At 40.9% G+C, this 288,358-nt stretch overlaps 1 protein-coding gene across 3 annotated transcripts; it reads right to left on the reverse strand.

The window, feature by feature from the left end:
* Positions 1-30,179: 30,179 nt before the first annotated feature.
* On the reverse strand, positions 30,180-195,973 carry pcdh11 (protocadherin 11). 3 transcript variants are annotated; one of them, XM_033632999.2, is made up of 7 exons: positions 195,231-195,973; positions 188,914-189,495; positions 178,585-181,092; positions 133,909-133,968; positions 95,650-95,685; positions 85,368-85,566; positions 30,180-32,774 (listed from the first exon to the last, which is right to left on the reverse strand). In XM_033632999.2, the coding sequence occupies exons 2-7, from the start codon at positions 189,451-189,453 to the stop codon at positions 32,317-32,319; spliced, it is 3,801 nt and encodes a 1,266-aa protein (XP_033488890.2). In that variant the 5' UTR covers positions 189,454-189,495; positions 195,231-195,973; the 3' UTR covers positions 30,180-32,316. The 3 variants fall into 3 exon arrangements, with proteins under 3 accessions (XP_033488890.2, XP_033488891.2, XP_033488892.2); XM_033633000.2 differs by lacking the exon at positions 133,909-133,968 and having other exon boundaries at positions 31,533-32,774; XM_033633001.2 differs by lacking the exons at positions 30,180-32,774; positions 85,368-85,566; positions 95,650-95,685; positions 133,909-133,968 and adding an exon at positions 173,722-173,944.
* Between the last annotated feature and the right edge of the window lie 92,385 nt (positions 195,974-288,358).

Genomic DNA, 288,358 nt, shown 5'->3' on the forward strand with positions numbered 1-288,358 from the left:
CGCTTTACATGGCACTATGTCAGCAGAGGCGACGTCTTGGTAAAAAACAACCACTTTTTGTGGCACTGTGTCTGCAGGAAATGCAGCAATGTCTCAGTAAAAAACAACCACTTCCTGTAGCACCATCTCTGCTGGAAACACACGGATGACTCACTAAAAAAACAACCAGTTTTGCTGTTTGTTGGTCTTGAAAAGTCAGCTCACACATAACATCACGTTAGAAACATTGATATATATGTATATTTTTCTTGACAACTCTGACAGCAAGAGGTAAAAACAAAATCTCCCGTCAATTGCAACCATATAACTTGAGCTTCTCTCCCGTGGAGTACAACAGCAAAAGGGCGGCCATGTTACATTCAGTTCAATACGATAAAACAGAAAACATACGTGACAGAAAGAGGTAAAAAAAAAATCCTCTGACGATTACAACCTCATTACTTGAGTCCTTACACATATTAAGTGACACAGAAATATGTCAGCATATTATACATACGAATAGTATCCAAGTTTAGGCTGAAAAACGAATGCATTAACAGCTTAACAGCAAAAGGGGGGAGGAAAGGAGGGAGGCACCCTTGTATAGGTGGGGGTATGTACATATACATATACATACAGTACAGGCCAAAAGTTTGGACACACCTTCTCATTCAATGCATTTTCTTTATTTTCATGACTATTTACATTGTAGATTCTCACTGAAGGCATCAAAACTATGAATGAACACATGTGGAGTTATGTACTTAACAAAAAAAGGTGAAATAACTGAAAACATGTTTTATATTCTAGTTTCTTCAAAATAGCCACCCTTTGCTCTGATTACTGCTTTGCACACTCTTGGCATTCTCTCCATGAGCTTCAAGAGGTAGTCACCTGAAATGGTTTCCACTTCACAGGTGTGCCTTATCAGGGTTAATTAGTGGAATTTCTTGCTTTATCAATGGGGTTGGGACCATCAGTTGTGTTGTGCAGAAGTCAGGTTAATACACAGCCGACAGCCCTATTGGACAACTGTTAAAATTCATATTATGGCAAGAACCAATCAGCTAACTAAAGAAAAACGAGTGGCCATCATTACTTTAAGAAATGAAGGTCAGTCAGTCCGGAAAATTGCAAAAACTTTAAATGTGTCCCCAAGTGGAGTCGCAAAAACCATCAAGCGCTACAACCAAACTGGCACACATGAGGACCGACCCAGGAAAGGAAGACCAAGAGTCACCTCTGCTTCTGAGGATAAGTTCATCCGAGTCACCAGCCTCAGAAATGGCAAGTTAACAGCAGCTCAGATCAGAGACCAGATGAATGCCACACAGAGTTCTAGCAGCAGACCCATCTCTAGAACAACTGTTAAGAGGAGACTGCGCCAATCAGGCCTTCATGGTCAAATAGCTGCTAGGAAACCACTGCTAAGGAGAGGCAACAAGCAGAAGAGATTTGTTTGGGCCAAGAAACACAAGGAATGGACATTAGACCAGTGGAAATCTGTGCTTTGGTCTGATGAGTCCAAATTTGAGATCTTTGGTTCCAACCGCCGTGTCTTTGTGAGACGCAGAAAAGGTGAACGGATGGATTCCACATGCCTGGTTCCCACTGTGAAGCATGGAGGAGGAGGTGTGATGGTGTGGGGGTGTTTTGCTGGTGACACTGTTGGGGATTTATTCAAAATTGAAGGCACACTGAACCAGCATGGCTACCACAGCATCCTGCAGCGACATGCCATCCCATCCAGTTTGCGTTTAGTTGGACGATCATTTATTTTTCAACAGGACAATGACCCCAAACACACCTCCAGGCTGTGTAAGGGCTATTTGACCAAGAAGGAGAGTGATGGAGTGCTGTGGCAGATGACCTGGCCTCCACAGTCACCGGACCTGAACCCAATCGAGATGGTTTGGGGTGAGCTGGACCGCAGAGTGAAGGCAAAGGGGCCAACAAGTGCTAAACACCTCTGGGAACTCCTTCAAGACTGTTGGAAAACCATTTCAGGTGACTACCTCTTGAAGCTCATGGAGAGAATGCCAAGAGTGTGCAAAGCAGTAATCAGAGCAAAGGGTGGCTATTTTGAAGAAACTAGAATATAAAACATGTTTTCAGTTATTTCACCTTTTTTTGTTAAGTACATAACTCCACATGTGTTCATTCATAGTTTTGATGCCTTCAGTGAGAATCTACAATGTAAATAAAAAAAAAAATACAAAAATAACAGCTCTAAACAAGCAATGCAAAACACAAAAAAAAAATGCAAGAAAGGGCTGCTACACATGATTACAAAGCAGTGGAGGTCCAGGTGCTGGCAGCGGCACACAGGTGAAGCCAAACACGGTTCATCTGCACACACTGTGATGCCACACAGCTGGTTCAATATCAGCAAAGTTTCCCTTTATATTCATTGTCTTGTGTGGCGATCAGCAGTGATGTGGTGGTTCACTTTTACACTGTGATCTGTAGCCTATAGTTCGGCTTTAGCTTCTAACTATCTTTGTCTTTTGAACCTGTTGTTGCTGCTGAGTCAGTTTGACATCCTGGATATGTCCTTCAAACACAGACTGTAGACCCCTCTGTCTGCTTCTCTCTGGAATCACTTTCATTTCTCCAAAAATATGATAATATTTCTTCAGGGAGTGCAGTTAGTTACAGTGTGGGCTCCATGCTTACTCTGACAGCTTGTTGGACCATCACAAAGGGGCGGGGCTTAGCAAAAAGTCAATTGTCATGTTCTCCTGGTTTGTAGATCTAATGGAGATCCATTGATCTTTGTCTGCCAATAACAGCTCTGGTTACAATCTGTGAGCAGTGCTTTAAAATGTAATGTGAAATAAATTCAGCTAAACATGAATAAAATAATACATCTAAAGAATCCACCTCAATCTGAATAATCTTAAAAGTGGTGCCAACTTTGTGTATGAATTATGAGTAAAGAGTAATGGCAGGTAATGCAGCAGGCTGGGTATTAAAGGACCTGTAGCTGTAAAAACCACCTGTTGTATGTGATTATTTGTGACATTGATGGCATAAGGACTGGAACCAGATAACAGATGCTTCCATCTAACCAGTCTGCTGGGCTACTAATGAATCACGAAGCCCTTGAATGCTAAGTGGCATTTGAGAAGTCCCAGGGTATGCTTGTTTTTTTTAAAGTCAGAATGTTTTTCCCAGTGCACCTGCACTATGACAGCTAGACGCCTCTCTTCCAGCGCATCATATGGGCAGCTTGTCGGGTGTGTGGGGAGAGATTTTATGCCCTGGCGGAGGGATGAGATTGTTAACTGGTTGGAAAGAAGTTTAAGCTGTAGACATGCACTGTACGTTGACCAAACTGTTAAGTATATTTCTAAGGAGCGAGCCTGCCAGGTTGATTTCCTGTCCATAATGATGCCTAGCTATCAGCGAGAGTGACTGGTGGGGATGCTAGAGATCTTTTATCTGAATAAGCAGCATCCTTTTGCCCCCTACAATTGACTTGCACACATCAGCTGTTGTCTGCTGTGATCAATTACCTCAGATGAAAGTGACAAGGCTACTGCACCTTTACAGTGCAGCATTTCCTGCGCGAGCCTCAGCCCAAGGAGTGATGAGATGTCTCTGTCAGCAAATCTATCTCTTGAAATTCAGGCCTCTCAGCTGTGACACATGCTCAAACAGCAACAGAGATGTGACTACGGTATGGAAGAGAGGTGTCAGTTATTGAATGACCCCCTCATATATTGGTGGAAAAAAATGAGGTGTCAGAACAAAAGTGGTAATAGACTGGAATACATTAAATGATGTGGAGTGTCCACCGGACTGGAACCAATTCTGCCCGTTTCTTTAAAGCTCAGTTGCCCGAGAATCAGCAGCGGAGAGCAGGACCCGTGTGTGGTTGAGGGGATTATGTGAGGGTGGGGAAATAGAGATGAAAAATGGAATGTAAACAAAGCTGTGTATTCTCAAAACCATCTTTGATTTCATCTGTATTTGGGCGTCAAATGGGAAAAAGTTTTGGATTTATAGTTTTTGTTTATTTAGTCGGAGATTAGTTATCACAAAGTACACATGCAGCATATCTATCTTATAAAATGCAGGGAATGGCAAATAAAAATAATTGTAATAACGACATCATAAACATGGGATTAGGGGTATATATATAGGCAGAAATTAAATATAATAAGAATGTATAATCACCTGAAAATTAGAGTCGTGTTTTAGTTACCTTAGAATGAGCCGTTTATGTCTACACAGGGAGCAGGTCCTCAACTACAGCGATCACCATATTGCACTGCTATGTTTCTATAGTGATCCAGAATAGATAGACCATGACTTATTACTACCTCCGTCAAGTGTTTTTATTCCTCTTTAGGCATCAAAAAAATGAGAAGTTCCTTTTTTTAACATGCATTTTTGTGCACACGGGTGGACAGCATGCGTTAAACCATATATATATATATATATATATATATATATATATATATATATATATATATATATGTATACATATATATATATATATATGTATATATATATATATATATATATATATATATATATATATATATATGTATATATATCATGTGAAACTACATAAAAATATTTTTAATGCTGTTAAACTAGTGTGCTCACAGGTTTTTTTTAATAAATTCTACTACTGTTCAGTGCGTGTCAGTGTGGGTTTTCTCCGGGTACTCCAGCTTCCTCCCACAGTCCAAAGACATGCAGGTTAACTGGTGACTCTAAATTGTCCATAGGTGTGAATGTGAGTGTGAATGGTTGTCTGTCTCTATGTGTCAGCCCTGTGATAGTCTGGTGACCTGTCCAGGGTGTACCCCGCCTCTCACCCAATGTCAGCTGGGATAGACTCCAGCACACCTGCGACCCCCAACGGGATAAGTGGCTACGAAAAATGAATGAATGAATGTTCAATGCCATGCAGAAGCATTAAACTCTGCTCCTGACTCCTCAGCTTCCCCCCTCTGTCTTTCTACTCCTCCCTTCTGTACCTACTTCCTCCTCCTCCTTAATTCACCTCCTTCCTTTTCACTCCTCAGTCCCTAACACCTCCTCCTGTTAACCTATGCCATCTTTCCAATGAGCATTTTCTGCAAAAAAATAACAAAAATATTGTCAAATTATTTCTTTCTGTTAAAAAATAAAAAAATAAATCAATTATTTACAGCCAAAAAAGACACTGCAGACGCAGTATTGTCAAGAACAAGAAAGTATAGTAGAAATATTTGGAAAATTTACCAACTATATTACTCCTTAGATATAACTTGACGTTACCAGATTTCATTTACTTGCCAGGGTCTCCTGTTATAAAAGGATTGGCAAGATATTCTTGAGCTGCACATTTCTTGCATTCTGTCGGCCATCTTGGTTTTGAGAGATTTGTGTTGCACTGACAACACCTGGCCAGTGGGTGGCAGTGTATGGCATGATGCACAAGGGTCCACTGTAGTGACTTCAATGCAACTATAGCATTAAAGCCCATGCATGTACAAGAAAATGGCTTTTAAATAGCTGTCCACTGTGGTGACTACAATGCGTGAAAGGGCTAGATAGGGCCATCCGCATTTATGCATTTTCAGTCAGCGGTCCCTCAGCGATGAGAGCATTATTGATTTGTTAACATGAACCTGCTTTATTCAGTGTTTTTTCAGTGTTTGGTTTGCAGAGGAAGAGACGTGCGGATAATTTGATTCCCAGTAAAAACCTCCTGAACATCTGGATCGTAAGTTATCAGAGAAAAAAGGTGAGCACACATGAGCAGGTGCTGGGCTAGCAGTACTACAACATGGTGATCAGCAACAGAAAAAACACTTTTTTAACCTGAAACTGCTTTATTCTGTATTTTAAATGGTTTTAGTCAACTGGTCTGTTTGTTTTGGAGAGGAAGAAACCTCTGTGGTTAATTCGGCCCCTGCCAAAAACCAGGAGAAATGACAACTGTTTGCAATCTGCACTCCTCACCACTAGACGCCACTAAATCCCCCTAAATCTTACACCCTGTTCCTTTAAAGCAAATAATTGACATCGATTAGTCAAAGAAAACACTCACAAAATGTTTATATTTACCTTTTGAACTTAATTTTGAAATATTAGATATTTGCTTTGAGTACAAATGTGCTGGTAATTTGCGACAACTGATGAGCTTGACACTTCAAAGTGCACATGGTAAAGGGGGGGAAAAGGCTTTCATCCATTTCCTAAGCGTTTCAAGAGAAAGGAAAAATGTCACCATTTTATTATCGTGCCCATTTGCATGTTGACGCTACACTTAAGCTTCGCCGCATCATCATTATGGAAACATAATGCCTCTTGTGACTCTTATTTGTCTGACATTTCAAAAGATTTCAAAGTACATCTATGCCCCTCCCCGTCACATACATACACACACACACACACACACACACACACACACACGCACACTTCCACACCCTCCTCTCTAGTCTAGTAAATCTCATAGCATCAGCTGTGAAAGCTGCTGGGATCTGCTATTTTGTTCTCTTTGGGATTGCTGCCTCTTCCCACTTGATCCAAACAGTCAGCTTAGGGAGCTTGTGGCACACAGGCGTACAAGTTGCCAAGGAGCTGTCACAGAGATGTCCGCACAAAGGATTTCTGCTGCAGACTAGCGGAGTTTGATATACAGAACAGCACTTTCCCTCGGTATTTGAATGTACATAGCGGTGGGGGGTGATCCAATTGCAGCCCCAGGAAACGCTGAGTTTCATGCCACAAACCCAGTTTAGTAACAAAATGACAGCTTGAGAAATAAATGGGTGTCGATGAGGTACAAGATGCAGCTTGACAACGCTGACAACAGGATTTATTTAGCAGAAAACAGTTGATATTTGACGGCATGCAAATAAAAATCGGGCAGAACTAGGAGAAGGCAGTTGGGGATGATAACACGGTTATCATGTGTTTTTCAACTCGGCGCTCGAGACAGGGTGATAGAAAGTATATAAAAAGCAAGAAAACAACAACACAGAAAGACGGCTTCAAACACAGAGAATGTTGCTGTGAATCTTAAATCTGTTTCCTTATCACAATTCAAACATTAGCCTTCTCCCCTCCTGATTATTAATGATAACGCAGCCCCGCTGATTGTTGTGTACACCGTTCCCGTCCACATGCCCCGATGATTACTGGCGCACCAGTGTCATTCAGTTTGGACAGGTTCGGTTCAAGTGTTGAAAAACTCCAGAGTGAATCTTCAGCCGCTGTCCATCTAATGGCATCAGAGGCTGGAGCGAGCCCCCGACCACAGACAGCACTCAATCAGTCTGAGCCTTCAAACTGACCTTGCTCTGCAATCATCTAGCTACAGGGGATTAGGCAATCACTCAAACCACCTGGAAAGGACTGTTTGTTCACATCTCACAGCCTCCATCATATCACAGATATACGTCAAAGCTCCTTTTTTTTCCCCTTCCTTTAAGCCCCGGGATTCATCAATATCGCTCTGATGAGGGAGCAACCCCAGTGTTTCATACAAACAAATTTACAGTGTCAATTGTTAGTTTATCCTCTCCGATTTTTTTTACACAGAGGCATGCCTATGCACTCCTAATTGGACATTGTTGCTTGATTATATCTATTATACAATCAGGATAATGAGGAACTTCACAAGAGACATACAGCCGCGCCTGCTTTTAGCAATAGCACATACAGAATATCAAGTTGGCTCATTACACTGCATTAGAGTTTTTTATTTTAGTTTTTCATAATTGTTTGTCTTTGTAATTGCTGCTGTATTCAAAAGCAGCATTACGTTTTGACACTTATTCCCACCAGAGGGAGAGTGTCATGGAAGTGTCCCCCCACCACCCTCCCCTCCTCCCCGCCCAACAGCATCACCAGGTCGTTTTGTGACAATTATTCCCCCTTCTCGTCCCTGTGGCTTTCATAGTTTACAGTTTGCTCTTTAATTGCAAATGAGACGATCAAAGGCAAATCATGACAGAAGTTCGCACTGCGTTTTTCAAATGTATTTTTGTTTGGTGTCATTTTTGGCCCCATTTAAATAGACGCACTCAGAAAGTGCAGAGCAATCATATCAGTAATCAAATAAATTGATTCCCCTTCAGATTTATAATGACACCAATGCTAGCTTTTATTTATCTTGATGTAAATGTTACTGGGAGAGTGAAACAACATTCACAATCACGTTGTGTGTCAAAATGGACATGTGGCCTTCAGTTGGAGCACTTGGAGCGATCGGCGTTAAATGAAAAGAGTAGCTGTGCTTTTAATTCACTCCTTTCATTTAAGCGCTTGCTCTCTTGATGTAGCATTCGGCAAGGTGTTGCTGAATAGCTGAATGGAGCCACATCAGGGCTAAGCACACAGCCAACACAGCTCGACGCAGTGAGAGAGCATCGGGAGCGACTAACACGCTTTTGCACGGTGGCATGGGCGTGAAGGATGCAGAGGAAAAATATTCAGCGCTTCCATAGAAACCAAATATTGTGTTTTTGTTTGTGAACATTTAGATGTGATTGGCTTTAAACTTTTGTTTGTCTAGCAGAGCCATCGCACTGGAGCCGCGTGCCCTTGAGAAGGTAAAGTGAACCCGCGTTCCAGTCAAAACGCTCAATGACAAATGTCAGCGCATGATATCCGTTATGCATATTCATTAAAATATGATGCCAGCTGTTTGAAAGGAGCACCTGGAGCACCTACTCAATGTCAGGCCTTTGCAAAAATGCTAATACATTTGGTACTCGTGTTTTTATGTGGTACAAATAGAGATAATTTAAAAAATGTATTGACACGCTTGTCCTCGTCTGTGGCACAATTTCTGGTGTAAACCCGCTGCCCCAACGCGGTGACATCAGACCAAACGGTGCAAAAGGAAAATGATTATTGCATGAAGTGAGGGAGCCAGCTCAGGGATGACTTTTCGACTCAAGACACCAAACATCGACTCCGCTCATCCTTGACTCACTGCTAAATGTCAATGTGTTACTACAAATGAGAAGGATTTGCTGGCGGTCATTTTCAATCACGCTGCAGCATCTCTCTCATCATCTCTGTAGTGTTCTCTATAATAAAGCCTTGTTTCAGGAGCAAAAAAAAAAAAAGCCCCGTCGCATTCTTGCTTTTACGCGATACTTCCTGCATCCAATTACGGGCCACATTAGGGTAATTTTCTCCCAGCGCTGCATTTGCATTCTGTACAAGACAGGCGACAGGGATGTCAGTCATTAATCATGGCCCAATGAGGGCTGTCAGAGCATTGTCATGCTTGTCAAATGTCTGCTCTCTAAACTCCCTCCAGTTATCAAATCCAGATCTCTGACCCACCTGCGAAGCTTGACAGAGCTGGAGGTGACCTCTTTCGAGCAGGTAAAAGCACGGAGGGGGGAATGTGTGTGTGTGTGTGTGTGTGTATGTATGTGTATGTGTGAGCATCTATCTGTCTCCCTGTCCTTCCTTCCGCACTTGCCCCATGTCACTCTCTCTTTGTGTGTGTGTGCATATGTGTGGCGTATGTGTGTGTGTGGGGGGATTCTGTTGTCTGAGATCTCAATTAGCTAATCGCTGTGTTTGTTGCTTGTGTTTTCAGGGTTTGGGCGGCCGATAAAAGCATAATAGCTAACGGAGTTCTAACAGAGGCTGGTGATTTTGTGTGAACATAAAGAAGAGCCCAATGATTAGATAGTGCTAAACAATGCTAATTCAGCTGTGGCGATGCAGGAAACAACCACCAAAAAAAAAAGAGAAAAACGCTGTTGGTTTTCTAGAGTCTGGTGACACTAAATCCATGCCAGAAGCACCAGATGTGAGACAATGAAATGTTTGCACTATTTGAATTGGCTTTATGTCACCTCTTCTTTTCGGTCACTCCAAATAACACCTTGATGTCCATTATCTGCACACATAATTGCTATATTGATTTTCCCTGTTGCTTCTTTCTTTTCATCCCACCATGCTTTTGCTCGCCATTGTTCAATAGATGTTCTTGAAAGTAAAGGTTGATTGGCTAGAATAATACTGCTTTGGAAATAGATTAAAGGACCATACCAATGCTTTCGCTCGGTTGAAAAAAATCACACATATTTTTACAGAGTTGCTGTCCACTTTTCAAAGCACACAGTGGTATTTCAGTTCAATTCGACTGTATTTATAAAGCCTAACATCACAGCTGATAAGGAAAAACTCCCCAAAAATCCCAAGAAAGTAATGGCAGAAACCTCAGGAAGAGCAACTGAGGAGGGATCGCTCTTCCAGGATGGACAGACACGCAGTAGATATTGTGTGTACAGAATAGATCAACATAATAAATTTACAGTAATCCATATGACGAAATGATACATAAAAGCCCAGTTTCCACCAAACACTTTCGGTATGGTACCTTTGGACCCAAAAGTAACCCTTCAGACATGGTACCTAGACCCTAGTGTTTCCACTGCATACAGTACTCTTAAATGTGGGCGGGGTTGTTGTCACTCACTGCTCCGTCCAGCACTCACTATATTTCCTCCTTTATCAGTGTCCATCTCGTTTATTGTGCACAGAACGAGGCTGCACGCCAACACTTTCAAAGCAAAATAAAACAGGCTGCAGTGAGAGTCCCTCTCCATGGGATATTTAAATAAAGCAGGTTTGTGCATTTAGTCCTTCTCAGGCAAGCTCAGGGGTTTAGTGTTGCCGGAACCCACAGGAACAATGCTTTTTTTTTTTACTCCGAGTGAGGATTAGAATATATGCAGTTCACATAACCTGGTCGAAATTAATATATATAAATGATTAAAGATCTACTCATTACTTTAAGCGTAAGTCATATAAAAACCAATGGAATGGTCAAAGTTGGCAGAGTGAATTTTAAGCTTTAAGTATGCTGATGGATTCACGTCTACACCTTCACCTTCATGTCTTCACCACGCTACAAGTTAACATTCCACCTTAAAAATTACCAGATCGTTTTCTCCCTAAGTGAGGTTCATTTGGGCAGGTATGAACACAGCAATCACCAAAACAACCAGACCGAGACCTTCTTGAAGAGGTGGTCTCGGTCTGGTTACAAATGAACTCTGGTGCGGTTCGTTTGTGGTGAGAACGTGTTCTGACCTCGATCCGAACCAGCTGCAGTCTCATGACACATTGTTTGGGTTAAACATGAGCATGTTACAGTCCTGGAGGATTATTAATGTGCACCTCCTCCTGTACTGCCTTAATATGCACATTCAGCACATCCAATGCATCAAAACATTGTTTTCTAGTTGGAGCCGCGCCTCGTTTTCAAACTGTATGGTTTGACTAAAATGAACAATGACAGCAATATAGTCCACAATGACCAGCGCTAAAATCAACCTGTGTAGTTGTCCCTCCATTGTGACATTAGGAAGTGTCTCATTTATCTTGCAAGTGTACTCTTCTTCAACGCTTGCATTACTTCCTGGAAATTCTGACCAATCAAAAGCAGCTTTCTCACGCAGGTATTTGAGCTGGTCCGCATGTAAATGCTGCTGTGAGAACATGAACCAACTCTAGGCAATTATGCAACTTTGAAAAAAAATGAGTCCCTGAGTCAGACCGAAGCAAGAAAACTCTAGGTCTGAAAGCACCCAATGAGACTTTAGGAACCACAAGTAACCCTGCATTCTCAGAGCACAGTGTTCTAGTGGGATAATAGGGCACTATGAGCTCTCTCAGATATAATGGAGCCTGTCCATTTGGAGCTTTGTCAGAGGGGAGAAAGATTTTAAATTCAGTTCTGGATTTCTGATTTTTCTTTTAAATTCTGTCCAGGTAACCGTTGGTTTCTGCGCATTTCATCACTGTATTAAAATCAATTTGCAGAGACATAGATGTGTTTAACCCAATACAATGTGTTTTCTTCTTTTTTTTTGTTGCTACAAGTCGATTTTCACAGGTTTATAGGAAAGGAGTGGAGAACAATAAAAATGTAGAAGCTTGGAAAAGTGCTAGAAAATAAAAAAAACAACACACAGTCTGCCTTCCAATGAATTTCCAATAACAGTGTAAGGAATACATGATATAGAGTAAATGTGAAGCACAATAAGCAGCTATATACTGAATATATACCAGATAGATGGATGAAAAGCACACGTTAGCAAAGTCAACATACAGTGTAGCAGGCTATATTATCACATTCATTATCCATTTAGTAATCTAGCAACAATGCAACAAATAAAAACCTCTAACCATGGAAACTGATTATATATTCAAACCACAAACACAACACACCCTGCGTCAACACTGTTGTTTTGTTTGATCTTCCGGATTTCAAAGAGGAGGGAGAGGCGTCCTATCATTGGAGAGACTCTGACAATAAACTCCATGGAGGAAGAGCTTCGGGGACTCGCTGCCTTAACTGCAGGAAAGCTGCGTGTGTGCTGAACGTGAACAGACTTGTCAGGCACAGTGGCTGCCCTGTGATACTGTCTTTAGATTCGCACAAAGAACTCGCAGTAAAAGCACTTTCTCTGATGTACTTCCTTACTGCGAAAGGGGCATGATATGAACTTAGTTTCTCTTTATTACCTACCAGGCAAGCCAACACTATGTACGCATTATGTTTTTTTTTTTTTTTTTTCTTAGACAGGAAAACCCTGGGAGAACCACAGAGAGTGGTAGTTGTTAATGAATTCAGAGTAACAAACATTTTCGTACTGTTACATTTTTATGTGCTGTTGTATATTTGTAGTCATGCCTCTGTGGATGGCGATGATGGGAAGTGTGTAGGGCCAACATTTTGGTCCAGACCTCATCTCAAACCCTTTTGGATAAATTGTCATTAAATTCCAAACAGACAGTCATGGACCCCACAGAATGAATCCTATTAATGTTGGTGATCCCATGGCTTTTCCTCTCGTGCCACCACCCAGTCAACATTTGCATGTGGACCCCATGTGGTTAGTAAATGAGGTGTAAAATGGGCCCTACTGTGTATGGGATTGCCCATCGGTTCCATAACAGCCCCATGCCGATTGCCCACATCGGTGGGTTTACCCAAGTGGACTGCACATGGGTTATGCTCCGACTACTTGGGTACAGAGTGGGTATCGGCCCAAAGTGAGCATCATATCTTGGGGCTTCCTAAGTAAAGCCACCCAGCGTGGGTTTTCTCCGGGTACTCCAGCTTCCTCCCACAGTCCAAAGACATGCAGGTTAATTGGTGACTCTAAATTGTCCGTAGGTGTGAATGTGAGTGTGAATGGTTGTCTGTCTCTATGTGTCAGCCCTGTGATAGTCTGGTGACCTGTCCAGGGTGTACCCAGCCTGTCACCCACTTTCAGCTCCAGCCCGCCCACCTAATTACTTTGTACTGAATTGTTCTTGCTTGTTTTAACAGTTATGTCCTATTTTATGTATCTGGGTCAGTGATGTTTTGAAAGGTTATAAATGTGCATTGTTTATTTAATGTTGAGCCTTGTCAAAGCAGAATTTCTCTTGCTTTGTGGGAGACTTTAAAGTTTATTTTAACTTAACTTTGGTAATCATCTGACATTTCTTGTAGCGCCACCAGCAGGTCAAATTTTAAATAGTCATAACTGTTGTTTATGAAATAGCGATGATGTGAAGGTGATGAAGGAGACTCCGCTGACACCGTCTTGCTTGTATATAGAAAGGTTTATTACAAGAAGTACAGCATCAAATCAAGCACCTAGGATTGCCTGAGAGAGGGTTCGAAGCCAATATGAACTGCTCTGAATAACAGCTCCAACTACCCTGCTTATATAGGTTGGTTTTTGTGAAATGTGAGACAAAATGAAACAGATGACAGAGAGACACCCTAGTTGGACTTCACCAATCCTTGACCTGGGCCATAAATACCCTCTTGACCCTGGCTATATATACCTTCTTGACCCTGGGCCCCTAACTGGTCATCAGACCCAGGACGTCACATTCCATGTAGAACTTCAGATACTACATAACATTACCAAAAACCCTACAAAACAGCAGTAAATCAACATCTTACTGTGAGCATGTTAGCATGCTGATGTTAGCATTTGGCTCAAAGCTCCGCTATTCAGCTTCACAGAGCTGTATGTACAGTATGTAGACCTGGGGTCTAAGAGTCCTTGTGTTTTTGTTACCTTAGAATGAGTTGTTTGTATCTTCATAGGAAGCCAGTCCTCCTCTACAGGGATCACCATGTTGCACCTCCATGTTTCTACAGTAACCAAGAAAAGACAAGCCTTACACTGGCTCTAGATAGAGCCATTCATGTTTTCATGTCGGCCACCCTAGTTAGCAGCAGTTCCGTGAAGAGACGAACAGCATCGGAGAAACATCAATCTTAATATGTGAACCTGCTTTATTCAGTGTTTTTACTGGTTTTAATCATCCGGTCTGTTTGCTTTAGAGAGAAGCGGACCTGTGCAGATTATTGCACTCTTGGTAAAAACTTCCCAAACAATGACCACTGAAGGAATTCTAACTGGGAGCTCACACTTGGCACTTGGGAGAAGTTTCAGTTGGTTGCAGTCTAGAGATTAGATTGGCCCCAAAAAATCCAGCCAAACCCCACCCGAGCCTGTGCATGCTCTGTCCGAGCCCGGCCCAACCCTTTAACTATAATTATGAGCCCAAGCCCGGTTTAAACCCGACATTTTTTTAAGGATACGAACATGGACATTGAAGGCTGACTCTCGTCTTTCTTTCCATGGCAAGCCTTCGTCATGTGCCTCTTAAGTGTCGAGGTCCTCGTCTTTTTGCTGTCATATACCAGCATTGTGCTGCACTTGGTACACTCGACAAAGCCGACACACACGTTTGTCTCCGTTGACAACTCAAATGTGCGCCCCCGGCCCACGGGTCGGGTCGGGTTCGGGTTTGGGCCGAGAATCTAAGCTCTATTGCAGTCTGCAGTCCTCACCGCTAGATACCACTAAATCCTACACACTGTTCAAACAATAATTTGGTGGCCTCCCTTCAGTCACTTGGGGGCTGCGGCTCTACACCCCAATGAGTAACATCACAGTAGCTACATCCGTTATTTTTATGTCTGTGGTGTAGACGCAGCCCATGAGGTTATTCGCTCTTGGTTTGGTATCTAAATCTTACCAGGAAAAATCCTCTGGCTCACACAAAGTGTTTTGTTTTCCTGTGAAAGAAGAATTTATATCAAGAAAATAGAGGACCAAATTAGCATGATGGCTTCCCTGCCAACAAAGAAACCTTAGAAAGTGAAACTTTGTTGAAAACAAAGCTAAGAACAGGACAGGAGAGAAGACAGCAGTGTGCTGCAGACTCTGTGATCACTGGGAACAGTGGTGCAGAAACATTACAGAAGCGCCTGCTTAGCATCGACAATATCACCAAAATGAAAAAAGAAAATCTTGCAGTTTACTTTAATATCTCTGAAACACATAATATACAAATGGCCATGGCCTTTAGTACTTTGCAAAACTCTTCACATCAGGCTTTCAGAATTGTGCTATAAGCATTTTAGGATAAAGACACAGCTGCATAGATTTTATTTTGCTGTATGGTCTACTGTCTCCTATCAGTAATAGCTCTCTAATGGCAGGGGGAGATTTTCTGGCATGGCTTCGGTTCTCTAATATCCAAGAGGACAAGGTCAATGTTAATTACTAACAATTACCCCAAATTTTGACTAATCATTTGGGTCCTCTATGATGGCAGTGAAGAGCGCTGTCTCTGACCCTCATTCAAAACCTCCCATAAGTACTCAACTGAGATCATAGTGAATGAGGCTATTCAGTGGGCCTGGCCATATGGTTAACATCATTGTCATGGTGCTCAGTCCATTGGGTGACTGCTTGTGCCTCCATAACAGAGACACTGCCAACCTGGAAGAAGCTCATCCTTTTCTTTTTTTTACTCCTCAAGCAGTGATTCATCCACAGATTTAACCACCCAGATTTCTCATCACGCTCACGTGTTGTTTCCTCCGCATGTTGGTGTAACTTCGACTACTTTCCCCAGCTGTGTATGTATTTATGTCGGACAGAGACGTGGGGAACATTTGTGTGCTGTGTCCCCAGAGTAATTTCCTCAGAGTGTCCCTAAAGGTTGAGCAGAGATGTGAAAGAAACTCTCGAGGACCTCTGCCCTCTCTGTGCAGAATACCCCACAGAAACATTTAAAGCATGAGGGAGCAGATGCTGTTAGTGGTTTCTGAAAGTCACCACAGGAAGAGGAATCTGTTGAAATATGTTGCGCCTGCTTCATCTCTCTTTCTTTTTGTATTTCCCTTTTCTCCATCTCTTTTATGAAACATTGTGCGTTTCTTTAACTGTTCTTATGTTCTTCTGAAGATTGTTTTTATCCCAACAGGGTATCAAATAAACAAAGGTTAAATAGATAATAATATGGATTATGTTTATCTAGTTGTTTTCAGTGTTTGTAACATCCTCATGCATGCTAAAAGATCTAACTAAGCCCTTTCGTGCTATTTAAAAGCCATTTTCTTGTATATGCATGGGTTTGATGGTACAGGTCAGGGGTGTCAAACTCATTTCAGTTCGAGGCCCACATACAGCACACTTTGATCTCAAGTGGGCTGGACCACTGAAACCACGGCATAACAACCTATAAATAACAACCCCTTCAAATTTTCCCTTTTTTGAGTGTGAAGAAATCCATTTTGAAAACATTCATCCACTTACAAAACAAGTGAGGATCAGCCTGCAATATCCTGAGAAACATATGTGCAAATTCAATGGTATGTTTCAGTTTTTCTACGGCTCACTTTTATACATATGCATTTTTTTTAACAACTTTCCATGAAAGTGGAAGTTACTGAAGAAGCAGGTGAAGTCGTCCCCTGTCATACAAACCATTTACAATCTGACGTCTCACCAAATGCGACACAAAGTTTCGACTTTTGCGAGTTTGAACACAAGAATATTTTGTGTTGTCTCGCTTACTACCTGTAAAGACCAGAGGTAGGACTAAGGGCTCATTTATGCTCAACATTAGAGATGGACATAGACAGAGCCTTCTGACAGTACTCTGCGTTAATTTCGTCTTTATTTGTGCACATTTTCTGACAAACAAAACAGAGCAGAACCACCAGAGGTCATGGAGGCAGTTGTTCAAGTGAGATACGACCGTAGTAGATGACAAAGAAATCTTAGAAATGGCGGAACAGAACGAATTGCTAATGTAGTTAAGAGAATTCTCCGTCCACTTGTCACAATGCATTTAATGACCACACAGACCACCACCGTCTACAACGCTGCCTCCTCCACCATCGCTTCGTCTGTTGTTATATGAAACTTTTGACTCCGCCCTCTAGTGCCATCTACTGGCTGTATCTATGCCAACAAAATGTGTTCACACCAAGCGCGATGCGAATTTTCGCATTGTGTTACTCGCTCGAGTTTGAGCGCTAGAATATTTTGTGTTGACTCACCTTATATGCGTGAATAACTTGCGTCATGCGTACGTGAAATTCGCTGAATTGATGAATGAGCTTCCACCGGTATGTCCTTAGCTTCATACGTCCCCGGTGGATCTCAATGCTGATTGACTATCGCGCTGCAAATCAGTCACTGAAGTTCAGACTTTTCAACTCTTGTGAATAAGTGTATAACATAAAATTGCGCTGACCGCTTAATTTGCGTATTTCTCATTAGTGTCCGTGGTGTCCGTCACACCACCTGCTAGAAATTTGCGTCTTTTTGCATCTTTACATTGACTTGACGTGTAATTCAGTCGTGTGAAGTCTGATACAGATTCTTCTATACTGTAGCTGCTGGTTGACAATATTTTCCACAATGTTCAATATATTTAATGTTACCACAGGAACTATTCAGTGTTATTTCAGAGAGCTGTATTCAGGTGAAAGCTTCTGAGGCAGCATTTTACATGAAGTATCCCCTCACTGTTTAAACCTGAACCTCTCGGCATTGAACAGTGCATCAATATGAGGTGTGCAAAGTCATCTAGTGGGCTGGATTGGACGCTTTTTGTGGACCGGTTCTGGCCCCCAGGCCGCATGTTTGACACCCCTGCTACAGGTGCATTTTAAGTCACTACTTTTGACATACTATACTAAGTCACTGGCCACCCACTGGCCACCCACTGGCCACTGGCCAGGAGTTGTCAGTGCAACACATATCCCTGGAAACCAAGATGGCCGACAGAATGCAAGAAATGTTGTGCCCCTCAAGAATATCTTGACTCTGGCAGGTAAATAAAATCTGGAAACATCTAAGGAGTAATACAGTTGGTATATTTTTCAAATATTGATTATATGTTGTCAGGAAATTGCAATTAATCATCTGTCCACTAAACTGGGCGTCATGCATCGCTGGCTATATTTCAACTACGATTAATACTGCTACTGCAACTTTGCTGTTCTTGAAAATACTTCATCTGCAGTGATTTTTTTGAATGTAAATTAATTGATTCATGTAATTAGAAGGTGATGTAACAGTTTTTGTAACAGAAAAAATATTTTGACAATGATTTTGACAATGTTTTTGCAATAAAAATGTTCATTGGGAAAAAAACTCCTTGAAAAATGCATGTTTAAAAAAAAAATAAATGTATTTTTTTTTCATGCCTAAAGAATAAAAACACTTGCTTGTGGGTTGTAATTATTCATGCATGAAAGGGTTAGAATAAAATTCAGTTTATTTCTTGTCATGGTAGTACCGTCAGTAACATGGATGTATTTGACAGCCAGCAGACTTGAGTCCACTATAAAGAAGTGTCAGCTTGCACAGCAGGATAATATTGCTTCTTAAGCCACCCTGTGACAAGGCTATCTTCTCTCTCCAAAATCTTTTACATTAACTTTACATGAGTCAGTCTATTTTCTTTGTGTTGGGGGAAAAAAAATTTCATTTTGTCTTTCAGGGCTTATCGCAACCATCTCATTTTCTCTGACAAAAAACAAGCTACAGTTTCATCCATCTGCTGACCTCATTTCCATGGCCAGGCTGAAATCTTTGAGTGGAATTTTCTGTGTGTGTGTGTACACTCAGCCGTCCCTTGGATGTCGTTGGCATGTCTCCGAAGCAATTTTCTCAACTATGAATAATTCACCAGATATTATTCCAAAGGTCATCTTATAGTAATTAGTACCCTGCTGTTGACTAAACAGCCTCAAGGTACCTGATGGCCAGTTTAATTACAATTTGAAATGAGTGTACTGTTTGACAATCTCTATATGTTCTCCTGACACTTCAACAGATGACACCTTGAGAACTAAGTAGGCTTACAATAAGTTGGCTTGTTAGCACATGGGGATGGAGGGTATGTGTGTGCGGCGTGAGAAAAGAAACATGCACTGTGTGCGCTGTTAAGATCACAAAGTCCTTTCTGTTCAAATATGCGGTAATTACTGGAAATGCAGATTGGTGTAGTTGGGTATGCATGTGTTTTGACAGTGTGGACATCCTCTGCACTGTCACTGTCTCATTATTAGCCAATTACCATGGAAAAGTAGCGGGGCAGGTCACAGCCGGCTCTCTTAAGGAGACCGGGGACTGAACATATGCCGGAGATGCTGCAAGATGACACAGTCCAGCAAGCCTTTGGCGCGTTACGAGGTACATGACATGGCTCTTTGTGTCGCGCAAGTTAAGAGTCAGCGCCGAGAGATCCTGTCATGTCCTGTTGTTGTGAACATCAACCCCTGCACCATACTGTAAGCTTGAGGTTTTCTCTCTCAGGGCTTGTATGTATTCATAAGAGAGCAGTGGATAAAGCATTAAGGCAGGAGGGCCTCAGGTAGGACACACAGCCCTGGGGGACTGTCGAAACTCTTGCAGAGTTTGCCTTTGAGGCATCAAAGCTCATGGATGGATGGATGGATGGACACATGGAGTGATGGATGGGTGAGTTACATGGATGGACGGATGAAAGAATAGACACACAATACAGGTGTGTAACAAGCAACGGCCAACAAATGTAATGAAATAAAATGAAATGCCATGCACAAAGCTCTGTGTGTCTTTACTGTTTAAGAGGCCAAATGGCCACAGGTAGAGCAGACAGCCTCGGGGTAATACTGAAGATGCTGAGAGATGATGGTGCACAGCGAGACTAAAGTAAATCAAAGTTGACATTCTGAGCAGCCGTGGCTCATGAATGAAAAGATACCTTTCTCTTCTGCTGGCTTAAACTTACATTTACTTCTTGGCCCCAGAACCAAAAAGCTAAAATTAAGGTTTATTGTGTTCTATTGATTTTCCTCTGAAATTTATAGGCTACTTCCTCGAGTCTATGGCCTACGCTGATATGATAATGGCTGGACAGTCTAATGAGTAGAGGAGCGACCTTGTGACGGGAAGCTCATTGATTTGCATTGTTGGACCAAATCAAAAATGTAGGGATTGATCGATGATCGCTCTGCCCTTCCTAAACAGACACCATCAAAGTGCCCTTTAGACTCTAAAGGTGCTACGAGCTACATTTTAAAGGTGCAATCATTAATTCTTTTGACCACATAAATTTGAGGTATATTGACATCAATAATAGAAGAGTTGCTTTCTGATGAAAGAAGCAGCAGTGCGTCTTTCTTTAGTAACTGATACAATGTTTAAAACATTACTGGCTTGTCTTTGGATCTTATGACTTATTGCATGAGACATGGATTGTTGCTGATGAAGTAACAGGAAATCATCACATAAGTACAGTTCCAATCAGCTCTACTGAATGTCATACATTGCCCAAACACTTTAAATGTATGCCTTCTGTGACCCAACCCTCCAAAGAAGTCTGGGTGTGGACTCCCTCCAGGTGATTTTTTTAATTATTATTTTATTTTATAACAACTGACAATTCTGAAACATTTTGAAACAAAAAACAACGTAATTTTAGGGATATCAAAGTTTTAATGACTGAAAGCTATTTTAGGGACACCGCATAACATAATTAACTATGATATTTTTTGACATGCTATACTATATTTGTGACAGACTATACTATGATATTTTTTGACATGCTATCCATTGATATTTTTTGACATACTATACAATGATATTTTTAACAAACCACACTATGATTTGTTTTTGACATGCTATACTTTTTTTTTTTTTTTACTATTTTTAACATACTAAACTATGATATTTCTTGACATAGTATACTATGATATTTTTGACAAACTATACTATGATTTGTTTTTGACATACTATACTATGATATTTTTTGACATGCTATCCTATGATATTTTTGACATACTATACTATGATATTTTTGACATGCTATCCTATGATATTTTTGACATAGTATACTATGATATTTTTGACAAACTATACTATGATTTTTTTGACATGCTATACTGATATTTTTAACATACTTAACTATGATATTTTTTGACAGACTATCCTATGATATTTTTGACATAGTATACTATGATATTTTTGACAAACTATACTATGATTTTTTTGACATGCTATACGATATTTTTAACATACTATACTATGATATTTTTGACATACTATACCATGATATTTTTGACATAGTATACTATGATATTTTTGACAGACTATACTATTATTTTTTTTGACATGCTATACTGATATTTTTAACATACTATACTATGATATTTTTGACATGCTAAACTATGATATTTTTGACATAGTATACTATGATATTTTTGACAGACTATACTATGATTTTTTGACATGCTATACTGATATTTTTAACATACTAAACTATGATATTTTTTGACATACTTAACTATATTATTGACATACTATACTAGGATATTTTTGACATGCTATCCTATGATATTTTTTTGATATACTATACTATGATATTTTTGACAAACTATACTATGATTTTTGTTGACATGCTATACAGATATTTTTAACATGCTAAACGATAGTATTTTTTGACATACTATACTATGATATTTTTGACATACTATACTATGATATTTTTGACAGACTATTCTATGGTATTTTTTGACATACTATACCAGGATATTTTTGACAGACTATACTATGATATTTTTGATATACTATACTATGATATTTTTTTGACATACTATGCTATGATGTTTTTTGACATACTATACTATGATATTTTTGACATACTATACTATGATATTTTTGACAGACTATACTATAATTTTTTGAAAGACTATTCTATGATATTTTTGACAAACCATACTATGATTTTTTTTGACATGCTATACTGCTATTTTTAACATACTTAACTATGATATTTTTTGACATACTATACTAGGATATTTTTGACAAACCATAATATGATTTTTTTTGACATGCTATACTGATATTTTTGACATACTATACTATGATATTTTTGACAGACTATACTATGATATTTTTGACAGACTATTCTATGATATTTTTTGACAGACTATTCTATGATATTTTTTAACATACTTAACTATGATATTTTTTGACATGCTATACTATGATATTTTTGACAGACTATCCTATGATATTTTTGACATAGTATACTATGATATTTTTGACATACTATACTATGATATTTTTTAACATACTTAACTATGATATTTTTTGACATGCTATCCTATGATATTTTTGACATAGTATACTATGATATTTTTGACATACTATACTATGATATTTTTTGACATCCTATCCTATGATATTTTTTGACATATTACACTATGATATTTTTGACATACTATACTAGGATATTTTTGACAGACTATACTATGATTTTTTTTGACATGCTATACTGAAATTTTTACCATACCAAACTATGATATTTTTTGACATACTAAACTATGATATTTTTGACATCCTATCCTATGATATTTTTTGACATACTAAACTATATTATTGAAATACTATACTAGGATATTTTTGACATGCTATCCTATAATATTTTTTGATATACTATACTATGATATTTTTAACATACTAAATGATAATATTTTTTGACATACTATACTATGATATTTTTGACATACTATACTATGATATTTTTGACAGACTATACTATGAAATTTTTGACAGACTATACTAGGATATTTTTGACAAACCATACTATGATTTTTTTGACCTGCTATGCTGATATTTTTAACATACTTAACTATGATATTTTTTGACATACTATACTAGGATATTTTTGACATGCTATCCTATAATATTTTTTTGACAAACTATACTATGATTTTTTTTGACATGCTATACGGATATTTTTTACATACTAAACGATAATATTTTTTGACATACTATACTATGATATTTTTGACAGACTATACTATGAAATTTTTGACAGACTATTCTATGATATCTTTTGACATACTATACTAGGATATTTTTTGACATGCTATACTATGATATTTTTGATAGATTATTCTATGATTTTTTTGACATACAATATTATGATGTTTTTGACATGCTATCCTATGATATTTTTTGACATACTATACTATGATGTTTTTTGACATGCTATCCTATGGTATTTTTTGACATCCTATCCTATGATATTTTCTGACATATTGTACTATGATATTTTTGACAGACTATACTATTTTTTTTGACATGTTATACTGATATTTGTAATTTTTGATATGCTTTACTATATTTTTTGTCATACTATCCTTTGATATTTTTTTGACATAATTTTCTATGACATATCTTTGAAATGATATACTGTGATTTTTTTTACATACTGTACTATGATATTTTTGACATACTAAACAATATCTTTTTAACATACTAAACTATGACTTTTTTTAACATACTATACTAAAATATTTTTAGTCAAATTAGTCAGTTTTTAGTGTTAGTATGGTATGATGTCCAAAATATCATAAAAAGTCATAGTATAGTATGACGTTTAAAATATCATTAAAAAGTCATAGTATAGTATGTCGTCCAAGATGTCATAAAAAAGTCATAGTATAGTATGTCGTCCAAAATATCATTAAAAAGTCATAGTATAGTATGACGTCCAAATTATCATTAAAAAGTCATAGTATAGTATGACGTCCAAATTATCATAAAAAAGTCATAGTATAGTATGATGTCCAAGATGTCATAAAAAAGTCATAGTATAGTATGACATCCAAATTATCATAAAAAAAAGTCATAGTATAGCATGACGTCCAAAATATCATAAAAAGTCATAGTATAGCATGACGTCCAAAATATATATATATTTTTTTAAGATTTTTTTTGGGCATTTTTAAGCCTTTAATTGATAGGACAGCAAGTGTGAAGAGGGGAGAAAGAGAGGGAATGACATGTAGCAAAGGGCCAGAGGCTGGAGTCGAACCCGGGCCGCCGTGGCAACAGCCCCGCACATGGGGCGCCCGCCCCACCACCAAGCCACCAACGCCCCGATGATGTCCAAAATATTATAAAAAAGTCATAGTATAGCATAACGTTCAAAATATCATAAAACAGTCATAGCATAGTATGTCGTCCAAAATATCATAAAAAAGTCATAGTATAGTATGACGTCCAAAATATCATAAAAAAGTCATAGTATAGTATGTCATCCAAAATATCATAAAAACGTCATAGTATAGCATGACGTCCAAAATATCATAAAAAAGTCAAGGTGTCGGTGGTTTAGGGGATAGAGCAGGCGCCCCATGTACAAGGGTGTTGCCGCAGCAGCCAGGTTCGTCTCCAGCCTGTTTCCGTTTGCTGCATGTCTGTCCCTCTCTCTCTCTCCCCGTCACACTTCACTATCTTGTCAATTAAAGGCAAAAATGCCCTAAAAAAATATAAAAAACAAAAACAAAAGTCATACTATAGTATGTTGTCCAAAATATCATAAAAAAAAAGTCATAGTATAGTATGACGTCCAATATGTCATAAAAAAATCATAGTATAGTATTTCATAAAAAATATTTTTAAAAAAAGCCATAGTATAGTATGATGTCCAAAATGTTATAAAAAAGTCATAGTACAGTATGACGTCGACAATATCATAAAAAAGTCATAGTATAGTATGTCGTCCAAAATATCATGAAAAAGCCATACTATAGTATGTCGTCCAAATTATCATAAAAAAGTCATAGTATAGTATGACGTCCAAATTATCATAAAAAAGTCATAGTATAGTATGACGTCCAAATTATCATAAAAAAGTCATAGTATAGTATGATGTCCAAAATATCATAAAAAATTCATAGTATAGTATGACGTCCAAATTATCATAAAAAAGTCATAGTATATAATGAGGTCCAAAATATCCAAAATAAATACCATACCATGACTTTTTTAACATGGTATACTAACATATTTTTTTGACATGTTATACTATGATATTTTTTTGATATACTATAATATGTTATTTTTCGTCATGCCAAACAAAAATATTTTAGACATACTATGCCATGATATTTTTAGACATGCTATACTATGATATTTTATAGCATGCCATACTATGACATTTCCTTCGACATATTATATTAAGATTATATTATTTTAAGATATTTTATTTTTTGAAATTTAGTATTTTATTTTTTGACATACTATATCATGATACTTTTCTACATACTTTACTATGACTTTTTGTTTGACATGCCATACTGTGATATTTTTTCGACATAGTATATTATGAGAATTTCTTCGACATACTATATTACGATACTTTTTGACATGCTTTACTATGACATTTTTATGACATGCTATACTATGATATTTTGTCGGCATACTATATTATGACAATTTTTAGACATACTATACTATGATAATTTTTGACATGCTATACTATGACTTTTCTTTTGACATGCTATACTGTGATATTTTTATAAAATGCCATACCATGATATTTTTTGACATGCTATACAATGACATTTTTATAACATGCCATACTATGATATTTTGTTGACGTACTATACTATGATATTTCTTGACATGCAATACTATGACATTTGTATAACATGCCATACCATGATATTTTTTTCGACATACTATACTATGATATTTTTTTCACATGCTATATTATGACATTTTTATAACATGCCATACTATGATATTTTGTCGACCCACTATACTATAATATTTTTTGACATGCTATACTGTGACATTTGTATAACATGCCATACCATGATATTTTTTCGACATATCATATTATGGTTTGTGGTTTTTTACATATTATACTATGATTTTTTTGACATGCTATACTGTGATTTTTTTTACGTGCCATACTGTGATATGTTTTCAACATGCTATCTCATACTATAGCATGTTTTCAACATGCTATAGTATGAGATTTTTTTGACATACTATACTATGATTTATTTGACATACCGTATTATGAAACTTTTTGAGAAGCTATACCATGACTTTTTTTACATGCCATACTGTGATGTGTATTCGACATGCTATACTATGATATTTGTTTTGACACACTATACTATGATTTTTTTTTTACATACTATATTATGATACTTTTTGACGTGCTATACTATGATATTCTTTTTACATACTATGACAATTTTTTCGACATACTATACTCTGATATTAACATACTATATCACAACAATTTTTTTGATATACTATACTATGATTTTTTACATACTATATCACAACAATTTTTTTGACATCCTATACTATATTTACATACTATGACAATTTTTTTGACATACTATACTATGATATTTTTTTACGTACTATGACAATTTTTTTACATACTATACTCTGATATTTACATACTATATTATGACAATTTTTTTGATATACCATACTATGATTTTTTACATACTATATCACAACAATTTTTTTGACATCCTATACTATATTCACATACTGTATCACAACAATTTTTTTGACATCCTATACTATATTTACATACTATATCACAACAATTTTTTTGACATCCTATACTATATTTACATACTATATCACAAAATTTTTTTTGACATCCTATACTATATTTACATACTATATTATGACAATTTTTTTGACATACTAGACTATGATATTTACATACTATATTATGACATTTTTTTGACACACTATACTATGATTTTTTTGACATACTATATTATGATACTTTTTGACATGCTATACTATGATATTTTTTTACACACTATATTATGACAATTTTTTCAACATACTATACTCTGATGTTTACCTACTATATTATGACAATTTTTTGACATACTATACTATGATTTTTTTTACATACTATACTATGACAATTTTTTTGACATCCTATACTATGATTTTTTCGACATACTATATTATGATACTTTTTTACATGCTATACTATGATATTTTTTCGACATACTTTATCAGGACAATTTTTTCGACATACTATACTATGATATGTTTTTACATACTATACTATGACAATTTCTTTGACATACTATATGATGATACTTTTTGACATGCTATACTATGACTTTTCTTTTGACCTGTTATACTGTGATATTTTTCTGACATATTATAATACTTTTTGACATGCTATACTATGATATTCTTTTTTATATACTATATTTTGAATTTTTTTTCGACATACTATACTATAATATTTTTTAACATACTATATTATGAATTTTTTTTCTACATACTATACTATGACTTTTTTACATACTATATTATGACAATGGTTTTGACACACTATACTATGATTATGACAATTTTTTCGATATGTCATACTGTGATATTTTTTCAACATGCTATACTATGACATATTTTTTTTACCTATTATACTATGATTTTTTTGACTTACTATATTATGATACTTTTTTACATGCTACACTATGACTTTTTTTACTATGCCATACTATGATATTTTTGTGACTTTATTAAAGACATGGTGTTATCCAACATTTTTAATTATATACAGTACTATGACACTTTTTATGACTTTATTTAGGACATACTACACTCAAATTATACTATCATGTTTGCATTAGATTGTTTAATGATATACCATGTGTTTTTGGCATACTATCCTCTAATTTTTATAATATCATACTATACTATGACTGTTTAAATGGCATTTTTAATGGTATACGTCAAACTTTTTAAAATGCCTTTTTATTCATCGTAATTTAGTATTTGTTTTGTTCTGTTTTGTTTTATACATTTACAATGGTGCTGGAACATAACATGGAATGGTGCCACATTTTATGCACCTTATCAGAGTGTAAAAACACTCGTTTACCCAAAGAGTAATTTAATTACGCTCCAGTTTCCCTCATACTTTGCTGTAATATTTACAAAATATTCAATGATTATGGAAGTGTGAAAATAAAACTCCTATTTGTGTCTAATCTTTATGGTATCTGTGCTCCAAAACATGATTATTAATGGTTATTTTTTCCCCTTTTCCCATAAATATACACATAAATGTCACAGGCTGGAGTTGTTTCCGCAGGGGTATTAATTCCAGAAATGATGAAGGTGAAATGCCATGTCCAATTTGATGGGTCTTATATCATTATCTTGTAATTGCCATAATTGGAATACAGTGACAGTATGCTCTCATGTTACATCTATAACTGACACGACCGCACTCTCAGAAAAACCTAATCAAACAACAATGTAAAGTGAAGGACACGCGGGATCCGTGTGTACTTTGAGGACTCAATATTTAATGGCTGAAGTAAAATTCAATGACAAGAAAAATCATTTCACCATATTGAAGGTCATTTTTTTCATAGATTTAAATGGGATATCTTACAAAGGCATGACAACACAGACTGTATAGCTTTAACTGACCAATACAGATTCGCTGGCAAGCATTGAAGCCTTCTCCCAAAGCAAAACTCAACCTGACTCACCGATGACTGATTTACAAGCATATACTTAAGTCTTATATCATATTTTGATATAGTTTTTGTACAAGATACATTTGTGTACATAAAATATCCTGGCAAGGTGCATGCCAGTACACACATATGTGCACACACACACACGCACGCTCATACATGCAAGGAGACACACACACTCTCCCCTCACAAACATACAAGATCACCTATAAACACATTCAGACACACTCTCGTCAATATTATGCATATGTATCCATTTACATTACAAGCGAGATTGTCATCTCATCACTTCTTATGTTTTCCCTTTTTCCTTTTTATCAACAAAGCGAATTCCAGTATTTAGCCTGTGGTCTTTACTGTATGTGTCTTTCCAGTGTGTAATCGTTATTACTAGTTCTCAGGGGTACTGCTATGTACAGTTTAAAATCCAGTTTACCTGACGGTATAGATATTTGTGTGTACGCGGAGGCATAAGTGGCACGCACACGTCACAGAGTTCGAATGTGTACACCGTGTAACATTTGTTTAGTTCCATAAGACAGACAAACAGGTAGAGCAGTAAACATCAATACTGACACTGAATCTAATGATGGATGCATGAATCACACAGTCAGGTGTTAGAAAACGCCTTGTGGAGGTCCAAACAGTTCATGCAAATCATGACACACCTTGACATGGTAATCGTGACACAAGTTTTTGAATAGAAAAATTCTGAAAAATAAAAAAAAGCAATCAGTTGTATGTATAGTAACCTTACTTTGAGGGCAGAGGGAGTTAGAAAAATGGGACAGTGAGAGCAGAATCATGCAAAGTGAAAACCCGTGATCATCACCCTCCACTTTTTGTCAATTTCACTGTTAAAGATGAAAACCTTTGATACAGAGGAACACCACTTACTCAGGGGAGCCCCTCCAAAATAATAAAAAAAAACAAATGCACATTCGTATGGTATGCTCTTTGTTGGAGAAATAAATAAATAAAAACACTTCTTTTACCTCTAGAATTGCATAATTGAACAAAATAGGACCGCAGCAGACAAAAAAAGTCATGTCGGTATCAAAAGCAACATCCTACAGATGTACATTCATGCAGTTATTCTTCTACTCCCACTAGAAGTAGTCTTTCAATTAATGTAGCTGCTGCAACATTACAATACACAGGAGTTATGTAGGCAGAGTCAAACACAGTGAGGGTTACAGAAAGGTAATATTGTGCTTACTGTACACGTGTGATCAGATAAATTATTTCAAACAATCACATTTTTTTAAAAATACAGTGTGACAGTGTATTATTCCGTATTCATGTCATGGATATCTCTCCCTCTGTGATATGAGGAAGGGCACATTTTTCCCAACAGCAGCAGATCATCTCTGTACTTCTTGTAAAATGGGGATTTTTTTTTTTTTTTTAAGAACTTAATTGTTATTTTTCAGCTTTATTTTTGTTGGAAAACATCCAACCAGGAATTTCTTTGCCCTACTTTTCCCCACATAATTGTAAACAGACACTGAAAGGATTTTATTTTGAGGCGGCATTTGGAGTAAAAATAAAAACAAGTGTTGGATTTGCATTTGTCAGAGTGATAAAATTCAGATTTTCAGTGACATCTTGATGTATGCTCCCTTTGATATGTGCTCCTTTTGATTAAATATGTATTGTTTCAACCGTTTGGTGATACATGACAAAGTATCAATGATGGAAAGTGATGGGGGGGGAGAAAGAGTGGTATTAAATGAGCTGAAATTGGATTCCCAAGCCGGGGTATGTTTATACTGCAGGAGAATTTATTTAAGTTGCTTGTTTTGAATTAGATTCATTTTGGTAATTGACTGAGGTGAAATTGAATTGCCCCTTTTTCCGTGTCCTTGACACAGTGTTCCTTTAAGTGATCATTTCACTGACTCTCAGATAAATCCTCTTTATAATGATAAGAGTCCTGACCCCAACTATCAGAGAGAATAGGTGCGGCGGCTAAGAGCATGCAAACACAATTTGCCTTGCGCCTTCCCCTCGAGAATGCCACGTTGCATTATAGATTTAGGCCTGTTCCCAATTTGCAAGATGGTACAAGAAAATGAACCGCATGAATCATATACCTGATGATGTAGACACCTGGCTTGGATGTTACAGGAGAGAAAAATGGATATCAGCAAAGTCACTTATTGCTGTAGCAATAGATTATCCTGCACCCAATCTGTTACAGCAGCAAGTTAGTCTGAAGTAGTTATCATCATCAGTCCGATTTACACACACAGGCAGTGATGCAGCAGGGAGGTCCTTTCAAATGGTGCCAATGCCTACCCTTATGATAACTGCAAAAAAACATTCACATCAATAATTCAGTAAGACTCAGGGCTCCAGAGAAATTCTTGCACCCTGGTCTATTATCCCAGTGTCAACACACACTGTTGTAAAAACTGTTAATAGAAACTTTGCAGCCAAATGGACTTGTATGACAACACACAGTGGTAATTAATAGCAAGAACAATAGGTGATATTAATGATATGATTGGAAATGAGGGAGCTTTTCAAGCTGCTATTTTCCGAGCGCTTGTCACCTTTTCATTGCCTCGGCACGTGCAGAGCAAGTTTCTGGCTAGCCAAGAGAACCATTCCAGACCTCCAAACCACAATAAGGGTCGCTACTGAGATCACACATCAAAGTAATTAGACTGAGAATTTCATAATTGGCTCCATAGCTGTTATTATGCGAGTGTTTCTGAGCAGCAAAATGTGAGAAATAGAAACAAAGGGAAGGAAACAAAGGGTACATTTCCAAAGCGCATCTGTCTGCGCCTTTCAAGGCTAAGCTGCTGAGATAATGCAAGGAGTGAACATTTTCTTAATAGAGTTGGCAGAGATGGAGCAACCACCATATGGAAAACATCTTGGGTGTGTGTGTGTATGTGCAGGAGTTTTTTTTTTGTTGTTTTTTTTTCTGTTATATTTTGTGTGCTGGTCCACGGTGAGAATGTAGAATGCAAAAGATTACCGGTGTTGTCTACCATTGGCCTGGTTATGCTTTGTAGACTTTTTTTTTTATCCTTCTGCAGTCCCCTGACCAAAATAGACTTCTGAAACACGTTCAGACGAGACAAAAGAAACATCTTCTACCACCAAAGGAGTTTGTGCTGCGTGTTATACAGAGCAATACTTCACTAGAACTTAACAGAAACACCATCCACCCAGAGCTCATAATTAACATTTAGCCTGATTTAGCCCACTCAACACAAAGCACTGTATTTGCAAGTGTTTCTGCGCAAATAAATGGTCTTTAAGGACACAGTTCCACTAAGCTGGGCCCGAAGCTTAAAGCGTACACTGCCCTTTCTTATCACTAAGCAAACATCACCGAACTGAAAGCAAAAAATTCTTCTTTTTTTTTCTGTGATGGAACTACTTTGGTATAGAACTACCTTTATGTATTATACATGGGCCTGCTGTGTTAAAACCTACATTTCCTTTCAAATGCGTAATCTGTCAGACTGATCCGAGGTGATTTTGTCTGAACAACAACATCGTGATCGAATCCATTCTCGGATGTCTTCATTAGTAAAACTGAGCTGGAGCTGGACAAAGTTATTCAAATGATGCATACCTCCACGCGTACGCATACATACTGCTCATAAAGTCACTGACAACAAGCCGTCTATGGACTGAGTCACATGTATGTCAGGGTGATGGAGATCTGTCTTTCACTCTTACAGCTGGTGCTCGTGTAAGAAAGAGCTGCTACCCCCACCGGGCGTCTGCTGCCCGGGGGAGGAGAAGCTCGCCAGGGGGATGACCTTGACGGGGTCCTCCTTCTTACTGCAGTGTCTATCCAGGGTGTTGTAGAACTGCGGGCGGCTGATCCCTTTGTCCAGTTCATCTTTTTTGGGCACAGACCTGCCCAGGGTATGGCGACCATCCATGACCCCCATGCTCATCATGTTAGCTTTGGCTCCCCGGGCGCAGCTCTGCTGGAAGCCAAAGGAGGGCATTGTACCGGCGATTGCAGTGGTGATAGGGGTGGAGGTGGGGCTGTTGTTGCCAGAACCCTGGAACTGGGCCAGGGCTGGGGGCATCCAGCAGCTGTCGGAGTGGCCCAGTATCAGACACTCCTGGGTACAGGTCTCAGAGGCCTCAGCCAAGGCTTTCTGCAAGTTCACCTCGATGGCTGCGAGAACAAAAAAAAAAAAAAAAAGGAGAGAGAGAGAGAAAGAAGAAAACAACACAGTTAATCCAACAGGTCAGAGCTGGAGTGCAGCTGGAACGCGACGATGTGACGGGGGTGCCTTAAAAGCACCGGAAGAACTCATGAGTCATAATGTAAACAGAAGAAAGTTGTCGCCTTATCAGTGGGTGACCCGCAAAATGTCAGGCTTTCAACGACATAAAAGTCAGTGATAAATGTTTCATTTCATCTTGTAATGAGAAAAACACCAGCAGAGCATTTAATTTCCAGTGGTATTCCCAGGACTCCGTCTGTTTACCTACAATATGCAAGGAATTCCCTGTAGCTTAATTAGAGACAGAAAAAAAAATGGTCTCGCTGTCTGTGTGTTGGATTGGCTTTATTGTGTTAAATATTTAATGAACATCTTAACAAAGCATTGTTTATTTTAATCACTGTCACCCTCGCCCTTAAACCCATCTGATCTTTCAGAATCCAAAATAAATCCAGTCAAATAAAAACTCTCAAACAGTGTGAAAAGAAATCCTTCATTCTAGGATCATGTGAGCATCTGTAGCATATTCAGGTACGATTAATATACATGGCTAATTGTGGCAGCGTGTAGATTGCATGCACGGAAGGGAAGAAAAAAAACAAACGAGGAGGCGACTGGGCAAGGCTAAGCACTCAAACTATCTTATCTCATTATCCCGGCACTGACATCACATGTGGAATGAGTCTGGGATGAGGCCTCAGCATTGAGCCTCGGCAATAAAGCCTGTCAAGCCGGATAATTAGAATGTAAAACAGTGTGCACCAAGGCAACCAGGAGCCTGCAGTATTATGCTTCCTAGGCCATGCAAAGGAGAAAGGGGTCCTCATTCAAACATCACATCGCTCCTCTAGGCCTCCGCTTCAAGCTGTCATGTAGAAATTATTTAGTATATTTGCATAAGTAAGGATGCTATAAATAATTAAGTGGCCTCAGACCCCAGTACGCAGGGACGACTATTTCCTTCACGCACACGAGTTCTGCATGCTCTGTGTAATTCTATTCCGCAAACATCTGCAAATTTTCTCGCCACCTTGTTTGTTGTTTTATGGCATTCAACAAAATGAATATTCTGATTACTCCACGTTAGTGATAGCAGTCCGGCCTCCCCAAAACTATCTAGATTGCTGTATAACAGCCCAATGCACTCGTTTTTGTTTTTTTTTCCTGTATTTCCGTGCGACTGCAGATTGAATAGCACAGCGTCAACTTTAATTATGAGAGCAGTGTCTGAAAATGAATCGCCTGGTATAAATTGTGAGGATATATTTGGAGTGCCCACGTGGAGTCAAATCTGTCCTCTCCATATTGAACTGGAGCCTTGGAGCAGGAGTGTATAAATCCCCTGGGCGGTAAATGTGTCACCTTTCAGAGGGTCACTAACTTCATTAAGGCAAAAATGGATGCCGCTTTCTCATTCTCTGAGCTAGCACAATAGGGCTGAGCCAAGTCTGGGCCGTGCCCTGACTCAATCTCTCTTGGAGTGTTTTCTGCTGTTGGTAATGCCTTTTCAGAGTACTGTCATTTTTGATGAGGTAATGCTATTAGCATGAACTTCTTATTCCACATGCAGGCACCCTGACACACAAGTACATTTCCCTAACAGAAACACACACACATTCAGAAGTGCATCTCTGCCAGATTTTCCTCCCTCCTCGTCAACTATAAATGATCAGTGCAGCCAGAGGTGAAGCTGTCTTTAACGTGCCGTACTTTACAAATGAAAGGGAAGTCTGCGGCTCCGTGGCTTCACACAGCTTGAACTCACAGCGGTTCTGTGTCAACAGCCTTCAGTGCCTCCGAATTCTGTATGCAATATTTCACATCCTGCCTTTCCATAAAAGACATGGGCCTGTACTATTTTCTATTCCAGCGGGATAGTTTGCATAGGCGGTGGCGGGTTTGGGAGGGTGGGAGCGCGGCGTGAGTGATGTCGCTGACAGCTCTGGCTGCTTTCGTCAGCTAGAGGTATGCTGCAGCCTGCTTGTGATGCCGCTGTCTTTTGTATTCAGGGGAAACAACTGTACCCCGCGGAGCTTTCGGGAGGAATCACACATCACTGACGCCACTGATCCCCTGATGCCGAGAACATTCTTTTCTACGTTCCCTTCAAGGAAATTTGAATGGCAGACAAGTGGGGATAATGGCAAACAATTGGGTGTAATAGACAGCGTGGCTTGGATCAGACCTACTGTTCTCATTTGAGATGATTCCTCTTCACTGAGCAGAGGTGATGTGGTTGAAACTAAACCGTGATACCTGTTTAGGAACTTTGCAGCCTTGACTGAGCATCTAATACAAGTTCACCCACGATCACCTCGATTAACTCACTGCTGTTGATTCCAGGAATTAAGTGGCATTCAATTCATGTTTTGTTTCAAGACAGCCTGCAGGCTAATTTGACTGCTCTGTCATAAGGCAATCTATTATCCATGGGCTTGTTGTGAATTTCTAGACATCCCACTGTGCCACAGTCCAAGGTTTCCTAGTTGATCTTATGGTCATATGCAAGGTCAGTACCAGTGGTAGCCTAAAGCAATCTTGTTCTGCAACATCAACACATCCTTTGGCCAGCCACAGATCGAACACTGCTGCTGCATCCACCTTCAGCTGACCTTCCATCTGAGCGGTCAAACATTACAGCTTGTATAAACATGGGACAGGTGTAAGAGAGGGAAGAGAATGCTCCATGGCTCCGCAAAGCACTCCTGGAAAATGTTTTCTTGCACTGAACAAAAATGAGAATTCGACACATTTAACAAGACAGTTCTTTCAATAAATTGAATTTAGAGACATAACAACGGTGCAGCAATTTGAAATAAAATTTAGTGGCCCTGCAAAACCTTTTGAGATTTAAACAATCTCAAAACCCATCAGCTATTGGTCTGACAACGATTGGCCTCTGGGGGCAATACTGGGGGGTCCACTGTAGCCAGCAGATATATGGGGCAAAGACTTTCTCTTACATGCATCGGCCATTTCAGCTAATCCCTATAAAAAAGATATCTGCATATTAATGATAATAAGAAGCTAATGAAAAGCTAAATCATCATCTCTGAGATTGTATTTCGGCCATTATGTTCCGCTTTGTTTGCTCTCCAAAGGGACTGGGTCCACTCCATTTTAGTGCACCGGTGCACTGCTTCACACATAATGGCGAGGGATGGTTAAATCTGTTAGCCAGTGGTAGCAACCAAGTAAATGACAGCTGACAAAACCAACAACAAGGTTAGCTTGGAGGGCAAAAGCCAAGGTAGCATTGCTGATTGAAAAATAATCACTTGCATTGGCAGTAATGTTTACAATGTGATTTTACCAGAACCAGAACTAACTCAGATATTCATTCACCTTTTACTGTTATTGCCTGGTATGAAAGCTGCTATTCAAATTGTTAAATATTTGCACATTTGAATTGCTTGCAGTTACATCTTTGCACTACTTGATTGCTCCTATTTATTTTCATTTTGTATTATCACTTCTACTCTATACTTATCCTTTTGCACTGTCTGCATCATGGGTCAAGTCAGAGTGAAATGTTGTCTGGATCTCTGTATGTCTGTACATAACTGTAGAACTGACAATAAAGCCTCTTTAATCGTGAATCTTATGTAAGCCTGAATGATGTCCATCAGTTCTGTCTCATCAGTCACGCTTCACTTGTGTTTGTATAGGCTGTATGGTATTGGTGATAGGGGTGGGCGATATGGCCCTAAAATAATATCAGGATATTTCAAAGTATTTTTGGGATATTTTCTTCACGATATGGAAAGTTAGTAAAAACAAAAATATTTTATTATTAATGACCGATATAGTTTTAAGTTTGCCTTCAAATATTCAGTAAAACTAACAGTAGGACTCAACAACAGTAACTCAGAGTGAGATTCAGATTCTGTATACAATATTAATAGTTCAACAAAATAAAATCTACCACAAATTACACATTTAATCAGCTCCCAAATACAAATAATGTCCCCTGGGATCTATATATATAAATCAACAGGTGATTTCCTCCATTTAGCAAAATCCTAAATAACTGAGTTGTTGTTTCTTTTCCACCTGGACCTTTATGCTCTGCCATTTCTCCTCTAATCATCACGCTGTAACCTGTAACAGGCTGTTATGATACCAAAACTATCACACATTCACATATATGTAGCTTTTCTGTCAAGCCGCGAGCGTCACAGAGGTTTACATTACCAAAGTTTTACGTCAAAATTATGTGACAAAACCGACTCCTGTGCACACATGGCGAGAGAGGAGAGGGAGAGACGCTGTGCTGCTGCCAGAGGAGCCGCTGAATGAGTTCCCTCTGAGCGGTAAGTCACTAAAAGAGTCTGAGAAGTCCGGGGCTGTTCATAAAACATTCAGAACGCCACAGTTTATTTCAAACTACTGAAGCTGCTCCTCTTCTTGGAACCACTGCAGAGTCAGGAATAATTTTGTTTTCAGCCATGCTCGTTGTTGTCGTGGGTAACAGTATGATGTCATTGTGTCAACAAGTCGAAATATCGCAAGTATCATGGTATCATTTTTCATACAATATTAAAAATATACCGGCATTATCGTGAACAAGATAATATGGCACAAACTTAACTGGTGACATGAACGCCGGTGTCATGGCTAATTTAGCAGCAGATCCGGCAAAAATAACTGCAAAATGGTGTGCAGACTCCGCCTCCTTGGCACACCACAAGCGTACACCAGCATTGTAATGGTGCGGAGCCAGTGTTTTCCTACCATTCAAACATGATTGGTCATGTACTACTCCGACTATGAGTAGTCATGTACTACTCCAACTATGAACAGAAACCAGAACGCTTCAGATATCAAAATCATGTACTGTTGCTCTGCAGATTCTGATTACATATCCAGATATCTGTTTATAGAGATGAAGATTTATATTACTTAAGTACTTCTACAACTATAGTTTGTGTTGTGTTTTAAGCAGGAGGAAAACAACATTCCCCAATCTAATGCAGCCCCATACACCATCACAGACACAAGCCTACTAACAGCTGAATAAAAGCCCCTCTGTGCATCCACTGTATTAGGCTGCACTGTACTGTATATATGTTCGACTTATTGTGCCCGGCCTCTGCTAAAACACATGCCGCAATATTCCAACCAAGTGGCATGGAGGTGATTCATCGACTATAATAATGTCCCTTTAAGTGCAGCTCTGATACCGAACCATCCCTGAAAACAAATTCATATACTAATTTAAAACAATTAACTGCCATGCATGGCACACCAGCGTCTCCATTACAGTCCTCTATAACAGAGGGGAATGTATGTTTATCCTGGATGCATTTGTCGTCCCTGTTTTGAATATTACTGGAATAATAAGCAGTAATTCAAATATTCAGGCCCATGCCACTGCATGCTAATGACGAGGTTACTGTACACAGTTGGTAATATGAAGATAATTAGTTATAGTTTGGCATCAGGGTAATGTAATGATTTGATTTAGCCATGATAAACAGTGCAAGGCTCAATCCCACGAGGTTGCACGAGTGCTACCTTACCGAGCAGATGTCTGGAACGCGGCCATTCTGTTTGCATTATAATTTACCTTTTTATTATATTGGTATGCTTTCAATCTTACTTATTTTTTCCTTTAATGGCCATGAAATCCACTTACACAACTACAAGTTCTGACAGGCAGACACACATGCACACACACACACACACACGCACACACAGCCAGGATGCATATTGGCTGGCTTTTCTGTACAATGGCATGAGATATTTAACATGACAGTTGATGATATTTACTGACAGAGCTAGTTACATCTTGATGAGCTTCACATTAAGGTCTGCACACATATCACGATTCAACTTATTATTTCAGCATGCACAAACTCATTATTGCTAATTAAAAGGATAATTGCATGCATCTAGGACATTAAATTCCTCAAACAGCCATCAGGAAGGTGGACTGGGCCTCTGACTCATTCTGCGGTGTTAATTGGTTCGGTCTTTTCATTCTTTTAGCCTGAAACTTACACTCGTCAAGCTCATGTACTGTCGAACACTTTGTCCTACGTGAAAGCACGCATGGTCACGGCCTTGTTCGTATTCTGCTGGTTTGTTTTGTCACTTGTGTGCTGTATTATGAATTAAAGGGTTCCACATATAGCTCAGGACTGCAGTAAGGTCCCCACTGCTGGAATCTTTTTTTTTTTGTTTCTACCAGTGATCTATTGGACTGAATGTTTTTTTTTCCATTTTATTGTCTCAGGTTTTGATACATGGGCTGTCACTATGCAATGCAACATAGTTGTTTTCTTTCAACATTCACTGCGAAGACCGAGAAAGCTCAAAAGTGTTTCTTTTTCCTAGTCACACAACATTCACAAAAGTGCAAAAGTTCACACGTATTCCAGAATGTAACTATGCCAAGAAAATAAACCTTTCAGCACCCAGAGCATCATAAACCACAGCTCTGCCCCTCTCAGTGTCAATTAAAACCGGTTTAATGGTGCCAGAAGAGAAAAGAAAAATGCAAAGAGGCTTATTTTCAGCTGTGTTAGATATTTAAATGGACAACTTGTCTTTCATCAAGAGTAAAAGAACCTTCCTGGAGTACTACGAGTACAACAGCTATCACGAGTGCGAAAATATTATCATTACCATATTATATCTTCTTGTGTAAAAGGGGATGAGAGTGAGAGAAAGAGGAGACACGGAGGGTGCGTGTGCACGTGTCTGGCGTCTGGAGGGAGACCGAACGACAACATGTTCGATTCTTTTCAAACAAATAGAATCTCAGTAGAAATAATTGGGTTTGTAATTACCAAGACTTTATCACTTCGCTCGGCCTTATACCCACTCCAAATGTACAATCTGGATAAGCAAATGGATGGTCATTAATAATAATAGCGCTATTAAAACCCCTTGGTGTTGCGCTGAAAAGAGAGATGCCATTACTTTCATCACAGCTCTGGCAATCATCATTTGAAGGAGAGACTAATGTCTTACTTTCACAGAATTACAAATACAAGACAGCCCACTTAAACTGGAGATTCTATTCAAGATATCGCAAAGCTCCCACGAATCTGCTTTCTGACGGAATGAAAACTGTATGAAATACTCAAAGTCCTCAATATACATTATATTAACTATGAAATAAGAATATACAGACTCAAAGACAAGGTCTGTGACTTCTCCGGAAAGAGCTGTCTCTATGGCAATGAGTCTGAGAATTAACTTTCCTTCGCACGTCAGACTCAAATGCTTTTTGGTTTTCTTTACTTTTATCAGGAGGAGGTACAGTATAATCCCTGGCGAAGGCAATAAGAGCTGTCATTGTCACTGCTGACAAGGGCGTGGAGAAGGAAGTAAATATTCCATTGTAGCAATAAAACTTGGCGTGCTCTTTGGAAGGCAGATATCAGCTGTGCCGTAGAGGTCAGCGGTGCCTTGTAGGAGGCTGACATGTATTAAGATCTATAAGGAGACGTGCTGGAGTAAGACAGCTACTGTAGAGTTTTATTAACACGGTTTTATTATGAAACGTGGAATGAAACAATAGGAATATCTCAATACAGCCTGTCTTCATCTAATAACCATTCTCATCAGCTATCACATGCTCTAACAACTGCATGCTGCTGAATGATAATGAGATACGAATGATGGTGGATTTTGTCCACTGGAACATAAATTTCAGAACAACTCTGTGCAGCGGTGATACAAAGTGAGATATAAGAAATGGCCATTGCTCCTCCTTTTATTTTTTTCTTCCTTTTTGAGACAAATAGCGCCACATGCAATGAATGGCCTTTTTTTAAAGGAGACAATGTGACGCAGATAAGAGGGGAGCGAGGTTGTCCATATATACTCTAGACTAATTACTTTTGATGCATTTACTGAGACGCCGCTGAACACGGCGAGTCTCCGAGCCACATATGTATTTATCAGCACTTGTGGGACCTATACAGTTCCTCGCCTGTAATCCATCTAGCCTTGTCTTCTCTCGACCCCTTTTGCTTTCCCAGTGTTTGACCCATTGTAACTGAAAGTAATTGCAGGCAGAAAACAACATCTAATGATTACTTTATCTGGGAGTCTGAGAGAGAGTGAAAAGTCACAGACAGGTACTTTCAACAAAAGGAGGAGGCCTTTTTGTTCCTGACACACAATTTCAGACAACAAAGAATATTATTGACTTGGCTGAGATTAGAACACCAAAACAAATAACAAAGCACAGGGAGAGGACAAAGTGCACAAAGAGAGAAAGGATCTCTTGAACAACCCGGTGCCAAGCACTTGCTTCTTTCTTTTTGTTACGATTGATTAAAAGTATGTTGTAGGCTGAAGCACCCATTTCGTCACGGAGAATATACAACAGCAGCACAATGTATAGACTTAATTTAATGTTAATCCCTTCATCTTGGAGTCACCTTTATTGTCAGTAAGATAGAAAAAGAAATTTTCATATCGCCTCAGCAGAAAATGTTTACCAAAAAACCCAAAGCCCGACACCAACAACAACAATTGTGTGATTTCCATCAACAGAGAGCACAGTTGAGAAGGTAGAACACTGAAACAGCTTTCTTCTTGACACTTGACTTTTCTTGTGCGACATTGGTTGATTACATCTCCTTCATTATGTCTGGACTACTATCGGGGCCTCCCCACCCGAGGACAAGATGCCGGTGTCACCATCAACACAATCAGGCCTGGCCAAATACGCAGCGTGGGCCAGATAGATGAGAGGTGCAAACACCATAACAATCTGCAATCAGCGCTCATCACCACAATGACACACAGAGGAGGAGGCGCAGAGTTGCTATGGGGGGTAGGAACACAAGACATGCTCATGTAGATGCACACACACACACACGAGCCCACACACACACACACACACACACACACACACACACACACACACACACATCCACCAGTGCTCCCTCTCTGTTTAAAATCTCACACAAGAGCAGCCATTCATTCTCTTCTTTGTGAGTCTGCACTTGTGCAAACGCCGGACGATGCCGTGGATATACAGTAGGTGCGCCGTCACCGACAAGGAAGCAATACATAAATGCATATTTATAAGATTAAAAATGTGAATCCACCTTAAAATTCATTGCACATGGATGAATGTCTGAAAATTTCCATACTGTGTAGATAATGTGAGGTCTGGGGAATGGAAATAAAGAGCACAGAATAAAAAAGGAAGTGAACATTTTTTTTTTCTTGTGAGGGATTAGGAAAGAAAGGAAAATAGGCTGATTAAGTGGGACCTGACAAAGCTGTTTGATATTTGCAAGAAGATTGAATTGTTCCCGCAGGAATACTATCTAAACAATCATGATTTTTTAGGAAATGACTTTGATCTAAAAATGTAAATGTCACTTATGACACTCTTAGCTGTCCTTTTAAAATCAAATTAAAAGCTGATTTGAAGCACAAGCAGGTCCTCCAAGAAGAGGAGGAGGAGGAGGAGGAGGAGGAGGAGGAAAAAAAACCTGTTGCGTTCGGAGCCACCGCAACAACTGGATGTTTTCCGATAATAGCTAATAAAAACGAGGCCTTTGCTTGGCTTGATGGAGGAGAGACTAGAGAGACAAACTGTACGGCAGCCGCCACCGCGCTACACCCTGTGTCATGTAACAAGCAAATTCATCACACTGACCCATTGCCCCCAATTATTATGGAAAACAAGAATGAATCAAATTAACATTGAAGAAGCTCTCGGATCTGGCAGGCTGTCTGTATAGCCGATGGATTCAGCAGGAGGAGAGGAGAGGGTAATAAACAAGGTGCCACTGCATATGCTATATATCTTGCAGTCATTGATGATTAGCTCTGTTTTCCCTTAGCCATACATTACTGTTATTGCCTCCGTGGCTGGGCAGATAGGAAGTGGATACAAAGGCATCGTGAAGCCCATCTTTCAACGGATAACTGGCAGGCTGAAAACCACTCAGCACCAGCGGCGGCAAGATTTCAGTGCATGAGTGATCTGGGCATGGTGGAAATTGCAATCTCCTATATGACAGAGCTGAGAGGAGAACCTGCTGTACAGTTTTTGTTGTGTTTTTTCCACGCTGTGTGTTTATTGTACAGTGAAGTGAAATCATTCGGTGTAGTCACAAAAAAAGAGGAGTCTCTCTCTTCAGATGTCAACAGCTCAAGTCCCCGTGTTTTGTCCTGCGAGGCAATCCTGAAAAATGTGTAATCTATATGAGGTGTCAGTGTCGGCAGCAGACACTCCTGTTTTTCCCCTTTTTCTGTTTCCCCTCTCTTCCCCCCCAATCTTCAAAATATTATGAGGCCAGCTTAGGCATGAATGCAGCCTGTATACGGTATTAGTCACAGTCATTAGTGGTGTGCAAACTTATATTTGCAATATCAGTGTGTAGTGTAGCATGGTAAAGGTTTTAACATGAGAAGCAGCCTCTCTCCAGATCCCCCTGTGCATGTACACTTTAAAGGTTTTCCTTTTCCGGAGTGCCACAGACCCTCCTCCGGGGACAACTATTAATTTTTCACCGAAACCTCCCCTGAATAATGAATTCTGTCCTATTTATACGCTGTGATAAGTCCACTGAATGTCTAAAAAGGGGTTATCATGAAAAGGGTAAGGCTTTCAGAGAAAGACCTGTTCCTGCTTAACATGTTTAATTCATCCGCATCGCCATGTTCTTGAAAGCAGCAGAAAAGTCATATAATGTATCAATGGCAAACATGAAAGCGGACCCAAGCGGCACATTCAATAAATCACAGCTTTACTTTTACTGTTTTGATGTTGACTGTCACAATCCTCCACCCAAACACCAGCTGTTGAAAGTTCAGATATATGCCTTTTACTCCTCCAGGCCCTGCTGACAGATATGCTCTCACTAAAATCACAGAGGTACTCAGTGGCTTGTGTTAATGTTTCTGTCACTACGCACTTTATTTGGGGTGTGTTGAGTGGAGGCATTGTCAGCTAACATTCCCAACAGCAAGAGCGACAGATACAGATAGACACACGGGAGGGAAGAGAGACAGTGTGCGAATGACAGCTGCTGGAACATAATCAAAAAAGGCGTCGAGTTTAGCCTATAAATAATGCAGTAAAACACAACATAGTTTAAAATCCGAGAGGGAAAAAAATTGGATTTATTAACTCTTTTTTTCGTACTTAAAAAATATGTCGATGCTTAAAATAACTGTTGCTGTAGTGGCTTCAATTTACGCCAGGATGGAAGGAGCCTCATTTTGCTGCTGTTTGTATCAGCACTCTAAGTGAAGCAAACCATTCATTACAGTTTCACTCTCAGACCAAATAACCATAAGGCTGTCTCATCATAAAAGCACTTCCCCTTACATAAACACAATTAATTGACGTTGCAGCCGGTTGTGTCACACAGTGCTACTGACCCAAATTAACTGCACATAATAAAGACGCGTCGTGATCTTATTCAATCCTATAACTCAAGCATTTTTAAATTACATAAGTACAAATGCAATTATAACTGTGATTAGGATTTAGTCAGTAGTCAGTTTGGTTCTACTTATATACTGCGAAATCTCATGCATGGCACTGTGCGTACTTTTTTGTCAATGATTTATCATCCTATCTTGAGAATAAAGTTGTGACAAAAGCAGCAGACTGTGTCTTTGGGTTATTTACTGATGAATGTGCCTGAGATGCATTTTGGTTGTGTCCACTCTCTATGAAGCACTGCACTGCAATACATATGGATGCTGATGACTGGTGCACGTGTCACAGGCCAGAGGTCAGTGTATGATAAACATTTCTGGTGCTCAGTTGTGATGCAAGCAATATTGAGTTACTTATCTTGTGTGTTAGCAGCCAAAGTAGTTAGAAATGAGCAAAACCAAAACTGGGGAAAGCGAACAAGTGGTAGTGCGGTGGTTTGGGGGCGGCAGTAGCTCAGTCCATAGGGACCTAGGTTGGGAACCGGAGGGTCGCCTGCCCAAGTCCCCGTCTGGAACAAAATATGGAGCGTGAACTGGTAGCTGAAGAGGTGCCAGTTCTGCCGAGGTGCCCTTGAGCAAGGCACCAAAACCCCCCAACCACTCGGAGCACCTGTCATGGGCAGCCACTGTAATAAAATATATAAAATTAAAAAAAAAAAAAAGGAAAAAATTAACATTGTTACCTCACAGCAAGGGGGTTCCTGGTTCGAACCCAGGGTGGGGGGTTAGAACCCGGTGCCTGTTTGCATGCTCTCCCCATGTCAGCGTGGGTTTTCTGTGGGTGCTCCGGCTTCCTCCCACAACTTAACTGGTGACTCTAAATTGTCCGTAGGTGTGAATGGTTGTCTGTCTCTATGTGTCAGCCCTGTGGTAGTCTGGCGACCTGTCCAAGGTGTACCCGGCCTGTCGCCCAATGTCAGCTAGGATAGGCTCCAGCCCCCCAACGACCCTGAACAGGATAAGCGGTTACGAAAAATGAATGAATGAATGAATGAACAAGCCCCAACAGCGAAGAATATGCAGAGAGCAACAGTACGAGCACCAAGTCTGCTAACATCACTGCTGCTAGCATTAACGTTACATAACGTTCGATAGAGGCTAGCAGCCAGCTACATATATCGCAATATATCACCTGCCAACATGAATTTTGAGTGTAATTTATTTGCCGACAAAGAGACAAAACACATTAAACAAAATTAAACAATGGCATTAATATATTTTTTCCTCAAAATTTATATAGATATCAGGAAAATAGAGCTATCCTGAACCCTTTTGGCTTTGAAAATCTGATATTGTGCCAGCCCTTATACATACCGGTTATAATGAAAGAACTGGCCATACCTACTTCCTAAAAATAATGACTTTTATCCCTGTTAATTATATATTTGTCTAATTTCACTGTCATTCTTTTAGATTTGATCTAAATATATTGTTCACAAGGCATTTCGGCTTGAAATCCTCCTTTCCTGTCTTCAGCACTGCTTTCATTTCCTGGGTGGCGAGTCGAACGGCTCCTATTTTGGCTGCTAAACAGTCTCAACTTGAAAAAAAAGAAGAAATTATAATAAAATAAAAGGGCAAAAGCAGAATGTAGGTTCGCTGATTGTGTTCTGTCTGTGATGATGAAGAGAATGCTCCAGTGGTTACAACAGTCCACAGAGGAAGAGATGGTGAAAATAGCCATGCAACTGCTTTCCTCTGGAGACTGCCAGTAACCCATTGACCTCAATGTCTTTTATGCTGTTTAGCCTAGAGCGCTAACTATCAGATATTAACACCCCACGTCTTTGATTTTGTGTGCCTGTCAGGCCCTGAGGACACTTGTATATATTGTTTGTCCCCGGGTGCCATCCTCTTTATGTCAGTTGTTTCATCCTCCTCTAACACGACAAACACCCACAAAGAGGCAAGGGTATGTCACATTTCCTCTGCCTGGCATCCACTATCAACTCTAATGTTGACGTGTCTTCGCCGAGCGCGGGGATGGCGTGGTTAGGCAGAAAGTTCACGAATGAAAAAAGCCCTGAATGTCACTGACATGTCCGGGGTGTTTGTAGAATTGTGGGAGAAAATTGCCACAGCTCCCTGGCTCATTACCACCACCGCCGCCGCCACCACCACCACTCTTACGATGACATCACTGTAGCCAATTTCATCCTGCAGTTTATTTCAAGCTACTGTGCCTGTATGTGCGTGTGCTCGCCTGTGTGAGTGTGTGACGGAGAGAAACAGGCTCGCCCTCTATGTAATTCAGTGTGTGAAGGCACCAATACCCATCTCTATGATAATTTCCTATTCACTATGAGCAAAGACAGCAACACTGATACAATTCATTTCCCCTTTATTAACTGGTGCGGAAATGTTGGGCCTGGCAGAAGTGACTTCTGAAGTGTTTCGGGGCTGAGGGGTGGCACAGTTTGCTTTACGGGTGGGAGGAGAAAGCTACTAGCACATGGTAGATGATTTTGGGAAGCATGCATCCATAATAATGTATTTGCCGGAGACAAGAAGCCTAGTCTCTACGAACGTTTAGCGGCCACCGGGTCAAAGCTCTTTCAGTGATACACTCGCCGTCTCTAAGGAAATAGAAATGACTGGTCACCTCTCTGAACTTCTGGCAAAGTTTCAGCATCATACGTCTTGTTTGCATTACTTGTTTGAGTTTCATGTGTGACATCCAGAGTCGAGTCCAGTCAATCACAGTGACATTCAATTCGCTAGAATTGATGACTCTCCGCCACTCTGCCATTTTTATCTCGGGCTGATGTCCTCTTTATTTTTCGTCACCCCCCCCCCCCCCCCCCCCCCCCCCCCACCCACCGACTCTTCCTCTCGCCACTCTGATATTGCTAATTATTTCAAACTATCAGGTAGACAGTTTCAATTTCAATTAAATCTCGTCTTCCGCGCTGACCTTGGGGTGGGGGACGGGGTTGCTCTCTCAGCCCTGAACAGTTTCTCTGGCAGTTATGGGTGCCATTTAAGAAGAAATTTAAACTCAATTTTAGCCCGACTTCAGTGAATACACACTGAGTTCACCCTTGTCAAGACAGAAGTGTGCTCAGTATATGTATTCCAGTAACACACTTAATGTGATAATTGAAAGGGGCCCAATTAAAGCTTCAAGGCATAACTGGCTACTCTGATACATCCTCGGGTAGCTGTGAAGGACAGATTTACAACCATATGCAGCTAATCTAGCTGTCTAGTATGGGTTATGAATCTTAATGCAGCCATGTTATGATGACATATTGGGAGACGGCAGTGTACAAACACTGTCTTTTGCACACAGTATCAACAAGGGTGTAAACATAGCCATAAAATTGCTGTATGTGCAGCCAACGTGCGCACCTCATAATAATGGATCAAGATGATAATAAGTTCTGCAAAGTAGCTGCACAATGGAATAGGAGAGCCTGCTGCAAAAACAGAGGGCACCATGTATGTAAGAAAAACAATTACGTGATATTGACAGCTAGTGCAATCAAAGGCTCCCCTGCCAGACTCAATGAGGTGCCAATCAACTGAGTGTCTCTGCCTCACGTTGCTGCTGCTGCCGCTGCTGCCTTTCATTTTAGAGTCAGAGGAGATTCTGCCGTGGTGAATCATCAGTCAATAGCTCAGAGCTGATGGTTAATGCTGATTGATGACATTCACCCCACCCCCCCATACACACACACACACACACACACACACACACACACCACAGCATCATCTGCAATAAACAGTCAGGGTGAATGCTAAAATCAGGTAAGAAAATCAAGAGGAAGCTAGAAAGCTAACTCTGCATTTATTTTTGTTACCATTATTAGCAGTAGCTGTGTAGTAGTCATAGTAGGAGTTGTTGTGGTAGTAGTCAGAGTCTTGTTTTGACGAACATTGTTCACAACTAGCTTTAAAGCCTCTGTCACCATGTTTTGATGGCTTTATTGTTTCCCTATGCAAGAAACCGGTTGCTCGTCAAATGTTACGAAAGGTCTCCGGTGATTGATTCAAGCTATAATTAAAATGATTATTAAAATAAATGATAAAGCACCAGATGCTTTCTTCTCATTCTCCCCTGAAATAATGCGAGAATTAGAATGTCATTCAAAGCCTGGCATTAGCCAACACAATGTACAGGCATCGAAGAACAATTTAGTAAACGCATGTAATTAGTGTGATTCTATCAAATGTGACATTTCTATCATCACAATATTCTGCCTCTGCTCTTCCTTCCCCCTCACCTGCGCGGGCTCGCTCATGACCGGAATAATAGAGCGAGATCGCTCCTCGACAGCGGAAAAGACCATTTCTGCGGAAATATCTTAATGTGAATTTATGTGAAACATGGCAATGGTGAGCTGTAATAGGCACTTTTCTAAGCCAGAAATGTCAAGCAGGAGGAGGAACGGTGCAACAAAACATAGGTATGATATTGAATTGGCTAGAAGTGTCACCCCTAGAAAGAAAATAAAATTATTTTCTCTGCCTCCTTTGGTCTTTGCCTCTGCTCTCTCTGTCTGTCTCCGTCTCTTGTTATCCTTATATACTTCCCTCTCGCTGTTTATTTTTTTCTAGATTTCACTCTCTTCTCAAGGGGACAATTTCAGGTATTTTGCTTTATTATTAAAGCGTGCACTGGATCAGGAACTTCCTCTGCAGGTTGTTGCATACAACAAAGGGAACTACAGCGGGGGATGCAGACTAAAAACAGACTTCATGTTGGACACCATCCGGTGATTGGGTTCCTATACAGCAAGGTTCATAACATTTCTTTCATTATCTCTCTTCCACTCCACACCCACACATCCACTCTACTTATTTACAGGGGCTCTCAGGGAGTCAACACATTGAAGTCGGACTGAAGGAAGGCTGGATGTTAACCATCCATCTCTTTGACAAGCAGAATAAACTAATTTTCTAATTTGCAAGCATGTGACCCCAGTCATTTCTATTCATAATTCATTATGGAAATATAATCAGACATCATACCTCACCTTAAGACAACATTGAGCTGTTGAAAAAAAAAATTGTGCTACAATGTACCAGGGACCTTTAAACAAAGTGTCTGCACTGATGAAACAATCTCAGCAATGTGTTGAGTGCTTAGATACTGCCAGGGATTAATGTGGATCTCATCATCTTCATTTCAATCGCTCTTTGAGTCATTAAATTTGATTAATTCTTTAAAGTGGAAACAGACAACTTTTCAACTTATCCCCCCCTGCTGTTTCCAAGTGGTTGGCTTTTCTCTTTAGTGCCACTGTCATAAAGACAACCAGATTGCTTTCCGCTTTCACAGCCTGGCGACAACAGGTTCCACACTTACTTTGTTTGATTCACCGTCAGTCATTTTCGCTATTGGGGATGGTAACTGCAAAGAACTTACACTGATACTCTATCAGCCTGTTTACACCTGGTATTAACATGTGTCTTAGTGATCCGAACTCAAGTGGACAGCTGAGACACATCACTGTTCACACCTGTGTCTATCATGCATCTCCAGCTGACTTCCTGTGTTCAGATATATTACTGCCTACGTCACTTGCGCTAGAAGGTCATAAGCCCCACGCGTAATTGTAACATCCACACACTCAACAGCTGCTAGCTAGCATGCTTGCTAGTCACGTTGGCAGTTGTGTCGGTACAGCTGGAATTATCGCTGTCAGAAAAATTGTCCTCTTCCATAGGGCAAAACAATGGATGGTCATGTGACACTTTGTCCAACTCATCATAAATAACAATAATAAACTTAATATATACAGCACCTTTTATACAAAAAATGCCTCATAGTGCTTTACAATAAAGGCAGTATAAGCACTGAGTGCTCCGCATGAAAATAGACAGAATGAACATGAAGCAGAACTGATTTATAAAATCAGAATTGTAAAACTATCAATCATAAATACCAAGTAAGATTTTAAAAGAGTTGCAGCAGCATCAAGTGTAAATAGAAAGAGTTTCAGACCTTAATCAGGAAACTCAGAGCTAGTTAAAGGCTAAAGTGAACAGATACATTTTTAGCTTTCTTTCAAAAACATTTAGCGAGCTAGCTTCCCAAATATCTATAGGTAGTGTGTTCCATATCTTTGGGGCGTAGTTGACAAAGACTACATCCCTGATCTTCTTCCGGCTGTTGCTGGGAACCTCCAATAAACCAGCAGCAGATGATCGCAGAGTTTTTGGAGGCAAATAGTGAACAAGGGAGTTAGCAATAGCTCTGTCCCAGCCCATGTAGGGCTTTGTATACAAGGAGGAGGAGCTTAAAATCAATTCAAAATGTAACAGGAAGCCAGTACAAGACTGACCTGATGTGGTGTCTCCTCTGGTTCTGGTTGCTAGCCAAGCTGCAGAGTTTTGAATGAGCTGAAGTCTCTCAGTGTTTTTTGAGAGGCCAGTAAAAAGTGCGTTACAGAGGTCGAGTCGGCTTGAAATAAAGGTATGAAGCATCGGCAGATGGTTTGAATGATCAGATCACAATGGTAAATGGACCTGCATTTTGTAAACCCCCTTTTAGTCATCTAGTGACCACTCAAAGCGCTTTTTACACTATGAGTCATGTTCACCCATTCATACACTGGTGGCCAAGGCTACCATACAAGGTGCCACCTGCTACTCAGTTTTAACACACTCACACACTCACACACTGATGGAACAGCCATCAGGAACAATTTGGGGTTCAGGATACTTCGACATGGAACATGCCCGGGATCGAACCACTGATCTTTCGATTGGTGGACGACCCCGGCCACAGCCGCCCCAATGCCTCTTGGTTGTTTACAGTGGCATTTATAGCTGTCCACTTGAGACTGGATCACCCAAGATCCATAATACCAGGAATAAACAGGCTCTTTGGTAACTGGGGAGAACTACCGGAGAAAACTAAAGCACTCTCCTTGTCCTGTTTTGATTGCACAATGGCTGACACACTCCTTTATGCTGTAAATCAAGCCTTAACTTTCCCAGGAGTTGGTACCTGGTGGCAGACAGGATTGCGCAGTGAAAGTGAGGCTGATAGGGTACCAATCTAAACCCAGATGGAGTCATTATTCTACAGCCATTACATTCTAAAATCAACATTCAATTCATAATGAAAAGTCAAAGCAAAAAACTTTCCTATTTCTACTTTAAAGAGCGAGTCGGGACAATTACCATTTTAAGTGGTTAACATGCCCCAACTGGTATTTCTTTCCATTTTCCTCTGAAATTATTATTCATTTTTACTATTAAACATGTTGAGAGCACTTCTCCGGGTTCGCCAGGCTATATTGTACATCTTAGCCACGAGTAAACAGACTGAGAGCTCCCGAAACCCAAGTGGCAAGAGGGGAATAATCATTAAGAAACAGCTTCCTAGAGACACTTTCCCGTCAGAAACAATTATCAAGAATTGAAACGCTATAAGGAACAAATCACAATGATATTCCATATACGACACTTAACTCCCTGTCTATTCCTCGTTCAGTCCGCACTTCACAGAGCACACAACAAAGAATTGTAAACTCTACTGGCAGAAGAAGAAAGGGTATTAATTTTCCAACCTGGAAACTGTAAACTGAAAATACCTGTGAAGTGGATAATTCTGTCAGGGGGAGACATGTATTTTCCCCTTCCTTGTGTCAACACAACTTCTTTTGAGGTGTGCAGCGATGTCTGTATGGACCTGATAAGTCTCTTATTCTCAGCAAAGAGTAATTTGCAAAATGCAGACGGCTGTACACAGACTCTCCACATTGTTAATTAAATCATTCTGCCTTTGATGTTTTCTCAGGTTTTAATGGGAAAATAACAAAATTAAATAGGATGCTGTCTTCCCTCCTTGTGAAAAGAATGATCCATGGATGGTGCATCAATTATTGAAGCTGAAATACTGTAAATAAATTAAATTAACCATAAATAAAACTGCATGACTTCCTACTGAAAGCAAAGTATTGTTTTTCTTTAAAGCTGTCAAGACACTGGCATGTGGAAGCAGGCATATATTATTCACAGTTATTTGCACTTTATACCTGTAGCCAAATGAACATTGACCATATGGTCAGGAAACAACCAAAAGGTGTGTCTGAAATGGATGAAATGTTGTCTTTGCTTGTCACCTTATTATTTAAAATCAAAGGGGTTGGCACATTTCTGACAGTCTTTGTAATCTGAATTTAATCTTCCCCAAGACAATTTTAGTTTTCAGCCTCACCCATTATCAACACGTACTCATCCAAGCACAGTCAGAGCTTTCCAGTAAAGCTAATTCAGAATGAAATGTGAAAAAAATGAGATGCTGCTGAGTTGACATGGTGGTTTGGAGCCCGATGATTGTGATTATATTCACCAGAATACACCTGTCATGCATATCCCCCCTCCTGCAACATGCCTTTTAATTTGATCAATAATGATGAGTTTCTCTCAATAATGAAATTCACACTCAATCACAAGTTTGTCAATGGCTGCCATGAAAGGTCAGGCAATAAAATGAGATTTTGTTTTGGGAAAAAAAAGAGAAAGACTGTCTAATTAGTTTACTCTGCTCAGCATGGGGCCGATGAACAGCAGCCTTGCTGAAAAAGTATGACGCCATCCATTTTGTTTAGTCAATAACTTCCTGGGCCACGAATATGCTGGGAGTATTACATGGTGACCTTTGCACTAATCAATCTGCTAACACTTTGTGTCTAAAGAATAAAGTCTGCAAATCAGACAGGGAGAGTGTATTTTCCGAGTCGGGTCAAGCTGATAACAGAATGCAGCCCCTAAGGTGTTAATGGCAGGCTGATTATCTGAACGGTTAGTGTTTTATACTCCGACCTCTAATTACTTCCAAGGCTAGTCTTTGAAAAAGCAATTATGAGCTGGGCCAAACTGTACATCTTACTTTAACGCTTCAATGCTTTTATAATTCATTTGTTCTAATTTGCAAATATCAGCAATAAGTAGATGGAAAAAATAAATAAAAAATCTCACTTTCTTTATTTCTTGTATAATGTGCCTCCATCTCCACGGTCCTTTTCAAAAAGAAATGCCTATTATAATTCAACTACGCTGTAATTAATACTTAACCCACACCTATAATCATCCCCTGTAAATACACTTAATGTATTAACTTACAACATGTCACAACATTGAAAAAAAAAGCTCTAAAGGGCATGAACACGCAAGATTCATCACTTATTTACGTTTACATGTAATGTGTGTGTCACATGAACATTAGAAAATGAGTAATATTGAGCACATTGTGTCAGTGCTGAGGAAGCTACTTATACAACTATCAATTACTTCACACTGGAACAAGTTGAACTACAGCAAAGCTTCCTTCAGGAGAAATCTAATTTGATTAACTAAAGCTACTAAGAAAAAGTAATTAACTTCTTTAGAAAAAAAATGAGTGTGATACAAAATTATAGCAAAGTACAATACAAAGAAGTCACATACCAGCATGAAATGCCACTGTTGGAGCCCGGACATGGAGTTGCACATTTGAGGGTTTAATCGCGAGAAAGCCAAAGAATTAGTACATAAAGACACTTTATAGTGTCTGACAAGTCACATACCAACAGAAAATGCCACTGTTGTAGCCTGCCGACAATGCCAAAAATATGTTGAAGCATACACAAGTAGGGCTCCAACTACCGATTATTTTCATTGTCGACTAATCTGTTGATTATTTCTTCGATTAGTTGACTACTTATTTTATCGAAAAATGTGTTAAAATGTTGAAAAATGTTGGTCTGTCTCTCCCAAACCCCCAAATTATGTCATCTAATGTCTTGTTTCATACTCACGCCAAAGGGTTTTAGTTCACCGTCATGGGAGAGTGTGTAAAGCTGCCAATATCGGAACGTAAGAAGCTGCAATAAGAGTATTTTGGGGTACTTTTATAGTACTTTTCTATGAAAACAAACCGATTAGTCGACTACTAAAATAGTCACTGATTATTTTAATAGTCAATTAGTCATCGATTAGTCAACTAATCGTTGCAGCCCTATACACAAGACGTAAAATAAGAGAGGCCCAGACATCGAGTTGCACACTTTAGGGTTTAATCATTAGTACATAAAGACACTTTATACTGTCTGACAAGTCATATACCAACATAAAATGCCACTGTTGTAGCCTGCCAACAACGCCAAAAATATGTCCTAGCATATACAAGACTTAAAATAGGAGAAAAGAATTAGTACATCATGACAATTTATAGTGTCGAACAAGCAGTATCAGTTGAAACACCTTCAGCTTTCCAATACACATTAACAGGTGTTTCCTGTCACTTAAGCAACTGTTTTCCTGTCATTCAGACAACCAGCTCTGAAAACAATTAGTTCGCCTCACATAAACAAATTGGCCTGAATCAGCTCCAGATCATTTAGCTGAAGTCACATCAGGATAATAAGTTTATGCCAGGGTTATGTACTCGATACCACTGAACTGACTGTATTGCAGAAGGCGTCAACTGTTCACAAGTACATAAACCACAAAAATTTAATACTCAACTATTAACTAAAGTGGAAGGAGTGTCAGCTATGGTTTGGTAAACAATGTCTATCAGCCAGACAGACACCTGCCTTCACAAATGAGATGTAAGAGCATCTTAAGCACGTATTTCTATTTAGTAAAAAATTCTGTGTCGATATGACATACCATACAAGTTCTGCTATCGTTTATGTTAACACAACTGTTGAATAGTGCATAGTAGTAGACTTCACCAAGGTTATGTTTACATTTACTTTATTTATGTTTTAGAATACAGGCACAAGTTATTTATGACAGGTATGGTGCAGTAAGGCAGTTTAGTGTGCATGACAGTAGGAGAATATGGACGAGGTCACGTGTAAAACCCGATGTTTGTGTTGATTTGGATCATATTAAGTTTTGTTGTGCAGTGTTTAGATATACATTCATTCATTTATTTTCCATAACCTTTTATCCTTTTGGGGGTCATGGGGGGGCTGGAGCCTATCCCAGCTGACATTTGGCGAGGTCACCAGACCATCACAGGGCTGACACGTAGAGACAGACAACCATTCACACTCACATTCACACCTATGGCTAATTTAGAGTCACCAGTTAACCTGCATGTCTTTGGACTGTGGGAGGAAGCCGGAGTACCTGGAGAAAACCCACACTGACACGGAGTGCTAACCACTGCACCACCGGGCCACCTGTTTAGGTATAATAACAGGCAATATGGTGAGAATATATAGAAATAGGACATGGAGTGAGAAGAGGACCGTCCAAGATGTAATTTTGGAAGCACTTGGCCTGTTGTGTTGTTTTTCTTTATTTTGGATTCTCGATAAACCTAGGAGACACCTAACAAACTAAGTGGCCTCAAAACTTTGGTATGCTGAAACAGCCACCACACTAGAGTCCAGGTGGGAGAATTGTTCCGAGCAGGATTACCCAGTTTGCCAGGTAACTTCTAAAACAGCAACTTCCCTGAACATTTGTTGATTCACAACTAAAATATTCAAGTTTAGTTTGATAATAATTGCCTGGCAAATGCATTGCTTGAACTTATGCCTCCAAAACAGCCAGGATGTCAGAAAAGGGGGTCGGGGCTGGTCAAAAGGTGGTTGAATTACAGTAGCACAGCAATGGTAAAATAATAATAATAATAATAATAATAATTTTTAATATTTTTTTTAGATTAAAATTGCTTGTAGTTTCAGTAAAAATAATAATAAACTTTATTTCTGTAGCGCTTTCTACAGTACAATGCCATACAATATGAAAAACAAAGAAGTAAAAGAACATCATTCACAGAAATGGCAAGAATTAAACATATATACATACACACATACGAAATATTTTAATGTTATAAAAATGCCAGACTGTACAGGTGGGTTTTTAACAACTTTTTTAAACTGAGGAACTGACACACTTGATTTAATGTTAAGGGGAGTTTGTTCTATAACCTTGATGCAAGGAGTTAACTAAACAATAAACGGCAAAAAAGTAATTTAACTATTTGAATTCCTATGCAAATATGACTGTAGTTGAACTACTCGTTTAATTGCTACAGTTCACTACTCCCCAACACTGCATAAGGAACCTCAACCTATCCATCCTGTATTCTTTGCCTTTCTCCACCAGTAGAGGGCACATAGTCTCCCTCACTGTCTCTTTTCAATGTCTTGCTGTATTGAAAAGTTACTTAAGACCTCACTAATGCTGCAGCTAAGCCCCTTGATGTGCTATTCGGTCTGAGGTACCTCTGCAGGGCTCTCTGTTACACTGTGTTACCAGCAATACATCCACCCTACAACACATGTAGCACTGCACAAGGGGGAGCAGCGTACATAAACCCCGCCATCAAGGAATGTGCAATGGCTTTCTTTAGTGCTCACTTGACAGAAAGTGCATTTTTTTTATCCCTGTGGTCCTCTGTGAGCAGTCAAGAGCCCACAAAAGGGAATAAAATGGTTTAATTTTTTACGTATATGCTGGTATATATATATAGACGTTCAGGGATATTTAATTACCATATATCAATATGTATGTAGCAGGAGCTGCAGGTGAGGTGAGATTATTTTAAGCCATCTTGTAAGATTGCGAAGGTGTGAGGCGCCCGCTTAAATGATGTGTCCTGCTTCTGTCTCGCCACAGATGTCCAAAAACAATTTGACAGCGTGGCCCCACAGACAGGCCCAAGATTAATGATTTGTGACAGCTTCAACGAGCCAGGATATGAACAGTCATCCTGCAGCCATTACATAAGTAGAAACAGCTGTTGTTTCAGCAGAAGCTTTGATTTCTTACTGTACCCGCTCCTCATAGAAGCGTGGCAGGAGAGGGGGACCTCCCGTCACACACAAATAGGCTGAACAATATCGCGAAGGCAGCAGGGCTTTTGGACAGCGAGCGAGTGGCTGCAGTTTCAGCAGAGCTGGATAAAGTGACTCTCTAATGTCCAGTGCTCCTCGTGGCCCTTGAATATTGAGACATCAATGAACAACAACGAACTGTATCTATGGAGTTTATATTGATGGCTTTCGAGGCTCCTGCCAACGCCTGTTGTGTAATTATAACAGCTTGAATTATGTTTGGCGGTAATTCTGCAGCACAGACTATGTTGTGATTACCACGGGCATGAATGGAGCTAGATTAAACCCAGTTGGAGAATATAGTGAAGGAACTGCAATTAGATACAACATTATTCCTTTTCTATTTGATTTGGAGAACATTGCCTTGTTCTGCCACAATAGGATTTAGATAGTGCCATTGTGATGAAAGCCTATTTTCAAACCTGGTGAATGTACAGAACATGACGAACCACTTTGTTCCAACAGGACAAAAGACAGGCTTGGCATGTATTTTATGGCAATTGCCTTTGCTTGCTATTTCTAAGTCTTTTCTTTCTAGATCACCCCAAAGAGCCATACAGAGGGGCTTTGAATAGACGCCCTGGAAACAGTCGAGAGATTGCTTTGTATTGGAGGTACAAATGCCAGGATGAAGCCTTTTGAATGACCATCTAACTTTGTTTGTTACATCATCATCACTCTGTTAATTTGGGCTTTCATTCAGGTATTGTTGCTCAGAAAGGGTGCCACTATTCAGAGTTTTAATTTAACACATATTTAATTTGGCACTAATTAACAACTTACTGCACAAATGCAACAAAAGGATGACTGACAATTATTTTGGTACATACTGATGCAAGACCAAAATGAAACCCTTATTTTCCAGGAAAGCTACAAAACACACCCTGGCAACAATAATTCTCCCCCATTCACCTTTTGCAGCCTTGCAAGATGTCAGCGTCTGGGCTTGCATGTCTGCATGCACTGTCCTTGCTTAGGATTCAGCAGATGGAACCATGGGATGGAGGTTATCAGCCATCCCATTCCCCTCTGGACTGTAATTCGTTGTCGACAATGTGCTATGGACCCTAAAGGCCTGCCATCTGCTTACTTTCGCTCCTTCCAAAGGTGAGAAATTTCAAATCACCACCTGGTTGATGTTTTAGCTATGCGTGCCACCAAGTCACTAGTGGCCGTGTACATATTGTGTAAAAACAGAATGTTTACATGCAATAAAAAGTGTTAATAGCTAAAATAAAGTTAGCTGTGAAACCAAAATTGTATTCTGAAGTCTACTTATTCTGTAAATCAAATCTTTCTAAGATTAGATAAGACTATATATTCAAAAAGTACACGTGTAACTACCAGTATTAATACCGGTCTAACTTTTGATGGTGCAGAATAAAATCACTATTTACGTCAGCAGGAACCGAGCAGCAGGATTGAAATGATGCAAGTGGCCATATAAAACTTGCTCACTCATTGTCTGCTCATTCATAATGTGTCCAGTCATTCATGTTCTGCTCTTCCTCCGTGGTCACAGACTCGCTCACAGAGGGGGAATAAGAATTCTCTGGCTCCGAAACGGATGTCGTGTTGCTTATGGATCATCACTGTTGTTCAGAGATTGCGTTTTGACAAGCAAGCCACCCTTAATCCTTGGTCACATCCAGTTGCCAAGTCAATGTGACCAAAATTCTTCACTTTGTGTAAGCACATTTGGGGTGGGCAGTGGAGTTTACGCACAATAATAATAATCAGATCTGTCTGGAAAATGCTGGATCTTGTTCAGTACATTATGCTTCCTCAAAGTGTCATGATTTATAGAGAAGTCAATTTAGTATAGATTTTCAAAATTAACCGGTTGGGAACGGAGCGCAAAAACACATTTAAAAACACTTTAGGAATATACGCATATTACAGTTGTTTATTCAGCTGGTGGACTAAATAACCACATAAAAACAGAAAGAGCATTACTGGAATACTACCAGTCTATCTCTGCGATCTCAGAGGTATTAAAAAATTTAAGCAATAAGCACCTTTGCAGCACAAAGGTAGCACATCTTTTTGGGCTGACTTTTGAGTAGAAGCAGCTGATTCAAGCTGCCAATTCAGAATACGGCTCATTAAGCAAATAATATATGAGGATGAACTGATCACGACTACTGTGCATGTGCTGAAAAAAGTTGGGGCATTTCCCAGTGCGGTGCCATGCCACGTTTATTTTTGCTGAATTAAGCAGATGTGCAAAATGTGTAGAAAACACAGAGGTGACTTAACAGATACACTGTGTCCCATGTGTCTCTTTATACTTAGATATTGAGCTCTTATCCCAAGCTTCCTGCCTAACCCTCAATACATCATCAAATTGATCTAGTGCGGAAGATTTAAGCCCGAGCTTGGAGACAGGAATCTCGTTCCAAGGTCAGGCAGTGGGAGGCAAAGGTCACGGGTCACCTGTCTCCTCGCACCTGCCCTTGATGTATCCCCAGCCCAACTCCCCGAGGACTCGGGAGATTCCTATTCTGCTGATGAGTTAAACCTGCCTGAGCCATAGAAATCCACGGGATTTCTATCGGCCTTGTCTGCTGCTGTGTAGGACAGCGATCGCACTACTTAGCTACATCAATCAATATCCACGCAACATGGACACAGCATGTAGCAGCCGATGTAGCCAATGCATGACGTCCAAAGTTTGCCCGGCGAACCAAAGTTCATCCCGCAAAAACTCCAGGCAATTCATCATGAGATGGATTATTCCAAGAAACTTTGACTCTGCATGGGCACATGGATTCCTCAGGAGGCATAATCTCATTACACTAAATCACTCATTCCCTTGATGCACAGATAGGAGGAGTGGTAAACTGTGTTGCCGTACAGTAAGATTCAGGGTTGCTAAGTATAGTGCATGCAGCCCAAAGAAGCTGTGGACAGAAGGTATCCTCTGGGCGCTCAGAGAAATACTACATATTAAATGGAGCGGCAAACTTTCTCTCTTTTTTTCTTTTTTTCTTTTTGAAACGGAGCATTATGTATGCATGTGGGGATGTTTGTTAAAAACCCTTGTCTGCTGTCAGGCTTCACCTCCTTTCCCCTAAGCTCGAAGAAGGAAACGTAAGCTGTTTACAAATACAGTATGACAGGTTGGATACTGCTAACTTAAGTTTTCATGTCAAAACCTGTCAGTGACATTTAACAAGAAGAAAAAGCACGTCAGATCTAAAATGCTTCCAGAAAAAAAAAAAAAAAAAGACCAAACCGGCTGACATGTGGATGAAAACAGTACTTAACCTGGGATGCACTAAAGCACTTTGTTCAGAATAAAAATAGCTTGATTCCAGACATATGTTGATATAATCTGATGTATATACTGACTCAGTGGCAAAGCAGATCCCATCATGGCTTAATAACTCTCTATTTGATGAACAAAACGTTCTTTGTGTGTGGGCTGATTGGGTGAAACTCACTATAAGTGTCCTCCTGTAATTCAGCGCCACAAGTACCACTGTTTCTTTTTGTTTATGTTTCTTGTCCACCTATAGCAGAATGTATACAGGAAAAATATTGAGTTTGGTGAGAAAAAAGCTTCGGGCTGTTTTGAGTTCAACTGGGAATAGATTTTTTTCAAGGGCAGTGTGCAATCATGGAGCTGTGTTATTCCCTATGATTGCCAGACCACTGGCGAAATGCACACAACCGCACACACACACACACATACACACACGCGCACGTGGCGAGGCTGTGTGAAAATGTGACTTCACAACATCAACAAAATATTCAAAGGGAAGATCAGAGTGAAGAGACATCAGACACCCAGGTCCAGGTGATATTACCATTTCTGTGCATCAGTCTGCCCTTTTCTATGGCCCAGCGGTTGTGCCCCCTGCACTATGGATTATCCGAGTCTGTTGTCAAGGCAACATGATGGACGTATAAAAGTTAAAATTAAGAGGCTTTTACAGTTACAAGAACTTCTCGATGTGATGCTGTAGCAAAACAGGTGACTATAAACGCACACAAACAGCAACTGGAGAAGGGGGACAGGAATAAGGATGGATGGGCTGCAGCTATCCATGGTTTTTGGCAATTTAAATGGACAGGCAGAATTTGGTGGCAAAATATGTCACACTGCGAATGTGATAGTCAGGTTAAGCCTCATTCAAATTCAGATTTTTTTTTCATTTTTTTTATCAAAATACGTAACAAAGACAACATGTGTGTCCTAGCCTCTGTCTTATTCATTATTTACCGTGCATGGGGATGTTTTGTGCTTATATGAGCGCAGAACACAGCCACCTTTGTTCATACTAAAGAATGCTGCACTAAAATGTCAACAACCATTTACTTATTTATTTATTTTGCAGGAAAACACAACAGTCAATTTCTCATTTGTGTTATCTTATGAACTCACCACATGCATATTGTTCAGCTGTGGTCGTCAGATTAATTCCTTTTATTAAGTTACCATTATTCTGATTTTTAATTTTCCCCAACTTTGTGATTTGTGTGTGTATATATGTTCTGCCTGCCTGCAGTGCTTTGGGGTTTTGGTAATGAAAGGGAAACAACTTCAAAGAGATTAACTCATCAGCTGCAGATAATAATGAAACAATGAGATAGCGCATTATTTTCTTCTCCTGTTGCAGCCACTGTATTAAAAATCAGGAAAGAATGTGTCATGTAATTTGATTATATTTTCCTCTCTCGGTCTCTCCTTTTTTTTAATTTTTTTTATTTCTTCATTTAGTTGCCGTTTATTAGAAGGAAAGATTCAGGGCGAGCACAGTATAATGGCTAACAGCCAATGAACTAAACAGTGGTTTTAGGAAACCATAATTGAGCCTGAGATCAGAGGCTATTGTTCCTCCATTACTGTGAGCAGCAGCGAAAAGTCAGGGAGCAAGTCAAGGCGGATCATGAACTCAATTGCTGCGAGAAATATATTTGTCTTCCTCTATAACTTATGGCAGCAGCCAAGTTAGTTATACTGGAACTCAGCGAGCAACTTATCAGGGCAAAGTGTATTCGAGAATGATACAAATGTGGAGCCTGGACTGTGGGAGGAGAATGGCTCCGAGCTTGTTAAAAGGGCCTGGTCAAGTTATGTCAGATTTTAACAGCCATTCGCACAGATTGACCTCTCCGGCATTCTGAAGGCCCATAAAGCCTGATTCATCACCCCTTTTGCTTGCAGAGGGCATGCAGAAGGCAGGGAAAGAGCAGCGCTCAGGTATGCTAAAGTCATCCATGATGGAATCTGTCAACTCTGCAAATGGCTCCCTCTCGCCCTCCTGCCTTGTGCGTTTTATCAGTTGAAGAAGTCGATGACAGAAAGTCTATTGAACTCTGACTGTCTCTCCATACAAATGATTCCTTTCTGTTGAGCAACGTTTGTGTTGAGACGGAGCTTGATTATCAGTCAAATTTGGGGCCTGCTTTGACAGTAAGAGGAAGAACTGAGGAGGTGAGACTTGTCAGAAGTGCTCAGCCCCCTTGTTTGCTGGGAGCGTCCCTGTTTGCCTCGTATCAAGCTCTCCTTTTTCACCTTCCCCCTAGTAATCATAATTATATTGGGAAATTCTGTTTTGTTGCAAGGCCGCTGACAACCCCTGAGAATGAAAAATACAATTTAATAATTTGCTGCTGCCGACACATCTTCAGGCACAGCAGGATTTGGGGGCAGAAAACAACGGGTGGGCTTTAGCGGCATTATGAATGCTATTGGATCAGTTCTTGAGTGACAGATAACAAGCTCAGAGGCCCAATGAAGTTTTCCCCAAATGGATATGCTTTACGCTAGTTAACGAACCTGTTTATTCCTGTCATCGAAACACATTATCTCCAGACTATAAATGTTGAAATAGGACTGACACTGTGAATTCATTATCAATAGATTTTTGGTTTTAGTTAATCAATAACTGAGCTTTGCACATGTTTTTAAATATGTATGATGTATTAATCTTTCATTCTGTCTCTTAAAAGCCTCCTGTTTTCTTCCCCAGATTTACCCTGCAGATGCTCCGATATGAATTGCGAGTATTTATGCTGTTGATAACAAGGAAAATCCTCAAAAGGTAGAGTAGCCTAAGGATTGCTTTTTTTTCTCTCCTTCCCTGAAAGTCTACCCCTGTGTTGCTGTGGTGGAAAATAGAGTGTTGGATTTGGGCATACCGAGTGCTAGGCTGCCTCCTTACATTTTGTTTCCCTCCACTAGTCCAATTTCATATTGATGAGCTCTGCAGCAATTCAAATTGCATGTCTTCTTTAAACATTTAACTAGCAAAGAGAGCAATCACACTCTTTGCTCAAATCCTGCCTCTGTTGAAAAATGCAAATACCATTGCGGTGAAAAGGAAAATCAGAGCGAGGCACCTGAAGAAGTTCAGATTTCACAGCTAATAAGATGTGGCTTTGTCTTAACAGTTATGACCTGGACACAGTCGGTTGAAAATGCAACCACTCCACATGATGGATCCTTTGTAGTTCGGCTTCCACCAAGGATCAATAGTAATACTGAATTGTAATTTCACCATCTGTTTCAATATGAAATTGCGACGTGCTCTCAAGGATTTGCCGTGCTGCATATGTATTGCTCAATGGATGTCAACTGCATAAAACAATAAAGTGGAATGCCTCTCTGATATTTGCTATGAAGTCCGTGGAGAGCGCGCTGACGCTCGATTCCAAAAAAAGAGTCCTCCCTGCACCCTCATGAGTTCAGTTCTAGGTCTCCTTTTTTTTTCAAACTGGAGTTGATATGAATTCATTCATTCATTACGAAAATGAAAAAGTCCTTCTTTGCATCAGCACCGCGTCTGATATTGCTATGTTATTCCCTCATCATTAATAAAAACAAATCAACTTCTGACTGCATTATTCTGATGACAGCTTTTGCTCCGTCCTTATGAAATGCATAGATATGACAGCGATGTGTGGAGGCTGAATGTGTCAGAGGGGGAAAAACAGAATACGTCCAAAGCTACAGTGGTAGATGGCACATCAGAGTTTGGGGACAAAAGAGACAGAACTTGCTTGGATGACAGTGAAGGGAGGGAGGAGGGGGTGTGTGTATATTTTGCAAATCAAATAAAGGAAAATAAATTGGTGGAATAACTAAATTGGCAAGGCCTATGTGTGTTTTTTTTTTCGACCCTGGCATAATGCTCATTCCGGATGGTCCCAAGGAAGCTGCTTAAAAATGATAATCCAGGAGAGGAAGGCAGAATCTCCACAGACCTGCCTCAAGCCCGCTTTCAACCCTATTAGGAAATATTATGCAGCCTTCCAAAGAAACCTAAACTCCAGCCTTAAACTCTGCTGTCTGCAGGCCTTCCCCTGGCTTCACCCTCTCTGGCTGAGCAAGCATCAAAATGGAAATCTCAGAGCACCTGTCACATCACTAATTGATAATGAATGCTTCCTCTTTGACACATACAATATAAGGTCCATGTACAGTTTAGCATTTTGCTCTATTTTTAACGTGATTGATCATTTTTGGATTTTAGTTCTCTAAGAAAAATAAGCACTGCCACAATAAAGCACCCAAAGGCCCCTTATCGCCTCTGTTATGGGAACACACTTGATTTAACTCTTAGCTCAACCAGGCAGAAATTTACTCCTCTCCGAGAGTTTTAACAATGATTTACAAGATCAACAAAATGCCCAAAAGTTGCTCAGGTCCTGGATGTACCTCCAACAAGGTGAAAAATACAGATCTTAGGTTTCTCACACTACCAAACCAAATCCCCAAACAGTGCTGCATAGAAGAGTACTCTGCCTGGCTTCCAGCTATATACGTGAGGCTGCCTCGGGCAAACTGTAGGACTCTTCATTACACAGAGCAAACGCTTCATAGTAAGTCAGAACGCATTGCAGATTCTACTTTCTGGTGTTTTTGTGTTTAAACAGCATGTAGCTCTCTCCTCGCTCTATTAGTAAGCTCGATTCTGCTTTACATCAGAGCGATTAAAGCACAAATTTAGCTTTCCTCTGTTTGGTAATAACGTAAGGAGTCTACTGTAAAGCTTCTACGGTAATGTCAACACTGAACGGTAGCTAACGGCTGTCTCTACTGCTGCTATAGCACCTTATGTTCATTGTTTATAGACCTACAATACATTTTCTTTGTAGCAACACCACTGTTTAAAGACATACTATGTAGGATTTTCCTAAAAACAACACACAGACTTGTACTGAAGCAATCCCTCTCAATCATCTGAAGTGTGTGGTGGTGTATTTCTCTGCCCTCTGCCTGTATGTTCTTACTTTCTTCTTATTTTCTGTGCTTGGGATTTTTATGGGCGTGTACCCCGCAGCGCTCAGGTGAGGTTGGGGCTTTATAAAAAGGTAGCGACCAGATGCCAGAGCCGAATGAGAGTGAATCTGGGGTTGGCTTTTAATTTCACTTTCGCTGGCGAGCGTGTTCCCAGACAGCAACTGTCAATCTGATGCATATTATACCTTTAAGGTGTAGTATAGCAAAAGCATATATTAATTTCATGCACTGGCCAATTTTAAGATTCTGGGCTATATTGCTTCCATAACATGTCACCTGGTGGGAAAAAAACAGTCCATGCCTCATTTTCATTTTTAAACATAACATTTTAGAAAACTTGCAATATAAAAGATGACTAGGGCTGCCCCTTCATAGTCGACCAAACGTTGGCGAAACGACCAGAAAGTTCCTTGGTCGGCAAGATATCATTGGTTGCTTAGTTGCAGACAAAAACAAAACAAAAAACAAACAAAAGGGAAACTCCATTAGGAGCTGTGCCTTGTCAAAATAAATAAAAAATCTATATGACTGGACCATGTGGCAGGAAGTGGTGAGGCTCAGCAGTCAGACAGGAGTCGGTTAATTTCCAGAGCTGGTACCTGCAGTTATTCCACAGGCTAGTTAATAACATGTCGGGCAGGAAATCCAAAGTGTGGGATCATTTTGAGAAGGTGAAGGACGAACCCACGGTGATATGTAAACTCATCGTCATTGGTCGACTACAAACATGACGTATCATCTGAAACATGGAAGTAGCTACATGCCCATTAGCCACTTAGCACAATCATTACTGCTTTGCCGACAGCGTCATTAACAGGCGGCTCGCTCAGTGTGTGACGTGCACTTGTAGATAAAATATAGGCCTATATTAATGAAGGTTCATTAGTACGGTTTTGTATTTCTCTGTAATGTAGCACAGTGTTAACAATGTTACTGATACTATTCTTTCTCACACCTTCAACTCAAACCATTGTGTTGCCCCGCCCAAAATATATCATATAATTATTAAATTAATATCATAAACATGCGGCCGACTAGTCAACTAATGGCCCTAAATGACGACTATTGGTCGACTAGGAAAATTTCAGAAGTTTCACGGTGATATCTATTGGTTTAAAATGTTGTCCTGTTCACCTGTAGTATTATTTTTGGTCTAAAAATGTATGGAGTTGTACAAAACAATGTTTAAAGGCCATTTTCTCTCAGAGGAGTTTTTTCTCATACTCAGAGCCAGAAATCACTTCAGCAGCACTTACATACAGCAAACTTTCCAGTTTTATCCCTATCTATATTCCGAAGGTTTTTACAGAGGGGGTTTGTTCATATATCATTCATAGCCTGATTTATAAAACATTTTATTCCTAAAAACATGGTGAAAATTGATCTTTTTACGGCTGTTGACAGTATTTTCTGACTTATGGAAGTATAAAAAGAGATATACAAAATTCCCTCTGTAAAAAAACTTTTGACTCAAATACATTGAACAAAATGGAACAAGAATATTGGACGTGGCTTTATCCAATGTTCACAATTTTGTTCTTGAATTCTATGCAAATTAGTGCATATTTAATTTGACAATGTGTAATTTGCATAATTAAACATTACATTTGAGAAAACTCGTGACACAAAAAATGACTATCTTGATGTAAGTAATCAGCTGGGTGATATCTCTTAGTGGTTAAAGTGTTACCCTGTTCACCTGTAGTGTCTGACCATAAATGATAAAATATATAAAGATTCAATCAGGTATGAATAGATGTTATGATATAACATCCCTGCCCATCGGGTGGCCTTGTTTACCCAGCATGCATCTCTCTGTCAGGGTGATGGCGGACAGAGTTCAAACAGGCTTCTTTGCTACCTGAGGGCATATGTAGATTTTAAAATTTGAATTGACGCATTAAAATTGCAATATATTTGAATTGTTTAAAGTTACACTCAGCAGGCATGGACAGCACATGCCCCCGAAACAGTGAGTGTGTCTAAGGCGCCGTCCAGCTCCATATGGTCAGTGATATTTTGTGGAATTTAGACTCAGTGCTTTGTCAATATCCATCACGGCTGAAATTCTTACAGCACATGCAGTGTTCAACGACTCCTTTAAAGACGGCCTCTCTTGTGGCGTATATGTCAATTTGTCCGGTGATTTATTTGTTGGCTAACTGAGCTGGTATCACCTAACTCATTCAGGTAGACAGTGTGTGCGTGTGTGTGTTTGTGTGAGTCACGGCGAGGGAGAGACAGACTATGCAATGCAATCATACTTGGCCTGCATCCACTCACACAGTAATGGGAAAAGCAGTGTGCAGGCATAACTCTCATGAGAAAACAGGGAAAGATGAGAAAATAAGTGGGTCAAGCACTAGGCGTGAGGGGCAGGACTGGCGAAGAGGACCCCACAGAAATCAATGCGCTTCTCAAGACTTGCTTTGGTGGGATATCGAACACCAGAAAAGTGTACTGTGGTGGTAAATGACGGGCTAAAAGCTGGAGGTGCCCTATCTGAGTTTGATTCTATCATTCCCAGGGCATTCTTCGTCATCAGATCTTGTGAGTTAAGTATCATAATAGTTGTGTATTTTTGCTGTTACAGTAAATGCTTCCCAAATTGTCGGCCATTATAGCGCTTGTCTCCCAAGGTGGAGGAAATGATACATCAGTGGTGTGCTGGTGTTAAAGGAGCTAATTGTTCTGTCAGTCCCTGAGCAAACGCAAACTGGCTTTCAAGGCAATTGCCGAAGGTATTAAAAATAAGAATAGCAAACCAGCAACAATCACAAAAAAACAATGTGATTTTAACTTTTCAGTCTGACCTTCATCTATTGTCAGTTTCACACTCTGATGTAGCATTGTTCTCATTTGAGTGAATGCCATTTGGCAGGAAGCCTCGGCCCTTCAGAGAAAACCTGGCAAAGATCTTTGTTGGTTAAAACTTGATGAATTTGCAATTATGTTTATGATATTTTGCTCACGGCCACCAGTCAACCAGAAAAAAGGAATAATTGGTTGGAGCAGACCAGGGTTTTATTCATCTATGTGAAAACAAACTGAGCAAAACATTTCAAAATAACACAGTCATTTACTGAGTGGCCTTCAAAGAAATTTTTCAACTGGACACAGACACTATCTGGATAATATTCTGATGGGTCACAGTCATCTAAGTTATTTTCTAATGCCACTGAGTAGTCCTCATGTGAAGTAGGTGGAAAAAGACAAGAATGCTACCAAAGCTTTTAAAGATCTAGCATGCAGGGTTTAGTGGCATCTAGTGGTGAAGTTGCAGATTGCAATCAACTGAAACTTCTCCCATGTGCTATCCAGAGTCAGTGTTTGATCTGTCGTTTCTGGGCTACTGTAGCAAACGCATGGAAGACTCCATGGAAGAAGACGCTGTCTGTATGTAGTAACGTATTCTCATAGAATGGTTCATATGATACCCTGTGAAGAATGCAAGCACAACAGTTCATATGATATCTTACGAATTAGCACCCCAGGAAAGACATTACGTCCTTAACACAGTTACATGATTAATGTAAAGTCACAGAGAGTAGGTTAAAGAAAATAAACACACCTTGAAATGACTTAAAGTTTGCTTAAGATTTACACGTTTTCGAATACGCAACTCCAGGGGAGAGTCCTCGGAGAAAGTCTGTTTTTTTGTGACACATCCACCACCCCAACCTGCCTCCTTACAAAAGCACTCAGGACTGCTTCCTTTTTAACTCCCATCAGCATATTAGTCACGAGATCGCAGCCTTTCAAAATACATGGGATACGTACAAATTTGGGGGTATTAATGTTTGTAAAACAACATAGATAAGCTTGTAAGGACACCCTGTATGTCAATGTATGCTGATGCAACACATTCTCACTCTGACCTTGTCACATACGGTCGTTTGGTTATGGACCTTCTATGTCAAGATACGACATGCAAGGTACCCTGGGTGTGTTGGTTGTTGACGTTTCGGGATGCTATGTCAGGTTCTGCTTGTTACATGCATTGTCTTCTTTAAAAACACACTTCAGATTCCACGGGAAATTTACCGTTTTCATACAGTCTCTTTCAAAATAAAAGCACTACGCCAATACAACAACGAATTGAGGTTTAGGAAAAAAGAACAGGATTTGGCTTTATAATCTTACGGGACAGGAACACCTCTCTCCTGGTTGAAGGTCGGTGTTTGTTGGACCCATCCACCCCTACCACCTGCCATACTCGCACTTTTGCTGCCTTAACTTTCGTTCTTGTCTCTCACGTTTCCCCCTGATGCTGCCAAGCGCTGTTAAACTATAACGGCTACCAGCCACATATCATGCCGACGTTAAAGGACGGCTTTTTTCTTCACTGTCTGATGCTGGCAGAAAACCGAAACTCTACAGTTCCACACATATCCGACATAATGAGGAAACAATGTCCATGTGCTTTTTTTTGCCCAGGTGTAAGTGGATTAAAACAAAAAATTAATGAACAAATTGAACAGGTTTCAAGGTTAAAAGTTTCAATCTAATGATTAACTGTGCACACAGAAGTAGCTCTAAATTAATAAACATTTAAATTAGTAACAAACTGTTTACAACGTTATGCTGCATATATTGTCACGGTCATTATTTTCCAAATGACTGTGAAAGGCTGATAATTGCTTTAAATTTGCAGACAGTACACTCCTCTATAAATGTTTACATAACCTGGCTGCTGAGATTCTTAGTGACATGTTGAAACCTTTTTGGGGCTTTTGGCTCAATTACCAGGGGCACTGCTGTGGGAAATTGCAAAGTGCTCTGTCACAAAACCTCCTGTAGACAGACAGCTTTTTTTTTTTCTATAAAGGGGATCAACATATGGAATCCCTTACACACACAGCACAAAATTGACCATAATTGGGACCACTTTAAATACAAAATGGAACACTTTCTGAAGAGCAACGAGCCATGATGGAATCATGGGTGACCTCGGCTCTGTCTCCTCCTGCTGCATCTCTCTGTCTCCTCTCTTTCTCCAGCTCTCTGTGGCTCTCTGCATTTTCTATATATATTAGTTTTAACAGCCAATCAACATTGCAATTTAGTTTAAAATAAAATATTAAATATATCACTTTACATATATTGGACAATAAATGAGAGTACCCAATCGAGTTTCAGTTCCTGTCAACTATTCATACTGACTTAAATCATTTTAAATTGTGTCTTATTCAATATTTTATCCCAGCAGGCACAAAATTTAGCCATCAACATTCTGTGATGTTTTTACACTTGAGCTTCTACAAAATTGAAGTAAATGGTAACATAATAGAACTCCTCCAGAGTCCTCAGGGGTGAATTTAACATTTCAATGTCATATCTACTTTATATAGTGCATCAATATGATTCTGGTCAGCGCTTTTAATGTGATATAAGGCACCATGGGTCCAGTTCAGGGGCAAAAAAAAAAATTAAAAAAAAATCCCATTTACAAATTGTGTCCTCGTTTGTTAGTGCCACAGCACCTCAATTACCCAGTGAGCAGGTTTTTATTTATTCATGCAGACAAAGTCACGTATTCATGAGGATTAACCCGAAACTCGCTCATAGACTGGCAGGCACAGATTGCATATTTTACCATATGAGGAATAGCTGACGCGTTTAGCCTCAGAAGATTGAGAGAAAGCAAGATGAGAGAAGGAGGAACGGCTGCATGAGCTTTTGGGTCACTGCATGGTCAGTTTCACTAACTTTACTCTGATTTGTGTTTTCAAGAATATATAAGAGGGTATTATGAATAATATGTGTGCAGTGGAGAGCATTCTTGCTTGGGAGAAGTGAAAGAGCATATGGGGCTATAACACAAGATAGGAAACAGTGTAACTCTTTTTATATGTAACCTTACTTTATGTTTTTCCCTGTGGAATATGGGCTTTGTATCTGAAACTGCAAAAACTATTTGAAAGGAAATATTGCCTGAACAAATCCAAATACAACATCCACATCCACATTCACAAACAAGCTTATGAACAAAACAGACAATATATGCACCAATTCCCGTAACTAAAAAAGTCATACAGTGTTACACTGAATAGCAACAAAATACATTCCCCTCAGATCAAATGTACTCTCTCCGGAAAATATCAAATCATCCTAATAGCCAAACTTCTCTTCAGAAATTGTTAGGGAAATCCTCTGTCCCCTGTCATATTACCCACATTTATCAGGATGCAGCTTAGCCATTACGTCTGGGGGTTTATCAAATTATCTGCTTGCAGAATGGCCGAAAAGGGACACATTACAACCAGCCGACTTTGTCTGAGCTGCTGCAAAGCAATATTCCGGGATGCTGCAGCAACCAAAAGCAAATTATGGTGAACATAACACAGAGTTCAGTGGAGCGTTAACAGAATGGATGGCCCTATCCTGATTTTCTATCTGTTGGGACAGATGTCCCTAAGTCTCTGTGACTCGTGAGGTGGACGGCCCTGTAAGCGATGGCAGATGCTCCAAAGGTAAGACAGATGGATTTTGCCAGGGTTCTGTTAAAGTATGCATATTTTTCACTTTGGAAAAATGAATATTAATCATTTACAACACAACAATAATAAGTGTAATGCCGAGCTGGAAATGAAGACAACAAAGACTTAAAGGTGCAATACATGGCACACGACTCTCAACTCTGACATCACAAGCAAACATGGAGGCCAAGATGGTGATGGCATTATGCTTACGCAGCCTGCTCTCACTAAAAAAAATGACACACTTAATTACAACACATGCTTAGGTTCATTGCAAGGCTGTGTCCTCCAGTGTCGGTAATAATTATTACAGGAGCAGAAGAGGAAGTGACGTGATGTAGCATAAAAAGCAACAAAGTCCATATAATGTTGCACACATATCGAAGAAGCTGGGTTGAGCCAGCAGTGCACTAAAGGAGGGACTAACATGCTTGTGCGGTCTCGCTACAATAACAAAAAACAGAGAAGCTCAAATTGCACAGAGGGAGTGTGACTTCATTCTCTGCTCAGGACTCCATTACTGCACTATATCTTTACACAGAAGATGGTTGTTTTCTGCTATATTAATGTTTAAAATCTCACATATAGAACTTTTACGATCCTCCATGTGAGATCTTATGCTCCGATAAATAAGACTTACCTTTACAAAAGATTGGAACAGTTATATTCCAGGATAAACTGTGTATTTTTAAGCATTTTATAGGGAAACAAATCTTTAGAATAACCAAACATCTCGACTTTAAAACATGTTAGTCAACACGAAAGACAGTCCAGAAAAATGCAGTATAAAGAGACTGTATTTTGTACTCAATGTATGGTTTCTTTTGTCTTGAACCATGAAGACAAAGCACAGTACAAATAAGTCTGCTACTCAGAGCAATCAATAACAAAAGAAAAGGCATCAAATCACTGCCTTTGATTAGCTTGATTGTCTTTCTGTTTGCATTTATCTGAAGCCTAAGTGGTGGATGCGTGGGTGTCTACGTATATTAAAGTAAATGAGCGCCTGCTTGAGAGCACGCAGGCCTGTGTCTGCTGCTGCACATGTGAATATGTATGCATGCATGCCTGTTATATTCAGATCCCGGCAGCTGCTGACAAGTAGCCCAAACCCAGTATTTCACAAACACCATGCCTTCTAATACACTGTGATATCGAGCTCTCATTGTTGGGTAATTGCCACTGATGGAGAAAAAAAGAACAATATTTCATTCAACACAATCTGTGGTAAACTGAAATCAATGAGGCTGAATGGTGTGATTAAAATTTGATCGGATCACTGACGACCAACAATGACAACAAACATGGAACAGAGCTCCTTTTTTTGCACAGACAAAGCCGCTCAGTGGTTTAAATGTTGTTCAGTGTGGCCAGGATAATGGCAGCCTATTGATCCTCTTGGAATTTATTCTGAAGCCCAAACTTTTCGCAGTACTTGGCATTAATTTTGAAAAGAGGCACTGACTCGATGCGAGACCTGGTTATTGAGAAACACTGGGAGACTTTTTCTGTTTGAGTTTTGGAACGTTCTCGTGTTGGGCTGCTGTATTTATGTTTGATCTCTTTGCAGCAGGAGAACCACACTGAAGAAGGATCAGCAAGTGAAGGCTTTCAAAGACCCTTAGGTTGTCAATGGTAGTGTTTTGTGCTTCTTAGTAGTGCAACGTGGGAGGTTTGTTCAGCTAGATGCAGATCAAGGTGTATGTGTATGTATGTGCATGTGTATGCCTGTTTGCTTTGTATGCCTGGTGTTTGAAGTCTCCGCATCCGCTGTGCATTTGTGAAAAGAACAGCGATTAATCAAATAACCAAATAGGATTTTTTGAAAAACTGTTTTATAGAACACACGAGCAGATATACAGAGGAGGGGAGGAAAGTAGGTCAGGTTTTAAGCTTAAAGTATGAAGTCGGACGTTAAAAAGAAACACTCCTTGCAACCATTTCTCCATTATTCTCCACAGATTCATTAAATTGGACAATTACGAAACCATTAATGTTTCTTTTTACTGAGCACACATTCTGTGCATGTGTGGTCTGGTTTGTTTTATACTGTGTACACTGAGCTACAATATTTTTAAGAATAAAATGGTCCCAAATTGACATTTTCTGGTGTTTAAGCCTCCTGTTTTTACTCGTTATCTCTACTTTCCTTCATCTTGAATATTTATTGTTTGTGCTTTTCCTGTCTGTTGTATGTTTAGACGGGCATAATAACAATGAAAGGTCTAACAAAGCTTCAAGGAAACAAACATTTTTAGAGAGCTTTTAGTAACCAAATTTATTGAGTTCCTTCAGGGATGATTTCAGGCGTGTATTTTAAGTTAAGGTGCCAGAGAAGGTTTTCTTTGGTGTACATAGACGTGCGTTCTCCCAATCATCCTTTATACCACATGAAATACAAGCCAACATGAGACTCCGTGGTACCTCTGTCCACACCACCATGTGTTGCATTAAGGGTGTGTTATGGCATGGACCAGTGACTCCCAGATGTGACAGCAGGGCTGATCATCAATTATTATACCTCAGTGGATCAAAATGAGCATATCCGCTCATTCCAACATCCCCAGAGGTGCCTGTGGCGGCTGAGCGACAGCTTAGTGCACCTCCAACCCCCCCAGTCCACCATGCACCATCCCCTCTGCACCTGTAAGCCCAGCGACACCAGCCGGAGCCCTCGCCGAGGCAGTGGGACATGCCTCGAGACAACATCTGCCTTCCCTTGGTGACCTGCCGAGTTAAGCCAACTGCAGAATCAAGGGCATGTTCGCAGAGGTCCCTGATTTTATCATAACAAAGACTTTGCTGCCGCTGCTGCCTGTAACTGGCTTCAGGAGACGTTCCAGTCTATTTTCTGCTAACACTGTGAACTCGCTCTGTCTAACACAGTCTTTCTTTCACTGTGTATTTCTTTCCCTTTCTTGCCATTCTATCTGAAATGAACACCAAGGGATACATCCAACGATTCCAGATTCATGTCTGTGAAAACATTAGCCGCCACTGTTACGAAATAAAAAAAAAAAGATAAAAAGATATTTTAGAAACTGGAAAAATATAATTTCCCGACAAAATATTGGAAATATGCCATTTGACTTTTGTTCTTCCAGTTCTCGTTGCATACTCACAATCAGTTCTATGAGAGTGCTGAATTAGTCGGCATGATGGAGCCTCTGTATGACAGATGTTTGACACTTGAAATCCTGCGGGACCCCTGGCTAAATGAAATCAGGACAAATCAATGCAATCACGCAGGTGTCTGGGGGAAACAGGGACAAAGGGACACAGTCTGCCTGCCTGCTCCAAAGAGCTTCTGGCGAGGCTTGAGCACCAGGTCTGCTTCTGCTTCTGCATGGGATGGCAGACAGCTGACTGACCTCACGAGTGCTACATTGCCTTGAGGTCCCCACAGATGCTTCACAAGGAGCCCAGGCAGAAGTGCCTTGCGAACTTGACCACGGCGAATGTGATGAATGCCTCGGCTCGCTTGCCGAGGAGGGTAAACAACAACCGGGCTTATGTGTTCAGTGTCAAGACCCTCAAAAGCCCCCTGTCATTTTCCGTTAGGCCAAACATGTCCTGCAGGGCCTACCTGAGAATCTCCTCCCTCAGCATATCCCATGTGAAAAACCACATCCTCTTCCTTCTCTTTCTTCCTGCGCTCATTCAGCACAAGTCCTTCTTCCTTCCCTCTCCACACTCTCACTCCATTTGTCAGCGTTACCAGCCTGTGAGTGGTTTCTGAAGTGATCCATTTGTCCATGAATACCAATTTATCAACCAGTCAGCGCATACATTGATCGGGTGGGGATTGGACCCTATATAGCACAGTGGGGAGTAATCCCGTTCATGGGTGCGCATTCACCACCTGGATTAAATCACAGCGGTATAACTCAGGAAACAGATTAAAAACGTACTGTAACCTGCATGCTTTATTATATTCCAACCAATTGAATTAACTGCTGGTAACTTCATCAGAATTCGAGAGGGTGTGTGTGCGTGCGTTTGTGTGTGCGCATAGGTGTGTGTGCGCGAAAAGTGTTATGCGTGAGATTTATTGCAATGTTATGCCCCTGCTTGTAAAATTAATGATTTCACAGGAAAATATTGCATTTCTCGTGAATGACACATTTTACTTGAAATATGCTAATACGTGAAATATAGACAGATGGCATCATAGTTGTAGCCGTCTGTCATCATATCATTGATGTCATTGCAGCAATACTGCGGCTATCACTGTAAATTGAATCTCATCAAAACTGCAGTTTATCTCACAGCGATTTCTTATTGAAAAATAAGCTAGAGAAAGGCAGCAATATCATTTTACATTGGTCACAGCATGCCGTTCCCCGAGCAAATATCCCTTGTTTTTTTTTTCCTTTTTCTTGTCCGTCAGCATACTTGTAACTTTCATTTTACTCTCGTGCATCAATAAATGTGCTCTTTTTGTTGTTTTTATAGGACAATGAAGCTTTAAAAATGCCTTTTCCATATTGCATGTTTCTAGCCTGCCATGCTGCTCTGCAGCATATTAGGACAGCCCAGGTCAATAACATTAAAGGCTGAGAGAGTTGGTGAAAATACAACCCCTGTGATGCTGTGGTCCGCTCAGCCTTCAGGAGACATATTGATGCACAGTTATTTTGGTCAATAAGTCCTTCTGAGCAGAGGCCATCCTTATCCTTGAGACCGACTGCATGTGAAAAATGAGAAAGGGATGAGACCATGCATTTTAATCTGTCTGTGGCGCTATATCTTAAAGGGGGGATGAAGGGATGGAAGGAGAGATGGAGAGCGTGTGGTGAGAGGGAAAGAAGGAGGGAGAGAGATGCACTTCCTCTAACCCCGTCTCAGCCTCGCTAATGCAGTTGTTAACAATAAACCATGCCATCGGTTATACGGAAATACAACACCTCCAAGCCAGAGCGTAATGGCTTTATGGAAATATGAAGCAGGCTGACCTCTGACCTCGTGACAGAATTATATAACACCCCAAATCAGGAGACTTTGTATTCACACGTTTTCATATACACCAATGTTACAGTATTTATCTGTTTGAAAGACAACCCCTATCCCTGTTTCAAAGGTGTGTTGCCAAGACACTGGAAATGAAACAGGCAATGCTTCAGGTTTGAACTGCGGGTGTGTACAGTGTGTACAGTGTGTGTGTTAGTATACATGTTGTGTGAGCAGGGTGGGGTTGCTGGGAGGGAAAGCAGCAGTTAAATTGCAGGGGAAAATGTTAATGCAAACACAAGCTCTCAAACTAAAAATGAAAAGCAGTGGGATTTTTGTAAAAAGCTATCTATAACAAATGGCCTTGAATAAAACATAAGCGCATCTATATTTTATAGCTTCCCATGTTTTCCTCCTGCTTCTGAGGGGAGTGAAAGATTCTGCTCCTTCAGACAGGTATAACCTCAGCTCATCGCGCTGAAAGGACAGCGTGGTGCTTGAGAATTGTTGGGAGGTTTGCGGTGTCCAGATCTGCGGTGAGATTTCTTCAAAGTTTAAAAGTTCTAGTGAGTTAAAAAAAAATGATCTGGGGAGCTGTGACTTCATAGTGTTTCCTGGCTGCTTGATTGCAAGCAGACTGAATTAAACAAGGATAAAAATATCTGATGCATCACTTTTGGCATCACATGCCAACAACACTATAAGCATCCAATAAATGCCTTGCCCATTTTTTTTTCATTTCATCTGTGTTGTTGTTGTTGTTGTTTGTGATTGATCATATCAGCTACATAGGATCAAGGACCTAAGTAGTTCACCTTTCCTGAACCCAGCATTTCACAGGTTTAATATGCAGTCCGAGCCATATTCCAGTTTAGGAATCACAGAGTCAGTGAAATGGAACAAAGTGAATTGCTGGCTGGGGCCTTTGAGCCTCCATCCTTGTTTGAAGTCTCTCTCTATCCCTGCCGAGTTCAGAACACATTGTCCAGAGACAGGATCAAACTTGGCAGCTATTGATCCCTTCCCAAACCAGACACAAGACTTACTGAACATGTTAACAACTTCAGAATGAGTATTTTAATTGTACAGGTCTTTCAAAAGCCCACTCAAGTCACAGTGCTGCTGGGCAGATTTTGAAGAAGCAACTTTTGGACAGTCAAACACGGTGTGTTCAGCCAACTTTCCTGTTTTCCTGTAAAAAAAAAAAAATCTTGCTAGGCACACTGGAGCATAAACAAAATGTTGAAATAAAAGTATGAAATGATGCTTTGGCAACAAAAACAAATCTGTTCCTCATTTAAAAAAGTAATTTAATCTCTTAAAACAGTTGAGTAAAATAACAAAAAATTAAAAGGTTAATTAAAAAAGGTTAATTTGTAAGTTTCTTCTCCTGCAGCACAACTAAGTTTAAAAATAGATACTAAAAAAGTGTCACTCATAAGCCCCTTTAACACCGCACACTTTCAGTATGGTACCTTTGGAATCAAAATGAACCCTTCAGACATGGTACCTAGACCCTAGTGTTTCCACCGCACACAGTACTCTTAAATGTGGGCGGGGTTGTTGTCACTCACTGCTCCGTCCAGTGCTCACTGTATTTCCTCATATGGAATGTCTACACATTGTTTATCGTCCACGCCGACATTTTCTGAACACAATAAAACAGGCTGCAGTGAGAGTCTCTCTCCATGGGATATCTAAATAAAGCAGGTTTGTGCATTTAGTCCTTCTCAGGCAAGCTCAGGGGTTTAGTGTTGTTGTAGCCCACAGGAACAACGCTCCACGATGCTTTCTTTTTTCTCAGAGTGAAGATTAGAATATGTGCCGTTCACGTAACCCTGTCGAAATTGATATAAATAAATGCTTGGAGATCCACTCATGACTAGTGAGTGATGGTCAAAGTTGTCACAGTGACATTTAAGGTGTGTTGATTGATTCATGTCGTCACCTCATGCATTGAGTAACATTACAAGTTAATGTTCCACCTTAAAAGTCGCCGGCAGTCGGCCCAGTGTATTAAAGAGGCAACAAAACATCCTTTCATAGTTTACTAATAAAACTCTCCACAGTATGAACAGTGGTTACATGAGCTTCAAAACCAGCCACAACTCAGCCCTGAGCAGAGTGACCATCTGCTACTGACCAATCAACAGACTGCAGTGTTCACAGCTCCACCTTTTAGTACCAGATCTGTGTGCTAGGTACCCCAACAGAGGGGGGACCAAACATGGAGACAGTACGGAACGGTTTCATTGGTGCCATCCACAACTTTTCACAGTGGAAATGATAAAAAAGGGTACCGAACCGAACTATACCGTACCATAATGCTCAGTGGAAACGGGGCTATCATGTGCTGGGTTTTATGTATTAAATCTAAACATTGCTTGCCCGTTTCAATCAGTTTGTAAGTCAGCTCTAAGCACTGTAATATCTTCAGCTTCCATTATGTGTTATTTTCTTGTGGTCGTAACATTGAAGCATTTCCAGTGGTATGGAAACTATGAATGCCACGCTCTGATTGTCCCGAAATCTTTTAATATCTTTTCCCCGGCTTGTCCTGTTGAGATTGGGATGATTGTACTAGAAAGCTCCTGTCTCAACTTCACAGAAGACTTTGGCAGGGCAACAAAGAAGGGGCCTAATACTCTGGAAAAGGAGGTTTCTAACATGACACTCCTCAGTCGTTTGAAGGAGGGTGGAGAGAGATTTCTGCGAGCTGCGAGCTGAGTTGACTCCTCAAGATCAATAGCTCGTCTCTCTCTCTCCGAGACAACTGGTGTGGCATTTGAACCAGATAAAACAAGGGTTCCCCTCCACCTCACCTCTGAGAACTGAGCACTTCCACCAAATCCCAATCGGTTGAGAAGGATACAGATGAGTCCATCTAAATCCCCTTCTGACTCAGCTGTAGACCCCCCGGCGGTCAAAAAAAGGATCGGCGGGGGGGGGGGGGGTCGGATCTAAAATCATCTTAAAAGGAAAGGTCCAATCTATGTAGGTTAATACTCACTGTTGCTTCATTTAGCTCTGTTGCAGGCCCACTGGGGCAGCTGTAAAAAGTTCTGGGAGCCAGAAGGCACAAAGGCTTTTATTTATTTATATGAGGGAGAATATATAGCGAGCAGCAAACTGGTGCAAATGATGTGAAAAAAAAGGAGTTTGAAGAACTTATCTTGTAGATTGTGGGGATAACTGCAAGAAAAGGAATCGACTGCATTACCATTTTATGTGCGGCATGAATTAAATATAGACGCCGCAGCCAGAATATCTTTGATAACATGACAATTTGTAAGGTCATGACGTGAAATGAATGAGAGATGCTTCCTCCCCGTCTCTCAACAACCACCGGTGACGTACCCTTAAGCAAGGCACTTCATTCTTAATTACTTTAGTGAAGCTGCTCATTTGTCAGCAGCAGATGAGGAGACGGGCTGGCGGGAGTAAAAGGTTGTGCTAAGTGTGTAAATGTGCAGAGGGGCAAATCAAATCAAAGAGAATGCCTACTCAGCTAACTTTACATGCATAAAAGTTGGGGAAAAAAATCAAGCCTTACAGTCTTACAGCAGTTCATCATCTTGCTAACCTGTGGTCAGCCAATTATCTGGATCTTGCTTCAATGGTGGACTTTAAACTCTCCGAACAAGGGTCCTCTTCTCCTTTGCATGTCAGCTTAGTCTTTCCCCCTGGTCGCTGATGACATTGTAACACTAATTACAGCTAATTGTTCTATGCTGAATGGATTTAGTCACATTGCAAATGATATGCCATTGGTCAGTGTCACAATGTTTCCACAGAAAAATTCAATGGGGAATGGAAATTTGCACAAATGAATGTAATTAAGAAGCACATTCATTACTTCTAATTGCATATGAGAACCCTCAAAGTGAAACTGAGATTGGACTCATATGAATAATTAATACAGCTAACTGTACTGAACACTATGGCGTTGTTGCCATCACATAATGATGTGCTAAACTACTGGCATGTATGACAAAATGTACAGTTTTGCACAGAGGCTGGTCCTGCTTAGTCGTGGACTTCCAGTCACATCCAACCCACTTTTTTTTCCATGCTTCCTCATGAAATCCCTTTATTCATGGGCAGATTGTGTCTAGACAGTTGAATTCCAGTCTCAGCGCAGGCTTGGTATTGGCAGCCAGACGTACTGGGTGAAGTCGGAGGTTTGAGAAGTATTAAAAATTCAAGTGGTCCCTGCACACTAGATCAAGTCAAGTGGCCTTTTCCAAAGACATGAAAAAGGGCAGTTGTAAATCAGTCAACTGGAAACTCAGTCTGAGAACTATTATGAAAATTTTGGACCTACAGAAATCAAAGAGTTGGGAACGTAACCCCCACAAAGTATGAACCCAGCAAGCCTTTAATCAGATTATTTGTCGACTGGCATCAGGACTTATATAATGTGCTATAAAAGCCTCGGACACAACATTACACAGAGCGAAAATTAATTCAAATATCAAACAAAATAATTGATTAAAATCTGTTATTTGACGAAGTAATTCCCTTTTTTTAAAATAAAGGAAAAAAAAGTGTAGTTTCGTAATACACAGTGCAGCATGGTTCAAACTCTAATCTTATTATACTTGCAGTGTTTAAAAAGGATTGGCTTATTTTAATAGCAGATTTAGATCTTAGACAGACAAGGTGTAAGCTGGTCATTTGAAAGCCATATGCCACAGATTAAGATACGGCACTATACTGTACGGCTTTTTTTCATGTCTCTTCCAGAGACTAATGCACTGCTTCAAAACTGCCTGTAGTGAGCTGCTTGTAAGTGGGCAAAAGCGCAAGCTCCTAAATCCCTTGGCTCCGACAACAGGAGAAAGAAATAAGTATATTACAAATCGTCCGGAGAACAAAATTGTGTATTGTTTGAAAAATGTGAAGGATTTAGACGCAGGGATTTGCTCCCACTTTGCTGCACTTTGTCTGAGGGCTTAACTCTGTTTGCTGTTCGTGACATGATGATTCCCATCATTCAGGGGAAAAAAAAAAAAAAAAAAATCCAGGACATCATTAAGTCAACATCAAGCTGTTCAAAATTAATAAATACACAAAAATAAAATAAAAAACACAGGATTTAATTATTCGATGTCAATAAAACTTGATCACAAGTGCAGTCACTTCACTGAGAACAAGGCCAATGCTTATTATTATTACAAACAACAACAACAACAAAATCCACAGGACATAAGATGGGTCAAAAATGGCATTTTCATCAACTGGGAGCTTTTAGTATTCCACTTAAACAGTGCGCTTAGTGAATCCAGGGAAAAGCCAGTCACTACTGATGCCTAGAAGGCGAAGCTTTTGTAAAACTGTGCTGAAAACTGCACTGAGTCACTATGTGAGAAAACTGAAACAGTGCATCCTCCTTATTCGCGGGGAGAGATGCATTGCATATCATTATGCATTCCTGTTTTTGATGTTTTGATGAAGTGTTGCAATTTGGCCTAAAGGGACAGGTACGATTCATCATGCCTAATTGTTCTGGATGTGTAGTTCTGTAAAAGCCAGCTGTCAGACGTATGGGGGTTGGACCTAAAAACACACATGCTAATGACATTAATTTGCAGCTTTTATCTATTTGTCGAGACAGAGGAGGAAATATCAAAACCTTTGGAACAATGTGTGACAAAAGAGGCGACAGCACAAAGACTGATGGCGGGTGGTGAAGTAAGCCTGGAGGGGGAAGCAAGAGCCCATAAAATGAACAGCCGCCTAACTCATAAATAATAGAAACATAAAATGTCATATGAACTTTATTTCAAGAGTGGGTGGTCTAATAAAGATGCAGGTTTAAAGAGGAGTTGAGAAATTCATTGTCATAAGAAGGCCACATGGCTTGCCTTTGGCACAGACAATTATTCAGCACAAGTTGACATTCAGGTCCGAGCTGAAGCACCTTTACAAAACAATACTGTGTTTGACTCCTGAAATTCTCCCTTTCCACCGACTTGAGTCTTTCAATCTCTCAGCTCTATTTCTTCCTCTTCACTTGGAGTCATTCCATCTCCTCTCCCCTCTTTCCACTCTTCCTTGTTCTTTCTGCTTTACAAATTCAGTCGACATGATAAGAGATTGCCACCGCCATGCCAGCCTGGTGCTCATTGATAAAACCATATCTAATCCATCTTAGGCCCCCCCTCTGTCACCAACGCACTCATCTCTGAGACGGTCAACACGCGCAGGATCCATCTCTCTTTTTGAACTGAGCGGCACAGAGTCAGAGTTTATCTTTAAACTTCTGGGAGGAGAAAATGGAGCCGGATGAGTCAGGCGACTTTCACTCTGTCTTCAAATGATGTGCGAGCGTGTGTGTGTGAGCGCGTGTGTTAAATAAGCACCATCTAACAGCAAATGAGAGAACTTTCTTGGGTGGAGGTGAAAATATATGAGGTGAAAAGTGTATTTACTTAAATTACACCAATATCAAATGTGGACTTTTCTTGGATTCCTCAGCAGCGTGGGAAGGAAAGTATCTGAACGCTGCGTATATTTCATAAGGAGAAATATATATGCATGTAAAATTAATCAAATCACTTCTCATGCGGTGTTTACACAACCATCAAATATGATCAGGTACTGCCTGCTTTTACCTTTATAACAAGAAATATATTAACTTAAATACCACTTGGTGTGATAAGGTTACAACGGAGCATTACAAGGGGCTTTGTGGTCAAATAACTATCATGACTTTTCTAATAACCAATGACTAATATAAGGCTTAATATGACACTCTCAGTTAGTCTGTTAACACACTCACTCTGATTTTCAATGCAGCAATTTTTAAAAGTACACATGCATTTACTACATTAGCATGGTCTTCTATCTAAAACTAATCCACTTCAACAAATATTACCCCAGAGGGAAAGTGGGTAATAAGTGCAGTATTTGAGTAAGTTTATGAAGTATGAGATGTTTATGTCACTGAATATTAATGCGATGATGAGCAATTGCCTGTGTGTGTGAATGAATCACATATATGAATCACTGCTGTCACCGTGGTGAATACATTAAAGAGAACAGCTGGGGAAGGAGAGGTTTGATCATTAGATGTATGTGTTTGCATGTGTGTTTAGACACGTGCCTGGTGTGCAGATATGTGTGCGTGAGGGAACGCGGAGGTCAGCTGATTTCTTGCTGTAACTTGGAATATCCCCTTATCAAAAATAGAAAAATCACACACGGGACGGACATTTGCATGTAAATGAACGGGGAGCCATCGCCGGGATGTCACCCATCTTGTCTAATGTCTAACAAATGCATTCACAATCACACTCACACTGACACCCGAGCCCCGGACCTGTCAGCGCAGCTGCTGGGGAGGCAGATGCACCAAGGACTGTTGTCTCACTTACAGCTATGACACAATGGCTATACTGCACGTAGGTGTATGCGAAGCAATCTATTTCTCCCTGTCCTGTAGATTTTTTTCCTGCTAGATGGAAAAAAAACACATCAGACTTGGTTTTTTTGACAGGTAACTCCATGCAATGGCTAAAGCATTTCTAGCAATGATACACACGGGCCACAGGAGGAGTGAAGGTCTGCACCGATCTGAGCCTTGATCCAGCCTGCAATATATGATGCAGGGTTACTTCCAGAAAATAAAATCGAACCCACCAGGACTAGAATACCCAGCTCCAAGTGGAGGGGGGTTGGTATGTGACAAGGACAGGGATAGGGGACTCAGAATAGCCTTGTTCGTGTTAAGGTGGAGCAAAATCATTTCAGCAGCATCATTGGCATGCTGCTGGTGCACATGCTTTGGATTTACACTAGCACTAGTGGAAAAACCCTGAGTCCTTTGTGGTGTGTCTTAAGCACACTTCTTTTTCCCCCTCAGCTAGTTATTTCAGCAATGATTTTTTTTTTTTTTTTAAATCTGTTGTATATGTATGAGGAAGGAGTTGTGCATGCCAGCGTTCAATGGGGCTTTTTATGGAGAACATCATTGGGCAGTAAGCCATACAGTGACAGCTGTCTTGTGAATCATTTGAATAAATTCAGCAACAGAGTTCCAACTTCAGAGGTATAATTCCCCTTACGTCGTGCAGCTCAGCACTGGACAACATTTACAAAATCCAGCCTTACTAAATTAATTGTCGATAATGAATGCACCGTTGTGCAAGTCGCACACTTAATATTATTTTTGCACTCCCCTGACAACATTTTGATCCAATCCAATTTATTTGCATCTCTAATATGACTGGGATGGTTTCTCGTTTCAAATCTCAACTCACTGACACACACAGTACTTGGTTGACTCCTGGTGCCCCACACTGTTGTCCTACTCGTCTAAAGAATGACCTCCCAAAAACAACATGTATAGAAAACTGTGAAAAATGTGATGTGTAACTAGCTTGTTAGTAGTTATCTGACAGGAAATTGTGTCTTATTAAATGTTTGCAAGGCTGTGTTGTTTCTACAAAAACCACAGCTGTAATCTCAGTAAATTATTTTACTGTCTAAAAACACAGATGGCACCTTGTAAATGGCATTATGGAGTGTCAGCCTCAGAAATCACAAGAAAAAAAAAAGATAAAAATGTGAAACACAAAATAATAGATTTGCATGCTGTCTGAGGGAAAAAAAAAATTCAGTACTCACTAGATTCAGGGTCTGAGTTCCCATCTCCCTCGGTGCGGCTGTTAGGTGATGTTTGCTCATAGTACTCCTCCTGGGGGAAGCTGAGGGGAAGAGGCTGGGTGGTGCTGGCCGTGCTGCTAGGTTCCGGGTCTCCCAGTCCGCTGTCACTGCAGCTCTCCTGGGAACCGTCTGGAAGATGGAACGTCACGCGGCGCTGGGTCTGGAGCACACCAACAAACAAGAAATGTACTATTAGAAACTCTGCCCTGTTTAAAATGCCTGAAAAGTGTCAGAAGAATACAACTTAAGAAAAGTACAGCAGCGTAGTGCGGGTGAGAATGCAATAAACCATTAAATGATAAGTCTGAGAGCCAGTTCTGTTGTCCTGCAGGTCACAGCTAAAGACTGAAGTTAATTCTACGGACCAAGAGCTCAAGAGGGGCCAAATACCAAACATACTTCATTTAATTATTGAGCAACATTTCTTCAAGGGCTCTAAAATGTGTTGCTAGTCTCAAACTAAAGACATGTGTCAGTGTTGAAAAGAAGGGTAAGTTCATGCAGAAATGACAAATAAAAGAAAATGTCTAGGTTTAGAAATAACTACTCAGTGGTGACCCATAGGGGGGGGCAGGGTGAGCCATGTTCCCCGATACCACAGCTGGTAATGGAAGAATTTCCATGTGGGAAAAATTCAGGAAGTAAGCAAAACGTTGAAGAAGAGTCTTGCAAGATAAATGTGACACTTTCTAATGTCACAATGGAGGGATGGTGAAAACAACTGGAGGCCAACATGACTGTGTTTAAGGGTACTTTCACACCTGCCCTGTTTGGTTCGGTTAAATCAAACTCAAGTTTGTTTGCCCCCTAAGTGCGGTCTGTTTGGGCAGGTGTGAACACAGCAATCGCACTCGGGTGTGCACCAGAACAACACCGAGACCTTCTTGAAGAGGTGGTCTCAGTCTGGTTACAAATGAACTCTGGTGCGGTTCGTTTGTGGTGAGAACGTGTTCCGACCTGGATCTGAACCAACTGCAGTCACATGACACATTGTTTGGGTTAAACATGAGCATGTTACAGTCCTGGAGGATTATTAATGTGCACCTCCTCCTGTACTGCCTTAATATGCACATTCAGCACATCCAATGCATCAAAACATTGTTTTCTAGTTGGAGCCGCGCCTCGTTTTCAAACTGTATGGTTTGACTAAAATGAACAATGACAGCAATATAGTCCACGATGAGCAGCGCTAAAATCAACCTGCATAGTTGTCCCTCCATTGTGACATTAGAAAGTGTCACATTTATCTTGCAAGTGTACTCTTCTTTAATGTTTTGTTTACTTCCTGGATTTTTCCAGCATGGACATTCTGACCAATCAAGAGCAGCTTTCTGGCACAAGGCATTTTATCTGGTCCGCTTGTAAATGCTGCCGTGAGAACACGAGCCAACTCTAGGCAATTATGCAACTTTGTAAGAAAATTTGTCCCTGATTCGGACCAAGACAACTATAGGTCTGAAAGCACCCTAAGAGACTGTGGTGCACTCACTCATTTTAGGCTAGCGCAAAGGTTGTGGTATGTTGTGACACTATAGACAACTTACGGCATCCACTGGTACCAACCATGAATTGGGCTAAATAACGCTCCAGAGTTAGGCTAAATTTCGGCGAGGGAACAACAAAGGGGTCCCTTGAACTCCTCAAGATATCTGATGAAAATGGGTTCTGTGGGTCCCCACGAGTCTCCCTTAAACTTGAGAAGGCTTGTTCCCAGTAAATGCTTCTTATAATCAATGTACTCCTTCAAATTAAAGCTGTATATTTGTCTTTTTAAGAAAAAGGAAAACCAGCCTATTTTAAGATCAATGAATCGTCTAACACATGTACAGATACATAACACTTTAAAGGAGGACTGTCATGGAGCTCAAAATGCTAACTGTCCTGGTATGAGGCACATCAAATAATCTGTGACATTAACTAAAATAAGAAACCAAAGTATATCAGTATGTGGGCAGCAGTGGCTCATAAGGTAGAGAAGGTTGTCCACGAATCGTAAGGTCAGCAGTTCAATCCCTGGCTCCTCCAGTCCACATGTCAAAGTATCCTTGAGCAAGATACTTAACCCCAAATTGCTCAAATGGCTGTTTCATCGGTGTGTGAGTGTGTAAAAACACTGAGTAGCAGGTGGCACCTTGTACGGTAGCCTTGGCCATGAATGGGTGAATGTGACGCTTTGAGTGATTAGTCCATTTACTAGCTCTCCATATTGGCATAGTTTTCAATATCTTCCTTTTGGTGTGCCACTGCTAGATTTTCAGTGGCCCTATCTGGCCCCTATGACACATTTATGGGGGCTCCACTGTATCCACCTCTGAGATTTCTGCTTCCACTCCAAGTACAAAGAAGATAAATGAGATTTTATGGTGCTCACAGCACTGATAAATGGCATTTAAAAAATCAACAGTGATGTTTCTTTCCTGAAAACAGTACCCACGCTTCTTTTGAGAAAACACAAAGAGAAAAGTTTTGATAGAGACTACTTTTGCAGTAGAGAGTAGCTCCAATACAAATTGTTCACGGTGAGGTCTCTCCAGAGGAACAAGGACATTTCCTCTGGAGAGACCCATTGTTGCTGAATCTTTTAAAATGTAATATTTCAGTGCTTTGAGCATTTATTTTGCCTCCATCGCATCGAGGTGAGGACAGAAATCTTAAAACCGGAGCATAAAACTATCCGCAGGGCTACGTCACAGCAGCTAACTGAGAAATGTGGGTTTTTTCTTTTCTCATGTTGCTGAATTGACCAACCTTGTGAGAAGAATTAGTGAGTCACTGAACTGATGTCACCATCAATTCAAAGTCTGACCCCTAACCTATGTTACTGCTACACTTTCTTTTTTTGTGTTTTCTTATCAAAACACTGATTCATTTATTGGCCACCAGAGAGAGGTATTTAAAATCACATCCTGTCGTGCCAGGGATGCAAAGCACCTAGAGAAAGTATCCTTTATAGGTGTTCTCTCCGCTCCTAAATAGAGTCTTGGCACAGCACCACTGACAAACAAAGATTATTAATATCATCATGAGTGGTGACAACAATGCTCTTTTATGGGTGAATGAGTACTGTGAGACGGCATTTACAAGGGAAATCCTCGCCTAATTGTATCAAGCCTTGTTGTTACACGCCCAGCACTGCATCCATCATCTTTACCTGCTTTTAGTCGGACAATATGCTAAAATTGCATCCTGGGGACTAATTGAAACGATGACCTCATAACCCAAAAATGATTTCTGGCCTGTTGAGTCTGGCGAATTACTTCTCTGATAATAAACCGACTAAAAGATTTATAATTGAGACTTCCCGTCCTGATAATAGATGGGATGTGTATTAACAGGTTGAACTATGTCCTAGTTTTCCCTCTCACCCAGTTTAGACACAAAAGAAGTGGAAAAGTGTGTGGAGGCTGAGACTTTGATTTGTAAAGTCTTGGGGATCACAGGAGTGTGGGCATTTTCTTCTGAAAGGTGCAGGCCTCTTTGATTTCTCTGGTGGTTTACAGAAGTTCATGTTGCGACCTTTCTTTGGAGCTAAAAAAGAAAACACATCCTGTGTGTGTGCAGTGATGTCTGCTAACATGTTAGCAGACATTCCACCGGCAAACAAACCGCACGGCTGCAATCATTCATATTGTGAGGAACAGTGGGTAATCTGTAGATACCACTGATTTCATTTTTTATTTTTGTTTTTTTATATCCTCTCCTTTGAGTTTGACAAAGAACAAAAATGAGGAGTGAGGAGATCAGACTGGGCTTTGAGGTAATAACGGTAAAAATTGTCGCAGTGATATATACTGTAGCTTGAATTCATGTCTTCACATGACTCCCTGAGTAGCATCATACTGCATCACACTGTATAGCAGCATAAAACGCATAAAACATAATTACGCCCTCAGCTTCAGTTATTGCGGGGAATTTTATTCGTCCCATTATTCAAACTGATAAGAGATTTTTTTTTTTTTTTCAAGAGCAAATACAACCGGAGCGCAAATTACTATCTTGATTTTCCTCATCGCTGTAACAACAAAAGCAATATGCACGTCTTGAATTAAAAACATCATTAACACATGCTCCTTTAAGCTCGGGAGGAGGTGATGTCTTCATGCGAACATATTTTTCCTTAGCCACTATAGAGCGTAGATAAAGCACTTATTGTTCTTTGATAAGACTAAATAAGGCTCGGGGAAATAGGAGAGAGGCAGAGTGAAATAAAGTCTGGCACTAATGAAGGACAAACTGCCAAAAACCAAGTGCACAAAAAGCTTCATTTAAAAACTATCAGAGAGGGTTGACTAACCTAAATCCACACAATTAGCACCCTGAAAGCACAACTGAGTGGTTTTAAACGCTGTGATGTTGAAACAGCTAGCTAAATATTCTATTTACTTGATTCATCTAGATCCTGAGGCCACAAATCACTGTGTGTGTGTGTGTGTGTGTGTGTGTGTGTGTGTTTGTGTGAGTATATGGTAGTAAGTAAAAGACTGATAAGAAATAAGGAGAAAAGGAGTGGAAAAAGGGCACGCAGTCAAAGAAACAAACAGAAAAAAAAACAACCTTCAACTGGTGTGAGATAACAACTCAAAAACAAGAGCTTTTTTTGTTGCTGTTTTTATTTAGTAGGAAAATAAGAAAGAAGAGAGTTATCTGCTCGCACGCACCGTACTAATTCCTGAACCGTATACAAATATACGATGCAGGACTCCTTGAAATTAATCTTGTTTTTACTGCATGTGTTGTGACATCGTCTGCTGCCAAGTGATGAGGTATATTTCTAAGGTTCTGCATAGAAAGGAGTGTTTTTTTTCCCTCCCCACTTCTCGTGCGGGTTTTTATTCATTTTCTAAGACAGGGAGGATACGAATACCTTGTTGGCAAAATCATATAGCTCTGTGTGCCATGTTTGCCCACGCTTTCAAGTAGTCCAAATATCTACTTGTTCTCAAACAGCGTTGGCAGCTGTTTCTCAAATTACTGGAGGATGCACGCAAAAAGCAAAGTCCAGGTTCCAGCAAAAGAAAGAGCCCACTTATGGGAGCTTGGCAGCTCTACAAAAAGCATGCTTCCTCTCCACATGACTCTAATTATTGGAAACTTGCTCCAACAATGGCATCCAGAATCTATTAGAACAAACAGCTGTCCGTGACAATTAGGACATAATGATTTTGCATAAGGGAGTGTCTTCATTTTTAGGCTGCTGTTTATTCAAGGCCATTCAAGTTGGTGCCAGATGTTAAGAAAAGCCTAATTTGATTTCACGATGCACTCAATACAAAGTCGTTTAGAGCTGCAATATTAATTACAATTAAATACCATTAATGGGTCTTAAATAAATAAAAGTTTCGCCCGCAGTAGGAGGGACTAATGTGAATGAAACATTAATGTTGAAAGACAAACATGACAAACAAAAACAAACACTCACCGAGGAGTCAAGGTGAGTGTTTTGCTAAGCATTATCACTTATTTAAAGAAGCTGCCAGAAATCCATAAAGCAAAGACAAGCTGTGGTAAGAGATATCAAGAACAAACAAAGCCCGTTCAGCCAGATAAAACACTGCCTTGAGAAGTATGTACACAGAGATAAAATGAACAGGAGAGATGCATGCCAAGTTCTACCATATAACAAGCCAGCCAATCCAAAAACCCTCCCTCTGGTAACCACCCAGACAATAGGCAGATGGGGCTGGATTCACGGGTTACAGGATTAGAAGTCTGTAGATATGAAGGGAGGAGAGACCAAGTGGCTGCAACCTTGTCCTTTGGTCGGCCACAGCTCTTTGAGTTTTATTATTATTATATACTCTTTCCCCGGACTACCACTCTCTAGAAATAGCAAAGAAGTCAGTGCAGCACAGAGAAGGACTTGGCTGACAACCACCTTACTTTGAGTGATAAACAGGGACCACTTAGGAGTGAATCAGGGGAGATGGGCTCTGCCATTTCAGATAAGGATCAGCTTGCGGGCACACCTAGACCTGCATAAATCTGTTCAGAGGAGATGGTGATTTGTCAAGTCGCACATGTGGAAGGAAAAAAAAATAAAATAAAAAAAACAGCAACAGCGAGGTTTTTATCCCCCAAAACGCTGTCCCTATTTTGCTTCATGTCAAGATTCTTCAGCATCCACAAAAAAATCTGTTGGTGATTTGATTTTGTGGGTGTGTCCTTTCTCTTTGTACATGCTGTTCCAGCGCAGCCTATTATGTGTGAGGTGATATGCCACTGTGTGTGAAATGATGACTTAGCGGGAACATGCAAGAAGGAGGTGATTGTAGCAAGTGGGTTGAGAGATAACTGGGTGATTTCTGACAAATCAAATGCTTCTTTTTTTTTTTTTTATCAATTTCATCTGTTACTGAGTCATATGCTACGATGATCTTCTCTGTGCAACATGAACTATGTCAGTGCTAGTTATATTCTCCAGTCCTAGTAAAGCAGGGTCTTACACTGAACTGTAATGTTCTTTTGAGCACTAAAAAACTGTAATGCTTTCTTGTCAGATGATAAAAAATATAATGGCTTAGGAATACAGAAGCAACAGATATCTGTCTGTTGTATTATAAATCCATATCAAATGATATTAGAAACATTAGACTGATAATGTTTTGATGCTCTCACTAAACCAACCTGTTCTCACTCAAAACTTGTCCAACACATCCTCATCCAACGGTTTATATATCTAATGAATATACAAATGAGTGGGTCATGATTCTGGGGGTTATATGTGAATTGTGCTGCATTACTTTTCATAGGTATACTGGTATGCATTACCCTGGAAATCCAGAGTTCTCATGAGAGCACAATTTGAATTTGCTCAGCGAGTCACTCTGGCAATCAGTAATGATGCTGCACCAATCACATGGGTGTATCTGATATAGGCGGGCCAGAGGCGAGCTAAACAGATGACGACAGCGCTGCGACGACGAAGTCTGGAATCAGTCAGTAAACATTGCAAGATGGCTACGGATGAACACCAGTTGTTTGAAATGGCTTTGGCCGCTACAATGAACAAGTTAGACTTGGCTTTTTCTCTAAAAGGGGAACAGAAGACGGCGCTCGAATCTTTCCTTTGCCAGAAGGACGTTTTTGCTTTTTTTGCCGACTGGATATGGCAAGAGTCTAATCAGAGATATTGGATGAAGCGAGATACCCAACTCAGCTCACTTCCTGATTCAGTGATGTCAGCGCCATGCCCCCGTAGGAGACTTGCGGCAGCTCTGAATGTATTGTCGTCAATGAGGAAAATGAACATGATCACAATTTATGGTCAATTCTTTCGCCCTGTAGTCACTTAAGTAAATATTGGGTTCATTTTCCACAAGCCACACATCTTACCAACATTCTGACACTAAAGCTGCATTTTTTATCCGCACAGATCAAGAGAAAGTTAACTTTGTTTGAGCCCTGTCTGTCTCAGAAAACAAGTTCTCGCGAGATCTCGTGATCTTGATAAACAGGCAGTAAAATCACTGTTAGCTTACAAACAGTTATTTACTGCTAGTAATAAATAAAAAAATGCCCAAGCTTTGTGCAACAATAGGCTGCAATAATAGGAAGAATGTATTTTCATTCCACCTCCTTCTCGATCCGCATACACAGACATCCACAGAGCCTCTGTTCAACATGGTGGTGGTGGTGGGGGGGGGGTTGAGGGAGAACAGGCTCTGATTGGAGGGAGAGCTAACCACGCCCACTTAGGAGACAGGAAGAGTAACCGTTTTCTTAACATTGGATAAGCCTACAGACAGTTGGGTATCTCCCTTCATCCAATATCTCTGGTCTAATCTACCAGTTAGCTCCGCTGGTAGCTAAGCTCTGGATACGTCACCCCGTGTATTGTTCTGATTGGTCGTAGTGTTATCCAATTGTGTGCAGTGATATTTTCAAATGCACGCTTGGTGCCGCCCCTCGAGTTGGGCCAGTTGCATTACTCATAGCAAGACCCTAAATCTTTCTAGATTTGGGTGTGGATTGCCAGGCTAGGTATGCATGAGAACAGCCCGACTTATCAAATATTTACACTTGGCCAATATGTGGCAGTGGCAAGGCACCTTCAAGCGTCAGTACAAGATGCATCGAACTGCGTCATTATAAGAAGCTCTGAGCAACTGACACAGTGTAAAGAGCAAGAAACTCCACATAGGATGGGGTAGAGGATGGATGGATGGTAGGGGTGTAAAGATCCCTTGATCGAGATTGATATATCGATTCAATGATCAACGATCTAGTATCATCGATGCAAAGTGAAAACATCGATCTCTATATCATCATCTTTAGGATACGCTTTTATTTTGAAACTGGTGATTTACACCTCTATTGGATGGGTCAAACAAACACAGGACTTTGACCCAGTAGACTGCTGTTACTGACTAAAAGTCAACATTGAGTTATTTATATACCAACATAATGTAGTATATCACGTGACATTAGTAAGAAATGTACATATTTTCACCCATACCATGATCTTTTCTCTTTTTCTAAACCTAACCAAGTACTTTTGTTGCCTGAACCTAAAAGCGATTTAAACCTACACTGGTTAAAGTTTATTTTGAAAAGAGGCTGTATACATGTAACAAGCAGAAACTGTACAAACAGAAGTTTTGAAAAGACACTACTCATGTAAGTAGCAGAAACTGACAGTCCATCTCTGAGCATCCAAAAATGATGCTAGAGGGGTACTCAACCTAGTCAACCTAGTCTCATTTTGAGTCGTCAAAATCTGGTGCTTTGGCAGCGACTTGCGTTGCAGACCCTGACAAAAAAGCTGTCCTTTACCATCAGCATTATATGTGGCTGGTCGCCGTTATAGTTTAACGATGCTTGGCAGTGTCAGGAGGAAACACGGTGGGACAACAATGAAAGTTTAAGGTGGCTAAAATCTAAGTGGGGCAGGTGGGAGGGGTGGTGGATGGGTCCAACAACCACTGAATTTCACACAAGAGTGGGGTGTTAGCGTCCTATAAGATTATATATAGCCAAACCCTGTTCTTTTTTCCTAAACCTAACCACATGCGTTAGTTGTTGGGGGAAAAAAAACATGAATTTGCACTGTTGTTCTGACGTAGTGCTTTTATTTTGAAAGAGACTGTATGTAAACGGTAAATTTCCAGTCAAAACTAAAGCATATTTGGAAAGGAGACAATACATGAAACACGCAGTATTTGACACGGCGTCCCAGAACGTCAACAACAAACGCACCCAGGGTACCTTGCACGTCATATCCATGAACAATGTCCATGAACAATGACTCGTAGGGGCAATGACCAAAGGCTAGGCATTTAATGAGATGGGAGTGAGGATGTGTTGGATTAAACACACGAGCCGTGGTGTGCAGTGATATTCTCTGCCGAAATTGAAAAAGTTTAAACATTATTGTGCAGAGTTCAGGAGGAACTCTGACAGTCCTGTTGTCACTGACCAAACTCTGTGACTGTGTGCAGACATGATCTGCAAGATAAACACAACTGAAACACTGCAAAAGGAAAGAGAGGGTATGCCAGTCAGATGCCGCAACACTATTGGATTTAATGTTAATGGTGTCTAACAATGACTTGTGGAGTGCCCTTGGGCTGAAATGAATATTTCACTTAAACAAGCAACAATACAGACAATTGAAAGTTAAGACATTTTCATGGCACTCTCAGCAAAACTTTACATGACAGCTACCCTCGCTAAAGAGAAAAAAAAAGAATCATTTAAAGGGACGAGAAGAAGCTGTTGTTCTTAATGGAAAAATATAAATCTGAGAACACATTTCTGCTGGTTAAATAAAATAATACATACTTGGAAGAAAAAAAAGAATGCGAGGCAACTTAAAAACCTCAAGCACAACTTTTCAGACACATTCATGCAGTAACAAAGCAATTTCACAGAAAGATATATAAAAAAATTAACAAGTGGAGTCATGAACAAGATGAATAGATCAATCTTCGCTCTTGGATGAAAACGTTTCATCTCTAAAATATTCTTCTTCTTTTTTTTTTTAGATCACAAATGGGTTTTTACAATTGTTTCATAACCCTGATGTCTTAACGTCGAACCCACAGAACCTTTAAACTGAAGTTAAAACATTAAAATCAAACTGTGGTTTTGTGGTTCTCAAATAGCAACAACATGTGAATGTCAGGCACAAAAGACGATGTGGGAGAGACGCAGAGTTATTGTGAGTGTAACTTATGTAACATATAGTGACAGACCTTGCGCTTATGGAAATGCACATGCAAGAAGGAGCAGAGAACAGACTTACATTCACAGAGGTTATCTTGCCAAGTTGACAGGCCTCCTGCAAAGACAGAAGAACAGTCATTTCACATCACTGTCTGACTGTAACTATGGAAATGGATATTTGGAGCCAACAAAAGAAACTGCACTGGGAACTTTCCAGTCTTCTTAAAGTCAGTCAGAGTTCACAATTGACAACCTCATGGATTTTGTGGTTGAAAGTCTTTTTTTAAGCTGGAATTGAGATTTAGGATACATATTGATTTCTCCCTCAGACGCAGAATTTGTACAGCGCATTTCCGTGCTCAGCTGGCACGCCAACAAACTGGGCTGCAGAGTACACACCCTCGCTCCCCAGAAATGTAAAGAATAGGGCAAACCTGACATTCTGACAACACAAGCCATACAACTGACACTTTGATAAAGATGTTTTCTCTGCATGTCAGGGAGGAAAGTGAACAGAATATCAAATGGAGCATCAAAAATTAACAATAAACAGCGACAAGCTTCTAAATTGGGAACAAAAGACACCCGCAAGCCTGCAAAATAGCATCCTCTCTCTGGGGACTGAGATAACTCACAGAGAGATAAGAGTATTTAATTTTTAATCACCAATTTTGTTTTCTTTGTACTGTGTATAATAATCTGAGTACATGACTTGATTTGCAAAGAAAATAGAAGAAATCTGGCAGTGAGGAGCCACTTAGACAGGGGAGAAGCGGAGAGGACCGCTGGGGTGGAACGGTAAAACAATGAACAGGAAACAAGTTCATGTCAACAGATTATCCCGCCATAATTGTTCACCGAGGGATGCTGCTACTGACTGAGCGATAGAGCAGCGCACCCAAAGCTATTCATCAAAAACAAAACGGAGCTTCATGGTGGACAACAAAACTAAATTAAAAAGTAAAGGTCTCTAAACTTCTGACAAGTAGACTGCCTGCCACAGTCAAATAAACACTATTGTGGGGTGTTTATAAAGTTTGTGTGGAGAGGAGCATGTTTAAGCCATTTAAACAGATAATCATCACACTGCCATGAAGCGCAGAAAAACAGAAGCATGCATGCTGTATGTTGTCGACTACATGCTTTCTGTGAATAATATCAACAGTACATCACCAACAGTTTGTCTCATCTTTAACAGTTTAAATATTACATTTTTTAAATATATCTTTTGTAACAGGGGAGTTATCATTTTTAGCATTTATAGCCATTGTGGCACAGCTCTGCTCAATGCCAACATCTTAATTTTTCATAAAGAATTAGTTTCGGGACTGGTTTTAACTTATACACCAATAACTTCATGTCATGTCCAACCTCAAACATGTTGGTGGAGACCAAAACAGATCAAACATTACAATAAACATTAGACTTAGGGTGCTTTCAGACCTAGAGTTGTCTTGCTTTGGTCTAAATCAGGGATTGTAAGCATCTAAGGAAGAGCCGACGTGGCTCGAAACGTCATGCTTTAAATAAATTACACTTGACTGGAGCTATTTTGGTGTGCGGACTTTACTTGTTTTTACATCTAAATCAGGGACTATCCATTCATTCATCCATTTTCCATCCACTTATCCTCTCGTCGGTCGGCAGACTATCGCAGGGCTGACACATAGAGACAGACAACCATTCACACTCACATTCACACCTACGGACAGTTTAGAGTCACCAATTAACCTGCATGTCTTTGGACTGTGGGAGGAAGCTGGAGTAACCGGAGAAAACCCACGCTGACACAGGGAGAACATGCAAACTCCACACAGAAGGGCTCCTACACCCGGCATCGATCCAGGAACCCTCTTGCTGTGAGGCAACAGTGCAAACCACCACACCACCGTGCCGAAATCAGGGACTAATTTTCTTACAAAGTTGCATAATTGCCCAGAGTTGGTTCGTGTTCTCACTGCAGCATTTACAAGCGGACCTAATCAAATGCTTTGCCAAAGAAAACTGCTCTTGATTGGTCAGAATTTCCATGTGGGAAAAATCCAGGGAGAAAACAAAACGTTTACTTCCTGGATTCCTTCCTACGTCACGTAAAGCCAAACCCTGTTCTTTTTTTCCTAGTGCTGCACTGTTCTGACGTAATGCTTTTATTTTGAAAGAGACTGCATGTAAATGTTAAATGTCCCGTGAAAATGGAGATGTATTTTGAAAGGAGACACTGCATGCAACAGGCAGAACTTGTCACAGTGTCCCAGAATGGCAGCAACCAACACACCCAGGGTACCTTTCACATTGTGTGTGGATGTGGAAGGTCCATGACCAAATGTTAATATGTGACAAGGCCAGAGCGAGAATGTGTCTTGATAGATCTTATAACCTTGTCAAAAGCTGTTAAGTATAATTCATACTGTACCCATCACTACACCAGACTGACATTAACCCTTACATATTAAATGATAAGGACAAGGAATGCAAACTGTTTCGATTTAAATTTTTAAATAAATGTTATTTTATCTAAAAAAAAATAAAAATGTTTTCTTTCTCTTCTTTTCTGCATATTTGAGCACACCGACCTTTGTCAGGTCTGTTTGAGGAGTTACTCATTTGCATCCACTGACTGGTCATTTAAAGCAGGATTTTTTTTACTTGAGGCTGCCATCAAGCAGTTGTTTCTTCTCCAAGTAATGTTTTATTCAGCATCTCGTAACACATACTTCAAGTTAGGGACCTTGCCAGCCAATTAAATATATGATAATGTACACAAGGGATCGGAGAAGGTGACCTGTGCTTGTCTCTTACTTAGATGACATTCAAAATAGTAGTTGTACATCCGACTGCTGGAGACCATAAATGTAAGAGTCCCCACCCCCCTCAGTATAGATTGGTCAGTGACCCTCTCTCTGTATGTACGCCTCTCAAACTAGCGGTTTCAAAGCACCCGCATGCAAGCCTGGGAGAAAGAGAGTTATGCTTAAGATAAGTGCATTTGTTGGTGAACCACATCAAAGTACAGAGGGATGTCTTAGCGAGCAAAGGCAGTGGAGCTCGAACCGAGCCTTTGATCACCCCAGGCACTCTGATCATTAAAATATTGGATAAATAATTGATTAAAAACACCAGACCTTATTGTGCTCTGTTTCTGTATCCAAATGAATCCCAATTTTGAGACACAGTGGCTGCACAATGAATACATTTAAGTAGGTAGGAGTGAAGAGGCTATAGCATATACTATAGCATTGTACGGCACGCTGTCACACAATGGACGCAAAAAAATATTTGATATTGTACATTCTGACTACAGTGCAGTCTTTGAGTTCTCTGACACTGAGTTACAGTAGACAGGCTGAAGTGCTGAAATAACCCGTCTTCTCACGTCTGAGCTGTGGCATGGCAGGTTGGTATAGAGGCAGAAGGACAGGGTTATAATCAAAAGGCACAGACGGAAGGTGGGTAAGAGTGCATTCCAGCTGTGCGTAGGTGACTGGAGGGTAGCTGATATTACATCTACGGTGGAAGCCTGCAGTGTGCGAGAGAAAGACAATGAGCCCACTGTGTGCATACCGGGGATATTAAAAAGAGAATTTTCCATCAGCTTTTGTACATACACTAGTAAATCTCCCTCAGTACATTTATGTTTACATTTAGAGTATGAAAATGAATCTAAAGTAATCACGATTTCAAACTCAGAACACCGAGCCACATGTTTCTTTATTTATTACTGCACATGCCTCCAAGCATTAAAGCCAAGCACTATATTTTGCAAAGTTATCGGGGTGCCAACATAAGCACAGCTGGTTGTTAGTAATTTTACCGGTTGTCTTGTGTGTCATTTTAGTCATTTTAGAGGCTGACCTTACACCCAATTTAATGTAAAGGAATACTTCTCCCCCCCAGATGATCATTTGTATGTCAATTTCTCACCCTGTGTAATGCTGAATCGGGAATATTCCAGTATTAACAGCACAGACTCTAAGCCCCGCCCCTTTGTGATGGTCCAACAAGCTGTCACAGTAAGCATGGAGCCCACACAGTAACTAACTGCACTCCCTGAAGAAATATTATCATAGTTTTGTAAAAATGAAAGAGTGATTCCAGAGAGAAGCAGACAGAGGGGTCTACAGTCTGTGTTTGAAGTATATATCCAGGATGTCAAACTGACTCAGCAGCAACAACAGGTTCAAAAGACAAAGATAGTTAGAAGCTAAAGCCGAACTATAGGCCACAGATCACAGTGTAAAAGTGAACCACCACATCACTGCTGATCACCACACAAGACAATGAATATAAAGGGACACTTCACTTTGCTCATATTGAACCAGCTGTGTGGCATCGCAGTGTGTGCAGATGAACAGTGTTTGGCTTCATCTGCGCACACTGCGATGACACACAGCTGGTTGAATATCAGCAAAGTTCCCCTGCTTCCCTTCACTGGTTCCTGTACAGCAGGGTTGCTCATTGTTCACTGTTATAATCATTAAAAAGCAAAAGCAGCATGTGTATACATTCAGTAGGCTATATCTTCAGTAGCTAGCTAGCTAACCCTACACTTTTCAGGGCTGATTCTGGTTTTGGAACAGGGAACAAACGTATATCTTTTTCCAACCTCTCCAGGTAACGAGTATCATTAATACACGACGTGCCCCAGGCACAACATTTAGCTCCAAATCCACAAAACCACCCTGAAAATGAAGGAAATCTGAAACGATTACATTTAAGCCAATGGAGCACAGCTGTGTTGTTGTTGGATTTTTTTTTTCACCCTGAATTCAACGCAACACAGGGTGAGTGAAAGACCTGTTTCAATATCAATACCAGTATTGTTAATGCCTCAAATACTGCTTAAAATGCTGGATTGGTTATCGGCAAGTACAAAAGTTTATGCACCCATTCAATACGTAATTTATTAAAAAGTAGTTTCACATCCGGAAAAAACAATAGTTTTCCCAGAAATCAATTCTTTGTCGCTCTGAAGCAGTAACCTACACAGCAAGTTGCACTGTGCAGCAATTGGCAGCTACTGTTTTCGAGCGACAAAGATATTCTGGTAAATGGTGTAACATTAGCAACGTGTTCATGTTTTACAAGCTATGCCTTACGACACTGATAGTTTGGCGGGTTCCAGATAAGTTCAAAAATAGCCGCCCACAGACGTCATAACAGGAGATATTATCAACTCGCTGTCTTTGGTTTAATTGTACTCACTGTTTGGGTGCTTTGGTTGGTTTAAGAGTTGATTAATTTACACGATTTATGGAGAGTTGCAGGATGACGCTATCAACTGATTGTCTTGACTGTCGTGTTAAAACAAAAAATCCCCAAACAAACATTCTCCAAGTAAATAGGCCCTTACAAAAACAAAGTTCAAATCAATAGAGTATTAAACGACTTCATCAAACAATAAAACTTAGTTTAACCAAATAAAAAGGTTAAAGACTGCAACCCTGTAGCGTCTTCCACGCCACAAGCACACACGCCCTTTATTTAAGGTTCCCAAAATGCCAGGACAGGTGGCCCATTAAAGTGACTCAAAAAATAATGGGAAACTAGAACTTGCCGGAAATTACTCTAACAGATAGTGATCATTTATAACACAATGGTATCGGTAATAGATCGGTATCAGTTGATATGCAAGGTAAGATTTTGGAATCGGTAACAGGAAAGAAAAATTGGTATTGGACCATCTCCAGTGAGTAACTGATATTTAAATGGTAATTTGGGATAAGAAGTATTCCTTCAACAAAATTCCTGAACACCAAAGCTAGCTCTTTACAAGCAATACTGAAATGGCAACAGCCAACATGGCAAACCTATCTACTGTAAGTGAGATGATTCTTGGAGAGGTGCCTGAGCGCATGTCGAGTTCATGGCGTGATGCTCTTATTTCATCTCTGAATTCAAGCACAATTTAAAAAACAAAGAACCACAGTTGGCAGTCACTACTGTACGTAAAAGTAATGTAACTTATTTGCACTCAAACAAAAATAGCCGGAGGTGCTGGATCCAGACACGGGCATCTTTAAACACAATAATTACATTTGGATTTCCATCTTGTTATTCCAATTTCTTTGATGGGATTTTCTCGACGAGAGAATACTAAGGAATAACAATTAACTTCATATTCCTTGTTCTCAATTTCAGCAATTACTACTGCGAGTGTCAAAGTGATCACTTGGCTTTTACAAGGGCGTTTTCCATTATAGTCTAATAACACAGGGAATGAAACCCAGCGTTAAAACATTTTTATATGTCCGTACTAAATTGGCTGACCTCTTCGATCCGTAAGGAATGGGACAGCACCACAGTGCAAGGCTTGGCTGAGTTATTTCCATTAGTGGCAAGTTCAAAGTTAAAAAAAAAAAAAAAGGTGCCTCAAGACACCTCGCCGCAGTTTGTGAAAATAATTTTAAAGAGTGTATGATGTGATAACTTCAAGCTACACTGAAAGCCTTAAAACCCCTCGTCCCTGGGGTCCCCATGCTCCTAATAGTTTAACACTAATGAGATCTGCTGCTCCCGTCTCTACAGCCTCCCACATTACAGTATACCTTGTAGTGTAAATACCTTTGAAGGTGGGGAGAAGCAGAAAAGACAGGAAGCAATGCTAGCTAGCCGCAGTCTTTCTGAGCTGCCAGAGCTGGCCCTTGCATATTCCCCATTTGTTTTGACTCTGACTCAGGGGTTCATTGGTGAGGCTCACTACAGTGTGCTGCTGTTCAATTCAGCTAGTCTCCCTGCATGAAGCCTGTGAAAATAATGGTCAAGCAGGACTTGTCAGGGCTGTTCGCTATACCAGAAATGTCAGGGCTGGTGGCGCAGTCAACGACTTAAGCAGTCCAGAGAGGGTGGGAGAAAAGCATGTGGCCTGCCATCAAGTGGCTATCCCCACGGATGAGATGGATGTGGCTGAATTCATCAATAGAAGGAAAAATGACAGCTTTGTCAGGTGGCCGTGTCACAGTCGCACACACGCGGACATATGCACGCATAATACAAATATTCACAGTGGAAAACTTGGGACGTGCGTGCCATCTGCTCGTGTGCGCAGGCACAAGAGACGTGGATGCCTCAGCCAAGAAACAGTGGGCAGAGTTCAAGTTTACATCCCTTATATTTCTGGCAAACGCAGCATGTCTTAGACAGCGTGATAAAACTGTTGCAAACAAAACACCTCCTCATCAAAAGGGGCTAATAAAGTCTTCAATATACTTAAGTGTAGCCTTAGATAAATAGAATCCCCATTTCCCTCTGCATTGGTGTTCAGTTGTCCAAAGTGTATTGATGTACTTATTGACATTCAATAAAGGGAAACCCTCTCAGCAAACCACAGACTGGTGTAAATCCTGTACACTCTCTGAGTGTGCACGAGGAGCAACTTTCCTTTAACGCAATTACTAGACAGCAATAATGTCACAGCGTGTTCGAACCAATTTTGATTTACAAGTGGACAACATGTTGCCTTTTCATCAGCTTATTATTATTAAGTGGTCTGTATATGTGTGTTTCCCCTGGACAATCCCCCCGCTTGCTTCACTCTTAGTGAGGTATTGATCCTCCCAGTGTACTGGCCCCTCCTGATTTCATTAGGCTAGCTGCTGTTAATTACTCCACACTCTAACCTTTTGCTGTTTCATTTGGACCGACAAATTGGGTGAATTAAAAAAAGGAGAGGTAGGAAGAGGAAAAGAGAGAAAGGGAAAGGAGAAAAAAAAAAGCAGCTTCCTAGCAGCTGTAGTGGTGAACCCCCCCCTTCCCCTCTCTCTGCGGCGCTTGTGTCAGAATCCCAAGCGGCATAATAATTAAAAAAGTTCATCAATTTTCTCTTTGCTCATCAAATTATGCAGAAGGAGGCTACTCCGGTAATTGTTGCAGAGGATTCATTTGTGAAAACCATACCAGCTAGATCTAGTATGGTCGTCTGGGGACTTGGGAGAATTACGCCTTTTTCACTTCTTTATGTATTTGTAAAAGGTTTCTCAGCGTCAAGCCGGCTGATCATTAAAACACATTTTATTCATTTATGCGTGTTTATTTGCAAGGATCATGCGACAGACGTAACTAACTTCTAAATTTTGTTTTACACCTCTTCCCTGACACACCAATTTGTCTTCTTAGCAAAGGTATTATAAGAGTATGATATGACACATAGCTGCGAAGTTATAATTAGACTTCATTTAATACCTTATGTCATGAGATTACATGCGCGGTGCGTGGCATCTAAGGCGTACTTAAATCGCAGGGGAATGTAATTGATTAACCATATGAGGCTGGGAACCAGATGATGAGGATGATGCTCTTAATCCATGTTAAATCAATATAGCCACTTCCTACACATCCAGGGATTATTGAGAGAAATTACTACCAGCTGTAAGTGCTGATTTACAACACATCAGATAATTTCTGGCTTGGTGCATCAATGTGTTTATGCGTACAAGTGAGTCAAAAACATTTCACCGCCACTGCTTTAAGTGATCACCTGCTTTAAAGTGGGACAGTGTTTCAACATGGATACATTTCCAACCAAGCGAGTGACATTTATAGGATCTCCTAGATCCTTAATATGAGAGATGCCCTTTCCTCAAGGTTGAGTACATTCTAGTTGAAAAGATTCTACATGATGCAGAAGGAGCCATTCAGAGTACTCCCTTTGGCTGAGATAATAACTTCATCATAATTAGCTTGTGGTGCTCAGGAGTGTTGAATTGTCGGTTGCAGTGGGATCTGGGCTGATTTATTGCTTGATTTAATTACGTATCAAAATTCAATTAGACATGCTTTCAACCAAATTCAAAGTGAGTTTTGTCAAGCTGTCCCTTGAAATCAGATGCCATTTGAAGGACATCCTTCATAATGCAGTGACATCTAACTTAATAATTATCGCTTACCAAAAATCACTCATGTGCTAAAAGATAAAGATAAAAAAAAAGAAAACACAACAACCATTGCTATGCCACTTTTAAAGATGTGCTTTTTTTTTTTCTCCTCCATTACTCATCTCACATCTCAACTGACATCAAACAGCATCAAATAGTGCGAAACAGACCTTGATTCAGTAGTGATGTGAAGAGGGTTGCAGGTACTTTACCAAGTGAAGATACATGACAAAATGCTCTTTGAGGTTGACTCCGGCTGAGGAAGTGTCTGGCTTTCTTTACCCACATCACTCACTGCCTGCTCACCCCCTTTTGCTCCAGACTACACTAGGGAAAAAAAGGGGAGCTGTTTTGAATAAGTGTCACACCAGCCTCCAAGAGCTACATTGATCTTTACTACTATGCAAATTCAGGATGTCATGGTGTCTATGCTAAGAAGCCAAGGAAGGGAAGGAATATTTCAGCCGGAGGTCTCTGACTGAAGTGTAGTCCTTTACCAGAGTTGTAAATACACTCATTGACAATTTTATTAGGTACACCTTGGTATTACTGTATATGGCACTCTTCGACCCTCAGAACAGCAAAATTAGGGTTAGCAAAATTTGAGGCAGAAATTCAACAAAGTATCAAAAATATTCCACAGGGATCTTGATCTATACTGACTTGACAGAGTAGCTGTTGCACTTCTTGCAGTGGTGCGAATTCTGTGAAGGTCCCAGTTCACCTCATCCCAAAAGTGTTTTATTAGGTTGTGATCTGAGGACTGTGCAGCTAACCATAGGAGTAACGCAATTTCCTGGAACCATCTTGAGACAATGACACATTATCTTGCCAGAAAATCCCCTCGGAAAAAAAAAAGTACACTGTCAGTGTGAACGGTTGCACCTGGTCAGCAACAATGTCAGGTTATATTTGTGGAAAAAAATATCAAAGTACACAAGGTACCGCTAGACATTTTCCTATTTTCAGTCAAGCACCTATTTGTTTCCTGCAATATTAAGTATTCATTGCATTGCAGAGATGAACACTTTGCCCACATATATGGATTACTGAACTGACATCCAAGTGCCAGGGCCCCCGCCTAGCCACCAGCCGCAAAATGTCACTCAAATTAACACATGACATCCAAGAGGAGACTCTAAATGACCACAGAGGGGCAAAACAACCACAAACAGACACAGAATAACTACATAGAGCCACAAAGCGACCAAAAAACGACACAAAGTAACTACAAAGAGACACAAAACCACCAACAAATGACACAAAATATCTAGAGACACAAAATGACCAAAAACTGACACAAAATAACTACAAAGTGACACAAAACGACCAATAAATGACACAAAATATTTACAGACACAAAAAGACCCAAAAATGACACAAAATATCTACAGAGACACAAAATGACCAAAAACTGACACAAAATAACTACATAGAGACACAAAGCTACCAAAAAAAGACACAAAATAACAACAAAGTGACACATGACCAAAAAACGACACAAAATAACAACAACGCAACACAAAATGACCCAAGAATGACACAAAAATAACAACAAAGTGACACAAAACCACCAACAAATGACACAAAATATCTAGAGACACAAAATGACCAAAAACTGACAAAAAGTAACTACAAAGTGACACAAAACAACCAAAAAATGACACAAAATAACAACAAAGTGACACAAAAAGACACAAAAATGACACAAAATATCTACAGAGACACAAAATGACCAAAAATTGACACAAAATAACTACATAGAGACACAAAGCTACCAAAAAAAGACACAAAATAACAACAAGGTGACACAACATGACCAAAAAATGACACAAAATAACAACAAAGTGACACAACATGACCAAAAAATGACACAAAATAACAACAACGCAACACAAAATGACCCAAGAATGACACAAAAATAACAACAAAGTGACACAAAACCACCAACAAATGACACAAAATATCTAGAGACACAAAATGACCAAAAACTGACACAAAGTAACTACAAAGTGACACAAAACAACCAAAAAATGACACAAAATAACAACAAAGTGACACAAAACGACCAACAAATGACACAAAATATTTACAGACACAAAAAGACCCAAAAATGACACAAAATATCTACAGAGACACAAAATGACCAAAAACTGACACAAAATAACTACATAGAGACACAAAGCTACCAAAAAAAGACACAAAATAACAACAAGGTGACACAACATGACCAAAAAACAACACAAAATAACAACAACGCAACACAAAATGACCCAAGAATGACACAAAATATCTACAGAGACACAAAATGACCAAAAACTGATACAAAATAACTACATAGAGACACAAAGCTACCAAAAAAGACACAAAATAACTACAAAGAGACACAAAACAACCAAACAATGACACAAATAACAACAAAGTGACACAAAACGACCAAAAAAGACACAAAATAACAACAAAGTGACACAAAATGACCCAAGAATGACACAAAATAACTATAAAGAGACACAGAAAGACCCAAAAATGACACAAAATATCAACAAAGACACAAAAAATGACCAAAAAATTACACAAAATAACTACAAAGAGACACAAAACAACTACAGATAGATGCAAAACCACCACATGGTCTGTGTCATGCTCATATGTAGAAGGGGTAGTTTGGCATTTTGCATATTTGTGCCCACTCTGCTAACTTATAACTTTTTGCTTCATGCTCATTTTACATTTGTGCAACAACATTTCATTTACTGTTACAATAAACAACAACTAAACAGCTACTGTACTTTAGTTCAACGGAGGTTAACTGCAACAACAAACAGGCTGGCTTGTTGTGAGCAGCTGCGTTGGCCACATTTGGCAGAAATTAGCATTGTACTGTTATGTTTTACAGGACTGCTTTAACAGACAGCTCACTACTTTTGGAACTGGCATACCAAGCCCCCTCTGTTGGTGTGGGTAACGTACAAAATACAACATGCGTCAAAACAGTCAAGTGTCTTGTTGTTTTCTGTACAAAATCAGACAGCGGCAGCAGACAGACACCCATTGTCATGGCTGGATGTATGTGAGAGAATATGCCATCATCTTATTTTCCAGCATTGACGCCTGTTGACTCTACACAAAAGCATAATTTTTTCTCACTCCCTTAATTAGCACATCCCACCTACTGTGCATTGACTTGACTTGATTATTCTCTTGTTTGGTGGTAGCATGTCAGCTGTAGCTGTCACAATGGATTAGAACGAGCCTACTGTATAAAAACACATTTCTAGTTTAGCCAGAGCTGGACGGAGCACAGAAAAATAAATAAAGTGGAACAACACAAAAGTTTGTTAAAGGAGTGTGCATCCAAATTACCTGCTGGTAAACAGTTCAAACAGGAAGTGGGAGCTTCCACTGGGCTGTAGGGGGAAGTCAGACTGTACCATTTGACTAGCAGTAGGGGGGGTTATATGGTTTTAGAGTTTAGTTTTTCTGAAGTAGGTCATACTAGTTAGTTGATGTTTTGTTGTTGTTGTTGTTGTTGTTTTTCAGTTTTGTATATAGTTATCTGTTGGGAATTCTTTGGGATCTCACCATTCATCATGTGACCAGGATGGAACAGGAAGTAAAAACGTCTGCACTACAACGATAACAACACTGAGCTAGCAATGTTAGCAGCTGTTTGCTAATTTAAACAGACCATATGAAATATGTGTTTGCAAGTTGTTTTATATCAAGCATATGAAGTAAATGGATCATTTGTTAAGGTTATGTTATTACAATCGCGATGCTAATTTCCGTTAGCCCATTAATGGTCATTCCCATTATATGTTAGTATCGAGCTAACGGACTAGGCGCTAGTTACTTGCTATTTGGTTGTAGCAGTTAGAATCAAAATAAAGTAGGTTTTCACTTACAAGAAACCTGCCTTGGTGTTTGATGCATATAATAAACATACAATTAAAATATTAGAATATTATAGGTAAAGTACTGCAACATGAAATAGAAAAATCTCTATTAAAATATTAAAAAAAATATAAAACTGTGACAAGATAAATACATAAAATATAGCTGTTCCAGCTGTTATATTAGGAGTTGTTTCAGCAATATGCTGTACTAGTGACTGAACATGGTTAGTTTTAATATAAAAATATGCAGTTCTAATTTGAAAAAGAAAAATGCATTCTTTTTTGTCTTTATAATTTAAAACACAACATGAGAAGGGGATGGGACAGGAGTACCGTAAAACTATAGTTAATAGCTCGGGCTATTATTTGTTTAAATCACTGAAATCGATGGGTCTATATCTGGGACAGGCCTGTAATTCCTTTCACACAAAACTGTTGCTCAGCAAAGATTATTAGTTGTATAAAAATTAGGCTTCAGATAATGTGTCAGTCATGAATCATTCATTTGATCTCGCTCCAACAGACAGCACATCAGAGAGAGAGTGAGTTGTGGCACTTGAGGATTACATCACCCAGCATAATGACACAACAGCACTTTATCCTGTTAAAACAATACTCACAGCTTGGACTCATTTTTATGAGAGACCCTTTTGATTCTTTTGATCTGGGGACCCTTACAAACTAAAGGAGTATGAATAACTTAATGAGGAATGGATGCATAATTTGAGGTAGCCAACAACCTGCTTTTATACATCCCAAGAACTTCTGTAAATACAATTTGGCAACCAGACCAGGCCTCTAACTACTTGAGACAGGCCTTTATTTGTCAAAATGTGTAGCCACACAGGGTTAGCAAAAGGAACTGGGCATTTAATTGAAGTGTTACGGTATTCTTATTGAACAGGGACAGCAATTTTTTTCTACTCTATCATGGGATTGGGACAAGATAGGAGTTTTTTTGTGGGAGTGGGAGAGGACACGAGTGGAAAGCCAGTCACGTGTCACCCTCTTCTTAAGCACTGTGCAGGACCGTTTTCCTAATCTTGCTCCTGCCCACTCCCGCTGGATTTCTGACCATACTGCTCGCTCCCACAGTGTATCATCTATTCCTGCCCATTCCTGCAGGGTGTGTGTCAGCTCCCGCCTGCACCCGCAAGCATTCTGCCATACAAGCCTGCATAATAGGCTGATTGTCAATAGATCATGTCGTCTTCCGTCCTGCAGGGAAAACATTATTTTATTGTGGTATTAAGAAAGAAAGGCTGTGCATATCTGTCGGTAAGAAGTAGCAAAATTATGTTTAGTGCATAATTACATTCATAATTACAGCCATTCTGGTGTCTCTGGGATTCAGTATTATTATTATTATTATTATTATTATTATTATCTGTAATATTCCTGAGAAATTCCTCCAAATGTCCGACTAGCCTTGCTTTTCTTTTGTATTGTAATGTCCTGCTTTCATCTTTTGTTCTACTTCACTTGTTGACGTCTCCATCCTTTATTTTAATTAATCTCAGGGACCCAGATATTTTTTTGACCGCCCTTGACAAAGATAAAACCTCCCGTTTTTGCGAGACTTGTGTTGTGTCCCACAGGACCCGCAGGATTCTGATCCCAGAGCAGAATCCTTACACTCCAGCACACTAAAATATTATCTGATCATGGCACTGATCTTTTCCAACCATTAGAGGTGAAAAAAAAAAAAACACTTGAGTAATTTGTTAACTATGCTGAGGCTCAGGAATAGTTGATATTTATGGGCCTAATTGTGCCAAGAAAATGCTCCCCACCACATTAGCCCATTAACCTCAGCAACATCCTCTGATGTTAATATCAGACGGGAGAGATCTGTAGAGTTTAAATTAAATTTTGACCATCTGCGTGTTACAACAGAGACAAAGATTTCTACGTTAATGTTTCTCCACTGTTCAGAGATTCATACTGATTTATACTGATTGTGTGCCTAGCAGAACCTCGACAACATGTCACATCCATTTCAAAGTCCAGCAGTCTCCCTAGGTGTGTCGTACTATGCAGATTTTCACACCAACTCCACACTGCAGCATTGCTTTAGCACTAGTAAGATGAAGTTGGTGCAGCATCTGATTTAAATGAAACTAGACGCACTGTAGATGTTGGTGACACATGCATGGAGCCTACAGGTTTAGCCGGACAGTAAGTGAACCTGGAAACCTCGTCTGCATGTGCTGTCTGCCTGCCTGCAAAGTGAGTCACAAAGGCTTGACTCACCGTCTGGAGGAGTGAGCTGCATTAATGGGGAGGTGCGTTTAATAAAGTGGCCACTAAGTGTACTGTCAAACAGGAAACACGGCGGAACAGAGAATGGAAAGCCCCTTGATGTGTCAAAACTTCACTTTATCAAGAGTTCCGACTAACGTGAATTGTTCATCCGTTTGATCTCTCCCCCATTGTAACATCTGACAGTTTCCTTCATTGAGACTGGCAGAGGCATTGTCCATAGATTGTGATGTGCAATGACATACTGTATCACAGGCTCATGTTTGAAGCGAAGAGACAGAATCATTGTCATTCACTGACAAACACGAGGCACAATGATGATACTGATTAATGATGTTTCAGAACATTTATGGAAATGATATCCTGAAAACTGGGAGTTGCTTCTGACTTTAATTTAAAAACACAATTGATAGCCAAATGGTTGGCTGTAATGGCATTCAGCTAATTTCATCTGGGTTTCAAAATGCACTCACTGTCATTCTTCACATAGCACCAGCGAGCCTAAGGATTTCACAAAGAGGCTTGTTAAACATTAACAATTCAAACGCCTGTGAACAAGCAGTGATAATACTTTATTAATGTCTCCAAGAATAATAGCCGTCTCTCTACTGAAGTGATGACGGGTCTCACTTCAGAAAGACTGCGTTTGTTTGCTATTGCCAGTTACATGTAATCTGATCACTACACAGAGATCGGTTTTTATCATAAGAGATCAAATTTATCACAGGGAAAAAGACGTTAATTGTGTGCATCTGGAATGCGTGTACAACCAAAAAAAAGTATCATTGCTTTTATCTGTTTACTGCATCACAGAATAAAGAAAAACATATTGAAATGCCCAATTAGATGAATAAATCATTATATAGCCTTTACTAAGTCATTCCACTTCACAAACAGCCAGGATGAAATGAAGGCAATGTCCCTCAGACAGGAAGCAGCCTTGACAAGTGCAATATAACTAAAAAACTACACTATAATACCCCAGTTAGACTTATTATCATGTTTGAAATTGAAGTGTCAGCAACACATTGCTTTCGTACTTATAGCTCCTGCTAAGTAGCTACAAGTTGAAAGTGTTGCACAGCGCTGTTAAGTGAAAACGTGTGATTGTCTGGAGGTTTGAAATATCACAAATGAGTTATTTTCTCGTTTTCTCTTTAAAGGGACAGTTCACACCAAAATAAAGAGTACCTGTAGTGCTATATATCAGTCTAGATTGTTTTGCTGTGAGTTGCAGAGTGTTGGAAATATTGTCCGGAGAGTTCTGCTTTCTCACAAATATAATGGAACTAGATGGCACTCAGCTTGTGGCGCTCAAAGCACACAAATAATACATTTGAAAAACTCAACAGCAATGTCTCTTTACAGAAATTATGACCTGGCCACTCAAGATAATCCAAAGACCTTGTTGTGAGCAGTTACATGTAGGAACTATTTTCTTTCTACTGAATTACACCCCTCAACTGTATCACTGTATAGAAGGAAGAGTGCATCTGCTCATGAACGAGAGATTCGTGCTTGTGATGACTTGAGATGTAAACATTATTGGCTGTTGAGCTGAGCTGAGCTGAGCTGGTAAGTTAGCTAGCTTAGTGGTGCTATGTGAGCTAGCAGTAGATTCACACTTCCTTCTACTCAGTGATACAATTGTAGTTGTAGTTCGATAGAAAGAAAATAATCCCTACATTAGCCTCCTTAGACCCTGCGTCCTCATATGAGGACATCACATTTTTGGTTTCCTGCACCTTACACTTCATTCTACTTAACTTAGACCTGTTCTTGTTCGTGGACACTTTTTTGTGCCATCTAGTGGTAGTAAGAGCATAAAACAATAATCCATGTGAAAACAAGATGGCAGCCATCTCTTCCAAGTAAGTTGCAACTGATCCCGAGACAAAAGTGGACAAGGTCCAAAACCTGATTACCATTTATGGTTAAAACTTGTTTATTTATGATTAATAATGTTTATAGTTTGATATGGCAACAAAGTTGACCAATTTTAGCAACAGTAACAAGTTAAGACGCTGTTAATTAAGAAGTGCTTGTTTGAGGACATTGGGACTTTATTATCATCTCGTTTGAGGATATTGGTACTTTATCATCGCTGACAATGATTCGTTTTCTTATTCTTATCAGATCCTAGTGATCCCAAACAGCTAGGAGAAATTAAAAAGGCATACCAATCAAAAGTTCGGGTCTCAGGAGGTTATACTGTTCACAACAAGGTCTGTGGATTATCTTGAGTAACTGGGTCATGATCTCTTAAAGGGCGACTGTGTAAAACGGGTTGAAAACAGTGACATCAGTGGTCAAATTCTAGATTGCAGGGCTCACTCGCTCACCCCTCCCATCGGGTAAATGACGGTGGCCTCGTAGGGACAAAAAGCCTTGCGCAGACACAAGTTTTTCAGGAGTAGGTCTATCTAGCGACGAGGTGAATATTTATTTAGAAATCTAAGCCATGTTACGATATTGTAATGAATCCCTCACGAGCAGGAGACCAGAGTAGCGTTCGGGAAAAAGGCCCGTTTATTTGAGCACTCCAAAAACTCCGGTAACACTCCAGGGGGTAAAAGACTCCGTCCCAAACTCTGACTCTTCTAGCGTAACAAACACACTCCATACACACATACTCGTTTACACTACCTAGCGGGTACCCCCTCCCCTCTCTGCTCTACCACTCTCCAGCCCGCACACTGACTGACAGCGTAGCCTGTAAACAGAGCTCAGTTGTTTATTTAGCCTAGCAATATCTCTGGACTATAGTAGCTGCAATGGACGACTTTGAACGCGATTTTGAAGAGTTTCTTGTAGCGGACACAGACCCAGAGCCATACCTGTTTGAGCCGAAGCATACAGATGAGGAACTCCATGTGTTGGATGCTGAGCGGGCGAGACGAGAGGCTGAATCCTCCGCTCCCATTTTGCTGCACAGAATGGGATTTGGTGCTACTGCTACCATCGTTGGGGAGATATATCATCAGGAGGAAAAGCGCCGCAGAGAGTGCATCACAAGGAGTGAAGTTGCGTCTTCTTTTCCTCGCAGATGACGGTTCGGGTTCATTCTCTCCTGTTGCGTGGTAAGTGTGGTCCATTCGCAAACTTTATAACTAAAAAAACTTTTCACTACTCTCCATCAACGAGCTACTAACACTCTCTGCTGTTTCTTCCTCCTTCTTCCTTCTTTCCGCTGTCTTCGTTGGTTTATTTATACACGCGAAACGCGTTCTCTGGCTCGCTGGATTGTCCACTCGGTCTGCCGTACATACATGGCGGCGCAAGATGGCAACCTCTCTAAAGCCCTTGCTATATATATATATATATAAAAGCATAATTATAAGGCTACGAAAACCAAACGAATTTTATTTTATAGCAATTATACACTTATATAAACATATTAATGGGTAGAATATTCAGATTCAGATTCAGATTTGACAATAAACCATGCCAAATATTACACACTGGCCCTTTAAAAGAGACACTGCTGTTGGTTTTTTTTGAATGTATTACTTTGGCGCTTTGAGCACCACAAGCCGAGTGCCATCTAGTTCCATTACATTTGGGAGAAAGCAGATCTCTCCGGACAATATTTCCAACATTCTGCAACTCACACTAAAACAATCTAGATTGATAAATAGCACTACAGGTAAGAGGACAAATTTGTATTTCTGATTTTGTGGTGAACTGTCCCTTTATTATGGACAAAACAATTAGAGATTATGCATGTCATAAAAAGCCCACAACACAATGTCATATGTTGGTTTCTAGTGAAATGGTAATAAAAGCTAAAGAACAGACGGTAAAATAGGCAAAGAGCCATGCTCATTTAAAAAAGGCAACTGCATGCACAGCAAAAACAAGTTTCTGCTTAATTACAACAACATTCAGTGTGCTCAGAACACAAGAACTGCTGTGACCATAGCTGCTCCTGATAAAATATTTACAGTCAACATACTCAATATTTAGCTAGAAACACTACTTCTTCCACCGTCTGAGGTGAGACAAATGCCAGGTTCATGAATTTTCACAGGTAATCCATATAAATGTGAAGGCCAAACAAGATGAACTTGGTGTCCTTGGTTGCAGTGAATCTTTGTCGACATGAGCTCTTTATATCTACATACTGCTGGACAGTTCAACCCAAAATCAGAAATACTTACTTGTGGTGCTATTTAGGGTGCTTTCACACCTGCCCTGTTTGGTTCGGTTCAATTGAACTCAAGTTCGTTTGCCCCTAAGTGTGGTTCGTTTGGGCAGGTGTGAACACAGCAATTGCACTAGGGTGTGCACCAAAACAACCAGACCGAGACCTTCTTGAAAAAGTGGTCTCGGGCTGGTTACAAACGAACTCTGGTGCGGTTCATTTGTGGTGAGATTGTGTTCTGACCTTGATCCAAACCAAGTGCAGTCACATTACTGTACGTTCAAACCAGAAGCTTCCAAAGAGGCAAAGTCTCTCGCAGACGCCCAAGAAGCTCAACTGTCAAAAATATTTGTGGCAGCTTTGGTTGCTCCAGTCGCTCACCACGTAAATCATTGAACGTTCAATCGTGCTTGTCAGTTTAAAGGAGCCGCAAAGCGGACTACTGGCTTGAAAGCAGCGTAGTTGCTGCTTGCTGTTGTCCAGTCAAAAAGCTCATAGTTGGCCTAAGAAAGTTATGTTCGGTCAATGAAAACAGAAATCATCCCATTCAAACCAAGCAAAAGGAAGACTTTAATGCTACGTCGCAAAATTAGCCTGCAGTTCTCTCCTCTATTACTAACATTACACACTTTAAAACTCACCAGACCAACCAACTACCTCTGCGACGTGCACCCAAGCCTCATTCTTTTTATTTTGGTCTCTGTAACCCAACAGCGACACATTATAAAGGACTGAGTGGGCGCGAACGCAAGTAATAAACTTCTCAATATCCATTGTCGGAACAAGTGTGCTGTAAGAACCAAAGTTACATGGCTTGTTGTCTGGGACCTGCTTTATCGAAGCACGTCAGCATTCCAATTGGTTGCCGCTGAATCGTATCAGAGCTCAACACAATAAGGTTAAACAAGTTTTAACTCCCCTCCGGACTGCTCTGGTTGCTTTGGTCGCCCAAGACACACGGCTGACGACCAGGTCACCCAAGTTGCCGGGTCGTCATTGAAAATTAATGACAGCTCTGGTCGCTGTTGGTGTAAACATACAGTTACGCATTGTTTGGGGTTAAACAAGCATGAGCATGTTACAGTACTCCTGTACTGCCTTAATATGCATATTCAGCACATCCAATGCATCAAAACATTGTTTTCTAGTTGGAGCCGCGTCCATTTTCAAACTGTATGGTTTGACTAAAATGAACAATGACAGCAATATAGTCCACGATGAGCAACGCTAAAATCAACCTGCGTAGTTGTCCCTCCATTGTGACATTAGAAAGTGTCTCATTTATCTTGCAAGTGTACTCTTCTTCAGCGTTTTGTTTACTTCCTGAATTTGATCTGGTCCGCTTGTAAATGCTGCTGTGAGAACGCAAACCAACTCTAGGCAATATGCAACTGTGCAAAAATTAGTCCCTGATTTGGACCAAAGCAAGACAACTCGAGGTATGAAAGAATCCTTAGAGCGCTTTGAGCACCACAAGCCGAGTGCCATCTAGTTCCATGATATTCGAGAGAAGGCAGACATCTCTATGGACGATATCTCCACCACTCTGCAGCTCACATCAAAACAGTCTAGGTTGATATATAGCGCTACAGGTAAGAGGGAAAATATGTAATTTTGATTTTGAGTTGATCTGTCCCTTTAAGAATCTCTAAACAGTAAAATGGCAGATAAATTAAATACTGGGTCAGAGTATAGTTTGCCCCCCATGTTCCCTAATGGTAACTTCTATGAACAGCATACATTTTATTGAATATTTCACTTCGACTGACAACTTCTTTCTATTATGTACTGTAACTGTCAACTTTTGAAAGGGAACACAGACAGTCTTTCTTTGCAAAGCCAGTGGCGCAGACTTGGTAAAACATTGATAAAGCACAGAGACAAAGCTCACAGTCATATCCCCATTTGCTCTATGCATATCTTCCTCAAATATGTTGATGTCAGTTTTTCTGGCAGTGCAGTCAGTTAAAAGTGTGCCATTGATGTAATTCAAAAGCCACTGAGTACAGAGCTGTCTCTCTTCCCCAGCCTGCCTCACCCAATTGGGGTCCATCACCATCACCAAAACAAACTTCTCCTCACTGCCAGGGTAATTTTTCCTCCTCCTCCACCACTGAGCACCAGTCATATTAATATCTTTGTAGAAGGCAAATGTGTGCTCCAGGAGGCCAGTCCCATGTGCTTTTTTTCCCCCAAACCTCTTGCTGTTTCTCTGGCCACAGCCAAGTGCATTAACATATGTTCTCGCAGTGCACAGTGCTACTCTGCATTGGTAAATGCCTTATTACAGCAAGACCCGCTCTGTGCTCCTCCACTGAATATCCATAAGTAGTAAAACACAGCCATATCTGCCCACTCAGAACAGTAGGGATGTGTCTCACATGACAGGGGGGCTCCTTAACATTTAGTCAGAGGCCCTCTTTGTCAAATTGATATTCCTCCCACTCACAGTAATGGCGGGTGGTAATAATGACAAATAAAGGCAATATTGCTACTGCATGGTACACACTGAGCGTAATAAGGTCATCTGCTGGTTATGTTTTTTTTCTCCCTCCCGTATTTATGCCTTTTTAGCATGCAGAGTCAAATTCTCTCAGTATGACTTACATCTCCAAAGACTACGCCAGTGTGAAATATGCAAAGGCAGAGGGTGAGAAAAATATCCTGAGCAATGCAGCATGTTCTTGCCTAGAGAGCTTACACGCTTGTAATCATTTTCAAACTGCAATTTCCTCTTATTATTCCATTTGTTTTTACGTTTTTCCCTTTCTGTCTGAAGTAATACGAGACATTTCAGAGATCATGAAATCTGTGTCATGGAATAAAAGCATAAGAACAATGTCCTTTGGAATTGGTGCAAAAATCAGGAGGTGACACTCATTATTGTCTAACCAGTAGTTTGGCAATGACACCCCGGCTATGGTGCCCCAAATAAAGCTAACAAAAAAATAATGAGGCACATTGAGACACCTCTTGTGATGTAGCGGGACACTCATGACAAGACTTTATATGTTTCATAGTTAATTTACTGATGTGCATATATTAGTTATGTTTAAAACCTTAATAACCTCTTCAGTTCATTAAACATAGAGGTGATTACATCCAGGGAAACACTTGACATATTAACATGAATTAGAAATGCAGCTTGATTAACACCTACAGTGAAAGTGTTGCTTGTATGACGACTATAAATCGTGAAATTGGAGAGCCGTCGACACACCCACAACGCTATCTGTGAATGCAGCCTGCTGATTATGTTGATTGCTGCTAAAATATGGCTTTGGGTAGAATGTGTTTGCAGATATCAACCGGCCACTGAGGTCGTTTTACTTAGTATGCCTGTGGTCATTTGCTCCTTGGGACTTTTTTTTTTCCATTCGGTTTTGTTTTTTGTAGATTTATTTTTCATGTCTAATTTGGGCGATCTTTGTTCTGTCTCCCAGAGTCGCGCTGTGTTGATCTGAGGACAGATTCTGAAAGAATGTGTATCAAACACTACAGAGAACTTGTCTCATTCTTGCACAAAGAACCGAGGGCTGGCATCCATGTCATCCCGCAGCAGTGCACTGATTTATAATGGTAGGGAGGGAAAAATAAGAGGCCAGGATACATCACTGAAACATGAAGGTATTGAATAATACTTTCCTCATGAATAAAATCATTAAAATAAGCTCTTTTATAACTTAGACCATAACTGTGAATTTTGAGCTTTTTATGATTAATGCTTCATCTATAAATTAAAGCTTTACGATTTTCCAAGGTTTTTATTTATAAATATATTTATGGTTTGACTTATTTATTATTTTATCCCTGTTTTGACATGCCAGATCACCTGAGGACACAAGTTTGTTTGCTTTAACTTTTGAGATCTATTTCTTAGACAATCTAGTTCGGGGCTGCACCACTGTGCAAACTAATGAAGCCTCAAAGGCTTCGTTTAAGTCATTAAACATGGAAATCTAACTACAGAGTTTTCTTCTAATGGCAAACAATTACATGACAACATCCTGGCCCAGAAAATCAATGTCAGTGAAAACTAATGTAGTTGCATTGTTTATGTTTCAGCCAGGGGGGATTTTATGTCAGTCCAAGTATTAGACATGCTTGACTGGTCACTTACAAACAAATATGGAAAAAAATATATATAAATATTGTTTTTAAAAACCCTGTGCAAACCTGGCACACTGCTATAATCCCATCCACATCTATTAGGTGGCTATGCTTCTTTTATATTTGGAAGAAAACAATGTAACTGCATTTATTACTGGTCAGCTAACATATGTAGGTGTAAAGATTTATGCATTTATAAACATGAATGACCCAAAGGCATACGTGTGTGCAATAACAGTCAAGCCTCCCATCCACAAATCCTCAATCTCAAAATCGTTTATTTTAATTAGGAGTAATTTGGGTCTAAATTATACGAAGCACTTTTATCTGTTGACGTTTACTTGTCTTCTCTTTACATCCCAGAGTGATGCTGTATTTTATCTTTGCCAATGTAATAGTCTCATTTATTAAATTAAGGACAAATAAGTTTTGTCTAACACCCAGTATTTCCAGTATTTGTTTGGTGCCAGCTGGCGGATGTTTATGTCTCATCTTGTAATAGAAGAGCACCATTTCCAAAATACAACAGAAGTAAAAGAATTGATCCCCCAGTCTGGACATATACAGATTAGGCTTGGTAAGACAGTATTGGCAACAAGATACTTGATGATTTATGAAACCTAATATTAAGGTTATTCTCAATTCATCATTTTGATAAAGACATAGAGTCCTCCCGTTTACAGTTCTTTCTACACTTGGTTAACAGGCTGGCAAAACTACCACTACCATCCAATATTTAAAGGTAGAAATTCAACCTGGTCTCACTTCCAGCTCATCAAATACCAAAGCTTGGTTAGCGACCCTCGGTGACAGATACTGACACACATAGACACCCTTTAACAGCAGACATGACGTGAAAGGTACCCTGGGTGCGTTGGTTGTTGACATTCTGGGATGCCATGTAAAGCTATGCCTGCTAATGCATTGTCTTCTTTCAAAATACACTTCTGTTTTCACAGGACATTTAGCATTTACATACAGTCACTCTCAAAATATATGTGCTATGTCAGTACAACACCGCAAATTGATGTTTATTTCCTTCAACAGCAAAAACGGCACGTGGTTAGATTTAGGAAAAAAGAAAAGGGTTTGGCTTTATAATCTTGCGGCGGGATGCGAACACTGCTCTCCTGGGTTTTTCCACAGTGTCTGACGCCTCAAGTCACTGCTCAAGTGCTGGATTTTGCCGACTTCAGTGTGAGAGCAGGTTGTATTTGAAGCCAAAGGTTTTTTTTTTTTTTTTTTCCCAAACCTAACCACATGCTTTGGTTCCTTAAATCTAAGGGAGTCAACCTAAAAACAAAGCGTTTTACCTACGTTCTAAATTTATTTTGGAATAAGACTGAATGTATTTAACAAGCTGAAACTACATTTCCTGTGAAAACACAAGTTTATTTTGAAAAGACACAATGCATGTAATGAGGGTGAATTGAAATGTCATCCTTGGGCGTCCAAAACTGACGCTAAAGGGGTACCTAGAGTGTCTTAATTTGATGTCTAGGGCCACAGACCGCTTGCTGATTTGAATAATTTTGTTGATTTCAGTTCCATCTGTAATCACTGACTTATGTCAGTGTATTCACTGTCTTTCTAACACACTTAAGGTGTGACATGACATAAAGCAACCGGTCACTCCCGGTGGTAAATCCATTGAAAGAGGTCCTCATACGTACTTGGGTATATGGATAGACGCAAACATCCATTTAATGAACATATTGCTGCTCTAGTTAGGAAGCTCAAAGTGAAAATTGGCTTTTATTTTAGAAGTAAGTCCTGTTTTGCTTTCAGTGCTAAGAAAAAACTTGTGGAAGCTTCTTTTCTGTCTGTGACTGATTACAGTGACATATTGTACATGCATGCAACCTCCACCATTTTATGTAGCCTTGATTCAGTGTACCATGCATCTCTACGTTTTATTACAAATGCAAAGTCTTACTCAGCACTGCATTCTTTATGATTTGGACGCCATTGACCACTATATAAAGTAATATTTGGCACCCTCTGTGTGTCAGCTCTGGTAGTTAACAGCTACGCTCCTCCAGGTGGTTGCTTTTTAACGTACCCTGGGTTTTATCAGATCTGGGGAAAACTTGGACTTGGAACAATCTCCAAAAGGATCTAAAATTAGAAACACTTACATCCATTGGTGAATTTAAGGGCATCATAAAGAATACGGTGACAGAGATATGTGTTTGTTTTTCTTACTATGTTTGAATAGTTGTTGTTTTACGCAGGATTTTTGTATCATATGTTGTATTTGTTGCATTTTAAATGTGTTCTGATTGGCTGCTACCTCGACCAGGTCTCTCTTGTAAAAGACATTTTCAATCTCAATGGGACAAAATAAAAATAAATAAAAGTTTGTACCTGGGAAGCAACCTTATGGCTGATCACAGCACTGTGACACTCAGGTCTGCTTCTGACTGTCTGCAGTTCAATAGTGGGTTCAGTGTATTGGTAGTTCAAACTGTTCTGTCTGGTTCATGACAAAACTAAGCATTCACAAGCACTGTGTATGGAGTCAACAGCTCAGCACCCCTCTACTCGCAGCAAAGTTATCACATCGACAGTTATTCTGTAGCTTCAGCTGCGTTTCAGTAAGCTAAGTAACGTTGATGATCCTGTGTGTGAGGATTGTTGAGTGGTAAAGATTTATATTTGTACATGTACTGAACATGTGTCGGTCTTAATCATCTTAAAAAGTTTTCCTAAGTGTTTCCTGTTACAACTCCATATTTAACTCCAATTTGTACACTGCTAGTTTTTGTGTTATTCCTTCCGGCGGTGAGCTTACAACCCATTAAGGAAATGCCAAAGCGCCCATCATTTCTGCGACAGATTCACCTTCCACCTTCACTCAGCGGATCAAGGCTGTGTTAGGCTGCAGAAAACCCAATCTTAATTCTTCTACCCAAAAACTAGTTTTGTGCAATGCAAATCATATCAAGTTAGAGAACATGTCATTTATAAAAGTAATAGTTTAGCCAAGTTTAGTTTGGTCAAGACAAGGAGACCACATGAATATGCAAACAACCTCGAGAAACAAAAGCATGCAGCTGGTGAGCCAGAGGAGTAACACTTAAGCAAAAAGCGATGTAGAGCAGGCCCTGCCACACTGACCTAAAAAATAAAAAGTTACTGAATGGTAGGGTGAGTTTATCCACTGTAATGTGGGGAGCTGACACAGCATCAGTCTGAGAGAGGAATGGGACCAAGTGTATCTTACATGCATCAAAAAAAAACAATAACCCATGACAGTTGCAGTACATGTACAACACCTATATTCTCTGCATGCATGTGTATATAATTACTCCTGTCAGTTAACAGTGCACCTCTGTTGTGCCTGTTATATATTATTTTCTTCATTTAGATGAAATGGCTCGGAGTTTTTATGGTAAATACCGTAGGAACAGATTCCTCCCACTCTTCAACACTACATTAACAGTGGCGAATTGCTTTTCTCCCAGGCCTGTTTAATGAATGAACCAATCACGCATTAATGGCACAATCTCCGGAGGAGTGCTCCATGTTTGGAGACTTTGCCCATTCCAGAAACAGTTTGTGAGTGCACAGTTGCTTGTTGACATTGTGAAAAAGAAGAAGTGAGCAGCAGGGGAGAGAAGTTATTAATGACATTTCTGGTAGTTAACGTTGTGGATTCCACCACATGTAAAATCTATCCTGCTTCAAGCTGAAGATTTTAAGTAGGGCTGTCAAAATAATGCATTCATTTAAATTAATTAATCACAGAAAAAATAACATGTTAAAAAGATTAACGCTGATTAACCGCGTTCCGTGGTGCCCTTTGGCCCAGTGCGACATTGAAGGCAAGAGTGGCTATGTGTAGGGAAGATGAGACAACGCTGCTTAGCCTCGTAAATGAAGATTCACATTTAAAAAACGCCCAGATGGAGCTGTTAATAGGAATGCCTTCCTCTGCAATTCATGCATTTAGGAATTTTCATATCATTGAAGTACTTCAGCCCTGACATATCAACTCAACACAAAGCATTTAGCAGCTAACCCGGAGGTCCAAGCTAGCACAGCCTCTGATGCTAGCACTAGCAGCCAGCCTCGTCAAGCCAGACTCGACCAGGCATTCAGACGCAAACTGAGTAAGTCTACAGCTGCAACCAAATGTCCATCCTCTAGACCTGCAGACTGAGCCCTTGAGAAAAAGTACCACATGGAGTCCGTATTGCAATGAATTGTGGGCATTTAAATTGGGGAAGTCTGTTGAAGTCTGGCGGCATGGTGGTGTGGTGGTTCGCACTGTTGCCTCCCAGCAAGAGGGTTCCTGGTTCAATCCTTGGTGTGGGAGCCCTGCGCGGAGATTGTATGTTCTCCCTGTGTCAGTGTGGGTACTCCAGCTTCCTCCCACAGCCCAAAGACATGCAGGTTAATTGGTGACTCTAAATTCTCCGTAGGTGTGAATGTGAGTGTGAATGGTTGTCTGTCTCTATGTGTCAGCCCTGTGATAGTCTGGCGACCTGTCCAGGGTGTACCCTGCCTCTCGCCCAATGTCAGCTGGGATAGGCTCCATTCCCCCCGCAACCCTCATAGGGTTAGAAAATGGATGGATGGATGTTGAAGTCTGCACCTGAAGCGGATTCTCTGGAGGTCTGCAGAAAGTCCACTTTAAGCCCCTTGAGGGCTGGATGAAGTATGGATTGGGACAGACTTCCCAGGAACACGCCCGCAAAGATGAGTCTGCAAGTGCGGTTAAGTCCAAACATGCCTGTACCGGCTAACTAACTCCCTTGTTAGGACTGCAAAGACCTGTAGACCAGTTTCAGTGGTAGAGGACAGGGGAACTATTGTGCCTGAACTCCAGCAACTTTAATAAAATCTACCAAAATTCATTCAAATTTAAATGTTTAAAAATGTATGCTATTAATTTAGTCACTCACAGAGCATGTAATTGATTAGATTTTAAGTTTTTAAAACTACTTTTTACTCAACCCAACTGTCAGAACAAATGTTGGCATTGTAGCCTATGTTTCTTTTTCTGTTGTTGTTTTTGGCTTGTGGCGGATATATTGAAACTTTATATTTCTTTATGTTTCAGCAACATTGTAGTTAACTTGTAGTTATGTTTAGGCAGAAAACCTACAGGAGTGTCAGAGAATGAGTCCTAAAACCAGGAAATGAGTTAGCATTTTAGCACTCCCAGGTCCTTTGTCTCAAAGTCAGTTGGTTTTTTGAATTGGTTTTTGTTTAGATGCCTGAAATAAGGTCTGTAATCAACACAAGCTTAAGAAACTCTTACGTGTTGTTCAAATACATAAAAGACACCAGTAAATACCCCAGTCATAAATTTTGAAGCTTTTATGTGTCTTAAAAAAGGCGATTGCTAACAAGTGGCTAAATAAGACTACAGAACGTCATCACACTGGCCATGGCTTATGGCCCAGTGTTAGCTTTTACTTCTGGCGATTGCATTCAGGCTTCAAAAATCACAAGTTGGGATCGTTTGTAAAGGTTATCTCGCTAAACAAAACGTGTCATAATTATCCAAAATCCAATGGAAAAATCCAATAGGCTTCTTGACGAGGGAACCAGAGTGACGTCAACTCCTGTATTGACCTAACATCATCCCTGAAGCACTCTACTGCAATCTGCATTCCTCCATTCCACCCCTCAGTCTCTGTAGTATTCCCCTTGGATGTGTCTCACATCTCCATATGGCCTGTAAGCTACATAAGGGCCCACTACCTCGCCCTCTCTGCAATAACCATTGGCCCCATGCTCTAATCACACTCGCACTTTTTTGGCCCCCCTCCTCTTCTGAAGTGAATCCGGCACCACTGATTTAAATGTAAGCACATTCGTCGTTTGCAGAACCGTACGATGCCAACATTTTCTTCTGGCTGCTTTTCTTGCGTTTACAATTTCACATGAATAGCAAGTGGAGAATATTGACACATCGCTGACACTGTTTACATCCTCTTCCTTTATGTTACATCTGCCATCATCATTTGCACAATTCTACTGAATTATTATATCTCTCCTTGCTTGATAAGGTGATTGTTTTATTATAATGAATATCTATTGAATGTTTACTCAGACCACTGCGTGGTATTTTATTAATAAAAGTTTGAATGATTTAATTCATACACCATTACTATTCAGCTTACCTCTACCTCAGGTTTTATTGTAAGATCTTGGTCTTGATCTTAATCTTCCACCTACTGTTTTATACATGTATATTTCTCTTTTAAATACTCATATTTAACTGCCTCCTCATTTTATATAATTACCACACTGTAGGTTGAGATGTATAATTTCATCAGGGTATTTTCTGTTCAGTGTCGACGAGAGCATGTGCATTCACATGAGGTAAATCGGAAACTGTCCTGTCCTCCGCTCCGATGGATTGAAGGTGTACTTTGTCACAGCAGGTCAAATGTGATAATGCTGCACTTTATAATTACACATTGGTACACTTCCTGCAGCCCATGTGAACACCTCCAGTAGGATCTGTGAAAGTCACATCTCACCTGCCGTAAAAATAGTCCAAATCATTATGGTAGACCTTGGGACTTGGTATTATCCACCGGTCAGGCTAAGATGCTTATACATTAGCAATCTAGGGGACCAGGCAGCTGGACAGCAGTCCTGGAGCACACAATGACTTCCCATTAATGGGTTGCGGAGCACCGGGAGAGCCCACCCTGAGCAGAGATTTCCATGTGGATGTGGCCTGTGGCACAGGGGTACCTGCCCCCAGCCATCTGCACTGATTTGACAAATGATTCTATATCAAAGGCCTCTGCACTGATTTGGGTGGTAATTGATTGGAAGTGAGGCCCTCAAATCCCTGATTGGTTTAGCTGGATGTGGGGGGGAGATATGCTGTGGCAAGTGAGAGGAAAGGACAGCCAGCTAGAGAGTGTGAGTGAGAGAAAGTGAGTACAGTGCAGGAGATGCGGGAAATATACAGAACTCTGCCTCATTTGCACTTTGAGAGAATTCAGAATGAAATTTGGTGCGATATGCAATTTCAACACACAATATGCAGGGTATTTTTTTAGTTTTATTTTTTTTCTTAACACAACCACATGTCATCTCTGTGTTTCTGTTTCTAATGCAACCGTCAGGATATCCAATTTGTTAGTGTGTCCATGAAGATTGGATTTCACCATTCAAAAAGAGGAATTTGGTTAGAAATGGAATATTATTGATTTGTTCCACATGGAGGTGTGGTCTGATGCAGATATATGAGCATGGCGAGCCGGCTGAGAGGGAGGAATGGATTATATATTCCTTCATCAATTTCCCCTGAATTTTTGATGCCGTTAACCCTTGTTGTGGAAATCGTGTGACAAGGGAGATAATATCAAACATGGAGGCCAGCCATTGACAGCGATTCCCCCTGAGGATTACCTCAACCTCATAAACCATCACAGGGAGAGCACTGCATGCAAGAGCACACACAGATCTGAATGAATGATATGCTTATACTTATTATTAAATATGAAAAGTAATCTGCTTTATGTTGGGCATAAATCTGAAGGTTTGACTATGTCAATGAAAAGTACTTTTGAAGCACTTCAACCTCTACTCTGATACAATTTTGGTATCATACACTATCATATTTATTTCCACAGTGTTCCACAGTGTAGAGCTTGCACTATGTTGGCCTTGCTGCAACCAGCCCTTTAAGGTATCTACCAGTCTCGCTGTATATAGAGTATGGCATGTTGGATGTTCTGCAGAGCAGCCAGGAGACTGCAGAGCCCTGTTACTGCAACTGTGACAGTGATGCCACGTACATATAGGCCTACCGCCTTTATTACACGGCAGGCTGGCTGCACCGCATACCTTTTGCCATTTGACACAGACATGTGGTGCTTGCTAGTGACAGATGCTGCACAGTACTGGTCCCAGAGGTCACAAATGACCTTTTGGATTGTCTTTTTTTCAGTCACAAAGAATTATTTGTTTGACGATGGCAACCCCAGGCACCCTGATGGAGCCGTGGGTTGTTGCTGCTTGTCTTCTGAGATCATATTTACCTCAACTGAATTGCGCGTGTGTGTATGTGAGACGGGTCAAGCGAATGGATGTGTGTGTGTGTGTCCCCGTGCTCATGTGTGTGGACGTACGCTTTCAGAAAGATGCCTCACTAACCACCCATAGTAAGCTTGATGCCTTTAACTAAGCTTAATTGCTGCATGACTAGCCTCTTGTTTGGATGCCAGAGGGATTTTCTTTTATTATACAGAATGAATCATCATTAAGATGTGCTTATTCAGTGGCCTTTCCTTGGCTTAAAAAATGCTGCTGCACACAGGATCTCTTAAGCATTTTATCTGTGGCAATCAGCGTGTTTACATTTGCATCCCAGTCGAAACCTCGCAGGATAAAGTGGGCCTCGAGAAGCAGCGTGTCTGTCTCGCGTGTTCATCACTCAGCTTCCACGTTGTTAGGTGACATTTCACAGGAGAGGCTCTCATCTTGCGCGGAAAGTAAAACTGTGAAATGGCATCCCGGAGTTGCACGGCTTTAGTTTACCTTAGCAATTTCAGAGCTGGCAGGAACAGGGTGCAGTGCAGGCCCCATACTGTCAGAGGTGCTTGATCCCCACCCCCATCCTTGCCCTCTCCATCTGTCACATAACATGCATTTATGCATTTGGGCACATTCTTATCGGGTACAGACACAAACACAGGAACACTATCAAGAACACTGCTCTGCAGCATCAAAGTATGGGTGTCGATTTTGTGTGTGTGTGGGGGGGGCAGAGGACATATATGCTTCAATATAATGTATTGATCAAACATGAAAATGGATGATCAGACTGTAATACTGACGTAGAAGAACAGGGTTTTCATGTTATTGTTGCTATTTTGCCTTGTTTGCCTGTTTTGGCTTGTTTTGTTGTCGATTGTTACATACAATGTGCTGTTAAAAGGGAGGTGTTATGAGCTGTAGCTTCAGCCTACACCTTTTTTTTGGACTGCAGAAGTGTCTTAGTTATGTTAATTTACTTTATTGTAATGTTTTGCACTGTACTATCTGAATATTTAAAACATTTCTGTGAGAGGCTGTGGCTTTATTTACATGAATTTGTAGATTAATGCATGTTGTTCCTATTTCTATTTGCAGACTGAAATAAATTCTAATATTTAGAGTGTGTGTTTTTGTCCCCCCTGCCACGATAAAAACTTAGAAGTAGCAAAGGACTTTTCTCTTTGACAAAATTAGAGACATTTACAACATAAGCTGATGCAGAAAATGTCATAAATCAGTTGAGGGAGCAGCCAAACGCAGAGTTAAAAGCAGGTTGAAGTTTTAACAAAAAGCGAGCTTTAATCCAGCCGATAAAAAAACACATCCAGATCAAGCAGGGAACTGAAAGTCCATATGAAAGCAGAACCAAAACTAAACTGAAAACCAACCAGGATAATGTGATGAACTCAGGTAAAAAACACATACGGAGCAGGGAATGACACCAAGAACACGGGGATGAACACAGGACGAACTGATCAGGAACAAAGGGATATATATACACAGACAACTGATCACAAGAAGGAGGGTAGTCTCGCTCACCAGACCTTTCTCAAGAAAAGAAAGGTCTGGCTGGGCCGACTCTCTGTGAGATTGGAGAAAAAAACGCCCCGGCTGCTTGTATTTCTTTCAACCAATCACAGTCGTTCTGGGCGGTGCCACAGCAACGGTGCGCTTGCAAAAATATTGCCGGGGGAAACAGGTTTTGGTGTAACACGCCCACAAAAATATCGCCTACAGGACGCGAACCATGGCAGAAAAATGGCTACATCCCCACAAGATCAAACACTGCAAAAGTTAGTAAAGGACATGTTGAAAACGGTTGAAAACTGCTACACAACCGGAGGTGGTAGGGCGGGACTTCAGCGGGTGGCTCGTTCCGCCCAGTGAGAGGCTGATCTATGCAGTGAACTTCCGCCCACTCAGACTAGAAGGAGGGAAATGGGGATTGGCTAACAACAAAGGTGTGGACGGGAACACTAGGGCGGAGCAGCCGAGACTAGTACAGAACAGGTGTGAAGGAAGATTCTTGGAACAGGGAAGGACTAATAAGACAGATGAGACAGAGGCTGAATCCAAACATCCACCCTCTGGACTTGCAGACAGAGCCCTCGAGGACTTCAGTTGTACGTAGTGTGACGTCATCACGTTAAGTCTGCGAGGGTGGGATTTTTTTGTTTGTTTTTTGGTCAGTGTGAATGTGTGATGTTTGTGTACACCTTATTAAATAGCTATTATTATAGTTATTTACTGTTATCTCATTTATTTATTTATTTTGTCTGCCCACAATCGGCCTTTTCTCCCTGTCTTTCTTTCTTACGCGCCTTATACGCTATACATGCACACACACACACATACACATAAAACATAACACCAAACAACCAATGACATTTTGCTCTCTTGCTCTGTGGTCAGTTGTTCTGTCCTGTATCCACTGTTTTGTCTTGTCAATGTTCTGTCTTTTGTCTTGCAATTAATTAAAAAAAATAGACATAGACAAAAAAAGTCTGCCAAGGCAGAGACTGCAGCTCTCGACTGTTTTACTCGTTGCTGTGGAAATGTTCAGCAATTGCTGCTGTATATTGGGGTCATCCCTATGTTTCCCGGGTTCTATGCTTCCCAGGTTCTATGTTCCCCCCCTTACCACCCAAAAAGGTTCTATGTTTCCCGGGTTCTGGGTTCCCTGCTTACCACCCAAAAAGGTTCTATGTTCCCGGGTTCTATGTTCTCCGCTTACCACCCAAAAAGGGTTCTATGTTTCCCAGGTTCTATGTTCCCCGCTTACCACCCAAAAAGGGTTCTATGTTTCCCAGGTTCTATGTTCCCCGCTTACCACCCAAAAAGGGTTCTATGTTTCCCAGGTTCTATGTTCCCCGCTTACCACCCAAAAAGGTTCTATGTTTCCCAGGTTCTATGTTCCTTGCTTACCACCCAAAAAGGTTCTATGTTTCCCGGGTTCTATGTTCCCCGCTTACCACCCAAAAAGGGTTCTATGTTTCCCAGGTTCTATGTTCCCCGCTTACCACCCAAAAAGGGTTCTATGTTTCCCAGGTTCTATGTTTCCCGCTTACCACCCAAAAAGGGTTCTATGTTTCCCGGGTTCTACTTTTCCCGGGTTCTATGTTTCCCAGGTTCTATGTTCCCCGCTTACCACCCAAAAAGGTTCTATGTTTCCCAGGTTCTATGTTCCTTGCTTACCACCCAAAAAGGGTTCTATGTTTCCCAGGTTCTATGTTCCCCGCTTACCACCCAAAAAGGGTTCTATGTTTCCCAGGTTCTATGTTCCCCGCTTACCACCCAAAAAGGGTTCTATGTTTCCCGGGTTCTACATTTCCCGGGTTCTATGTTTCCCAGGTTCTATGTTCCCCACTTACCACCCAAAAAGGTTCTATGTTTCCTGGGTTCTGTGTTCCCCGCTTACCACCGAAAAAGGGTTCTATGTTTCCCGGGTTCTATGTTCCCCACTTACCACCCAAAAAGGGTTCTTTGTTTCCTGGGTTCTATGTTTCCTGGGTTCTATGTTCCCCGCTTACCACCCAAAAAGGGTTCTTTGTTTCCCGGGTTCTATGTTTCCCAGGTTCTATGTTCCCCGCTTACCACCCAAAAAGGTTCTATGTTTCCTGGGTTCTGTGTTCCCCGCTTACCACCGAAAAAGGGTTCTATGTTTCCCGGGTTCTATGTTCCCCGCTCAACCAAAAAGGGTTCTATGTTTCCCACTTGGTTGAGCAGGGAAAATAGAACCCTTTTTGGTTGAGCGGGGAACATAGAACCTGGGAAATATAGAATCTTTTTTGTGTAAGTGAGGAACATAGAACCTTTTTTGCAGGGTTAAGTGGGGAACATAGAACCTGGGAAACATAGATACGCTCCCATCATATTCACATGTCATATAGGTAATATAAGTTGATGAACCGTGCCGACTCATCTGTCCCTGCAGATATCAAGATATAAATCCCATGTATAACCATTTTTTGTGACTAAACAAAAATGTATTAATATATGTCTATGTAACAGGCTGCACATGTTCAATAACAAAAATGTTTGTAAACAAGGACAAGACTATAACTCTATAAATTGGGCATTACTCACATTAGAAGACCTTCTTTTGTGTTTTTTGACCAGTTTTGTACCCTATTACACTGCACAACCTGACAGGCCGCAATAATAAGATGTCTTTTCAGTCTGTCTACAGCCTATACTTATACATATTTCTATATTCTGATTTGGATGAGTATTATTTCTGGTCTACACATTTAGCATTTTAATGGGCCAAAAAACATCAATAACTGTTTTACACATTCATGTTTTTTTTTTCCGCGGTTGAAAAACCCACGTCACGTCCCTACTGCAATGAATTGTGGGTTATTAAATCAGTGAAGTCTGCGGATGTCTGCGCCCCAAACGGACTCTCTGGAAGTGTGATGTTCGCTTGAGGCCCCTTGTGGACTGGATGAACTGTAGCTTTGGGCAGCCTTAAGCACTCCCAGACATCCTGGGAATGTGCCCGCAAAGTCTGCGCATCTGCAAGTGCAGTGAAGTGCGGACATTTGGATTCAGCCAGAAACCAGGCAAGAAAACACACAAAAACAGGAAGTAAAACCAGACACGACACACAAGGAGAGAATCTACAAAATAAAACAGGAAACAGATTAAACATGAACAAATAACATGAAACAAGGAAACAAAAACCCAGGATCATGACAGAAAAGGCAAAAATCACTGCATTAAATTTACCAAAATGAAGGAAATTAAGTGTTTAATGCTCCAAAATTTCTGGCCGAGGACTCTCAAACTTCTCGTTTCATATGTGCCCCCCCCACTGTTGAAACAAAACCTACGCCCATAACAGAACTCATGACTACAAATTTACTATATAACATTCTGCCAAACACAAACATCAGCGTGATCTTAACAGCCGTATTTCAGAAGTTTCTATTTACCATCTGTGCTCCAAATGTGATTCCACAGTTTATGAACGGGATCATGTACAGTATGCGTGCTCACGTCCCTCCTCACAATTCATTTCTTTCCTGTTGTGCTGTAATGAGAAACTGTTATTCATGCTGTAGATTCAGAAGAAAACCTTGTGAAAAACTGACACAATTTTCTACCGCCTGAAGCCTAGTGTCAGAAATATGATCTTACCCTCACCTCTTAGCCTGACTGCCGTACTATAATGATGCTCTGAGGTGAGCCCACTCATCAATTATTCACAGAATGCAAGATTTTCACTCTTTATCTTCTTGCCAGCTAGAGGAGACCATTTAAGAAAAATAGAGGAGGAAATAAAGGAAAAGAGAGAGAGAGGGGAGAAGAAAAAGCAGCATGCCGCTTGGCGGATGAATAAGAGAGTTTGCGGTGGACAGACAATGCTCTCGATGTGAGTTATAATTGTAGTTTAACAATGTGCGGACCTCTGGGATTTTCAGTATGCAATATATGGCCTTTAGACTAGGATCGCTATGGAAACCAAAGGCCCTGAACGACCTGCAGTGCCCACCCACTCGGACAGCCGTTAATCATCTTCGCTCAGATCCTGGCACTGCAGAATTTGGCCAATGTGTCAAGAAGCAATTATATATACTTAGTGCTCGGGCACCCGATCTCCTCCCTCCCCTCCCTTTCCTCGCTCTCACACTCTTAATATAATCACAGAGCAGTCAGTTTAAAAGCCCTCTGTTCATTTCACTATCTATCTGGGGGATGCACACAATGCAGATGAAGAGAAGTGTAGAAAGACAGAGGATATTCTATTCTGAGAGCCATTATAATCAGAATATTCTTTTCATATGAATCATATCCAGCCATTTACTCGTTTTACCAGCCTCCCGAGCTGACTGACATACTAAATTAGCCCAGCTGGCCCATTGCATTCACTGCACATATTGGGTTGGTGCGGATCATGGAGACTAATGTGAGCTGACTAGAGGGAGATTATGTTCCGCTGCTAACAGCTAAAACGTGAATAACACGATCCGCAAACCCACGGTGTTCCCCCATTACATCAGCCCTGATCAGCTGTGTGAAAATGGAAGGAGAGCGAGCCGGAGAAAGAGATGGCGTGAAGTAACCGACAGACATACTCTACAGAAGAGAGGCGCTCCTGTATTGAAACTTCTGTAACATCCCATCCTGTGCTAAATTATGTCAGACTGTAATTTCTCATCAACACCAACCTAAATATGAGACGTACAGGTCTAAGTGAAGGACATACAGTGCTAAATTGTGCTGACAGACTTCCAAACAAATGTTGTTTGCCTTCCCTGTGATTTACCAATGACAGACATGAGGTGGTGGGGAGGGGGGCGTATCATATTTTATTATTATTTACTGTCCTACTACCGTCTGCAGCTTTCAATGCCACTAAAGTCGTTTTAGACAGCTAGCTGTGCATTAGCGATGTAGAGGAGTGTTAGGCTTTGAACAGTTGATGACAGGCTGTCAGACAGCATCTCTCCATTGGGCTCCTTTTTACCAAGGTCCACTCTTGCAACATGCCACTCTCCACCATACCGGCCATTCATCCAGAAAAGGACACAGGCATTTTTGACACATTTGGTGCTAAGTGAACTGAAATTGTGTGAATTTCACTACATAGCACATTATCACATTTGCAAGAGGCATGCACCAGGAGCGGGAACTGAAGGGGAAAGTTACTCCAGTCAGTGTGGGGAGACGACTTGAGACCATCAGAGAGAAGTGACGACTTTGGCTGTGCATGTACAGGACTAATTAGCATTGAATAAATCTGCCCTTCTCGCCTCATGTCATATAAATGGTGAATCATGACTGAATGTGGAGGGAAAGAAATAGCAGGAACAGAAAAGAGATGCTTGTCTTTGAATTGCCTCATAAAAGGCATATGGTGAATGAAACATCAGCTATGTGAGAACACGAGAAGGGTCCTGACACCATATAAAGCTAATTTACAGACGTAACTAGGCACACAAACGAAACCTAATAAGAACATTAAATGCTTAAAATATCTGCAATTATTTCCCATAATGTTGTTTGTCCTTGCCTGAAAGCAAGCTGGAGCTTACCTTATGAGGACAAATGGGGGGCGGCGAGTTAAAAGACTTCTCCGGTGTCTGGCTCAGGTTCTACAAGAAAAACACATTATCAGGGACATGTTTTCAATGGAGGGCATCTCCCAGCAAATCTTCAGTGACAGAAGTTGCAGCTTATTTCCCAGTCCTCGCCATTAGCATTTTTGCAATATATTTTAGAGAGGTTAAGCGACTCTCAATCAACAAGCAGGTCTTTGCCGCCCACTAATCCAAGACCAGAGCTTTTGTTGACAGTCATATTTTAAATCTTTATCTTGACAATATCATCTTATCGTACAGCGTGTGAGTGGGTATGGTGATGTATTTTGTTTTGTTTTTCAGTTTCCCCCCTTTTCTTCTATCCCTCCACAAAGATTATAAATCCTTCTTTGTCAGAAGATTTCGCTGAACATATGTTCAGACTTTTTCATACACGCCTGAATGCATTTTTTGAGGTTAAATGATTATCACATTGTTAATACACCAATACATCACTCAGATACAAGAAAACACCATTAAAAAGCAGACGCAAGGTAAGTCAACAAGCCAACAACAGATGGTCCCGCTGCTTGTGATTATGCAAAGATCCAAAGTATTTGCATACTCACAATGCCATCATAAAAAAAGGAAACGAGGAGCCATCTTGGGCTGACCTCAGTGAGAAATGAAAAGAGCAATGGGTGAGCCGAAACCCAGCGGGGAAGTGAATGGGCTCTGCAAACTTCTTTGGGAATCTACCAAGGGCCTGCCTCCCGGGAAGGCCCTGTTGATTTCCAAGCAGGTGCTTTCAGTTATGCCCTCATATCCAATTATGTGCCTGTGGTACGTCTGATGCTCCCTGACACTATTAATGGCTGCCTTATGGTATCACCAGGACAGATGAGGCACTCAACTCTCTAGACTCTTAACATCTATATTTCATCGCAACATAGAAGGAGAACACCTCACTGACCGAGGCAACTGAGCGAGAGGGAGAGTGGGAGAAAAAAAAAACAGCCAGGCTTTCACTGCAGCATAAACACTGCGTCATGAAATATAAATGAATAAATGGGTCTTGCCGGGATGATGGAATTAGCAGACAAAATTTTCCCTACAGATTGAGAAGTCTATATAACCATGATATCTTAATTGATGTGACAAATAAACACGAGTCATTTTCTTTGGGGATGAGAGCAAGAAATGGAAATGTGTTGCCTGGATGTAGATGGTATAATTTCCAGTGGGGAAAACAGAATGACCTTGATTCCAAGAAATGCCCCCGAGATTGTGACTTATTATGATATATTTCACATGGCTGATTTAAATGGAGATGGATGAAAAACCGAGGACAGTCAAATTAATTATTACATGACCCTCAGATTTTGCAATATGCAGATGATTCTGCCCTGCACCACCACTGATGCTTAATCAAGTGTAACAACAATGAAAATAGAAAAGCTTAAATAAACCTCACCCCAAACATTTATTCTTTCATTTCCTATGACTGCTTATCCTGTTAGGGGTTGCGGGTTGCGGGGGTCCTGGAGCCTATCCTAGATGACAATGGGCAAGAGGCGGGGTATACCCTGGACAGGTCGCCAGACTATCACAGGGCTGGCACATACAGTAGAGAGAGAGACAACCATTCACACTCACTTCACACCTACGGGAAATTTAGAGTCACCAATTAACCTGCATGTCTTTGGACTGTGGGAGGAAGACGGAGTACACGGAGAAAACCCTCACTGGGTTCAAACCAGGAACCCTCTTGCTGTGAGGCGACAATGCTAACCACCGTGCTGCTGAGTGCAAATGTTATAACTCCCTAGAACAGTCTGATGTGCTACTAAAAAAGCAAAGGTCAAAATATTCTGTGTAATCAGTGTACAAAATCAGAAGCTAAATATGCTAAATTAACCAAGCAGAAAATTTAGAGATTCATTTAAAGTCTGTTTAAAATTGCAAACAGCAGGAATTCTATTCCATCTTCATCAACCACTTTAATTTGAAAGCACAACTGATGTGGAAGAAGCAATATTTACTAAATACAAATATAATGTGTTGCTAAAAACTCCTGCCTGGATCCAGCGCTTTGGTTCATATGAATAAAGGAGGCTGTTCAAGCTTGATACCAACCATAGATAATCTAAATCCTCTTTCCTTTCTTGGACACACACACAAACACAAACACAAAGCAAGATCTCCCCAGGCTATAATCACTGTTGTTTTATTTTTTGGCGGATTTTTTTTCCCCCATTACAATCTCATTTTATTCTCTGAGCAGAGCAAACATCACTTTTCATTTACGCCATGTTCCTTTGTCACACAGCCCCAGTGTATAACGCACACATGTTAAAGGTAATTATTAATCATTAATTTTTCATCGGTGCAGAAAGCACGCAGCTTCGCGAGTGATAACTCACATTCCATGTTTTTACAGGAACCACAAATGCGATGATGATCATGTAAAGCATAAATAGAAAAGGAAAGAAAGGGGGAAAAAATACTACTGTCATTTTTCAACTCACCTTTGGTCTGGAACATTTTGCATCTGATAGGGAAACACTATTGACAAGGCTTGCAACAGAGGGCCTTGGATTACACCATATATTGATGTTTTTGTCTTTTCAGAGCGCTTGGGGTGGTTATTGTAATTTGATGAGGCCCAGAGAGCACAATGCTATGATATACAACAACATTTATTTTCCGAGGAAACGGAAAGATAACTGAAACATGATGTTTCTTTGTCTGATTTCTTGGAGACATGCTGAATTAGCAAGGAGCCTTCCTGCTGTACGTGGGCTTGTTTTTACTTCAGCATAATTCTTACCCTCACTTAAGAACCATTATAACCTACAAACTTGTCTAAGTGTAATATTTTGTACTTTATAACCAGGCTGTTATCATGCAGTGTTCATATGTATATCGTAAAACTTCAGTTAAAAGTCTAGTCCCAATTAAATGCCCTGTCCCTTTTACTAGCCTGGTGTGGCTACATAGTTTGACAATTAGACTTTCTTCAGATATATAAAACCGGGTTGTTGGCTAGTTAAAATTATGTGCCCATTCCTCGATTACCCTGTAAGTTATTCGTGTTCCTTTAGTCTGTTAGGGTCCTCAATGAAGGTTTCTTCATAAAAATGAATCCAAGTTGTGAGTATTGTTTTAAACAGGATAAAGTGGGTATGCTGGGTGCCATAATCCTCGGGTGTCATAACTCTTTCTGATGCACTGTCTGTCTGCGCTAGAATCAAATAAGTGATTCAGAATTGATATTATCCGAGGCCTAATTTTAAACAAGTAACGTTCAAACCGGTTTGAATAAATAATTTGATTGTATTTCCAATCTTTGCTTAGCAACAGTTTTGTGTGAAAGGAATTAAAGGCCTGTCTCAAATATAGGCAGTTTGTGTCAGTGATTTAAGCAAATAATAGCCCGGGCTATTAATTGAAGTTTTATGGTATCTACGAAATGCAATGCACCACAATTCATAAATAACTCTATCATAATCATGAGCCAGTAATTCGTGTATTGTCTGGATTGATGGATTGGTCAAACAACACAGGACTTTCCCCCAGGAGACTGTAGTTCAGAACTGCATGAAACTAAGTGACCTTTAAGTTATTTTTTGGTTATTTTTCTTTTTTTTAAAGCTACACTGAGAACGTTAACTTTACATTTCGTACATAACATCATTCGTGGGGTGCTATTTTATTAGATATTATACAAACTGTTATATGAGGCTAGGCAGATATAATTCATATTTAGGTGCATCTCCAGTCCAACACAGAACTAACCAAAAAGTAACTCAAGCCATCTTACTTGAAATGAAAATTAGCCCAAACCTTGCTACCCATCTTCCTCTCTGTGTCTATGTGCCAGATGTGGTACGTCTCTAACACAAGAATAAATGTTGGCAAACCACGGATATGCAACATTTGTACATTGTTATGCTGCGGACATTTGAAACTTAACCTTCTGTTTACTTTTAAATGTCACTGTGGTTAATGTGTGGTTAAATTGAGGCATAAAACCCACTTGGTTATTGATATGAAAATATAATGTTTTGGCTGAAAACACCAGGTTTTGGTGCCACAATCACAGCTGGGAATGCAGTGATGTGTTGCTAAAAAGTGACCAGTTTTGTTGTTTGTCTGTCCCAAACAGTGGCCTGCAGCTTGGCAGCCATCTCGCCTAGGTCTCGTGCCATCCACCATCCCCTCCACCTCCAGATAACAAATTCATCACAAATACATGTAGCCAGAACTAAACCTCGTTAAAAACGTTGATATGATATGTTTGAAACACAGAAATGTAATGTATTTGTGGTTTGCAGAAATGTACAATGCCAACATTTTATTCTGGCGACTGGGATGAGTATATAGCAGTCTGGTCACATTCAACAAGCCAACTTCCCTTACAAACCCCATGAAAAAAACAAGAGCACTATTCAGTGCTGAGTGGACAGGGACTTGTGGCACATTTGTGTTTCTAGCCCCATCAGCTCAGCCTCCATTCTCCACACACACAAGGATGCTTTATGCAGTCGTCCTCCCCGGCTCCCTCAAAAAAAGTGCCATGCTGCATTTAGTAAACTGCGTTTCCAGCAGCTAGTTACTGCTTTTCTAACTCTGTTTGCCACCCCAACATTGTTTTCCCCCCTCCCTCTCCTCCCAATAAAATATAGTTCTCTCACTAGGATTAAAGGAGCAATGTAGTTCAAGGATTATCAAATGCCTTTGATCATGTGACTGCCATGTTTTTGATCTGCAGAACATAGCACCAAATATATTCTCTTTTTCTTGCCTTCTGTCTCTATCCCTCTCCATGGATTTCCCTTTGCTTGATGGTTCTCTGCAGTGTGAGAAGACCTCTTGACAGGCAGTGAAAGAAGAGAGTGTAACAAGCATACAACGCAAGTGCTATGCAAGATAAAGCTGCCTTGTGTTGAAGTTTGATTAACACGTTTATGACATGTAAGAAGAACAAGATGCATATTTATTTTAGCCCAAAATTGTTTTCACAGAGCCTCATTTTTCTCTCTACATATTGAACCACTCATACATTTAATGTTTCCCCTCCCTTTTGAAGCAATGACACAGATGTTTTGAGTATAAAGAAAGCGACCATGGATTATATGCCTTTGAAACAGGAAGTAAGGTTTCAGATGCCTCAACCCCCCACCGCACCCCCAACTGCACCCCGCTGCTGTTCATTAGCAATTTCTGAGCCTTGGGCTATTTTGCAGTGTTTCAATCCCTGCATTATTATTATTTAGTGGCTGACTTGGACATGCAATCAAAGGGACATGCAATATGTGCAACACTTGTATTGCAAAGCAGTGCCTTTTCCATGATGCCCAGACTAAAACCCTATAACTGTGAGCCAGGGGATCCATGGCTCAAATTTAGTCAGCATACCTCAAAAAATGTTCTTTATCCTCATTGTACAATCAACCCCTATTAATGTCATTGCCAAGACAAAAACGGGACATATCAAAACAATTATTTTGATGTGGCTTCAAGCAACAGAACGTTTCAATGTGAATGGCGCTCGAACCTAAAATCATTATAAGGCGTGGTTTCAGGGCAAAAAAGCCCATCAAAAAATGACTGAATATCATTTTAATGGGTAAAAACCTACAAGGCTTTCATACTGTCTACCTGCCATGTTATTAGATAGACCATGTCAGTCAAGTTGAGGAACACAGAAACAACATACAGACAGGCTGACAAGACATAAGCATGCTGCCTTCCATCTTCGTCCCAGCTTGGCATGTTTATCTAGTCTTCCTTGTGAGCTTAGCGCAGTACTGCGCATATGCATACAGAATGATGAAGGTTCAGAAACTGGTGCCTGAAGGAAGCTGCACATATAGCACAAGCTCTTTGAAATTGTGCCAGGGTGGGCCTCATTTGCAAAGCAATTTGACAACAAAAGTAAAATACTCTACAACTTCAAACCAAATTCTAGAGATGCCAACTGGTACGGCTGTGCGGTTTGCTCAGAGAGGGAATTCAAGAGGGTTACATCCGGCGTCTTGTGTGTGTGTGCTTCTGACATGGCTTATTTGCAGACCTAGCATTGCACCAGTGCAATGTCATGATTGCTTTGGCAAGGAAAGAGGGCCTAATTTACATGAGAGGGAGTCCTAGAGGCACACAGGAGCTTGCCTTTGACCAAGGTGCCAACAAGCCTGCAGAAAAACAATGTAATTACAACCTACAAAGCTGCTGTGTTTAGTACAAACTCACTCTTAATACAGCAGAACCACAAACTAGTAAATCAGTCAGTCATCCAAATGAGCATGACTAAATATGTGGTAATGCAGAGTTTTTTTTATTATTATAGTTGGAATACATAAATTTTGATACACTCAAATCAGATTTAAACTGCAGAGGCCATTTTGGATTCATGATTTCCAGTATGAATATATTTTATGCAAAATATCCAGTACATTTTATTCTCCTCAGGTGGACTGGAATCCAGTGCAGTCGGTCACAATTCACTCCATCACCAGTCCTCATTCACTAGAGATGTAGTGTTTCCCTTTTATTCTCCCTCCCTGTGATTCTGAACAGTCTCTGCAACCATGGATTGTTTTGACAAGTGCAATATTGCTGTGGATTAACTAGAACAGGATTTCATATCATGTGGGTTTATGATAATCTAAAATATGTCGAGGAAGCTTAATATTGTTTTTACTGCCTATACAACTGCTATGACTTTGCATTAGGACACTGAGTTTCCACAAACCTGATACTCACAGAAAAGGCACAGGCTGATACTGTTTTTAAATTGAGCAATAGAGCTCGCTGTGTACCACAATACATGCAGGGCATATTTATTGGCTCAACAAAGGTTTGTGTATCTGTGCCCATGATGTCTTTAAAAAAAAAAACAAAATCAGGTCACACAGAGTCTGTATTTTGTTTTCATTTCAAGCTTTTCTATTTCGACTCCATGCTGTCAGTTACAGTGCACAGTCTTTTTTTTTTTTAAAGACATACTATATTTGACCCCACATGTCTCCACCTTGTATGCACTCTCAACCCAATCACCAGAAAAACAATTGTAGGTTATTGCAAACCATGGATACCTTACATTTGTACATTATGTTGTAGCAAATACCTTGAAACTTTATGTTTCTTAACAAGGCTGTGGTGAAGTTGTGCTTAGGTTTCGGCACAACAATCACTTGGTTATGGTAAATGGACTGTAGTTATATAGCGCTTTTCTAGTCTTCTAACCACTCAAAGCAACGCAACAGTACATGTCACCTTCACCCATTCACACACACATTCACACACTGGTGCCTGAGGCTGCTGTATGTGGTGCCACCTCCATTCAGTACCATTCACACACACTCCCACACCGATAGAACCAGGACCGATTTGGGGTTCAGTATCTTCCCCAAAGATACTTCGACATGCTTCAATACTTCGATACTTTGAACCGTCAATCTTCTGATTTATGGACGACCTGCTCTACCTCTGAGCCACAGCCACCCCTCTAGGCAGGAAAAGATTATGTTTTGGCTTAAAACACCCATGTTTGGTGACACAAAAGGTGCAAAACAAGCAGGGACGAGCCGGTAAAAAACATCCAGGTTTCAGCGCCACAAACACTGTTGGAAACGTTGCAAAATGTTGGCACAACCTGGTCTCACTCTGAAGTTGTCAAATACTGGCACTGGGGCAGTGACTTCTGGTGTCAGACGGCGACGAAAAAAGCCGTCCATTCACATCGGCACAATACGCTGATGATGATGTAGTTTATGATATAGTTTTCAGAGGAAAACACGGCTGGACAACAATGATAGTTAGGGTGGCAGAAGTCCGAGTAGGGTAGTAAGGAGGGGTGGTGGTGGATGGGTCCAACAACCACTGACTTTGGCTAAATGTAACAACAACCACCACAACAACCAACAACCAGACTTTCACCCGGGAGCCCAGTGTTCACTTCCTGTTACATTATAAAGCCAAATCCTGTTGTTTTTCCCTAAACCCAACCATGTGCGTGTGTTGGCTAAATGTAACCATGTGCATTTGTTGTTGAAGGAACAATTTGTGGCGCTGTACTGACGTAGTGCATTTATTTTGGAAGAGACTGTATGCAAACTGTAAAATTCCTGTGAATACAAAGGTGTATTTTGAAAGGTGACAATGCATGTACCAGGCAGAACTTGATATGTCAACAACAAACGCACCCAGGGTACTTTGCAAGTCTTATCTTGTCGTGGAAAGTCCATGACCAAACATTGATATGTTTGGAGGTCGGAGTGAGAATGCGTTGGCTGGCAATAAACAACTGGTGTTCTTGAATTCCAACAGTGGTCTGCAGCTTGGTACATTTTGCCATCGACCATCCCCTCCACCTCTTGATGAGAAAAGTCAGGTTATACAGTATATTATCACTTTAGAAATGTGGTTGTGGTTTGTGTAATGCAATCATATTCTTCTATCAACTGCTGGCACTCGTCCTAAAGTTTAAGTTCAACCCCAATACTAAACAAAAAACATTTATTAAACGTTGTATTTCTTTAATATGTTTCAGTCAAAAAGCCTTTCTTCAGAGCAGCATTCTTTGGCTGTAACCTCAGATCATGATGAGGGAAAAATTCATCTGGATATGATCAGTTTGTTGAAATAGTGAATTAAGTAATACATTCTGAATCAATAATTCATCAGTGAGAATCATATTAGCATGGTATTATACAAGCAACATGAATTCTTGCTGATTATTATTTGTAATTGTCTTGAGTCTTGAGTGAGTTATGTAAATTTTGCGGTTTATAAGGGGAGAGGTCTCCTCGGATTAAGTTGGATATAATTATATGTGTGTTTGGAAATTTGTGAACATTACAACACTGATGGTGTCTAAAACATGAGCTAACAGGCAAACACTACAAAATCGTCGTCACTCAGATAGTTTGGAGAGGAGGGGCAGTTTGATACAAATTGAGGCCACGAGACGAGAGACTGTGTGCTGAAAAGCTCTCTAATCCAGTAATATTTTGGGTGACTTTCTAAGATAAATACTTTGGCATTGTCTTGATGAGAGAGCCTCGCCTCATTTAAGTGTCTTTGGGATCCGGATCAATCCACATGGAGGGAGTCAGACTTGTACACTTGACCATATAATGTGGCATGCTTGTCACAACCCGGAATGCATTTCTCTCTTCAAAGTATATTTCTTGGCCTGCTCTCGTCACTCACTCCCTCTAACCAATTTGTCATTCTAAGCCTAGCCTCTCTGCTGCCAGCGCCTAGATGATAGCAGTGGGCCTCTCTGATCCAGGCAGTGGCTAGGGAGCAGGCCAAGTGTTACGCGAGCCACCCTGGGACACCAAGCAGGCGCTTCTGCCGGCTGATGCACGCCTCCACGGCCGAGAGGAACTGGCTTTGCAGATGCTTTCAATTCGACACAGAGTGGAGCTCATCTACTTTGCGAGGACATTTGCTTTGTGTTTGTGCACTGCGCTTGTGTATTTTTGTGCGCAAGTGTGCATGAGCATGCACGTGTGTGTGTCAGAAAGATTAAGAGAGGTCCGCGTGTGTGTACGCGTTCATATGTTTGTGCATGACTGGATATATCAGTGTGTGCATGCATGAGAGTGTGTGAAGCTGCTTTTTTATATAAAGGCACAATTATCCTGAAATGAGGCTGAGCTTTTTTCCTGTTTTTTTTTTTTTTTTTAAGGTTCACAATTATAGTATTTGCTCAGTTCTGATGACCTACTACTTCTCTGCTGATGTCCTTTAGAAGTCAGACAACGTTTCCCTCCACTGGCAGACCTTCTTCTCAAGAGCAAGAGGCAACACAACACCGTCGTCATCACTTCATTATGCCTGTTTTAAGCAACTATTAATGCCCTCATTCAAATGCTTGGATGCTGCTTTGCTGTTAAGCTTATCAGCAACAGTCAACCAATTTACTACCGCAGTTCTCTCTCTAGTCGGGTGAGCAGAGCATTAAGTGTATTCAAAATTACATTAGCTACATATTGTTATTGACTGCTTCTCACGGTCAGGCAAAACTTCATTTTGATAAATGAATATAAATGCCATCTGATCAAGTGAAATTACACCGTGCGTGTGCCGTGCATTAGCAAACCCACTCTCCTCATTCCACTGCCTTTCTGAGGAAAGGGGGTCAGGAATGATAAATATCTCAGTAGCTTTTGATTTAGGTGAGACAAAACAGTGACGCTGGAAGAACAAAAGAATGTAACCCTATTTGGATGTGAATTTGGAAAACGTATGCTAATCATCTTTTGTTGGTGAAATTACAGAGAAGCCGCCGGTTTTTGATGAGCAGTCTACTGTGCTCTCTGCAGAGGTGCTCGACGCCGACCTCTCAGACCCCTGTGCTTTTATGTTGCAGCCCTCTGCAGCCGTGCTTGGGATTAAACTATGCATGGCTAATGCATTTTCACCCAAGTAGACGTATTTATCTTTAGCGCGTAGACTGTCACCCCCCATTCTGCGCCCAACAATCGTCTCTCTGAAAATAGACCCCTTCATTCGTCTGCATGAGAATTGAGACTTGAAGTAGCTTGTTGAATGCCTAGCCCGAGCTTTCTTGTTAGACACTGATACCCATCTCGCAGAGCAACACCGGCCTTTTATCTGTCTGAGCGTGATTCAGTATTTGATTGGGAATGAATCTGGAAGGCTCCAATCAGTTTCCCTTGTATGAGCACAGTTAACATGTGTGTGACTGCTCCTTGAGCACTGATGGCAGAGACATGGGCGATTAAGGCCAGAGCCCCAATCAAACCAGCTGTGTGCCATTCCCCCCATGACACTGGTTGTGCCAGGCATGTGTTCCACACTACTAGCAGGCAGAGACGCCTCAACCAAACCCCCAGTCTGGGGAGTTACGGCCACACATGAACCAGGACATGTAGGTAGATTGGGTTTTAAGCTATACAAACATTTTTCAGAGACAGAGCTGCTATGCAAGCAGAAATAATCTCATTGGTTGCGTTAAACCTCAGTGGAGAATTTTCCTGGCCAAGCAGCAGTAGGCTGCTGAAGCCCAGTGCAAAAGGCAGAGGAGTAAGACAGTAGGCAGCTAATATTATGAATCCCAGTGCTCTTTCTGAGTAAAAGAATGCATTTAAGCCACAGTTAAGATAAGTTATCTGGGTAAGATTGATGCCATTTCTAAAAGTAACCATTAGTGTTTTGTATTCATATCACTCAGAGTGTCCCAGTTAGCGAGCTTTTGCTCTGGAAAGCAATGCAATTATATAAACCTTTATAAACATCACATTTAAATACAAATCAAATGAACCAATGAAAAAAGAACTGTCATAAATAACCACATCGCATTTCTTCCATTGAATAAAAAACATCTAATCATTTCAAAGTGCAACATTAGCTTACGTGTCTTTTTAAATTCCATTTTACCATCTCATATTGAATAAGCACTAACCAGCCGGTTCAGCCTTTTAGTTGGGTACTCCAACAGGAGAATGTCTGCTTTGTGAATACACATGTCCAGTTTTAATATAATATGACCCTCACTTTTCTAAAATGTAATTTCCAGAACAAAATCACCTTCTATTCACTCCATAGTGTGACATTGATATCTAACAAAGAATACTTCATACCAGTCTCTTCAACTCAGTTATTACATTTTCTACAAGCCCAACCAAGACTGAGCCTCAATCTCCCCCTGCCAAAATACAGATACTACAAATGTGTTTATGATTTATATTCACAATCCTTTAACAAATGACGACTTCGAATAACGATAAGGTGGCACAGTGGGGCAGTGGTTAGCATTGTAGCCTCACAGCAAGAGGGTTCCCGGTTCTAACCCCGGGGTGGCGAGCCCTTCTGTGTGGAGTCCATGTCAGTGTGGGTTTTCTCTGGGTGCTCCGGCTTCCTCCCACAGTCCAAAGACATGCAGGTTAATAGGTGACTGTAAATTGGCTGTAGGTGTGAATATGAGCGTAGATGGTTGTCTGTCTCTATGTGTCAGCCTTGAGATAGTCTGGCAGCCTGTCCAGGGTGTACCCCGCCCCTCGCCCAGTGTCAGCTGGGATACACTCCAGCCTCTCTGCGACCCCTAACATGAAGCGATAATGGAAAATGAATGAATGAATAGTAATAAGAAAAATAAAATTGGCTGTCTGTTACAGTCTTTCTTGCTAGGCTAATTTATACAGTGTGAAATGTCATAGGCTTGTGCTAATAACGTTAGCATGTTGTATTTGTCTGGAAAACGTGTTTAGTATAACACAGTTGTTTTGTCAGTGAACCTTGTGAGTTGTAATGGAGCCGAATTTTGTAACGTTACCTTTGTTAAATGTTGCTGTTGTCCCAGGCTTCATATGAGCTGAGGAAAAGTCCGCTAGCCGCAAGGCTAATTCATATAATGTAAAATGTGCTAAAAACATTAGCATGTTGTATTTGTGGGGAAAATGTGTCCAGCAAAAAACAAATGCTTTGTCTGTGAATGCTGCAAGTTGTAGTGAAGCCTATATGTGTACTTGTGTTTGAAATTGTCTCTATTAAGCCGCTTTTAATGTTTTATGGTGTAGGTTCTGAGCTGACACACAAGTATAACTCCAACTTGATGCTAACAAGTGCGTATCAGCTACATTAACATCTTCATCATTTCCCAGCTGAAGCACAAACTATATTGATAGGACATTTCCTATGTTGGCAGCAAGCTAGCTATGACCTGGAAGTATGACATCAGTTGGAACAAAGGATTTCATTGGTCAGAAATCTCCGTAGGTGGAAATTGGCTGAAATCGAGGTCCGTCTGACTATTTGTGTTAATCAGGGGTGTGCCAGCCCACATGAGAACTATCAAAATCAGCTTTTATATCAGTATCTGTGCTTGGTGTGTAACAGCTTTTACTATTACACAGCTAAGGAAAGCTTTTGTGAGATATAGTAAGACAAGTAAGCTCAGAGTGCAGTTATTTAGAATGAAATACTGTCTTTAAGACGAAGTCAATAACTGGTGCTGCACAGGGATCAATCTATAACCAGTAGCCCTCCAGGCCGCGCTGTCAATCCCTGCATTTGTTTCTAACACAATACTAACTGGGGTGTTATGATCACGAATTGAATTGCTAATCTTTTTTTTCCCTGTGTTTCAGGTGGACACACATGAATTATGCAAATCTACAGTGTTACAAATTCAAAAGAGATTGTTTTCGAATACATGTTCAAGTTGTGCACTCCAGACCTCGATGGACATCTCTACAAATTGTGGTCAGGATTTCCGCCCCGCCTCCTCTACACAAACTCTCTGAATGACATGTCGAACCATCAGCGGGCTATCAAACAGAGGCACATACAAGGCCTTCTAAACACCTATTAGAGCTATCGATGGTGGAGGCAGAGGTTATGACCATGGAATGGGGAGGATATTTGTGTCTCTCACTCCACATTACCAGCATCTTTGGAAAAAGCTTTATAGATTTGGACAGCGGCGAAGGAAGGCTTTATCAGCACCAACACAGAGAAACACATTAAAGGATCAGAACCCCAAAGGTCAATTGTGGCTGTGGGCAGTGCTTTGTTCCGGTGTCCTCTCTGTTTATGTTGCACTGAAGCCAAGTGACACGTGAAAACAAGTAATGATACCAATTTTGTGTACATTTTAGAAGCCCTCTGTATAAAACACAGAGGCAGGATTTAGCTCTTTGTACTGATTATACAGCGTGTTAACATTTATACATTTTCCTCCTTTCTGTGAGATGCAGGGTCAGTGCTCTCCGCTCGGTGTTCTGTGCCCTTTCTCACGCTCATGACAATGAGATAATAGGTGCTGATGTATCATATATTTTTTTTTAAAAAAAGGGATGATAGTGGAAACAAAATGTCAGAAAGCTTTTCGGTAACCAGCTTGGAACTTCCTGAATTTATTAATCTGTGAACTAAAACGGAGCCTAAATGCAGTTTTGTGATTTTAATATTTTCTTCAGAGAACTGTTACTGGAGCTGTAGCTGTAGCTGAACACGCCACGTCATTAAAACAGCACACTGCCCTTGTTCATGGATGTAAAAACCTCTCCTTTTCAGGATTTAATGTTTTTTTTTTTCCTCATATATTTTTCAGGATCTGAACAATAGACTTTGTGACACTGTGTTGTGATTTACTTGTATTTTGCAGGGCAACACTCACTGGTTGAGACAAATCCTTAATCCCTCACAAGATAATAATAATAATAATGTAATCCTTATTCCCAGATGGAACCATTTTCTGAAAAGACAGTTTTTGGCCCCGCAGAGGTTCTATTCAAGAAGAAGAGCAATGGGAAGTTATTTAAAATACACAGCAATTAAAATAAGACACACTGCTCAATCCTACCCACCATGCTAATCCTCTCTGATACAGATGTAGCTGTTGTAGCGCAAAAACTTTCTCATTTTACTGTATCTATTGTGTATCAGTATATAATATTGCGCTCTTACTCCATCCCCAAGTGTATTTCTTTAGAAACTGAAAATGTATTCTTTTCAGATGCCAGTAGGTGCAACTAGTGATCTGACTACCTGCCATTGAAGAGGCATGAGATTTGAGTTTAGTTTACAACGTTTTCATAGGGGAGGGGAAAGAAGGCAACAAAAATATGGCTGCAACAGCTGCTGCAGTGCTACTGTAGAATAAATGCAGCACAGATGAAAGATGATGAGTGCCTTTTTACTCCTGGACTTCACAAGAGTCTAAGAAAGCACACACACACACACACACACACACACACACACATGCGCAGGCGTTTCACACAGAGAAACACATCCACAAATGCAAAACGCGGGCAAACATACGACTGAAGACACGCCACTTAATGTTTTCCCTTTCTAATGCAAAAGACAAACCAATGCGAGAAACAGATGGAATCATTTCTAAACCACGGAAATCGCTCATGACCACAATCCTAATCCTAATGAATGCTACACCATGTTCGTGATTGCCATCTCGCTATCTGCATACGGGCTCGTGGAAAATGTTAATTGTTATGCTAATCTGTCAAATAGAGATAAATATAGACGAGCAAAAAGCACATGTATGAGGCATGTCAAGATGATTTATTATAAATTATATATTGTATTTAAATTATGTATGTTTCTTTTCTCTCCCTTTGATATTCCGTCTTTATTTCTTTCTTTTTTTTTGCTATTTCTTTTTTTTTTTTGTCTTTCATTCTCCTCTTTTTTCTTTTTTGAAAGGCAGTCTCTCTAAATCCAATACAGTTTCTCTCAGCGTGAGGCAGCTTCAAAGCCCTGCTCTGTGGTCAGGCCCGTCGATCCTCTCACCCACCTCCTGGTTGTTTAAGAGAGCAAAAGCACAGCAGTGCAGTTTCTTAAACACACAGATCCACCCCAGCACCAACAGAGGGACCGCTGTTTGGCAAAAGAGCTCTCTCTCTCTCTCTCTCTCTCTCTCTCTCTCTGACTATCTTTCCTAACCTTGGAATCTGACTCCCCCCTGTCCACCCCCCCTTACCCACCCTCCTCCATAGACCTCATTATACCCACATACTCCTCACTCTCTCCACCCCTCTCTCATACAATTTATCTTTCGTTGCCTCTCTCAAACTCACTCCATCTGTCAGTTACCTCACCCTCTCCATCCCTCTACCGTCATTTACCTTTTCTTTTTTTCCATCCCCGGCTACTTCAGCTGTCCTCGCTCTTCACCCGGCACTCCATCCCAGTGTCCCGTGCCTCCCCTCTATCTTTGCTGCAACTCAATCCCTATCGCCGCCTCTGCCTTTCGCCTCACTCTCGATGTAAAGTGATTGATGCCAAGCCTGGGCTCCGGGCCATCCCTCCTACCACACACGCAGGGACATCACACTGAACCCAGAGGGGATGCCACTACCTCAGAAGGGGGAGTTGAAGTAGAGGGTGGCTCCGGAAGGTTTGGCCGAAAGAGCCGTGCCCACCCATGTCTGAAGGGAGGCAGGCTTGGGGGGCCCCTTGGTGGGGAGCGCGAATTGGTACACTGGAGTGCTCATTATGGCTCTGTAGGGACTGTCCTGCGGGGCATCCACTGTGTGGCTGTGGAGCTCATTACGCCAGGCAGCCACGGAGCTCGAGGCACCCAGAGGCAGCAGGGCTCATTGCAGAGATAAGAAAGGGGAGGGCTGCCCAGATTACCCTTAATCAGAGGCACCTGTAGACAGTCAGCGCCTCCCTCCTCATTGCTTTCTGTTAAGCCCCCACTCCTCCCAACGCGCACGCACGCTTCTTTCTTGCTGCTGTAATTATTGCAATTGCTTCACTTGACTGTCATTCCTGAGCACGAAGTTGCACAGCTTGCCTCCTAATGAGAAACCCAAGCTATGATCCGGAGGTGTTATTTATTTATTTAATTATTTATTCAACACAGCATGTATAATGTCAATTATTTAAATTAGTGTGATTTTAGCACACAGCGCTCTGCAAAGCTCTCCCCACTGTGCGTTATTGGCATTCGACTCACATCACTCTGCATCCACCTTTGTGCGGTAGATGGAGAGTTAATTAAGTTTTAATGTGACATGTTGCTCAAACTGAAGGGATACGATTCAAATCAGCTATTATTGAAATAGGAGGTGACACGTATAGTTAAATTACATAAACATTTCACCTCTGCAATGTCTAGTAAAATGAAAAGATAAACAGTTCAGACAGGGCCCGAAACAATACATACAGAGCATGGGAACAAATGTGGATGGATTAGAGAGGCCTGGTTCAATATCATTTCAGATGCGTCTCAGGTTTGCTGTTTTGAATGAGTTGTATTGGAGCTGAGGTGTTCATATTTCAGCGAACTGACAGAAGGCCAACGACTTTAAATTACATCATTTCAGTTTTTAGGTCAGCAGGAACTGTGGAAATCAAATTTTGGAAGTGGTAATCTCATTCACCCAGTACATCACTTTCCCTCCACCTGTAACCGGATGTGAAACCGGTGCTACCCTACGCTGAGAAGAACGCAAACTCCTACCTGCCTATTTGCATAATAAAAAGTGTTGCTGTCAGTTGTTTGGGCAAATGTCTATTTCTAAGGATGACACAACAAACAAGTGTTGACTTTGATGTGAGTTCTAGGGTTCTAGCTAAAGTCTGTTTTAAGTGCTGAGGAGATGTACAGTAGGGATTAATAAAAACAAGAGTGATGTGATGTGCATGACTGAACCACTTTTGTTATTCTCTCCTTCCTTGCACACCTCCCTTCAGGTGCTGAGACGTTCTTTGAAACCAACTGTCAAGCTGTTGTCTGTGCAGGCAGCATACAAAGAGTTCATCCAAAACCTGCACTTTATGTTTTTTGAAGCGCTTGAATGGATGCGTGGCTTTGGCTTTTCTTATCACACTGTCGGTGATATGTTCGAGACAACGCGGAACAGCATTTATCAGTGTTGTCTAATTCTTAACAGCACAATACGAGCCGCAGCGCTCAGGAAGATTAGTTTTATTATGTGTATTATACAACATGTGCGATAATCACACTACAGGGGGAAAGTAAGTCTCGGTGTTGGAATACTTAAATTGTTATTCCTCTGGCAAATTACATTATTTCATGTCACTTAATGGGTATTAGGAATTATAAAACCAAAAAAGCATAAACATTTAAACTCCTAAGCAGCTAAAACTCCCCACCCACATTCCTCTATCATGTCACCCAACAGATTCTGCCTCAATTAAATTAATACGCCCACTTATAAACTGGTTTGCTGAATTTATCGTTGCAACGTTTACAGTGTGCAGACATTTCCAGCCTTTTTTATGTATATTTGAGCCTCTGTTGGTTCACTATGGTGGCTCAGAACGCTATAATCAACCCTGTAAACAATACAAATAATGTGTACAGGATCTTTGGTGGAATAATCACAAGAAAGAAACAGTTTATCGTCACATTAATATCTAAAGAGCTTTGTCGCTAATCATGGAACATGGCCTCATTATTTCAGCTTGATGAGCTGCCACACCTGACAGAAATATGACACGAATAACAAAAACAAAAGATCTGTGTTGAGAGGCTGATCGGCTCGTTCCCTCTGTGCCCAGTAAGAGTATGTTTCTTCGCGGGCTACACAGCCGCTGCACCGTGGGGGGAAAGAAATCAAGTTCAAAGAAGTTGTCGTCTTGCAAACTGGAATAAAGTGGTGAAACATTCACAAAACATCCAGTTTTATACGTGTTTTATCTCCGAGTTTAGTTGATGAAATGGAACCGCCACACATTTTGTTTTGCCTGCAGTGGAAAGGCAAAAGGTGAAACCAAGAAACAAAACGCGAGGAACAAGGAGAAAAAAAAAGGCACTTTCAACGTAGAAAGATGTATTTTCAATCTCTGTCATGGTCACAAATCAAAATCCCCCAAGTTTTCTGAAACACGCCGCCCCACGAGCCTTCACTTGCACTCCTTTATTCTGTTTGTAGTTATGCAACTCTGAAAACTAAAAGCTAAGGGCTCATGACAGAGTTACTGAAACTAAATTGTCATAAATTTCCGTTGCTTACAAGATGATGGATTACATTCATCAGTGTGAGGCCTCTAATCTAATCGGGAGCTGCGCTCATCAAACTCCTCTCAGAGGAGGTGTGCTGATCTGGGATCACTAAATATGTCCTTGTTTTTCTTCCATTTTCAGCGTGATCTAAAGCTGAAACTGATGTTGGATCAGCATGGGCACTTTGGAAATAATAGTCCTGATCTCATTTGTGCTTTTGATGAAAGAGCTATAAAAGACACTATCACTGAAACATCGCAACATGATATCTAGGTTTTTTAATGTCGTAGCAAAATGAGAATTCTGCATCTCAAACAGACGTGGCTATATGTCTATAAAAAAACTGCAGTCTGGTTTTTAGTATCAGTAGAGGTCTGCTATTAGAACACTTTTTGGCTTTCCCTCTCCCTGCCCACACATAATGACACACTTGAGTTGTTAAGCCTGACATTCTGCATAGACCAGGGCCACAGTCCTCATACCAAATGACACTGGAACGTGAACTGTGCTGTAGTGTATTTCTTTTCTTCAGCCTGCCAGTACATTTGTTTTCATTAGATGGGATTGGTCAGCAGTCTAGGCCCTTGTGTCCAGTAATGGAGCGTACAATTGCGAGCCCATTATAGACTCACAGTGAAATAAATGATATATTGATCTTAAATATTTCACACTCTTGTGTCTCTCTGAACAGCTGTTACTGCCACCACACAAAAATCTCGTTACGCACCTCCTTGAGGGAATATTCAGTGTACTCCATGCATCTCACCCACTGGGTGTAGCGCTAACAAATGCAGTTCTCCAGGTACATGTGGTATGCTTTATGCAAAAATGTCTTAAAGGTATTAAGACCTTGAACAATAAACAGCAGGCTTGCTAAAGCAATCACAGCTAATGTAAAGCTGTAATGAAAACAAACTATACGCAGAGGTGCGACACTGAGCATTAATGAAATTACAGAGCTGGAACTCAGTCGACTTCTCTGTGTATTGTGCAATGAAACAGAACAGGACAGGAAAGCAACTGATGCATGCAAGTCACAGTCACAATTACTATTTCATTAAGGAGCTGCTACCATTGGCAGGCGTTCTCTGGCATTGTTGTGGGGAGGCTGGCACGGCACCGGAAAGGGGGGTGGGGGGGGCGAGGGTTTGGGGGCGGTGGCAGGAGGGAGGGGAGGAGGGGATCTGAGGAGGAAGGGGGAGCAATGGGTGGGGAGGAAACATGCTTTAATTTGGGTCATCTCCCAGTCTGCACGAGGTCGGGTGACAGAGCCTCCCCTGCACCTAATCTGAAAACACATATGTTGTACTGGGTATCCACCTGAATTAATTGACCTAATTATTCCTGATACGAGAAAGAGGGGGGAGTTAAAGACAGGAAAACATTTTTGTAAAACGCCACGGCATGTTTGTACCACGGAAACCCATTGTAGTGGCACGCGTGCATTTAGAGAGACGGAGGATACCAACCTGTCAAGATGACAGGTCAGCGCTTAATTGCTTTAAAAGGGGGGCGATGCACATGCTTTATGCTGAGGAGTGGAGTGTGGTTATTGGGTGGAGGGGTGGAGGGGTGGAGGGGTGGAGAGAAGGGGGGGTCATCTTTCTTACCACAGACACTCACACGCACACAATGAAGCAGACAGGCGCCACGGGTCAAGATGCTGCCTCGGATGCTGGGCTAAACAGCACTTATGTGTCTCAAAAGGGGCAAACAATAACCAGCTAGCAAACAATAAAAAGTTAGGAATCTCTAGTTAGACAGAGAGTAAAAGGTGGAAACAATACACATGGGAGAGTTTGTGTGACACATTTTAAAAAAGCACGTCACCTTATGTCCTGTAATACATAGAGGAAGTGGCCACAACAACATCTCTGCGAGGCTAACAAAGGGCTTGAGGGTGTTTGATATATAAATGTACTGTATGCATGTATGAAAACATGTCTAACCCCTACTAATGTGTGTAGTGGGTTAAAAAAACCCAAAAAAAAGCAGCCACTAAAAGGCCAGTTGAAAGACAACAAAAGGGCAAGCAGGGAGCAACTCGTTGCACAAATAGCTGAAATTATAATTCATTACTGTTTATTTCTAAATTGCCTTCAGTTAGCCTGGCCACTTCAACCATCACAAAACCGTGGCTGATGGTGGCTAATTTTTGCAGGTGTTATACTGCACTTTATTCATCTCACTTTATGTGTAACTGGTTATGTTAATAGGATTTCAACTCAATTTATTCAAGTGCTGATCAATGGCATGCAATCTCGGCACTTCATGCATTATGTATTTTAATGGAACTCACTTGCTTTATAGCTGAATGGCTAAAGGTTAACAGTCCCAATAGGTGGGACTCCCTGAAGACTAATCTGAACTTCAAACACAGCTTTTTTTCCTCCCCCCCCTCCCCCCACCGACTCCACGAGGCAAAAGCGCACAACAACAGAAAAGTTGTTTTTATCACCACTTCTTATGGCTCATTGGGAGAAAGAAAGCGATTTATTACCCCACATCCTTTGCTCATATTAATGTGACTATAAATGCCCATAGACATTTTACTCTCCGTAGGAAGTGAGGCAGAAAAAAGGAGGAGTTAGAGGTTGGGGAATTAGTAAGAAGGGTACTGGCGCGAGGGAGGGAGGGAGTGGTGGTGGAGGGGGGGGCTGAAGAGGAAGAGTGGAATGTGTAGGTGGGGTGGAAGTGAAATGAGGAGAGAGGAGGGAGCGAGGAAAGCAAAAGTGGGATAAAATCTCACACCCACAAAAGAGATAGATATGTCACAGTCTCCATAATTATGCTACTTAAACTGGCATTTTGATATCAAAAATGAAAGTCATTTCACCAATGAGATCTTAAGCCGCTCTCTCTCTGCAGTTTAATATGGAAAACATCCAGGCGTCTCTGAGGGCCCTCGTCTCTCTCCACTGCCACTCCCTGCTCAATAAAACTGGCATGCTATTCCCAAGATGAGAGTCCCACTGGACTACGTGAGGACTGTGAGGTAGAAACCCCTCCAGTCCCTACTAAATCTAGAAGTGGAAGACAGAAGGTGCTAGAGACATATCCTGTGAGGGTCACTTGGCAGTTTTCACCTTATTGTATTCTCTGTCATCAAGATTTGCCTGTGGCTTTTTTGGAAAATGATGTTGAGCCGCCCAGGAGATGACTTTCTCTATTCCTATGGAAACTGTACATTTTCGAAGTGGCATTTTTTGTCACCTTGGCGAAGAGGAGCCGTATGGAGATCTCAGTCCATTATGCAGAAAATATTAGCAGTGTAATGAATCGGTAAAGAGATGTAAAGATTTGATCAGAGGTAATTTAGAGGCAATCAAATGATGAAGGATGAAATAATGAAATCGGGCTTTTTCGGGGCTTAAATGGACAAGTGCTGCAGTGAGCCTCACAGCTGGCCTGCTTGAATATGGATTGCACTGCTGGGACACTTTACACTATTGCTAGGTAAACAAGTGTGGATGCATGAATCAATTCAAAACAAGTTAATGAGAAGGAATCTTGACTTGTGCAATCAAAATTTGGCTGCATTAGCCACCATTATCATTCTGTCATTGTTTTAGCTTCACATGGATGAAAGTGGATTAATGGTAAGATGTACGATTGCTGAGGGAATAGGGGTATTTGGTGAGGCGAGTGGAGGCTTAAAGCTGTCAGAAAATCACTTAGTCGACAAAAGATTCCAGTCAGAAACATGACGTATAACCTGTAAAGAAGCACTTGCCTTCAACACAGCCTGAACTGGGGCCAGCCGTTTTAACTGGCGCCATCAGTCTCCTCCAGGTAATGCAATTAGATGCCACTAATATCTTGGGATGCTCTTCAAACTGCAAATGCACTTTTGCTAAATAGCACGCACTGTAATAACTAGTGACAGCACTCAAGGAGCCAGATTGAAAAAGCTTTTGCATGTGATTGGTTCAAGTAATTGCACATACAGAATGCTCCCACTGATAGAATTCATGAACTGAAAACAGATGTTATTCAAATCTATGCTGGCTTGTTTGCTTTGTTGCCAGGCAACGCAACTCACCTTGGGTTAAAACATGCATAGTAAATTTGTAAGACGGGCTTGGGCGGTCCTAAGGTGCAATTACAGTTCTGTGGTCTGTTTGATGGAGCTCTGCCTACAGATCAAGTCACCAGGTTCACTACCCAGACCGCAGAAAAACGAATCCTCTCATGACTTGGTGGTCGCTATTTGGCTCAGACCTGAATCTGCAATTAAGACTCCAGTCCATCAAAACAGGGAATCAGGTGTCTTGGGTTTTTCTTCCACTGCTAGCATATAAACCCAATCGGCATGACGTCACACTAACAAAAGTCACTTTAGGGAAGACAGCTGACCTGCGGAGATATGTGAGATATGTGTTTATTTTTGTTTTCATCTTTAGCTTAAACTATAACATTTAATACATATAAATAGTTAAACATGGTAGACAGACCTATTTTAAGTCTCTCCTGTGCTTATTTTATATACTGTGCTGCTTTGCTAGCACCTTTGATAAACCAAAAATCTACCAGCACGGAATCTTAGCAATGTACTGCTGTGGACAGGGGCAACAGCAAAATGTATTGTAGTCACCAAAAATGAATAAAAACCTGTAACTATATTTGGAATATTTTCATCGCTTTATCTTAAAGGGATAGTGCACCCAAAAATGAAAATTCAGCCAGTATCTACTCACCCATATGTCAAGGGAGGCTCAGGTGAAGTTTTAGAGTCCTCACATCCCTTGCGGAGATCCAAGGGGAGAGTGGGTAGCAGCACAACTCCATCTAATAGAGGCTGGGCAGCCCAGATTCAAACGTCCAAGAACACATAATTGAAACCACAAATGACGTTTTTCCAAACAGCTTTTTATGTTGGGGCTTCAGGACACTTGGATCACTACGGACGAGCGGTATGGAGATGTTTTGTGGTTTTTTGGATGTTTGAATCTGGGGCGCCGTCAGCCTCCATTAGGTGGAGTTGGTGTTGCTACCCACTCTCCCCTTGGATCTCCACAAGTGATGTGAGGACTCTAAAACTTCACCTGAGCCTCCCTCAGCATATGGGTGAGTAGATAATGGCTGAACTTTCATTTTTGGGTGCACTATCCCTTTAAGCCCAGTTCAGATCAAAGATTTGCAACAAGACGAATCCGTTTTAGAACGTTGCAGAGAAAAGTTGCCGCGGTGTGAACTGGCCGTCTGAGTTCGACTAAAGCTGGCTGATGGTGTCACCTGCAACTCCACTGTTTAAATTGGTGGCGCTGGTTTTAAAACGAAAAGCTTGTCATGTGTTTCTACAGTCGATTGGCTTGTAGTGAAGTCCACTGGTCAATTGAAAATGACCGTAGACGGTGTATTTGCTTGCTGCGTCAGGTGTTCCCTCCCTGCCGAGCCCTCTGCATCTGTGCTCACAGTGTGCTGGTGTCGGACGGATCTCACTGACTAACTAATTGGTGCTGCTTACTTACATTACTGTGGCACATTTATTAGAAAAACAGTACAGTCTGTTTCTGTTTTTCGCCGTTTCATCACTACTACAAATGCAACTGTAGCCAGTATCTCACTATCACTGTCCTTAGTCATATTTTAGGAAGCTACAAATTATATTCAGCCACAAAATAGCTGAAAAGCTGGAAATCAAAATGGAAATACAGAGAGTTGTTGCATAGAGATGATACACCATCTAATCTAGTTGCATTGGCGTGAACCAGCAGGTTTTTAGAACACTGCAGAATGGAGCGTTGCAATTAGTTGCCTGTTTCAACTGGACGTGTCGTGAATCCTTGGTCCACACTGGGCTTTACAATTTATCATGGTAATGGGGCAGGTTGTATCCTTGTATTATGTGCTATATTTGGAGACATGGGAAACACTGCCATTTGAAGTAGACAAATAAGGGTACTTTGTGGAAAAATCTAAGAGATCTGACACAAAATTCAGCGAGTTATAGGTCCTGATACAAACAGTGTTACAACCATACCCAGCCTGAAAAGCTGGAAATCCGAATAGAAGTACAGAGAGTTGTTGCATAGAGATGATACACTGTCTCATCTAGCTGCATTAGTGTGAAGTGGCAGGTTTTTAGAACATTGCAGAACAGAGCGTTGCAAGTAGTTGCCTGTTTCAACTCGACGCGTCGTGACTCTTTGGTATGCTCTGGGCTTAACACGCTAACTGACTGAGGCAGCAGAAGAACAGCAAGTCATGTTTTGCAAAGTAAAATGATTGTTTTTGTCAATGAAGTCTGGTGGCTTTGGGATAACGGCTTCAGTTCCCTGACATAAAGAGCTGTCTGATGGCAAGGTAAAAGACTGATTTATTTTTAGGTGCACCTTTTGTATGTGAGTAAAAACGTAACTATGTACGTGACACAGGGATTTTCTTCCTGGAAGTTATTGTAAACAAATGTGGAATACTGTTTTTGGAGTATCCCATTTATGTGTCTGAGCATGCAGAATTCTGTTTATGGTAGCTGGAGTTCTCCGAAAGAAACCGGGATGTATACAGGGAGTATGAATAACCAGATTTCTCATGTAAACACCATACCCCCATCATGATCATAACTGGAATAAGGCTCATAAACAGGTTACTCATGTCCATGTAATCTCACTCAGTCTATTAGGGCTCCAGTCAGGTGTCTTGGAACCCATATTTCTTCCACTGCGAGCATATAGCTGTTGTTGTTGTTGTTGTATTATTATTTTTTTGTTTACTTTAAACACCATCACAAAAACTCAAGCTCTCCTGGATCATGCCTGTGCTTTGTCATTCACGTTTAGAATGCAAACCGCCTACAGTTGCTCCCGAGTAGCTTAAGGGAAGCTGTGGGGCTGTCAGACCATCGATGGCAATGCTCTCGCTATCTTGTAACAGTCAAAGTCGCCCACACGAGAGATGAAGACAGCCACCTTACTTAACACACACACAAACATACAAGTGCACATAATGTGCATCAGGAAAATGCCTTAGGGCTACAGACACGAGTAGTGTATCATCAAAAGTTCATTGAATCACTGTAATCTTGGGCTAAATCTCTTCACTTGACGGATTAACTGGAATATCAAAGAACACAATGCAATATAACTAAACAGGGCTGATCAGGAGCTGCGATAGTGACTATGTATCCACAGAACGAGAGATAGAGAGACAGAGAGGGAGGGAATGGGATCTGCTTCTTGCTCCCACTATTCCCCTCAAGGCAACGTCAGGATAAATCTTCTAAGGGATTATCCCAGCTACACAATGTTCTCTGTTCTGCCCATTGTATGCCTCTTTAAGCACAATTGATAAATTAGTTATTTATATTGTGGATGGATGAAAGTCAAACACTGGATTTTCTTTTCATTCGGACGGTTTGGGAAGCATTACGAACAATGGGCTGTGTGTGTTCCTCCCGTGCCAGATCCCACTCAGTAGACATTCATGAATCTGTATAAGATTACAAATTGGAGTGTGGAAACTTCAGCATGCCAGAAGTTTGTCTCTTTTTTTTTTATTACCTAATTGTACCTTGCAGATATGGTTTTCAAGTACGGAGACGTCAGCTGTGTTTCCAAGCTAAAGTAAGGGCGCTCAGCCAGCAGGAGTTAGACAATACTATGCAGTTGAGATGCTCTGCTTCACTAATTTCAGTTCGCCTGCCAGCTCAATAGGGGCCCAAATCAGTCTTAAATGAGTTACACATGGGATCAGATATCTCTGTGGGAACCCTCCTGCTTTTAATTTAAGGTAAACTAATAGCTTCATTTATTTGTAATTAGAAAAAAAATAATATCCTGCTTTAAAACTGTATCATGTTATCCACTTTCAACTGGCAGCTCACTCTTCAATAGTTCATGAATTTTAATTCATTTCGGTGGTTAGGCCAATCCCCCAGTTGTATGAAGCGACAGAGAGTTTTAGTCAAATTGAATTACCCTCTCTGTGTTTCACTGGTCTCACCCCCTACCGTCCTCATTTCCCTCATCATTCCACTCCTCCTCCCTCCCTCCCTCCCTCCCTTTTCTCTCTCCTTTCATTTTACCCTTCCTATGTTTTACCATCCCTTATAACTTCCTTATTTCCCCTCATCGGCTGCCTCTAGACAGCAGCAAGTTGTATGTCTGTGTTTTAACTCTGGTTGCCCCTAGCACATGTAAATGACTTTGGTACTTGATGTTTGAAGAGAAAAGATGAAGAAAAAAATCCCTAAGTGCAAAATCAAACAGATAAGAGGCAGGAATTTTCACTTTGCTGGGGAATGTGTGTCTTGACATGCACTGCCTTTTATGTTTTCCTTCTAAAGTAGTCAAGGACAGTTAGTTTTGGAGGCATCCTAATCCTGAATGTTAAGGATACATTTATGGGTTTCCATTTCTGTGACATAAAGTCTTTTTTTATGAGAAATCCTATGGAAGGGGAACAGACAATCCTATAACTTTCACACTAAACCGAGCTGATGTGTACAGGTTGGCCCTTGTGTTATCACCCGTCCCCATATGTGTGGCTCTGCACTGCGGAAATAGTCTACAGAGTGATCATACATACATAAGCAACCGGCCAGAGTCATATGATAAAAAACAACCTGCTAGAGAGGAAATATATCACATGGCAGGAAGGTGGTTGCTTATTGCGTTTGAGGCTACACTAGCATATGACCCACATTACACCAAGTCATTCAAATGACCTCTGAGGTGTTATCTCCAAAAGGCAAACATGGCAGCATTACTGCGCCCTCCTCCTTACCAAGGATGCCAGAAAATATCTGACTTTGCAAAGATCCAGTCTCGCTGCATCGGCAAATCCACATTTTCAAGGTCAAATGTTGTATCGAGAATATGGGAGATAATGGTGTTTCAATAAATTATGGGAATGCATCTCTTATGCAGTTCCAGACGAATAAATCGATGGCTGAACAGTCCTCAGTGATGAAAAGGAGGGACAGACGGCAGAAACCTTGACAAGGTTTGGACGGAGCATCACGAACAAAAGGGGATAAGGTGTGGTGTGAGTTGAGGTTAAAGGTAGGGTGAGAATGAGATTATGAAATCTAGAAGGTTGAGAGGTTAGGGTCTGTCTTGTGATCCCTCTTAAGAACCTGTTCTTAACTTCTAGTGTGGAGCACTTTGTCCTTCTCTGACCTGGATCATCAGCAGTAAACCCATTAGAAAGAGAACACCAGATGACAAATACCCCAGGATCATGCTGAGTATTCATCTGCCACATTTGTCTGAGTGACAAAGCATTTCCTGCTGGCAGGAGGGGTCATCTTACAGGGTTACCATGCTTGTGGCCAAAGGAGACGTCCTGCGCATAACTCAAAATCAGCTCTTGTGATCTCGGTGACGATGTCCATCATCTATTAGGGTCAAAAGAATGACCATCCATGGACACATCCATCCAACGAATCCCACTGTGGCTTAATTGACATTGTCTGGGGGGAGACACTGGCCTCCATTTCTTCCCAGCATGTGTCTAATTCCTGAGACAAGCAGTTGTACATTGACAAGTGGATAAAACTCCATAACTTAACCGGAGAGACTGGACACCCCTGGCAATCTCTTTGTTGTGTCTAAAAATAGTGGGTCCCAACGGTCTCTCTTGGAAAAAGCAGGCACACTTCATTATTTCATTATATCCAGCCCCCCCCACTCTGATTTACATGCAGACCAGAGGAAGAGTATTTTTTATCTGAGCGTCATGGCTGTGGCGAGGAGCTGTGTACTGATCCCCAGCAGAATAGCAAGACACAAAAACAAGCCAGAGATCCACTCAACGCATCCCACCCTCAAGAGGCAGACATGATCTCATGTATCCATGTTTCCCCCGAAGCATTAAGGCATATATGCATCATGTCAATGAGACCTGGACTAAGAAACTCAGCCTTTTCAGTCGTCATGTTAAATAATGTATCAAGGAGCCAAATGGAGTTTAATTTGAGACGAATCCAGGACTCGGTGTTGCGTCATCCCTTATTCCGATGCACTCAGCTTCATTCACTTGATGTTTTATTTTGACTGTATGTGATGCATGCTTAAGTACTCCGATGTATTTGCATATTCCCTGAGAAACTGTGAATAATTCTTTATTCGTCCTATTGCATTGACTCACTGACACTGCCCTGCATTACTGCGCACTTCCATTGATAGTTGCCATTGAACTATTTGTGACCTCAGTGACTCTTCCTTTGTGCAGTCAGCACCCATAGGGAGTGCATAGCAATATTGGACACATGAGTAGCAGCATGCTGTGCACCATTCATCGATTACACTGTATATCATATTGTTGTGTCCAGTCGCAAACAAATGAGGCCAACCCAAGCGTAAAAATATGAGTCTTGTGGTTCCTATCTGCGAGGGCTGGGCGCATCCAGAGAATCATGTGTACTATAGGAAGAAATACACTTGTGGAGTCGAACTTTGATTTGTTACCAGAAATCTAAAGACCTTATGTCATGTAAGGAGGGAACAAACATGTTTTCTTGCACCTCCCAGGACAATAGGGTACTAAAAAACATCAGAGCCTGTTCTCGCAGGTGTATTTAATCATCCTGACACGCTTCCCAAACACGTTATCAATGGCCGGTGTTTGCATTGAGGAGGAATCCCACAAAAGACTCCCCGAGGATTTGCAGACATTGGTCGATGTGAGTCACCGCGGGAGGGGGGGGGGGGTCAAACAAATGTGGTGTGCCTGGGTGACCTTAATCACTTCCAGGTTCACCCAGGCTCGGATTTCACTTGTGTGCCTTATTTCAGGTCACTGCCTCAAAGTCAAAGTAGGGCACAGTCATTATCTGAGGGAGCATAACACAATCATCCACACAATACAATAAGGTCGGCACAATTCACTGAAGTGTTGTCCATTACCTCTGGGCTTGAACACGTGTGCTCCATCACAAGCAGCGCCTGTCTATATGTGTGGAGCATTGGTAATATATGTAGTGAATTTGTCTGTAATACATGTGCAATTCTCCTGGATGCCTGGGTCTCTTTTGCTGAAAACAGGGAATGTAACCCCAATCACAGCAAAACACAGGTGGAGAAAAACTGATTTGGAGAGAACATAGTGGAAATACCAGAGTATAGTCGGGGGTGCGAAGAAATAGAAAGAAGTTTAAAAAATAAAATAAAAAAGACAGTGATTATGGGCAAATGGGACTGAGGTGTTCTGATCCAATTATTTTAATCACACTGAATTGGCTATGAATTTATGTATTGGAGGGGAAGACCTTAAACCAAACTGATTGCTAAAGTGGTCGAGTTTTTGTTTCATTGGTTGTAAAAAAAAATAGAAAAGCTGCAATTCCCTCTCAGGAGAAACAATAAATGAAGTTCTTAAAAGAAAAAAAAAAGTTACAGCTATAACCAAGACATAACCGCAAAGGGGTGTTAAAAAAAGAGGCGTCTCAAGGGGTGCGCGAGAAGCTAGCAATTTCCCTTAAAATTCATGGCGCAGCATGACGTGAAGCCATATCACTTCATAATGACTGTCTGACCAGTCAAGCAACAAAGACCTCTGCAACAAAAAAAAAAAAAAACTGTCAAGATGACGTGTAATAATCTGTCTGACTGGTCTTGGGGAATGAGTTGCTGCTCTTTTTGAAGACTGCATGCACATAAATTCTTTATGACCATCAGTGAATATCACACACATTATTTAAGAAGACTCTTCAAAATATCTCTGATTCTATTACGCTTTCATGTTTCAGGCTCGAGCCGTGCTTCCACTTTAATGCGGAATATGATCCCGGGCACTATAACTGTATTTTACATTACTACCCCTTTGTATATTAAAAGCAACACCCCTATTCAGGTAGAGGTATTAAAGAAAGTGGAGCAGCTTCTAAAGGAGAGATGTGATTAGGTCAAAACTTTGTTAAAGGCTTCGAGATGTTTGCTTTTGTTTGCTCTGTAAGTTAATGCTGTGGTTTGGACTCAAAGAGCCAATAGTGTCCTATCATGGGCGCAGGTAGAGATCCGAGCCATTAGAATGAGATGTACAGCGTGTGTTACCGCTGACTGGCATTAGCTTTTTGTGGTACACCATCTATTATTCTCTGCTAATGGCTCCATGCATACCTCCGAGCTGATGTGCAGTTTTCATACACATCTCGGGCACATGACATGCAGTGTATTTCTATTATGAGGGAGTACTTGCGTAGCGGAGCGCTGATGACACGAAAAAAAATGTAATTACTGCATTAATCATGGCAAGTATGACACAAAGATATCAAGCTGTGGATGTAGCTCCAATTATAATGTGTAACGTTCATGCGTGGGTCTCATACAAACTACTTTGAATGTAATCACATACTCGCGTTTCCTTCCAGTGCTTGTTTTGGAGTGTTTTTCAAGCATTCACTTTGAACCCTTTCGCTTGTCACTGGATGAAGTGAGAGCACCGAAGAGAAAATCAGCATGTTATTGTGTACGTGTGGATTAACTTGCGCTGTGTACATGTTTGAGCGGGATGCATTTGGGGCCTCTGCTTGTCTTTTGTGTTTCTGCCCCAGATTGAGCCTGACAGCCATGTACAATATCCTGTTATAGCACACAACTGCACAGACAAAGAGCGAAGGAAAGGCATCAAATGCTTCCGTTAAACAGACCTTTTCCGTACGTGCAAACCTTTCCACAGTCATCCTACTTATGTCATGGGAAGCTCTAATTAGTTAATGGGCTGATCTCATTAGACAAATGCTTTTGTTGCAGGTGTCCAGTCCAAGCTGAGAAGATTGCCAGAGGCAGAAGGTTAGAGATGTGGGCTTAGGAAGCCAATATAAACGACTTCCTAGCTTATATGCCGTCATGCATTGCTCACATAGTGCATGCCATGGTTTAGTGAAATGATGTACAGTCAGTTATGAGTTGTCATGACATCTTGTTTCTAATGTGGCAACTGAAATTTCCTTCTTTATTTCTTCACTGTTCAGCATAGCAAGCCGAGAAGAGGGCAGCACCCTCGCTGTTCATTCCTGAAGTGTTACAGTTACCCTGCAGTAGATTTCCGGGTTCATAGCACGAGTGTCATCACATCGAGAAACAGGAAGCTTCAAACGAGCAGTGCTTATGGAGATATCACTCACGGGATGTCTTCTCGCTGCTGGATATGACATGTCCACCACGCCAGTACGGGAGGGTGTTTGAAATGCAGTGATTAGCGCAGTGTCCAGTTAATTTTAACAGGGTTTGCAATGGGACTAATCAGGAATTAAGAGTCGGCATCTACTTTAAATCGCCTCCTTTACGCATTGGTTGGGGGATACTGTCAGGATGGAAAAAGGCAATTGTCTGTGGCCTCCCGATTATCCCCTGCAAAAGCCTATAATCTGGCTGAAAGTACTTAAAGAGTCAAGCAGCAAAATAAACAACATTGATTATCATCTCATCCCACTGTTCTTTTTTTTTTCCTTTTTTTTTGTACTTCGAAATGGACCATGCGGAGGGAAGGGGAGGGGAGAGGGGATTGGAGGCTAAGGTTGCGCCTTCCCCCGTCAGCGCCATCTGCTTGGGCAAATGTTAAGGCAGGCTAAATACCCCCTGAGTCCTCTGTTCAAACCAGATTATCTGCTATTCTAAGGAGGCGGACGAGCATCTTATCATCTCCCAATCTCTTTTACAAAAGCAAATCAAGAATTCTGTGCAGGGATTACCAGGATTAAGAAGGACACAGACATGGCCCTGCTTGGACAATGTCTTAAGTTGTTGTCTTTCAGTCTGGCTACCTTCAGCATGCAAAGATCTAACGACTTGACACTGTGCTTAGCACACTGGAGCTCAAACGTCACTCTAGGAAATGCTTGCTTTTGTGATAAATGGTTAACATGTCGCCACACAATACATCTGCACTGCACTGCTCAAATGCATTCATTTTTAACTGTTGGAACTCATTTAGTTGTAGAGCTCAGTTACACTTCAGAAAAGAGCCTCCGCTTTCCACAACATTGACAGCATCACATAGTGTTGAACAATGACCCACAGTGGGATGTTGCTAGGCTTGAAAACTGCATTTATTAGTCCCAACAGCATGATAGATTGCTGGACAGGTTTTTCCACTGTATGCTTCAAAGAGGATAAAATGGGGGCCAAATTTCGATGCAAATAACCTCTATGTGGCTGCAGCTTAGTCGCAGGTTGTCCAGAGAATGCAGAAGCACCTGGTAGCTGAAATGATGAATACATTTTGCCTTCTCCTTACTGTATTTGGTTTTGTGCTCAGGGGGGGATTAGTGTTAATTCTGCAGGGGCAAAACTAAGGTTGAAACCTTGTGATTACTTCAAAGAGGGGTGGGGTGAGGGAAGTGGTGGGAGCGGGCATCTCCTAAAGAATGCTTGTAAAGCTCACTTATCCCCACTGTAACAACTGGGGTAACATATATCCTACAAAACAATCAAGCACTGACAAAGCCACGCCAAAGCGACTACATCTCCAAACATTTTGTGTGGCTGCTGTTCGCGAGGGCATTATTAATCCTACATGAGCGATCATGGCGGATCTCTCCACAGCACCTGGGATATTTTTAGGGGAAGACAGAGGCGCACTAACTGTCTCGCAGGCATACCAGCAAAGCATATGCTCTTTGCACACTATCAGCAACTACTGTTTTAGATCACACTTTTAACAAGGAACAAACAATTGTACAAGCAATCGATGTTCCTCAGATCCCCGCTCCACAGTCACACCTCGTTTAATCAACAGAATTGTTTTCAATGAAAACAATCTCCGGGCTGTAGAGCTACTCAGTGTCTGAGAAAGAACCACTCGGCGGGCTTCCACACTGATTTGATTGTTGCACACACAAAGGTAGCTAGACCACCGCAGCTATGGGGGATGATTGAATTATTCAGTTTGGCAGAGATTTGGCAGCAATTGTGTGGAGTGTTGCCTTGAGTGGAGTGCAACAGAAAGACAGCATCTTCTTGTTTCCTGCACCACTGCACAGCACATGCATAAATAGCCCCTGCTTAGACTGTCAGTATCGCTCCAGGACAACTTCACATTATACCCTAAACATGCTTGCTGCTCGGCTAATTGACCTACACCTCCCCGTAGACGCCCTTAGCCTTAAATGATCTTTTTAAGCATTTATCGTTCTTATCTTGAAACATTTAAATGAGAGGCATGGTGTTTAGTAAAAGGACAAAATGCCAAAATACAAATTGCACAACCCAATCGCCAGAATAAATACTGGCATTGGACGTTTCTTTCGTTGTTACTGTTGTTGTTGGATTTGTAGATTTCTGCAAACCACGGATATTAAATATTTGTACGTTATTACAAAGCGGATATGTTGGAAATTTATGTCAACAGTGCTTTCAAACATCATGTTTTGGCTTTAAATTCCTGGTTTTACTGCAATGTCTCACTAAAAACAACCAGTGTTGGTGGCACAATCGCCACTGGAAATGCAGAGATGTCTCACAGCGATGGCTAGTTAAAAACAGCAGGTTTTGTTGTTTGTCGTTTGTTGGACAGTGGTCTGCAGATTGACAGCAGTCTTGCCTAGGTGTCTTGCCTACACCGGGCATGTCCAAACTCTGGCCCGGGGGCCAAATGTGGCCTGCAGACCAATTTCAATCGGCCCTCGGCTTGACTTTCAAAATATACCACATGTGGCCCTTTACACAATAATGGTTGATCGAGCAAGATGACTTTGCATTTTTACCCTTCACCTCACAATGACAGGACTATCATACACTTTGTAGACAGGCATCAAGTAATAATAAATCATTAAAAGATAAAAATGGTTGCATTTGTCTCATTTTTTGTTCTTGTAAAACCAATCTGATGGGAGAATCTGTTGGCCCCCAGGTATTTTCACGTTGTTTTAACCGGCTCCCATTCAAAAAAGTTTGGACACCCCTGCCCTACGCCATTCCCTACACCTCCAGATGACAAAGTTAAGGATGCTTTCAAACCTAGAATTTGCATGCTTTGGTCCCAATCAGGGACTAATTCATTTCAAAAAATTTGTTGTCGATATTGATGGTTGTGTACGCTGGTATGCCCTTGTGTAACGTTCAGGGGGGAAATATTCAGACAGACCTTGATTTTAGCAGATTTCCATCAACGGAAATGCATTTTTGACCAATGAAACGCTTTGTTCACACTGATGTGGTACCTCCAGATCATAGCTAGCCAAAATGGGGAAAATCCAATCGATATAGTTTGTGGTTCAGCTGGGATATGATGCAGATGCTAATGTAGCTGATATGCTCTTGCTAACATTATTTGTTTCAGACCTAGAGTTGTCTTGCTTTGGTCTGAATCAGGGACTAATTTTGTTACAAAGTTGCATAATTGCCTAGAGTTGGCTCGTGTTCTCACGGCAGCATTTACAAACGGACCAGATCAAATGCCTTGTGTGAGAAAGCTGCTCTTGATTGGTCAGAATTTCCATGCGGGAAAAATCGAGGAAGTGAACAAAGCGTTGAAGAAGAGTACACTTGCAAGATAAATGTGACACTTTGTAATGTCACAATGGAGGAACAACTATGCAGGTTGATTTTAGCGCTGCTCATCGTGGACTATATTGCTGTCATTGTTCATTTTAGTCAAACCATACAGTTTGAAAAGGAGGCACGGCTACAACTAGAAAACAATGTTTTGATGCACTGGATGTGCTGAATGTGCATATTAAGGCAGTACAGGAGGAGGTGCACATTAATAATCCTCCAGGACTGTAACATGCTCATGTTTAACCCAAACAATGTGTCATGTGACTGCAGTTGGTTCAGATCGAGGTCGGAACATGATCTCACCACAAACGAACTGAGAGTTTGTTTGTGGTGCGGTCTTCAAGAAGGTCTCGGTCTGGTTGTTCTGGTGCACACCGAGGATGACAATGTGTTCACACCTGCCCAAACGAACCGCACTTAGGGGGCAAACAAATTTAAGTTTGATTGAACCGAAGCAAACAGAGCAGATGTGAAAGCACCCTTACTCATACTCCTAATCCGAACTATGTTATTTTAGAAACGCTGATATGAAATGAATGAAGCGTACAAATCTAATGTATTAGTGGTTTGTAGAAAGGAATGGCGACTGGGCTGAGTTCCATGTTTAAAGCACCTTCATGTATCAGATGCCATCACTAAAATCAAACAGATGTGTTAGGATTTGATGATGGTGTGAGCGGCTGCCAAAATCATCATAGTTGCATTCACAACTTGCAGAGGGAGAAAGGAATCCATACAGACTCTCAATCGCTGATTTCATACACGTTCAGAGGAATGTGATAAAATACCCTTAATGGTGCTCGGATTACTCACTGCACACTGCTTTTTAAAGTTAGCTGAGACAGCAGCGGCAGCGATCTTTAATTTTAAACAATCTGTAATCTTGAATTGTCACTCTATACCGTCTGCCAGCGGATGACTGCGATCTCAGCGGAGGATGTGAGTGACTTGTAAAATCAATGTAATGTGATGAAAAAATGGGTTTCGCCATCTCAATAGCTCCTTCGCAATGTTATCCACATGAGTAACAAATAGGTTCTAGGTTTATGTTACATTTATCAGAGGGAAAGAATTGATAACCAGAGCGAGGTACTGATTGCACTGATTGCTTTCTCAAGGTTGGGGAAAGTCACCAGGCCAACTATGTGTGCTTTGTTCATGATGGCAAACTTTTAATGGGGGTTCTGACTCATCTTGGAACACATTATTCATAACTTAAAATAAACACGTATGCCTGATAACTGCAGTGCATCTAAAAGTTTAATGTTACAGGAAACTGCTGCATAACACGTTTCACCCAAGAAGCCCGACAGCCATGCTGGAAACGGTGAAATAAAGGAAACAGGAAAGAAAAAATACAATTAATGAAGACCATATGGATAGCCTCACCGCCACAGTGAAATGAATGTCTGCATGTGTCTGTGTGAGCTCCTCTGCTGCGGGTTTGTGTTTGTTGCTCCATCTGCACACGTATCATTGCATTAAATGTAATCAAACTTACTACATATAACTAGCTTCCTGCTCTATTAGATGAAATTGAATACAGCGTCCTCATAAATCACGGATCAATATGTCAGTGTTGAAACTCTGGAATCACTTCCCTCTGTGACATACTGCAATACAACCGCAGGACAAGCTTTTAAAGTCACTTTATAGATGATAAAAATCACAGGGAATGCACTTAATGTGAGCTGACCAAAATCACAAGCGCATGCTGAGAGCCATAACAACTGCACATTTCTGTGGGAGCAGAGGAGCAACAACAAAAACGGTCCAAAGACATACCAAAGACATTTCCTGTTATAAACCAGACCGGCACCGCCTGCTTCCACTAAATCTTTTCCTCCCTTCCTGCCATCCCTTCTTTTTCACCTTTGACTCTGCACTCCGAAGCCGGGGAAAAAATCCATTTATCGCCTACTCTATCTTCATGCACAAACGTTAAGACTCATTAATGCTGTGGCTTTGTTGGGGTGTTTTTTTTTTTTTTTTTACATTTATTTATGGCTCATTTCAAAAACATTTCATTAGCTAATTATGCATAACATGAAAAATCAAATCATAATTTATCTAGCTCAAAGAGATACAACTACCTTATGATCTGCCCGAGCTCCGTGTTTTTCAAGTCAGAACGAGGCATTTAGCAGGTTTACATTTATCTATTAATAGCACGCTGACATTTATGCACTCTCTATATGAGAATGCTCTACTTGAGTGTGCACCATTTTCTCAAATCACCAAGGACACTTCCCCCGAGGGAACTGATTAGCTCTTTCTCAGTTTTAAAATATGAAGTAACTTTGATAAGCAATTAAACATTTTCTGTTGTCTCTACCCTGGCTTTGTTTTATGCCTTTCAAGTCTGTATTTTTGGATCAAATCCGCATAAACACCGCGTAACACAATGTTAGAGCAGCATTTATTGTACCCTCTAGCATCAATCTTCCTCTCAGATGTGTAAAACCCCGTGTTTGTGTACTACTGTACATCATAATAGCAGGGCTATCATTATCAAATGATCATTATCAGCTCTCATGGAGAAGCAAAAAAAAAAAAAAAAATGGTGTGCTAAAAAAAGCTTTTCTTCTGCTGTTTTCTGTCTGTGCACTTCAAAGGATGCGCTCCCACCAAATTTCCATAACTTTTTATCTGTAATCTGTTCCTAATGAGCGATGTATATCTAAACCATTGCTGCGTCTCATTCTCCTATGTTGCTGTAAAATGCAGAAGAAAAGGAGGTATGGGCAGTTTTTCCAACACTGAAATGAGCCAATTAATGGTGTCCAAACCAACACAGCTACACATACTTCTAGAGGCCACAGCCTCTTTGACATGTACTATATGCTACAGGCTAACAGTGTATGAGAAAAACAAATGATTATTCTACAACATATGTCACTGTTCGTGCAGCAGATCCAGTACAGTGTGCAGAAAACTGGGCTGAGCTGAGTGATGCAGGCGAGTATTGAAAAGCTCAAAGCAATGAACAAGAAGAGTCGTCAAAATATGCAATACAATGCAAAAGACTTTAATAAATTTCAGAAGCGCACACATACATAAACAAAACATTTACAGTTTTCTCCACACTGGCAAATCAAAGTCAATTACAAAGATCATGTAAGGTGCATATTGTACTTCACATTGAATAAAAGTGAGGTTGTCTGTCTCCCTTACAAGGACAAAAGCTCTCCCCCATGTATGAGTATTTTTTTTTTCTTTTCCCCAAAGATCAGGCATAATCTAATCATTACACAGTGCTAGGATGCTATGTATATTTCATACTGTGGCTCCTACGCAGTAGTGAATACATTTGATACCATAATTACATGAATATACCTCCTTCAATAATAACAACCTGCCTGACAAAGAGGCCACACACATAAAATTAAAAGCTTTAAAATAGACATAGTCTTTAGAACCGTGACATATTAAGACTGGAAGGAAATCAAAAAGCTCCTGGTCCGTGCAATAATTTCATTTAACTATATATAGTCTCCCACAAGAGGGGAAACAGCCTCTGGTCCAGTCCATCTGTACATTTCCAATTGGATACACAGGCTATGTCCATTTTAATGACTCTAATTCTATGGTTATATGTATGTACTGTAGGTGCCTTTTATGCCTTACCTATCAAAGCAGTCTTTAGCTTACCAATTAACAGGACTATTGAACAACAATGCTGCTAACCCATCAAGCCATTTACTGGTGTATACTGTAGAAAGTATTCTAGTCAGGACGTACTGTACCATAATGATTCTAAAGGTGTAGAAACAGTAGAAGCGAAAATGAGGCTCTAAACAAAACGCCTAAGAAGTAGTAAGTGCACCATAGTGGATTTTCTGTCAAACGCTAACTTATTGCTGTTTTAAAACTGAAGCCTGGATTACCTTTTCATTTTGGTGTTCGATGTTCTTCTCGTCAGAAAATTTCTTTTGTCAGTGTAAATAAGTGCACAAAGTCATTTTTGCTTAAGCCCAACAACTCATTTAAAGACTGCCTGAGGATTATTATTATTCCTTTTTTTCCCATTTTTTGCCATCTGGAGTCATCTTAACGTGGATCTCACAGGTTAAATCACTTCTGAATTGAAAGCGACACACAAAAGGTCAGGCTTAGTGCTCTTCAAATCTGCCCTACATAAACAGCTTTTGATTATAACCCCAGCAGTTAGTCCCTTGTGATTGTGGCTTAGCTCAAAGTATTAAACTTGTCCCACCATTTCCTGGCGCTGTAATAACAGCATCGGTAGCATGGTCGTAAAGCACTACACAAATGTGGTCGTATCGTGGGGCCATGCGTGGCTCACTGACACTGCTGCCAGTGGCGTCGAAAGTGGGACAGGAAGAGGCGAGAGTTGACAGAAAAGGTACACTGTGATGTGGGCTCTGTGCTAATGTCAGCCTACGGGTCGTAGACCTTGCAGCATAAATACACTAAGAAGTCATTAGTTCCATGAGCAAGCCCAGATAGAGCGACGTCGAATGATACAAAAACAAATCAGAAAGTTAAGAAAATAAAATGGCCACCAGGCAGTTCTGAAAACAAGGCAAAGAAATGGAATCAATAAATATAAACACCATCAACTCTGTGATAGATATACATACATACATATAAACATACTTTACAGATCTACCGACTGTATTTGACACCTATTTTACAGAGTTGGTGCTGGAGAGGGGTGTTTTTCGAGGAGGGTTCAGGGCATACAGTATCGTCCTCGTTGACAAAGGTAAGTAATAGCATAGGACTCAATAAAGCATTTCAAACTTCCAACAGATTCACAGGAGGAGCTTTGTCAAGTTTCAGGCAGGCAACATGAAGTGTCTCTCTTTTTCTGAGATACCCCCCCCCCACCTCCCCTCCCCTCCCCTCCCCTCCCCTCCCCCCTCCAAGTTCATCTTTTCCCTCGATTGTACGAAGAGGTGGGGTTTGAGGCTGTAGAGACAGTAAAGTACTTGTTTCACCTCTTCAGTTCTCGCCTTCCTTCTTTCCTCCCTCTGCCCTCTCTCTTTCTTTTCTCTCTTTTTCTCGCTTTAGGTAGTGGGAGCTAGAGATTGATTTTAATCCTGTGGGAGCGAGCTGTACCTGTGCCACAGAGTGTGCCATAGTGTGGTGGTTTCAGTGCCGTCTCCTGAAATATAGAGAGACAGACAGATATAGGGAGATTGTAGTTACAATATCATCGAGCTCTGAGCAGCCTAAGCTGTAGCCTTATCAGCGTGAGGCTACGCTGAACACTGAATAAAAAAAATCTCCGAAGAGAGTGTAGAAGATATAGAAAAAATAAAAGATAAAAAAAATAAATAAAAAGCATTCTTCAAGGCACGGCTGGCAATCAAGTCATTATCTTGTCAGGTTTCCTTGAAGAATGCTACAAGTGTCACAAGCTTGTGCATTTTTCCTGTACTTATCAGAGCATGCAATCTTATCCAATTATCACTCCCAATTTGTCTTTTTGTCTCCCACCACACTAGTGCAGCACTCTTCATTTCCCCTCAAAAAGCCATTTGGATCAATTTAGGCCCCACTCTTTCATTCTTTCGGACCCTTGCCAGTGGGTCCTCTGATATGTACAGAATATGACATTTTGCCGTTCCTAAGAAGGCTTAGCAACACATCTGCCAATATCTGAATCAGGAAGAATCTGACCCGGTGGTGCTTACATTAGCGAAGCACAGTGATTACAGATGCAATGACTCAACAGAAAAAGAACAACAACAAAAAGAATGATAGCAAAATAAAATAAAGCCATAACCAGTCGCTGGGAATTTAATACCGCCATCGGATTTGATTAACAAGCCCTAGTTAGCCTTTTAAAACATGGCTTCCACCCCTGGCTATGCACCCACTATGAGTCAGCACAAGCGCTTTGTCATCAGACCATGGGTGGCTAGTGTGAAAGGCCCATACCTTCACCCACACAAATAAATGACGATATGCAAAGTGCTCGCCGCTGCCCTCGTTACCCAGCGCATTTATAATATGATCTTTTTTCTTAAGGATAATAGAATAAACTGCCTTATAAATTAGGCATAACGACAACACTTGTGGTCTAAGGGGTATTTAATCAAACTGCAATGTATGCGTGTGTGACACTACAAAAACACTACCAGCAGCGTCTCCTATAGTGAGTAGCAGGAGGTCAGTATCGTTAAGCGCCGACCCTATACGTGCTCCGGAATTACGGGCCAAACAAAAGAATGAATTAGCCTTTTTATTCCGTGCATGTTCACCGTGATGTCTGAGATCACTCAAGTGGGGTGGTACTCATTTGATCTGCCTCTGCTACAGCACATACTTTCACAAGAGCTCCCCATCACTGGAGGCAGATTGACCTCTAATATCGTGGTGTAGGGGTTAAAGGAAAATGATGAGATGCGTAAAAACTGAGAAGAGAGGGGAGGGGGTGGGTGGGTTCTTGCTGTATAATGAAGCCATATGGTGACACAAATCTGTGGTCTCTAAAGTATTTTTACAAGCTTTATTCTTTATCAGCTACATCTGTAAAGTCCCTGAAAACATTTTGTTGACCTTCAACCGTAATCATCTCCTCCCGCGTGCCCTCCGCATCGTTATTCCATGGGTGGGCTTTTTGTCTTTGCTGTATTTTCAGCTGCTTTAGGTGCGTGGGAGGGTGTGGGGCAATGAGAGATCACTGTAAAGGCGCTAAAGCACCATCTGTCACTCTGATGAGCAAAAAGGAAAACACGACAACCTGCCTGTGATCTTTGCTTTTGGACCTCTGGTATTAGGTTTAGGGCTCAGGAGAGACTGAGTCGCTGGCACTGACACACCAAATTCAGCTTTTGTTTTAACAGTCACACTTGAAATAATCTTTTCAAATTCTAGAGTGCTCATATTCTCTCTCTTTTTTCCTCTTTTATACCTCCTCAGATAAAAGCAACAACCACACTTTTTGAAGGAGTGTCGTTTTTGTTTTATAAGTGTTCTTCTTCAGACTTTAGACGGAGGTGAAATCAAGCAGAGATGAAATTATAATAGCGTCGACAAACAGGACAGCTGGTCATCTTGTCACATCACTTCAGATCCTGGGAACGTGACTCACCCAAGGATAGTACGTGGCATCGCTGATAATCTTAAAGGACGGCTGCCTTTTTTCTTCTGTCTTATCAGCCTCATTCGAAACCTAATTACGGTGATTTTAATCATACTGTATTACGAGTGATTAACCCTTTAGTGCATTTAATTAACCTTTGCAGCCACCGATTCTCATCAGGCAAAGCTTCATGCTACTTTTTTTCTCCATGACACAGGCTTTAAATAAGCACACTTAAAACTGGTGGGAAATCTAATGTCTAAAGTGGGAGGCATCACTTGTCAATTGCTCAGGGGGACAGAGAAAATTTGATGTATTATCAGCTTAGCATCACTGAGGATATGGGTGGTGAGTAGAGGCAATGAGGACATATTTTTCTTGATAATATTCAAATTCTGGGAGCGTGTGACACCCAAATATGGGAATATTACACAGATTAAACCTGCCTTCTTTTAGAGGAGTGAATAAATATACAGTACCTATGAAATAAACTGATTCAAACAGAGCCGGAAGATTTGGTAGCATGTTTACTAATCATATATTCATTGATTTTAAATTATTCCGACAAAAATACTTCACTCTGATCAGCAACATAAGTGAAAATCAATTTAAATCCTTGATGCATAAAATTCATGATGGATAATAATTCAGAATTGTGGAACACAGAGTGAATAATTCTGCATATTTCAGGGCAGTCACCACCAGTAAGAGGGGAAAATCATCCTGACAACTCGTCAGTGTGTCGTATAAACACATTATGAATTAAATCTTTGGTACCAAGGGCATGTAGTTGGCTTATGTATAATGTACCATGGCAGAGCATAGCTTTTAACCAGGATTTCAAATAAAAGGTGGATGAAGGGAATGACTATCAACTCTGTGTGGGTGTCTTCATAAATTATCCTAAGCACAATACTTCACGGGATCAAGAGTCATTTATCAAAACTATGCCATGAGGAATTTGAACGCTTGCTAGATGTCACACAGAAGCACACTGGGAGCAGAAAAGAGACAGAAATGAACCAAAGATCTGAAAACTGTGTGCAATATGAGGCTAGACACAAACAAAAGCAAGCACCTCATCAAACAAAATCAATTATTGATGCAATATCATGAAATTGACCCAGAATTGGATGAATGGCAGTCGCGATAATCATGATCAAAACAGGAACAGAAATGAAAGCCAGTGCAACCGAGCGACAACCAAACCCTCTAAAAATCACAAAAACAAACAAAAATGAAAAACAAAAAAAAAAAAAAAAAAAAGAAAGAAAAGAAAATGGTGGCAAAAGCCAACAAATCCAGCTGGATGTTTGACATTGAGGGGGAAATATGGAGACACACGTATCAGTATAAATAAATTATTACCCTGTGTGCAGACTAGTCAGCCTTGATTAGCTCCATTGTGCTGGTGATAGCGGGTCAGATATCAACATGTACATATACTCTGTCATGTATTAGGGATGCAATGATCCTCGGTGTCCTCTTTAGCACCAACTACAACACATCACAGCCGCCAGACCTTTGTTGTGATGTCATTACAGCCTCGCCTGTGTGAGGTAATTTGAAGAATGTAAAGAATGTGTATCTACATATGCCGTTTATAACAATAATTGGGGTCATTAAAGTAGAGCATTTATGGTGCTAAATGCAACGTCGGCCTGGCAGGCTTTTTATGGACTAGTGCTCCCTCGGTGTTTAAGTATATTGGTCTCAAGGCTCTGCGTCACCTTGATCCCTGTGACCCCCCCCCCCCCCCCCCCCCCACACCCCCCCACACCCCAAGAAGTACTCATTCTTCCCCACAGTGCTCTGCTCTGGCTGTCAGCACTGAGCAAGGCCACCTCTCCTTACCTCTGATTTACATTTATTTCCCTCGCCAGCTTTTATTTATTGGGGCACTTCGCATTTGGCACATATCTCTTACGGAATCATAAGCCCTTTGCTGTACCTTGGCATTCAAATGAGCCTCTCTCCCACAAAGCCTCACTGGCAAAGCTAAGACAGCACTTAATATTTTGAGGACAGAAGCCACAAAAAAAGTGGGACTATTTATCACGTTGTTTTAGCACGTCAGAAGGCACATTTTGTTTTGTTTTGTTTTGTGCTATTACCTTCACACTTTTTGCCCGGATGAATACCTGATGAACTGTTACTGTGGCTTCCATATTTATTTTTTGCTTTGCCTTGTTTAAACATGTCAGTCAAATATATTAGCACACAGCATCACTCGCCCTTGACCTCAAATACATCAGTAGAGAGTTCAATCAGTGCCGGCTATCCCAGGCTCTTCTAAATCAGGCTACATTGCCACCAACCACTCACACTGAAGTTTAAAATAGCGAGCCACCATAATTGCACTGCTGCCATTCCTCCAGCTTTTGAACATAGAATTAACCTGCACATGTATTTTCTTAATAATTATGCACTTATGGCTGCTTATGAAGGAGGGTGAACACATGAATTAATAACAAGCAGTACAGTGAAAGGTTTGCTGTATTAATTGCGACAAATTATGTTTTATTTTTTTGTTTCGCTGCACACATTTTTTAAGTGCAAATGACATTCATGTAGACGTGGTCATGGCCTGTGTGGGGAAATCCCCTGGCTCCATGCTGCCACCCTCCCCCTTTCACATCACCTACCATGGGACAGCAAGGGGAGTGTGAGTGGGGACTAGTGTGGGTGGGTTTAAAAAGGAAGTCATGAATTACCTGTCGGGTGGTGATTTGCCCCGCAGTCTTGAATCCCCCCTGACAGCTGCACTCTGAGACACTGTACGGGTCGGAGCTAGTCGATGAGCACTTGGAGAGTGAGTCACAGCCCACCACGAACGTGTTGTCCAAGGGGAGCTCCTGGATCACATGGTGTTTCTTTGGGGCCACTGGAGTCTCCGGTTTGATTTGAAATGTAGGCTGAGGGGACGCGGACTTGTAATGCTTGGCTAAATCTGGGCTGTCGGGTTTGAAGGTGGTGGGCGTGGTGGCCCAGTTGTACTTCCCCATGGTTTGCTCCTCTAACTCCACAGGGAGATCCAGTGTGCCATTAACATGCTCATGTGTGGGGTCGTCAGGCTTGGATTCATCTATGGTCACAAAGTTCAAGAGGAGACTCTTGGGGGATCGCTTCTTTCTCTTCTTCTTTTTCTTGATCTGACGGTTGTCTTGGTTGGGTGACACCCACTCGCCACTCTGCTTGCCCTTCTGCACCACTTTGTGTCTGGGTGTCTGTCTGCACCGCACCAAGGCAGTCACAAATATCACCAAGATGACAGTCATGGTCCCTGCTATGATTGCTATCACAACAATCACGTATCCGTTGGCTTGAGGTGTTACCTCACTGTCCCCTATGTTACGATCCAAGGGTGTCTCCATACTTTTTCGAAGCTGCTCTTGGATAAAGGTAGCGTTTGACACAGTGTCATTGACAAACAAGTGAATAAGTGCGATGGCGTGTAATGACTCAGGCTGGCCTAGATCTTTGACCTTGACTACCAGCCTATGCAGCCCCTGATCAGCTGCCACTATTTTCTCCTGCAGTGTTATGTTACCCGTTGTTTTGTCGATGGCAAAGAGACCTCGAGGGGAGACCCTAGATGTGATGATGATGCTGCTGATAATGCTGTACTGCAGCTCAGCATTCATACCTGTGTCATTGTCAATGGCAAACACTCTGGTGACCACAGCACCAGGGGTGGTGGTGGTTCGCACTAGGTCATATGAGTAATTGGAGGACGGGATGACGAACACAGGGCGATTGTCGTTCACGTCGACTACATTAATAGTGACCTTGGCGTAGGAGGAGCTTGGAGGTTGCCCCCCATCAACAGCTTTGACCATAAATGTGTAGGAGCTTTGCTGCTCCCTATCAAAGGTGATATTGGGTTTGATCACACCGGTTTGAGGGTCGATGATGAAATTATCTTTCCCGTTCAAAACAGACAGGGTTATAATCGCATTATCTCCAGCATCTGCGTCCGTCACTGTGATTAAGCCCACGGTTCCATAGAGAGGCAGGTTCTCAGGCACATAGAAGTTGTACTCAGGGTGTGTGAAAGCTGGGCTGTTGTCATTAAGGTCCTGGACGATTAGCCTGACAGTGACATTGCTCTGCAGGGACGTGGAGCCATTGTCCCTCGCTATGACAGTGAATGAGTACCTCTCCTGCTTCTCTCTGTCCAGTCGTTTGCCAACGGAGAGAATTCCTGACCGTCTGTCTATGTTAAACCCGTCAGGCGCATCAGGGCCAAGAGTATAAATAATCTCAGCATTATGTCCGCTGTCTGCGTCAGTGGCGCTGATTTTTATTAACTGTGTAGAGGGGTCATTGTTCTCCGGTATGGAAAGTTGGATTTCCGGCTGGGGGAAGATGGGTGCATTGTCGTTCTCATCCTTGATTTTAATTAAAACCATAGCTGAAGTGTTCAAAGGAGGCGTCCCCCTATCCGAGGCCACTATCTTAATTGCATATTCTCGAGTCGTCTCATAATCTAGGGGGGCAGCTGTCTCTAGTAAAAATTGATCATTAAAGACAGGCTTCAACCGAAAAGGAACATCATGGTCAGTGTAGCAAGCTACTTTGCCATAAAGATCTGCATCCTTGTCAGTAACAGTGATGAGGGCTATTTTGGTGTTGAGAGGTGCATTTTCAGAGAGCAGAACAGTCCCATTAACCAGGTTGATAATGTAGCGAGTGTCTATGGAGGGAACATTGTCATTAACGTCTGTAACATTAACAATCACTGTGGCTCTGGAGGGGGTGGAGCTGCCATCGCTGGCGAGGACGATGAGTTTGTGAACAGGAGTTACCTCCCTGTCCAGCGGCTGCTTCACAGTGATCAGTCCCGTAGAGCTGTCGATGGCAAAGTGACGCTTGGTTGAGGCAGAGATCTGGTTGCTGAAAGCGAAGTGGATCTGTGCGTTGGAACCCAGGTCTGCGTCCGAGGCGTGAAGCTGAGCAACAGATGTCCCCATGGGCGCGTTCTCCGGCACGGTGACCTCCAGCTCGCTGTCCTTGAAGACGGGACGATTGTCGTTGACGTCGGAGATGGTGACCTGGAGGATGGCGGTGCTGGACTTGGGGGGGTTGCCACCATCCTCTACCTTTATCTTCATGACGAAGGTGTCCTTCTGCTCGCGGTCCAGGTTCTGCTGAACGATGAGCTGCGGCCACTTGTCGCCTTCAGGGGTCTCGATGATGTCTAAACCAAACTCGCTGACACTCTGCAAAGACAAGACAACATATTGAGTCAGATTTATTCTGTTTAGTACTCACAATTAATAAATGATAAAGTTTTTTTAGTTTTTCTTTAAACAATCTCGGAACCCATCGGCTATTGGTCGATGACAATAAGCCTCTGGGGGCAACGACCAATATTTCGAGGGTTCTGCTGTAGTCAGCAGATATCTGGGCCAAGACTTTCTCTTCCATGTGCTGGTCATTTTGGCTAATCTCTATAAACAGATATTAATGCAGATACATTTTTAGGACAGCTAATTAAACGCATAATCCTCAGCAAATGATAGCCAGTGGGTTACGAGATTGCATTTCAGCTGATGGGTTCTGCCTTTTTTTGCGCTCAACATGGACTGTTTACCTGCCGCATGATTGGTCGATACTAATCGGACTACAAACAGACTTTAATAGGACAGACCAGAACGCTTCAAGTACCAAAACCTTTTCCCACTGCCTACAGGTACATCTGCAGATATGACTTTTTTTTTTGCAATTGTCTTTTGTTTATATAGATTTTTCAAACAAACCAACAACCAGCAAAACAAACAAACAAACAACAGGGGGGGGACCCCAAGAAAAATGGCACAGTTAGGACTAGATGTGGCACCACTTGTAGATTATTGCCCTCATCAGTACAGTGATGTCCTCTGCACTCGTACAGACATGAATGCTTTGTCTATTAGGTGTGCTGCCAAAAGGAAGTGGGCCTAACACTCACCAAATCTCATGGTGTAGGATAGTGCTGTGACAGTGGAAAACTTAAAGGGGATATATCAGTGAAGGACAGGTTTGACCAAATGGCATAAATCTCCTCCTATGAAAGACTACTGGATTATTTTTCATATGGCTTCAGGGTCTAAGGTTAGAGGGTGCCATATGTTGTGTAAACTGTAAAACTATAACTGACATATATTAACATTTATAACAATATCACATTTTCATTTCTGTAGTTCAGTATAATAGTTTGTGTAGAATTATTCTTAGATTGTAGATTTGTCAGTCGTCTTAGAAAGCTAAACAGCTCGTCGAGGTATTCCCTTAGGTTACTCCAGTTTATTTGTAACCCTTCTAAGGATCAGGCTCTTAGGCAGTGATGAATGTCAAGAGCAAATTAAACGGCCCGGGACATTTTTAAACAAGGCAGCTGGTTTTGGCTCAGTTCTGCTCATCTCAGTTGGGCACCCGTTAATCCAAAGCATTCTCAAACATACTCATCATCAGCTGGTTCTTACTCATTCTCTACATACACTGTGCAACACTCCCCCCAGAAACACAGGGCATATCAGTTTATTAAGCTTTTTAAAAATATGACCAATCATTGTAGTAAATCTAGTCCATCCACCTCTCCCAGTAACAGCCGCTCGAAGGAATTCATTTACCTCCTTTTTTCTGCTTTCAAATGAGATTTCACTCTACCTTCCTATCTTGTGTCAAGTTAGAATAGAGGAGGCAGCATTGCAGCATTTCAACTTCAAAATGGGAGGGAGAAAACTGGAAACGGAGATACAACAATGAGCTACCATTTTAAATACACTGCAAGACCAGATCACCACAGATTAAGAGAAGGGAGTGAAAAACCCTGCATATTAGGAGGGCTTTTTGCTCAAGAAGGGCTAAATCTAGGCAAAAGTAAAGCCGGAGGAAAATGAAAACAAATGCATAAGTAATCCCCATGAGAAACCGCAGGAACTGGCACTGGCTGTTAAGAGTAATTGCCTTCCACCTAAAAAAACTAGCACTAATATTTACAATTTGAGATGGGGTAGAGTATGGATCCATAAATGTTTTCAAATTAGACGAGAGAGGAAGGGAAGGAGCGAGGGAGACAAGTGATAGAAACGGAGAGAAAGAGAGAGAGCAGGGGGAGGAAATAAGAGGAAGATGAAGCCCATGAATGAGCTGCATGCACATTATGAAACAAAGAAGCCCTTTGAAGCTCTTTCAGTCAGAAGCAGTTTCATGGTAAAACAAGAAAAAGCATCCTCTTTAAAGAGATAAGCTTCATGCTGCACATAATGTTGGAAGAGATTACTCTGTCTAGGCACAGCTATCAAATGAGATTAAGATATATACATTCTCCTCGTTCAAGGGAGGAACATTTCAACCAAATTGTGAGCACAAGAGTCCTCAGAAGGTTTTAAAATCTAGAACCGTCCTCGTGCCAGCACAGTGTTGTAGCCGACACAAGGCAACATGCAGCTGCAGCATGTAAATTATTATGTACTCTGAAAAACTGCTTGCCGAGGGAATGTTGTCAACATGTCAGTGATTGACAGAACTACTTAAACCAGCCAACGCTGCAGCAATGATCTTTCAGACCTTATTTTGTGATCCTTCTGGCAAGCAAAAATCACATAGGGAAACGCAGACATGGTATATAGGACGATATATGGAAATGTCGAGAAGCGGCCTTATGGATGAACTGCGCTGCATCTTTATGCACATGGAAGAACTATTTCTGTCATAACTGAAAGGTCCAAGACAACATTCTGGGGGCTCTATTGCTAAGCACTACTCCATCCGCACAGAGCTCCTCAATCCCCAGTTGTTTGAATAGTTCACAGATTCGGCACAGTAGCTGAGTATCTGCACACTGATATTTGGCAAAGCCTGATTTAATAGTAGGATGTTGAGTTAGGATGTGTCAAAGGGAATGCTGCACAATGATTTATGAGCCAGCATTTCCTCTATGCTTTTGTCTTGGTTTCACACAATTTTACAACTGACAAGACAGCACTCAGCGCATTTCAATAAGTTGAAGGGAGCTATCTCTCAGGCTGTGCATCCTCCTGAATGCAGAATTAGTCTGGTGGATTGTGATAAGATCTAGGGCAGGCTAAGAAAAGGCCAAATACTTGCATGAATCACTCACTGGAAACCCTAAGGCTGAGTGAGAAGGACAAAGCTCTCTAAACGGCTAAGTGTGCACATTATACCATGCCTCAGTCTTTCGCCACACATATACTGTACAGGTGCATGTCTTCTTGAACTTTGATGACTTGCCATTCACTCCACATTATGGGGTCCCTGCTCTGCGGTGGATCAGGGAGGGATCGGGGGCCGCTGTATACGTGGGATGTGTGCGGCACACAATCTAATCAGAGTTGGCTAATTCAAATGGAAATGATTGAGGGATACTGACAGAAGCAGAGGTGGCTGATGATGAGGGAAGGATGACTCTGAACCCCCTTTCTGCAGACAGCACCTCAGATTATCAGTGGATGCATCTTTCAGTCAAGTTGATGACCTTATTAAAACTAAGAGGAGACTGAGATTGGGCTGTGAATATATCAGGAGGACTCTAGTCACGGTGATGCCCATGGATAGGGCTAACTGGGGAGGGCTATTCATCACAAGCTATAGCACCTCTTTATAATGCTGATAGAAGCTCAGCCTCTCTCTGTCTCTCTCTCTCTCTCTCTCATTCCTCCCTCATTCTTTCCCTCCATCCCTCATCCACTTTTACCCCTGGCCATGATCTCATGCATATAATTAAGACAAAAGAAGCTGGGAATTGTTTGTCTCTTTTTGTCAACCCCTAGAAGAGGATAATGTGTCAAAATAGGATGCTAATGAAAACTGGAAATGCTCGACAGTGAGCTCTCTGCCCAAAAATCCTATTCACTGCCTATAGGCAGCATGCAATGCATTAATCAAATGTTTCTTGCTACTTGGGAATGGAGCTTGAATAAATTTTGCATCTTCAAATGCAAAGTTAGAATCAGTTTAGGAATAAAATTATTCAAGCCCAGGCTTGGAGTACCAGCAAAAAGACCACTCCATCCACTCGAAAGTCTTAGGTATATTTCAGATAGGAATTTTGCAAGGAGAAAGCTAGGTAGGTGGCAAAAGGTTAAGTCTAAGAGCCCTTCAGACTGCCCAACCAAAATACCGACACCCACTTCATCATCCACTTTATCAAGTGAGGCAGAGCCCAGCCAGCAGCAGAACATTGATCTACATGAAATGACTTGAACAAGACGCCCACCTTAAATGTGTCTGAAGATGCTGACATAGATGCAACTTGGATTAATGTGGTGTGTGACGCTGCAGACTCATACACCGCTGGAATAAGGAAAGGGGCCAATGTTTGTGAACAGCCAAAGTCCAGAGCAAAACCAACAGCAGAATCTCATTTAGTCTTGAGTATGTTGCCATGTTGGCCTCTGAGTTATCCCGTGAATACGTAAAGTGATCAAATCTGCTTTCATGGGAGATCCTCCTCCATCCATGTATGTGATTGCTTTCTCTGACCTTGACCATTTCTTAGGACGGCCTCTCTGCATTTCAGGTGACGTAACACACTGCTGCACTACACTGATGGCAGAGTTTCACTCAGAGTGTGATTACCAACCATTATGTGCGGCGCTGGAGCATTGTGCTGGAAGAAATTACCCGTTGTCCCTCTTAGCTTTTGGAAAAGGACAAAGTTGTACAAAAAGAAGCAACCATGTTTCTTTTTATTTATTTTATTTTTTTTGTGTATGTTGACAATTTGGGCATGCTCCATGTGGAGTGGTGGACCATTGAGTGTGACTCACTGTGCCACACAATGGTAGCAATTTCGGCACCATGCTTTGCACAACACAAGGAAACTAGGCAAACTATCATTCTGAGGGAGCTTCTGAGACAAATCTCACAGGACCATACAAAGATAGTCCAAGGGTGGCTTAGCGGCCAAGAGCTATTCTAGGAAATGCTTGCACATTCCTTCCCCACTAAACCCTTGGCTTTCTGCTCTTCTGAAATAAAGGATACTAAAGGTTGAACACGTTTCTGGCTCCTTTAATGCCTCTCCCTGTGTTTTACTCATATGGAACCTGGAACACAAGGAAATTAATCTCGAGTACAATGAGAATATAATGAGAAGAACTGAATCAGGGACGCAGTGCTGAGGATGCTCTAAGAAGAATTTCCTGCAAAAGATAATACAACCACGGTCTAGGCGAGGGTTTTAGAAAGCTTTATATTGTGAAAAGGGCAAAGAAAATGATTGCAGATGATCATCATAATGAGCAGAACATTTGGTTGGTGATTTTCCAGGCATGAACAATTCAGGACATTGCACTGGAGAGGCCTTGGCAGTGGGACTCTTTAAAAATGCAAATTGGTATTCAAGGCAGACGCGGACAGCAATGATTCTGTTCATTCCAAACCCAGTGTTAACTTCATCTGAGACTCCAAGATGGATTGTCATTTCTGTCTCGCACCGTGCTCTCAAAATCCACTAACCTTTCTTTATTTATTATGTTTAGGGTTTCCTCCAGAGTGCTTGCATCTCCCTCCTTAATTACACTTCATTTGTAAAAGCTCATGTCATCTCCAATATTCATCTATCCACAAAGCATAAAGTGTTGTCTAGACTATAAATGAAGAATGCATGATATTATCCTACATTTCTGGATTTAGGGCTGACTCCATTAGGCAACCGAGAATATTGCACTGCAGTTTAATAAAGCATCAATTAGATGATGAAGAAAAGCTTTTCCTAGTTCTGCATGAGACACCTATTAACATAATACAGTGCTCTCCTTCTCACTTGCTTAAATATACCATGTTCAGCGCATGTAACCTGTTGCTGTAAATTGGACGTGTGGGATATGCTGTGTGTGCACTTTCTACGGCACGTTCTGTGATATTACTGTACACGCTGAAAACTTCGCCTTCTTTATAGCCTTTCCTCATAATGAAATAAAGCATATGGAAATATTAATGACTGGTATAAAACATTGTAGGCTTCATGACATATTCCACTTTATGAAAAAGTAGGTCATATTTTCAGCGCGTCAAAATTAATTTCCGATATGGATACACACCACAGCACTACAGCTCTACAGCAGGTTTACAGGAGCAGCTATAATGCAGAGTCTGAATCACACATGAGAACCACGTGGGATAAAACATCTAAAGAAAGAAAATATCGTAAGGACTCACTGATTAAAAATAGTCAGCCAAACAGGCCTGATTCCAGACAGGTGGCAGGCTGCAGGCATAGCAGTGTGTCAGAGATCCATCAGTAATGCGTGTGCTTACTAATATTTCGCTTGCATTGGAGACAGTCATCCATATGGTTATATGAAAAGGCAATTCATTTTACGTGTTCTTTCCCATTTCATCCCCTTGTAATGTTCCTCCAAGCCAGAGTGCTACAGTGGTCTTTGGTTTATCAGAGTAATGTTCTGTTCTTGGATTTTCAAAAAGCCTACTTATTCTGCTAAAAGCTTTTTAATCTATTGAATCCATGAAGCGAACCAGTAACTTGAAGACTGTACCAGTAACACGAGGCTTCATGCCCTTATCTTTCATGATCTTTCACTCATCCACCATTGAACTATATTAATTTCAACAGGATGGCTTTTAGTTTAGACATGACATTGTGGACATACAGTAATAGCCTCTATTAACGTCAGTTAGAGATTCAGCTCCTGGTACTTGGATGTTTTTAATTATTAATCATCTAATTACAGCTGACAATCCAGCAAACATCAAATAAAACGAAAGATATATAGGAACCATGATTGGCATGCACTCGAGAGACTGTAGCCCCACTGCTGTTTGACCGCACTCGCTTCGAATGTTATAACTAGATTGTATAGGCATTATCAGCCTCATAGATATGGGTAACAAGGGGCCTGCTACGCCTACTCGTAGGTTCAGAAGACTTATCAGCCCCTGAAGCTGCCTTATTTATCATTAAGTCGTGACCTCTAGTAGGTGTAGTAGTCATGATGGCAACAAAAGAGAAGGTCAGGTGAGGCATTGTTAGTAAAAAGAACGAGAAAGCCAGCATACAGTGGAGGCTGGGGTGGTGGATGGGTCAAACAAACACAGGACTTTCACCCAGGAGACCGGGCTTTGTGCCCAGTGTGAAACTAAAAGTCAGTGTTGCCTTATTTTAACTGATGTCTGTACATGTGTCACATCACGCCACATTATGTAACAAACGCACTTATTTTAACACAATTCCCTGATGTGTCTTAATCCAGATACCTCCAGTAGCACATCGTGTACGACACTTACGTAGTGCGTGAATTTTGAGTAGTGTTAACCACTTCTTCTTCTTTCTAATGGCAAATTGCAACTGGACAGAGCATCACTGCCAACATTAGACTGCGACTATCGCCTGCCTAAATATCTGCTGGCTTGCTTGGTCACCGAAGCAACAGCAATTGCAACCGCTTTCTTGGCTGCATTTCTCACAGGTTTGGTGGTCCCTCCCCTTCTGCTACGTAGTCAAGATGGCGGTCAGAAGTGTCCAACACTCTTGACTGTTATGAGTGCACCATCTGGACACTCATCGTGCTCTGCATTTTGCTACACTTGTCAATGTGGATGCACTTAAAATAGCAAGTATAAGTGGGAAAGAAGATGAACTGAAAGACAGCATGTGATGTAATCCTAAACACTGTGTATTGGTGCCTAAACCTAACACAACTGAAAGAAAAACAATAGATAACCATCATTTAATAGGCTGATAACGGCCTTCTGAACATAACAGTAGGTGTAGCAGGCTCCTTTTAATTTTTATCTATGAAGCTGATAACCACTGATGACGCCCATTTAATTGAGTGGTAACATGTGAATGTAGATAAACAAAATCAATATTCATAAATTAACCAAAAGCACCTTTAGAAATGGGCTTCATATCAACACTAAGTTTTCTTTTAATCTCTATTGATTTATAAAAATGTGTTTTTTAATACTTCCTCTATGAAAATTAAGAGGAACTAAGGCCATCCTCTAACAAAATATCTATTCATTTTCTGTGTATGTGTGGGTGTGTAAGTGTGAACAGGGGTGAGCCTCACCTTGACCAGTTCATAGTGTTGAATCCCATTGATCCCTACATCAGGGTCAAACGCTGAGGGCACCGGGTATCGGGTGTTGATGGCTGTGTTCTCCGGGATGGAGATGTTTATTACAGTGGACTGGAAAAGGGGCGCGTTGTCATTTACATCCTCGATCAGGAAGCGGATCTTGACCAACCGGAAGATCTCATCCGGCAGCACGGCCACCTCAATCTCATAGTAGCAGCGTTTCTCAGCGAAGACCCCTGAACACAGCTTCTCCCGGTCGATTCTGTGATTGGTGGTAAAGATCTCCCCCGTGTTGGCCTCCACCCTCACCAAAGGCACGTCACCTGTCTTGTACACAGGCTTGAACTGCAGCGGGGAGGATAGCCTGATGCTGGGGTCCAGGTTGAGGTCCAGGTCCTTGCGCAGGTTCCCGATGCGGACGTTCTCCGGCTGCTCCTCCTTCACCGTGTAGTCCCTCTCCTGGGCCCGGCATAGCACGACCACACAGGTGAGCAAGACCACCAGCGCATGAGCCTGACTTGCTAAGTCCATACTCAAGAGTGGACGGGAGCTTCACTTTCTACAGCAGCAACTCTGCCACAAGAGAGGCGAGACAGAGAGGAGGAGGAAAAAAGGAAAGGAGGAGAAAGAGACAGAACACACAACGTCAGTGAGCAAAATTACACGGCATTCAAGTTCGGCTGTAATTAGTACTATTTTCCCTCATGGAGATTTTTCAACTTGACCTATTCATCCTAACTAGTTATGAGCCCACATCCTTCGCGTGTCTTTGAGAGCAAATTAATGGCGGTTTTACACAATTAACCTTTGATGACATCCATTGAGCAAGCGGACACGTAAAGGTTAGCAGTTCACGTATTCCATCAATCCATTTCATCGCTGTAATGAACCATTTCATATTTTTATTGAGAAGTATGAAAGCAGTTGGTTTCAGTGTTGCGACAAAATTGTTTGCTTTGAAAGCTTGTTCACAAACTACCGCGCATGGAAAAATGGGATGAAGAGAAAAAACTTAACTCATATCTGAGTCAATATGGTGCAGTGGTGTCTTCATAAACTGCACCTCACATCCAGACCTAAGCATCAGTGCCTCCACACACACACACACACACACACACACACACACACAGACTTGGTGTAGTACCGCTTGACAGCAGCTATTAATGGAAAACCTCATTTGCTCTGAATGTAAACAATCGAGCTCTCAAATATTTCATGAACGCCCATGTGTGCCCAAACATACACAGTAAAATAAGAGCACTGTTTAGAGTATCTGCAGTGGAAGGAGACAACAATGTGAAATTATTTATTGTGGGAGCCGCCATCAGTCAAATTAGTGAAATTTAATCATAACTTCATTACATCCTGACGAATGTGTTTTTCCCCAACAACAAATTTGAACAGCATTCAGTTTACTGTTTGTGCTGAACAATGCCTAATGATAAAGCCCCTGAACTGAAAATACAGTGCAGATGGGTTTACCATCATAGGACATTATTCATTAATAAATGCTCTTGTGTTGGTTGCCACTTTGATGCTGTTGTTCTACAAAAATCTTTAACCGTTTTATATGTGCAAAAGCTTGCCAAAGGGCAAGAACCCCATTTGCCAAAACCCAAGTAGGTCATTGGAAGATGATGAAGGAGTCATACTCTGCAATGCCTTCCCTGCCAGTATATGCTAGCATGAAATATTGACTGCTTTCCACCAGTTAATTAGTAGCATATTTAGTAAGTTATTAGGGGAGTTACTTCATGTGGTTCGCTAGCTCACATTTGGACTTATTCATTCATTTAATCCATTCTCGGATATCTTTAATAAATGAAATCCCATCATTTCCACCACAATCACACAAACGCTTGGCCACACAGGCTTTAATTGCCTTTTGGCATTGCAGTGGTGGTATTCCGGTATAATTATCAAGGCATATCCATGTTCAGTAGATTTTTTTTTTTCAGTGGAACAACAGAATACCATTATTTGTGTGTGTTTTAGTGCGCAGTGACGTATCAGGGTAAAGCCACCAACGCACAGCTCTGTTTACTTCTCATAATATTCCTTCCTTCCTCATGTGTTTTCCAGTGCAGTATTTGTAAAGACTAATATAATTTCATTGCTCATATCCCACTGTGTATTTAGGTCCACCAGCCCTCACTGAGTGTTTATCAACTGCATGATTTTCTTTGAGATATTGGTTTGCATTCATAAAGGCATCAGCCTTGGAATCAAATGTCCATTTCCTTCGATGTATGCCAGAAGTGCATGACAGCCATCGCAGAAACGATGTGCAGCTGGTGCTGAAAATGCATACATACCCGCAGTAACAAGGGACCACAAATAGCTCTTTGGGAAGTGTAATATTCCCTACTTTATGAAATTTCCATCCATTTACATGAGTCAAACAATATCCTGTAGAAAAGGTATGACTACCTAAACTGCTCTACAGGGGTCCTCTAAATTGGCAAGGCAACAGCGTTCGTAGCCATTGAAGCTCTCGGCCTACCGACAAAGGGGAATTGATTAAAAATAAGAATTTAATTAAGCTGGTTTTGAATCAGCAACAATTGCAAGGCATTCATGCAGCCTGTAAAGACAGATTTCTTTTCACACATTTCATAAAGCAGTCACACGAGACTCATTAAAGAGCAGTTGGACAGGAAAAAACATGGCTGACATTGATCAGTGTGAGGGTGATCCGCGCTACACGTATAGCGCAGGCGGTGTGATACTGTCATGTCAAAATATTGATGAGATATATCCCATTAGTAAGTGTGACACACTTTACTTTGAAGTGTGCATCTTTCCGCGAGTGAGCAGCGATTGCTTTACTGTGATGATCGCCAGGCAGTCCAAGGCTGAGCTCGCACAATGCATAATGAAGTTTAAATTACATCCTTAAATGGGATGTGATTCGCCCAAGTGAAAAAACAGAAAAGATCAAAGCATGATCTAGATTCCCTCTCCCTTGTAAGTGACAATAACGTTCCGCAGGATGAAGGGGCGTAGTATGTTTTTGACTCAGAGTACATGCAGGAGTACAAATCTAGTAACAAAAAGGACATCCTAGCAATGCTAATGTGGTGTTAAGACATTGTATTTTAGTAACAGGGGAGGAATATACATGTATCTGTAGTATATAAATACAATATATGAAGATATGTCTCTACCTACATGAAACTAAAAGGCTTAAATTAGGATATTTTGCAAGCACAAGCCACATGTTGCATGTTCAACATTCTGCAGCCAAACTTGTTTACTCCTCTTATTCTATTAACTCACTGCAGGTTATTTTCTCGTAAGCAGGATTTTTCCCAACATTTGCATGGCGTTCCACTTGTCACAACTCTTTATAAGCCTGTCCATGAGGGATAGGGCTAGGTGAGAGAAGGAATTGTGCTAGAGGGAAAAAAAAAGTAAGAGGGAGGGAGAAAGAAATCCTAGGTGTCAGTCAGAGTGTCTCCTTTGCTTACATTTCACTAGTCTCCTGAAATGCTATTTTGAGCCCCAGACAGCAGGTTGAATCCAGTAGGCAAACTCAAGCCTCCCTCTTGGGAGACACAGAGTGAAGAGGAGCAAGCCGGCCCGGGATCACTTTACACAACAGCATGATGGACAGGCCTTCCTGGTGTTTGCATCCGCTGAAGGTAGCACCGAGAGGGAAAGACATACAGCTACTGTCACCCCCCCTACTTTCACCCCTAAAGATACCCTCAACTGGAAACTTTGAGTGGAGTGAGTCTGAGGCTGGGAACCAAGACATTTGGAGTCCTTTAACTGTCAAAGGTAGGTTTCCACCACTGTTGTATCTATCAATATTGCCTTTGGATCCAAAGAGATTTTCAAAAGAGGGCATTGGTAGAAGTAATACTTTTGATTGTCTTGGGCTTTTTCTCTTTTAACAGCTTTAAGGATCGCTGACAGCCTGACAGACCAGGTTTCTGTCAAGATCAGTCAGTTCTTTTTTAGTCCACACAGCCAGAACAATTCTCTTTACACGGTGGAGGAATAAAAGTTGTTTTCTCTTGGGAAACTTCAACAATGACTATATTACCTGAGTCGTGCTGGAAAGTGAGAAAGTGCGGGAGAATGATGTTTGACATAAACGGCCACGTTGACAATGTTAACAGTAGATTTAATACTGACAAAAGATGTACGATACATTCGAGTTCAAATATCACTGGGATTTGCACATCACACCATCTCGTATCAATGCAAAAGGAAAAGACGCTGATCTATCAAAAATTCTGACACGTAATTTGCAGCACAATGTTTGCATAAAAAAATCTGGCAATGCTGTTAAACTGCATAACCCAGTGGCTTTTCACATTTCAATCAGTTTGTTAATTCTTAGATAGACTCAGATTATGGAGAGTTGTACTACTTGGGTAATTAAATGGTTGCTAGGTAATATTTCTTACCCTCCTGCATTAGCTAAATGACGAACTAATTTACAACCTTGTAATCACGGACCTCAAGAGGGCAGTCCATACATGTAAATGTAATCCTGATGCCAAATATAAGTGTGATCGTTTCGCTGTAGCTTTACATCATCTTCTAATGCTAAACTCTGACTTTAAAATCCATTATGTTTAATGAAAATGTGACAAAACTCAAGTAAATAAATTATCATAAACACCATGCAGTTAATTAACAAAATAAAACTGTTATAAAACTATATTTATATACTGAATAATTGCTTTAGTAGAATTTTCTTTTTTGATGTTACTGAAGAAACAAGGTCAAAACATGTTAAAGAACATTTTCCTATATTTCAAAGTGGCTGCATTTCAGGTGACTTTTGAGCTGTGGACACCATCATGAATTCTGAATGAGGCAAATTCAGTGTGAGTGGTCATATTCAGTATATTATGCTTAATGGAAAGTGAGAAGGACACTACTTGGCGAATATCAGAGAGCTACTTAGCCTTACGGGGTGGACAAACTCTTTATACAGACTATATGTGACTGTGGAGGCAGAGATTTTAAAGCAGCTTGAACACACACACTGTAAGATGAAAAGCAAAAACACCATCTTTGACACCTGGGGAGCATCTCAGAGACTACAAATTAGCTCCTCTATGAACTCTTTAGAACACACACACAGCCTCCTGACAAGTTAACATCGCCCAGACTCATCAGTCTGCAACCATCCAGCCTGTTTTAAATTTATCAGAGGAATATAAATGATTGGGAGATATGGTTGCAGCACATACAATATATCAGGGCTGTTGCAGACTGTGATCAATTGCTGTGTGGCTACTGGTGAATTTGAATTGCGGATGTGCAACCAGCAGATGGTTTTATATTGCAATTTTCAAGTCAAACAAATACTTAGCCTGCTCCCATTTACTCACTGGCTCTTCTTTTAATATAAACGCCTCAGCCTACAGCCAAAATATGCTGCTCACCTTGGGAAGCTTCACATTACCATTTGATTTAATTCTCCAGCAAATATTGGGTTCAGTAGGCCTTATGGGACTCTTTATTTAAAAAAAAAACAAAACAGCAGTATTAATCTATTGCATATTGAGCAGGTATAGGAACCCAAACAACCAACTGTGGCGGTTAATCTCCAGGCCAACGGGGATTTACATCGTGACTATTTGAACTACTCCTAGCAGAAAACAAGGGTGTATTTATTTAATTATTTTCCTAGAGTGTGATTGTGAGCAGACTGATTGCCCCTGAGGTTATGGTCTGTGACAGCTGAACCGCTTGACCAGGAGCGCGCTGTTACCGCGCACCCACGCACCGAGCTTAGCGGCCAACCTTGCACTGACAAGTCCCTGCAGTTGGATGCTCTTGGAAAGTAGGCCTATCTATGTAGCGATCAGTGTTTTCTGAGCAAGACTAAATAACGCCCGAAGTCGTGACCAACCGCGCAGTAGCCTATATTCATAATGCGACAACTCAGCTTAGATTCTCCACGATGCACCGTGTCCGTGGATAATTTCTATTTACATCAGGTGCGCGGGGACGCCTGTTATATCTTTGGAGCAGCTCTAGGAAAACCCACGGAACATCAAAATGACCCACAATCGCAACCCACTGATTTATCCAACTGCCTTGTAGGCTATCAGTAAATTTTCGCCCGGCTCATGCGGCTCTCAGATTGTAAATATAGCGCAGATCCTCGCTATTGAGACATCAATTTGATTTTATACGGAGCACATAAATTAGGCTGCTGGGCGCTTCTCCAGCGTCTCTGAATGCGCTCAGGATACAGACCAGTCATCTGCTCACAGACCACTCAAGTCAAAAACATTTGGATGTCAACAGTAAAGTCATGATTGGGGAGCAAAGCTTACCTTTTCCGCTCGAACAGGATGAAAAATCAACCGTGAGTACCGTCGCGTGGAGACATCACTGATTTACAAAAAAAGAAGTGCCATGAATTAAACTGAAGTGGGGGGAAAGGATCCTCATCAGAAGCGGCAGCAAAACGCAATGCAAGTAGAAAGAAAGAAAAAAATGTTATCCACTACCAAAACTTATCCATGCGCTAAAAAAAGCTGTGGTCCTCATGTGCAGGAGAGAAAAATAAATCATGCACAGCGATCAACTTTTGAAAAGGACGCTGTAATTCCTCTTCGGGTGTCTTGGGCTCGCAATCCCACGGCCGGAGATACGCATTGATCCAAGCTGTGTTTTTACATTAACTTTGCATCCCTAGCCTACCATGCCTGGCAATTCCTACTTTATTTTACCAGCTTAAAATCAGCTGGCACCAAACTTAGACGTGTGCGTTACAAAAAGGCGTCTTGACCCGCGCGTAAAACTTCAATCCAAGAGCGCAAGAAAAAAAAGGACTTCTGATGAAAAATTGACAGCTTACAGCTAATTTATTTTATAACCACTTGTTTTGACTGATTCGAGGTTGTGCACGCTCCCCAAAAAAACTCTTGAAGGAGGGATGCAGAGAGCGCATCGCCCCCCAATGGAGTTGGATCAAAGTGTGCCTCAGTGTAGCATCACTTACAGGAGCCGGGATAGGCGGTTCACCGTATCTGTCTGCTAAGCTGTAGATGTCTCAGTAGTATTGTATGAACTCAGTTCCTCAATACTGCCCACCTCTCTCCCTCTCGCTCTCCCTCCGACTGACATCATGGCGGAAGGAGGAGCCAAGCGCAGATTTAAGAGCCCCGGTCCTCTTAAAGCCGCACTGCGTTGGAGAGATGCTTGCACTGAGAGATGTAGGTGGATGGCGGGGTATGTGTGTGTGGACCACAGATGCCTCTGCTGTTTGCAGTAGCCACAGTGCTCCAGAAATCCGCCTGAAAGCAAGAGGGGGGCACTGTTCACTTTTATACCGAGCTTTGGTTCTGCTTTTCATTTCCAATTAGGTCTACTGTATCATCGGCACCTCTGAATAATGATGAGGTTCAAATTCTTTTCAGACATTCCCGAGAGTGTCAACAGGCCGTGGCAGAGCTCTTATCAGGGATGAGAAGAGAAATTAATCCGATAATGGGTTTGTTCACAGTTTCCATAGTTTCCATGTATAAAATGGTGTCAAATAATTCCTGTGATGTGTGAGCCAGTTGCAGCTCTGCTGAACTCTTCAACACTTGAAATGCAAGAAATGATTAAAAAAAGGCAACAAAGTACTACCTAGGAAATTGAGGGGAATGTCGCTGTATAAAAAATGACAAGGTGCCTCATTAAAATCAGATATTTGTATCAGCACAGTGCTAAATGTTGTTTAACAGCGTGTAATTTGGACCATAAAACCCATTGAGATGGAGCATTAACAAATCTGCTGGTGGCTGAAGGGCACAATGTCAGACAGGCATCAATGCAACATATCGATTGGCTCAAAAATCCCTGATCACAAACCATCAAGCTGTCACTTTCCTGCTGCCACTAACTGAATAGGTGTTTCTGTCCCCACATACCCTACAGCGGGATCTAGCAGGTGGTTTTATGGGGGTCATAAAGGGTTATGGTCACACAAAGGTCAGATCATCACCGCTGCTATGTTACAGCTGATTACCCTTGTCCCCTTGCCGTCACCTCATACAACAAATGGCTCTAACTTTGCATTTTAACAAGTTTAGCCTCTGGCAAGGTTTCATAAACAGCAATCTTCACCTGTTCAACATTTCCCTCCACATTATTTCATGTCACAACACTCATCCCTGAAGACCAGGGGGCAGGGGTAGGGCCAGATGACTATTTTTTTTTGTGTGTGTGGATTAGACCAAATAATATTTTAGTCTTAAAGCAACTGCTTAGAAAATTGTGAAGCTATGTTTATTTTCCCAGCGAGAAAACCCAGCATACAACAATGTGTTTTCTTAATTTTACTGTTAGTCTCAGAGGGTTTCTCGTGGACTTCTTTAAAGAGTCTGACTGCCAAAAAGCTCTATTATCTGTCAGAAAGCAGCAAACTCCTCCCGTGTGATGCTGTGGCCAGGGCTATTCTGATATGTTCAGAAACAAAAAAAACTTTCAGAGGAAACTTCTGGCTTTTCGAAAGTCTCCTACATACAGTGTGTCAAATCTTGTAGGATGCATCAGTGGACTGTTATAATTCACCAAACTGAAATATAGCTATTTATGTGTGGAAAACCTGTCTGACACTGGTGGAGATTATTGTTTTACCCTTGATTGATTATTCATGGCAAGAAATCCTTAGTTATAATGTTGCAGCAGCTTAACCAGAGCAGAAGATTAGCTTAAAGGTCCACTCGCTGATTTTTTTCCACAGATTCATATTCTAGTGAACAGTACCAACACTACATCAGCTGCTTGTTGTGCTTTCACGTGTGATGTTATATCAAAATCAGGGAATGTACAATTATTTTTTCCCCTTACACGGATAATGAGTATGAACATAAAATATTAACTTTAGACAGTTATAAAACTTTTGACTGAATCTTCAGTCTGAACAGTCAGATACAACAAATGGAATGAGAACACCAATCAAGGTCTTTTTTTTAGCGTTACATAGGCTTACATTACGACAGCCTTGTGACAAAATTACCTGGCGATGCCCGTCCCGTAACCAAATTACTAAATTCTGCCTCCGTGCACAGGGCATGACAGGACAGGTAGAGACAAAGCCACTGTGCTGCTACCGAAAAAGCTGCTGACTGAGTTTTCTCTGAGCAGCTAGCTGGTTGTTATAAGAGTCTGAAAAGTCCGGGTCACAAGTGTTTTGTGGCTTGCAGTTTCTCTGCACCTCCCTTGGGGTTTTCTATCATCCATATTGGCCCTCATTTTTGGCAAATGGGCTGTTTAATTGGGGATTGCCCATTGTTCCGACAGTCCAAAATTACAAAGCCCTTTTAGTCCGTAAAATTGGACTGAAAGCCCATTTCTCAGACAGCCTGGTATCCCAAAAACAAACACCCATTGCTCCAAAGTCCTGTTTCTCTGAAAATACACACTCCCTGTAGTTAGACAGCCCAATTTTTAGAAAAATATTTGCATTGTACTTTTCTTTAAACCCCACTAAACTGCAACTTTATGTTTCGCTGTGGTGCATGTGTGATTAAGTTTAGGCACAAAAACCACTTAGTTATGGTTAAAAAAAAAACAGCTCATGTTTGGCTTCATAACACCCACATTCGGTGGCACAAAAGCTGCTGAAAAAAGCAGAAACAGTTTGGTGAAAAACATCTGGTACCAGTTGTTCAAATGCTGCTGGGAAACTGAAACTAACTGCTGGAAGTCTGTATTTTTGGGGGAACAGGATTTCAGACGACCAGGCCTTTGTTTCTGGGATAACAGGCTGTCTGAGTGATGGGTTTTCGGTTCAGTGGGATATTTTGTGGACTAATGGGGCTTCAAAATTTTGGGCTGTCGGAACAATGTCATGGCAGTATTTAATCAAGGCACTGAGCCCAAGAATGAGGTTGTGGATACAAGCGGCTGAAATTAGTTTTCTCAGAAGGGTGGCTCAGCTTTAGAGATAGGGTAAAGAGCTTGGACACCCGGAGGGGGCGCGGAATAGAGCCGCTGTTGATTCGTGTCGAAAGGGGTCAGTTGAGGTGGTTCAGGCATCTGATCAGGATGCCTCCCGGGCGCCTCCTGTTGGAGGTAAGTCCTATTGGTAGGAGGTCCCGGGGGCAGATCCAGAACACGCTGGAGGGATTACATTTCCCATCTGGCCAGGGAACACCTTGGGGTCCCCCAGGAGGAGCTGGAATGCTCTACTTGGCCTGCTGCCCCCGCAACCTGGCTTCGAAAAAGCAGTTGGAAATGGATGGATGGATGGACCGAGCTCAAGGGGGGAGGGCTTTAAAGATCCGATTGGATAAGCCCAGTGTCAATCAAGAGAAAAAAACAAACAATGGGCCTATATACCTATTTAATGGGCTGGTCAGACAAAACAAACAAAAAAAAGACAGTTGTGTCGGCCTGCCAGGAAAGTTCACAGTTTGCCAGATGGTAAGTTTTTAAGGAACCAATCTAAATGCCAATAGTGTCATTTTTCAAATAGTCATTACATCTTGCAGGCAACATTTTCTTCAAGATTACAAGTTAAAGCAAAAAAGAAAGTATCTATTTCCACTTTAAATCAAAACGGTGCCCTGCTTAGGGAATCACGTAGAAAAGCAAAGCTTGCTTTTGTTTTTTAAAGATATGATCAAATGGACCTTTTTTTTCCTCAACATTGCCTTTAATCATGCTTGCTGTTGGCCTCCCACAGAATCCATGACTTGTTGTGCACACATGTAAAAGAAATAATTGGAAGAAAGAGCACACTTGCTAATATACCTTATCAGTTAGGCACAGCTGGGCAAGGGGATTGGTGAAGGAAGGGGTTGCAGAGCTAAATTGCAAGGTCGCCGTGTATTAACATACAAAGGTTTTGAGAAATGATAGATTCTCTGCCCACCATGCTCGATTCCATGCCATTCTGTGGTTTTGTATTATCCTTTTAGCTTAAATAGCATAAGTTGTCCAAAGAGACCACGGTCCAGTGGCTGCTGCACCACGGTCTTTTGTTCCGTCAGATGTTGCCATGGATTTCTCTTTTTTACATTTAACCATCTGAGCCTGAAGTGTTAGTTATCTGTCCAGCAGTAAAAACAAATGTCACTTAGACAGAGAGCAGTGCAAACATGTCCAGAGAATATTCTGGAGAAATACAGCAGACGTTTTTGAAGAGTTGGACACATCCTGACAAAACATTTTTTTTCCCCTTATCCGTACAGGCTGGGTTTGTATCCATGGCAACTTTCAAGAACCACTGAGATTTACCACAATGAGTTGAAACTATCTCTATTGCCTCATTTCTTTCTGTCTGTTTCTTTCTCTCCCACTCTCTCAAGGATCTCTGGAGAAAGAAAAAGATTTGAGAAAGATGGAGTGGACAGAGCGAGGACAATTCAATATTTGCTTTTGCCTTATTGGCAACAGAGGTAGAATGTTAGAGAAATGGTGTAGAAACCCAAGACAGACAAAAAGATACCCTGAATCAAATAATATTTGAACTTTTCCATACAGTATGAATATCCAGCATGCATGACTGTGGTTTCATCCAGAGCACCAGATAGTGAAGGAGAAAAAGCCTTCAGCCAGGACGATTGCAATTCGTCATGTCTGAGGCAAAACAGCTCAAAACAGAGAGACAAATCCTGAGGCATCACAGGATCATTCATATCAGACTATTGCTTTGAGTACTATACATTATTAAGAATATGTGAAGTCTCCACAAACTAAAAGAATGAGATTTCTAGTTTTAACTATTAATAATCTCTGCTTTTGCTCTGAACCATGAGTGGCTAAAAAGCATCACTTTGAGAAATATAATTTATTTACTGTTTACTTTGTGTCTACTTTGTATTTAAGTATACTTTGCAAAAGAAGTCCTCAGTTGCAAGTCATATCCTAGTAGTGATTGGATTTACAGAGAAACTGAAAGTAACTTGAACTGACCATTAAGCGGGAGTTCGTTCATCTTTAGACTTTGACTTCTGACAGTGCTATGGCAGCACTTTCCCCAGAAACAGCATTGTAGGGCTTCTGTCAGTTAAGTACCTAATCGAATAGAAAGCCTTTATTGTCTTTGTACAAAGAGTGTACTAAGAAATTAGGAATGCTACATCTGATTAGGTGCCAACTAGTTCATTAAAACAGGCGACATAATCATCATCATCATCATCATTCATAAAATTGGAAATAAATAGTGTAAAAAAAGATTGCATCAAGCTGTTGCACATTTAGAATAGATAGTGGATTGCACTTGATAACTAGTGGATTGAAAGGCAGCTATAGTAGCTGACAGCGTCACACCAGTGGGTGACAATAGACAAATCCTTGGAAGTAGAAGTAAACAAGTTTCCATTACTGGCGGTGGTGTCTCCCTACAATACACACACATTTGTATGCAAGCTGTTCTAAGAAGTGTGCAATTTCTATTCTACCTTTACTCTCTATGAAACTATACCTTTGACAACATCAGGAAGAACCTGTGCAGTTCCCAGATGCTCCAACAGTAGTGACAACTCCATCTTTGTGGGGAAAGAAAATGATTTTGCAACTGGTAACATCAACTAAAATAACATAGCTTAGCTAAGGTAGTTAATGCTGGTGTCCAGGAACTGCAGTGGTCCCACAGAATCAATTCACTCATCCACTAACTGTGGTTATTGTGAAATAAAACATTAGTTGCTCTAACTAAGGTGACCCAATGACCACAAAGTAATCATTATTCGTTTGGCATCACCAACAGAACACGTACAATTTTGTCCCAGTTTCGGTTTAATGAGTACTGGGCATTTGCTTCTGTATCTTGGTTTTAAGTATGCTTTGCAAAAATAGTCCTCAGTTCTAAATCACACCCCATGAGGGAATAGCTTTACAGAGACTGAATGTTTCTTGAATTGACCATTATGTGGAAGTTCTTTAGACTTTGACTTTTGACAGTGATATTGGAGCACTTCTCCCTGAAACAGTATAGTCGGGGGTTCGTCAGTTAAGTACTTAAAAAGACACCTACAGTAACTGATAGCGTCAGTCCAGTGGGTGACTATAGATGAATCCTTGGAAGTACCAGTTGTAAACAAACTGCCATTACTGTGGTGGTATCTCCCTACAATATGCACACATTTGAATGCAAGCTGATTTCTACTTTACCTTTACTTTTTGTGTAATGATACCTTTGAATTGCAGATTGCAATGCTGAATAGTATGGCCACAAGGTAAATAATCATGTTCATATTAACTTTAGTTGGATCCATAGAGGGGCGGCACGGTGGTGTGGTGGTTAGCACTCTCGCCTCACAGCAAGAGGGTTGCCGGTTCGATCCTGGGCGTGGGAGCGGAGTTTGCATGTTCATGTTCTCTCCGGGCACTCCGGCTTCCTCCCACAGTCCAAAGACATGCAGATTGGGGACTAGGTTAACTGATAACTCTAAATTGTCCGTAGGTGTGAATGTGAGCATGAATGGTTGTTTGTCTCTGTGTGTCAGCCCTGCGATAGTCTGGCGACCTGTCCAGGGTGTACCCTGCCTCTCGCCCGATGTCAGCTGGGATAGGCTCTGCGATAGGCCCTGCGATAGTCTGGCGACCTGTCCAGGGTGTACCCTGCCTCTCGCCCGATGTCAGCTGGGATAGGCTCCAGCCCCCCCGCGACCCTCAAGAGGATGAAGCGGTTAGAATGAATGGATCCATGGAGATATTAAAGCACTTTTCTATGTTTATATATTTTGGTATGATTGTATTGTTTTTCTATTGTGTGATCATTTTGACTGTCATGTCTGTTGCGTGACTGTGATTTTATATTGGGATTGCTGAGTTCCTGTCTGCACAACAAATTTACCTTCAGGTACTATAAAGAAACCTTGAACCTTGACAACATCACGAAGAAGCTGTGTAGTTCCCAGCTGCTCCAACAAAAGTGACAAACTTCATCTTAACAGATATGGTGTGGAAGGAACTGCCCTGAAATGGTTTAGAAATTATCTCTCTAATAGAGAACAATATGTGTACTTAAATGATCTCGCTATGTCATGCAAAAAATTTTTTCCTATTTTGTTCACAGACGACAGCAATCTCATAGCCACTCATGAGGATTTTCCTACCCTGATTGAATGTGTTAATGAGGGACTCTCTTCTGTTGCTCATTGGTTTCAACTTAACAAGCTAACTCTTAATGTGAAAAAATGCAACTTCATGATCTTTTGTAACACTAATAAGTATTATCCTAAAGAGCTAGCCAAAATCCCGATTAACAGAGTTGAAATTCTACAAGTTCAGTCTACCAAATTCTTAGGAGTTATGTTAGATGAACGGTTAAATTGGTCTACTCATATTGATCTTGTATGCAAAAGATCTATGAAGATGCTAGGTATATTGAGAAAGGTTTGTCCCTTAATTCACTCCTCAGCTCATTTAACCCTATACTATAGCTTTTTGTTCCCCTATATAAATTATTATAATATTGTTTGGGCAGCTACTTACCCCACTTATCTTAAAAAATAATTTTATACTTCAGAAGAGGTTTTTGAGATTGATCTCCCATTCCAGTCGATATGCACCTTCTGCACCTCTCTTCAGTAAATACCAACTGTTACCTATTGATAAAGTGAATGTCTTTCAAACATGTGTATTCTTACATAAGTTAATTTCTAGGAAACAAGATCTTCCCCAGCAAGCAATAGTCGTGATTTAAACATATTGGCTATATTTAGCTCCAATTTAGTCTAGCTACATGTAACCCAAATCTAGCTGATTTAATTTTGAAATTGATTAAATGTAATTTTCACCATTGCAGATGGAGTGCGGTATGATGTTCAATCACGTACGGAGAGTCAACAGTAATTAAAATATGTTTATCTCCATTTTTTGGACATGGTCTCTACATAGCCGTATAATTGATGACGTCTACACTTTGGCTATGGTTAGACGTCTACCAAATTTTCACTGACAGCCCAAATTCAGCCGTGATTTAGCCTAGACGTCAGGTCTTCATGTAGATGGCTATTAGACGTTTTTTAAACCAAAAATGCTTGCTGGGTCCAGTCACCTTTAATGACTTTTTTATTTCTACATCAGATGTACATACATGCCAAACAAGGCTTTGTAATAGCAGTTTCTTCTTACCGTTCTCCCGAACATCAAGTCACCAGTTCAACATCTCTTTTAGAGGTCCCAAGCTATGGAATGAATTATCACTGAGGTCCATGTCGTCTCATTTTCTTTTCAAAAAGCATTTGAAGGCACTTTTAATGTCCACATGAACTCTGAAAACATCTACCTTAATCCTCGTTACCAGTTTTTCTCTGTCTGATCTCTTGTTTCTTCTTCTTTGTCCTAATTTGCTTCAATTACCCTAGTTTTGCCCCTTTTTTGTTGTTGTTTATGTTTCTTGTTGTTGTTATTGTTGTTATTTTGTTTTGTGACTCTTTGCTTAGTCTAGGAATTTAGCCTGCATGTCATTTGCTTGTGATAATGGCTAGGGGTGGAACTCTGTACAAGCCTGCAACTTTGTTCCCTCCTTGCACAGTCTAATTTAATTGTGCTAAATAAATAAAATTTTTGTGGGAAAAAAAACTGATTGTGCAAAAAGTAATAGCCAAGATAACATTGTCTGTAACTAACTGTGGTTATTGTGAAATAGAACATTAGTTGCTCTAATTCGGCAACCAAATGACCACAAAGTAAACATAATTCGGTCGGTGTCACAGACTCAACACATACAATGTTGTCCAGTGTTTCAGTTTAACAAGTGAGCGTAAACTGGTGACTCTCAGTTGAATGTGTCGTGATTGCTGGTGGTTACGGCAGATGTCGGACACACAAACAGTACATGTAGGTGTCCTTGTTATAGCCTTCAATTTGACTTTTACAATACTTTCATCTGTGTTTATTGTAGGAAGAGCAACATGTAAAGACTTAATGTGTCCTATGCTGATGGCACGAGACTGCCTCTCAAACTTCCACGATGGTGTAGTGCCAGCCAAATGTTTGTAGATGTTGGTGTGCCTACTGGCCTTACCTTAATACAAAATCTTATAAATCGGTATATGTGCAGGCTCTCTGTCTCGGCCAACCCTGAGTTAAGCTCAGTCAGGTTTTCATCAAGACTGTGGAGCCACTGGCTCTCCAGCTTGTTCATGGGTGCAGTTTATTGAATTATGCATTATGAACTTGCATAATGTAGTTTTGGGTATATGTTGTCTTTCTTCACACATATATATGTATACATATATTGTATTTGTATTCTTTTATTATTATTATACACTAACCATTTACAGAAGTTAATACTAGTAACCATGAACACATTGGGCTGAAAGTCACAGTCCGTTAACATGGTCACTTGTTAAACTGAACACTGGCAGCTCTGTGTTTAGTAGGAGTGAGTTTGTTGTTTTTAAACCATGAAAAACTTGACTGTTATTTGGCAGACAGTCAATAATGTCTACATATATGCCAGCTTTTTTTTATCAATTAGCTGAGATAACTTATAAAATGACCAACCTTTGCTGCTGTCACTGTCAGCAGGTAGCAGCAGATACCGCAGTAATGGTGGCACCGCAACATGACAGAATACACATGACGGATCATGGACCTAAGATAATTTTGTCCTAAGTGGGTTCACATTAAGAGAAGGCTTTATTTTGCAATGCTAATTTGTATCATTAGCAAAGGCCTGCATGTGATCTTTAAATGCCCTCAGCACAATTTGTACGAAGCATTAACCATCTCCTTGTCTCAATCAAGCAATCAGCCTCCATTTGACATGAATTCTTCTGCCGAGAAGACCACTGTCAATAATATCTTGTCAGATGGAGTTGAAGCATGGCTAAAGCGGGATGGGGCAGAATTCATCACAAGGCACAGAACTCTTGAGGCTAATGAAGGGTCTTACATTGAGTGACGTGCATTTGCAACACACCAATTAGACCACAGCCAGCATTGTGAACCACCATTATTGTCAGTTGACATGTCCTCACCTAATGTTCCACTGGCAAATTAATGTGTGTGTGCACATGTGTGTGTGTGCGAGGTACAGGTTATTGTTACACGAGAGCTGATTCCAATGTGTGTTCATGTCTGAAAAGTACTAATTGCATTAAAGCATTGTACAGGTTGGGTTGACTTCCATGTGGTTTTGTCATGTCATGTTTGTCCTTGACAGGAGCTAGACTGCTAATTGCTTTTGGCACACTAACAAGTAAGGACGCTGTTTCTCTCATGTACACAAGTACATTCCCTCAGTTATGGCCTTAAAACATTTCATTTAAGGTTTTAATGAAAAAATGTGGTAATGAGAGGGTTAGTTATTTTGACTAAAAAGCAAAGTTAAAAATGACTCTTGATTTTTTAAAAATAAAGTCAGGATAAGTCCTTAGATGTTCCAATTAATAATTCATGAATCACCTATCAACAGCATGTAACAAGGTCTGTGTGCTAAAATGTGTGCCATGTTGTGTTATAAATAGTGCCAGCTAAATGTGATGACTGTACAATAAAGCCCGGGTAGAAAAGTGTCAGTTAATGACAACATATGTAAATTAACAAAGAAACAGTGGTACCGTGTTGTTGTTCTGCTCCGTTTTTTTTATGTGCATCACACATCTGCTTTCTGTGGCGGCGCGGTGCAAGATCAATTTGTAGTGCAAAAGAAGAACAAATGTTTCACCTCCTCACTTTTATCTGTCACTTTTTGCTCAAAATAAACACAAATATTACAAATACTCAAAAATACATGCGGAACATCAACAGATATCAACCTGACAGTGTTTCCTTTTTAAGATGGATGCCTAAATCATAATGCTGCTTTCTCGGAAAGCTTTCTCAAGAAGTAACTGTTAAAACAGCCTTTGTGTGTTGTTTGATGAAGGCGATTGCACATGCTGTGGTGATGTTTCCTTCCATCTGTCTACTGTGAAACAGAGCCTGGGGCAACACTGTCAGAGGAGAATGGTTTGCTTGGCTGTATACTGTACATTCAGTTGAATAAAGGCCCACCCTGTAGTCATGTGCATTTGTGCATTCATTCATCCGCACTATAGTTGGGAAAACATGAAAATCCTCAAAAAGAGGTATTTGGAGACATTTTCATCAAAATTCAAAAAAGTCCTAAAACATGATGAAGTTTGAACCTCCTCTGAATCACCCTCAGAGGACTTATTAATCAAGATATGCAACACTTGTTTAACGTGGTGCCTCAAATCGGGATGCGTTTGACAATGCGTTTGCCTTTGCGTGGTGAAGGTCACTGAATTGATTTCAAATAAAATTTTATGTGGTGAAGATTTCGATCTTAATGACGAGCCTTTGTGAGGTCGGGAACGAGACCGGCCATAGCGGCAACAAAAGCAAGCGGGAAATAAATTGCATGAAAGTGAGTTAAGGGTGGGAGGAGGGGTTTGGAATCAATCAACGTCTTTGAATTCGGCAGCTCCTTTTTCCTCCGTGTTAAAAAACTTGACGTCGTTGTTTCCCTTTTCACACAGCAATGGAGAATTGTACTGTTGTCACAGGAGCACATGGCAAGATCAATACTCACACATATTCCTCCTGTATTAACTATTTTGGGGGTTGTGACAGGAGAGAAAAAGGAACAGTGCTTCCATAATCACTAAGGAGTCATTATTTGGCACTCTTCCTCCCCAGATGGTCGAATGCTTGATGTTCATGTCACGTTGTGTTGCATTTTCCCTGCCTTGAATGGGCTGTGTACACACCCATTGTTTGATGAGTAAAATTGAAGGCAAGCCTTGTAAACTGTGGATGCCCCTTTGCCAAAGACATGGCACTGCAAAGACAATGTGTGCAGACATCTCTTTCGCACTCTTGAGACTTCATGCTCCTTAGCTTGAGGCTTGAGAGAGGAAGCAGACTGTATTATGTGGGAAAAGATCTGACAACTTTTATATGCTATAAAGCTTGAAAGCTGAAGAAAAATAACCTTTTTGCCACAATGGTTTTATGTTAAACTATCACGATAAGGCACAGATTAGGTGGCATTGTAGTTTACGTCTAACTCTTGGCAGTGCAGAAATTATCCCCTCACTTGACAGAGAACAGAATTGCTCACCTGTCATGGCTGCCTCTGCAAGCGCCACAAAGAAAAAATCTTTTACATTTGATTATCAGACATTCTCACTGAGATAAGTGCTTTTAGGACACCAGACAAACATAAAGCATAACAAATATCAATCAGCTTCCGAATACTGAGCCTGCCAGTCAGCTCATGCATCCTTCAATTTATCCATTTGTGCATCCGTTTTGTTGTTCGAGGCTGGGTCACAATGGTAGCACAGCAATCAATGATTCAGACATCAGTTTCTTACACAACTCACCCTAGATGGCATATTGTCCCTCTAGCTTGACCTGGGTCTGACCTGAGTGACAGCAGTACATGCCCACTTGGATGTTGGACAAGCCATCTTTTTCCTGGGATGCCTGTCCATTAGAGTTGGGCTGGTGTACAAAATCTCAAACTGGTTTTGAGCTGTCTGTCCACACTGAATATGTTAAGTCATGTAAACAAACCATGTAGGCCTACCTATCAGATGTGCACTCAAAATCAGACTGGAGACTTAACCACTTAAATATGGGTGAGTAGCATACTTGCTATCTTGCTACATTTGGACTTTTTAAACAGAAAACACAGATTTTATTTTGTGACATTTACCGAAAATGAAATAAAACACAGCCAACAACAAGTGGCCTAGCTCAGTGATGCCCACCTGGTGGGTTTGTGATCCAAAAGTGGGTCCATCCTAAATAGATTGCAGAGTGACTCGCAAACATGTCAAGTTTGTAAAAAAAAAAACAAAAAAAAAAACACTCCATTTTTGAGTACAGTCAATCTCTGGCACAGCACTTTTATTACTGTCAAGTGAGCGGCTAATGGACAGCAACTTGACAGAGACAGCAAACTAGCTTGACAACATGGCCAAACACAAGTATGACTGTCAGTGTATTAAAGTGTGTGGGCCTTGAACTAATGACTGAGGAGAAATCTGGGCCCCGTAGCTGGGAACCAGTTGAGAACTGCTGGTCTAGGTAACGGTCATTTACCTCAGCAGAAACTTTCAGCCCATTGGTGATCTCCCTCCAGCCAGCTGCAACCTTGTTTAGGTTTTTGTTGTGAAATTAGGGAGTAGTTTGTTGTAATTCATGCGCCATTTAAAAATAAGGTATAAAGACAATATATTCAGGAAGTAAAGGGTTGAAGAAGGGGTTTGAAATTCATCAAAGACAGCTGGTAGTATACATATATATTTGGACTGGTTTATACTTGTAAGTCATGGATAATTGGTCATTTATATCACATGCTAAGACAGATTTTTGTAAGATAGATATTTGGTATTTACTATTATATACATATACATGGGTTATTTTCGTGTGACAAAGTTAAAAGGTAATAAAAATGGCATATTTATAAAAGTGTTATGGTCTTAGGTATAGGTTTATCTATATAAGGCAGCTGTCTGTTTCATTTCACTCAGTGATTTATGGGAAGGGGTGGGATTTAATATGTTTATATTTCCTCCAACTTTTTCGAATGTGTAAATCAAAGTAACCATACATTGACAACTGCTACTACTTTCTTTTTGTCTGTCTGCCTCTTGTATGTTTGTGTCCTTTTTTTTTTTTTTTTTTTTGTTTTTTGTTTTCCACATGTTCGAAATAGGGGCGGCACGGTGGTGTGGTGGTTAGCACTGTCACCTCACAGCAAGAGGGTTGCCGGTTTGATCCCGGGTGTGGGAGCCCTTCACACATGTTCTCCCCATGTCAGCGTGGGTTCTCTCCGGGCACTCCGGCTTCCTCCCACAGTCCAAAGACATGCAGATTGGGGACTAGGTTAATTGATAACTCTAAATTGTCCGTAGGTGTGAATGTGAGTGTGAATGGTTGTTTGTCTCTATGTGTCAGCCCTGTGATAGACTGGTGACCTGTCCAGGGTGTACCCTGCCTCTCGCCCTGCGTTGCTCTTCAGCTTTGCATCCAAAATGCTGCCATATTGGTGCAGTTTTTCTGTTATTAAGAGACTTACTCTCCCATGTCTTCTCCGGTCGCCCCAAAAAACATCAACATGAACTTTCTAGTAAACAAACACAACATGTGCCGCTCTTCCCCCTCACACCTCTACTGAAATGTGATCTACTTCATGTTGCTGGCTCTCGGCCTGTCAGACATAACCAAACCGGCAAAACCGGAAACGACCCAACTCTACTGTCCATACATGTCTACCTTTGATTGACATACTTAGGAATGATTTAGTGTCCAACTTGGACAGTGAGAACTTAACTAGTCTGCTCAGAGCCCTGAACCCAAACCCTACTGAACACCTTTTGAATGAAATGGGACATGTCTGCGGGCCAGGCCTTATTGCCCAATATCAGCGCCCCAAGTTTACTAATGCTGTTGTAGCTAAATGGAGGCAACCACCCACAGCCAGGTTTCAAAATCTTAACGAAAATGTTTCCAGAACAGCAGAGGCTGTTATAGCAGCATATCAATGCCCGTAGTTTTTTTTTTCAACAGTCACATAAGGATATTATTTTCTGGTGTTCACATAATTTGTTTGTGGGTCCACAGAGTTTTACCCATCCAGTGCACTTATACTCACTCTAAGTGCATCATACTGCCTCAATAGAAATTCTGGTGAAGTCAGAAAGATGGCATCATCTGCAAAAAGCAGACATATTGATTCAAACATTACAAAGATACAGACTCTCCAGACCTCAGCTGTACTTTGATATTCTGTCCATGAATATCCCACACTGAAGCAGCGAGAGGATTCTTGTCAGCGTCTAACAGCTTCTGAAGAATATATGGGCAAACTGTAGTTTTGAATACACAGCTCAAACACTGAAAAAGTAAATACAGTGCCAAAATGAATGCTTAACAACATTTGACTCCATGACACCCATGACAACTTATTTATAAAACTAGGACCATATTTTTGTTTCCAAAGCTGTTTTACAGTTCTTTGGTGTGCCATAGTATCTTGCTATAAAAACTGCATGCTTGTATTTGACTACCTCCGGCTGTTACGACATATGAAATGCTTGGATTCGATCACAGATACACATACCATAACTAACTCTACAGCATTTTCTGAGATGTGTTTGTATTTTCTCAATGGTTTTAGACCACTTTAGCTGATCCTCCCTCTGGAGCTAAAAGCTATCTCCCCCAACACCACAGTATGTTTCCTTGAAAAATCTGAAGGTCTGCATGAGTGATGCTGTGTATATGTTTGTAGAGGCCTATTTAATCTAATGTATAAATGTTACTGATGCAAAGCACAGTTGATAATGGGCCCCCAAGGTGATTCAGTGGTTTCTGCTCCCATTACCACTGTCACGCAAGGATGTTAAATTATTGCTAAGTACAGTTAAGGTGGTGTTATCTCAATGGAAGAATCACCCTGCTATGTCTGAGACAGTTCACACAGATGAGACACAGTGCACAGGCTTTTCTTAAAGGGGACTGATGAAGCAGAAAGGCTAAGTGACAACAAAGCAGGTTTGAAGAAGTGTGACTTGATAAGGACAGTGGTCAGGAGGGGATCAGCATGTTTAATCATCAGTCATACCAACATTGTTTTTGGGTGGTGTGGGAAGGACACATGGGCCTCCATTATACCTTACATTAAAATGCACATTGTATCCAGATTATATCTAGATATGATCTGACCTGATTATATATACACCTGGTATTAATATGTATCTCTAGTGTCCACATTGAGATCTGATTGAGATCTAACAGGCAGCAGTGGGGTCGGCGAAGATGAAACAGCCTATCTGATTGTAAAGACAGTGATCGACAGGAAACATACATTGCAGCTGAGGGACACACCCCAGATGTGTTAGCTTCAGATAGGAGAGAGACCACTGTGTGCCCCGTAGCTTCAGCATCAGGTGAGAGAGAGCCACTGCTACCTTGCTGGTTTGGAATGTACTTATATAATATCCCAGGTAGCCAAAATGACCTGGCCCAGAATCAGCCTGAACTCTGCATGCTTGAAGAAATTAGCTGGGCTGGGACCAGTTGCCCGACTCAGCTGAGATAGGCGTGAATGACGTCCCAGAATCGGGCCAAAGCAGTTGGCATAAATCCGGCTGCCAAAACTGCCATCGCTGGGCCGTTATCAGGAATGACCTGGCCCAGTATTGGCCCAAACTTGGCTTGCTGGATGGAGTTAGCCGGGTCGGGTCCGGTTGCCTGACTCTGCTCAGACTTGGTATGAATGACGTCCCAGAATCAGGCCGAATCAGCTAGCCCGATTCCAGCTGTGGAAAGTGCCATCACTCGGCTGCTATCACAAATCACGTGACCCAGCATCGGACCAAATGTGGCACGCCAGAAGAAATTAGCTGGGCAGGGTTCAGTTGCCCGACTTGGCTGAGACTGGATATGGATGACGCCCCAGAATCAGGCTAAATCAGCTGGTCCGATTCCAGCTGCTGACACTGCCATCACTGGGCTGTTTTTAAAAATGACCTAGCCCAGCATCGGCCCAAACTTGACATGCTGGATGAAATTAGGTGGGCTGCGTCTGGTTGCCGGACTCTGCTCAGACTCAGTAAGAATGACGCCCCAGAATTGGGCTTAATCAGCTGGCCTGATTCTGGCTGCTGACACTGCCATCACTGGGCCATTATCAGAAATGACCTGGCCCAACATCGACCCAAACTCTGCATGCTGGATGAAATTAAGCTGACCAAATCAGCTGCGACACACATCGGCTACCAACACTGCCATCACTGGGATACGTCTTGGAGCCCATGTAGTTGTTTTATGTGGATTGAAAATGCAATTGCATTTACACTTAAGTTCAATGTGGTCACAATGCCTTCCCGACCTCCTCTATAGGTGGTTTGGCCAATCAAATTATAACCCGTCCTCAGTCCATTCAGGTGCATTTACACCTGTGTTTCATGTGGGGAAACACAATCTAATTTCTATCCAATCACCCAAATGCATTTTAACACAAGATGTAAAGGGGTTCACTTTAACACATACCTGCTGTTTCACTTGCAACAATGAAATTGGTAAAGCCACTTGGGTGCAGAAGGGGAGCAGCTAAAATGTGCAGAATGATTATCCAGTTAATCTTAAATTCAAGGTGGAGTGTAATGATGGGAGCAAATGTGGCTTCGGTGCATGCATTTTGATGTAGTGCATAAGTAATCTGGGTTTAACAGGAACAGAGATTGTAAAATGGTCCTAATTGTCCATAAAATATCCATACAAAATCCCATAAAAGACAACATTAAATTTACTCATGTACCCTTTATGTGAAGAATAAACTTATTTACTCTTTCTGATTGTGAAAGAGTCGAATGCATTTCCACACTCGCCAAATGAACAGTCCAAGGTGAAATGTAAAGTATATGTGAAAATATTCTATTTTCTCCTGAATGCTCTGTGACATAAGCGAGTCAATGACTTATAATATCCACACCAATATGTATAGACACTGTTTACATATCTAACCTTGTCCTTAGTGAGTGGCCAAAAGGATACAAAACATCTAGTGTCAAGTTGTCACACTTTCTACTCTTGTGTGAATTACTCATCATCAAAACATCTTTCAACAGTCATTCCTATATTAAATGAAAGCTGAAGGTCTTGGCTTGAAATGGGAATCCCTTTATTTCTACAGCTTGTCACAATGTATGGGGCTGGCTGTCCCTGCAGTTATCAGTGGGTTTCAGTGAAAAAAAAAAGATAAAAAAAAAATCATATAACTTTTTAGTTTTTTAAAGATATAAACACCAAATAAATTTTTAAATGAATACCACCTCTATAATAATTAGTATTTTTTTACACCATGAATTTGAACCAAGTGTTTGTTTGAATTGTCCTCGGTCATGAGAAGTAAAATGAAGGAATTTACAGTGCTGAAAGAAATGTAGCCTTCATTAAAGCTATTGATTCATAACAATGCATTGTGAATATAAGATTAAATGAAACAGGGAGATTGGAACAGATTAATCTCTGTCACAATATGACCAGGAACTTTTGTTAAAATGACAAACAGCCTAGGATGGAGTATGTAACTGTCTAGATACAACATTGTTTTCTAATGAAGAACTAAAGTAACGTTGAGCGCGCACGTGTGTGTGTGTGTGTGTGTGTGTTTGTGTGCGCGTGCGTGTCTGTGTGTTTAATCCAAAACACCCGAGAACATATGGACTACAACATGTCTGCCATGCTTTCTGAACTGTCACACGTTTGACAACTGTCCCCACCTGACCTCCTGACAAACATTTTAAGCTAGCTATCACACGGCTTTAGCCTGCTAGCTAAAAGTTGACTCAAATCAAAGCTATTACCTTCAACTTTTTAATGTGTTTGATTTTTAAATTACCTACAAGCCTTTAATACAAAAACAACTCCAACATGAAAAATTACTCTAATCTATAAAATATACAAAATATCTTATCACCTCAATGTTTTTGCGTGTCCGATGAAATGATCAGTGAAAAATGAGCAGGATGTAAGGCCAACTGTTTGATATCAACATAACATCACAGCGCCCTCTAGTGTGGCTGTAATAAGCACTGTGACAACTTAAGGGAGATTTATAATTGTGCGGCAAGCCCTACACTTTAGCCTACGCAACTGTGAGCATTTATACTTGTGCGGTGGTGTGTCTGTGTCACTCTGCAGTTACACCTCCAAAACACTAGTTGGTGGCTTCTGTTTCTGTGAAGTGCTGTAAAGTTTAGTTGATTCAAAACACACATTAAACATGGCTTAATAGAGACAATTTCAAACACAAGTACACAAATTAGCTTCATTATAAATCGCAGCATTCACAAACAAAGCATTTGTTTTTGTTGGACACATTTCCACCCAAAAACGACATGCTAATGTTTTTAGCACAAGCCTATGGCATTTTACATTGTATAAATTAGTCTAGCAGCTAGCAGAATTTTCCTCTCCCATATGAAGCCAGGGACAACAGCAACATTTAACAAAGGTAACGTTACAAAATCTGGCTCCATTACAACTCATAAGGTTCACTGACAAAACAACTGTCTTATACTAAACAGCTTTCACAAACAAACATGCTAATGTTATTAGCACAAGCCTATGGCATTTTATATTGTATAAATTAGCCTAGATTTCCTCTGCTCATATGAAGCCAGGATAAATCACACACAAGAGTTAAAATGCTATTTTGTGGAGGCTTTATTGTCTTCACAATTCATTGTTTCTTATCCGTAAAATAAAAGTACATAAAAGGTTCGTTTCCACTGAGGGGAAAGGTTTCAACTTACAGAAATAGACAGGAGGTCTGCGTCACTGTGACGTGTACTGTAGTTACATGTCTGTGGAGGTGCTTCTGTATATTACTATACATGCAGCTGGCAAGCAAGAAAGTGGTGCATTAGCACCACCATGGTAAAAACTAGGGTTGAGTACAAAGACATTATGAGCCCACACTACATACTTCACATACTGCTGCATATGGCTGGTGCCTGTGCTTTAAAACCAGGTTACCCGAGGTAACCTTCATTTTATTTCACCAAGCTTTTGTTCTCCAACAGGCTCAGTACTGTCTGGAGGAAAAGACTGACATTTGGTACCTCCAGCTGTGACATCAACATGACATATTAATGTGTCCCAGTCAGTTGAAAGCATACCTGATTGACAAATGGATGTGGAAACCCCTTTGCCACACAAACATTGACCTAGGAAGATAATCAAAGTGGCCATTTCGAGGAAAACACCATTGCACGATGGTCAGCCACCTCCACACTCCACATCCAACTCATAAACAAGCAAATGCTGTAGTTGTTGGATGCATCTTTTATTTGCCGATACAATTGATATCCGTTCAGCTTAGAATATTGACAGAAAACCTCACCAAAAACAAAGAAAACCTCTATGAGGAAATACATTGTGAAGCTGAGGCTAGTGGGAAAGAGGCTAGCTTGGAGAGATGTAATATACTGTCAACAAAAATAAAAGGCACAAACCCAAATTCCCCAGTCTTTCAAGTCTCATGCCAAGGGTGGTTCACCCAGACATGGCATCTTTCCTATTGTGCCAGGACTGGGGAATTGTAGGCATGCCAGTGGAGCCATGTGCATATCATCAGCGAGACAGTCAGTCAGATTTGTTTCCTGCAATCTTTACAGCATGACGTCACAAGAGGGACAGGGAGGAAAAGCCGCTACAAGAAGTCGCTACTCAAGATGAAAGGAGAATAAGGTTGCAGAAGACTTGAGTTTACCAGCACATCAAACATCAAAGACAGTTTAGATACTTGTTGGACAAACAAATACAAGCTAAATAAAGAGAGGCGAGAGAGGGTTGCTGAACAGAGAGGCCAAATAGGATTTAACAGTGTGAACAATGAAGGTACTCACCACTAGTACTCAGAGGAAAACTTTCCAAAGATAAGAAAAACAGAGCCAGAACAAGCTGCCAAAGTTGAAGCCCATTACAGTGTGGGAAACACACATCGCCTATTTCAAATTCTGGTCTGACTGCTAATGGCTGCAAATGGGTAGAGATGTCTGTGCTGCAAAAGTGCTCTGGAACCAAGTAGCCTTGCTTTGAGAAACAGCCAGTGGGGTGTCGCTCTGTAGTCCGGAGATTCTCCTGGGAAGAATAAAAGCATGTTTGTTTCACAGTGTCTGTGCATGAACACTCTGCCTTAGCTGGGGATATTTGTCAGAAGAAGAGGGTTCCAACAAAATGGCTGGGTTCACCTGCTCCAACTGATGGTACCGGGGAGTGGGAGAGAGGAGCGGCTCTCACCAGACTAAATGCTCATTGCTGCCCAGCAGGGGTGCTAAACAGCAATAGCGAGCTACAGGCTACAGTGAATAGAAAGACCCGTAGACTCCCAGCTACAAGAGCAAAACATATTCTGCCAAAGTGGAGGCTTGTCTGGAGGAGGAAGGGAGAGCACCGTTAGTCCTTCACCCACGTATACTTTCTCTGATAACAGCTAAAGTGGGAGCTGGAGTTGTTGGCAGGAACAATGGAGTCTTAAGTGTAAACATGCCTCTGTGGGTTTCATCACTCCACTTGGATCCTAAAGTAACAGACAAAAGGGAGCATCTTGCTATCCAAACAAGCCTGATGGTGCTGGACACCAGCCGCAGCAGCAGCTGAGCTCTGAGGCAAATGTTGCAGGCCAGAGGACGATCACCTGCCATTATGAGACCTGGACCAGAAGGACAGCTTCAAATAGTGTTAGGGTGAGGTGAGGTCCTCCTTGACTCTAAAGCCCCTTTCTCGCTGGACAAAAAAATCCACTAACACTGGGGCTGCTATGAATGACTATGAATTTTCCTAGTCGACCTCATTTAGGGCATTAATGCAATTAACTGCAATTAGTTGACTAGTCGCCCGCATTTTTATAATATTAATGCAATTATTAAACTATATATTTTGGGCGGGGCAACACAGTGGATTGAGTTGAAGGTGTGAGAAAGAATAGAATCAGTAACATTGTTAACACTGTGCTACATTACAGAGAAATACAAAACCGTACTAATGAACCTTCATTGATATAGGCCTATATTTTATCTACAAGTGCACGTCACACACTGGCTAATGGGAATGTAGCTACTTCCATGTTTCAGATGATACGTATGTTTGTAGTCGACCAATGAAGATGAGTTTACATATCACCTTGGGTTCGTCCTTCACCTTCTCAAAATGATCCCACACTTTGGATTTCCTGCCCGACATGTTATTAACTAGCCTGTGGAATAACTGCAGGTACCAGCCCTGTGAATTAGGGGCCGTACCTTAACAAGCATCATATAGCCTATTTACCTGAAATCCTGAGTGCAGAGCTGATCTTCTTCCAGGCGCTGTTCATAAGTGTGTAGGCGTATGGTCCGTGGGACAGATGTAAAGCTCTGGGTAGCCCTGCACTAACATGATCAACTTTTCCGTATTTATTAGACTGAATACTTACAGAAGAAGGGAAAGATATCTGTCGGCTGTGATTGGTTTGTAATGTGACTCCTATCTGACTGCTGAGCGTGGCCGCTTCCTGTGTCTGTCCTTTCAAATTAAATTCCAACATGTTCCAGTGATATAGGTTTTGATTTATTTTGACATGGCACAGCTCCTAATAGAGCTTCACGTTTTTTGTTGGGGATTTTTCTGCGACTTAGCGACCAATTAAATCTTGCCAACTAATGACCTTTCTGGTCGACTAACATTTGGTCGACTGTTAGGGGGCAGCCCTAACTAACACCCACTAACATCTGGCTTTTGTATTTAATGGAAAATGTATATTGGCATTTACTACAGGGGCAAATAACTCGGCTGTAGATGTGGGTATTTATCAAATCGAGATCCAATCAGCATTGATGGAAATACGACACCTGGGTGGACCCGCTGATTTTAGCCCCTTTGCCAGACAATTCGCCACAAAATACTGCCCGTCTTTTTCCAAGCAGTGCTTAAACATTGTTCAGAGTTTGAAAGACAGAGTGAGTAACAGAAATAAAAACAAGCATTTGTTTCCTCCACTGGCCTCCATGCTGCTTTTTACTGTTTACTAACCTGTTTTCCAGTCTGCCAGCGTCGTTACACACCAGTAAAAAACAAAAAAAAAAGGCATACTTGTCTGAGCTTACCAGAGCCTACTGGCAATGGGAAAGCTGTCTATCACATATTTTTAACAGGTTTCCCCTCATTTAAATATTTAAAAACTGCACACATGCTAAATTTGGTGGAAAAGGGGAATTGACCTGTGGCCCGCCCTTAAACGTGATGAGCCAATGAAAGTGCGTATAGCCATTCCCATACACTCGGACATTCTCTGCCTGGACGTTCATTGAAATGCATTACAGAAAGTCAGTTTCGTTCGGTTTTATGAGCTTTTTTGGAGATTTGAAGTTTAACAATGGTCAAACGGTGTGCATGGGGTACATGCAACTCCGACACAGGGTATCCTGAGAGGCTGGGCGATGAGGTGTATTTTTTACACTTTAAACCACATCTCAACCGAGAAAAGTGTCTCCTTTGGATAAAGTTGTGTGGTAACGTTAGACCACAACATCAACTCAACGTGAATAAGATTAACAAGGATGTCTACATCTGTTTTAAGGTAAGACAACATTGTGTTTGAGACAACATATTGTCACTTTGCTGGAAAGAAATATAAAGTTATCTTTAACATCTCTAGCTAATGTTGGCTAAAGTTAGCCTAACGTTAGCTCCCAGCTGCATTGTTCATCATGTCACCTTGTTTGCTGGGAGTTCATTCGCCTATTTTGTTTTAGTTTTGTACTTTGGTGATTGTACATCATTGTTAGCTGTTGTCCAAAGGGCTCTAGTTAAGCTAACGTTAACTTCTGGAGCTTAGCTTCATTAACTTGTCTGTAATCTCAGAGATAACAAAGGTTGGCAAACGTTATGCTGAATGATTCAGTGTAAATACTGTAGCACCAAACTAACGGAGAGACACTCTTGGTAAAGATGGTAAAAAGGCCGTTATCCTTTTCTCATATTCTGAGCCAAAAACGTTAACTTCAGTGGCACTTTAACTTGTTGTCTTTGATGGTGACGGCAACGAGATGCGGCTCACAAGCGTACACTGTGACCTGTAAATTTTGGCTTGTAATTTAAGCTTGTCATTGACCTTCTCAACAATAAAATGATGAATATATCCCTCCAATGCGTAGCTTAGGACCTTTTGGTTACTTCTCTCTACACCTGCCACCTGTCACTGAATGTTGATACTTTGTTGGAGTGAGTGGACGGGGGCGTGGCTTAGCCATAGGTCAATTAGACATCTTGGTGGGGTTGCTATTTCAGTTGCTTATTTAGAGAGAAAGCTCATCGGTTCATAGTACACTTTAAGAGCACAAGAGGAGACTATAGCTTCAGTCTCGATTAGCCAAATTAGTACTAATAAATTTCAGTACATTGCTCCACAGAGGAGCGGAGGAAAGGCCATTGAGCCTGACAGATGACAAAGCCTGGGTGAAACAGAACATGGCTGAATTCTGTGTTTGTCCTTGCAATGTTCACCTCCATTCTGGCATTTCTGTGCCTTTGTTATTACCTTTTTCTGTGTGTGTTTCACAAAGCCTGCAGGCAAAGATGGCAAAAATATGAGAAAACATATTTGACATGTCAAATATATAGTGTATGTTTTCCTTGACATTTTTTTTTTTTTTTTTTGCTATTTAACTGCGATAAAATAATAAGATAATAGGCTGGGTTGTAAAATGCTGCCTGCTAACCACAGCAAACGGTAATTCCTGAGTGTTGGGACCTTGGATCGGATCACTGTTATATCATGCCAGCTTAGTGCAGAGCCAAGGCCAGAACATTGACAAAAAAGATATGTTTTCAAAACTACCCACATTAGTGTGACATGGTCTAACAGCAGGAGGGTGACAGAAGAAAAGTGGGAGAGGAATGCTACCAGAATGGAGGGAGGGCAGCGTGCCGGATGCCATTGCCAGGACATTGATGACCAAATGAATAAAATGTGTCCACACCAACGGCATTTGCAGATTGTTGTTGTGGTAGACAGCCACTTGCTTCAGGGACACTGCTGCCGTCTGCGTTGCTTTCCTTCATAGGAATTCATGGTATGCATTGTAATTAAAGTCTTTAAGCCAGCTGAAAGGGTGATCTCTATACACTATGAAAAATGACCCTGAGTGAAAAAAAATATACACACACACATATATATGTGTGTGTGTATATACAGTATACCGAACCATAAATTGCAAGCAGCACAAAAGAATGATGGAATTCAAGGTAATTCAAATAAACATCCAGAAACAAGCCTAAACCATAACCTTCATTCAGTCATTTCCGCTTATCCTGTTGGGGGTCGCAGGGGGGCTGGAGCCTATCCCAGCTGACACTAGGCGAGAGGTGGGGTAGAGGCGGGATAGTCTGGTCACCTTGGACAGGTGACCAGACTATCACAGGGCTGACACATAGAGACAGACAACCATTCACCCTCACATTCACACCTACGGGCAATTTCGAGTCACCGATTAACCTGCATGTCTTTGAACTGTGGGAGGAAGCCAGAGTACCCAGAGAAAACCCATACTGACATGGGGAGAGCATGCAAACTCGACACAGAAGACCTACACAGAAGTGTTCCTCCACCCCAGGTCCGAACCCAGGAACACTGTTGCTGTGAGGTGACAATGCTAACCACTGGACCATCGTGCCGGTTATTGTATGTTTCCAAGAAGTTTATGCAAGTCATTCTACTTCAGTGGAAAAAGGCATGTTTCTATGTATATCAGTTGTGTGATCGTTTGGTGAGGTTCAACCCCTTTCAGTATTTTTGACTAAAGCAAACATGACTCTTAAAAATAAATTACAGAGTGAGTAAATGATCCCATTTAGTGCAAATGTTATGACATAAATACGTCTCCATTCACGTGACCATAGCCCCTTTTACACTGCCTGTTCAAGGTGGGAACGTCGTGCCATTATTCTGCCTCAAAGGTCTTCATAAAACATACGATCCTGTAATGGAGGGAGGGTTGTCTTACCTTTAAGCCGGAATCAGCATTGGTGTAAAAGGGACAGCTGATAGGAAAGGACTGTGGACGGGACAATGTGACTATGGGAAATTATAAAAGCAGCTAGAAGCAGTTAGCAGCTAACTCAAAGAGAAGAGCAGCAGTCACAAATTGAGTAAGTAGTGAGCTCCTTATCCTCCAAGCAGATGATGTGATCAGCTGCAACATAACAGGGATGGTCAATGATTGTTGCTACCATGTTATGCCATTGTAATTGAGCCTTTGCTAAGTCCTGTCTCCAGACGCAGACTGGCCAATCATAACGTCAGATCTGGCCGGCTCAGACCAGGGTCAGACAACAACACAGCTGTGCTCCATTGACTCTAACACAATCGTTTCAGATTTCCTTCATTTTCAGGCAAGCTACTGAAGATATAGCCTACTGATGGCTCATGATGAGTCTCAACTGGTGACCATGTGACCTGTAGCTGTTCATGTGATGTTTCTTGTAAGATTAAATACTAGTTCTTCCAACCAGTGTGTAAGATTGAGGAATCCTCTCTGGTGAACAGTGAAATACCTTCAAAATTATGCAGAATATCCAGTTACTTTAAACCTTCTTCTAATTAAATGTCCATGAACAGGGAAAAATAATTTGTGTATATATATATTGTTTAAATCAGAAACAAAAGCAACATGTGGTTTTAATCCAAGGTTCTTTCATCTCCAAAAAAATATTCTAGAGAAAGTGTAGAAAAATGTGTAGAAAATGACAATATAATCATAAAAAAAAAAAAAAATTCACATAACGTGAAATTTTCATTGCACTCTGTACAGAGATACAAAATGTGTGGCAAACTGAGCTGTAATCATCGCCAGTGAATCACAGAGCTGGTACTGTAACCACCCAAGATATTTTCTTAGAGTGTATTTTTACAGCAGCATATTGAAGTACACAAACCTCTCATCTAGCAAGAATAGAACACATCACATTGCTTTTGGTTAACACACATTTGTAGGAAGTATTACATTTTTTGTAAAAACAAACCCGTACAATTCCCAGACACAAAACCTTCAACTAATTACTAAATCTATCATTTTGAAAACATCTCGAAGTGTTTGCATGCCAGTGTTGTCTGCAAGCAACTTAAAGATATGATTGTGGCCTCATCCCACACTGCCAGATGCTGTACTTAATGAATGCCTCAAATAATAGATTTTACTTTGCAAATCTCTTCAGTCAAGATGAAGACCTTTGTTTTTACGCACTGTTGTGTGCAGATACTTCATCGCTGGACTCATTATCAATTAAACAAAGCTAAATACCTGCCCTTGGTAGAGCATTTAGTCTTTCAAGCGTCTTGTTTTAATGTTTTAAAGACAAGCAAGGTAAAAACTACAAATACAGCGTTGGATGTGTCTTTAGATTTTCAACCAAATCGTCTGTCATGTCATCATGTGGACCTTTGAAGAGAAAGAAACAGGAAGCAGCACAAAAGCAAAGCGCATTTAACAGTCAGAGACGACAGCACAAACTCATTGGAATACACTTCCTTGCTGTCAGCAAGAGATTGTCACAATAGATCACACAGTAACTTCCTGTAGAGCTGTCTGTGTCAGTCCATCAGTCACATTAGCAATCTAAGTGGGGCTCAATCAAGTGCAGTCTTGGTGAGGGGGAATCTGTCTGTCCCCTGTATGTGTCCATCAGAAGGAAAATGTTGAGTATTGATTTCATGTCTGGGGAGCCTACAGACTGCAGCTGGAAGTGACAGTCGGTGACTCAGCTCTGTTTTGGTGACAGACAAAGGCTGAAAGAGAAACAGCTTTGAAGGTGCACGGAGAAACTATCAAGCAGATATTTACTGTAAAGACAGAGAGTAATTTTGTCTTGACAATGTCACACAAACACTGGGAGCCAAGTAGTTAACGTTGCATCTCTGAACTTATCACTATCTTCTAGCTTATTTTGGATCAGAAGAATGACAGCATTATGCCAGATTTATGGCAGTCTGCCAATCCATGAATGCCAAGACAACAGCTCTGTGTAAATTCGCATTAATCTTCTTGCCAAGAAAAAAAAACCCTAAGAATAATGAAAATGATGGTATCAGTTTTGTCCTGATTTTATGTTTGGTACGCTGCCATCCCTGTTGCTTATTGACTATTGACGTTTACTTTTTATTGTTTTCCATGTGTTGGCAGGTCAGACATTTATAATGAGGGCAAATAGAGAGGCCAGTGTGTACAAACACAGAGCCAAGTTTGTGTTCCAGAGTTAAATGCTAAATATTGGCTGCCAAAAGGAAGTGATAAACGAAGCTCACTGTGAAGTGCAAAATTAATTTGTGTCATTATTTGTTTCTATTAGTTAAACGATTTATATATATAGCATAGTAAACCTACAGGTTCCCATGCTTCTGGATGAACAGGGTAATGTGATGTGCAGGGTGTCTAATGCTTTTCTTTTGACCCCTACAAGGTTAAGCCATGACTCCCCCTGGTTCAGTCACATACTACTTAGGTTGGCTGGGGCCCAACTTCCCTGCTGTGGAGGCCTAGTTTGTAAAGAAGTAGGCAGGCTGCAGGGACTAACCTTCAGCCAGTCAGGATCAGAGTGGCTGGTTTGATGTTAAGTCATGATGGGGCGTTCATTCATCGGGCTCCACCCACTGCACCCACAGAGTCGAGTCTAGGGAGCCTGTGTGAGATAGAAGCAAGGTTACCATATTGTAACCCGAGTTCTAGTAGCAGCGATGGAGCCTTTCAGCCACTCTTATGGCTCTCGCTGAAGGCAAATTTGCAAATTCTAAGATGATGAAGGAATGATCCCCCTGCTCTCCCTATGATTGGCTTATACCGCTTACCTTCGTCAGTTGGATTGGTTAGGTTTAGGCAAGAGGGGTGGGATTGGTTAAGGTAAGGGTATGGCAGAGTAAAGCCAGCCATTACTTCATCATCCCATGATTGGCAAATTTGTTCACTTAAGAGGGTGCAGGATAGCAGACAGTGGTGTGTGCTGCCTTATATACACACATATTTAAGCTAGGCGCATCTGATTGGCCGTTTATGTTTATGCAGAATTCATTGGGCAAAATGCCTGCTTGTGATTAGAGGAGAGTGTTACCCATAGAGGACAGTACAGGGCTCCACTTGTGCTTATAGAACTAGGTGTATGTGTATGTATATATATATATATATATATATACATATATATATATATATAAACTCTTTTTCTCCTAAAATTTTATTCTTGTGGATTTACATCATTATTCTTGTAGATTTAGGGCTTTATTTCTGAAATCTAATATTTTTTTCTTTAAAAACACAACAGAAGTTCTCTGGGCCTTCGCGCACAGCCCTAAGCAGAACTGCTATTATAAAAAAGCAACATACTGTATCTAATAGGCTTGTCACGATACCAGAATTTCAGTAGTTGATACCAATACCAGTGAATTTCCGCGATTCTCAATACTCATTCGATACCATGATAAAAATAAAAAAACAGAACTCATGTATTTCTAAATTCACTACTTTATTAAAACTGTTTCAAACTTTAACTTTAACTCTAAGGCCTCATTTACACCGCAAATGATCCACAAGCGTTGCGGCAGCACAGGTGTATTCACACCAAAACCGAACAGACACATCGCACAGCGGCCACTGCTGTCCCGTCAAAATACAAACCACAACAGTAGCGTGACTTGAGCAGTGCGTAGAACAGATGCAGTGTGAGTGCTCTACCTGTTAACGTGCTCACCGTTCGCGAGCGCTACGCAAACACATCGCTTGCAGTGTAAATGAGGTCTTACCCTAACCCTCTCCACACACGACTCCTACTACCTGACTTTTCGACAAAAACATTGTTTCTAGCAAAGACGATGGAGAACAGGCGTTCTTCTTCGGTGCTCATCATCGGCACCGACTGACGCACGTATACTGCCCCCGTCAGTTCTGACAGGAATCGACACAGCCCGCTGAGGGCAAAGTTGTATCCGGTACTTAGGCTACTGAAAGAAAAAAAAAAAAAACATGTACCGACGTATTTTTTGCGTGTTGGCATCGACTTGGTACTGAAGTATCGTTTCTCATGACAACCCTTGTATCTAAGTAAATCTGTTGCTCTTATATAATTAGAAAAGATGACCGACAAATGTAAAATAGAATATGTACCTCTCTCAAAATCAAATCCACTCTTTTGTCTCATCAAAAGCAAGTGGTTCCACTCAGCGCTCCCCCTAAAGACATCCGTTGTATTGACTGCAGTGCTTTTCTATTACATTTATTTTTGCGGTTTGTGGATTTTTACTTTGCATTGTTTCTGTATTTGCAGCATGTTTGCAGTTCATTTGTTTGTTTTGGCCTTCTGTAGCATATATTTTTCATTTTCAGCATGTTTTTAATTGTTGTATTTGTTGTTTCAGATTTTCTGAGGTGTTTTTTGATTGGCATCATTTTCATAGCTGCAGCACATTTATCCTTATGGAAATATTATGGGCTGCTGAAGCCACAATATAGAATATCCCTTTAAAAACAGTTTCAAAATAAATATCAATTCTTTCCAGGCACATACAACACGTTTGTGAAAGAAAAACATCTTCATAACAGCAGATGTGCAGCGTTGTTGGATAACTTTATCAACTGCAAGAAGTTTCTTCCCTGAAGAGCTGCGTGGATGAGACAGACACATTCCCCTGTTGTCTTTGGATTGTTTTCTGTATCATCAAGAAGCAATTCTTAGAGACAACAATTTATTTCGCACTCACCCACTGAGAAAGATTTTGTTTGGGAATATCAAAGTGCCAAAGACAAAAATAAAGAACAGTATAACAAGCACATGACAAAACTCGCCTCACGCTGAAACTCTTCAAACACGTGAATGACTGAAAAATAAACAGTTTTATTCTATTCTGAAACAGACTGGAGACATTTTTATTCGGGCAAAATGGCTTGTATTCCATGTTTATTAAGAAGCTCTTGAAGTCCCTCCCTCTACTTTGTTAAAGCAACAATACAATCCCTCTTCAATTTTGTTATTTGGAGTCTTAAACAATTCTCTTTGAAGTCTCCCTTCTTTTTTTTATGTTTTTTTTTTGCTTTAAGGATGCAGATTTGGCTTGTAACCATGGCTTTCCTTTTTGTGCCACAAGATTTACATAAAAAGCCCGCAGTCTGGAAAGTTTTGAACAGATTCTGGCGAAAAGTAAACTAAGGATGAGCGACAAAATGAAAGCCTCGAGGACCCGCGGAGGATGGGGGTGAGCGTTTGTGTGTGTGTGTGTGTGGGGGGGGGTGAGGGCAGAGGGAGGGACACTGGAGGGGGTTGCTGGGTAGCTGAGCTTTAGCCTGGCTGCGTATGAGAGCAGCAAATCCGACTTGGTTGGTAAACAGAGGCTCCAGGGACACTTCTTTTGCATGCAGGCTGCTGTGGACTAGATGGAAGCTCTCTGTGATTCTAATAGAGTAAGCTCATAGAAATCACCGTTGAAAATGCCAATAAGGCTGTCAGCCACCACTACAGCATAACACAGACTCGCACTCAAACACATCACTGCACTGAAAATTATAAGACGCCCAGACACGCACAAGCAGACAAATATGCATTTATTTGTGAGCTCGCATGGGTATACACATGCCTTTCTGAAGAATAACTCAGTCTTAGCTTAAAGTAGGGCATCATCTCTTTTTAATTTAACCCCCATTGGCTTGGATTGGGCTAGTTTAAAAGAAGCGCAGTGCTTTTCAACTTTACACAACAGCTAACAAACTAATTTTATGGTCGTGGTTTTCAAAGGGGAATGCCACACATTTTAGAAATTTTCAAACTGCATTTTATTCTTCTTGCCCTTGGATAGTTGAGTCAAAAGCTGACTTTGAATGGGATGCTGACTTTGTGCAGTCATAAGATTTTTGTACCCAAATGAGGGTCACATTCTGCTTCACAGAGCTGGAATTTTAATTTCATTTTGGTGTGAACTCGGTATGGCTGCACGCCGACAGTGCCCACAAATCAGCAGCCCCCTCCGATTTTACACCCCAGTGACATCACAACTTCAAGGGTTCTGCCTCTGATTTCTAGCTTTAGGAAAGACTGATGCAAGTTCACAGACATCGACCGAGCTGTCCTGGGACACCAAAATTATCTATGAAGATTTAAAATGTCTGGCATTACTCTTTAATAGACCTCTGATCTATTCTGCAATGAGCGAATGCTCTGTGTGTACAATGTATGGACAGTCTTCTCTGAATGTATGAGACGATGAGAGCGACCTCCCCTGAGATCTGTTTTCTCTTCCTTTCCTCTCCTTTCTTTTCCTATAGAGGGAAGCACCTGTAATTTGTCTTCATCAACTATTATGGACATCCTCAGGAACAAAACCTGGACTCCAAAAGTATCAAATCAACAGCACATTTTTCAGAAAATGGCAGATCCAATTTTATACATGTCCCTGAGGCTTCCCTCTAACTGTTGGTGTGCTGATCCTTCACTCATTTGATGCTGCTTCTCGCAGCCTAGAAGGAGCTTTTCAAGATTGTTTCTGTCTCTTGCAACCTGTGAGACAGGCCCCAATTGGAGGAATGCTAACAAGATGTCCCAATGATGTTCAATATAGCACTTTGAAGACATGCAAACCTGCCTGGCCAAATTGCAAATAATCTACATGAGACAGAAGAGATGGAGCATCGTCTTATTTTGACATCTGGCGAGATAGCGTTGTCTCGTTTGTCATTTAATGTGATGTGTGGTAGGAGGAAAAAGGCGGTAAATGCTGATTTTAATCTCCGAAGAACTAAGTGCATTCTCCTCAAAGCATCAAAGTGTGTGAGAGAAGGAGCGCTGAACTTAAATCAGAGGATGTCCTGAAGACGATTTAGAGGGATCACAGAATATAGCATTATATACTTGACTCGCCGACCCCAAGTCAGTACATTTAATGTGAAAAACTTTTTCATTTTGACATTTTCACTTGGCTCATCCACTGCAGCTTTTCATTTGCTGCAGATCCACCTGCTGTGTCCCATGAAATATATAATTCAAAGACCCATTTTAGCCCTTCAAATATCAAACTGAGAGACATCCTTGTTATTCTGCCATCAATCTTACCCCACTTTTAAGTCTTCTTGCAGTGGAAACACTTCTCTCACCACTAACTTCGACCACTGCCAGTGAAATGTGAACTATTACATTGCTTTAAATTTGCCACCATTATGTTTTGCTTCACTTCACTTTTTAAATGCTTTGCTGATTGTTCTTTAGGTTGGTAGCACATGACATTTTGCTTAGTTGAACCTTCCAGAACCCATTGCAAATGTCATGGAAGTTATGAATAATGAACAATGGACATGTTATAAGGGATTGATTTGGGGTGAAATATGAGTAATAACCATATCTAGCCTGGTATTGCCAGACCAATTTGTCTGGAACCTCTTATCAATAGACATAGATCGAAAGGTTTTCTGGATGCAACTGGATGGACCTAAAACCAACCAGAGCAATGAAACATATGGCATAGCACTGAGTGACAGACAATGTAAACAGTTTACTGTATAGTGTGCAGATGTGAGCTGTGATGGTGTAGCAAACTTATATGTCTGTGTATTGCCATTTTTGCCATCAGTATTTAAAACTAGCACTTCAATATAAAGTTCCACATCAAGGGCAGCCATCTTGGTTGTTTTCGAAAAATGCTAAAACAGCGTTCCTCTTTATTAAGCTAGGTTTATGCTCACCATCATGTCAGCGCAAGGGTGCCAAGCTACAGCTCTGATCAGGACCAAAAATTGAGGCCCAACTCTACATGAACCAGCACAGTTTCTGTCCAAGCCCGTCCTGAGCTCAAACCACGGCAGCAGTTTTGGGCCCAAGCCCGATTAAGTCTAATCGTTGATGTGGTGCGCAGATGAGGTCATCTTGTCCGTGTTGTGTTCTGTCATAAATGACTGAAAATCTCGTCAATGGTGGGAGTAGTCTTAAAACTGCCATTTACACATGAGAACTGCCGGTTTTGTAGCAAAAACAAAAGGGCACTAGATTGGAAAGAACTTTACCCAGTTCAAACCCTGGGAAATAATGGCATATTTACACCCGGATCTGGCCAAAACCAGCAGGTCAGGTAAGGCCCAACTGGACTCAGGCAGCGAATCAGAGCTCCAGCACAAGCCAAAAAAGAAAAAGGATGTCATAACATATTTTGCGGTATGCGCAAAGGCTCTGCAAGTTGTCAGCCATCGTCTGAAACCTGCCCCATATTTGATAATGGTTATGATTGGCCTGGCTCAGACCCAGGTGGACCAGATGCATCTGCCAAAGTGAATACAACAGTTTGCAGAATGGTTCCTAGGCTTTATAGTATCAGTAAAAGATTGGGATCTTGGGGTTCCAAAATATATCATCCATAGAAATTAGGCTAAACTGCTAAAAGTAAATGCCAAACTAGATAATTTACTGTAACTATAATTATGGCACGCATCATATTTTTGGGCTATTTTTATTACTTCAGTTACAGTGTTATTTATTAATGGGTACATTATTAATATTTTAGTAGTAATAGATTCAGCATTATTAAGTTACTGGTTAATTATTTCATTGTCATTTACAGTACTTATCATTTGTATTTTCATGTGCAATGTTTAAGTGGAGTCATCGCCCTTGGTTATGAGCTAATTGGTTCCTACCTGCTCTTGTTTTATGGGGTCAGGTTTGAGTGATACACAAGAGAGAGGTAGGGCCTTGTGCTTAACAGTGAAGAGAAGTTGCTGTACCCCTAAGTTGGGATGTGTAAGTACTGTCTTTCCAGGTTGGTAAAAATTAAACGAAGAGGAAGAAACAAATGTTGTAGCCCGATTATTACCCAATAGTCAAGAAAAGAGGGTTACAATACCAACAGTCTGTGTGATCTTCTCAGGTGCTATTGATAAATTTGTGGCAAAAATTAATTAAGTTTTGTGTTGTGGCACTTGATGAATGAAGGACACAATCTGCAAATGATCAAAGCTATAATTGATCTGCATCACTACACTTAAATTAAAGTCACACAGACTAGGTGGCTCTCTCAGTATGTTCCTTAATTAAGGACAGATAATTCTACTGATAATTCTCATTTCTGTGTCACTGCTTTATGTCTTGTGAGTAATTAAATGATAACATTACGAATCTAATCATATTTCCTGTCGTTAAGGAGGCCCCTGTTACATTTTTCATGTTGCTAGAAATTGATTAGTACTTGCTCAATTGCCTCCCACATTGATGTTCTATGTGGAAATCTTACAAGTGCATAAACAAACGAGGTTTTCCTCTGACACTAAAAATCACATTCCAGCAACTTTGATCGGAATACTTTATGGGTGTGGGCCAAGAACGATATCACACAATATGGATTGGGTCCACTCAACATACTGCAAACTGTCAGGTTCAAATGATAAAACCAGACTGAAATTGGCCTGCGTGCAAAGATTGCTAAGGGCAAGGATTATAAAGGTTTTTTACCCACCACCTTGCCCCCATATTGATTTAAGTATAACTAGGAGATTTATCAACACACAATGTTTGACAGGGAGTTCAGTAACACTTAGAATTAAGTTGCAACTACCAGGATGGAATAAAAATGCCACCGTGGCAGGGGCCATGTGGCTTGAGCCCATACTGTACATATTTAACACATGGCCTGTTTTAGCTTAGATTGATTGATCTATACAGGGCCACTATGACCATCTGCTCTGCACAGTTTGAGGTTAGGAAAATGTACTTTTACATGAATTTTAATAATCCCATCCACTTGTTTTTAGGTCTCTTCTGGGTTGACATTGTCACAGAGAAACCATTTGCAATGTGGATCCAGTGTCATGCTAACAGGGTGTTTTTGAATCTTAAAATCTGGATTTTTTTCCCCACAAATGTTTAGCTGAGTTATTGGTGACAGAAATTCTACAGGCTATCACACAATGCTGCATGCTTTTTCTTGCCTGGTTGCGTCAGATGTATTCTTTCCTTCAGTATTTTGAGTGACTGCAAATACACAATATTCACAGCAACAAATATCGCTCCGTTATCTGATGCACAACTCCACAGATGCACAATAAAACTTACAAATTAAAGCTTTGTTGTCGTGGCTATTAGCCCTCAGAAGAGACACGCACATGACACAAACAACATTTCAGAGAGAGCGTGCTCCCCTATTAGGAATCTCGGCTTGCATTCATGATGAAAATAGTCAGATGAAACATGTCTTACATGCATTGTGCACATGTTCAAACAGCCAACTGTACTCAAGATTTCGTATTTTTTGTTGAAAATTCAAGATACTATGAATAATCTTTTCTATCTCCTGGTGTATCTAAGCCAATACTTATCACTGAGAGAACATTTATACCCCATCTGTTTAACTCAGCAATGTTATCTTTATGGAAAGCAGGCTGTGAGCCTTGCGTTGCCTGGAAGCACATGTGGGATGAGATAGGAGACGGATACAAGAAGATGGGAGACAACACAGTGCACAGAGCATTGAAGCAAAAAAGCAGCAAGGGAATATGTCAAGAAATCAAAGCCCAGACAAGTTGAAGGGGAGAGGATTCAGATGCACAAACATACACTGTGTTTTTCTCAGACCTGGAGGTGGAAGAGCGCAGCTCAAATCAAATTCCACTTAGCTATTTTCAAACTTGGGTCTGCTCTCAATGTAAAATAGTACTTCACAACACCTTGTTCTGCCTCAAAGTGGGACGGCCAAGCCTGTAACTGACCCACTTCTGTAAACCTGTGATGTTAACTCTAAAAGGCATATACGTGCATGTCCCTCCAAAGATGGAAAAAAGACGTCATATCAGAACATAAACTGCAGTTTGATGCTTTTTAGACAACCATGTCATTTGAAAAATAAAATCTGCAGCATTTTAAGGCATCAAAATTGGCATGTCACAAGAGATATTTTTGTCTTTTTTCTTTCACGTTCACAAAATCCAAAACCTTGTGACATCTTTTTTTTTCCAGCATGTCCTCCAACCTGTATTACCACAGTGTTTTTATTTTTCTACTCATTAATACAACCCAGTGGAGTGTCTCCCCACTCTAAATTAGCTATTCAGCGGACATCAGAGTGTCTCACACATGACCCTTAATAGGTGCAGGCAATAAAAGGCAACAAAACTCCTCATTTAGGTTTAGAATAAAAAGACCATGATTTTAAAATAAGTTTGTTTGTTAGTGGTGTATCATAACCTAACGCGACATGTCTGACGTACCTCACATACTAAGACATATTGCGTTAAATAACTCGACTTGAATTTTGTTTTCACAGTGGACACAAACAGCAGTCTCCTGGATGAAAGTCCTGTATCTGTTTGACCCATCCATCTACGAGGACTTCGTCGCTCTTCAAATGCCATCGCCTGTCCCGTCATAATTGCTATGGGCACTATAGTTGGCCACCCAACCATGAATGTAAAAACTGTTTGAAATTGCTGCCCCTGCTGGCATTCTAATGTTTACCACCAAACGACCAAACGTTAGTCGATCAGATCAGTTATCACACAGCCTAGTTAATAACATGTCGGGCAGGAAATCCAAAGTGTTTGTTTCAAAATTGTTTCAACCGTGAAACAGATCTTTTTTTTTAAACTTTAATGGTGATGTATGAGAATTTTATTAACCTTTTTTCAACCATCAGAATTATATGTTGTTTCAATGTTGTTTTAATGTTCAAACAACTGACATAATTTTAAGCACATTTTAACGTTGAAGGTTGGTGGTGTACCAGCTGGGGCTTCTACAAACCTACGAGGTCATATTTCGGAGAAAGACAGTCTTTTATTCCTCTCTTGATTGAAAAAGCATCACTTTATATTGTAGTCTTTTTCACAACTGCTCTATTTTTATTTTACAACGGGACCCCAGCTGTACTTAGTTGTCTGGTTTGGACAGAATATGGCAGTTTGATGATTATCTTTGGACTTTCTTCTCTTAATTAATGGTGTAACTGTGAGGGGCTGAACCTGTTTTCCAAGAGACAGACAGTCTTGCAGCTGCTTCCTCTGTTATAACACTATCAAACATTTAGGCAAAATCACAAATCTTAGTCTGATTCCCTTTTTTCACTGGGTCTCCACCTTGTGTTCACGGGCTCCTCTGGCTACCAATGATCATTCTAAGAGACAAATATTTAAACTACCTTGCCTGCTATATCTCTTTAGTGTCATTGTAGTAAATGCTTCTTTGCCCCACTGCCATCAGTGTCAAGCCCAAGGCCATGACTCCCCATGAGGGGGTTGTTGCATGATTTCCTCTATGGCACTGATGCAAAAGACTTTTGAATTATTTAACTCAAACATCTGCATTGTTGTTTACTTGTTTTCTCTTTCCTGATTGAACATCCATCTGCCAGAAATGCATATTCGCCTTGTGTTTTGTTTCACATATCTTTTTTAGTTCTTTGTTTGAGCGTGTAGCTTTTCGACCTATTGATTTTGGACTCATTCTTTGTTGAGAATTCCCCGCTGCCGACAGAGATCTTGTATAAAAACATTAATTTGATGACACAGAAAACACATACATGACTTGATGAAGAGATCACAAGAACCCTGCTGGATGTGAGACTTTATAATTTGTGCTTAAGGCCTTTGTCTGTCTTGGGCAGCAGCAAAGAATTTTTTTCCCCCTAGATAAATACTTTATGTATCACATAAAATGCAGCAAGCTGGCTCTGGCTGTGCATTAGTCTGCATGTTCATAATGCACTCATGGGCAAATTACAAAGAACTGAATGGCTTTTGTGGCCAACACACAAATAAGACAAAAAGATGCTGCGTAATTCTCGAAGCTCCTCACAGGGTGAAGTGCACCCAACTGCGCTTCCGAGCAAATAGCGTCTCAGTCCTCCTGTGCTATTTGCACACATTTAAATGAGGTACTATGCATACATGTAGCGCAAAATTGTCCCCTTTATATGCAAATGAGCCTCATTACAAAATTTACAAAGATCAGTCCTAATAGTCACATGCAGTTTCAGTGAAATTCTTAGCATCTTCAGAGAGTGGATAGTAACCAAGGCGCACTAACAGACTAAGATATTAAATCCAAAATATGTTTTTTCACTGTTTAATTTAAATTCCTCGCCTGAAGTTTTGAGGAATACCTCTGCACCTTGACAGTCAGGTCCCGTGGTCTGAAAATTTTCTTTTTCTCTGTCCACTGTGTTCTTGGTACAAGGGCAGCATTTATACTTTGCCACATGGATAATCACAATCAGAAACAAATAAGGACAAATTGCACTCAGTTACACAACTATATGGGCTTGTGGTTTAATAGCATTAGCACAATATCTTTTGTGAATCAGACCTTGACGTGGAGCAGATAGAGATTGCAAACAACATGCAATCCAAAGCACTATCAGCAGCTGCAGTACATTCTTTGTGAATTCGCCCCTCAGTGAGACGACTGCAATGGTATAGATCCTTTTATTGTTAGTAAACAGTAGCAAGTTTCTTTTAGACAATGGATAATGCGAGTGGAGCAATCAGTGTCTTTCAGGTTTGCGTTTCCCTCTTGCTACTAGCTGCTCGCTAATTCCTGCTATCACCTGTTTCCTGTTTATCCACCGCCAGTGGCTCGCATGTGCGGCATCATCAACAGCTCCTCCCACAAGTGTTCAACAGCCCCTCCCGTTGCGGAAGGCCGCCTCGGTCTGTTTAAACTACAAGGGTTCCGCCAATATGACTAGTGTCAGACTGAATTAACAAACGCTCCATGTCAGCTCACTCACTCTGGCACTGCGAGTGTTACTTTGAAAAGTAATTTCCTTCAGTTTGTTTTGCTATGTTGCTGTTAATGTGCTAAAAAAGTTAGCGTTACAGAGAAATCCAATATTCCTCTTAATATCTTCTCAGTTTCTGATGAGGTGGACATGATAACCCTTTATACACATAACTTTATTCATCCCTTCAACAGTAAATACTTTTTTTTAGATGATGGCCTCCGTCCTTTCGTCATATCTCATTTAACCATAGTTGCCTTTGTTTTTGTTGACAGGCAGTCGCGGCTGATAAGTGATACAATTTAAGTTTTGAGCCATGACTCATTTTATTCTGGCTCCCAATAACACAACAAGACGACATATTAAGACTCCTATGTAGCCTACAGCCCTGTGGTGGGGAGTCATGTTTTGCCTCCAGCTCATAGAATGACGTCGTGGTGATGCCCTAAAAGGGTCTATTAAATTTTGTGCTATTTGGTTCATTGTGTTTTGAATTTTAGGTATCTTTAAATAGCCCAATAGGGCTTATAGATGCCTATGTACTTCACTCAACTTGTTAACTTATTCAGCTCCATGCACAGCTGACACTCTTATGCTTAGGTGCTGATTTGAAAACATGAAGAAAAAAAAAACAGTGGCAACAACTGTAGGAACACATTTATAAGAACGCTCTCAGACACAGCATCAAGGTCTCTGGATGTGATTGTCAGTAAACAACAAATAAGGCAATCTGTTTTTTATAAGGCAAAGCTAATTAACACTTTTAGGAAGAGTTGTAATGTTCACTTCAGCAGTGAAACTTGGACACATCACTCCCCCAAAATGCTCATTTTCTTGTATTTATAGAAAGCAATTAAACGCTGTGTCTTCTGAATCAATCATTTATCACTACTCCTCACAGATACTGTCAAATATCATTTTGATAGTTTCACTGATAAACAATAGGGGATGCGAAGGTCAGCGACATCCTGCAGAGCACATCTACAATTAAGAAGCACAGACGAGTATTAGAGCTTGCTTAAATGAAAGTTATCTTTGCAATTACTCTGCACTTGCTTATCTCTGATGATATTGGCACATGGCAGCGCAGAATAATGATGAGACAGGATGACATTTGGCTATCCTTGTTTTGTCCTTTCCGCACTTCAATAAAAATGTAAACAATGTTTACAGTTTGTCCTTAAAGGCCGAAAACTCCTGACAGGACAGTATTATAATTTACATAGATGGATGGCAGGGGACAGCATGTCACGTTTGATTATTTAATTGTAAGAAAAAAAGAGAAAAAGACACACACACACAAAAAAAAACCACTGATAAAATACACGTGTTACAGGACTGATACTTGGCCTTCAGGCATCGTGGTGACAGAGCCCGTCAACATCACCAAAGATGTATTCTCTTCCTTTAATTATATGATTCCCATGACCATTGTTACTGGCTGCTATAGTTCTCACACTTCCAATAAGCATCATCACAATGCCTGAGGTGTATTCCAGACTCAGTGGTGAATCTTCCTAAAGGCAATGTCGCCTATGGGTGAACATCAGGAAAAAAAAAAATCCAAAGATAAAATGCTAACGGTTGGTTCTGTAGTAGGGGTACCGCCTCTAATCCTGACAATGCTTTCATTCATTCACACATTTTCCGTAACCACTTATCCTGTTGGGAGATGCTGGGGGGCTGGAGCCTATCCCAGCTGACATTGGGTGAAAGGCACTGTACACCCTGGACCCAGACTATCACAGGGCTGACACATAGAGTCAGACGACCATTCAAGCTCACATTCACACCTACGGGCAATTTAGAGTTGCTAATTAACCTGCATGTCTTTGGACTGTGGGAGGAAGCTGGAGTACCAGGAGAACACCCACGGTGACACAGGAAGAACATGCAAATGCCGCACAGAAGGTCTCCCCCACCCACGAACCCCCCACCCTGGGTTCATACCAGGGTTTATGTGTTTATCAGTGAGTAATCATCACTGCGAGAACATGCTAGAGCACTGATGGGTATGGTAGAGCTTGACTAAGGCAAGATCCAGCACTGTCAAAACTGAATGTACGGCGCCATATTGATGCACAAGGACACCAGTCCAAAGATTTAGCAATAAAGGACAATCTATCATGGGACTACAGAGCACCTGCTGGGACCCAGATGTGCTTTGGCACTTTTTTACAGGGTGGCTGGTGGAGCGCTCCCCTAAGGGACTCAGCCTACAGCTGTGACAGTGGCTACAGCGCGTCTGGCTCATCTAAACATCCCAGCCCTTCCCTGCTGGTTTACATACAGATGTGCTGGAGCCAGTCTGGAGCGCTCATGTAAGTGTCTCGGCTTTATGAATATAATATACGTGTAGGAGGAAAGGAAATCTGAAGAGCACAGCAAATAGAGAGGGCACATCATCCACACTGCGAGACTGGAGCAGAGTGTCAGATGCTGAGTAGCAGCTGGCTGCTGATAGGTAATTCTCTATCCAGCTACAGCAGGCTATATACAGCAACAATAGTGTAGGAATGAATGGGCTGACTGAGCTCACTCATCACGTCACTGTGCTGCCACTCATCAACCATTACGCTGCTTACTGATGAGTCAGTTTCCTCAGACTTCTGGATGTACTGTATATATGTGTATATACAGTACAGGCCAAAAGTTTGGACACACCTTTTCATTCAATGCGTTTTCTTTATTTTCATGACTATTTACATTGTAGATTCTCACTGAAGGCATCAAAACTATGAATGAACACATGTGGAGTTATGTACTTAACAAAAAAAGGTGAAATAACTGAAAACATGTTTTATATTCTAGTTTCTTCAAAATAGCCACCCTTTGCTCTGATTACTGCTTTGCACACTCTTGGCATTCTCTCCATGAGCTTCAAGAGGTAGTCACCTGAAATGGTTTCCACTTCACAGGTGTGCCTTATCAGGGTTAATTAGTGGAATTTCTTGCTTTATCAATGGGGTTGGGACCATCAGTTGTGTTGTGCAGAAGTCAGGTTAATACACAGCCGACAGCCCTATTGGACAACTGTTAAAATTCATATTATGGCAAGAACCAATCAGCTAACTAAAGAAAAACGAGTGGCCATCATTACTTTAAGAAATGAAGGTCAGTCAGTCCGGAAAATTGCAAAAACTTTAAATGTGTCCCCAAGTGGAGTCGCAAAAACCATCAAGCGCTACAACCAAACTGGCACACATGAGGACCGACCCAGGAAAGGAAGACCAAGAGTCACCTCTGCTTCTGAGGATAAGTTCATCCGAGTCACCAGCCTCAGAAATCGCAAGTTAACAGCAGCTCAGATCAGAGACCAGATGAATGCCACACAGAGTTCTAGCAGCAGACCCATCTCTAGAACAACTGTTAAGAGGAGACTGCGCCAATCAGGCCTTCATGGTCAAATAGCTGCTAGGAAACCACTGCTAAGGAGAGGCAACAAGCAGAAGAGATTTGTTTGGGCCAAGAAACACAAAGAATGGACATTAGACCAGTGGAAATCTGTGCTTTGGTCTGATGAGTCCAAATTTGAGATCTTTGGTTCCAACCGCCGTGTCTTTGTGAGACGCAGAAAAGGTGAACGGATGGATTCCACATGCCTGGTTCCCACTGTGAAGCATGGAGGAGGAGGTGTGATGGTGTGGGGGTGTTTTGCTGGTGACACTGTTGGGGATTTATTCAAAATTGAAGGCACACTGAACCAGCATGGCTACCACAGCATCCTGCAGCGACATGCCATCCCATCCGGTTTGCGTTTAGTTGGACGATCATTTATTTTTCAACAGGACAATGACCCCAAACACACCTCCAGGCTGTGTAAGGGCTATTTGACCAAGAAGGAGAGTGATGGAGTGCTGCGGCAGATGACCTGGCCTCCACAGTCACCGGACCTGAACCCAATCCAGATGGTTTGGGGTGAGCTGGACCGCAGAGTGAAGGCAAAGGGGCCAACAAGTGCTAAACACCTCTGGGAACTCCTTCAAGACTGTTGGAAAACCATTTCAGGTGACTACCTCTTGAAGCTCATGGAGAGAATGCCAAGAGTGTGCAAAGCAGTAATCAGAGCAAAGGGTGGCTATTTTGAAGAAACTAGAATATAAAACATGTTTTCAGTTATTTCACCTTTTTTTGTTAAGTACATAACTCCACATGTGTTCATTCATAGTTTTGATGCCTTCAGTGAGAATCTACAATGTAAATAGTCATGAAAATAAAGAAAACGCATTGAATGAGAAGGTGTGTCCAAACTTTTGGCCTGTACTGTATATATATATATATATATATATATATATATATATATATAGATATATAGATATATAGATATAATGATATGCTGTTATATGTTAAGGTTAAGCATCCTGAGTTTCCAAAAAATGGTATTAGTCCAGTCAGTCTGTGGTTTAAACCAGAAATTGCATTAACACAATTACATATTTAGTGGATCAAGGTTAATTCAGGACTCATAATCTGGGGCTATTATGTCACAGCAACACACAAAGCAGTGCATATGTCTGCTTCTGAACATGATATTTTCATGTATTTTATATCCAAACATTAGTTTTTAAGGATCTTCTTTCACATGAAACCATCAGGTATGACCTGTTCTGAATGTATCTAAACACTTAGAGGGTATCCTTACCCCAAAATGATCTTTTTTGAATCCAAACAAAGTCAGTGAAATTAGGTTATAAAGCTTATTGTCATTCGGTTTTCAGCACATACAAATGTGTTTGTCCATGAAAACCATGATGCACATCAGCACTCAGGCTGAGCCCAAACTTGAATCATGCCCTGGCTTCTTCATTCTTTAGGTCAACTGTTGGTGCAATTGAAGGTTGATATCTTTGACAAAGCTGCACTCGGGAAGGGTTATTATGTTGAAATATCATCTAGAGATAAAGACTTTTTCATGATACCAAAATAGAATTTGGCACCTTGCGTGGTACCAATTGGTGTGAATTCTGACTTGGGCCCATAAAACATGAACACCAATGGTTTCCCATCAAGTTTTCAACATTAACAAACAGAAGCTTCCACTATTGCACTGTATGTGTCTCCCATCCCGTTTAAGACGTACAGGATGTCTTTTTCTTGCAGTGTTCCATATTGCCTTTACAATTTATTTAAATTAAATAAACTGTTTTAAGTGAATGAAAAAATGTTGACAATAAGAGTAAAGATGCTGACAGAATAGTTGAATAGAGAATAATTTATACCCAGTTTAGCTGCACCCATAGGAGCAGTGAAGCACAAACTGTAAGTGGACAATTTGGCAAAAAAGAAAATGGTTGTTGGGTAGTAGCACCGCAAATACAGGTACAAAAATCTGAATATCCTCTTTGTAATAGTAACTTAGTAATAAAAGTTTAATATTGAAAAGATTGACCCCAAAAACTTAAGAAAAGACACCAAATATGCTGAATAGGTGTACATAGTGGAGCGCGGCTCGGACCACATTTTCCTGACCGAACCCTACCCGAGTCTGAGACAGTTATAAACGAGCCTGGCCGGACCTTGACAGACTTTCTGATTTTTAAGTCGAGCCTGACACAGTTTGTTACCTGACATAGTTATTGATATCATGGTTACAGCGTGTTTGTTTATCGTGATCACACATGGACAGTGTGTAGATGACCATCAAAAGGCTGTTGTTATGCCCAGTCAAACCCTAACCCTAACCAAATGCTGTGGCCGAACCTTTTACGCAATCGTGCTCACACACTACACTCACATATAATACACAAATATAGTTGAATGGTCTTCGGCAGTTTTAAACTTTTCTGATAGCAAGTTTTGTCGAACGTCCTCCATTTTCAGTACTTCAGTTTGAATATTTACCGCCTCCTGCCTGATATGTAACCTGTGTTGGCCTGTGTTGCGTTCAGGCGTTGTCACGTAAATAACAAATTTCAGCACTTGAATAGGCCATAGCACAACACAGCAGCATGTCAAATGGGCTGAACCTGAACCTAACCCAAGCAAAATGTCTGATTTGTTATCCAAACTGGCCCTACCCGTCAGGTTCCGATGGGTAACATCAGGCTCGGGTCGGGTATCCACACTCTGGTACATAGACCTTCCAGTAATAACATCATTTCACCCAGACCATGTAAGTGTAAATGTCAATTTGCTTTTGACCTTGAAAACAGAATGTTCCACTAAATCTATGAAGGTATACTTTTAATATATGATGCAGGAGGGTGTTAGAACCAATAAAAACGATGAAACATTACTGTTGCTGTTTCTCCTAGGTTGGGCCCATTTTGGGGTTAGACTAAAAGGACTATATCCATTTTTGAAAAATAAAATACTGAAGTGAGATATCTTCACATGTATTTGTTCAGTAGAGTCTTCTGTAAGAAGGCAGCATTTTATTTTACACAAGCTAATAAACAGGCTGGAGTACTAAGTCATTGTTACCCTATGCATATGTACATGCTTTTTATGATTACTGCCAATTACCACAAAGCACATACTATGCTGTTTGCAAACACTACCATGCTACTGCATGTTGTTTATCCTGTTTATTGCAGACAGCATGGGTGTAAGTGAGTCACTGGAGGGGAGGTATTTGCAGAACCTTTGCCAGGTCATAAAATCTAATGTTTGTCCCCAGAAAGACAGAAGCACAGGAGCAGAAAGAGTTTCTCTGAGGAACAATGCCTGGCTGATTCAATTTTTTTGCTGGTGGATGGTTACCCTTGTTGCCAACAGTGTCCCATTTAAGAGCTGCTATTGGCTTACGATGGAGTCTTCAAGCGTTTGGCTGTTTGTGCATGCAGCCTGATGCATCTTTTGTGGTTCTTCAAGGCACCATATGCGTATCTTTATGTTGTGCTGGATTTTTGTAATGTTTGAAGACTGATTGAAACACGTGATTTGATGTTTTATCTGATGGTTTTATACAGGCATCTGCTCCAGTCTTTGTTCAATTGGTGATTAAAAATTGGCCTCAAGGGGAGAGATTTGTCAAAGGCAAGTGAATTGTTCCATTTGCTGGAATACAAAATTCTCAATTATAGACTTTAACCAGATGGAGGGTTTCAGTCTCTTGTCTCTTGTTTGTGATTGGCACAGAATGTGATCTTTGTGGGTGGCTGTGTCACTGTACTATGACCTCACAGAGCAGAGTGAGAATCAAATGTCATACCTGTGGCTGACTTGAAGACAGCTGACGAAAACTGAAAATAAGGCGAATGTGTCCAAAAGTACACACTACAAATCAGATCTGCCAGAGTGTCATTTAATCCCCTGGTGATTCTGGTTAAAAAAAAAGAAGAAGCCTATAGCCAGTAAATTTTTGAGAACGTGGAGAAGGGTACATAACCTGTCACATGAAGGCAAATGGCCTCGAAGCCTCGAAACAACCAACCAAGTGCTGTCATTTGTCGAGTATCTTGCCAGCAGCGACCCAGAGGCTCAGCCTGTGTAAAACAGACATTTGCCCACAGGCCTTTTTCTTGTTTTTTCTTCTCCTTTTTTTTTTTTTTTGATATTTTTCTTGTAATTTATGTTCTGGAATCTACCACTACCTTCACACCTGGTATCTTGCTGCAGATTCTGAAGGCATCTGCTTTCGTTAGAAACCAGGGCAGGATGAGCGCAATGAAAGATGACCTCAGAATCTGTGATGCTGAGGACTCTACGTCTGGTTACAGTTTTCCTGCCTTCTGCATTTTTGTAAAGGAGTTGAAATGTCTAAAAAAAGAATACAAAATACAGGGAGGAGAAAAAAAAACACAAACACACAATAAATAAAAAGTAGAAACTGACCTGCATATACAACAAAAAGAGATTGGAGTCCAAAACTGTTCCTCTGACTATGAGGCCTGTCACATTTTTGCTGGCGTCCTACTTTGTTTGGCACAAGCTACTTTTCCTTCTCTATTAGTGTACATGGGCCGAACAATAATACATCTGCAAACCAGTTCAGCTCAGCTCTGTTCAAAAGTGTTTCCAAACTACAACCGATGCACTTTATCACATTACATTCAGTACAGTCTTCCCAGATTTGATAGAAGACCTGAAGTCAGAAATATTCTCATATAATCATGGCCACAAACATACTGAGTAAGTAAAAAGTGCTTTAAAGGCACTGACACACCAAACAGATGGTCGGCTGTCGGTCAGTGTTGGTCCATTGGTGAGCGTCTGTCGCCTTTAGGCCTTTGCACACTGAGTCCGTCTTTGTCTGATGCATTTTTTTTTCTAATGTTATCCGAAAAAAATTGTTACGCACAGAAACCTGGCACATTGATTCCGATGCGTTTTATTGTTTGTTGGGAAAATTTGCAATGCGTGACAAAATGAAACGACACGCTTCCTCCTGCCTCTCTCTGGTTGTCACCACTCTTCTGTCCTCTACATCCTCTCTAGAGCTCTAGAGCTGTCCTCTACATCCTCCTCCCCTTCATCATCATCCACCTGAATATTACAATCTGACCTGTTGGACGTGTGCTATCTGAGTTTTATAAAATGATTCTTTGCGCCCTGTTCCTCTGTCTTGTTGCGGATGTGTCCCACCGCCACATTTTCTTCACTAATTCTTTGTCAAGAAAGATTTCTGACAGATGCCAGAAATGCAGAAAATCAAACCTGTTCTGAAAATTTTAATGACGGACAAAAGTTCGGACTCAGTGCACAAATGTGATTGACACAACATGAAGTCATATTTATTTTTAGATGTGCAACAGTTGCAGACAAATAAACTAAGTCAATGTGTGAAGAACTTTAGTCAGTGGGGTGTGTATCATACCATTGCCCCCTCATTGCCCCCCCCTTGGCTTATTGGGAACTGCCCATTGGTCCGACTTCCCATTGTTCCGACTATATTAAACCCAATGTTCCGAAGTCCCGTTGTTCCGAAATCATCATGATGCCCTGTGGTTAAAGGGAAATTTCGGTTTATTTCAACCCGTCTCCTATCGTCCTAAATTTGTTTCAAGTGACTAGTGACATAAAAATAATAGTTAGCATGTTAGCCATTAGCCTAGATACAGCCAGGGCGCATAGTAGCGTCAGACCTGTAACGACCTAAAACGTAAGTGAACGGGCATCCCTTCAAGTGCAAAGTTAGTCCACTAAACAAGCTTTTTTTCCACAAAGACCACCTCATATCGTTAGGATAAATGTCAGAGAACATATAGAAAGCGACATGAAAACGTGTTGTCTTACCTTACCAGTGTGCTGTCATGTTTGTTTACCATCTAGCTCTGCTTTCCAAAACAAGGCAAAACCGAAATTTCCCTTTAAGGTCTGGTTAGATTTAGGCACAAAAACCACTTGGTCAGGGTTAGGAAAGATCATTGTGTGGGTTAAAATAAAAAAGAAAGTGGCAAACACATAAGCCGTGAGCCTGCTTCGCCTCAAGCCTTTCCCAGCTGACCCAGAGCTGGTCGCGGTGCACCATTAAGGCAGAAATACGCCCGCCGTGAGCTGTTCAGCACCGCGGAGAGCTCCCCACACAACCCCAACCCCAGAGTTAATAACAGGAGGTTATGGTGTTTCACTCTCTCCTCTCTATGACACTTGTATCTCAACCAGTAGCCTACTTTTGTTGCTCCTCTATGGTACACAAATACAGTATAGCCTAGTATAATCACATATCGGAACAACGGAATGTCAGACTAATGGGATGTCAGATCAATGGGCTGTCGGACCAATGACATGGACCCGGCTTATTTCTAGCTGATTCAGCACATTGAATCTGTGCTAGTGCTGGCATAGCCCATCAGTGAACAAAATCCCTCTTATTGGCAGTTAAGCTTATGACACAAGAAGAGAAACGGAAGTGAGGAGAGTAAACAAAGAGCTAAAGTCAAGAGCGAATGAGACCAAAACAACCTTGTTACTTAAGGTCAGATTGTTTTTCTTTAGCCATTGAGCTCTTTAGCAGATACGTTTCATGATGGTTTGTGTTCTTGTCTGCTAGCGCACCATATATATGCCTTGTTCTTTTAACACTGGATTGTGTTGTTAATGTGCTAACTGGCTAACTAGCATCCTGTCAGTCTTCCAGTTTCCCTTTTTGAATGATGATTACAGACAAGTGACGTATGCGGGTGTGGAGAGTTATTTCCTCTCATGCAGGCGCAGAACATGCATGCTGATTGGCTGTCGGTTGAAGTCTTTGTAGTGTGTTCTGATGCAACTTTCTTGGCCAAGACACGGCAACATCAAGTAATGGATTTTTGGCAGTTTTAAACTTTCCTAAAAGCAAGCTTTGTCGAGCACCCTCCCTTTTCATTACTTCAGTCTGAATATACAGTAGAGGCCAAAAGTTTGGACACACGTTCTCATTCAATGCGTTTTCTTTATTTTCATGACTATTTACATTGTAGATTCTCACTGAAGGCATCAAAACTATGAATGAACACATGTGGAGTTATGTACTTAACAAAAAAAGGTGAAATAACTGAAAACATGTTTTATATTCTAGTTTCTTCAAAATAGCCACCCTTTGCTCTGATTACTGCTTTGCACACTCTTGGCATTCTCTCCATGAGCTTCAAGAGGTAGTCACCTGAAATGGTTTCCACTTCACAGGTGTGCCTTATCAGGGTTAATTAGTGGAATTTCTTGCTTTATCAATGGGGTTGGGACCATCAGTTGTGTTGAGCAGAAGTCAGGTTAATACACAGCCGACAGCCCTATTGGACAACTGTTAAAATTCATATTATGGCAAGAACCAATCAGCTAACTAAAGAAAAACGAGTGGCCATCATTACTTTAAGAAATGAAGGTCAGTCAGTCCGGAAAATTGCAAAAACTTTAAATGTGTCCCCAAGTGGAGTCGCAAAAACCATCAAGCGCTACAACCAAACTGGCACACATGAGGACCGACCCAGGAAAGGAAGACCAAGAGTCACCTCTGCTTCTGAGGATAAGTTCATCCGAGTCACCAGCCTCAGAAATCGCAAGTTAACAGCAGCTCAGATCAGAGACCAGATGAATGCCACACAGAGTTCTAGCAGCAGACCCATCTCTAGAACAACTGTTAAGAGGAGACTGCGCCAATCAGGCCTTCATGGTCAAATAGCTGCTAGGAAACCACTGCTAAGGAGAGGCAACAAGCAGAAGAGATTTGTTTGGGCCAAGAAACACAAGGAATGGACATTAGACCAGTGGAAATCTGTGCTTTGGTCTGATGAGTCCAAATTTGAGATCTTTGGTTCCAACCGCCGTGTCTTTGTGAGACGCAGAAAAGGTGAACGGATGGATTCCACATGCCTGGTTCCCACTGTGAAGCATGGAGGAGGAGGTGTGATGGTGTGGGGGTGTTTTGCTGGTGACACTGTTGGGGATTTATTCAAAATTGAAGGCACACTGAACCAGCATGGCTACCACAGCATCCTGCAGCGACATGCCATCCCATCCGGTTTGCGTTTAGTTGGACGATCATTTATTTTTCAACAGGACAATGACCCCAAACACACCTCCAGGCTGTGTAAGGGCTATTTGACCAAGAAGGAGAGTGATGGAGTGCTGCGGCAGATGACCTGGCCTCCACAGTCACCGGACCTGAACCCAATCCAGATGGTTTGGGGTGAGCTGGACCGCAGAGTGAAGGCAAAGGGGCCAACAAGTGCTAAATACCTCTGGGAACTCCTTCAAGACTGTTGGAAAACCATTTCAGGTGACTACCTCTTGAAGCTCATGGAGAGAATGCCAAGAGTGTGCAAAGCAGTAATCAGAGCAAAGGGTGGCTATTTTGAAGAAACTAGAATATAAAACATGTTTTCAGTTATTTCACCTTTTTTTGTTAAGTACATAACTCCACATGTGTTCATTCATAGTTTTGATGCCTTCAGTGAGAATCTACAATGTAAATAGTCATGAAAATAAAGAAAACGCATTGAATGAGAAGGTGTGTCCAAACTTTTTGCCTGTACTGTATATCGCCTCCTGCCTGATATGTAACTATTGGCCTGTGTTGCGTTCAGGCGTTGTCACGTAAATAACAAATTCCCGCACTTGAATAGGCCATAGCACAACACAGCAGCATGTCAAATGGGCCAAACCCAAACCGAACCGGAGCAAAATTTCTGATTTGTTATCCAAATCCAGCCCAACCGTGTATCTTGCCTGTGCTTTCTTTACAGCCCTTTAAGGAAATCAGTTTTTACTCCTCTACATGTATACAAAACTTAAATAATAAAGACTATGTGACTAAGAAAAACAGGCCGCCCTTAACAACAGATTTTTCGACTTCAGCACATTCATCTCTCTTGCTGTTTATGAACACAGAGCTCGATTCTCTCCTTTAGAAAAACTCTCACCAGGTGCACATACAATTATATATAATCTGCATTTTCTATCCACTTTATATACCATTTTCACAGTTTTCTTGGTAATTTGCTGATTTGTTTTTTTTTAATTTGGCTTGTTTGTTGAGAGAAAGAGTTGATTGTTTTGCTTTTTCAGTTCTGCTCAGTATCAAGTGCTGTTTTAGAAAATTGCTCAAGTGGAAGTGCACCAAAACATGTAGTGTAAATCCATGCTTAATGTTTAACAAGAAAGGGCAAATTACCCTTGAGCATAATTGCAAGCGGTTTTAATTGGATTATCAAACCAAGGTTTGGGGATTATCCATTTTTAATCAGAACATTTAAAGTTCATTTAATTTAACTGGAGATACTGCCATGTTTTTACTTCCATTTTTAAATTTTTCTTCATATTAGACTCACTATAAATACTAGCAGTCTGTCATTCCTAAAAACAATTAAAGTATTGCAGAGCCATCCATCCGCCAAGACCTCCTCCTCCTCTCCTGGACTCACATGGTGGTATTTCAACTACATCTTGTTCTTTTAAAAACATAATTACATTTGGACAAATTGACTCTACAGGTAGTTCACTTAGCTGAAAGTGACTGTCACAGTGTTTGTGTGACCACTTTCCTTTGGGTCATCATCATTATAAATACGTCCCTTCACTGTGAACCTCAAGCCACTTCACCACTTATTTCTGTACCAGTGACACATTATCTGGCTGGATGTGCATGTGTATACATGAGCAATTATAACAGCTATGAGGGTGCCTTGGTTTCTGTGACTGGTGTTAATTATGTGTTGTCTCGTATGGCAGAAGAGCCAGACAGTGCTTAAGTGCTACTGGAGGGTAATCTATTTATTGCTGATTTGTCTTACTGTAAGAGCTCGCACGCACGGTTGACTCCAGCATTTGTTCCTAGAAAAAGTAAACGAGAACTTTAGACTTATTTATGAATGTATGGGCGTTCGCTTTTAAAGGCTATTGTTGCTCTTTTGTATGTTGAATGTAGCATTTTTTATTTTTCTACAAGCACTTGGAAGAGAAGCTCAGTTGGACAGTGTCCAACAATAACCTAATGGAAAGAGAAGAAAGAGAAAATAAACAGTGTGAATTCTAACATATTTGGCAGTGGGTTATAGTAAACCTTGGGCCAAACACACGATGCTTCTGTAAAATGCTCAGAAACTTCCCCAGTCAACACTTCTCTCAACTTAAAGTTGATATTACATGAAAAACGCCTTTGTAACCTTCTTAGATCACATCCCTGACCATAGTGTGAACCGTTACAGAAATATACATCATTAAGAATAAAAATCAATTTCTTCATATTCTCCACATCCACTGTGACATCTAACCACCAATCACTCTGCAACTTTTAGCCCAAAGCCCCAGGAAAAGCACTGGGCTTTAAAACCAAATGTACATAGTGGCCAAAAGTGAAACTACACCACCTGGGTCCATCGTGATGCTATAAGGCACCAAAAAGACTTTAGCAGGATATATACTTGTGCATCAGCTCTATGCAGAGCCTATGCCATAGTGAGCATACTTGTGCAGTGGTGTGTCTGTGTCACTCTGCAGTTACACCTCAAAAACACTAGTTGGCGTCTGGGTTTCTGTGAAGTGCTGTAAAGTTTAGTTGATTCAAAACATGCCCCAAACACACTTTTTTCACTTAATAGAGACATTTTCAAACACAAGTACACAAATCAGCTTCACTATAATTCACAGCATTCACAGACAAAGCACTTGTCTTTTATTGGACACATTTTCCCAACAAATACAACATGCTAATGTTTTTAGCACAAGCCTATGGCATTTTACATTGTATAAATTAACCTAGCAGCTGGCGGACCTTTCCTCTACTCATATGAAACCAGGGAAAACAGCAACATTTAACAAAGGTAACATTACAAAATTCATCTCTATTACAACTCACAATGGCACAGACAAAACAACTGTCTTATAACAAATGAGTTTTCCAAACATATATAACATGCTAACGTTAATAGCACAAGCCTTTGGCATTTTACATTGCATAAATTAGCCTAGTGGCTGGCAGAGATTTCCTCCGCTCATATGAAGCCAGGATAAATCACACACAAGACTTGAAATGCTATTTTTGTGGATGCTTTATTGTCTTCACAATTTATTGTTTCTTATCTGTGAAATTAAAGTAAATAAAACTTTTGTTTCCACTGAGGGAAATGGTTTCAGCTTACAAAAATAGACAGGAGGTCTGCGTCGCTATGACATGTAGTGACATTTCTGGAGAGGTGCATGTCCAGCTACATTATAGGGTAGGGCCATACCTGTGTAGGTGTAGGCTCTGCGTCGATGTAGAGCCTACACCTACACAGGTATGGTGTAGATTTGATGCAGAAATATAAATCCTGCATTTTTCTTATAGACTTACATTGTAAAAGAGATGCCTGTAAATCACTCGATTCATCTTTTTTGAGCGTCACAACCCCTGTGAAATGGTTCGTTACACTATCTGGAATTGATCCATTCAGTCTGATAACATTTTTAAAGTCTAGAAGAGCTGCATGATTAAATCATTTTTATCCCTGTTCAAGTTAACGTAATGCTAAACCAGACCTTAGCTGCTCAGTCTCCGATCCAATCAGTGTTACACCGTGGAGGCCATGCTTTTATGACATGCCCAGTTTTTAATAGTCGAAACAAATTCCTCCAAACATTATATCCCGTCTGCCAATCCTGCGTCACATGGAAATATGTCAAAATACTGAAGCTAGATACTCTCAACTTTCATCAGGACTTTGTAAGCACTGAAAGTTAATGCAGGGCTGAGATATATGGTGATATTATATTGATATTGTGACATGAAACTACGTACCATCTTAGACTGTGGATATCGTAATATTATAAGCTGTCTTTTCCTGGTTTTAAAGGCTGCATTACAGTGAGGTGGTGTAATTTTCTGAGCTTGCCAGACTGTTGTAGACGTTCTATTATTTGACTTCACCCATTTAGTCAATTATATCCACAGTCAGCCCACTGACGGTCATTTATCAAAAATCTCAGTGTGTAACTGTAAAAGCTTTCATAATGTCGCAATATCAATATTGAGATATTTGGTCAAAAATGTTGTGATAATTCATTTTCTCCACATCGCCAGCCCTATCTCAATGTCCCATATATTCCTTCATTTCCTTCACAGGCTTATTCTTATTCATGTTCTGGCTGGTAAAGAGGTGGAGATAGGCTCCAAGCATGCACAGGACAGAAGGTAAGGACGCATCCCTGACATATACTGAACAGATTGTCGGTCCATAAAAGGGCTTATACATTGACTGACACATATGGATAATTAGGAGTGCACCTGCGCTGCATGGGAACAAACCCACATCCTTGACATGACACAGACTGTAAAAAAGTGGATGTCTGAACCAAGGAAGTTAAGCTCTTTTTCATATCACTGTTATACCACCCTCACAAGTTCAAAAAGGAGAAGAAAAAGAAAAGCAGCTTTTATTTGCAATAGCATCCCGCTGCAGAGCTCCAGGCTAAGGCCCACCTCTGTCGCTGGGACGTATCTCCATCGCCAGGTTCCATGGTGGAAAATCATATGTTATTGCGTGCGTTAAGGTATTGACAAACCATGTGTGCAATGGCCAGGGGGGACCAGGGGACACGTTCCCCCCAAAGGTTCAAGCTCATACTTGTCTGTGTTTAATTACACTCGGTTTGTTAGAGGCAGCATTATAATGTTACCATAAAAGAAAAAGATACTTTACGTGCATGTGTGTGCTTGTGTATATCTGCGCGCACAGAGAATCACCAGACCAGAGCGGAAGCTAAAGAGCCAGACAGAAAGTAGACTGATAAGATGCAGGTTTGTGGTGAGCACCAAGATATTGTATTACTCACACAACATTCCCATAACAGTACTGTTGGCAGCGTGTCGCATTGCATTGAAATTCATTATTTCAGAGTTTGTCCAGGGAAAGAATAAAAGTTTGCAAAAGTTGGCTAGCGGCCAACCTCCATATCGCTAGCTGTTGTCCTGAGGTCTCTTTTTCTCTTTGGGTTATTTGCTTCACTAAAACTACAAGCAGAAAAAGCAGGTTGTTAACTGCTGCATTAAAAGTCACATAGTCATGAACAGGAAGTACTGAAACATCCGACATGCAGCTGCTGATTAAAGAGTATACTGAAAATGCAGTCTTATTGTTTGCCATGTTCATGTTGTGCCGTGTGTGCTCATCTGAAAACAAACAGGAGCAAGTGCATACACCACCCCCTCATCTCTTGGATCATTAATGCTTTATTTTAATGCGGTGATGATTGCTCACTACCATAACCTAATATGTACACAGACGGGTGACAAATTAGAGATAAAAATATGACATGGCATAACAAATGTAAATGCTTCCACACAGGTGCACTGCATGGTACAGCTGAGCAGTTCACATCTAATCATGCTATTTGGCATGAGCAGTGAGCAGGCCCAACTGATTTTGTTTTTCAATTTTTTTTCTAAATTGAAATTTTGGACGAACGTGTTGCTAAAACATTATCTAGTTGGGTTGATCCCCCCAGTGGCTGACTGAAGGTTTCACCTTTGTTGTAACCCCAGCTCTACAAGCACAGGCAGAGCCCTCTACTGGCTTTTTTGGGTAACACTTTTCTCCAATCACAAGCAGTCATTTTGCCCCCTGAAATCTTACTAAAGGTAGCCAGCCAATCAGATGTGCCTACCTGAATACGTGCGGAAGCCACAGTATATATGGTTGCACACATTTCTGCATGCCTTACTGTACTTGTGACTGGCTTACCCTGATATTCTTACCCTAACTTTAACCAGTCCCACTGCTCTTGCCTAAACCTAACCAAACCTAACCAATCCAACCAACAAAGGCAACATGTACTAGCCAATCATAGGGGAGTAGGGTGAGTCATTCCTTCATTATCCAAGGATCCTCAAATTTGCCTTCAGTGAGCACCGTAAGAGTGACTAGAAGGCCCTGCCTCTGCTACTAGAACTCGGGTTACAATATCTTTCTAGAACCTTGGTTCTATCCCACACAGGCTCCTCCCTAGACTGGACTCTAGTCCCTTTTACACTGCCAGATTTTCCGCCAATGTTGGGCCGATTTGCTGGCAAGCTGCGAGCGTTCATACACACAGAGGCGGAATGGCGAGTTGATCCAAGGTTCCCAATTTTCTGCCTCATAGGGTAGTCATATTGACGGAACCCTTTAAGTTTAAACAGACCGAGGCGGCCTTCAGCAACGGGAGGGACTGTTGAAGACTTGTGGGAGGAGCTGTTAATGACGCCGCACGTGCGAGCCACTGGCGGTGGATAAACAGGAAACAGCTGCTAGCAGAAATTAGCGAGCAGCTAGTAGCAAGAGGGAAACGCACACCTGACAGACACTGTAAAGATGAGCAACTGGGGAGACACGCCCTCCTTGCACTTGCAAATGAAGAGGCCATTAACCGGCAGATGATGGGAACGGTGAAGGACGGGCCGACTTAGGAGAGAATCGCCGCCTGACTAGCCACGGCTTCCCTCCCACGTCACTGTTTACGTCACACACTGCGCTACACGTTTTGTTACTTGCTCACGCCCCCCATTGCCTCAAAAAAGGCGCATTCTGTATAAACAAAAGTAGGTAGTAGGCATTTTGTCACACTCCCTGATTTTGTTTTTATACTGCCAATGCTGAAAAAAGACTGATTGGGCTTTCCTGCAAATTTGCACAATTCCTATCTAAAAAGGGCTTCTGCTGGTGCAGTGGGTGGAGCCCAATGGATGAACACCCATTCACTGCAGCCCGCCTCCTTCTTTACAAACTAGGCTGCCACAGCAGAGAAGTTGGGGGCCCCGGCCAACCTAAGTGGTATGCGGCTGAACCAGGTAGAGCCATGGCCTAACCTTGTAGGGGTCAAAAGAAAAGTATTAGGCACCCTGCACATCACATGGTCATCAAGAAGCATCAAGAGGTAAGTTTACTATGCCCAAAGGGAGGGCTGCTTGATTATGGCAAAAATCACAGTCACAGTTATTTTGGTCAATATTAAGATCATGACGTCATACTATTACTCATTGACTTTGAAAACATCATGCATTTATTGAACCTTAAAAATATACATATCTTTTTAAAATGGCGTACTGGCCATAATTTTAACAGTAACAGTTAAGGCAATTAAATGAAAATAAATAACACATATGTCAGTATGTAATGTAATTCTCCATTATAAGACTCTGACCTGTTGATAATTCCTTAACTGCAGCTAGCGCTGGTATTCTCTACAACATTTAGTCAGTATATGAGAGCACGGTTGGATATCTGCCACAATTAAGCATTTTACATTAGCCGTAAAAAATGGCTGAGGTCAATGACAATGGCATTTGATTAACTTGCCAGGTTGCAGTGTCCAAAATAAACTTTTGGGCTCCTCTGCCAAGAGCTGGTAAACTAGAAAATACGTGCCAGGAATACTGGCCAAAAAGATTCAGTGTTAATTTAATATTTGCATATTTGTCATTAATAATGAAGCCTAATACAAGTCAATAAAACCAGGGCAGTCAAACACTCCTGTCTCAGTTTACAGCCAGACTGGCAACTGACTCATTGATTTTTTTCCTCTCCCTTACATATTTTAACTGCACTTAGCATTTTGTGTTTCAGACCAATTACTACTACCTCTCTTATCTTAATCTATCACCACCTTGCATGCCACGACTACATACCAATCATACGGCATAACAGCTGTGTAATAGCCACAAACATCCTGGAGTTTGCAGCTAAGATACAAATTTCTGGCATTCATTTGTAAAAATTATCAACAAAATGATTTTTAGGGGCTGAACACGTATTATTTGTCTTTAATATTTTATTGTGCTTGTGACTGTGTGATGTACGAGTCTTTTCTTCTTACTAATTGGGCTCTCAGTGAGGCAGTGACTGTTGGATCAGGTTTGGAGGGGAGTTGTCAAAATCTCTGATACGATGACTCAAAGTCAGCTAACCATACAGCTGGAGTGTGCCTTAATAAGGTCTCCAATAAGACTATTACAAGAAAAAAAAGTGTTGATTTTCCTCTCTGTGTTTCAGACCACAAACTTACCGTTTTGATTTTCTTAACTCAGTATAGGGCTTACAGTGAGGCAAATAAATAGGATGTTGGAGGATGTAAACTAGTATTATATTGAGACAATGTGACTCAGAACAATACTGTTTCAAGTGTCAAAAAAAAGTTTGTGTGAGCCTCAAAAAAAAAAAAAAAAAAAAAAAAAACAAGACACCAACACCAAAGTGACACCGACATCAAAGGTGCATCATTACGGGCCATGGATGGTTTTTCATCAAATGTCATACATAAAGTGGGCAGGCGTCTCTAAATGTATCACTTTCAATCCTGTCCTCATTGTGACCTTATCTAGTTTAATCACAATAAAACAATTGTGTCTTTGAAGAGTAAACAAGCTGTAGAATACATCAAGTTTTTTTATGTATAAATAACGCGAGAAAAATAGACTTTTAAAGGAAATAAATAAATAATGTTATAAAAGAACGTGGTGCTTTCATCTATCCTTGAGCAACAGCATTGCGTATAAAAAGCCTACCATTATAAACCAGCAAGAATTCTTCAAATAGATTGAGAAGCTCACAATCTATTGTTCCTGCTGCCATTTTAATGGCAAATTTACTTGCAACTCAACCAACAACCACAGAGAGACAGAGAAGGACATAAAAGTGAAAGCTGCTTTGTTTCACAGGCTGCTGCTCTCGTGGGTTTACCGAGACATACGGTTACTGCTTTTTTGTCTGCTGGATTCTTCTGTGTGGGCCTCCATCATTATAGCTGACATGTGATATGAAACAAGCAAAATGGTTTGTACTAGTTTTTGTCTAGTGTGTAGAGAATGCAAGATTAAAAAAGAAGAAAAAAAAAACGCATTCAGATACGACTGATGGCAGGGAACGCATGTTCGTAATTGCTGTTTGCTGTGAGCAGTGAATACATGCAACTGTTTAGTGGGGAGCAGAATGCACTGTATCATCATATCAGACAGACTCTTTTGTGAAATCTTGTATCTACAGTCTGAGTTGGACAATCACCCCACTAAATGCTCTGCTGTCAATATTTCAGGACGAGGAGAGAACAACAAAGCGAGTGAGAGATTAATGCTGCCAGAGAAAAACAAATAATCCTCTCTCCCCTCTTCCAAATGTAGTATGGATGCATTATCGCTTGCTTCAGAATAAACCTCGGTGCCACACCTGACCTTAAGACTAACTTTTCACTTACAAATTAAATTGAAATCTATCAGACGATAGCATCAGAAACCATGGGAAATATGATCACTGGATCCAGATATTCTTATAATGCTCAGGATAAAATGTCAATGGGCATTAGCTAATTTCATCAGCGATGCTTTTTATTAAATTCTTTTAAAAGCCATTCGGGTTTCCTTGCCAAAGATGTCATATTAATTTAAGGCTGGAGACCTTGAAAGAAGGATAACCCAATTTGTACATTAATATGGTAAGTCTGTGGTACATATTGAGGGAATTAAAAGCACACACAGCAAAATATTGCCTCTGATACAGAGATACAGAATTGCAGGGTAATGCTTTTAATGTCACAATTATCAAAAGGGAAGCCGTTTTTTTATTTAAGCATCATATCTCTAGAATGGCGACAATATAAAATGAAAATACATCGATCCTCTTTGTTTGGTAATAAGACAATATGTCTTCAAGACACGGACTCTTAATAACGGCTCACTGGGCTGCAGAACATGCCACAAGTACTTGCGTCTCCTTGTAACTCTGTACAGCTCATGACTTCATAATTACAACCTGTTGTTTTGCACCATGTTGTTAGTCCTGGAACTGTGCTTTCCAGATGTGAGGTCAAAGCGTACATCCCACATGGGTTGGCATGTCTCACCAACACTGCAGAAAAGCCTTGGCATCAGTCAAATACTCTGAAACCTTGAGAGGCAGTGTACAGTATAGTGTCTTGCACAACCTTTTACAATGCTATAGGTTCCTATGAAAAGGATGATGAGATGAAATGAAAGACTTGTTCTTGTTCCCACTCACTTCCTCTGAGCTTCTGTGTTTGCATGGTTTCCTTGGTAACAAGTGTAGTGCTTTGCTTGTCCTGATTCCACTGCCGGAGTTTATGCACCAAACTAGTAAAGAATTTCTCAAAGAGACTTAGAAAGTTGTGTTATTCAGAGCAGTGTGCTGTTTGATTAGGCAGTGCTGTTGTTATATCATCTTCCGGCTAACAACCAAACCTGACATGATGGCAACTGGTAACATTTTTTTAAATATCACCCACACCAAGAGCAGCTGAAACAATTATACAATCACCTCTTGTAAATGGACAAACACTGAAGTATTTTTTAACTACCTCAGACCAGCAGATGTATAGGGTTTGCTGTAGGGACTGATAAGATCACAAAGATTTATGCTTTCAGTCACTGAAAAATGAATTACATGAACTTATGTGTTCTAGTAGTATTGTTAAACATGGCACACTAGTGTAGCGTGTAAGGGGTTAACATTTAAAGGAAGACTTTGGGGGATTTAGTGGCATCTAGTGGTGAGGATTGCAAATTGCAACAGCTGAAACATCCCCCAGTAATGCAGGATTTATCCTTCTGCGTCAAATCGATGCTGCACCTAGGGCATAGGCTCTACGTTAATGTAGAGCCTGCGCCATACCCTACGGCGTACCCTGACATGCACCTCCCCAGAAATGTAACTACACATAATGGCGACACAGACCTCCTGCTGAAACCATTTCCCTCAGTGGAAACGAAGCTTTAATTTACTTTAATTTCACAAATAAAAAACAATAAATTGTGAAGATAATAAAGCCTCCACAAAAATAGCATTTTAAGTCTTGTGTATGATTTATTCTGGCTTCATACATCGCTAGACTAATTTATACAAAGTAAAATGCCATATGCTTGTGCTAATAACGTTAGCATGTTATATTTGTTCGGAAAACACGTTTAGAATAAGACAGTTGTTTTTGTCGGTGTTTTGTCAAATTTTGTACCGTTTCCTTTGTTAAATGTTGCTGTTGTCCCTGGTTTCATATGAGTTGAGGAAAAGTCTGCTAGTCACTACGCTAATTTATATAGGCTTGTGCTAAAAACATTAGCATGTTGTATTTGTGGGAAAATGCGTCAAGTTAAAGACAAGTGCTTTGTCTGTGAATGCTGCGAGTTATAGTGAAGCTGATTTGTGTACTTGTGTTTGAAACTGTTGCTATTAAACCATGTTAAATGTGTGTTTTGAATCAACTAAACTTAAGAGCACTTTAGATTACAGCTGGTAAAAACACTGTATAAAGCAGTTTTATATTGCAAGACCATGTTTCTCCTACGCTGTTCGATTCATTGCAGGTGAGTAACTATGTAGCTCAGTAACTGCTAATGTGTGCTCACCAATTTTCTCTGATGACTTAAGATCCAGACTTGCAGGAGGTTTTTACTGGGAGTTGAATTATCTGCAGAGGTCTCTTCCTCTACAAGACAAACAGACTCTGTAATTTAAACCTGTAAAAACACTGAATGAAGGAGTTTCAGGTTTAAAAAATGTGTGTTTTTCCAACACTGCTTAATGCTGAGAGGCTGCTAATTACAGTGACATTAAAACACGATGGCCCTACATAGAGCCACTGTTTGGTTTTTCCATTCTGGGCTACTGTAGAAATGTGGCTGTGCAACATGGTGATGTCCGTGGAAGAGGCCCCACTTCCTATGTAAATATAAACAGCTCATTCTGAGACAGCAAAAACAGTGATTCTTATTTTCAGGTCTTTATAAACTTAGAAAGCCTACTTATTATATTATATTCCATATCTCCAAGTATATCCCTCTTAATCTTACAAATTAATAATGTAACTGAATAATTGTTTGACTGAATTTTAATCACACATCATTTTACACTCCACAAATAATTCCCAAAAAACCCTAAACAAAACAGTGAACTAAGTGCAGACAACATTGAAATTCATGTGCATTACCACCGGAATAAGTTTTACTTTAAAAGTAGAGTGATACTATGACTTCCCTGTAGGCCTGTTCCCCTGCTGTGAAACACCAGCCATGTCACGGCCATGTCAGTATACTGTAGGTCACACTGTGTGGATGAATAGGGACTTAAAGGGCATGAAGGCATCACTGACAAAAATTGTGATCTGTAAGCCAACCCGAAGTCAAACAAGACAGTGCAGTATAATATTACAGAAAGCCAGTGGGTAGGAGTTTGACATTGAAAAACTACCACTGGAGAGTGCAGGAACTGTATTGAGCACGGCAGACACATACACACACAAGAGCCAATTTGTGCCTGGGTACATGTGAGGATGTATGTTGTGACTCACCAAATACAGACTACAGTCTAATTAATGCAAAGTGATATTGGTAGACAATTGCCATTTAATCGCACAGAGCACCGACAGGGAAGAGGGTGCATCTTCACTTAAAAATAGTTGATGACTTCATTGCCACGAGGCAGAAACAATTGCTTGACAGCCAGATTGTGACTTTTAATTTAAAAGAACTGCCAATAAACAGAGAGGGCTGCGTGATACACCAGCGAAATTATGGACCTTACCGGAGCTGGAGGGTATAAAGACAGCGACAAAAAGAACAGACAAAAGAGAAGAAGAAGAAAAAAAAACCTTTACTCTTCATTTCCTTGGGTTGAGAAATTAAACAAGGAGGGCAATAAGGAAGCTGGTTTCAACAGAAAATCTCCAAAGATTTCTTAAAATGCCTCGGAGCAATGCATGAGAGTGACTAGTAATATAAATGTGCTTTTATATTTTTAGCTGCTTTTCATTGTCTGGAGTTATAAAAAGAAGCATATTATATTAAAATACAGAGCCTGGCAGGTATCAGTGGTAAACTTTTTTGATAATTTGTGCGTGGGTGATGATATGTACACTCAAATTGCTTATTTTGCTCCCTTGAATTAATAATTTGTGTGAACCACTTGACAGAAATAATCTGTTACGCTGTTTTACCCTGATGTCAGTGGTGAAACAGCACTGGGTTTAATACATGGATGAGTCTCTGTCCAAAACGAAATTATTATTAACCCCAGGTGGCTCATTGAAATCATCCGTGACGTGACTGAAAGCTGGCTAGCAAAGGGTAAACAAGAGCTGGAACAACAAAGAAGGTGGGAAACAATAAATGAACAAAGGCAGTGATAGGAGGCAGAACAGGCAGAAGCACCTTGTATATTGTTAGAAGATTATGTTTACTCGTGTTTCTATCTGGGGTTCGTACAACTTTCAGCTCTCTGGCTTTGTGCATGCTCAGACGTTTCCACACTCACAGAAACTTTCAGCTAAGAAGACTTTTTGCCTCCCTCACTTTATCATAATGTAACACACACCGAAATACAAATTTAAATGCCTCTAAGGCAGAGTCTGCTCTGTGTGCGGGTTACATGTGGAGGGCTCCTCACTAGCTTTTACAAGTTACAACAGAAATTAGCTGGCAAAGCAGATGCCCTCGGAAAAAAAGGTTCAGAGGTTTTATCTTACCCAAAAAACAAGGGGTGTTGAGTAATGCCCGCCACATATATTAGCATAATAAAGATGATTTCTGCAGGTCAATGTTTTCTTTAAAAACTCTGATCTAGCACATTCTAAAAATATAAAAACATCTAAATATATTGGCTAACAGATAAAAACATCATGGTAAAAATGTACCGTAGCAGTGTAAAGCTGAATTTGATACCATCCTTTGTTAACAACATTGAGCACTTACTAGGGCCGTAATCACCTATTTAACATTGGGGGGCAGCTGTTACTCAGGTCATGGACAATTTAAATTCAACATCTAAACTGATTTTAAAGCATTTTGGAACAAAAATCCTAATGATTAAAGAAATGTTACCCAACGGTTAAGCTGTTATGATCACAGACTTAAGATGATAAATGTTTAATGTACTTCTAGGAGCTTTCTACACTGACATTGAGACCTGAACAAATTCCCAAACAGTCTGGTCTTTTAAATGTAAATGTAGACAATATATTAAAAAGAAAACAAAGTCGTATTCTTTATTGTATCCTGTCATGGTTTCTAAGAAATTGTCTATTCTTACTAGTCACTCCTAGTCACCTGCGCCTGCCCCGTCTTCACCTTCAAACTCCCCGAATCATCTGGAAGATATAGACTCTTTTACTGTTAATAAACAGTATGACTTTTTTTGGTGGGTGGGGCTTAGCTGGAGGTAAAACAATTCTCTGCAGACATTAGCCAGAGCTAGCGAGTTTTGTTGGCTTGTTTTAGACAATGGAGGAAGATGACGCGAGTGGTGCATTCAGAAATACTCATTGTCGGAGTGTCGAAGCGCTGTCTAAATGTACAGTTCAGTTATCCAGAGCACCACACTCTCGGAGCAGCAGAGCGGAGTAAGGCCCAATCTCAATATCCCCCCTTGTCCACTACCCCTAGCCCTTGCCCACTACCCCTTGGCCCTCGAAATGAAGCAACGAGGGGTAGGGGTTGAAATCTTTCCATAGAAATTGGGACACCACTCATTACGTCACCGCGTCGGTTACGTTCATGCATACGTAACTATTTTAAACAGGAAGCCGTGAGCCATCTACATTTCCAACCAGCATCTACAATGGAGTCTCCAGTTGAGTTCATCGTTTGCTGTATTCATCATGCTTTGTTTGATGAACGACAGACGACAAAATGATATGTACGACAGGGGACTTCTGCTAGCTAGCTAGCTAGCTAACCAGCTAACATTACGAGGCAGCATAGTTATACTAGCTGGCGTGTTATTGTAATGTGAAAAATCTGCCAATTTTGCAGAACAGGACAGATGACGGACGCCAGATGGTGCGAGCTAGCTAGCTAGCTAACAAGCAACCTGACGACGGTAACGTTAGCTAGCTAGCTGGGTAGCCATGGCGACGTTGGCAAGTCAGCATCTGAAATCCCTCGCTCCGAAGGGCTAGTTTCATACCCACTACCCCCTTGTTATGCCCCCTACCCCTACACACAAAAAAGGAATTGGGACACCACTACCCCTCGCGGGAACATGCAAATCTAGGGGTAGGGCCAAGGGGTAGGGCTAAGGGGGGGTAATGGGACGGGCCCTAAATGTGTGATGAACTTAACCACTTGTTAATTCATGTAGATATATAATGCTCCGTTTCTTCGACCACCGGGCCTCTCATTTTAGTATAGAGCGTCAGACAGAATCTATGAATGCACGTCGGGTCACTCACTCTCTCTTGAATAAGTAAACACTGACCAACGGGACCAGACTGGCCAACCCGTATGCTCTCACTCAGTGGATGGATGATGTCACAGGAGGCTTTGTGGTTGATTACTATGCCAATCTTACAGAGGAGGACGACACTTGAACAGTTTCCTCCACTTTGTTTTGCTATTGAACGTTAGCTAATGTGCTAAAAAGTTAGCATTACGGAGAAATCCAATATTCCTATTACCTCCCTAATTTCTGACTAGGTGGACATGATAACCCTTAATACGCATAACGTTATTCATCCCTACAACAGGAAATACTTTTCCCTAACCTGATATGAAGTGTCTCTCTTTTCTCACCCACCTCCTCCATCTTTTCCTGCCCTATCTCCAGTTTCCTTCACTCCCTTTGCCTGGCTCTGTCCACAGAGTCTGCAAGAGATTATTTGGTAAACTACTGAATGTTGTTCATATTTGTTCATGTTTGAGCAGCATGAGGCTACATGATGGATAGGTGTAACGTTGGGTGGACGTAGGCTGTTGCCTTCTGAAGCTTTAAGTTGATCGTTACCTCCAGGCCTCCTCTGCTGCCATCTATCTCTTCTCCTCTACTTTTGCCTGAGTACAACAACGTGAACATGCAATAAGGAGCAGGATTTGGTTAATGTAAGAAACACAGCTTAGGATCCAGCTCATTTTTTACTTTCCAAAAGAAAAGGGTCTTTGTTCCTTGTCATGATTATTGTTATGACTCAAACAGTGTACAAGTGTAAAAACTTTGGCTGCAAAACTGCAGATGTCTCAAGATTTTTTGAGGGACAGTTGGAAGCTTGCATCAGCTGTTTATTTTTATCGGTAGAGTGTTGACCCCACTCACCCCAGCATTGCTTTACTGTTCAGTTTTGAAGCATTAAAAAATACTTACTGTGCACCATATACCCAATATGTGAACTACCTTTCAAACTTTTGTGTGAGTTAACAGCAGTGTATATCTGTTCGGATAACCATGGATCTATAAACATTCTGCTTGCTGGCACAACCTTGTCAGTTGGAGACACATAACCATGGTAACCCCAGTGTACCTCAGCAGCACAATATGTTTTTCAGTGTAATGAAGTTTTACTTTAATAAGACAACTAACTCACACTTTAAAGTCACACAAAGGAACCAAATGACAAGTAAATGTCCTCAAGGTTCACCATTGTGCTGGAATTAAACTTTGCCTGGTGCCAAATTTTAAGCACATTAAAAAAGTATAAACGTCACACTTATATCATACTTGTACTTCAACGGCTGCTGCAAAATAATGGCTGAAGTCAGGTGAACAGACTGAAAACTTTATTATTAGATAAAACAGATGGTGACAAAGTTTTCCTTTGGGGGCATAATTTACAGTTGAAAAAAGTTAAGAAATTGCAGTGTATCCCAACATGTTTAAAATCACAATAATATTGAATCGTAACTTCAGTATCGTGATAATATCGTATCATGGATCCTCTGATGGTTCCTATTTCAAGCTGCAACTAATGCTGACTGTCATTATTGAGTAATTTGCACATTATTTTCTTGATTAATCAATGAATGGTTTGGTACAGCTTGGGACATAATCTTCACATGGTAAATAATTATATATTTTTTGCATTTTTAAACATGACTGAAAGGATAAGGGGCAGTACACATGCCATGTCTTTAACAGCCTAGAAAATGCAAGGCTGGACGCTGGGCGCTACTATTTGGAGCCAGCTTTCAAGAGTGCAGCAGCAGGTTGCGTCTGAGGTTTCTAAGCAACTTTAACAAGCACTGTATCATCACCTATTTACCTGAAATCCTGAGAGCAGAGCTGATCTTCTTAGGCTTATTGTCCATGGGACAAATGTAAAGCTCTGACAGCCCTGTACTTAAATGATTAACTTTGCCATATTCCATAGACTGATTTTTATGGAAGAAGGGAAAGATATCTGTCAGCTGTGATTGGTTTGTTGTCATCACATGAAATGCTGTGCGTGCTGCTGCGTTCCAAAAGTTGAACTCAGTTTAACTTGGGGCGCAGCTGTCGCTCTGGCGTTTAAGCGCGACTGGCATGTGTCAACATTGAAAACAATTGATTTTTGAGGGTGCAAAAAAACACAGCATGTGTGCCTCTGAATCAATTGCATGGACGTAGATTTTGTTTCAGCATTAGGAGGGGACACATATCAAACAGGAGTTTTGGGGTCCTTTGCCAGAAGATTTTGAGCATCAAACACTTCATTTCCTGCATTCAGGATATCTTCTCTCCAAAATTCTATACCTATGATCAGTTATCAAAATATTTTCTGTCACTCAGCTTATCGATTAATCAATCTTTGAAACTCTAAACCAAAGTTCAAAATGTCTCCAATGGTGACTAGGCTACCTCTGATGTTTAGCTGTGATACATGGAATGGAAAAGCTTTTTCAAAAAAGTGAGTGCACACACTAAAATAGAAAATCTCACATCAGATCATTAACAAAACCAAAAGCAAAACTATTTCCTTTTTCCAGTTGTACTGGCTTTGCTGTTATTAAACTAAGTATATTTAAATTCAATATATAATTATCATAACAGGTTAAAGAGGGCACATTTTTTGCTGCATTTTATGCTTTCATCAACTGTTTTGATCATACAGTTTTTGTGTTATAACATTTTATGCTTTGCGGCGCTGAATTACAGATGCTCTTTGTAGGACTGTGATGGTTTCCACCTACACACACCTGGTTATTGCCTAAAAGTCATATCCAGCATGCTTAATGACCTCGTTTAGCTAAGGGGAGGTGAAGGTGCTCTTAGCCTGCCACATTTTCCTAATTGTTTTTTAATTACACCTCAGACTGTATCATCTGCAGTAATTTGAGACAGCAGGTCAGTTTCCTGATAGAGTGATACAACATTAATGAAAAATGAGCCGTAGTTCTTCTAAGGCACCCATTTCCATCCGTTCTAAGCTGTTTATATTGAGGATTTATTTATTCTTGAGCACATTTTACTCACTTGGTGGTTATCACTGAGCCCACATGCACTGTACATTGCTAGTTTCAATGGCATAGGTGGTTACTGCAGCTTTATTCCACAAAGGCTTCACCCTCCAGCAGGCTCCCGAGGTTTGCCTGTAGAGCCTGTCTGTCTGGACTGCGGGGTGTTTCTGTAAATTCATCAGTTGCAGCAGTGCAAAGATATCTGAGGCTGAAGATTTTATGGCATAACGATGATGACACAGAGTTCCCTGCCTCTCTTCGAGCCGTGCTAGCTGGCAACATCCAGCTGTCTCTACAGAAGATGATGACCTTGAAGCGGGCAGCAAGGCGCCCTTCCTCTCCTGTACCTATTGAAGATTTCAGAGAGTTTCCCCTACTGTCCATGCAAAAAGACATCTCAGTAAATATCTCCGCAACAGCAGAAGCCATGCCGGCACACAGATCCCTGCCCGAACTTGGCCCCGTGTTTCTGGGTGTATGTGACTTCAGACAGACTAAAGAACTGTTGGTGTTTCATGCTCCTTTCATGGGCAAGTTCTGGCAGTCGATCAAGTGAGTCTGGCAGGAGACCTTGCAGCAAAAGCCCCAGGTTCCAGTTTGTGTGACTTCAATGGACTGTCAGGCCAATCAGAGAAATTCCACTTGAATGTTCGTTATGTGGATGAAGACGTGGTGGTGTATGTTGACCCTACTACAGCTAGCTGGTCAGGCAGTAGGTGTTCTGCTTCCCCCTGTAGTAGTGATATAAAGAGATGGCAGAATATCTGAATAAAATCTACCTCTTCACAGCAACAGCCAGCAGCAACGTGACCCCACTCAAAGTATCTATGTCAGCACTGCTTGAAGGTAAGCAGGTAATGCCTGCCCCTGAGCAGGAGATACATATTTCTTATTCAGTGTAGTATGTGTGGTGAGCTGAACCCGCTTTGTCCACTGCAGGAGGAGAGACTGTGGGTTTCAAAGAGACCTGTGGCTCACAGGACTATATAATCTTACTGATCTGAGATCAGCAAAAATATTTGGCTTCCACTTCATTGCTAGTTAACATGATTGAGGGCTACTGCTGACCATCTTTAGGACATATCACACCAAGATGGTAGTGTTTCTAAAGCCCCGTTTCCACTGAGCAGTGCGGTACGGTACAGTTCAATTTGGTACACTTTTTTTTCTGTCTCCACAGTGAAAGGTGTCTGTTGGGGTACCTGGCACACAGATCTGGTACTAAAAGGTGGAGCTGTGAACACTGCAGTCTGTTAATTGGTCAGTAGCGAGCAGTCACTCTTACTCAGGGCTGAGTTGTGGCTGGTTTTAGGCTTATGTAACCTCTGTTCATACGTGGAGAGTAAACTAACTATAAAATGAAAGGATGTTTTGATGCCTCTTGCAGCTGCTGTAGTCTGAGGAAAAATATCTTAATTCACTGGGCCGACTGTCGGCAACTTTTAATGTGGAACACTTATATTAATTTATTTATATTGATGTGGAACATTTATATTAATTTCGACCAGGATGGCATATATCCCAAACTTCACTTGGAGAAAACAAAAGCATTGTGGAGCGTTGTTCCTGTGGGCTCTGGCAACACTAAACCCCCAAGCTTGCCAGAGAAGGACTAAATGCACAAACCTGCTATTTTTAAATATCCCATGGAGAGAGACTCTCACTGTAGCCTGTTCTAGTTTGTTCTGAAAATGTTGGCGTGCAGCCTCGTTCTGTGGACGATAAATGAGGTGCAGACAACGCTAGGGTTGAGGTGTCTGAAGGGTTACTTTTGGTTCCAAAGGTGCCATACCGAAAGTGTTCGGTGGAAACAGGGCTTACGTTTCTCTGGGCGTGGTGTGTACTCAGTAGCCTTGTGGCCACTTCATCTGGCTGGTAGTTATCGGGTTCCACCAAAACATATCCCAACAGCATCTTGGCCAGTTTTAGAGATAGTAAGAGTTGGTTCTTGTAAGTGTGACTTAACCTTGTTGTCCCTACAAGGCTAAATTGGAGAGGCCAGTTGAAGTGCTGATTCTGTGGATTCTGGTTTACACAACCAATACCAGTTTATATTGTTGTGTAAAATCTGATTAGCCAACCAAGTATCAAAAAATATCAATGAGCTACCCTGTAGAGCCTGCTAGAGCACTCTATCTGAGCTCATAGCACCAAGGTTACAATCTTACAGGAATACTTCACCCCCAAAATACTAATTTGTATATCAGCTACTCACCTTGTGTTGCATTGTTTTTAATTAGAGGAGTTTGGGTTTGAAGAGGGCATCGATACTTTTCACTTTCAGTTCAGTTCCCTGTCGAAAAGGGCTGTCTGTTTGGGAGTAATGAACATATGATGGGATAACAGAGATTTGGAGTACACTGTACAAGTTGTGTGAGTGTTTGAAAATGGATATTCTAATATAGGTTGTTAAATTCAGCCCCTGTGACTTCATCTATCAAGATTTTTTTTTTTCCATTTTTCAATTCTTTGTTCACCTAAAGCATGGGAAAAAGAAAGTTCTCAACGTATCCAACTCAATCCCCAGAAAAAAATGTTGGCACTGAATGTTTCTGCAAAATACAGTTGTGTTACCTTTGCACATTCTTATGTAGTGATACCTTGAAACTTTACACTCTGGTTAATGTGTGGGCACAAAAACCACTTGGTTATGGTTAGGAAAAGATCATGTTTTGGCTTAAAATACACTGTGTTGAGGGGGGCACAAGGAAACACAGCAAATGTTCTCTAAAAAAACATCCGGTTTGTTGTTTGTTGGTCTCTAACAGTAGACCGCAGCTGTCTGCAGCTTGGTAGCCATCTCACCATCCCCTTCCCCTCCTGATGACAGAGTCAGCTCACATACTATGTCACTTTTGAAACATTGTTATGATACATATGAAACATGCAAATGTAAATTGCAGAAACATATAATACCAACAATTTCCTCTGGCAAGTGGGTTGACGTAACACGGGGTGAATAATTGATACAAAGGGTCATTTGGTATGAGAAGTATTCCTTTAAAGTAGAGTTACAATGATGGTGAACATTAACTACAGCTAATGGTAAAGAAATCAGATGTCTGAAAGCCCAGAGAAAGCGTGTACACTTTTCTTCTTGTTTTCCCTCCCCCGCTGTGCTTTCATTATGTGTCAATCTCGACTATCTCCACTGAAGTGGAAGCAGTCAATATCACCCTGTTCTGTACCGTGTGAAGAGTGAACTCTAATCGTGGACTGCATTGGGTGCATTGGTCCTCTTAGGGATGGCTCATCTTCCAAATAAAATGTGTTGAAGCAGAAAGCACAAGAACCCAGATTGCTTCTAAAATACTTAAGAATCTACTTGCGTAATATAGAATGTGTAGGCTATAAGCCTTAACAGTGTTTGCAGTTTTATTTGTTATTCTGCCAGGAAATTGTGGTCAAACATTATGCAACTACATTTAATTTTTTTCCATCCCAACAACATATAAAACCCACGTCTCCACAAGAAGCTTTATAACTTGCAGTCCTAACAGTTTACTTTTATATAGACTCACAAGCTGAGCACAGTTTTACCAAGCTGACAGCAAACCAGCTGTTGAGGTCCATTACTGTGTTATTTTCATAATATGGGACTTCATTTATGATCCGGTTTTTATTTAAATGCCTTTGATATCATTAAATCACTTAGTATTCACTATGTGGAAACAAAGATTTCAGCAATTGCCTACCTCGGTAAGACAGCATACTGTAGCACAGCTACAATGGCAAACCCATTAGACTACATTGTTGAATGTAATAACCAAATGATGGTTGCTGCTGGTGGTAATAGTGCCTTAAGGTTATAGCTGTCAGTGATCATCTCCAGCAATGAGCATTACAGGCTAAGCCCTCCCCATACCCATCCTCCAGGACCCATAAAGGCCACCCTGCGCTTTTGTTCAGGCAATCAAGATATGCATGGACATTAGTTTCGAAAGCCAAATGGTGCAATTCAACCCTGACCTGCCTTCAGCTTAAAATGAATTGAGACTGAATTATTCTCCCCCAGTTACTTTCCTATGCAGCACCATCATAAAGAGCAGTCGCTCTAATTTCCTTTGACAAATCGTTAAAGAGCCCCGGCACTAATGTGTCAATTCATCTCCACTCAGGCTACTTTAGTAGAGTACAGTTTCCACACACACACGCACACACACTATTTAAACAAAATGTGGAAGGCAGCACAATATAATGTTTTGTTTATACAGTATAAAAACTATAAAATGTGTCTGTTCATGTTTCAACATAAGCCTCTTTTAAGTCCTCAGTCAATTATGCAGTTTGTTGTGTTACATTATTTGCAATATCTTTAAAATAATAGCACTAACAAAGCTAATGTGCCACCTTAGTCCCAGTGTAGCCTGTCACCTATACTGTTGATATAACATTTATAATAAAGAAATTATTTTGCACCTTTAGTAATGTAGACATTGCTCTTTATGCCGTGTGACACTCCAGCTGAGTGATTTGTTCAGCACATGTGATCAAAATTATCTTTAATTAAATGTGAAGAGTTCTCACCCTTTCATGTTTTCCTCTGTTGTAATGCTGTCTTACATTATAAAGAGCAGCACCTGTGAATTTGTATTGATCAAATGGAGAGACAGAGGGGGCTGCAGCCAGTTGAAAGCTGTCAAAGAAACCATAATTTTCCCGGACGGCGCAGTGAGAGATACGCCGAAATGACAGACCCTGTATAGCAGTTAAATAAGGACTGACACTGTCCTTTTGATGCATCCCCTAGTTAATTGTATGATTGACAAAACAGGTGCACCTCTGAAACCTTTCAAGGAAAAACATCCCATTGATGACCTTTAAATACATTTTCAAATAAGAGCCTGGTTCTGTTCTCTCAATGTGTGTGCGTGCACCAATAGAATTTTAATCATCAAAATCCTACCCCTGAAACCTGCTGGACTCCTTAACACTCTGATTTATTCACTGGAAAAGCAAGGCTAAACTTAGAAAAAAAAAAATCACTACTTCAGTTAGATGGTAATTGCCTACGTTTAGCTTGAACACAAAAAAATCCATCAGTGATTTTCTGTGAATACTTCTGAAAAAGAGGGAAAGAAAACAACTTGTTTCTTTATGGAACCTCCATTTATTATATGATACATAGACACAAATAGTATTGTGCTTAAGGTTGACACTGTGGAAGAATCATTTGTGTCTGTTTTTGGTTTAAAACAGACAATACTTTTAACACATGATTAACGAGGACCAGTTCAGTTAAAGTCAAGTGCTGTAATTGGCTGCCCCGTGCCTCTTTGGAATCAATCAGTCTGTCAATCAATCAATCACTGTTATTATTTCCATTTAACATGAAAATGGATTAAATCTTGGGGTCGTAGTTTTTTAAATAAATTCCCAAGGTGAAATTGTGTGTTGGTCACTTCAGCTTGTTGCTAATGACAGCTTCCAAGGTGTCCACAGGTATCAGACAGTTAAATTGAATGCTTTTTAAGACCCATTCAAGACACCTTTTAACCAAATGTAGGGCATATTTTTGGACAAATCATGTTTTACTTATTTAAGCAGTGCAGAAAAGTAGTATATATGTGGTCTTGTGCAGAGAGAGGTTATACATGATGGGGAGTACAGCCCCATAAAAATGTTCAAACTTAATGAATTCTTAACATTCAAGTTGGAGATGATTTGATTCTTCTTTCAAAACACTGTTGTTTATAGCCATTTAATCATTCATTTTCCATAACTGCTTATCCTGTTGGGGGTTGCAGGGGGCTGGAGCCTATCCCAATGACATTGGTCAAGAGGCAGGGTTCCTTGACAGGTCGCCAGACTATCACAGGGCTGACACGTAGAGACAGACAACCATTCACACTCATATTCACACCTATAGCCAATTTAGAGTCACCAATTAATCTAACCTGCATGTCTTTGGCTGGAGTACCAGGAGAAAACCCACGCTGACACAGGGGGAACATGCAAGCTCCACACAAAAGGGCTCCCTTGCCCCAAGGTTCAAACCCCCCACCCTTGGTTTAAACCAGGAACCCTCTTGCTGTGAGGCAACAATGCTTACCACTGCACCACTGTGCTGATTTAGAATGACATATGTAGCTTGTGTAACATTAGAGAGTAGTGTCTCATGTCACTGTGAGGCATTTCATCTAAGCTTGTCTCAAACCACCATGCTGCTACAGCTAGCTAAGCAGTGGCTGACAGGGGTGAGGGTGGTTGTAACACCTATTAAAAAGTGTTACAACTAACCCTAATGACAACTTAACATGTTTTATCTTTTTATTCATCTCCTTTTTTAAGAATGCCATGAAAGTGAGAAAAACTGATGGGGGTGTGTGTGCACACATCCTAAATATGCATCAGATGAGGTGAGGCAGAGAAAGACAGCAAGGTCAGCTGCCAAAAACAGCTTTTAAAAAAGTGCCACAACTAACCCTGTAATGACAACTCAACACATTTTATCTATCTATCTTACCTCTTTTTTCAGCATGCCAAGGCAGTTTGTAAGAAAAACGGATAGAGGTGTTCTTGCACACCAACTAAAATCTGCATCAAATGAGGTGAGGCAGCAAAAGACAGTAAGGTCTGTCCTCAAGTAATACTCTACCACGTGACACTGAGCAGATACTGTAAGGATTTACAAAACCTCAGAATAAGGATCAGAACAGCTGCCCTGTGTGGGCAATCACAGCAGTCACAAAGTCTTCAATGTGCAGCAAAAGGATGTCTAGATTGGTTACTGAATTATAGACTTGTATTTTGGACTCCACGTGAGGTACTAAGCATCTGACAGGTACAGGATTTTGAAATTAGACTGTAGTAGGGATTGGTTATTATTGTGTGTAGCAGTTTTTTATATTCATTTTGTAATTGTGTAGTTTTTAATTCTTTACTCAAATTGTTACAGCTTACCCTGGGTTGTGTTAAGCCCAGTTCGGACCAATGATCCGCTACGAGATGAAACTGTTCTAGAACGCTGCAGAGAAAAGTTGCATTGGTGTCCAAGCGCAACTCAAGCCGACTGATGGTGTCACCCGCAACTCAGCTGGTCGAATTGCCAGCTGCTGGTTTTAGAACGTAAGGCACATCGCCTGTTTCTACAGCCAGTCGGCTTGTAGTGAAGTCTGCTGGTCAAGTCTAAATAACTGCAGACCTGCTGTGGCAGGTGCTACGTCCCCGCCTAGCTCTACAAATGCTAATCATCACTACTACAAATGCAACCGTAGCCAGTATCTCACTATCACTATCCTCATTCATATTCTAAGAAGCTACAAATTATATTCAACCACAAAATAAGCCTTAAAAGCTGGAAATTAGAATGGAGATACAAAGAGTTGTTGCATAGAGATGATACACCATCTCATCTAGTTGCATTGGTGTGAACCAGCAGGTTTTTAGAACGTTGCAGAACGGCGCATTGCAAGTAGTTGCCAAGTAGTCACGACTCTTGGTCTGAACTGGGCTTTACACTTTATCACTATAATGGGGCAGGTTGTATCCTTGTATTATGTGATACATTTAGAGTAAGTGGAAATACTGCCATTTATAGTGGACAAATAAGGGTGCTTTGAGTAAAAATGTCAGAACTCGGACACAAAATTCAGCGAGTTAATAGATAGATATTTTCTGATAGAAAATATGTTACAACATTACCCAGTCTATCCTATGTCCATTGGTTATCACACAAACCAATTTTCCTAGTGATGAAAAAGCTCTAAGTATACAATATTTTATTTCGTTTTTGCTTTGTTTTTTGTTAGTGTTTGTCATGATCATGTCATATTGATCCAAAGAAAAGGTGATTTTTAAACCGACTATACAATTAAATAGATGGTGTGCAAATTCTTAAGTACACATACCATCAGAATGTAGTGACATCTCTTTCAGGAGAAACATGTCAGCATTACCTTGGTATGAAGGTCCTCTGTTCAGTGTAACAGCCACACTCAGCATGCCTCACATGTTGTAAACACGCAGTGGATTTGTGGCATGCCCCAAATCTTTTTTTAATTGTGGGGGCGGGAAGAGTGATCTTCCTTTTGTGGCTGCTCTCAGTCTAATGCAGCTAAGACTATTAAGATCGAACCATGGCGAAGGCTTTGGGAAGTCTTTTGTTAAGTAGATGTTAGTGCATAAGCGATAACAAGATTGAGTTGCTTTCATGGTCCACAACAAAGTTTTGGATAATCCACCGACAGAGTGGGGGTAATATGATGTGGCATCAACAGGAAGGGCTCCAAACTCAGTTTACTCATTGGTTCAGCTGATTTCAAAATGAAAATCTTTCCCCAGTCTTAAGTTAAACGGAGGGAATAAAATATAAGCAGACACAGATGACTCAATTACCTCTAATCCCTTCATGAAAATGTTCTTCACTTTCAGGAATTCCAAACATAAACATGTACAGCCTCCCTAAAGATGTTCAGCCAAAATGAAAAGATACAAACACAATATATTGCAATGATATATGAGTGGAGCATGATAGCCAACCAACTTTTTTTCAGTCCAACACGCAAGATATAAATGATGATAAAATAAGCACAACAATACCAGCAGTTAAGAAATATGTATCAGATAAAAGAGAAGTTTGAAAAGAGATTTAAAAGAGGATACAGGGTTCTCCTGATCCTCATATTTTGCCTGCTGATATCAAGATAACCTGTACTGCGGTAGTCAGGTCTGGAGGGGATTAAAACACAGATGACCTTTTCTAGATCTGCAGATGAAAAACATGGCCATATCTTCGTTAACCTATCTCAGTTGGACTCCAGTCAAAAATAACACCTGCGTTGTGGAGCTCATTTTTAACATTAGACTAGATGAGGGATTGTTAACACTGAATTGCTGTGACCAGAAGGGGTAATTATTTCTGATGTGGAGTCATTCACCTGACAGACATCGAATTATTCATTTGGGGTCATCCCTATGTTTCCCGGGTTCTATGTTCTCCGGGTTCTATGTTCCCCATTTAACCCTGCAAAAAAGGTTCTATGTTCCCTGCTTACACAAAAAAGGTTCTATGTTTCCCGGGTTCTATGTTGACCTCTTGCTAAAAAAGGTTCTGTGTTCCCTGCTTATCCAAAAAAGACAGGAAACATAGCAGTTGCATTAATATGTTGTTTTAACATCTCTAAACACACACAACGGAACATAATCAAGTCAATTACAATAAGCTGTTAAGTGCAGCATTTTTTCGGGAACTCTGTTCAGTAAATCCATCATGATTATTTATTAGTTTTGTGATAAAAATAAATGTGTCCATGTTGTTGATCACGGATGGTGATATCACCTGTTCAGTTCGGTCCTTCAACCAATCAGATACTCAGATTTCTTCCTCTCTTGTTTTTATGATGGTAGCGTCAGGAGCAGCCAAAGACCACCTGTGGCAGGATAGTTATCTACCAGTGTTTGTAAACAAAAGAATATTGATCATGGCCGAAATAACTGAACAGAGTTCCCGGAAAAACGCTGCACTTAACAGCTTATTTATCTTTATTTCGGCCATGATAATTATTCTTTTCTTACCAGTTGGTGTTTGGCTGCTTGAAGAAATCTGCACTGAGTGAAACACTGCATTTAACGGCTGGATTAAAAAGCCTTCTGTAAAGGATATAATTGCCCAGACTGCCCACCATAGCTCGCCCAAAGGGTAAGTTTCTGATTGTAATTTCTCCCCATTATGTTCCGTTGTGTGTGTTTAGAGATGTTAAAACAACATATTAATGCAACTGCTATGTTTCCTGCATTTTTTGGATAAGCGGGGAACATATAACTTTTTTTTAGTAAGAGGGAAACATAGAGCGGGGGAACATGGAACCGTTTTTGCAGGGTTAAATGGGGAACATAGAACCCGGGGAATATAGATACGCTCCCATTCATTTCAGTGAGGCATTTTCAAGGATACACCAATGGTACCAGGCTTTAACGGGACATACAGCTGTGTGTCATCTGCATAGCAACAAAAATCGATGTTATGTCTATGCATGCCTCAGGGGTAGCATGTATATAGTAGTAAGTAAGAGGGGACCCAGAATAGACCCCTGGGGGATGCACCAAAAGAGAGCAGGAGAGGAGGAGGCATCTCCAAGAATAACAGGCAAGATCAACCAGGGTCAAATTACTGATGCCAACGTTTTGTTTGTTTGTTTGTTTGTTTTTGCGGTCATGTTGGTCAATTGATCTAAGTTGTCACAAAGCTTCCACTTAGCAAAATCTTAAGTCATGATGTCATGTGGAGGTCTGTTTACATTCACACAAAGCAAGCCCAGATGGGTTTTGTCACACACTGGGTCTCATTCATGAAACATAAGCAGAATGAATTTGTGTATAAACTGTGTTTTTCGGCATTCATCAATATGTTAGAGGCTCTTATTTTTTTATGGGTACTAACAAAATCTACACCTATTTCTGACTGCTTGGACTGCTTGTGTGGATAAGATATTGCACGTAATTGTTGTTCGACATTGTTTGAAATAATTCTTATTTGTACTGTGCTCTGTTACGTTCACGATACACAGATGCCTTTGAAACATGTAAGTTAAACATGACAAGAGATTAAAAATGTAACACATTTAGTTAAATTAGTTGGTATTTCACAAATTTAAAGGCGCCATATGTAAGAATGTGGCCAAAACAGTTACTGCACTCAAATTCAAAATACTGCTGCGAGTCCCCTACAGATTCGAGGTTGCTGGACAGCCGCACGCTGGAGACTGATTTGTTTGCCCACAGGCGGCTGCCATGGCAGGGCCGCGTCACCGCGTCCTTGATCTTCGGTTTTCCAGCAGACCGTTCGAGCAAGTCCAGCTTCTCCGCTGCTAACGCTGCTGCCGGGATACAGCAGAGGAAGAGCCGGATGCTAATGCTATGTACCGGGACACTGCTAATGCTGCTTGCCGTGCTGCTAACGTTTGTTTCTCAAAAAAATCAGTCGGGTCGATGACCCACCTGCACATGGGCTACAATGTATGATCGAAAATGAATAACAGTTGAAAATATTCTAAATGTCCATCCCCGTCTAGCTATGATGCTAGTTAGCCAACTTTGGCTAAAGCTTACCTGTCGAGGAGAAGAGTAGCCACTTCGACATCCGATTTCAAATTCTTCTCCGCTTCCAACCGTCTCCACTGTTCAAAAGCATCTCCTATAGACCCTCGCTTTGCCTCGAGTTTTGTCTTGCCGTTTTTGGGAATCATAATAAGGTCGTTTGGGTTTAGTTGCACCGTCAGCCATTGTAGCTCAGTCATACCTGTAACTGATGCTGAGACTCTACTGACTTGGTGACTGGTAGACGGCGGAGGGTGGCACAACAGGCCAAAACACAAATTCAAAACATAAACATGATTTGCGGACCGTAATTTTTTTTAAAAAAATGCGAATATTCTGGCTGTACTATTGTTGTTGGTGAGATCAGTATGTTATATGAACATTATTCCTTAGTCTCTGTGACATATTAGGAGGATTTTACGACTATTTGCTTTAGATTTCTTACATGTAGCTTCTTTAAGATTCAGATTAGGTTTCTTAAAAGCTTGTTTCCGAATTAGGAAAACGTTCTCTGAATAAATAAAATAACAAACCAACGCGCTCCTCCTCTCCTCTTGTCGCACTGCAGCCTCAAACTGCGTGTCATTTTTGTCAAATTTAATTATCAGACATGTGCGAGACGTTAACAATAACAAAAGACTTGTGGATGTGGGAAAGCAATTTGGTGTCTGTCTCTGCTCACACTGGGCAGCTAGTGAACCCAAATCTGAGAGTGAGAGTAGGAGGGATACGGTGTGATTTTACACCAGACTAGCTTACCTGTTGTTAAACTTGACGGTGGGTCACTGCCTGCATTAAATCTTTTAATAGTGATTTAATATCACAACAGAGACAAAGAATACCGAGGCTCTGGGCAAACACAGCCGTTACCTGGCTGCCCATGACGGCAGATGAGGGAGATGTGATGTTGCTCTGCAGGGCGCTCGATTTGTGAGTGGCTGCCACAAGGGAAGCTGAAGAGGGAGGGGCAGGGGCTTGACTCAAATGCCCTTGGTGAGCAAACAGCACACTTTAAATTGAGAATTGATGCAATGGGCCAAATTTAAAAAGTAAAATATAAAATTATTAAAAAGAAATAGAAAAAAAAACTGTCATGCAGAAAGGGCACTTATCTAGACAGAAGGCAAAATAACTAATGATCAATAAATTCAGTCTCAGCGTCATAAAAGTTTTTTCTCTGTTTCTTCCTATGTGCTCCATGTTCGCATGTCCATAGTAATTATCACCTCCATATATGATTGTCACTGGCTATTCATGGGTGGGGATGTATGCTAACTGCTGACTCACGGGAGCTCACTGTCAATTTACAAATGATTGGCATTCGGGAACATATGCCCACGATCAAATCCAAATTTTCCATGGCATTCATGAATCTGGAGTAGGTTTTTACTGTCAGTGGTTTTTATGTGCAAATCTACTCACAGATTTACTAACATTTCATGAACGAGACCCAATGTGTGAAGAGATACTCTGAAAACAAATATGCTACATTGCAAATGTTTTCTGTTACGGTTAATCTCTCAGGTGACTTTTTCTACCTTCAAGCTGTGGCAAATTATCACGTGGTTGCTTCTGACAGCAATATTTCACAAGGTTCCTTCTCCCAGACAACCCATACAGATTTCTTTTTTTAAGTACCAAGCATTTGAGACATCGTACTTCTACAGAAATTACATGTGTAGCAACAAGGGCTTAGGAATGCTTCAGTGCAATCTGTAAAGTATATGGACAGAAACAAATTCTAGATACAGTAGCCTATAGCTTATACTAAGAATGCCTGCAATCACTACAATGATGATGATGAATACAATATGATGATAACTTAGAGATCTTTGATGATGGAAGTATGATAGTAATTATAAGGCTTAACCTGAGCAGTCCTGGAAAACAGGTCAATCATGTGGACCCACTGTACTTTTAAATACCATATGACTCAAGGTCGCAACAGCTTTGCTAGATCTCTTGGCTGATTAACAGTTGTCACAACTTTGCTAGTACATGCTATTAGTGGCTCTTGCAAAGCCATGATGAATGAGATGGTAAAATCCAGTATTTTGCATAAAAAAGAATGAATTAAAAAATGATGGTTTTCACCTTTAGCTTTCACCAAACCCTGTCTGAAATAAATTTAGTATGCTTGTTCTTTTCTGTCTTCTACCACTGTTGGGGCCCCACTGCGCACAGTGTAACCTCACAGATTTTTATTTTATTTTTTTGCTGTTTTTCTAACAGTTCATGAACCTAGCAACAGGTGAGAGTACCTAAGTGCACACACTGACACATGAGATTTGTTCAAAGGCAATTAACATGGTCCATGTCCGGGTTTCACAGTCAGCACTGAGCAGGCAGGAAACAAATCAGAGAATTAGCAGGAAGGTGGGACAGCAGCAGCAACAGGTTGTCAAAGCAGGGACACAAGTAACTGGCAGGCTTCAGGAAATCAGGAATAGCTTGAACACTAAAACAGCATGCTCGCAGGCAATCTGGCAAACAACACAAAAACTGCCTCTCCATAAACACACTAATTGGAGATTAGGAGCAGCTGTGAAGGCAGGCAGCAGATCAGCACCGATAAGAACGAGCAACAGGTGTGAAGAGCGGGGGCGAGTGCAGAGGGTGCCTGGTGGACAGGTGAGGAATGGTCAAGCCAAAAAAAAAAAAAACACACAAAAAAACACAGATAGGAAAATTATAAAGAATATGGAGAGAGGAGTGAGGGCGGATAATTTAGGTAAGGGCAGAACAGCTGTGTCCATGCCAACGCTTTATGTTTGGTATAAAATACAGTAATTCCCAAAGAAATAGTGGTGTGTGGATTAATTTGAGTAAGGCCAGACATACATTTGCTTTTTAACCATGTATTTGCACAGACAATGGGCTGCATCGTAAACAGAACTGTTCCTATACGTGCCTTTTGTATTACACGTTACTGGAGGATTCCACTAAAGGGAAGAACGGAGACTGTAGGCCTACAGAACTTTCAGAGTTACATGATGTAAACAATAAACATTAGTGAAAGTTATTATATTGATAATTCTTAAATTATGGCAGAAATAGCAACAGCTATGCCATGGTATTTGCTTTTAAGTAGGGTTTAGTTGTAAACTTGGATGAAATGAGTATCTGATCATTTGATGTACTTTCTGGGAGTACAAATATTATTCGAGTAGAATGTGTCAATATTCATACTCGTGATGAAGGAAAATCCTCATCGGGTAGCTGTGTTCAATGTCTCATTCTCGTAAAAAATCATCTGGCGCTCAATCAGAGTTGCTAAATATAGCAACTTCTGATCAAATATCAGTTTCCGGTTTAAAATATCAATTTGCCAGTTACGTCCCACCCACTTCAGGTTCAAACCACACCCACTTGTTGTGGTTTAAACCCTGCATGCATTTAGTTCGTTGAACAGACTCAGCTAATGGGTTCCTTTCTCATCCTGTGTATTAAGGCCTCTAAATCAAGCACATCTTGACACTGCCCGTACCATTTATGAGTGTGCTGCATCTTGTGTGTGGGTAGTGTTAATTTCTAAGGATGCTCCAAATGGATGCGCAACCCAGTCTTAAGGTGTTGACAAACCAAACCGACATCAAAGAACTAGCGGCGACGAAAGCCAACTGTTGTGTCGTCTACGTCGCCTTACGTCGTCCTGTATCAGTGGCATTTGAATACACTACAAAGACTACATCTGACGGCCAAGTAGTACGTACGTTCTGTGCCTGCGTGAGAGAGAGCGGAGTGAGAGAGTGGTACATCCTGACAGCCGAGGGGTTTCCTATCTGTGCAGCCGAGCACCGCAGCACCTCCACGGACTATTACATCCAGACGGTCCCGGTGTTTCCTCCGCAGGCTCCATTTCACTCAGCTGCCTGACAAACCCGCTGCTTCTTCCCACTTTAACCTGACACTTTAACACTTTAACCGGCTAACTGGCTGTGCTTCCCTCTGGCCATGCTGCGGCTGAGGAGTCTGAGGAGGAAGCACTGGTTAGCCCCAGTTTCACTACAGGCAGATTCACTTGCTACAGGGGCGAGGAAATAAAACCTGAACAGCCAATCAAAGTGATCTCTCTCACCAACAAGCTCCGCTGCAGATTCAACATGCTCAATCGGCTGAAAAGCTGCCGCCGCCGAAGTGCAGACGGTGCGGGACACACTGCAAAAAACTACGGTGAAAGATCCTCACCGACGGCCCGACTTTGACCGATGGCCAACCATCAGCTTGGTGTGTCAGGGCCTTTACTCCAAAGTCATCAAAATCCAGCACTCGGGCATTGACTTCCACTGTTAGACACCAATGAAAAAAGCTGTTTTTTAACGTTGGCATGGTAGGCGGCCGGTCGGCATTATGGATTAACAGCCGCTGGTGGGATAAGGGGGAAATCAAGAATGAAAGTTAAGGCAGCGAAAGTCCCAATTGGCCGGAGTGGTGGTGGATGGGTCCAACAAATACCAACTTTCATCCGGGAAAGCAGTGATCGCATCGCATGAGATTATCAAGCCAAACCCTATTCTTGTTGCCTAAACCCAACTACGTTTATTAGTTGCTGGAGGAAAAAAAACTCAATTCCCAGTGTTGTACCAATGTAGTGGGTTTATTTTGAAAGAGACTGTATGTAAACAGTAAATTTCCTGTGAAAACAGTGTTTTGAAAGAAGACAATGCATGTAACAGGCAGAACTTGACACGATGGCCCAGAACATCAACAACCAACACACCCAGGGTACCTTTCACATTGTATCTGGACATGGAAAGTCCATGACCAAACATCGATATGTGACGAGATCGGAGTGAGAATGTTTTAGGATGCAGGATACATGAGGCAGCCATCATTTGCATGCAAATGTATGGTTAAAAGCAGGTATATCTCTGGCTTAACTGAGAAATTGTTTCTAGAAAGGCCAATTAAGGTTGAATTTTCCAAGTGTAAGTTTTCAATATTTTGAACAACGTACAAACAAAATGTCTTCACCTCAAGGACATGACAGCAGTATATCCAGTGACAGATATATTGACATCTGGCCATTTAAACAAGAACTAAAAGACTAGATAACATGGGAAAATTCTGTACTACGATGTATTTTTTTGTGTGTGTGTGTGTTTGCAGTGCTGGACCTAGCACATTCCATGTCCTTGGCAAGCATTGGCTGCAACCCCGATACTAACACCTATAAGCTGCTGTGCTTAAGTCTTAAATGGTGTCACACCAGTTGCTCTCCTTTTCTAAATGATTATTATTTAAAAAAATAAAAAAATCTATGCGGGTTCTTTTGAAAAGAACCAAGCATGCTCTTAACCCCTGTGCAGCTTCATTATAGATCAAACAGAGGGTTGAGGCTGCCACATTTACGCTGCTTCAGATCTTGTACAGTAAACATCGGAATACTTGAGCTAAACTTCATATACTTTTCATCAGCTTTTAAAACTGTTCAGCCTCACATTATAGCCATGAGATTCATAAAATATTTTACAGAGGATCTTAATTTTTGTTGATTTGCTGAAGAAACCTTTATTAGCTCTTGGAAGGGCTGTGTGTGCGCTGTCATCCTTGAACCAGTTTATGCTTAATTTTGAGGATCATTTAGTTTTTTGCAGTCAACTTCAAGCAAATTACTTGAGCCATTATACAGTAATTAAAGACTGCATTGACAGAGATGAAAGACTTGAACATGTTGAGAAATACTTTGTAGCTATTACAAACTCTAAACTGACTTTTTAAAAGCAACTCTGGAAAAGCATTAAGGGGAAAGCATCACCCACAAACTTCCTGGTCACCTTAGGGGTGGATGTTCATTTTAAGACAGGGTAGGTTTCTTTCTTGTTCCAAATGGGTATTCAGATTACATTTATCGAAGGTCTCAGCACCACCCTGCAGTGATAAGCTTTGTTTCCTTTTGTTTTTGAGTGCATCACTACGTCTGGATCAAGTTCTGTTGGAACAGTATCACTCACATCTTACATATTATGCGACTACAGAAAATGAAATTTAAGTTGGGTAGTACATTGAATCTTAGCGTGCCAAAACTTTTTTTTTCCTTAGGATTTAGTAAGTAATACAATATAGAAATACTGTTTAGCTCTGCTTTCTTGCTTGTGTGTTCTCGGTGCACTCTAACTTTCTCAACTTTAAAACTAAATTCCAACCACACTGCATCTGTGTCCTTAACTCTTATTCTAGAGTGCCCTCTGTTGCAGCTTGAAGAGACATCGAAGGTGAAGAGATCCCGAAGAAGATGTCACAAATTCAGGAGGTTAGACTTTTGCAGGAAAAAGTTACTGGTAAAATTACTACCCTCAGGACAAACTCCGATAAAGGTGATAGGTGTCAAATCAAATAAAATACAACTGCACACGACTACACACAGTGGAGATTTAATTTGCCAGGGAATACAAGACGGAATAATAGATCAACATGATATCCTATGAAGACTCTGTGTGATCAAATCAGGTATACTGTACTGTACTTTCTTCAGCAGTGCTTTTCTCTTTTGAAAAAGAAGGACAGATGAGAACTGGAGCACAGAGCAGATCCTGTTGACAAGCCTCGGGAAGTTGTCAAAACACTAAGTTAAGTAAAGTAATGTTGCATTCAGTCCATGCACACTGGACCAAGGGAAATCTGATTTGGTCCACTGGTGAGATTGATCCAGAGCCGGAGTTTGTTCTCCTGCAGACAACAGTGAAATTCTCCTCCAGGTTATAGACCAGGGCCGGCCAAGGCTAGATTCACTTCCCCAAGCCCTGGAATCTCTGTATCCCCAAGTCCTAATTGGCTTTTGTGATTGGCTTGTTAGATAGCCAGGGTCCTATCCCTGAAATTCCCACTCAAGTGTTGGGGGGCTATTCATTTTCACCGCGAGTCACTAAGCCTTAACAAGATGTCCGGTCCTGCAGGCAGGCCGCTATGATCCTCCTGAGGGCAATCAGTAGACTCTCTCACCTCCTGTGTCTTAGAGAGGGACTCCCTCAGGTGATGACCGGGGCAAGGGATCAAGGATTGTGTCACTATCACACTCTTACTCTTAAATACAAGTTCATTCCTCACCCCCAGTCCATCCTACTAATTAAACTTGATGCTCAGGAAGAAGCCTGACTTCAGCAGTTATATGAACCTGGGTAATAATCATGCCCAATGCAGAGCCGCCACACAGAGTTTAGAAAGCCAATTTTGCTTGAGTGTGTTTTTTTAGCTTGAGAATCCTTGTTTGTACACTTGTCTGGCCTTTCTGGAGACGAGCATTTCAGTGCATTTTACAATGTATCTGCAGGGACACAGCTATATTATTAACAGCAAAATTGCTATTAATAATATTGACAGTGTGGCATCTTATCTTTCTTAATATCCTGTTTAAAACATTTTCTTCTTATTGATTGTGTAATTGACTTTTAAAATGCAATATTAGGAGGCACCTCACAGTAACAAGCAGAGTGACTTTTAATGACGCAGAATTGATTTACCAAGATGCCATACAGATCTTTACAGATAAATGTTATAACTCAAGAACTTTATCAAGGTAATAAATTCACCAGACACATTATTGGTCTGCAGGAGTGGAGCTGAGGATTCCATAATGATTTGTATTATGATAGCAGGATGACAGACATCTTCTTTAGAGAGGTGAAGTAAACTCGGAGCCCTTCTACACTGAAGGCTGTCCCTTGTACAGCATAGTTACCGGGAAAAATTGTTTACAGGAGACTTGTTTGTAATTAACTTCATCTCAATAACAAGAATTGCTTTCAGTGCACGATAGTCATTTCCTCACAGTCCATACAATGGGTATATGATTATGTGAATGGCGGTTGTTCAGTGTGCATATTTCTAAATGCTGTTTTTATCGAAGTTTGGATTGAATTCATCTTGCTACATGAGGAATAGTCAGTGGCCCAAGACTATACATAGAGTTTGTGTTTATGCATCAAATGTTTTGGAAAATTGAGCCGCGTTCATAACAATGGCAATTCACTTTGTTTTTGTATTGGAAAACACTTTTGTCCTCCAGGGTAATTGCCTCAAATAGCAGGTTGTTCCAGGGGAGAGAGAGATGACTAAACACAAGTGATATGCGGCGAGGCTGGGGTCAATTAAGATCAGGAGTCTGGGCGGCTGCTAAATTTCAGTTTGTAATTCATGGCTCTGAATTTGACTCAGCGCACGAGAAGCAGGACACAAGAAAGTGGTTTATGGAATATGAATGAAATTTAGTTAATTCAGGATTCAAAGAGGGAAACTGAAATTGTGAAATATTTAATATGAATGTCCCCATTCTCTTAATTTTTGTTCTTTAGAGATATATATGTACACACACACACACGGCTTATGCAGAGGAGTGGGCATATGAAGACAGACAGAGACAGACAGACAGACAGACAGATAGACAGACATTCCCATTACTTTGATTTTGTCAAGGGCAAGGATATTTCGATCAAGTTTTTTGGCTTCCGATACTGATCCCAGTCATTTCATATAGAGTATCTGCCAATTCAGAGTCTCCATCCAATACTTCTATTTTCTGCTGTAGATTGAGTGACGAATGGATAGCTACTTAACAGAGACAGCAAACTACCTCAACATTATGGCCAAACACAAGTATGATGCTTAATATATTAAACTTCGTAGACCTTGAACTAACGACTAAGGAGAAATCTGGACCTCATAGTTGGTCCAGTTGGGAACCACTGCTCTGTATATCTCAATATACCCGATCCTGATCAGTTAAAAAATGCCTTGATCAGCCTCAGTCTAGATCTTTGAGATCAGATGGGTACGTCCCTCATCAAGGGGAAAGATGACAAGAGGTTGTGATACTCCGACCCTTACCAATGCAAAAAACATGATCTCAAACCTCCTGAAGCGCCTGCTTCAACCGACAACGACATTAAACTTGTGGAAATACACCCCACCATAGGTGAACCCTCCTCATCTGCAGAGGATCGCTGTAGCCCTACACTGACTTAACAACCAAAGCTGGATTTTAATCAGGGACAGCCGCAGGCTACAAGCAACAAAGAACTAATGAAGCTTGTACCTGGAAATGTGGTGAATGAAATGTCACCTATCTCCACGATTGACTCTCCGTCTTTCAGACAGATCCTTGAGGAAATACAGGTCTCAGCCAACAAAAGACCCCCCACGTAAAATATCATTTGCAAGCTATCTACTCATCAAAATTGTAATGAGTAATGAATAATGAATTACATCAAATAGGTAGGTAGGTAGGTAGGTAGATAGATAGATAGATAGATAGATAGATAGCATCGCGAACAAGAGTTAATAAATTCATAAGTTAGAGAGAGACAGTTCCTTTTTTTTAACAATTCCCTCACCCTTTCCCGCTCCAGCTGCGTGTTTTAGGAGGGACTGTTGATCATTAGCACTTCCCCCCACATTGTCTCTGGCATCACTCCCTGCTCTGTCATTGGCACACTCTCCCATCTTGTGTTTTAAATTGTAGGAGGCAAAGAATGGAGCTGTGCGGGGCTTGTTTGTTAACGACACAACACCCTCATGAGTTTGCGCTGGCAGCATGCCTAGCCACCAGAACTGTGGCGCACTACGCTAGAAAACTGGAAGTGAACCCACTCTCATTTTTAAACGTTGCATATTTATTTAGTCATTTACCCAGCAGTCATTAGGGCTGTGTGTGCGCAGCTTTTTTTCCCTGTGATCTACTCACACTAATTATATAAAACTTGCTCTTTGGGTTTTAATTTGTTTACATTAGATGATATAAATGAGGCCCTTCCTCCGATGACTTTGCAGATGATTGAAGTGTTGCAAAGAAATGCAGCTGCACTGGGCTTTACAGCTCGACCAGGGCGTCCCACACTACCGACTCAGTTATTGTCCTTTGATTGGACTTGCGCTGCAGCTTTACAAAGACTCATTTACACCTTGCAAAAGGGTGATGGCAAACGTATATTACAATAACAGATAACTAACCAACATACCACACTCATGCATGAACAGAGCCCTTGCTGTTGTCCACACCCACACACACGTGTAAATAGATAATAATGATGGGAGTATGAGCATTTAAATCATGGCGAGACACAAGAAAAAGGAAAAACTAAGAGAAGAGAGCACTGAGTAGAGGTCTCTCTCTGAAACCATTCAACCCACAGATTTCACTCTCGCTGCTGACTCTCCTCTGCCTTTAATAAAATGTCCCCATTTCTACCTCAAATTGACCTAAAATGGAAGTAAGACATTTTCACACACTGTCTCTTTCTCGGTGTTCACAGCACTCAGAAATAAAAGATGCGCAGATTTCAGGCGGCTGTTGCTGGAGACTTCCACAGAGTCTATTATAAACTTAGTTCAATATTTCACATGCGAGGAGCATCAGATGGACACCATAAAACAGTGTGGAGTGAAGCCGATAGGCTTGGCTTTATATTGCTGGCGGGCAATGCTTAAATAATACATGGAAGCTCTTAAGGTGGCCATAGACACGGGCTTATAAACTTTTAATAATAAGCACAATGATAGCGTATTACTCTGATGGGATGCTGGAATTATACATTAATAATTAGGTCTTAGTCTTGTTCTAAAAAAAATCCCAGCGAGCTGAGTGTGAGGCTTTCAGTGCAGCAGGTTCTGCGTACAGAACATCTGAGCTGAGAATGGATGAGTCCTGTCATGCATATACAGTGCGACACAACTTCATTGTGTATTGCCAGAGACAACAGAAGGAAAAAAACCTTGATTCATCTGTTTATTAGGGCTGTCAATATACAGTGTGAGCGAGTGTTTTCACTCTCATGAAGATGAATCAAGCCAGAGACAAAATGCATCAAATTATCAAGATACTGCCAAGGGTATTCATGTTTGTACAAGGTTTAGCAGTGGGGGTGGAAAACAGTTGTAGGTTGTCAGAAACCTTTGAGGATGAATAAATATGATGAAGGGCCTTAATTATGTGATTGCTGGCTTGGAAACTATATCAACTGAAAATAGACAAGAGCTCGGCAGGGAGGGAGAGAACTCCCACACCCTTCACACAGGGAGAATGACAGGTACTTTCTACTGTATGTTTGAATGGTGCATTTCTGCATTCTGCACCTCTGTGCACTTGAATGATATTTTGATTTGTTGAATAGCTACAAACGCGCGTCTATGCACACTTAAATGGGTAAAGCTCGACTGAAAGAAGTGTTTTGGATTAATCTGAGGCAACATGTTAAGAAGATTCCAGTTGGACATCTGCTTACATCTCAGATATGAGCTCATTGTCGCTGCTGCTGTTACGCTGCTACACATTTACATGAAAATCCAGCTCTTAGCCCAGTTACAGCTGCTGTTGGTCACAACGCAGACGAACTCATGGTTGAGATTTCCATCTCTCCCTGATAACTGCTTACCGTGACATGAACAGTGTTATTCCTTCCACTTTGTTTTTTGTTGTCTTTGTGAAATCACATTCGCACAGCATTATGGGTACTGTTTAATGTCAACAAGAACATTGCAACAGCAATTCTCACTCTCACTACTGGGATTATAAATGTAATATAAGGACTAAGCCTCCGCTCAAAGACTGTGGCTTTGAGCTAAACCTTTCCATACTTTTCTGCTGAAGTGTTGTATCCATGTAGGGGGCACCTCAGGTAGAAATGACTACTCTATTAATTGGTTTATTCATAGCAACAGTGCACTCCATCACCGGATATCAAAGGCACATGTATGTAATTAAACTTGAATAAAACTGTAAAGCCAGGGCAATAGTCGACTCTGCACATGCAAATGTATCCCCTGGTGGCGTGGCTGTTATAATTTAGTAATAACAATAGACTAATCATTCAATTGGCAAAAGTAATTCATATTCCACCCCTGTCTCCAATAGAAATTCCATTTATATACAACAGAAAATATGTCTTGAGGGTAAAGTAATTCAGAGCGATGTATGTTTTCTATTAACATAACAAGTAAATGTTGCTAATGAATAGAACTGCTATTTTGTCCGGGTTTTGCTAGCCAGTAGTTTGGAATATGTGCCTAGAACATTACCAGGACCTGCCAGGTATGCATGCCAGGTGCCAGGTGGCATGTTTAGTGTAATATTTAATTAATAAGATGTATGAGTGGCTGGGCAAGTCATAATTACGATCTGACTGTATGTAATGTATAACCATATTTTAGCAGAATAACAGTTCTCAGATTCACAGTGTGTTCAAACTAATTCAATTGAAAGAAATAGCCCGTTAGCCAATTAGCTGCCTGTTAGCTAAGCTAGCACGCTGTCAAACAGTCTCTCCGAAATCCACTACAATTTTTTTTAACGTACTCTGGACTGAAATATTACGGAGAGGAAGAGTTTCGCAGGCACATCAGATATCATGTTGATTCCCATAGGAATAAGTGGACTTCCGGTTGCCTTGCTTCCGTACACATACGTGTAAGTGGAAACGAGACGTTATCTGACGATGCGTGCACCCGGAAACACGCTGTATCGTTATCATGTCAAGACAACAGAAGCTCTCTGTTGCCCACTCAACTACCACTACACTACTGAGAGAAGTGGATCTGGAGAGACAGAACATAAAAAACAAAAAACAAATCCATGTTGAAATCAGCCAGAGGACAGCTGGGTATCGTTACCTCTGAGCAGCTGGTGGCCACAACCAACAGCTCATGGAGGTCACCACCTCACCTAGGGCACCACATGTGCTAGGGCCGCCACTGGTAAAATGTGTCATCTGTACTCATGATGAAGGAAAATCCTC

The sequence above is a fragment of the Epinephelus lanceolatus genome, chromosome 7 (genome assembly GCF_041903045.1).
Source record: "Epinephelus lanceolatus isolate andai-2023 chromosome 7, ASM4190304v1, whole genome shotgun sequence".
Lineage (NCBI taxonomy): Eukaryota > Metazoa > Chordata > Actinopteri > Perciformes > Serranidae > Epinephelus > Epinephelus lanceolatus.

Excerpts from the sequence above, each read along its gene's own strand:
- pcdh11 (XM_033632999.2), bottom strand. The coding sequence starts at position 189,453 with ATGGACTTAGCAAGTCAGGCTCATGCGCTGGTGGTCTTGCTCACCTGT. Across the intron at positions 133,969-178,584 it reads GGCAAATCACCACCCGACAG|AACCTGAGCCAGACACCGGA; the intron begins GTAATTCATGAC and ends TTTTTCTTGTAG. Across the intron at positions 95,686-133,908 it reads CCCCCATTTGTCCTCATAAG|GAGGCCTGTCAACTTGGCAA; the intron begins GTAAGCTCCAGC and ends CTGTCTTTGCAG.